The sequence below is a fragment of the Lampetra planeri genome, chromosome 10, assembly GCF_965212315.1.
Source record: "Lampetra planeri chromosome 10, kcLamPlan1.2.h2, whole genome shotgun sequence".
NCBI lineage: Eukaryota > Metazoa > Chordata > Hyperoartia > Petromyzontiformes > Petromyzontidae > Lampetra > Lampetra planeri.
In genome coordinates this window covers 4,391,607-4,632,992 of record NC_136116.1, presented here as the reverse complement: position 1 = coordinate 4,632,992, position 241,386 = coordinate 4,391,607, and the positions used below count along the sequence as shown (strand labels likewise).

Here is a 241,386-nt window from a genome sequence, read left to right as displayed (position 1 = left end):
GCAGTTCCCTGCGCTCTCCGAAATTACTGCCGTTTTAGGGCTCATGTAGCTTAAAAAAGAACCTCCGATGTTAAAATAAATCCAAGAGGGTTCTAATCGTCAATGCAGTGATACTTTACTTTTTTCTGTGACTTTTAAAGTGTTTTTTTAAGTTTTAAAACTTCCGTTGGGACAGCGAAGACACGGCATAGGAAGGTGTATAGTAACCGTTGATTGCTATTTGTAGGTCTTAAATGATAAGCTGTTTATAGATGTTAAACGGCGGGGACACGGTGAATGGTGTGAATAAATGTGGCCCATTGTTTTAATGCAATGTTACTGATGAGACTCGTTTTAAAACGCAGCCAGCGGTAAGACAACCCCTCTCAAATTATTGGAATAAAACCCAAAATAGATGTTAAAGATGTTTCACATATTGAGCAACACTTTAGGGGCCGTCCATAAATGACGTCACGCACCTAGGGGGGGGGTCAGACATTTGTGACGAAGGGGGGGTGTGACGTCACATAAAAATTCGCAACTTTAGACAACACGTTCTACTTGATGAAATCGACTTTTAATAAATGTTTTCTCCTACAACATCAGAGTGCAGCGCCACATTAAATACGCACTACAATGACAATAGTTTTAAGCGCTTTGAAGCATGTTTTATTTGGGGGGGAGGGCAAAGCTTTGTGACGTCATATTTGAGGGGGGGTCTGACTTTTTGTGACGCCGTGTGACTAGGAGGGGGGGGGGTCAAAAATCGTCCAAAATCGCGTGACGTCATTTATGGACAGCCCTTTACAGGAGTCCACCAGGTTGGACATCTTCAGAGACACGCCTCGCGCCACGTGCTGCAACTCACTGCCAAACGAAGACGCAATATTTCCCGTGTAGCCTTAAGAGACTTGGAGCAAAAGTGGTGTTAGCGAGCAGCACCGACATGAAGGCCGCCACAGCACACGGAGGGGGTGGGTGGCAGGCACCACGCCCTACCGCCTTTTCTCCCCACGTAGGGCAGATTACACACCGCACCAGGTATTCATTTGAGGCTGAGTCGACTTGGGGGAGGCCCAGGACCGGTTCAGCGAATCTTCACTGGTGTTTGCCGGGAGCGGGAATCGAACTGTGTCGGCCGGAGTTCGTTTCGCAGCGCGCTAACCGCTGTCCCACCGCTCCCTGACTGCTGCACCACCAATGCGGCAAAGCGCGAGCGAGCGGCCACGTGCAGAGGCGGCGACTCCTCTTCACCATGGCAACGCGGAGCCCCGCCCATCACGATTCGAGACCACGCCCCCTGACATTGTAGCCACGCCCTCCCCCTCTGGCCACGCCCTCTGGTTTGTCAACAGCCCCGATGCATCCCAGACAGCGCCACGAAGAAGGGCCGTGAACCAAAACGTCGATTGTTACATATTATCTCTGTTTTACTGGGGTTGTTGTTGTTGGTTGTTTGACTTGCATCCCACTGGGATTTTTGCACACAGCGTTGGTGTACGGTGATTTTTTTATGCAATGTTTTGCTGTCTATTCTTGGATTTCTGTTTGCACTTAGTCACATAGTCACTTGAAGATGTTTTCTTGTTCATGTTTTTTTTGTTGCGGTTGCACCCGATTCAAGAGCCGAATGGCTCACAAGGCTATACCTAATAAATGAACTTGAACTATATGGCTAGAGCGTGGCTATAGATAGCTAATGGCTATGAAGAAGGGCTATTGCTGAAAACGTTGCATTTTTTATATTAAGGCGACAGCGTTGACGAATGTGTTGAATTTGCTGACCATCTTGTAACAAATTGCTTGTGTGATAACTGCGTTGGCAGTGGTGCAAAAAGCACAAAGAATAAAACAAACCCTCACTCCCATTCGTCAATAACACAGGGTGGGGCAATAAATACCTGACACATTTTATGTATAAGTAGCAATTTCACAGAAAATTAAAATATTTTTGTACACTCATGCAAAATCACAGCTTCATGAGAATACCTTAGCTTATTATATAACCGAGGTCTTGAAAACATTGCCCTTCAAGTGACCACTATTTTCATGTATGCATTGACGCAAACATCCAAATAAATGTGTTACAAAATTGTATCCTTCGATTATCAACTTCGCTAAGTTTTTGTAGGGAAGCGTGCAAACTCATCCTTCAGCATGGTCCGAAGAGAGATTATCTTTAGGTTCACTGACTTTTATCGATCGGCTTGGACTACGCTGATGAACAACCTCGCCCAGATTTGCAATATCGACACTTCTGGGTCGTCCTGGAGGACGAGTGGCTTGTGTATTGGCGGTTTCACAACATTGTTTGGCATACGGCAGCCTTGTGTTCCTGGAAGGACATCTACCAAACATTGTAGATTCTCTTGAGGTCTCTCTGAGCTTGAATGATTGAACCTGACTTCATGTACAGCTCCAGGATCATTGCTCCCTCGATATTTGTCAAATCTTCCATCTTAGTGCCTCTTACAAGGGTCCTTTATCATCCGAAATAAAAAAAAAGAATGTGAACATTAACACCAGCCTTAAGGTGATTCAGTTGGGGGTGGGAAAGGTGGGGCTGGGTGGAGAGGGGAGGGTGGGGAGGGGAGGGTGGGGAGGGGGTGGGTGGGGAGGGAGGGAGGGACTGTGTGGGTGGGGAGGGAGGGGCTGGGTGAGGAGGGTGGGGCTGGGTGGGGTGGGGTTGGGTGGGGAGGGGCTGGTTACCCGTGGTGCCCTTATAAAACTCAACGTTTAACCTACTCACTACACTATACACGACACGATACACTACACTTATACAGGTAGGAACAAAAGCTTCCACACTGCCCACCAGGGATTATTTTTCTGTCTGTCGTGCACGAATGCGCTGTCCAACCAAGTTCCTACCTGCCCACTCCGAAGGAACGTCTTTATCATGTGCAAATTCATAGCAGCCAAATACTCTAAACGCGTCATGTTGATTGTAAATGTGGAGGGGAGGAAGCCCCGGAGGACCCGGAGAAAAATCGATGCGACCACGGGGAGAGAAAGAGACGTGCAAACTAAACATATACAGCAGCCATCGTCAGGGTCGCATACATGTACAACGATACAGTTTACTAGTATTCTTGTACAGGGAAATAGAGTTTTCAGGTCCATACGGCGTACAGCCGTTTCAATACGGGCAAAAAAATTAATATGGCCAAATAAAACAAGTGTATTGTTTAACCCTTCACAATTTTCCGTGTTTATTGTTGTACATTTACAACATGAGTGTGTGCATCCACATACAGTATCAAGCAAGCAGCATCAATCAGCATGCAAGATCACAGACAGTAGCATGATAAGTAGCATCATCGACACCAATTATCACAAATGTATACATAAAACAGTTTTTGTTTCTTAATATATTTTTTTGTCTATTTGTTTGTCTTTCTCCCTTGTGATGGAACTTTGTAGGATAAACGTTGAGATTTATAAGGGGCACGGGGTGACCAATACGGTCTGAATTGGTCTGTAATAAGAAATCATTGATAAGGGGTTGACAGGTGTGTAGTGGTGAGTGTACTAGTGGTGAGTGTACTAGTGGTGAGTGCACTAGTGGTGATTGTCTATATTTTTGTATTTCTCCCTAGTAATGGGACTTTGCAGGATGAACGTTGACATTTATAGTCATTTATAGTCTGTACTAAGGTCGGGCACTTAATAATAGTTTGACAGGCACGGGGTCGGGATCGAACCTCGTGCTCACCAGGCGAGGAGGGCGTTGCCATCTTGGCCTCGCCCGTACATCGCCGCACTGGCCTCGCCCATCACCGCACTGGCCCCGCCCATCGCTGCACTGGCCCCGCCCGTCATCGCACTGGCCCCGCCCATTGTCACACTGGCCCCGCCCATCGCTGCACTGGCCCCGCCCGTCGTCGCACTGGCCCCGCCCATTGTCACACTGGCCCCGCCCATCGCCGCACTGGCCCCGCCCATCGCCGCACTGGCCCCTCCCCCTTCACGTTGTTATTGATGCTGCTGCGGCTGCCATCGTCGTCGTGTTCGGCGGACGCTCCGGGCGACGCGGCGTTTCACTTCGTTCGCTTCCTCCACTATGGACGGCAAACACCACCAGCAGCACCAGCAGCAGCATGACCCACGCCTCGGCCACCCACCCCCGGGCGACGCGTCCACGCCGTCTCCGTCTCAGCAGCAGCCCCAGCGCCTGGACCGCGGCGTTCGCCAGGCGTTCCGCAACGCGGGCGCCTTCGTGTTCGTGGGGCTCGCGGGCGCCGCGGCCGCCTCGGTGTGCCTGGTGCTCGAGGCGTTCCTCCGCCCGCTGCTGTGGGCCGCGCTCTGCGGCGCCTTCCTGCACCCGTGCAAGCGCGCTCTGGCCGGCGGGGTGCGCTGCTGGCTGGCGGGACTCCGTGAAGCTCCGGCGGCGGCGGGGGTCGACGGCGGCTGCTGCGGGCCGCGTCGTCCCCTCGTCCTCGCAGCCCTCGCGCTGCCCCCGGCCCTGGTCGCTCGCGCCGCGGGTCACGTCGCCCAGCGCCTACGTCGAGTCGCGCTCACGCTGATGCCGGACCCGGCCTCGTCGTCGTCGTCGTCTTCTCGAGCAGGACGCGGCACGGCGGCGCTGCTCGTGGGGGTCCCCTTGGCGGTGCTCGTGGGGGTCGCCGCGGGCTGCGGGGCCGCCGGGCCGCGCGCCTGGCTGCTCGGGGCCGTCGAGGCGGCGTGTGGCCTCGGGGACGCGGCCGTGGCGAGATTCGCTTCGCCCTGGGTGCGTGACACGCCGAGATTACGCGGAGGTGTAGTGAGATTTACTGTGGTGTAGTGAGATTTACTGGGGTGCAGTGAGATGTAGTGAGATGTGGTGAGGTGTAGTGAGATTTACTGGGGTGTAGTGAGATATATTGAGATGTAGTGAGATATATTGAGATACACTGAGGTGTAGTGAGATTTACTGGGGTGTAGTGAGATTTACTGGGGTGTAGTGAGATGTGAGATATACTGGGTGTAGTGAGATTTACTGGGGTGTAGTGAGATGTGGTGAGATTTAGTGAGGGGTAGTGAGATGTACGTGAGATATACTGAGATTTAGTGAGAGGTAGTGAGATATACATGATATATACTGAGGTGTAGTGAGATATACATGAAATATACTGAGATTTAGTGAGATGTACTGAGGTGTAGTGAGATATACTGATAGGTAGTGAGATATACATGATATAAACTGAGACAATCGTGAGATGCACTGAGATACGCCGAGACATACTGATATACTCTTGAGATTTTGAGACGATCATACTGATTGCTGGAAGGCAGAACGGCACGGTGAGTGATAGAGGCACACGGTTATTTGGGGATGTCTGGGAGTGAGGCGGAATCAGATTCTTTATTTATCCTGGAATAAATCCGATGAGCTATGAAGCTCTTTTCCATAGATGTCCAGTAACCACATTTACCAATTACCTACACGGATTTTTGTTTACATCAAAATTGTTATCTTAACTTTCAACGTTACTCCCCATAATCATCTTCATAATTTCTCATGGAGACGTAGCTGAAACTGTAAATAATAGGTAGACATAACCATAGACGGGCATAGAAAGGAGCTGAGAGATATTGAGACCTAAACAGAGGCAGGTCAAGGACAGACACGGGAATTACTGGACAGACACATCGAAACAGACTTGGAGACAGATTCGAGACACAAAGATAAATAGAAACAGAGTAGCGTATAGGGGCAGACCTGGAGATATATAGAGACGGACAATATAGTGCGACAGGTAATTTTGGGTTACCTTGAAAAACTGAGAGCCTGTTACAAATGACCGTGCCGCACACGGTTAAAAACATGTGCATGAGGCCGCATATTCACCATTATTAATGTCTACACGACGTACTGCGAATAATAGCAACATTCAATAAATTATTGAGTAAGTTACAGTGTTTGTCACGAGAATTCATTTCCATGTGTTGTTATGCCAGTGCACTATTACAGTATTAGAGTATATTGGCTTGTTATTAATTGCTTATCATTACTGCATTAGGGTATAATTTTTACTTATTGAAATTAATGCAATGTCAGCAGCATAATGATGGCTTTTCAAAGATGATCAATCAATTAACTCCAAATTCCACAACATTTTTGTCATCACATTTACCAGTTACCTACACGGATTCCTTTACATCATTGTCATCTTACCTTTCAACTTCACCACTTTTCCCCAAAGTAATCTCCCTTAATATTTTTCCCAGCCATATCATAACTCCTGTTTCTGTCACCACGATCAACATTTCCCCAAGGATTAAATGGACGTAAGCTAAATCCATGAAGAAGTGAACTCACCATGCGGGTGTGGGCTGTGCAGGTGTGGACGGTGGTGTGCGGGTACCTGCTGGTGGTGCTGCTGTGGTGGAGTCCTCAGACGCAGCAGGCCCTGGGAACGCTATCTGGCCTGGTGTGGATTGTACTCCTGCTGCATCTTGGTACCGCAAGGAATCTGATTTTTCCTCTTGCTATTGTTTAACACGGAGCTTTTTCGCTTATTGTCCATGATGTTGTGGCCCAAAATTACACTACACAACACTTTTGTTGTGTAATAGATGAGTTTGAATAAACTGACGATCGTTGAAGGGAAGGTCATGTAAAATTAAGGGAATAGGCTATCATCATGGTGGATGCTCATTTATGCCGCTAGCACTACACACAACCATTCCACTCAGTCCAGGGGCACTCTTGCCCTTAAAACCTGCGTTTCACACATTTTATCCCAATTGTGCCATTGGAGTAAGGTCATGATACAATTCCTAACTTGCTAAGCAACGTATCGCCCCATTTTAGAGAATGGTCCATGGAAACGGATATCACAACTACTTCTGAAATCACTCGTGGCAGGGCTTAGATAATAAATTCACTGCACTTGAAAACTTGGTTTACTCACAGGCTTCCTAGATTCTTAATGAGTATGTATGTATGCTGAACTTATTTCGCACCATATGAAGCCAACCATGCTAATCGGAGGTGTGAAACCTCAGTGGTGCCAAGCTCAGTGCCGATGTTGATGACACAGCATGAGGATGTATTTATCCAGCAGTGTATTGACTGTAAATTACTATTTTCTCAAATATCCATCTAAAATAATTTCAAGCACAAATATGCTTACTACCAAAATATTTTTGATTCAGTGTAATAATTATCTGGACATGCCGTCTGTGTCTCTTTCTATGATACTATCGACATCCTCACCTGTCCCTTCTGTCAGTTGATTATTCCCGATGGGGCCAAACTAATTTCTGCAACGGTTTTTCACATTTCCCTCCTTTTCCTTCCACTTTTGTGTGCATTGCCGATCTTGTCGGGGCTCATTCCCGTGATGCTCATTTTAATCTGGGGTGTTTGCAGTGTCCCTGACTGGTTCTTGGCGCTCCCTGGTTCTGCTGCTGCTCATCGGCCTGGTGGTGGCCGGCTGGGTACAGGACGTGCAAAAGGGTCATCACGATGGCACAGGTGACGACCGATTTAACAGAAAGAAAATTGAGCCCGCCATTGTCAGGAGACATGAACCCCAAGCTTTTGCTAAAGGTCTATAGGCTGTAAAGTTGATCAGATAGGATTTATGGCTGTGGCTACCTCTTCCTGTTCTGCAAGACCCACACCTAGAGAGACTGTCAGCTGTCAAATTAATTATCTACAGCATCGGAGTAGGTATACACAAGATGCTGTGAAGGACAGCCAAATGCGTGCATACATACTTTTTAGTGAAGTGTTTCTTAGTTTAAATCTATTTGGGATATAGACTGTGGGGACACTTCTTGAGAATATTTAATCATCAAACTGACCACAGAGCCCTTGGTGTCCTAAAAAAGGAGCTTACTATTTCACCACGATTGCATAAGACAGTGCACAATATGTAGTGTATGTGGTATATAAGCTGCATGGGTTATACATGAGTACTCAAGTTGATAAAGGCTATGTTCTTTTAACATTGCCCAAAGCCTTAGGCAGGCTGTCATTGGGACCTGACGTTAATGATGAGACTTAAATTAGCACGAAATACCTTCTCAGCATAATTTAACCTCTCTTCCAGTAGAACTGCTGTATAATTCAGTACGTATGTGGCCGCAGACTCTTTTATGTTTTCTCCTCTGTATTGCAGCAATTTGGAATGTGTGGCATGTGATTTATCCGAGTACAAGTAATTTTGTCCTCGTAAACAATTAGTTTTTTTCATCTCTCAAAAATTTGATCCGGTCTTTTTCAATGTTACTGTGACTTGCCAAACAAGATTATTGTTCCCAAATGTGCAAGCGCTGCTCATTTTACGCATGCACGTTTGTTTTCTGGTTCAGTGTTGGGCATTGAATTGGCCAGTGCTGACAACTGGAATGTAGTTATCTCTATCAAGAGTCGGTGAGGGATTTGAAAGTAGTAAGGGATTTATACATGGATATTTTTGCAAGACCGCCTGATTATTTTTATTCTTGTGTGAGTCGTGATGACGTATGGTTAAACAATCCCAGTGACCGACATGGCCTGGGAAGGCGTTTATCCAATAGTGGGTTGACAAACATTTGCTAATTATTATCATGCGTGAGTCATATCACCAACAACCGTTGTTGGTCAGACTTTGACCTAACCCTTACGCCATGACATACGCCTTATTTAGGTACTGCAATGTTGTTAATGTCAACTCAAGGTAAAACATGGAGTCCTTCATTATTGTACGGTATATCATTTATTTTCTCCGGGAATAGCTGCAGTAGTTTTTTTGTTTGACCTCGCGATTTCATTAGGCCATTGGTTTTAGTACAATGCAGCAGTGTATTGATTGCAATGCGGCGAATGCTGGATCACCTGCGATGTCCAAAAAATTAACCCGTAAAACAAAGTTTTTCACTATAAATCCTTTATATGCGTGGCGGCTAGAGTCCTCTCGTCCTCTGGCTTGAGATGGCTGCCACCTATGGGTCAGATGATTGTCTGCCACCATTAAGCAATTGGTAATTAAATATTTAAAAAAAATTCCCTAAACAGTGTAAAATTTTGGAAAAAAATTTTCACGAAAGTTAATTGTCACGCACAACGAGTCTGTGTGCAAAATGTCAGCTCGATTGGATCACGGGAAGTGGGTTAAAAAACGACCGAAATATTTGCACGGTCGTAAGCAAGCAAGCAGGCAAGCAATTAAACTTAATATAAAGGATTTAAAAAAAGAAAGTAATCAAAGACCCAACACAGGAATTCCCTGTCTTTCGCCTGCACAGAAAACTATGGCCTGCGCTTCATTGTGTTCCAACGACGCGCGGCAGGTGCGGCTATTACCTTCACAAGTGGTTTAAAATGAGAGGGTAGCCCTATCGTGAAAGTGGTGAAGTGCAATCTGTTCATCACACAACCGAGCACTGCCCCACTGTGTGCTTACACAAGCGGTACGAACGCTTGGACGTCAAGCAACGCCTGTTGCCATCGAGTGGATTACAAAACTCGACATACAGTTGTAATGTTTTGGCAGTTGCTGTTAAAATGCCAAACGAGAGAAAGAGATGAAAAAGAATGCAGTGGCAAACACACAGCTCGATGAGGACTTAAGCTTCATCTAAGAACCCGTTGCATTTTGTGGTGAAATATTGCAGCAGGGTCTTGTGACCCTGATGCTGAAGCTTGCCAAAGATAATAGTACAGTCTAGGTATTGCATCACTTTCCTCTGGTTTTGTTTATATATATCCTTATTAATGAATGCAGGTTTTTGCCTGTAGATTTTGCAGTGCTTTCAATACATCTGGGCAAGGAGCCAAATAAAGCTAAACTATTCATGATTACGCATCACTCTTGCCACCACGACAATCTCCTTGGCATTGGCTTATATAAGGAATGATAATTAAAAAGTATCCATAATGATGCATTTTCAATTATACAAATGCAGCTAAAATGGACCAGAACCTCGAATAATGTTCAATAGCTTTAACCTCCATACGTTGATTAACATTGTGTTCACATCAGAACTCTCTGTATGATGAAATAGAGTAAACTGATTCATAACAACATCAATTGTTGTGTTTTCAGATTTTTTGGTTGACAGGAGTGTTTCATAAAATGAGTGCATAGAGTGCTTACGTTTGGTTTGATCTAGCTCATTATAATGAGCAAGTGGTTTCAATTCAAAGCACCTCATTTGTTTGTCTCAAGAGGTTGGTTTTCCTTCATCTCAAGTATTTTTTCAGTAAAATTAATTCACAACCGTTTCTAAAAAAGAAAATCTTCGGATAAAAAATATAGACTGAGTTGTAACCCCCAAAACTGTGACCGAATCATTATTACGTTTCACGGTGCTCCCCGAAAATAAACATTTAATGCTTGTGAAAACTCAAGGCTAATATATTTTTTTGGTTTCAAACTGTGCACAGGAGTATCACTGCTTGACCGAGTGAAGAGGATGGCCACCTCTGCCGTGGCGTTGGTTGGCTTGGGAGGCCACCATAAGGAACCTGCGGAAACAACAGAGCCCACTCCTCAGGGTAATGGTGTGTATATCCTGCCACTGTGCTCATATAGTGCCTACGATCTTCTAATGGTAATATTCATCATTGCCCAACATTTGTTTTTGTTGATGCCTGAATGATATTTAACTTAACATTTCACTTGAAAAAGATCATGATTCAAGCATGCCTCATTGAACCTAAATTTAATGGAAAGGGATTAATTTTCAGTATAATGTGTTATCAAGTTGTGATTTCGCATTTTAACTCTTGTTTTGCACAGTTTCTGGTACAACTGATTCTGTGGATGGAGTACACCAACCTGCACCCGCTGCAGACCAACCTCCTGCGTCTTTGAGTCAAACCCTGCCTTCCGCACCTCAAGACCCACCTCCATCAACTGAGACCTCATCTGTCGCTGACCAAGTCCCACCCATACCAACCAACGAGCAGCCTCAATCTTCCAACATCCCACAATCCTCTTCCCAGACTCCACCCACCACAAACCAAGCCTCTCCCCCACCTGACCAAGTTCCACTTGCATCGGGAAAGAAAAAGTACCCGATGAATTGGGCTACCAAGAAGAAGGGTGGCAAGAGCGATGTGTATTTTGTGGCCCTCTTGTGGGCCATAGTGGGTGTGCAGGCCTGGCTCAACCTCTGGTTGCTGCAACTTCTTCCCATCCCTGTCTTACGTGGGTACTCTTTTGTATTCTCAATCATAACCAGAAATCTGTAGATTTACTATATTGAATTTATTCACAGCCCTTTGTCAGTCCGCTGCTGGATGAATGCCTCCCCATGCTGTGTCGGTCATGGAGATTGACCGTACTTCGCCACACTGGTCAGTACAGGTTGGTGAAGTGGGTGCCTGGACCGATTTGAATATCACTCGCTACTAATGTCAGCCATGGTGAAAAAGCTAGACTGGATACCATAATAGTGTTAAAAAGTGTATGCATAGGATTTACTGCATATGCTATCGTACATTATGTCGTGGACAGCAGAGGGCAGTGCAGTTGTACTGTACATCTTGGGCTCACACATCTTACATCCCACCTTCAACCAGGCCTGACCAGCTTGGACAAGTATGGTCGAATAACAGCCATGACCCGCATAGCATGGGGAGGCCCTCATCCATCCGTCAACATAATTATAGTTCTAGAAGACTCAACACACGCATGATGCAGATTAACCTGGATATTCGTGAGCTCTTTGGGGTGCCCTTTGTGTTGTGTGTTTCACAGTGTGGGTGCTCAAGAAGGTGGTGGTGTCGTTTGGAGTTTGGGACTTCGTGGTGTCGCATGTGTCGCGGTGGTGGCAGTTCCTGTCGTGCCACCTGCGGGAGAGGCAGGACGCCCTGCTCCCCAGACCCGTGCGGGCCCTGTGTCGCGTAATACTTGACATCGACCGCAAGGTAACAACCTCCAGCGCTGCGCAAGCACAGCCCTTCCACACACGGTGCTCGAGAGAGATGCACGAGAGCGGTGTTTCACAACTTCACTGATCACCTATTTTTCCCTATTGGCTTTTTATTGTCGTTATGCTTGTTACTGAGTATTTACGATCTCAATGATGAAGCTACTCCACTGATTATTTTTGGCTTTGCTATAACATTGGTATACCGACCTCCTGGTGAAATTCAATATCCTGTGTCCATGTTAATCTTTGTTAACCTCGGTTCCTCTTTCCTTCCACTTTATTAAACATCAACAGTTTCTACAGGTTTTCCTGATCACAAAAAAGTTTAGTTCCTGTCCTTCTATGAAGGTGTACAGTCTAGTTTTTTCACCGGTCTCTTGTCAACTTTCCTTGGTTCTTCTTGCTGTTCAATAGTCTTCTCCATCAATATTTATTTTAAATTAAGCCACTGCACACGACATGCTCCCAATGATTCGGTAATGATGAAAAGCTGTCACATGGGAGATCGCGAAGGCTCAAGTTGAGAAGCACTGATCTCTAGGGTGCATGTTTAGAAGTGTACATTTTGTTTATGTTGAAATACAGTGGATATCCTTGAATGATGAACGATAGCAATTCCATAAGAAGTTACCTAGTGCATGCCTCTCGTAACTTTCCATGTGTTTTCCTCCCTCCTTCCTATCACTGACTGCGTTCGGGCATAGCTCTGGCACTACGGGAATGACAAGGTAATTTAATGTGTCTCGCCGCTTGACACCACAGCCATTTTTTCCCCTAATGACCTTCACCTTGTCTTTCTGTGGTCACCTTTCATGATCGCTTGCGCAGAGAGAGCTATTCCATCGTGTTTTTTTGAAAGTGGACTGGGTGACATTGGGCAGAATCGATTGCGGAGAACTTAATTTAGAAAATGTGCCCTCTAATTTTGCAAGGCGATATCAGCAGTTATGATAGCACTTGTTTTATTGTGGCAATCGGTTAAATTTTGGGCCAGCTTTTGTTTGTCCACAACTCATTTGTTAATTTTAGATCATAACTACAGAAGTTCTGGAGTTTACAAAATTGTATGAAAATATACATAGGTAGTTTTTGCTCGCACATGTACTTATTAATGATGGATTATAAAGCAGGTATAGGTATATAAACATATACTTAATCAGTAGAGTTTATTGAAAATCTGAGCAAGCAAAACTTGTGAAATTCTAATTTTAATTGCAGAAAATAATAAAATAAACAGTGGCAGAAGATAACCTCCTTAAGTTTTTTTTGTGCTGTGCTGTATGGGTCTCGGATGTGTTTTGGATCATACCATGTGTCGAGCATGATGTCTGACATTTCACTCCACGTCTTGGGAGCTTCTCCAGGAACTGAATTGAGCTGAAGAAGCTCCCATTATGTGGAGAGAAACATCAAACGTCATGCCGAACAACACCCGGTACGACCCGAACACACATCACATAGCTAAATAACCGGTTTATTGCATTTACAATGCACGTACCTCATGTCATTCCAAATTGGAATGCTGTGGATTATTCGTAAACTACATGAAATGAAGTTGCTCCGAAGGTGGAATTGTGGTCGTGAATGGGGTGCGTCTGTGTGTCTGGCTGGTGACGATCCACAGCTGCAAGAGTGGCTGGAAAGCTCAGTGGACACCCTGATCAGCGTGCTTATTGTGCTGGTGCTCGTGCTGGGCGCGCTGCTGCTGGGAGTCTTTCTCACGGTCAAGGTGCACCAGGAGAGTGTGCACGTCATCACCGTGACGCACAGCTTCGTCAACGAGACGCTCGTCAGCAACCCCGAGTGGGCCAAGTGAGCTTTCGCGACGGCAATCTCTCTTAGGCGCACGCGCGCCCACGCGCCCCGGATGCCCCGCACGCACCGAAAATTCAGAGCTCGCTTGAAATAGACGTGTGACGACAGGAATTTGACGCGTAAGCATGCCAGCTGCTAATACCATGCCTGCACGCCAGGCGGATGCTTTTGTCAGTTGTCATGCATATATGGGCTCACTTGTACTTGTTTTTTGTATGTGTCCTATAGTTGGCTCCCGGAGGCAGTAGGAATGCAGAAGGCTGTTGATTCAGCTGCCAATAATGTCTACCAGTATGGCCGGGAGTGGATTACCAGCAAGGTATTGGCCTTGATTGTGTCCGACGGTGGTAGGCACCTTTTACTTCAGCACTGTCTTTGGATGGGTTTTTTTATATATAAACGTTCCCATTAACCAGCACAAGATATGCTGCAATGGTTTACTGGTGGGCAAATTGGACTTGCAATCCAAAGGTCGTTAGTTCACCTATGCTAGTGCAGCAGTTGAAACAATGGGCAAGTTTCTTAAATCACCCCGGTTCTGTCCACCCACCGTTATAGATGGGTCCACCACAGTTATTCAATTGGCAGGCCGCGTGTAGTGGGGTAAAGTGTAAGTGTTGGAACTCCTACCTGTTCGAAGGCTACTGGCCACCAGGGAAGGTTAATACAAATACAACTCTAGAGCTCCCTCTAGTAGAGGCCTTTCTGCCAGAAGTGGTGTCCACAGCCTTACATCATAAGGTCGCACTCATTACACACAAAGTGCTTTCCAAAAATGAACCAATACCTTGCTGATCTCGTCAAGGAGCATAAACCATAACGCAACCTCCGGTAATCCTCGCAGCAACTTTTGGCGATCCATTGAACAAAGACGGTTACTGCATCGCGCACTTACAGATGCGCTTCCGTGGCCATCAGGAATGGTCTTCCTTCCGATATTAGGAAGCCACTGGAGCTATGCACTTTTAAATATAACTTGAAAACGAATTTCTTTAGAAATTATTTTTGTGTTCAGTTTGTTGTCCTTCCCCCACACCTCCGATTAGCACGGTTGGCTCTGTACGGTGCGAAAGAAGTCAAACACATACGTACAGTGACGCTATTGGCTGTGATTTCTCCTCCTGTCGTGGTGACGCGTATGCAGTTGCAAAAGATGCTGGGTGGTAAAGTGAGCAACACGACACATATTGAGAACCAGGTGCTCGAGCTCTGGGACCGCCTCTACCACTCCTGGTTTGTCAATGTGAGGGCCCTTTCCAGCCGCACCAACATTGATGCCACCTGAGTTCAGCTTGACCGACAATACCCGGCTTTAAGGACCGTGCGTTTTGTTTTCACCTGGCATATTGTTTCGTGTATGCTGGTAATAACGTGGGCAGATCCAGTGTCTCTTGCATGCAACGTGGTTGTTTTTGGAGGACTCATGAAATCTTTATAAAGTGAGAAGAAAATTGAATTGCACTCCCAATGCCTTAAAATGTGACAGTTTTTCTGCGTCTCCACGCTCCACAGTAGCGTCACGAGCCAGGCGCATCGGGTTAGTACTCTGACTCCTCAGCAGCAGCTACCGTCGCATTGGATGGTACATTTCAGAATTGGCTTGCACATTCCGGTGGTGTCAGTTGCGATTTTTTTTACATTCTGTACCTTGATTTTAATGGGTAGTTTTTTGTTACGAAGTCAAAAACAATATAAATAACGATTAAAGTTGTAATCGGCCTAAATTTAGCCCGGTATGTCAAGGACGCACTATTTAAGAATGCATGTGCTTATTAAGGTAAACGGCTATACAACAATCTAAATTGGACCTGGGTTTAATATTTTGTTATTTACAGATTGCAAAACATGGAGCACGAGTCATAAGTGTGTGCAGACATTGCTCCCTTTGAGGATTAATCACACGGGATCTTATGACGGGGTTCAAGGCGCAGCCAGACACTTTGCTCATGCTGCTCGTTCTGTAATGCATCTGTGCTGCAGAATGCAACATTGAACGCGATCCAGAGAGGGCGTGCCCCGAAGCAGGTCTCGGTGCGGTCAGGCTGGGTCATCGGCGACATGCAGGACTGGCAGGTGGCTGCCTCCTTTGTACACGAGAACATCGAGACCTTCCTGTCGGTAAGCTGGACGCTACTCGATGAGTCGACGCACATTGCCCACATCCATGCCCGTCCATCAGTCCCACCGGTGGTGTCTGGTGGCAATGTTTGTTATTCCCGTACCCGACACCGGTTCAGTAAAACTATAGGTTTTTCGATTTAAAGCTTTCTTGGTTCTTTCGGTAAAGTCACGTAGAAGGGAAATAATAAAATAATAAAAATCAAACAATAAAATACAATTCTGTGAGAATTGTATTTTATTATGTAAATAAAACATAATAAAATACAATTCTGTAAAAATTGTATTTTATTGTTTTATTTTTATTATTTTATTATTTCCCTTCTACGTGACTTTACCGAAAGAACCAAGAAGATATAGGTTTTTCTTACGTCAGAAATGGATTGTTACGGAAGAGACCAGTTAGGGTGCCATATAAGAGTTGTCTAATATCGTATTACTAAATAGCAAATGTTTGTTTTTGCATAAGGACTTTTTGATCATCATCATCATGGCTTTGTCAGTTGAAAACCAGTCTCTTTTTTTACTTTCACTGCATAAGATAAATATTGGGTGTGTTTTTATTCATTTTAATTTTACTATTTTCATGCAGCTGTGAATATATTCCTGTCATTGGCCTCGTGGCTAAGTGCATTTTGGCATTCTAATCACCCTCTGCTGACTACCTTCGTTGTGTTTTTTGTCAGATCCTGGAGTCCTTGTGGGTCGTTATGAGCCACAACGTGAACTTGCTGGTCAACTCTGCCTCCACACTACTCACGCTACTCTTTTACGGAGGCACCGCCATCCTCAACTTCGTGCTGTCTCTGGTAGCTTTGCCAATAAGCATTGAGCTCACTCACATGGTGTCATTGCAACAGTCGCACAAAGAAACATTTTAAGCAGGCCATGCCGTTGATCCTGAATTTGAATTAAATAAGATCAAGCTTCCCAGCACAATGAAATGTCAAATGTGGGTGTTGCGTCCTTTGTAAAGATGAACTTTGTGTTGATCGTCCTTGCGAACTGTTTGTGCTACCTATCCAAGGTCCTATACTTAAACCCGACTTGGTTAAGAGCAGGCCAGATTCATATTTAATTACCTGTGACGTCTATCAATCATTTGCAAAGGCAGGAAAGTACCGTGTTTGATCACAGCTCATCCTACGATGCTCAGTTGTTGCCCTGCAGGAGTGCGGCGATGTCAGGGTCGCGGACTGTGTTCGTGGAACGATATTTGAGTGTGTGCCACCGGTGGTTATGTGCGTACTGTGACCGTTACGCTCTGTGATCGTCCTTGCAAATTGTTTGTGCCACCTGGCAGGTGATATTCCTCACCACACTCTTCTACCTGCTGAGCTCCAGCGACCAGTACTACAAGCCTGTCAAGTGGATCCTCTCTCTCACCCCCCTCTCACAGAGTGGCTCCTCCAGCCAGTTCACGGGCCACATCGTGGAAGATGCCATCGGGTACTGCAAACATTAGGAGAGGATAGGGAAGTGCACTTTGTTTAGCTATGCTCGATCATCATACCAGCGTTCTCAATTGAACCCTCACTGCTGCCTGAACTGCTATTGAGTGAGATCAAACACTCCATCATATGGAACTTGCCTGCATCTTAGGCCTTGTTTTCATGACCACTGGAAACATGCTGGCTTCATTACAGCACGAAGCCAATCTGAAGAGTCCGTGTTTACGTATCAACCCACTCAGGCAAGACGGTTCCCATTTAATCTCAGAATTGGACAACAGAGCTCCCTTCCCACCACGAACTGCTCTCAAGAGCTGACCCAACCCCACAACAAACAAAACCCGTACGCTGCGACACCCAGAATTTATGCTGGTTATCTGTTCGTGTCGTTTAAAAAAAAACGCAAAACAATTCTAAATTTATTAAAAATCATCAGCTTAAATGAGACTATTCTCATGAGGGTGAGGGCAGGGGGGAAGAAATGGGGGTGGCGGAGTCTGCGGACCCTCTTTGGCCAGCAAGCATAGGGATAGATATGACCCTGGACTATTCCTGAGCTGGCCCAGCGCAGTACCCCAGTGGTCATCTAAAATGGGCCTTAAATATCACATCAGGAGAAATGTTCCAAATAGCTATCATTGTGGAATTAATTTATATATGAATAACTGCAGTGAAATGAACAATCGGTTATATGAATAATTGCATTTCTTGATCACTTATTCAAAACATACAAATATGTGGCTGTGCATGCAGAATGCTAATTTTTACGATGCTGTTGCTTTTTGCCAGCGGGGTGTTTGGAGCGTCTGTGAAGATGGCATCTTTTTACGGACTCTACACCTGGCTGACACACACCTTGTTTGGAATTAATGTTGTATACATCCCAGCAGGTAAGACATGGAAGAACTGGTATACTTGTACTAACAAATCACTTGATTAGAACTCCATCCCTTACCAGTCCAGTATCTCTGGCAAAATGGCAAGCACTACCCACTTGTAATCAGGTCTGATTTATTTTTTCGGTAAAGTCACGTAGGTAAAAAAGAAAACAAATACATTTTTACCTAAGTTAGTTTACCGAAAAAACCAAAGAGTATGATCCTTGCAGTCACGAAAACTTCAAATCTAGAATCTGATTTATTTTTCAACCGGATGAGAGCTTGAGCTTGGATGTCTCTTCTTTCAAGGGAGACTTGTATTACAAATACAAGAATAACAAGTAATTGCACAACAAGAAGACTACGTGTAAATGAACCCTTAAAATAACTAAAACGGGCAAATAAATATGATCAACAGACTAGATTGGGTGTATAGAGTGCTAAGTACGCCATGTTTGAATGATGCAACTTCCTGCAAATAAATTTTTTATAATTACACTACACTTAAATCCAAACTGCATTAGGAGCAAGCGAAATTCGTATTAAATTACCTGTGATGTCTGAATAATTTACAAAGACAAGAAACTGGCTGTGTTTTGATCAAAGATCCTATGATGCTCAGTTATTATCCTGCAGGAATGCGGCGATGTCAGGGTCGAGCACTGTGTCTGTGGAATTATACTTGAGTGTGTGCTGCCAGTGGTTGTGTGCGTGGTGGGGCGCAGTAGTGAAGCGTTTAGCGTGCTGCGCTACGATTCAGCCTCAAATGAGTACCTGGTGCGATGTGTAAACATCGCCACTGGGGAGACAAAGGCGGCTGGGCGTGATGCTGGCCATCCACCTCGTGTGCTGTGCCAGCCTTCAGAGGTGCTTTCTAACAGCAGTAGCTCCAACAGTCTGTTCAGGCTATATGGGGGATCATTGTCTTTGTTGTGTGCGTGCTGTGGCCGTGCACTCTGTAGCGCTGGCTGCTACCTTGGGTGCGGTGCCCTTCCTGGGCACATACTGGGCAGCGTTGCCCGCCGTGCTGGAGTTGTGGCTGGTGCAGGGTGACCGTGGCCTGGCCTTGCTGCTCTTCATTATCCACCTACTGCCCTCCTCTTGCGTGGACACCGCCATCTACTCCGAGATGTCGGGGTAAGGTGCCATTGGCATGGTTGGAACAGGGGCGTGGGCATGTGCCAGGTTGATTAAGGTGATTGTAGATGATACATTTTACAATTGGGTGAGAAGTGAACTTCTGCTTCCTTGTGGGTACAAATTGATGACATCACACCCCCTATTTAAGGTACAGGACTGAAGGACATTTTGACAGTTCTGGCAACTGCATGGTGATGCTGGTTGTAACCACCAACGAAATTTCGTACCGAATTATTAAATGTTGTCAGATTCTACTCCAAAACAGCGCTGTGCTGAAGCAATAATAAATTGGCATGTTTGTATGTATCTTGAACTTACTTCGCACCGTAAATAGCCAACTTTATGAATTAGTCATGTCGGTGAAGGAGGGTTTACCACACATTTTACTGATGCGATCCGACCCAAAAACTATTACGAATCATATTAGTCGTGAAATACTATGTGTTTTAATGTAGAATGTCGTCTTGTTTTCATTGTTTCAGAAAGTAATTGGTCTACGTTACAACGTGTTTGCAGTCACGTGGGTACTTAATCACTGACCGTCGACACGTAAGGAGCAGATCATTAAACCGGTACTTGTGTAAAAAGGCGTGAACGAACACGGTTAATCCACAACTTGGATGATCTGCCCATGGATAATCCAGAGTGTACCCGTCTGCTCCTAGTGGAGGCCACCCATACCTGACGGGGCTGGCGGTCGCTGGTGGCGTGTACTACGGTGGCCTTGAGGGCGCCATCATCGGGCCCATTCTGCTCTGCACACTACTTGTCGCCTTCAACATCTACAGCTCCATGCTCTCCAGCCCCAGCACTCCCACCACCCCGCTCGCCACTCCCTTCGAGCATGCAGCCGACTTCTTGCCCAAAGAGTAAGTACGAGCGAATAAGCTAATGCAGCCAAGAATGTCGCCATAGCCATCTGTGGTTGCACGTGCAACATCTATCAAAGAGAAAGTAGATTACAAGTGTCTGATCTGACGTGCAGAATGCAAAACGGAAACAACAAAGTTCCTTTGTTGATCATAGGGTGTTCAACTTATGAAGACTGCAATAAAGTTGAATGCAGTAAAGTTTTTCCAATAACATCATCCTCCTTTGCCAGTAGAAAAATATAATAATAGGATTTTTACACTTTTTTCTGTAAACAGAAAAAAAAGCGCCTTTTGGCGTCATCTGGTCGAACACCATATGAGACTCGGCTCTAAAGAAAGCTGTCTCTGGTGTGGATCAATACATTTCAAGGACAATGCATACATTATCAGAGTGTTTTTTGTTTGCATTCTGACTGCAGGTATTGTGGTTAATGTGAACATGATTCCTTGTAAAAAGGTTTCAGTTTTGTTGCCAGAAAAAGGGTCAAAAACATATTATTTTGCCAATAACTTCAGCTTTATAAACAGCACTGATATTTTACGTAGCATCATCAATTGGTAAAAAAACAGAATCGTATAAGTTTCGTTGATAATGTTTCCGTGCAAAGTGGTGCGTTGGGATGAGGGTTCAATCTAGGCCACTACGAATTTGGCAACAACAACCATCTGTGGCTTCTCAGCCTTTAATTGGTCACAGTCATATTTTTGGGTTTCACTCTTGATATCAATGTCAGCCAGTTGTTGCTGGCCGGTGTCTCTTAAATCATCGTCGTAACATGCCAAATATGAGGGGAGAATATTTGAAAGGCTTTTGTTTGCCGAAAACAACAACAGATATGAAAGTGGTTAACTTATATTGGGGTGGTAAGCACATTGCACGATGAACCCAGCAACCTGACTGATTCCCAGCCATTGCTTGTGAGGTGGTGAATGATATCTGAACTGGTCCTAGGCACCCCCATCACTAAATTCCACTGACCAGCATGGTGAAGTATGGTTAAACAACACCCATGACCAACTCTATGTGGGGAGGCCTTCATCCGGCAGTGTATTGGCAAACGTTTGTTTTCTTGTGTTACGTGACATATAATCTTGTGTGATCTTGTCGATGTGTTTCTGCCAGGGTACCCAATGAAGGCACCCAGCAGCAGTGAGAGCCTTATGGTGTCATCTTCAAATACTGTTCTGCAAGTCACAAAGAGACCAAAGCTGTCAAAACAATAACAGGTTGGCTTCCATGTTCACGGTTGTATGCAAATGGTTACCGTATATGCCTACATATATAAAAGGCTCTTTGCACTTTATGCATGTGTTTCAAGGTCACTAAATGAAAATGCTCTGGACACATCGGAGTATAAAAGTGGTTTGGTCATAGGACCCCTTGTACCCGAGCACCCCATATTCGCCCAAAAGTAGTTGCTTAGTTCTCTCGCTGGTGCTGCCATGATGTGATCTGTACATAAACATGCTTGAGGTATTATCTAGCTTCCATCTTCTTGCAGGGGTAGTTAGGAGTTGAAACCCTGAAATCCCCCTCGGGGTATATATTTGGAGAAAAATGTAAAATGGACTGGAGTGATTTGCATCTTAGAATCTATTGTTTGGCAAGTTCAAGACATGAATAGAATTTGCAGAACTAGGCCATGCATTATAAATTGTTTATATGGATTATTTTATTAAAAAATGTATACATATATTTAATTTACCTTTGGTGTTCAGTTATCTATATATTTACACTAATTTTATATATGTACGTGTTGTGTGCATTTGTCAAATACTGCTTTGTTCAAGGCATGAGTTATCGTGCACATTAATTTAATTATTTATTCACATACGGCTTTTATATTTTAATCTTAAGGTCAGGACACCAGTCCAGCAAGGCAATCTGTGTGTGCACTAATGGATGTACTCTTTAATGTGCATGGTGTGTGTGCAATTGAGTTAAGATTTGTTGTTTCTGGCCACTTTATGGCTGGCCTCCACTGTATTTCTACTGTTATAGCATATATCATATGCAATCATGTCTACAATGAATACAAATCGATTAATACGGCCATTGAAACAAGTCATTTGGCGCTCTAAAAGGATGGGGTAAATGCACATCGTTCGTGTGGGTTGCAATTCTAACTATCATGCAAAGAAGTGCAATAATTTACATAGTTCAGTCACTTTCCAATTAAACTTGTATCGAGGAAATTCCCTGGAAAATGTGTTCAAAGAAAATAAAATGAGGCATATTTTACTCCCGTGTTTGTACAATGGAAAATGCAAGAAATCCTTGGCATATCCGGGTTTGTACTGTGTATTAATATGCAAGCTGTTCAAAGCAATTAAGTATCACACACATGAACAAGTGTGTATTTTCTGCAAACACAATATCGCATCTTGTCAGTTGTAAGCCTGATAATGTTTTGTTCTGGAACCATGCTAGTCACACTGCCAAAGTTTGGTCAAATCGGCAGTGAATTATTCAATTAAGATACAATTGAGGCAGAAAAATAGTTTAACAGAACTAGCGGATCTGTTTATTAATGGTCTTTTATATATATACAATCATGAACGAATGTTGTCAGCAGGACTGTCAAGTAATTTCATGTCTGTCTCATGACAGAAACGTACCATGTGGTATGGTTTTTTTGCACTGAGCTGTTAGCTATGCTGTATAACAATTATTATTCCTTCAGTTGCCTTTGGAGGAGAAAATATTTTACTTCGGTTACATAGTTTCAGACTTTTTTATCTTTTAACAGTGTTCATGCAGATGCTTTTACAGAAATTGAAGCATGGAGTTGATCGCGTTAAAATATATAATTCAACAATGTTAGGCAATGTTTTAATGTTGACCTGGCGCATTATGATAAACATGATTAATATGAATGTTCTGAGTAAACGATGAGCTGGTGGTCGCCTTTGCTGTTTGCCTTTGTATAAAAATTTTTATATCCCGATACCTTTCACGGCAACAGGCTAGTTTGTGTGCCTGCATCGTGACTGGGATTGACACCTCTTGAGATGCAGAAAAAATGTGGGACGTGTGGGAAGAATATATTATGATTCTCCAAGGGAGGGAAAACATGCAAATGCATTGTCTTGAGCAGTGGTATTATTTCGCAACTTACAAAAACCGGGCCTTTCATTTTCACGGGAAGACTGCCGGATTTCCCAGGACAGATGCTTCAAACAGAGCAGGACATGTGGCAATCCTAATCATGGCAAAATTAAACATCTTCAAAGGAGTCCATTACATCTTCTGCAGTTTGGGAAAATATCAGACTTTATTTCGACTGGAGGAATCTGATTAGCTTTGTCACTCTTTTTCACGGATGTCCGGTTGAAAATGTCATTGGAGTTGCACTGTGAAAGCCATGTTATCAACTGCCTTCGATTTGGCCTCGCAGCCATGGAAGTAGTGGTAGTTTCGATGCAGCAAATACCCTTCCAAGGTGAATCTTTGGGCAGCACAATACTAATGAACCCATATACACTGTATAACATGGATTACTCCACAATATACTCCCCACATTCTAGATTTGAAGCTTTCGTGACTGCAAGGATTCATATTCTTAGGTTTTTTCGGTAAAGTCACGTAGGTAAAAAATTTAAATTTAAATTAATAAAAGTAAAATAAAATAAAAAATCACGTTTCGGAGGCAACACACAGCTGTATCAATCTCTAATTTACTTGATACAGCTGTCGTGGCTGTGACAGTTCCACCTGAAGACGGAAGCTTGTGTTGCCTCCGAAACGTGATTTTTTATTTTATTTTACTTTTATTAATTTAAATTTTCTACCTACGTGACTTTACCGAAAAAAAAACCTAAGAATATACTCCCCACACACGATAGTGTGAACCCTGTATTCTCAATATGCTGTGGGATAATCCATTTTTTTACAAGGTGGGACTTTAGTCACGAGTCTTAAACGTATTCTGCAAGTCTCTGCCTCTTGCCTTGCACTGTATTTTGCCATAAAATAAAGCTTTCGCGAGCACTCTAAATCAGGAATTCTCAACGCGTTTTTTTTTTAATTAAAGCCAGGTTTTCTTTACACTGAATATCAACACGTACAATAACTTCTGATCCCACTTTATAGTTTAATTGAATAGCATATAGGTATTGTGTTGCAAAACAATTCAAATGAACCAATTAGTGCAGCATGTTAAATTAATGTTTATTCTGCTATAAAATGAACCCATAATTATCCGTGTATTTCTGTTTGGATACACCAGACTGGTTGGCTCAAAGTATTATCGATTATATAAGATTCTTGCCTTACTACGAAGTGCATTCAGTACAATCATTATTGCCTGTCTAATTTTTACACTGCTAACGAGTGAAAAATTTACTCGTGCAGATTCAACAAGGAATCTCCCTGTAGCTATTGCAGACATTAAAGGCTGGCCATTTAAGATATAGGGCGTTTTCTTGTTTGCTTAGGTAAGAAAATTTATTTCTGGAACTACAAGGCCACGCTGATGTGAAAGGAATGACACTTTTTAGTGAAATCAAAATGTTAGCAGTGCTGTTAATTAATTGTACAAAGTGACCCCATTTCCTTATACAAAGCACGGGGAGACTCATTTGGCAACTGGTGGCTAAATCGTGCTACCACTGGCTCGGTAAGTGCCATCACACGTATTTGTTGAGCCAGGCGAGCAGATCGGCACGTGCTTCCTTAATGTGCTGCTCGTCGGCCGGGCTGATGTCCTCGTGCTTGCGGTGCACGAAGCCGTGCGTCTGTCCGGGAAACACCTTCACCTGCACGTCCACCTGGCACTCAGCCGCAAGGCGTTTCTCCAGCGAGTGCACCTAAGGGCCGCGTGGCACGACGGGAACACGCACACGCAGTTTCCGTTGTACGATGCCGAACGTTAAATCTCCAGAACATTCAGATATTGAAAAAACACAAAGCAGAGGGAATGTAATTGCACCACGTGTTATCGCACATTCTAAGCTGCAAGGTTGAACACTATAGATGTGTGCTTTACCATGTCCAGTGGAATGAACGTGTCATTTTCTCCAAAGATGTATAAGACGGGATTCTTGAGTGCATACCGGTGCTCCTCCTCTCGAATGATACCTGAAGCATGCAGGCGTAGCCAGAAAATAAATTGCACCTGCCATCAAGATGACATCCTCAAATCCATCCGCTGAAAATTAGTATTATGAATACAATCAACGTGAATTGTATTATTGGCTTATTCGGCTTCTGCATTTGGAGATTTTTACCGTAGCAAGCCACACCGGCTCGCAGCTCGGAGTTTGTGAGCAGCAGGTGGTGGACGGCCAGGCCTCCCCAGCAGAAACCCAAGACCCCAATCCGCTGCACCCCACACTCCATCTTCAGGTAATCCATCGTGGCATCGATCTCCCTAGTATAAGTACGTACAGTCCACACACACAACTTGTGTTTGGTACAGGGCAGCAGCTACAGACACTTATAGGTGTCATTGTTGTGTGGGTGTGAATACACAATATAAAGGAATTCACACTGGTGCATAATAAGACATTCCCACATGTATACGGTTAGACAAACGTTTGTCGCGCAAAGCCTTCAAAATACATAGGAAGGGTGTAACGATTCAACCACCCACCGATTTGATGAATGGTAATTATTAAATTAACATTAAGTAAATGTTTTTACATGTGTGAAGTTAGCACCCTCTGCTTTAGATATGAGTGTAAACAATCATTAAACCTTGCATTTAACGGGAGCTAAATAAATATATAAATCAGCCGGTGTTCAACGTAGGGACGTTTTATTACACAACTACTCAAAGTGTTCATCAAGTTTACCAAAGGGCAGACACTTTAAGCAACTGCAGAGTTCACATTTCAGATTTGCATAGTTCATATGAGGTATAATTTTGAAAGTAATACATCCTTTTATCTCAAATATATGGTTTATGGAAATAATGAATGGTTTGACACATTCTAAACTGAATGCACCATATTCTTGGTTCTTTCGGTAAAGTCACGTAGATAGAAAACAAAATTTTTAAGCAAAAAACCCACAACGTTTCGATCGCAACACAAGCGGTCTTCTTCAGGTGGAGAGAAAAGAGGGGGCAAGCCTCCAAATGTAGCTGCTTATAAGGGCTCCAGAGTGAGTGGGTGGGGGAAAGGGCTGCGCAATAGACAGGGGGAGACAGGGGGAGACAGGAGGTGGGGTGGTAGAGATCGGAGGAGGGAGGAATTGCAACCTCAGTACACCCATCAGACAATAGGGGGGGAAGGAATGGGGCTAAACAATGCACCATTCCCATCTCAGCAAGGATGAAAAAGTCAGTTCAACCAAGCCCATCTAACATGATGATATTGTGTGAACATTTCTCCCCCATAAAGAATGGAGGACAAATTATTAACTGCATATTTGAGGTACAGTCCTAGTTGGTTGACATACTATGCTCCGGTAAGAAAAGGTCACTTCATTTTTTACGCTATGATTACCCACACCTGTAAAGTGTCTGACACGTACCTCCGAAATTGTGGAACTGCGAATGACATTTGAAGCGGCGGCAATTTGAAACGCAACAAAGGCCCAAACACATGAGTAGAAACCCATTTAACAACAATAATAACGAAATGTCTTCTTACTTGGCGATGTTGGTGGGCTGCTTGTCCTTTCGCCACTCCTGAAAGGTGCTCCAGTCATGGCTGGGGCCCCAAGGCTCCTTCCCCAGGAAAAAGTCTGGGACGATGCACCTACCAGGTCACGTGCCACGCGCCAGACGGCAACGTTCGTACGACCCGCGGTTAATGGCCCATGCATTGACAGCTATCAATTAAAAAAATACCTGTTCCAGCTGCTGAGCCAACTTGTTCAGGGGTGGGGGAAATATCTGCTGCCAAGTAAACATGCCCTAACGAGAGTAATTCAACCACCCACCGATTTGATGAATGCTCACTGTTCAATTAACATTAAGTTAAAACATTTACATTGATGACGTTAGGGATAGGGGAAATATCTGCTGCCAAGTGAACATGCCATAACGAGAAAGCTGTATTTCTCCATATGAAGAGACAAACAGTTCCATCGTTTAGGACTAACTAAAGTAAACATAACTTAATCACGTCCAATTCTGTATGAACAACTGCATTGTATTTTAATTAAATTCCTGGTAAGGTTCTGCTGACAATGTCCAATAGCCATACAAAAAAACATCACTCAACATAAGTATTGAGATATTGCGTAATCAATGTACAACATGCATTACACACCGATTTAATCATGTGCGTATGAACCATGATCAATCCACGGCTGGGTGAAGGCCTCCTCAAGCCGGTAACGTCTCTGGCGATCCTGCGAAGTGGTAATCCACATAGCGCCTGACTGCACAAGAGCTGATTGCATAGCGAAATCTCCTCGGTGGACGTTCTCCGGAACGATTCTCATAACTTGGCTGACCACCCCGTAGTGCATGAATTACACTGGTCAACAAAAAAAACATTTTTTTTCTGCAGCTATTTTAAACTAATTTCAGGGTGCTGATTCAAAATCTGATCTCAGATTTGCTCTATCACATCTCATTTGTATGCTATCGGCATACCCCATTTTCATTGATTTTACCCGAAATTAACTCTGTCACTTATGATTGCAAGTTGTTGCGAGTCAGTGACTGCTTTAATGTTAAAATATGGTGCTGTATTTTTAGGATAGTGTGTTTATAATATAATTTTATGTAGATATCCACATTTATTTAATATTTTTCTTCTGCAGTTTTTATTGAAAATGCAATATTTGATATCTCAAAAACCTGATGTGATAGACACAAACTGATGCCAGATTTGGAATCAGCACCCCTAAATTACGTTAAAACCGTTGGAATACCTTATGCCAGAAAAAGTGTGTTGACCAGTGTTATTAACGGTGGTTTATTCTTTATTGTAAATGGCCATACATTTTAAGCTGGAATTTCCCTGAAATATAATTCAAGTACTGTCCAGTAGTTTCGTATTCTCATGCACGTAATTTTTTATTGTTAATCTAGAATATGTTTAATCTACGTGCAATGCTGAATGCTGTAACATTGTGCAATATTCACAAAGGAAATGCTGCCTCAAGTACTTGGGATGGCTTACTTTTCATCAGAAAACACATTCCTTCGGAGTGGGCAGGTAGGAACTTGGTTGGACAGCGCATTCGTGCACGACAGACAAATAATCCCTGGTGGGTAGTGGGGAAGCTGTTGTTCCTACCTGTATAAGTGTAGTGTATAGTGTAGTGTGTAGGTTAAACGTTGAGTTTTATAAGGGCACCACGGGGTGACCAACCCCTCCCCACCCAGCCCCACCCTCCCCACCCTCCCCACCCAGCCTCTCCCCACCCAGCCTCTCCCCACCCTCCCCTCCCCACTCAGCCCCTCCCCACCCAGCCCCTCCCCACCCTCCCCTCTCCACCCAGCCCCACCCCTCCCACCCCCAACTAAATCACCTTAAGGTTGGGAATGTTGAAAGAAACACGAGGCAAAAAGATCCGCTTTTTTCTTTTCAAGGCTTCCATCTTATGAATGAGCCACCCTCCCCCAGTTCCATTCTGTGAATGAAACATCGCCCGTCTCCTCATTGGCGGTGCCCCCCCCCCCCCACCACTAACCCCCCCCCCCACCACTAACCCCCCCCCCTCTACCAACCCCAACCCACCGCTCCCATTGGTCGGCGCCCCCGAGCCAATGGGAGGGCTCTGGTGGGGCGTGGCCATGCACGACAGACAGACAAGTAATCCCTGGTGGGCAGTGTGGAACTGTTGTTCCTACCTGGATTAACCTCGCCTCTGAACAAAGTAAGCAAGCAAACAACACACACCTCCATATACATCGCTGTCCCTCCACATAAAAATAAAAGTTTTTTTTTTCACACATCCCATCAGCTACACGGCCTTTTGGCCATACATATTTTAAGATGCACTTGTTCAACACAAGCAAACTCTGGATTGGTTCCGGCACATATGCAATCTCATCCACGCTCACCAGCAGTTGGACCAGGTGTCAATATAAAGGCCCCTTAACTATGAGTCGTAATACGACGGCCATCTGTTGTTCTGCATGTGTCTGGGCACCAAATATATATATATAAACTACTTTGTTCTGTACATTACACGACGATATTAGAACACCAACAGCAGTAACATGGGAATAAACCATTCTCGTCTTGCGAATGGCAGCAATATGTTCAGATACTAAATGCCAAAGCCGAGCTCTGCTAGCCACGACGAGAGAGAGAGAGGGCTTCATGACAGAGAGACTTGGTCCAGCTGTGCCACTTCTCCGTTAAATGAGCACAGACTTTAGGGGTAATTTTCCTCTCTGGTCCATGGGAATGTAATGACATACGTGAATCCTTCTCCGGCCAGCCAGTCCGCGATGAAGCGAGTGTTGGGCAGCCTCCACCCATAGATGTCCTGGATGATGATGAGACCCCGATCCGAGGGCTGATCCCCATGGGCACCGGGCTGAGCCGCACTCAGGTAAGAGTCCACGTGTCCCGCACGCACCTCCCTGCCATGCCCAATGTAGGGCATCACGTCTCCCAGCTCGCACGGACATGGATTGGCCTCGTTCGCCATCTCGATCGTCTTTCTCTTCTCGAGTCGAACTGGGGATTTCGCAGAACCTGGAGGGAGAGACATCACGTCGAGTACGTTCAAAAGTCAATGCCGGCATTCGTTGATGTTTGCCAAAGAACATCGAGTCACACGGCGTCACAAAAAGTCAGACCCCCCCCCCCCTCAAATATGACGTCACAAAGCTCTGCCCCACCCCCCAAAAAAATAAAACATGCTTCAAATCGCTTTAAACTATTGTCATTGTAGTGCGTATTTAATGTGGCGTTGCACTGTTGTAGGAGAAAACATTTATTAAAAAGTCGATTTAACTAAGTAGAACGTGTTGTCTATATTTATTTAAAGTTGCACATTTTTATGTGACGTCACATTTCTCAACCTCGTCAAACATCGTCACATATGTCTGACCCCCCCCCCCCCCCACCTAGGTGCGTGACGTCATTTATGGACGGCCCCTAACTCACCGATTGCTCCGGAATTATAAGAGGCTCCGCAAAGTAAGACTCACTCCAAATCTGTGTCCGGTGTCAATAAAGAAAAAAACCTCACCTTGCGAATTAACAGGTCCCTGCGGGGTGGGCTGATAGGAACGAATAACCAAAGAATATAAACATAATGTATTATTACACTTGTTTAGCCAGGAAAGCCTCACTGAGTGTAAAGGTTTTTTGTAGGGTCCTGCCAAGTGTTTGCAGTAGGGGGCGATGTTGCTACACCTAATCGGACGATACGAAGGGAGAGTTTGAGGCCTAGTTCTAGGCTTTAGGCCTAGCTGTAGGCTTTAGGCCGCTGTGAGTTAATTTTTTATTTAAATGTTTTAATTATTAATGTAAAAGCTTTAAATGTAAATGTTTCTATTTAAAAAAACATCAGGGAATGTAACATTGTTAAACATTAACTCCCTTTCACACACGCGGGGGTACGATACGAAGGGAGAGTTTGAGGCCTAGTTCTAGGCTTTAGGCCTAGCTGTAGGCTTTCGGCCGCTGTGAGTTAATTTTTAATTTAAATGTTTTAATTAAAAGCTATGTCAGGGAATTATAAGGGAATGTTACACTTGTTTAGCCAGGAAAGCGTCACTGAGTCTAAAGGTTTTTGTAGGGTCCTGCCAAGTGTTTGCAGTAGGGGGCGATGTTGCTACATGGACGGACGGACGATATAATCTATTGTAGGCTGGTTCACTTCGTTCCTACCAGTATAAGACGCACCTCCAGGGCTGAGTGGAGGGGTGGGGGTCACGTCTTATAATCCGGATATTACGGTGCTCGTATAATACATACTAGGTAAAGTAGGTAAAGGTGCAGCCGTGCAGCAGCTTGCCCAGACTACTGCTATGCTGGCAGAAGGGCCGACGAGAGTTCCTTTCTGGAATGCTAGAGGCTATTGTGGCTGACTCTTCCACGCTGGCCAGACATCTCGGCAGAGGTGGAATCATGCCCACACTTTACCCCACATTTATACCGCTGGGGTGGACAAGAGGTGGTGGAGTTGGGGGGGGGGGAGCAGGAAATTCGCCCCCATCGTTTCAACAGCCTCGCCCCGTGATGATGTAACACGGAATGTTTCAGCTCTCTCTCCATCCGTTCTTCCAAGGCCTCCTCCCTCCCAATGGGGCTTAGTTTGACCATACTTCACCATGATTACAGCTTACACACAACGTGCTTGCCACCAATGAACCACCACGAGACCTTGGCTGATCTGGTCAAGGAGCATAAACCATGAATCACGCAAATTTCGGTCGTCTTTGCAGCAGCGGCTTCTGGCCGGCCAACGAACACAAGACGAACACCGTGTTGCGCGCTTTCAGATGAACTTCTGCGGCCGTCTGGAACGTTCTTCATTCACTGGAGCTATGTACTTTTAGATCGTCCGGATTGAAAACTCGTTTATTTCGAATTGCTTTTTGTTTAGTTTGTTGTCCTTCCTCCCCCCCGCCCACCTCCGATTTGCATGGTTGGCTACGTACGGTGCGAAAGAAGTTCAACATTGTATGTGGGACAGCTATATTTCGACCAATATTTCGACCAATACAACGTTTGTGGGCCACACACCGTGATTGCAATGGGTGGAGCGCCATCTGCTGGTTAAACGCGCTACTGCACGTAGAGAACATGACACGTGCAGAGATGGTTCATCTGAAATCACATCCTTACAGAGTGATTCTCTTGTGTTCTGCATAGGAGGTACGGAATGTGGATTTTTTTTTCATGTTGCAATTTGTCCAGGAGCCCCCCCCCTTTTTTCCTGATGACGACCGCTTGTGTTGCGATCGACACGTCGTAGTTTTTTTGTTATTTTCTTTCAACCTAACTACGTGACTTTACCGAAAGACCCAAAGAATATGAATTCCTGCAGTCACGAAAGCTTTAAGTTAAGATTTACTAATTGGCTGTGTCGGGTGGTGGTGGGTTTAACGACACATTTATATTCACGCCAAAAATCACACATACATCACACGCACATACATCACATACATCACACACACACATAAATCATACATACATCACATACTTACATCACACACACACATACATCACACACACATACATCACATACATCACACATACATACATCACATACATCACACATACATCACATACATCAATCACACACACATCACATACATCAATCATACACATATATAACACACATACATACATCACACACATACATACAAAGATCCCCCGTGTAGCCTTAACAGACTGTAGGGGCAAGTGCACCAGGTGTTGGTGGTGCTGGTTGTGCTGGTTGGTGGTGTTCCGTGTGTTTGGGTTAACTATTAACACGGAACCTTTTTGCCAGTATGAAAGTATGAAAAAAAAGTTTAACCCTTTCTGGCAACAAAACAGGAGTTGTGTTCTGATGTTCAAACACCAAACCTCAACAATTTTTGCAAGGAATCGAGTCACTGCATTAAAGACGCACTGCACTTTGTGCATGTTCACCACAAAAGCACGTGTGGTTACCGCAACGACTTGATTCCTTGCTGGTTAACTATTGCTCTGAGCATGCGTAACAAAGTTGTATATCGAGAGAGGGCAGCCCGTTCCGAACGAACGGGGATGACAAGACACCCCGTTGTCTTCACCGGACACTGAACGGTGGATGTTGGCCCGACGTTTTAATGTTTCCTGGGCAGGCTTCTCACTCGACTCACCGGTCATAGCCGCTGAACATTCACCAGACATCATCACCCTACACTCACCCACCCAACCCTCATGGCTCATACAACTCGCCAAGGCCGTAATTGTAATATAGAGGGGGGACACATCCCCACCAATATATTCAAATATGGTCAAAATGTGTCCCCCCCCCCCCCCAATATATTGCTATAAAATCGATTTCTGTTCATATGATTGTGGTTATGGTTGTACTTTATTAATCCCTAATCTCTGCCATTACATACAATGAAATGTGATGCCGCCGCCACGAAGCCGTTCGGCAGGCGCCCAAACCCCCGACTTCGCCACCACCAAGCAACGGAGCCAACCCCGCGTCCCCCTCACCTCACCTCACACGAACACACCCGCACGCATTCCCCCCCCCCTATAGAGCTCCGAGGGGAGGTCACCTGGCCGACCGGTTTTTATCCGAGAAACCCTTATCGGGGTTAACTCTCACGGTTTCCGGCGATCAGGGAATTGGACGACCTCCCCCGTGCTACGTTGCGCCGCGGCGCTGCGACCAGCCGTAATATGGTGTGGTCGCGGCATGGGGCATTCGGCCACCGCGGTTGAGGTGCATTTTCCCCCCACACACACCCCCACGGGTCGACGGGGCAAGCAGGGGAGGGACGGGACAGCACGAATAGCGGGACCGCAGGAGCTGTTGCGCATAGTCATGGAGGGTTGGGATAATTACGCTTGAGCGCGCAGGCACCATTGTTAGGGGAGTTAAAGGATAAGGCTATTAGTATAAATAATTGGGAGAGGGGAGGCGCGCGAGGAGCCATGCACAGCTTCCCATGACGGGCCTTTGTGATGGACACCGCCGCATGAACCTCGATGATGGGGGCCTGCGTGAGAAAAGGATTGATTGGAATTTGCGCCGTGCAGGTCGCTCATTGATTAGCGGAACAAAGGCACCGCGGAGCTGCCTGGCCCGGGCGAGGGGGGTGCGAGCCATTGTTTGGGGTTCACGCCGCGCGGACAAAGGATTAATTAGCATAGCGAAGGCGCACGGTGCGTGGGAAGGGGGTAGGGGTCCGGGAATCAGGATAAATGGGAAGCGCAAAGGGGAAATCGGACGGTTCTCTCCAGGCCAGCGGACCCGCAGCCGCTCCAGCCAGCGACCCGGACGTCCGTGCGACGTGTCGAGGTGCGCTGTTAGCACCGGGAGCAGCGAACCACCGCGGGCACCAAACAGTGAGTGGGGAGGTGAAGTAGGGTAGCGTAAGCCGATAAATAGGGAATAGGTACAGGTTTGGGTGGAATAGGCCAGCCTCGTCGACTCACTGATTCAACATCAATTCGCAGGTAGCATATAATAAATCATTAATAGCGAAGCGTGGTCTCGCGTGATCTTGTTGAGCAGTGTGTCGCGTGGGGAGCTGCGTGTGTGTGCGTGCGACCACCCCGTGTGCGATACAGGTGCGCGATCATAACGCGAGTTGAGCTGGAGTGCGCGGAGCGGCGTGTGTGTGTGTGGGCGTGCGTACGTTCGCTCCGTGTGGGTTGCAGGCGCGCGATTAGGACAGGGAGGTATCGTAGTAGGGAGGGGCAGAATACTACTCGGTAATTAGCCATGCCGGCTACGCGGACCCGCGGGGGAGGGGAATCCTCGGGCGATGGTTCCCACGCCACGGGTGAGGAACCTAGCAGCGGGGGGGCGATTGATGATGCTAGCCCGGCCGTTAGCATTATCGAGGGAGGGATCTCGGGGGCTAGCGACCCCCACATATTGGTGTCAGAAGTGGGATGATCCCCCGCACCCCCAAGAGAAAGAGGCCCCCCAACCCAGATTAAAATCAAATGCACATTTACGGGCAAAGGAATTCCATCATGGAAATCGTTTGCCCGCAGCATCAGAGGGGTTAAAAAAGTTAATGGGTGGTCAGATGAGGAGGCGTTGCAGCAGTTAGAGTTACATTTAGATGGGCGGGCAGCTGACTTTGTGGAAGCTTTGCCCGCAAGCGCACAAAATCAGTGGGAAAAATTAATGTGCGAACTCGAACGGCGCTTCGGCGCCTATGACGAGGAGGATGCGCAGGCGGCCTTAGAGGCACGCCGTCGTCAACCCGGCGAGGATCTGCGAGATTACGCCGAGGATGTACGCATGTTGACCCAGCTCGCGTACCCAGAGTACGAGGCCAAAATAATTGAGGGCCTCGCCGCCGGTAAAATCCAACGATATTTGGCACGCACCCCGTGGTGGCAGCCAAATGTAGACGGTGCACGCCTCTCCTTTAACACCCTCGTCGAGCGCGCGCGAAAATGCGAGAAACTCTCAGGTGAGCGCGCGCAGCCGCGAGGGAGGGGACGAGAGTGCGCCGTGGCGAGCCTACTCTCCGACGAGGAGGAAGAGCTCGCCATCGCAGTAAGGGGAGGGGCAAGGGAGCCCCAGAGACCCAGCGAGAAAACCCCGGGGTGGGTGGCGGGGCTACAGACCGGCATGGGAGATATTGCTGGCCGGGTAGACCAAATGGATGGTAAGATAACCCATGTAGGTGAGAGGGTAACCCACGTAGGTGAGAATATGACCAAACTGCAATCCTCCGTTGAGACCATCCGATCCGAAATGGGGGACCTAGACTCCACGGTAGGAGGGCTAACTGGAAGGATAGCCCGACTAGAAGCAGAGTATGAGCAGCAGCGCACTGGGGGAGGAGGGAGTGGGCAGAGAGCCCACTACAGAGCCGCCACCCCTCCCCGGGCGTGTTATGTGTGCGATCGGCGAGGGCATCTCAGGAGGGACTGTCCGCAGGTCGCCCGAGCTAGACAAGAGCTAAGGTCAAACACTAAGGCCCCCCTAGAGAGGGGACCACCGGGGGGTCAAATCGACGTAGCCCCGACACAAACAAGCTGTGAGAATAATGGCGAGCGAGTGATCTCCACACAGGTTCCAGCAACAATGCCAACGGAAACGGTGACTCCTGACGACTGGCTGCGGGAGCTGGTGGCGGGGATCACGGGGGCCACGTCGCTGGTGGAAGGGGAGGTAAACGGAGTGCGTACCCGAATTCTGCTGGACACGGGGGCGGTGGCCTCGCTCGTGAGCGCAGCGCACTGCAGCGCGATCGGGGTCGACGTGCGTCACCTGCAGGCCCCGGACCGCGCGCTGCACACGGCGAGCGGAGCCGGAATGGGGTTGCTAGGGAGAGCCACCCTAGAGGTCCGCATAGGCAGCCAGGTGTGCACCCAGGAGTTCTACGTGTCGAGTGCGTTGTGTCACGAGTGTATCGCAGGTACCGACCTCCTAGAACGGTTGGGACTCAACGTGCAACCCCGCCAGCGATGCGCCACCATGGAGAGCAACGGCGAGCGGATACCGTTCCTGGGACGAGAACCGACGCGCCCCCGCTTCGCACCTGTGGCCGCTATCCTGGCGACGGCAGTCACCATCGGCCCGCTCACCGAGATGCTGGTGCCGGTGGCAACATCCCCCACCGACCCCGCGCTCCGACCATCAGGGGAGGTAATGCTAACTCCTCACCCGGAGTTGGCAAAACGGTATGGGGTTGTGGGATCCGCCACGTTGGTAAACGCAGATGGGGGCCGATTGTTTATGCGGATGTTTAACCCCCACAGTACCCCAGCGATACTGCGGCGGCGCACCCCGATAGCCACTGTACACCCCCTGCACGCACGCCACTCTAACGACTCGGTGTTCGCACTCTGGGCTGAAGACCCCGGTCGTCCTGAGGGTGACCAGGACCTGGCCTGGCGAGTCGGCCCGACTCCCCGAGCCGAGGTCATTCCCCTGCTCGACGCGTTACATGTACCATGGGCGGATTTACCTAAGGGAGAGGCCGATCGGCTGCGCGAGTTACTGCGGGAGTATGCCGACGTATTCAGTGAGCACGACTCGGACGTGGGTCGGACCGATCTTGTTAAGCACCAAATTGACACCGGTGCAGCCCGACCCATCAAACTCCCTGCGTACCGAGTGGGCGCACCCGAACGCGCCCAAATCAAAGAGGCAGTTGGGGACATGCTTCGTGATAACATAATTCAGCCCTCGGCGAGCCCCTGGTCAGCCCCAGTGGTACTAGTAACGAAAAAGGATGGGTCAACCCGGTTCTGCGTCGATTACCGTAAACTAAATGCAGTCACGCTCGGCGATGCCTTCCCCATACCCCGCATCGATGACACCTTCGACAGCCTCGCCGGAGCGCGATATTTTTCCACCCTCGATCTCGCGTCCGGTTACTGGCAGGTGGAGATGGCGGAGGAGGATCGGCCGAAAACCGCATTCACCACCCCGATGGGACTATTCGAGTTTCGAGTACTCCCGTTCGGACTCACCAATGCGCCTGCGACGTTCCAGCGGCTGATGGAGTTGGTGATGCGGGGCTTGCAATGGGAACAGTGCCTGATTTACTTGGACGATGTGATAGTGTTCAGTAGATCTTTGTCTGAGCATTGGTCCAGGCTACGAGAGGTGTTCCAGCGATTGCGAGCGGCTCATCTCAAGCTCAAGCCACGTAAGTGTTACATCGCACAACGCGAGGTGGGGTACCTCGGGCATCGCGTCAGCGAGGCAGGCGTGCACACTGATCCGGAGAAGGTACGCGCCGTAGTGGAGTGGCCACGGCCAAGGAATCTGACGGAGATCAGATCATTTTTGGGGCTCGCCACCTATTATCGTCGATTTGTAAAGGGATTCAGCGAGATTGCACGCCCCCTCACCCAACTCACCTCCCCTAAGCACCCCTACCAGTGGACGGGGGCCTGCCAGACGGCCTTCACCACTCTCAAAGACCACCTCACCCACGCCCCCACCCTCGCTTTCCCCGATTTTACCACCGATTTTATTTTGGACACCGACGCCTGCAGCAGCGGGCTGGGCGCGGTGTTGTCACAGGTACAGGATGGGACGGAACGAGTCATCGCGTACGCCAGCCGGACTTTGAGTGGGGCCGAGCTTAACTATTGCGTGACCCGCCAAGAGTTGTACGCCGTGATTTTCGCATGTAAGCAGTTCCGGCCGTATTTGTACGGCAGGAAATGTCGCGTACGCACTGACCATTATGCTCTGCAGTTCCTTCTTACATTCAAGGAGCCGCGGGGGCAGATGGCCCGGTGGTTGGCGCAGCTGCAGGAGTACAACCTGCAAATCGAGTATCGGGCTGGCCGGACGCATGCAAACGCGGACGCCTTGTCGAGGCGACCCACGGTGGACGCCGAGACAAGGGTGGAGGAGGCCTGCCCGTGCTTCACGGGGGGACGCTGCCGGCAGGCAACGGACCCCCGAGCGGCCGCGGCCACTGACCCCCCCCCAGCGAGAGAGAGTGCAGTGTGCGCCACAGAGACCCTCGCAGGTGGCACCAAGGATCCCGTCGACCGCACGGCAAGCGCGGGACCCGCGGCTCGGGACCCGATCGGACGGATCCAGGAGGACGTCGGCTGCGCCTTCCCGGGCCTGAACGACGAGCAGCTGAGACAGACCCAGCAGCGAGATCCCGATCTGGCGGCAGTGGAGGCGGCACTGCGGGAGGAAAAGAGCGCCCTACCAGGACCCTGGAGCGGTTTGTATGCCCGGTTGTGTGTGCAGAACGGAGTGGTACGGGAGTTAACCGAGGCCGGCCAGCCGGGGTGCATCTGTGTTCCTGCCCAGGTGCGACCCCAGCTGCTTCGGCTGGTGCATGACCACCCACTCGGGGGCCACGATGGGGAACGACGCACTCGAGAGACCCTGCGTCGCCAGTATCTCTGGCCCAAATTGGCACAAGACGTGGCGGCCTGGGTACAGGGCTGCCGCGCCTGTCAGCAGTGCGGGCCGAAACCGGCACGATACCAGGTACCCCTAAGGCCGTTCCGCGTCAGCCGCACGAATCAGCTGGTCGGGATTGACCTACAGGGGCCATTCCCGCGATCCCATCGAGGCAACCGATATATCCTTGTCGCAGTAGAGTATTTCACCCGCTACCCCGTGGCAGTGGCCATCCCTGATAAAACGGCCTTGGTGGTGGCCCGGGCATTCGTGGAACACTACGTACTTAAGCACGGGATCCCAGAACGAGTCCTCACCGACCAGGGTAGCGAGTTCGAGGCCGAGTTGTTCCAGGCACTGTGCCGAGAGTTCGGAATCCAGAAGGACCGAACCACAGCATACCACCCCCAAGCGAACGGTATGGTGGAGCGCATGAATCAGACCCTAGCGGGGAAACTCAAACGTATGGCGGCCGCAAATCAACGGGATTGGGACGAACACCTCCCCTACGCCCTTTTCGCCTACGCCACCACCGTACACACGTCGACGGGACAAACCCCGTTTTTAATGATGTTCGGCCGTGAGTCTCGTTTACCCGCAGATCTGCTATTCGGCGTCCCTTCCCCCCAGCCGGAGGAGGGAAGCCGCCCCGTGGAACACCTGTTGGAGACCCTGCGAGAAGCCCGAGGCCGAGCATACCCGCAAGGGGAAGCCGCGCATCGGCGGCAGGAACAGGGCACCCGACCCCGCATGGAACCCCCCTTATTCCTGACAGGTGCTAAGATGTGGCTACACACCCCTCGCGTCGGGGCCGGGCAGGTGGGGAAACTGACGACCTACTGGCGGGGACCCTGGACCGTGGTGCGGCAGATATCCCCCTGGACGGTACTAATCTATGGCGGGGAGAGGGATCGAGAGACGGTGGTCAACGTCCGCCGCTTAAAACCGTGGAAAGCGGCCCCGGCGAGAGAGGACCCCGTCACCCGAAGGCCCCGAAATCCCGGAGTACCCGCACCCCTCGTGTTGGGGGGCCTCGCACACTACATGGGCCCTGCCGGGCCCCCGAGACGCCCCGATCCAGTCCGGAGAAGACGCGGACGACGGCCACTAAACCCTTCCGCTGCTGAGTTTGTGCCCCAGCCCACAGGTGCCGGAGGACGAGGAGAGCCGCTGGAGTGGAGGAGGAGACCGCCGCAGGAGCTACAGAGGACGGAACCACCCGCCCCGAGGCCAGCCACCAGGTCCGGACGGATCCCCCGGACCCCGCAACGTTTCCTCGTGGGCGCGGCCCAAGCGAGGTGCTCCAGTCAACCCGGGACGGGGACTGGCACCTCGGGGGGCTATGTGATGCCGCCGCCACGAAGCCGTTCGGCAGGCGCCCAAACCCCCGACTTCGCCACCACCAAGCAACGGAGCCAACCCCGCGTCCCCCTCACCTCACCTCACACGAACACACCCGCACGCATTCCCCCCCCCCTATAGAGCTCCGAGGGGAGGTCACCTGGCCGACCGGTTTTTATCCGAGAAACCCTTATCGGGGTTAACTCTCACGGTTTCCGGCGATCAGGGAATTGGACGACCTCCCCCGTGCTACGTTGCGCCGCGGCGCTGCGACCAGCCGTAATATGGTGTGGTCGCGGCATGGGGCATTCGGCCACCGCGGTTGAGGTGCATTTTCCCCCCACACACACCCCCACGGGTCGACGGGGCAAGCAGGGGAGGGACGGGACAGCACGAATAGCGGGACCGCAGGACCTGTTGCGCATAGTCATGGAGGGTTGGGATAATTACGCTTGAGCGCGCAGGCACCATTGTTAGGGGAGTTAAAGGATAAGGCTATTAGTATAAATAATTGGGAGAGGGGAGGCGCGCGAGGAGCCATGCACAGCTTCCCATGACGGGCCTTTGTGATGGACACCGCCGCATGAACCTCGATGATGGGGGCCTGCGTGAGAAAAGGATTGATTGGAATTTGCGCCGTGCAGGTCGCTCATTGATTAGCGGAACAAAGGCACCGCGGAGCTGCCTGGCCCGGGCGAGGGGGGTGCGAGCCATTGTTTGGGGTTCACGCCGCGCGGACAAAGGATTAATTAGCATAGCGAAGGCGCACGGTGCGTGGGAAGGGGGTAGGGGTCCGGGAATCAGGATAAATGGGAAGCGCAAAGGGGAAATCGGACGGTTCTCTCCAGGCCAGCGGACCCGCAGCCGCTCCAGCCAGCGACCCGGACGTCCGTGCGACGTGTCGAGGTGCGCTGTTAGCACCGGGAGCAGCGAACCACCGCGGGCACCAAACAGTGAGTGGGGAGGTGAAGTAGGGTAGCGTAAGCCGATAAATAGGGAATAGGTACAGGTTTGGGTGGAATAGGCCAGCCTCGTCGACTCACTGATTCAACATCAATTCGCAGGTAGCATATAATAAATCATTAATAGCGAAGCGTGGTCTCGCGTGATCTTGTTGAGCAGTGTGTCGCGTGGGGAGCTGCGTGTGTGTGCGTGCGACCACCCCGTGTGCGATACAGGTGCGCGATCATAACGCGAGTTGAGCTGGAGTGCGCGGAGCGGCGTGTGTGTGTGTGGGCGTGCGTACGTTCGCTCCGTGTGGGTTGCAGGCGCGCGATTAGGACAGGGAGGTATCGTAGTAGGGAGGGGCAGAATACTACTCGGTAATTAGCCATGCCGGCTACGCGGACCCGCGGGGGAGGGGAATCCTCGGGCGATGGTTCCCACGCCACGGGTGAGGAACCTAGCAGCGGGGGGGCGATTGATGATGCTAGCCCGGCCGTTAGCATTATCGAGGGAGGGATCTCGGGGGCTAGCGACCCCCACAGAAACAAGAAAAGGTAAAAAAAACAGAGCAATGTAATACAATACACTATTAGACATTATTGTAAAAAATAAATAAAAAGTCCATCCCATGTGTTAGTATAATTTTTTTATATTTTAGGCAGGAAATGGCAGAACATTCGTTTTCAAATTAAGATATTTCTTTTCTGGGGGGGACCCCCTATAAGATTTGGTCCCCCCTAATGTTGACTCCATGGCTACGGCCTTGCAACTCGCCCAGGGCATCTTAAACACAATAAACACAACTCTCCACTCGGGGACTCACCAGACGCACTCACCGCTGGACTTTAACAAATGCCCGTCTCGTGATGTGCAGGGGGCGTGCGAGGCAGCGTGCAGGAGCGCCGTCAGACCACTCACAATCACTCTCACTAGACACTCAGTTATTCCCACGAAACACTGACCACTCACGTTCACTCCCACCAGACACCACTCACACTCACCACTCAACCACTCACGTTCACTCCCACCAGACACCACTACCACTCACCACACTCACCACTCACGTTCACTTGGACCAGACTCACCACTCACATTCACTCTCACTAGACACTCAGTTACTTCCCACTAGACACTGACCACTCACATTCACTCTCACTGGACATCACTCACATTCAGAAGACACCCACAACTCACTTCCACTCCCACCACTCACCATTCACTTCACCAATTCACAATGACAATCGTGATTAAGTGTGGCCAATTAACCCACACGATGTGCATGGAGTAGGGAGGCCCCGTCATCCAGCAGGGGCCTGACAAACGTGGGTTTCCTATTCCATGTTGGAAATCCAAGGTTTATGGCAAGGCAGTAGCCATGGAGTCAACATTGGGGGGGACCAAATCTTCCAGGGGGTGTGGGGGTCCCCTCCCAGCAAAACAAATCAACATTTGAAAACGAATTTCCTGCCTAAAATATTTTTAAAAATCACTAACCCATAGGATGGATTTTTTATATTTTTTTTACAATAATGTATAATAGTGTATTGTATTACATTGCTCTGTTTTATCTTTTTATCTTTTCTTGTTTCATTGTATGTAATGGCAGAGATTAGGGATTAATAAAGTACAACCATAACCACAATCATATAAACAGAAATTTATTTTATAGCAATATACTGTATGGGGGGGGGGGGGACATTTTGAGCATATTTGAATATTGGGGGGATGTGTCCCCCCCCCAATATATTATAATTACTGCCTTGGTTTATGGTGTTATTAATTATACGTATACAGTATGTGTATATAAAGCAGACGTTGATATTTGTCCAGTACGGGCATCTTTCGATATAAGGGGCACAGATACGTTCCTGGAAAGTTTTCCATAAAACAATATAATACAAATCAACGGGAAAATAAAGTTCAATATACAGAATTTCGCTGAACGGACCTTTCAGTGACTTATTTGTTCCGTATGTCAAGGGATTCCCGTACAGTAATTGTATTTTTAGCAGTTATTTCTTATGCCCACCAGGAGAGGGCAGTGCGACAAATGGTTCTGAACTTCCACCCCCATCACTAATCCGCAATGACAATCGTGATTAAGTGTCAACTCCGACCACGCGCGAGGAGTGTGGAGTCTCATACAGCAGGGGATTGCTCAACGTTTATTTTTTCCCCAATTTTATATTGGACATTAAATGTATATTTCATTATAAATAGAACGGTGTTTGTTAAAGAGAACGTGTTGCTGTTTGGCCAGTATAGTACTGGACAGACCTCCCTCAACACACTGAATTTGTTCTTGAAAAATTGTCCGTCAAGCGAAAATCCGTATATCGAACCATATTTTCGATGCCCTTACTTCCACCCATCCCATGCCTCCGATTCTTTCTAACATGCATCCTTCCCCCAGAATGCCCATGCCCCGCACTGTTCGGTACAGCATCTAGTGCGTTTCCTTTTAGATGCTACATTAATCCAAATTAAATAGCATTTACAGTACATGCTATTTAAATCCAACGGAAGGTCTTGAGCATGGGCTTGTATATATGGAGTGGGAATTCCAGATTGCAGCAGAGGGGTGAACTCCCAATGAAGAGGCCATGTAGAGGGGAGTACAGTGAGATGAGAGGTAGGCAGGGGAAAATCCATGGTGGCTTTTTGAAGACATCCGGTGCTGGATTGCGAGCCAGTTAAGCGACCAGATAACTGGGTTCATGTGGGCTTACTTGTAGGTGTGGATATGGAGTATCACTGCTGCACCCTGGATTCAATTGAAGTGTGGCGGCAAGGGATTTTGGGAGGCCTCAGACTAGCAGGGTTAGTGGAGAGCCACAGTAATCAACACAAGTGATTAAGCTATTAAGGTCTCAGTAAATGGGGCAACAGATTTTAGATGCCAACAGATGCAAGCAGTCTTGCACAGGTGGAGGTAGGAAATCCTCCATGTGGAGATGCGAGAGAAATTCTGAGTAGAAGATGGTGCCAAGGTTTCGGATGCTCTTCATCAGCTGGACGTGGTAACGTTCAATACATAGATGTGTTTTAAATATGGATTACAGTTATACATGAATGAGTGCTGCGCTTAAATAGCAGACATGCCAAATGAAATACAGTACTGAATAGCGTCTTTATTTACTTAATGACAATTTACAATATAAAACTGCAACCTTTAGTCTTCTGCATCACCTGCCTGAATGTTATGAGAATATTTACGGTAAGTGCAGATTTCGCAAAACATTTCCTTTGCCCAATTGTTACTGCAGCTCTTGTCCTCGACACTTTTGATACATCGGTATTTACATGGCACGACGAGGGTATACAACAAAGCAAGTCAGCTAGCAAACAAACAGAACACCAAGGCACGTAAAATAAATTTGCATGCATGTGTGCAGACAGACACCACAGAATACAAATAGAGCACATACAGTCACAGATATGACCTCACATACTGGACCGCGCGCAAATGTTCATGTGCGGGGTCCCATTTGTTCACGCGAACGCGCACACACACACACACACGCCACACACGCCACATACTCAGGTCCACTCGCACACTGGAGTTTATCAGGGAACCCTGCAGAGACGCGCAAGGGCAGTTTAGTTTCGTGAGCCAATGAGTTGCAGCAGGAATGTGAAGATGTAGACAATGTCCATGTAGAGGCGGAGGGCTCCGTTGATGTGCTCCTCGGGGCTGATGGAGTTACGCCGATTGCCAAGCAGCAGCTGTGTGTCCACCGCCAAAAACTGCAGCGAGAGTCATATTGGCCGCCAGCTTTTCACCATGGCCAAGGTGTACTATATGCGTATCCTATACATTAGCTCGGAGTTCTCGTTAGGTCTCTAAACGCACGTATATCAAATGTCAACAAAGATCATTGGATACAGAATAGTGGATTATTTAGAGACAAACCACTGGGTAAGCAGTGTTTTGTAAAGATTTTCTCTACCATAGACCACATTCATACTATCAATAAGATTCTAGAATAGATTAATGGATTTCAAATACCATTGTGCCTAGCCTTTATAGACTATACAAAGCATTTTGACTCATTGATAATTGCTCGTCATCCAAGCTCTCAAACGAATTCCAAAATTAAAAACATTTTTAGAAGTAATTAAAACGTTTCAAAAAACGGAATAGCCACACTGGGATTTCATGAAGAACGTACCAACATATATCACAAGGTAATAAATACGCTTTCACTAAAGTTATTCAACGCAGCATTCAAATATGTATTTGTTTTAATTGGAGAAACAAAGGCATAATAAGACTTCATTTTACCACGTGAGAACCCAATGATATAATGTCTCTTTTGCAAGGGTGAACTGGATCACCAAGTAATGACAGTACAATACATTTCAGAACTAAAAATATGGAGAATAATTTATGATATTAAAATGTTAGTATGACGGGAATCCCATTGCTGTACAGGCTTTTGTGAATTCTGTACAGCTATCAAACACTTACAGTGCGAGTACAACATTACTTACCACTGTGAAGATCACAGCTCCCAAACCCGCATAAACCGTCTGGATCCATGGGATCTGAAGCCAGACAGTGAAAGCACAAACATCATGAGCTACATTTCAGAGTAAAGCTGCATAGTGTTCGCACAACAGGGTATACTTATCATCTAAGTCTAATTTCTATTTATAGAACACCTTTACTCAAGGCCTGATATAGCTTACAAAGTGATGACAGAGTTGTATCAGTTTAAACCGTTTAAACAGGATGAGTAGTAATGGCTTCAATGGAAGCATTGTAAAGAACAATTTTAATTCCATTTATCAAGTTGTTGAGCCAGCTGGCCAGGGTTGGGCAAAACCTAGCCCACTTTTCACCCAGGCAACTGGAGAGCACAGACTAAGTGTTACTCACCTAGCATTAAAACTAACAATAACAGTTAAGAGACAAAAAAAACATACACCATTCAAATTAATCTAGGACGTCATCCACTGTGGAGATGGAGCAATACAATTAGCCCCTGAAGGTGCTGAATGGATGATTACATCACATGATTGCAGTGGCTTGGGGAAGTTTTGATTCAGCAGTGGGCTGACCATGACCGAGTGGTGTACTAAATGTGAAGTGTGTGTCGTGGTTTTTCTCTGTTTTGTGAAACTTGCGTATCCGAAGGGGACGGTGAATGCGGCTATGAGGCCGGTGAGCAGCAGCACCATGGAGAGGGCAAACATCACACCAGGACACGAGGTGAAGTCAACCTGGAACACACACACACAAATCTCACAATGTGTATATTGTATATACCCATTCAATATACACAAAGACAAACAAGTCAAAGATCCCCCATATAGCCTTAACATACTTTTTGGGACAAGTGCTGTTAGCGAGCATCTACAAAGACTGAGTCGACCTAGGGGAGGCCCAGGATCGGTGGTGTTGGCCGTCAGCCGGGTTCGTAGTGTAGCGTGCAAACCACTGCACACTACTGCTCCCTACGTATTCATGACTGCAAGTACATGTGCATATGCAAACACATCACAGCTGTCATTGTGCTGTACAAGTGAACCACAGTGGCAAAGTATATCTAAACCAGTCCTGGGTCCACCTCCCCACCAAGACAATGATCACTCGTATAGACTGTTGGGGCAAGTGATGCAAGTGAGCATCCATGAAGCCGAGCACGGCACACGAGGGAGTTGGTGGCCAGCACCACTCCCAAACACCTTTGTCTCCCGAATGGCGAATATTTACACACCACACCAGGTACTCATTTGAGGCTGAGTCGACCTAGGGGAGGCCCAGGACCGGTTCAGATAATTAATCGAACTTGGGTCGCCAGGTTCGCAGCACAGCGTGCTAGCCGCTACACTACCCCTCACTACCTCCCCACCACACCTTGAATTAACTGTATGGTCGAACAACCCACATAACTGACACAGTATGGGGAGGCCTTCTTTATCCAACAATAGATTGATAAAGGGTTGCACATGTACAAACACATATTAGTGGAGGATATATTGCGTTGTGACTGTTGTGGGGTTTTTTTCCCCGTTACCTTAGTCTGGAAGCAAAAGAGTGTGACAGCGCCACACACTGCCGCTGTGACGCCAATGCACATGAGCACTGAGTTGGTGTTGTAGAAGCTGTGAGCAAAGGGCAATGGACAAAGATACGTGGTTAACAATAGGGCTGGACTCTTAAAGCAGTGGTAAATGGTGAGACATTTGGTGAAATTAAGTTCTCATGAGACCTTCTCTGAGTGAATTTCAACACTGCTTATTGCACTGCTGTGTACATCAATATCATTGTCATTATCAGAAATCACCAACCTAAGCATGACTATAATTTATCAAACAATATTTTTTTCAAAATGCATGTAATTATAACAATTGTTTCATACTGTCGACACCACCATTGCTACCAACACCATTGTCAACATTTTTCAAAATGTGTCAGCTGACCCCACTTCATATTTATGCCTCATTGTTGGAGCGTACATTTTCATTATCGTGAGTGGTTCAAGAGCCCGAACTGTTAACTAGGTGCCGCGGTGGCTAGGAGATGTTAACTCCCTCGCCTGGAATGCAGGAGGTCGTGGGTTCGAGCCCAACCCCGATGCCCCATGGTCACGTGGATTTTTCTCCAGGCCCTCTAGTTTTTCCCATCCACATTTAGAAACATGAATTTAGAGTATTTGCCTGCGATAAATGTTTACGTGATAAGCCACTTCGTTGAGCTATCACTTGTGGCCAGGTTGCTTCTGAAAAATAGCTAATAGCTCAGTGGGCTTTACCTGGAAACAGAAAATTTAAATTTTTTTTTATATATATACCTTGCCAGCATTCCAGTGAGGTAGGACATTGCCAGCGTCTGTAGGAAAACAACGGTGACATATATATTCTCAAGTCATCCTTTGTCGACACGTTTATGTAAACATCCATGCAATGTGTCCATCCGTGTAAAAGTAAAAACAATAATCTACGTGCAAAATGCTTACGAGGACGGCCAGCAAGATGAAGTTGAGTGGGAAAAGCCTCCTAAACAACAAAGGAGTCATAGCAATGAGCACTGCAGACAAATCAGTGCAAGAAGATGCATTCTGAAATAAATATGCAAGTACATTAAATTATATTTATAGCGTTAGAATTAATATACTGGACCCGAATTGCACCCAAGCCTCTGGTTACTGTTTATCATGTAAACGTGAATGGAATAGAAACATGAGTTCTGGAAAGCGTTTTTGAGCAATAATGTATTATTTTATTAATTTTCTTAACTTAACCCAGTCATGCATAGCTGACTAAAAGCGAAACCAAATATTTTGCTGTTGGATTGATGTGATTTTAGTCAAAAATATCCCCCAAATATGATGAAAATGTTTCCAATAATTTATTTTAAAATTATAATTATGTCCATGACAGTGAACACTAAGCTTCCACCACGAAGTTACTATATGGTAACCAGTGATAGAAGAAATCTCTGGACCTGTTTGTAAAATGTCTTTGTTGCAATTGGCCTCGGTAGCGAGAAGTTACCTCCGTCACCTGGTACACAGGAGGGCATGGGTTCGATCCCGACCCAGATACCTGTATATTTTGATCTACATGTTCTCTCTGTGGTCACGTGGATTGTTCTCCAGGTCCTCTCTACATTTAGAAACATGCGTTTAAATTATTTGGCGACTATACATTCCCACATATGATACAAACCACTTCGATGAGCTATCATGTGTGGCCAGGGCACCTCTGAAAAGGCACTGATAGCGCAGTGGGCCTTACCTGGTAAATAAAAAACAAATTTTTTAAAAGAACAAGGCCCCATAATTTAGATGGCATGTCCTTGCCAGAATATCTTGAAACCCAAAAGCATTTTTTTCATAAGCCTGATTCTGCTGACGAGACCCAGAAGGTCGAAACCAGTCCAGAGTTGTCTTCTTCTTGGTTTTTTCGGTAAAGTCACGTAGAAGGGAAGTAATAAAATAATAAAAATAAAACATTGTAGCCGAAACGTCGTGAGAATTATTTTATTATGTTTTATTTTTATTATTTTATTACTTCCCTTCTACGTGACTTTACCGAAAAAACCAAGAAGATGAATCCCTGCAGTCACGAAAGCTTTAAATCGAAATTTCAGAGTTGTCTTGCTTAAACACATTCTGATGGATAATATCGGTTTGAAAAGCCAATAAGACTATGACAAAAATATATTTTGTTTGAGAATGGTCTGTGTTTATGTAATTTCTCTACACATGTGGAGTGCTAGTCAAGTACACGATATTTTCTTAACATTGGCCTGGGTCTTGGGTATGGGCACAACTCATACTACTGTTATAACAGATAAAGGTACAGGCCTGACCTGCCAGTGCTTGCTCACGCCACTGCTGGTGGAAGAGCCTCCACTAGAGTGAGCCTCTATAGAGACCTTCTAGAGGGTATTTTGACCAACTGCTGTTTTAGAAGATTCAAATATCTACTGTAACACGATGTCTCACCTTGCCTTGGTGCAGCAAACCAACCCGAGATATGTAGCGAAGAAGACGCCACTGCATTCCACAAAAGGAAGGGGCTCTGTCAGATGTATGTAAACAGTGGCACAATTTATGGCTTCATGTTTGGGTACATTGTTTAAACAATTATAAGCAGGAAATGATGAATCATACTCACTAAGAGGCCCAGTATATTGCTGGGTTATTCTGCACAAATTTCTTCACGGGGACACTGTTGAGAAGCACATGAACAATATTGAAATTCACTTCTAAAATCCTCCTAATTGCAAGGTTCATAATAATTTTCCTGGTGTTTGGGGCCCGGAGAATTAAAATAAAAGTAAGTGTAAAAAGACTGCTATATATTTTACTGTTTATAAAAGAACTCTTCATAACTGGAGTATAGTCGCAAAATAATATCATAAATAACAAAGGCTTGCCCCAAAGATACACATGTTTAAAGAACATTTCCTTCAGTGTTATCCTGATTGTGCTATTGGCGCCATGTCATGCGACAAAGTATTCAATCGGAACTCTCGCAGAGTGGTGCAACCCTTCGTGATTGAAGAATGACCCACGGATGCAGATATCAGAGCTTTCTCTAAGATCCCAAGTGGCTTATAATCTACACTTAAGGGGTAGCACTTTCCCACCTTCCCTGCCACCGAGAATAACGTTTGTCACATGACAGTCAAACTAATTTTTTTCATTCTTTAAGTGCATAACCAAATTTAATGTGTTTTCGTATGTGCAGTTATTCGTGACCAAGCTGGGGCCATACACCTACTACACTTGGGAGCCCAGTTTAATCACAGGTGATTGTGTGGAATTGGACCCAGGCTCTCAGCAGTGGCAGCTTAGTGCTCTGACCTCTTGAGCCACCCGGCCAACTTTGTATTGGCCCACTAGACCTTTCTCAATACGGTCCCCAAGACTTCTAATGCGCAGCGGCCAGCGACTCGAATGACAGTGTGGCAGATGGGACCAATAGATTTTTTAAATCCAGACAAGTTGTAGTTAGAGTAACTTGAAGAAGCACCTCCAATTATCACGGTTGCTACGTACAGTGAGAAAGAAGTTCAACATACATAGATTCTTTATGCCCCAAAATCACCCTCTCTCCTCTGGCAACGTCTCCCCGCCACCACCGACTTACACGAAAGTGCACACCGCCACGAAGCCGAAAGTGACGAGCAGCTGCACAAAAAGGATGATGTAGACCTGTGGGGCACAGACGTGTCTTGTATTCAGTCCAATATACAGCACTAAAACCACATATATATATACACTATAATGACTGATGTAAATGTTCATGTTTAGAAGGGCTAAGCATATCTAATACAGATGACAGTGACTGCCATTAAAAGGACTTTCTAGAAGCGCTAAGAATATCTCATGTATACAGACGGTCATGATTTTGTGACACAAAATACACCCTGGAGGTTGATCGGATTAACTCGTAGAGCAGTTCTACATTGCTTAAAGTCCCGTAGTGAACACTTAAAAATGTATGATCCCCCATCATCAGTGCACCAAACAACATCCCACGGAGTGTAACGCTGACAAATATAAAAGCCTGCTTCCGAGTACACATTTTACGACAATCCCCAAGGAGCCTACCTCACGCAACTATCAAAGTTATACTTTTATCATGAACATCTAATTGTGTTGTTGATCATTGCACGGTTGGAGCGTAAACTGAAAATAAAACTATAGCCTATGCCCTTTAAACGTTGTGGAGCTTATTAATTCACATTTGTTGTGTACTACATAGGCAACCAAACAACCTAGAAAACAATTATGTAAGCAGAGCTTGGCATTTTACTTTCCTGCAAGGCATTCCCATAGCTCTGGGTTAATGCCACACATTGGATCTATTGGGTTGGAGCATTGGGAGCAGTGGTTAGTGGGGAGACCCTTATACTGGTAGGAACCTCCTGGTTACACCAGCCCACAGGGGATTATTGTTCCGTCCGTCGTGCATCCAAAAATGGGAGGGGTGGGGCTGGGTAGAGAGGGTGGGGCTGGGTAGAGAGGGTGGGGCTGGGTGGGGGGGTGGGAGGGGTGGGGCTGGGTGGGGAGGGGCTGGTCACCCCGTGGTGCCCTTATAAAACTCAACGTTTAACCTACTCACGCCGGCTTGTGCCCGCCCTCACAGTCGGCCATATTTGCGGAATACACCACGCTGCCGTTGACCCTGACCATTGACCGAGCAACCCAACGTTCCTACCAGCTCCCTCCGCAGGAATGTGTTCCTCACACCATATGGGTCAAGGGGGGGTTATTTGATCATACCTCACCACACTTGTGTGGGTGGGGAACAGACATGCGAGCACAAGAGTTCAGTACAACAATTTACTTTGGTGCACTGCCCTCTGCTGCGGACCATGAAACTCAATAACCTGCCTGCCATGCATGCAGATTTCCCTTTAGCTTCCGAGATCTGACGAGATCGAATGCATTCCGGGTTGTTTGGTCATAGGCCTTGAAATCTAACTCCATTATTTTTATATATTAAAAAAATAAATCCTTTGAAGGTCACTGCTGTCAGACAACAGTCACACTGCAAGGGCATGTTTATCTTCGGTTGAGGGTCTAAGGAATTCCGGAATCTGGTTATGCTGCACACCTTTTGGATGAACATTCGTCGTACATTCTTGTCATCCCAGACTCCGATGGAATTTTCATTTGTACTTACGCCTCCATACTCTAGACACACACGCAAAGGCATTGTGGTTAGAAGTGGTGATGTGGCCAGCACTATGCCACACTTGCGTTTGTAATGCTGTCCTTTCCAACTAAGGATGAAAGCATTCATCCATTAGCTTTGTCCATCTGTCTGTGATGGGAGCGCATGATAACTCCCAGAAAGATTATCCAATGTTAACAAAGATTTGATATTATAGTGTGTTGCTGTTAGGAACTTATCCTAAATAAAACCGGCCAAATATATACACAGGGTTGCCCAAAACATGGAGACAATCCAAACCGTGAACCTCTCCAACAGGTTTATGCCATGTCGCCACCCACATATATAGGCCAGGAATGTAGTATGACAAGACCAGTCAGGCAAAGGTAGTTAGGCTATGCTCAGCCTACCACGCAGCTCTGTATAGACACTCTTAAGCAATCTAATACTATGTGGATGTTGTCAAGTTAAACAATTAAAACATATGCACATATTCTCATACTGAAGTCAATCACACAGACTGCGGAGCACACCATTCAATGTAGTTTCTTAAGATAATGCTGCCTCTAAAAATAATCCTCTCATGCACCGTCATCCCAAACACTTAGCTAATATACACAACATTAGCACCCAAGAGGCAAAACCAACTCTCGAAAACGGGCCATGAGCGACATTTAACAGTCCAGTTTTCAAAAACACGAAAAACTGCTTGCGTTTCATGTGCACTGACCTATCCCACGTCACTAGTTCTCACGTGAGCAGTGAGGAGGCCTCTGTGTGCACGACAGATGGGCCCACGGTTAAATGTCACGTCCGAGTGGCGACCGTGCATTTGTCCATTAGGTGCGGTCACCATAAACAGTTTTCCCTTTACTTAAAACAAAGAGTCACTGAGTCACCGTGATGTATGGCTTACACTGGACTCATACGGGCACCAAATTAAATGAGTGTGCCACTTCTAAGCTGGCTTGGATATGTCTGAAAAAACTGTTGTGGTGTTCAGTTTCAGTTCCACGTGACAGTATTTATGTACTATGATAAAAAAAATATAGAAACTTTCGGAGATTATCGTTTCATTTTGGCAAAGTCACAAATTCGCGGACTCGGGTAATGCTCTGAAAAGTATTTGGCAGTGTTCACATTAATTAGAGGGCTTTGGTGAAGGGTGTGGTGCAGAATCACAATTCCAAACCAGGGCAGGTTTGTTAGGCAGTTGTGTCAGGTGTGTCCCTCCACAGGTACGGCTCTGAATTATCTAAGCCTCGTCCTGCATTGTGATTCATGATCTGCACACACACACTGGATGGATTGTGGCTTGGCATGTGCACGGTGAGCAGACTGTGGCTTGGCACTCATCTCCCCAGCTCCGACTGCCACCTATTTCAGATTGCTTGCCAAAATACTGCCGTACAAACTAAAATGTAACTACACATTTACGTGTACATTTCTGTGTACATGTCATGGGCCACTCATCGTTGCAAGCGCTGCTGTAGAATGTGGCCCAGTCATGTTATTTAGTGAGCGCAGATGCCACCTCATGTTATATTGGGCTTGTTTTTAGTCCCGAACTGTTAAAAGTCAACAACAAAACCAACATAATATGATAGGTGTCTGCGTTTACTGAATTACGTGGCTGGACCATTTCCGAGAACACTATTGGCAGAATTCCAGGCGAGGCTCCCAAAACAAGTTCCAATAGTCCATGCACCACCAAATGTCCCTTTGGCCCCCCAAGTTCACTCTCTTTACTGCTGTATCATTGTTAAGGTGTCCCAGACAATAAATCTACTGCCCCCCCCCACCCCGCCTAAGCAAAGTGTATCGCTTGCCTGAAAATAAAAAGTGACACGACTTCATTGTCACCTCTTTTCCACTTTTCATCTGCAAAAAGCTCATTGCTGTTTTTAGTAGAGGCGGTTTCATTTCCGCCATCTAAGATTAAAAAAGAAAATCACTCACCGGGCCCTCCAGTACTAGGGCCAACGTTCCCGAAGGACGGGTGCAGGGGAATGGTCGGCATCATGAAGGGCGGTGGCGCGGTGCCCCCTCTCTGCGGCTGCGATGCATTAGGGGGTGGATTCTCTCCCGGGTATCCCCCGGGCTGCCCCCCAGGTGGTGGGTATCCCCCGGCAGGAGGGTACCCACCGGGCTGCCCCCCAGGTGGTGGGTATCCCCCGGCAGGAGGGTACCCACCGGGCTGCCCCCCAGGTGGTGGGTATCCCCCGGCAGGAGGGTACCCACCGGGCTGCCCCCCATATGATGGTGGGTAACCGCCGGGGGGATCTTGGCCCGGGTTTGGGTAGGGCTGGTAGGGGGGAGGGTAGCTAGGCTGGTTGGTGCCATAGTATCCGGACGGAGCGCTTGGTTCCGACATGGTCGTGTAGTACGAGGGGCGTCACACGCTGCTCCGCTTGTGGGTGTGTTTCCTGCGTCTGTCCGTGCGTCTGGACAGGAGCCTGGAAATGTAAAAGGAGCAAATTGATAAAAGACAGGAAACTGATCATCAGTGGATTGGATTATAGATCCAACGATATGAGTGACACATTGTTTTCATACATTAACACATACTTGTCAACCCATACAGTTTATCCGTATTCTTGTACAGGGAAATTGAGCAAAACAATGTTTTGTCTATTTGTTTGTGTTTCTCCCTTGTGATGATGGGGCTTTGTAGGATGAACGTTGAGATTTATAAGGGCGCGGGTGACCAATAAGGTCTGAATTGGACTGTAATAAGGTAGGCACTGATAGGGGGTTGACAGGTATGTTCACACCCGCACCCTCCCCCACCTCTCTCTGTGATGGGCAAGATAATCGAATGTATTTATGGTTTAGGTAAATGATATGTAAATGACATTCTAATATACAATTTTAGCCGATGGGAGCAGACAAAACTGTGAAAATTAGGCAATTGAGAATTAAAGCAAATGAGGCCTGACTGCATACCAGTTCATGAACTCACTGCCAGGGTGGCCTACTCCAGAAATAATATCCGCACTTGTACTTTGGTAAACACATGTACTATATACTAGCTTAAAGTATAGAAAATTCTGAAAGCATATCTTTACTGGAGCTTATTATTGGATCCATTGTATACAACGTGTACCATTCCCAAATGTCAGGCAGTTCTAGATTGATTTGATTCACAGGGATATTACACCACTTTAGGGAAAAACCTAATTACTGTACAGTATTAATTATAATTAAATAATAATTTAAAGCCCTTTGCCAATCCACTGCTGGATGATGGCGTCTCCATGCAGTGTTGCTTTGTCGGGGTTGTTTGCCCATACTTGGCCACACTGGGTCAGTTCGGGTTGATTTAGGGCAGAAGGTGGGGGGGGGGGCATGGCCCAGGGCCAGTTGCAGTTATCGAGATATCGCAAATCCACAGGCCACACGGATATTTGCCATGCCGGAAATTGACCTCAGGTGGCAGGGTTCACGGTGGGGCAGCACAAGAAAAAACAACTCTGCTTTTATCGTATTACAGTGCCACCGCTCCACACACATTTGCATTGGGTTCACTGTAATCTGTTAAACAGTTAAACATTTTCCATCGAGGCTAAGCAGATGTTCGCTTCTGCACATCAAATGGTGTATGCAAACACAGTCCAGAGGAAGCAGCTATATGCTCCTGGCACAGATAACAGTTACGCTTGGAATTCCACTTTTAAAAAATACATTATTTTTTTTGTATACCAAATAAAGGGTCTGCTTTGTCTTGAATTCAGACTGCCTCCAACTAATACAGTGCTCAACTCAAATACTCAGACCGTGGGATCGGAGATGTACGTTGAGTTGAGTGATTAAGTAAAGTGTATTGCCAAGTAAAGATGCAACGTTGGGCAACCCAACGTTGGTCTAACGGTGCCAACCACATGCCAACGTTGCATGTTTACTGGAAGTATATTAATGAAGGCTCATTGAATTGATCTAACCGACTGTCATGCTTAAAAGCTGCTATTTGGGAAATTATGACTGTCATCACAAACCATCCATGGCCTTTTGATAAAACTTTATTCATACTCGACCCTGCAACGCTGCCTTCATTCTTTACAAGACTGGCAAGGACATACCCCATGATGACCACTGTATCAATTATAAAGAATAATAAAGTAATGCAATTTACCAAGCAACAGATTCAACAGGAGTGAACAGTCCACCGGGGAAGATGTTGAACCATGCCAGGGGCACATGTCTGTGTGTGTAGCATATTGCACTATGGACACACCTAGTTACTGAACAATGCATGCTCTACACCTACGAGGGCTGCTCACATGCATGCTTTGCAGGAGAGCTATTATAATTCGAATTCCTGCATAGTCTGTATGTCAAATATGTTGGGTGTGCACCATATCAAGACGACCAAAGCCTAGGAGAAGTTACGTACTCAAATGAATGAAAGGGACCGTGGAATATACACATTTGCAAAGGAGCGCAGAAAACTGATATTTTTTTCATGAGATGATATATGATTTAACTGTCCAAATTTTTTACACGGCCCACTTACCATCCTTCATTATAGGATACAATGTGGGTAATCCCACATCTGGCCAGCAAGGAAGAGTAGGCCAAAATTCCCTCAAACGGTGTTCTCCAGAGGCCCTTCTTCTTTTAGCAGTGACGTGAGCAAGTAGTTGTTGGGCAGCACATGTTCTTTGACCTTATACACTATAGTTTACCTCCGGGAAAGCTCCCCCTTATGAGTAATAGGATCGGATATACAAAATCTGTGCTCACCATAGTATTTATGCAAATACTCTATAAAGGTGCTGTAAATATCATACATAACGTTGAGGTCGTTTGTTTTACATGCGATGACATCACCTTGGCCCAAGTGAACTGTGACGGTATGAGGTGGCTTAGTTTTACAATACTATGTCAAAGAATGTAGATGGCACTACTGATCCCGAGTTAACATCTTGGTGACCACCTGTGATTAATCTGGGTTCTCAAATATTCATGGTCTCATTCCATTCACCAAAGGCTGCATATGTAAGAAATAAAAGTCACATTCAATATTATTTTATCTTTCATTCAGCAAATTCCATCAAAAAGAAAGAAGCATTTATTTTAATTGAAATATGCCATACTCTCTGCAGGGCATATAAAAGGCGTGTCCCAACTATTCTTAGAGTCCAAGAGTATAACAGTTGAAATGCGACGTGACATCTTCTGTGGCTATTTTCAGACAAAGTCGTGCACCGTTTGCTGTAAAAGTAAAAAATCATCCGTAAAACAGCTCTCCATGCCCGACCTCGTTTCCACCAAAGCCGCAATTCACGCCCACGCAGTATTGGTAGCACGGGCCCTTTTACTGCCCTTTTACTGCCCTTTATTGCGTGTTCTGTGTAACTAGGACAGCTTGTCTCAGCCAGTAGCGACAGTGGCAAGGCTGGCTCTTTAGTTATTTTGTAAAGGAATTACTACACTAGAGACGGAAGAATATCGAGCAACAGTTTTATATAAAACTGACGTTTCAGTCGGAGCTGTCCGGTGCTGAGCTCCAGAAAATAGTCGAGTGGGATGGGGGTGCCCCAGAAACCTCGGTGGGAAATAAATTCCTGCTTTTTTTATACGCTGCAGTACCAAGAATACGTACAACACTCTATCATACTAAATCTTCCTTGTGTGAATCAACATGTGGCAACCACAGCAATTGTTACAGAACTAATGACTGAATGGAAAATTATGTTTTATTCGAGGAAACACAATCTCTGTACGTTCACTACGTGGGTGGAGTGGGGGTACAGTGGTTAGCTGATTACACTTTTAACCTGATGACCTAAGTTTGATACCCAGCCACAGCTCACATCTGTGGTGAGTGATAACTGAACAGGACCTGGGGGCCCCCCAAACCATCACCAATTGGACTGACCAGCGTGGTGAAGTATGGTCAAACAACACTCGTGACTGACACGGCGTGGGGACTTAAACCAGAAGTGGATTTTAAAAAGGGATGAAAATTAAATTGTTTAACAATATTAAAGTAGATTCCAAGTCGTCAAGTCTTTATGCCAATTAAGATAATCACGCCTGACAAAGTTAAACATCAAGGGAAATCCAACAGATTGTGTGAAGTGTTGATAATCACAGGTTTCATGGCAACGACACCTGGAGTAGGTACTTAACACATCCACCATTTCACCTGCAAAAAATATATCTAATCAACATTAACAACCCACATTCGTTGGTGGCATGAATAGTCATTGTACATATAATCCGAAACGCACATTATTAACAAAACAAACCAGATAAACAAATGTTTAAACCACCATAAACACCCCCCCCCCCATGTCTCTTAGTCAGAGCCACGTTTGGCAGGGGCAGAAGTCCTCATGAGTCATCACTGTTGGGCAGGGCGATGTCACCACTGGACATGTCGTCTTTCATTTCATTAAACCACGCAAAGCTCTGCTGGTGATGACTGTGTGAAACCTTTCAGATGATTTGGACACACAGACATGAACCGTGTACAAGTAATGTATAAACAAACATGTACAGCCGGTGTAAGAAAACATTCGCTTGTGTGCGTGGCACTACTAATCGACATCACACGCTGTGGAACCGGCAACCAATTCCTGTGTCCACGGAAAACATACGTGGTGGGGATTTACCCTGCCCTTAACCAACTAGCACTGACCAGGGTGGTGAAGTATGGTCAAACATTCCATGACTGACACGGTGTGTGTGTGTGGGGGGGGGAACCCCTTCATCCAGCAGTGGCTTGACTAAGGGCTGTAGATTAGCACGGTGTAATGCTGCGTTAACTTAACAGTGAAGGGAGGTCTTTGTAATGTACTGTACTTTAGACAGCAATTACATTTTATTATATTAAAGAATTTTACTCCGAGTTATCTAGGTCAGCCAAATTACCTTCACGTTGTACCGTACTCCGTACATGTTACATACAGTACTTCACTGTAGTGTCCTGCAAATTTAACTTTCTGCAAGACTACTGTCGTTTTAGAAACAGAAGTGTGTTTGTTTACGTCTGCGTGACAGAGTCAGCCTGGACAATGTCGATCTTCTATCTCGTAAAGCTAAGCAGGACACCCGCCTGCCTGCTGTGAGCCTTGGATGGATAGACAGGAGAGACGTCGGCCACGTGGTGGACACCACAGAGGCCACGTGGTGGACACCACAGAGACCACGTGGTGGACACCACAGAGGCCACGTGCACCCACCAAACACAACAACATCGTTGTACCATACTTCTTTGCTCCCGCCTCTATTCATTCTCACTGCCTTCAACAAGCCGAGAAGACAAGCGTGTCGGTGGTGAAGTATGGTCAAACAATCCCCACACAAAGGGAGGCTCTCATCCAGTAGTGGATAGGCAACAACAAAGATGGGTTGTTGTCAGTACATGCACACAAAGTAAACGTACAGAGAGTATAGCTGCTCGTATGATTTCCCACCACCAACCACCACGATGACGACCGATCAACCCTAACAAGTGTTGCTTTCATTCGATGAACAGACTGCGTGGCACTACTTAATCGACATCGCACTAAAACGTCTTCATCATCAGCAGCATCATCATCGCGTTTCTTCGTAATCAGATCAAGATGTAACATCGCCACGTGTGTGTGGCTACAGCGTCGTGTGTCAATCCACTGCTGGATGAGCGCCTCTGCAACGCCGTGCGCGGGTTGCGGTCTAAGTTACTGGAGCCATACTTCACCACGCCGGTCAGTGGTGCGGGATGGCGAAGGCCATAGTGATGTTGTAGTACATTGTACTAACACGCACGACAACGTATGCCTGTGGTTAACAGTGTGATTGGTGTTTGTTTGTTTGTTCAGCAACTTACCTTGGAAGCGCCAGGAAACTCTTCTCTTGAACGACAACAGCAACAAAAGCCGCACGTGGTGGTGATGATGATGATGGTGGTGGTGGTGATGTCTTCTGATCTGAAGCTCCTGGAGGAGGAGATGGAGAGGGGTTCCTTCTCGCCTGGCCTGGGCAGGGATGAACGAGAGAGGGAACTGACGTGAGTCAGGCAGGGAGTGGTGGTGGTGCTGATGTTGGTGGGGGTGGTGGGGGTGTTGGTGGGGGTGGTGGGGGTGTTGGTGGGGGTGGTGGGGGTGTTGGTGGGGGTGGTGCTGATGTTGGTGGGGGTGGTGGGGGTGTTGGTGGGGGTGGTGCTGATGTTGGAGTGAGTGGTATTGGTGGGGGTGATGTTGTTGGAGTTGGTGGTGCTGATGTTGGTGGTGATGTTGTTGGTGGTGCTGATGTTGGAGTGGCTGGTGGAGGTGGTGGTGGTGCTGATATTGTTTGAGTGGTGGGTGGTGCTGATGTTGTTGGAGTTGGTGGTGCTGATGTTGTTGGAGTGGTGGTGATGTAGTTGGAGTGGGTGGTGGTGCTGATGTTGTTGGAGTGGGTGGTGGTGCTGATGTTGTTGGAGTGGTGATGGTGCTGATGTTGTTGAAGTGGTGGTGGTGCTGATGTTGTTGGAGTGGGTGGTGGTGCTGATGTTGTTGGAGTGGTGATGGTGCTGATGTTGTTGGAGTGGTGGTGGTGATATTGTTGGAGGTGGTGGTGCTGATGTTGTTGTAGTGGTGGGTGGTGGTGGTGCTGATGTTGTTGTAGTGGTGGGTGGTGCTGATGTTGTTGGAGTTGGTGGTGGTGCTGATGTTGTTAGAGTGGTGGGGTGGTGCTGATGTTGTTGGTGGGGGTGATGTTGTTGGAGTGGTGGGTGGTGGTGATGTTGTTGGGAGTTGGTGGTGCTGATGTTGTTGGTGGTGGTGCTGCTGATGTTGTTGTAGTGGTGGTGCCGACTCTTGCGTTGTGCTGCGTGCGAGCTCGTGGTAGGAAGTGGAATGGAAGTCTCCGTGTCCGCCCCACCCCGACACCGTCGTCACTTGCCAATGACGAATTCCGCACAACCACCACCACCCCCACCCGCATCGCTCCCACGGCGAAGACTCCACGGGGTCGTCGTCTTCTTTACTAACGACTGACGGGGCAAAGTTGCTGTCTGCGTAATGTTTATAAGGATTATAAGCACGTAAGGTTTATAACCCCGTGTTCTTGTGCGGGGAAATTGAGTTTTCACGTCCAAACGGAGTACAGTCGTTTCAATATGGGCACAAACAATAATGTTTTTTCTCTTAGTTTTTTTCGGTAAATAATAAACAATAATAACAAATGAAAATAAATAAATAAAATTTGGTAAAGTTAATTAGGTAAAAATAAAATAATAACAAATGAAAATTAATAAATTAAATCACGACGTTTCGGAGGCAACACAAGCTTCCTTGTGATTTAATTGATTTATTTTCATTTATTTATTTTTACCTACGTGACTTTACCGAAACAAACCTAAGAGTATGAATCCTTGCAGTCACGAAAGCTTCAAATCTAGATTTTGTTTTTTCGGTAAAGTCACGTAGGTCAAAAATAAAATAAATGAAAACAACTAAATTAAAGCACGACGTTTCGGGCGCAACACAAGCGTCCTTCTTCAGGTGGGGACAACTTAGCGAAAGCACAACCGCTTAAGTGTGTGGCTTCAAATCTAGAATCATATTAGTTTGTTTCTCCCTTGTGATGATGGAACTTTCTAGGATGAACGTTGAGATTTATATGGGGCACGGGGTGACCAATGAGGTCTGAATTGGTCTTTAATAAGAGGCATTGATAAGGGGTTGACAGGTATGTAGCTATGGGGCCGGCCATAAATGACGTCACGCACCTAGGTGTGGGGGGGGGTCAGACATTTGTGACGATGGGGAGGGGGGGTTGAGAAATGTGACGTCACATCAAAAATTTAAATAAATATACACAAATATTCTACTTCATTAAATAGACTTTTTAATAAATGTTTTCTCCTACAACATCAGAGTGCAGCGCCACATTAAATACGCACTACAATGACAATAGTTGAAAGCGATTTGAAGCATGTTTAATTTTTTGGGGGGAGGTGGGGGGGGCAGAGCATTGTGACGTCATATTTGAGGGGGGGGGTCTGACTTTTTGTGACGCCGTGTGACGAGGGGGGGGGGTCAAAAATCCTCCAAAATCGCGTGACGTCATTTATGGACGGCCCCTATATGAAGGTCAACTCATGAAGATGTTGGTGTGGCCGGAACACCACGCCGGGACGCCTTTGGCACCCCACAAATGCTGCTGGGTTTGTTTTTCTTTCCTTCCACATCGCACCAAGTGCTCGTTTTTTAAGGCTGAGTCTACCTAGGGGAGAGACCCAAGATCAGAACTGGTTCAGTTGATCGTCAGTGGTGTTCGCGGATTGCCGGGTTTGTAGAAGGGTGCGCCCTAACCGCTGCGCCACCGCTCCCCACTCTCCCACAAAGACAAAGATCCCCTTTATAGCCTGAACAGACGTTTGGGGTACACATGCACACACATACAACAACAACCGCCATTCGCCACTAAGTTGCGGTGACGTCACCACGACGTTTGTGCCAGGCCATGTGCACCTTGAGGCCACGTGAAGTGTCGAACGCCCGCCGGCAGTAGGTCACGGGGCAGACCCAGGTGCCACGGGTCGACTGCATGAGATGAGATGACACACAGGCACAAATACTGGAGCTGCTTATCATCGTACACACATTAAGATAAACGCATCACGCACAGATAAACGCATACACACGAAAATAAAATAAAAACAAAGATCTCCCTCCCACCCCTACATAGTCTTAAACAGACGGTTGCAACAAGATCTGTTAGCAGGGACAGAATCACACAGAAATACACACAGACACACAACACACACACAACACACACACAGCCACACACAGAAATACACACAGACACACAACACACACACCACAAACAGACAACACACACGACACAAACATAAATACACACACACAGAAATACACACAGACACACAACTCACAGAAATACACACAGACACACAACTCACAGAAATACACACAGACACACACACACAGACACACAACACAGACACACACAGAAATACAGACACACAAATACGCACAGAAATATACACAGACACACACAACACACACACACAGACACTCAACACAGACACACACAGAAATACAGACACACAAATACGCACAGAAATACACACAGACACACGACACAGACACACACAACACACACAGAAATACACAGACACAGAAATACACACAGACACACATACAGAAATACACACAGACACACAACACACACACAGCCACACAGAAATACACACAGACACAGAAATACACACAGACACACACAGAAATACACAAAGACACACAGGCACGCAAAGAAATATACACAGACTCACAGAGACACACAGAAATACACACAGACACACATAATACACACAGACACAGAAATACACACAGACAACACACAGACACACAACACACAGACACACACAGCCACACACTGAGAAATACACACAGACACACAACACACACACAGACCCACAACACACAATACACACAGCACACAGACACACACAACACACACACAGACACGCACACACAGTGGAACTCGCACACGGGGTGCGGTTTTTGTTGTAAAATACGTTTTGCCCAGGGTAGCTTGGTCAATCGTGAGGTTTTGGCTGTTACTGCTCTTAAAGAGCCACAGTTCTTCCCCCCCTCACCTAAAAGAAGCCCAAATACTACGCGAGTTTTTCTTTCTTCAAAGGGGGACATATTTACGATATACTGTACAGTAGTTTGAAGACAGGGGTATACTGTTAATGGCTTTTGGCCCACCCTATACACAACACCACCACCACACGTTCCCAGTAAACATGAAAAGTTGGACCCAAAGGTTTCGACCACACGCCAAAGTTCACCCAACATTGACTACAGTGGTTTTGAGAGTGGGCTGCTGTTACATATTTGTACTATGCCGGATGCCTTCAATTAAGGTGCTCCTCTCACACCACTTTGCCCTATCAGTCCCGTGTCGTCTATCGATGGAGATGTGAGTCGCGGGTTATTTTTTTGTCCTGGCCACCAGTACCATTGTAGACTGATGGCCTTAATCTAAGTTGTCTTGTGGTTGTTGTTGTTTGACTTGCATCCCACTGGGATTTTTGCACACAGCGTTGGTGTACGGTGCTTTTTCTGCAATATTTTGCTGTCTTTTCTTGGATTTTCTGTTTGCACAAAGTCACATATTCACTTTAAGATGTTTTCTTGTTCATGTTTTTGCTTTTTGTTTGTTGCGGTTGCACCCGACTCAAGAGCCGAATGGCTCACAGGGCTATACCTAATACATAAACTTGAACCATTGAACTTCTTTCGCACCGTACGTAGCCAACCACGCGGAACGGATGTGCGGCGGAAGGAAAACAAACTAAACACAAAAGCGGTGCTAAACAAAATAGTTTTCAGTCTCGATGTGTTTACGAAAATAAAAAGCGCACAGCTCCAGTAGTTTCCTGAATATCGGAACGGAGAATGTTCCAGACGGCCCGCAGAAGCGCATCTGAACGCGCGCGATGAGACGTTGACCGTCTTTGTTCGATGGCCTATAGCCAAAATCCTCTGCTGCTGCTGTGATGATGATGATGATGTCGACGACGACCCGAGTTCACACGATCGATGGTAATCAATCAATCGTGGTTCATTTGCAGCGAACACTTTGTGTTGTAACGAGCGCGAACACTTCTTAAAGCATTCGCTCGGCAACCAAGAAGCCAATGCGGACGCGGTCGGATCTTGCAGCTCCACGTGGCACACGACGGTGTTTGTACACAAGCCGCATCTTGATAATGGGTTTGTTGTGTGTGGTTTGGGCTTTAGCAAGACCGTCCCGTTCAAAGCGGTGAATTTGCAATCATCTGAGTCGCCGTAGATGCCCCTTGGTGCACGCCCCACCGTCGCCATGGTAACAACAACAACACCGTCGCCTTGGTGACGGACGAGCCGCTGCTGCTAAACGCGCGAGGCCTGCTCCGCTGTGAGCAACCAACTCGTCAACAACCAACTCAACAACCAACTCAACAACAACAACCAACTCAACAACAACAACCAACTCAACAACCAACTCAACAACAACCAACTCAACAACAACCAACTCAACAACCAACTCAACAACAACAACCAACTCAACAACAACCAACTCAACAACAACCAACTCAACAACCAACTCAACAACAACCAACTCAGCAACAACCAACTCAACAACAACCAACTCAACAACAACCAACTCAACAACAACAACCAACTCAACAACCAACTCAACAACAACCAACTCAACCAACTCAGCAACAACCAACTCAACATCAACCAACTCAACAACAACCAACTCAACAACCAACTCAACAACCAACTCAACAACCAACTCAACAACCAACTCATCAACAACCAACCCAACAACAACAAACTCAACAACAACAACCAACTCAGCAACAACCAACTCAACAACAACAACCAACTCAACAACAACCAACTCAACAACAACTCGACAACAACCAACTGGGTAAGTTAATTATTATTATTTCCACCCCTCTACAAACCCGGCAACCCGGGTTCGATTCCCCGCTCACGGGCAACACCACTGACGATCAACTGAACCAGCACTGATCTTGGGTCTCTCCCCTAGGTCGACTCAGCCTTAAAAAACGAGTACCTGGTGCGATGTGGGGGGTGGGAGAGCAGCATTTGTGGGGAGTCAAAGGCGGCCTGGCGTGGTGTCTACCTTATTACAGAGAAATTCAGACCGTATTGGTGCCCCTTATAGATCTCAACGTTCATCCTACAAGCTTCCATCACAAGGGAGAAACACAAACAAATAGACAATTACCACTAGTACACTCACCACTACACTCACCACTAGTACAGTCACCACTACACTCACCACTGGTACACTCACCATTAGTACACTCACCACTAGTACACTCACCACTACACTCACCACTAGTACACTCATCACTACACTCACCACTGGTATACTCACCACCACTACACTCACCACCAGTACACTCACCACTAGTACACTCACCACTAGTACAGTCACCACTACACTCACCACTGGTACACTCACCATTAGTACACTCACCACTAGTACACTCACCACTACACTCACCACTACTACACTCACCACTACTACACTCACCACTACACTCACCACTAGTAAACTCACCACTACACTCACCACTACTACACTCACCACTAGTACACTCACCACTAGTACACTCACCACTAGTACACTCACCACTACACTCACCACTAGTACACTCACCACTAGTACACTCACCACTACTACACTCACCACTAGTACACTCACCACTACACTCACCACTACTACACTCACCACTAGTACACTCACCACTACACTCACCACTAGCACACTCACCACTACTACACTCACCACTAGTATACTCACCACTACACTCACCACTAGTACACTCACCACTACTACACTCACCACTAGTACACTCACCACTACACTCACCACTACACTCACCACTAGCACACTCACCACTAGTACACTCACCACTACTACACTCACCACTACACTCACCACTAGTACACTCACCACTACATACCTGTCAACCCCTTATCAGTGCCTAGCTTATTACAAATTCAGACCGTATTGGTCACCCCGTGCCCTCATACATCTCAACGTTCATCCTACAAGCTCCCATCACAAGAGAGAAACACAAATAGACGAAACTAAATGTGCCCGTATTGAAACGGCTGTAAGCCGTATAGACCTGAAAACTCAACTTCCCTGTACAAGAATACGGGTAAACCTTTATGGGTTGACAGGTGTAACAGTATACACACAACTATGCTACATGGTACTGCATTTGGGTGCAGTGTACCAGCTTATGCAACATGCTGGACTGCAGTATTATAGTGGCTGGGTTGTTCTATGGAATGACTTCCCCCGTCATTGTAATGTGGAATGTATAAAACTGCCTGTGATTTTTTTATTAAAACATGAGCGCCGTTCCCATGTTCTTTTGATAGGGAAACCACTTTGGATTTTTTTTTTATCACAGCACAAAGGATGCATGGTTTACGTGTACAGCACAGGATATTTGAATATATGTTAACAGATATCTGAAAATATTCAAAAGGTAAGCTAATCTAGATTAAAATATAACAGCTCTTTACCAACCTACTGCTGGATAAAGGCCCTAGCTAGGCCGTGTCGATCATGGGGGATGTTTGACCATACTTCACCACGGCTGGTCAGTGCGGATGGTAGAAGGAATGAGAGAGGTGTGGGTAGCACTGGCTCAGAAATCACTCACCACTGATGCTACCCGGTGCTGGGAATCGAATTCGGTCATCAGGATCATATTGCTAACCACTGTGCTATGTACAGCTCCACAAATGTTTTATGAAGATTCAGTGGTTTGATGACTTGCTTAATGTCGTCTTGTTGATGCAGTAAACACATGTTATGTTCAAAACCAATGGCCGGTTGGATAAAATAACTCTAAAGAAATATACCCTCAGTTTTACCATTTAAATCAGTGCAACTTCGGGTAAAATTCAACTTCAGGTGCTTTGTGCGACTGACCATTACACTAAATCCATTGAGACATCTGGAGAGCTGTAATTATTTACAGACTTTAGCTTACTATTTACAGCACTGTAATTTCAGATAACTTTCAAATTCTGTGTGGGACTATGACACCATCACATTTCCAATTCTCAACTTGTAATGTACAGAATACATATATATTTATGCATAAAAATGTTCAGATTACATGAAGACATTTTATTTTTTAAATGTCGTTCTTTGATGTGCAATTTTGACCTTTGATTATGTGAATGTTATGATTGCCCGATGCAGCTTAATGACATTGCTATCTGTGCAGGCTGCACAAGTTATAATGGATCAGGAAAGTGAAGGTGCCCTCTCCCATCTTCGTGCGAGTGAAGAGGCCATCAACTTCCTTGCCTCCATCGGTACGAACACTGGATATAAGCTCCTTATATAGTGAGCATGAACCTGTTTTAACCCTTTACGACTAAGTATGGCAAACGTTTATGCATTAGCTCTGCCCACCCATCTGTCCGTAATGGACTGGCACTATGACACTCATATAGATAATAAAATGTTAACTAAATTTGGGAATTACTTTTTGGAAAACTGGACAAGTTGATGAAAGAAGTTTGCTCAAAACTCGGAGACACAATTACATAAAAAATGCCTATTTGTAAATATACGAATGCATTTTTCCCTGACAGCTACAAGTTGGCTTCCATACTGCTGATGAAACACAAATAATTATCAATGCACGTTGAAACGCAATGCATAAAGCATGTGTATTTATTATTTTTCCTGACTTGTTCATCAAAAAATAACCTTATCAGAACCGTGTGGGCCACAACTTTAAATAGGATACACTATTTAAGTTATGGTAGTGAGTTGTGTTGTAAATTGGGAATAAATAGTTTTATTTAGATTTACATGAATTATTTCATGAAATCTATTGTATTTATTTCCATTAATGAAAAAAGTCCATGTATTGCCATGCAGATAACACTAACCCATAGTGGTCCACCCTTATGAATAGCATCACAGCCAAACAAACACAGCAGCAGTGCACTGTGATGAAGGTGAGCGAATGTTCTCCCTTGTGAGTGCAGACCCACAGGAACTGAGCCGCTGCCTGTTTGGGGATGAGCTGATGACCATGTCACGGGACGGCACGCACCTGGGCGAATTCAGGATGCGAGTTTACTCTGCGCCATACCGCGAACACCCCGACAGTGGTGGAGGCACGCGCTTCCTCGTGCACGCCACCAGCAAAGGAGCCATCAACGACATTCCATGCGGCACAACCGTGTGTGGTGGGTTTTGCACGTGGTGTGCCACTTTGCACCAGTTTTTTTGAATCACGCAAGAATACGCCAGAGCTCGTCAGATCTCTGAAGCTCAACAGGTATGAGCTTGATTAGTACTTGGATGGAAGATTTAATGGGTATACCAGGTGTTTGTAAGGTTAGGCTGAAAGGTAGCCAGCAGATAGTAGGACACCAACGGATTATTGAATCTGTGTGGAACTTTGAAAGTTACTCCCTAATATGTGAGGGTTTTCTCCGGGTACTCCACTTTCATCACACTTGCCAAATACTCATGAGCGAATTGGCCAAGCAACCCAGTGCAGAACCCACCTGAATATGAATTGTGATACTCTTTACCGATTAAATAAATAGATTACTTGGTGATACCGCATTGGCAGTGGTGCACAAGTTCCAAAAAACTAATGGATGACATTTCAGGCAATGCCCTTTCTACATAGCACGTGATGGAACACAATCGTTGATGTTCATAGCACATGTGCTATTAAGAAGGACCATTGTCCTTTTGTCACCAATTATATATTTTTATATTAGGGCAGTGTTATTGACAAAAATTTTTTGTGGATAAGTAGATTACCTTAGCATAAATTATACAGTAGTTGTGACAGCTCCGAAAGCAAAATGTAGGGGGTTTGCCTAAAATGGAAACAAGAACAAGAAGCCCATGTAATTTAACAACCTTCTTGAAACTTAATTCTAGATTTGAAGTTTTCGTGACTGCAAGGGTCCATACTGTTTGATTTTTTCGGTAAATTCACGTAGGTAAAAAATAAAATAAAAAATAAATTAATGATACAGTAATTTTCCTGTGACGGTGCCACCTGAAGACGGATGCTTGTATTGCCTCCGAAACGTCGTGATTTACGTTATTTTTATTTTATTTTTTACCTACGTGACTTTACCGAAAAAACCAAAGAGTATGGGTTCTTGAAACTTGTATAGCTAAACGGTATTCCTGCCAATGGATTTAACAAGCTGCTATAAATCTCTACATTAGAGGAAATATATTTACCTAATTATTATGGCAATATTGTTTTTCAGCATATGTCACCACCAATCTTGTGACACTGGAACAACACCATCATGAATATCTTGAGGTATGGAAAGTCATTTAAGAAAACTGAAGTATTCATTGTTAATTCACTTTTGATATCTGAAGCGCTGAAGAAAGTTGCAACATCGTCGCTCATAATGACGACTCATTGCCAATGGCAAAGGCATTAACATATAATCTTTGAATGTGAAAATACAATCGTTTTCTAGAGTGAGATTATTTTATGAAGACCAATCAAGTTTTACTTCTTTATATTGGGCAGGCCTATGACCAAATTACCCGCAATGCACCCGAGCTCCTCATATCTCAAAAAGTACATGGGGTTGAGCATGAATAGTGCTTGGATGAGCAACCACCATAATGCAGGCTCCTTTGAAACTATGTTGTGGACAGCGGAGGGCAATGCAAAAAAGTGCATTGCTGTACACTACTCTACTCCCATTCAATTGCTTAACCCAAACCCGCATATTGTCGAATAACCATCATGACCCACGTCCAGTGGGGAGACCTTCATCCAGCAGTGGATTGTAAATGTATAACATTGCGTAAAGGCCTTAAGAGTTTCAACATATATGCTTTTTTATTTATTACGTGCCTATTTTTAGTATGTGCCTCTGGTAGTTATTCAATGTGTGTTCCCCATACAGCTGAATGAGCAAGCCCTGGACAGGAAGGTGGAACTGGTGTGGCAAGAAGAGTCACTACTTGTGAACAAGGTCGTGACTGAGGGAGAGGTGAGAATGTATATTTTAATGAAATGCGTAATTGCTCTAAAAATGGAAGTTATCACAGTTTTCCATGATACATCATCCATTTCTGTCTCATTGACACTGCTTTTGACAATGGTGCATTATTTTTCCATGAGATTTGCTATTTTATCGATTCATTCAAATGATAAACAATACAGTTACACAACATTTAAGACAAATGGAAACATTTGAATGCTTTGACCTAACCAATTTGGCATGGATGATAACACACTGGCTTAATTTAGACTCCTCTTAGTCATATCTTGCCGAGCAGCTGGATCGCACAGGGTCATTACACCGTTGGAAAAGTGAGTATGAGTTTAAAGTTTTAACGTACTTTTATCAAACTTGTATTTTTTACCTAAATTTATTCCAATTGTGCTTTCAGCGGGAATCTATTCAGAACTCGCGCAGAACACTGCATTACCCCGTGGTAGACAATAGATTGCAGAAGGTAATAGCATAGAATATCTTCTGAGACAATAAGTTGGCAGCACTTTTCCGCCTACGCTAACGACAGATATATTTTTTGACATGACAGTCAGACCATATGTTAACTGTCAGAGCTGAAATTAGCCAGATAGACTGAAAAACAAAGTTATTTATTTATTTGAAGAGTTATTGGTGGTACTTGGTGATACTTGAAAACCCAGTTTCATCACAAGCACCTCGGCGGATTCGAACAAACTTGAATTATGACATTGGCGTCTTGTTAATATATGGTTTCTTGTATATGAACACTTGCATGCAGGAGGTACTACGGGAGTCTGTGCGCCTGGAGATGAACCATCTGGCCGGCTTTCTCTCGGAGGCATCGTGCCTTCTCCTAACCAGGCTGTTGACACGGCGCGCACACGTACCCCATGACCTCACCTTCCTGTGCCTCGACTCCGATTCCTGCCTTGCGACCTGCACTTTCGTACGTGCGTGCACACCACTCAAGTGGCTTTAATTGCATCATTAGATTGAAGTTTTCCACCAGCTTCTTGAGCCAATCGTCTAAGCCTGTGTTTATACTTCCTAATAGTGATAATAAGCAATATACACTTAAATCTAGAATGAAGCGGTAAGGAATCTCACTGGCGTTAACCACTGCTATTTTTGGCAAACAAAATTATTATACATTTTTGTCTGAAATGTGAATATTTAATTGCTAATAGCAAATAATTCCATTGATTTGGTGCCACTTTCCAGGTATTCTAATGCAACTGCATGAGCAAAATTTAAAGCTCAAAACAACACATTGACAAGCATCATGCTTGATAGTTCACAGGTAATGGTAGTAATATTTTGGAGGCACATTTGAATGACATAAATAATTAAACAAAACTGTCTTGCCTAGAGATCCTTGGGTACAGAAGAGCTGAGCGTTGGCGAGGAAAAGGTGGAAGTGTTTGGAATCGAAAGGACGCTCTACTCTCAGACAGCTCCACCAACCACGTGGCATAGCTATTATTTAAGAGATGGGTGAGTTAGTTTTTTTATTGTCACCAAAATCATTTGGACTAATATCACTTGTGTTAATTTGAAATAAAATACTTCTTAATGTGCCTGCATGTACCAAAATGAGAAATACTCTAACACTCCTCTCGGACAGAATGGTTTTGCCCATGGAGGTGCTGCTCAGAATTTGTGTGTGCGCTCACGTGTGAACTTATGACACCTCTGCTTTACAGGCACCTGGTGAGGCGTGAGCAAGTGGGCTCACCTACCACCATGATGATTGTACGCCTACCCGCACAAACACCTGCAGCAGGTACAGTCATGTTTTTTTTTAAAGATATTGATGATAATGATCAGAATCAGAATCTTTATTTATCCGGGAGAAATCCAATGAGCTATGAAGCTTTTTTTCAGAGATGTCCAGTAGGGGCTGGTCAGAAAATTACAAAAATAAAATGATGATGGCCATAATCACCCTCGTCGAGTCCAATATTTTACACATGAACAAATTGTAGTTATGCTATTTGAGTCTTGGTGTGTTGTTGTTCTGCACATGCTTATTATTGATTGTCTTAATTTCATAATACAGAGGAGGCTGATGAGAAGGAGGGTGGCACTGATTCTGGGGTGGAGCAGCAGACACTGAATTGGGAGGAAGACATGCAGATGTACTCCCGTTTCCTCGACAGAAAGGTTGTAACTCCAAACATGACACTGCTCCCATTACATTCTTGTCTGCTTCGATCATAGTGTAATTAGACACAATTAACTCATTATAGACTATAGCACATTTAATGGCCTCTCACCTGGACGTGAAGTGTCTGATATACAAATGTAAATTGTATGAGAATTATTTCCACAGTTGTGAAATGAACACCGTAAGAAGCATTATCGCAAATTAGCTTCTTGGACTACGGTGGAGATACCCTACGTAGGCACGTTGATGTCATTTTTTTATTGACTAAAAAGACCATGCACTGTTTTATCAAAATTAGTTAATGTGGATTAAAATACGGTATTGCACTTACAGTTCACGGAAAAACTAGATACTTTTAATTATTTTACAGATAGGAAAGTTGCAAACTGGAAACAATATTTCCATGACATTTGGAAAAAAACACCCATTTCCCTTGGATGCCTGTACAACGTATAACTAGTATTTGTATTAAGACTAGATGTTTCTTAGCGTATTCAGGGTTAGTTTGTATACTGTGTAGTTTTGTACGAACTGCATTGTCATTTTGTGATGATTTGTAAATACAATGTTGTATTTATTAACATAAACAACAGCCAATCATCTGTGTGATATTAGCTTTGCTTCCCATTTATCATACCAAAGGAATGACCTTGTGAACAAGGTACAGAATTGTATTCATTGATGCTATACCATTTAATAAACGTAAAAAATACACAGAATGTATGTAAATATCGTATTAGTCATGATATATTCACTGCTGGATGAAGGCCAACATGCTATCACTATTGCGAATGGCTTTGTGATACAACAATTCATCTACTGCACATGAGCTGCTTTCATCACTCTATCTCTGTGGTGGATGTTCCTTCTTTAAGCTGCTTGCGAAAAAACAATAATTATGTCTTTAACTTGGGTTTGCTCTCAAATCCATTTGATTCTCTTCACGTCTCACAATTTAATTCCAAGAATGCACCTCTTCATGCTACTTTGCTCACTTGTCAGCGTTCCGTTTTCTTAGTCGAGTCAATTTTGTATATGTATGACTATAATGCATATTTTACATCCATTGGAATTATCGTGGTGGGACAGATGTAGCAAAATATTTTCCTAATGCAATAACTGCTGTACCTATGACTCAGTCCATAATCTCTGCTTTGTCGATTAAATGATTACCACTTCATGGGGAAGTCAATAGTAGTTGTCCTATGGAGAGATTGCCCTCTGTCATATGAATGTAAAATTTTCACCGTTGACTCAGCGCTGTAAATAGAAGATGAAGACTGTCTCATTACTCATTTGAGCAGGAAATTACTTTGGCAACATGAGACGCTGTTGGTATCTTGCTGCAGACCGTAGTAATTCGGGAGGCTAGCGTGGCTGGCATGGGCCCTGGCGCAAGGAATGATTTGGGGCCCATGTCCAATTTCCCCCCTTCATAGCTGGGAGCCTGGGCCCTTCCTGTGCGTGGGCCCTGGTGTAGTTGGACTGAAACGCCACTGCTGTAATTTGTAAGCTGGTTGCTGATTAATTATGAACTTTAAATTGTAAGCAAGTATTGCCTTACTAAGTGATGCAACTTCCTCACGGATGTTTGGGAACCATTTTAAAGGGGTCAATTTTTCAGGGGTGGGGAGTGGAGAATGCCCTGGCTGGAAACTTTACAAGAGCATCTTCCTTTGTGGAATCCACAGCACTTACCTGTACATATATCTCCTTGCGTAATGCACATATCCAACTCCCTGGGGACTCAGATATTGAGGGATATGTGAAAAGGTCAGATATGCGAGCATTTATTTAAAATGACAGTGACATCATTCACAAATCCGTAAGTTTACCAGACAAAAACAAATGGCTTTTAACGTAAGGAAACACGACTCTACTTTAAAAGTAGGCGATGTACACAATAAACATTGCAGCGTATGAAAATGTCAGATTAAGTGAACAGTTATAGAAAATTACATTTGCACCATGGGCAACTACCACACTGGGTGGGGGCAGATAAAGGGTGCCACGGTGGTGAGATGTTAACTACCTCGCCTGGTATACATGAAGGCGTGGGTTCGATCCCAACCCTGACGCCTGCATATTTGGAGTTCTCGCAGTCGCGTGGATTTTTGTCTGGGTTCTCCGGTTTTTTCCTCCACATTTAGAAACATGCCTTTCGAGTATTTGGCTACTATACATTTCCACATGATAAACCACTTCGTTGAGCTATCATTTGTGGCCAAATCGCTTCTGAAAAGAGCTATATAGCTCAGTGGGCCTTACCTAGTAAAACATTTTTGTTTTAATTTGCTGGGACAGATTTGTGATGGTGGAATACACACTGTTGTACGCATCTGTGCCTCGTGGCAGGAGGAGCTGCTCTCAGAGCATGCGGAGTATGCAAGGGCCCACCCTGAGCTGCGGGCTTTGCTCGGCGACTTCCTGCAGTACCTGCTGCTCCGTAAGCCGGCTGACCCTGTGGCCTGCGCCGCGCCCTACTTCGCCTCCTTCTCGGCACTGGAACGCGACATTCCCAGCACTGGCAGCCCTCCCACCCCTCAGTTCACCACCGATGCCACTGCTGCCGCATCACCAGGGGATGGGGTTGCTTAGCATCCACGCATTAGCGCTGCCAAAGCAATTCTTACAAAATGACTGCGCCTGTTTACAATTGCAACACAATGCCCCATAACTCAACAATAGGCATGTTTACAATTTTTTTTTACAATTGAAACAATCCACATATTTCAGGCAATACGTAAACATTCTGTAGTTGACTCAGGCCAATTGCTGATGTAATTTTACATGTATGTTATATACTATACTGTACATTCAACCATTTGTTTAGTTGAAAATCTAATTCCACATCATCTTTTGCGAAATACAGTAAATGTAAGCTTACGGGAGTGAAATGTAATACGATGCAGTACTTATTTGTCTGATGTACAGGTGTATATTTCCAAAAGATATGAAGCCTTTGTTGTTATTTTGGTGAAACTCATTACTTGTTGGCCAAATGTTCACAATGCAAACTCCTGTATTCAGAAGATCCATTATTCAAGATTTTTATTGTAAACATTTCAGAAAGCACATGGAATGTGGGCTGTAACCCATCTGCAATGGATTGTTGCCTCTTTCCACCATCTGGCCAGTGTACAATTGATACCTTGGGTTACTGGACAAACATGGTAATATATATTTGATTTAATGCTTACAGTAAATGTGTAAATACAATATATTAACATCTACATTGGTTATTAAGCCGACAGATTTAGACGTTAAATATCTGCTGACATGTCTACACGCATAATAAAGTCTTGTTAAAACATTCTCTTTTCTGATTTTGTCGCATAGTTTGTCAAAATACAAAGCACATCAATGCTACTCAATGTACATTGCTACTCAATGTACATTGAGTAGCAGAGAACGGTGGTATTTTTGTAAGGATTGTATTCAGACATACATGTGTAATAAAGGACTCTGTCAGGCGATGTAAGTCTCCGTTCGTCCTTTATTGGGTTCTTCTCCTCCGCATTCCGCTGGCCTCCTCCTCGGACCAGCGTCGTCTCTCACGCGCCCCGCGCACTCGCTTCCTCAACTCCTCCACTCGTCCTTCACCCCGCTGGTCCTGACAAGGGACCAGCGTCTCCACTCGCGTGCCACGCACGCTCTGCTAGCCACTCCGCTAACCCCGTGTGCCACGCACACTCTGCTAGCCACCCCGCTAGCCCCGTGTGCCCCGCACACTCTTCTCTCACTCCGCACACCGCTGGCCGACGGTGTGCCAAGCCCCATCAGCCACGTGGCTGATGGCGTGGCGGCCACCTAACGTGGTCCCGCCTCTTCACTCCATCGACTGGCCCCGATCTCTTCCGGGCTCCCCTCTATAACCTCTCTCCCACGTGACCCTGATTCCTCCCTTCCGGATCGTCACATCCAGCCTTCCCATTTACGCTCGCATTACACATGTATGACATTTACTATGCAGTGCAAAGTCTTATGGGACTTATTTTTGACCAATATTCCCTTTGAAACACTGGGAATAGCATATTGAAATTAACTAGATATGGCCAGGTGCTAAAACTGAGCTGCCACTGCTGAGATTCTAGTTTCGAATTTGGGTGTCAGCCACCTGCCATTAATCCAGGTTCTTCATTTGAAGTGACTTGGTCTAAACCCAGTTACCAATTACTATTCGAAATAACATGACATTTAGTTTTTTTTGTATTTAAAGCTTTCGTGACTGCAGGGATTCATCTTCTTGGTTCTTTCGGTAAAGTCACGTAGAAGGGAAGTAATAAAATAATAAAAATTAAACATAATAAAATTATTCTCACGACGTTTCGGCCACAACGCAAGCAGCCGTCCTCAGGTGAAAACCAGGTCCGTCGAGGCGACAGAGTCTGAATGAAACAGCACACGAGCTTGGAGCATATATATAAGCTGGGCGCCTTGACAAATGAATTTGCATATCAAGAGGAATTTAGCATATTTATGGGAAATGCAGGAATGTGATTAGTACTACATATGCATGTGCATTATGCAGGATTAACAGCATCAAAGAAAGTTGCAGTTGCTGCTGCAGCAGCAGCAACAGCAGCAGCAACTGCAGCAGCAACTGCAACTTTCTTTGATGCTGTTAATCCTGCATAATGCACATGCATATGTAGTACTAATCACATTCCTGCATTTCCCATAAATATGCTAAATTCCTCTTGATATGCAAATTCCTTTGTCAAGGCGCCCAGCTTATATATATGCTCCAAGCTCGTGTGCTGTTTCATTCAGACTCTGTCGCCTCGACGGACCTGGTTTTCACCTGAGGACGGCTGCTTGCGTTGTGGCTGAAACGTCGTGAGAATAATTTTATTATGTTTTATTTTTATTATTTTATTACTTCCCTTCTACGTGACTTTACCGAAAGAACCAAGAAGATGACATTTAGTATTTCGTTTTACACCTAAGGGGCCGTCCATAAATGACGCCACGCGATTTTGGCCGATTTTTGACCCCCCCCTTCCCCCACGGCGTCACAAAGCTCTGCCCCCCCCAGAACCATATATCCATTTTTAAAATAAAAAATGCTTCAAATCACTTTAAACTATTCTCATACTCTTTGGTTCTTTCGGTAAAGTCACGTAGGTAGAAATTTAATTAAACAAATCACGACGTTTTGATCGCAACACAAGCAATCTTCATCAGGTGGAACAACCACAGCAAGAAAATGCTGAAGTAGGCGAGAGAGCTGCCGTGGCAAGAGTTTATATAGGTGTAATAAAAGACTCGGACGCTTCTCTCTGTCCTGTGTCCTTTATTTGGGTTCGATCTCTTTTCCCTCACGGTACTCCCCTATGTACTCTCCACTCTGCAGCCCCAGGCTGCTGTCGCTCACGTAGCCCAAACTCCCTCCTAGCAGCCCCGCCGCTGTCACGTCGTGCAGACCCCTGCTGCCGACTCCTCCCTTGCAGACCCGCTGCTCTCTGCAGCCTCCTCGCTGCTCCTCCTGCCCCGGGGTCGGTCACCGTTGGCCGACGGTGCCGATCCTCGTGGCTCGGGTGTGTGGCGACCTCGCCACTCTCTCTCTCACCCTTCGCCCTGTGTGGCCTCTCACTTTTCCCAGTCCCCGATCACTCCCGACTGCTTCCGGTTACCCCCCTTATAGACCCTTACCCTCTCCCCCACGTGACGTAACTCCTCCGCCCATGACGTCACTTCCGGGAGGTCGTTTACGCCCGCATTACACCACCCTCCCCCGTAGAGAAAATCCAGCCGACCTCGGCTGAACACAACTCCAATAAGCAATGCGAGCGAACACGACCGAATACGAAAAAGGACACAGAACACACGATAATATACGGAAAGAACAAGAACACAACACAATAATTAACGAAATGTGAGGGATTTCGAGCGGGTGCGGGTCGCCGGGCCGTCCCGGACGGTCGGTGGCCCTCCCGCCGAGCGGGAACGTGGCAGGGTTTTAAGAGCGACAGGCTGAAGTTCGTCTGTCGCTATTGGAGGCCTGGCAACGTCCCGGTCCCCTATTTTCGAAGGCGCAGCATCAGAGGCGTCCCGCGATCGTGCCCGCGGCGGGATAGGAAGGGCTGTGGGCCTCAAAGGTTCCGCAGCCGTGGTAGGCACACCCCGAGCTGGGTCTGCTTTCCCCTGCCGCGTCACGGCCGGTTCGTCTGTGAAAGGCACGACAGGCGCTCTAGCAAAGTCAGCAGGCACAGGCAAGGGCGAGTCGGCAGCAACAGACCCCGGCAAGGCAACCTCAGGAGATGACGCATCCGGTCGAGGGGCCACGTATGGTTTCAACCGAGATGTATGGACGAACCAACGCCGAGAACCAAACCGAACACGCGCCGACTGTGGGTTGGGAACCTCGATGAGGCGAACCGCCCTTGCCATGGCTTATGTAATTTAGGAGAGGTACCTGGCCGCACCTGTGGACAATGGAGCCAGGCCAGGTCCCCCGTTTTCCAAGGGCATTCCCCTTTTGAACGTCGTGTACACCGCTCGTTCCGAGCCTGGGCTTTGGCCGTAGCCATGCGAGCCTCCACCCGCGCCTCAGTGACTCGGCGAACGGTGTCCTGAATGTAATCAGGAAGAGGCTTGACAGGTCCCCTCGCCTCGGTTCCCAACTGTTCATTAATCGGCGGTACGTTTTCACGACCGTACATTAGAAAAAACGGCGAATATCCTGTAGCCGCATGCGGCGCTGAAAGCACCCCAGGGATATGCAAATCCCAATCCGATTGTTTTTCACTAACCGTATGGCACAACATGGCGGACAGGGTCCGATTAAGCCGTTCCACCATACCATCCGTTTGTGGGTGGTAGGGAGATGTCCGTATTTTTTTTGTACCCAGCGCCGCACACACCTCCCCCAACAATTTGGAGGAAAAATTCCGGCCTTGGTCTGTAAGGAGCCTCTCCGGCGCCCCTTTGTCCATAACATACCCAAAAAGAAAGGCGTCCGTGATAGACGCCGCTGACTGGTCAGGCAAAGGCCAGGCCACCGGCCAGCGGGAGAGGTACTCCACCCCTACCAGCAAATATTTATTTCCCCTAGCGGATGGCGGAAAGGCTCTCAAAATATCTAACGCCACCAACTCATTAACTCGAGACACCTGGATGGATTGTATCGGCGGTACATATGGATGTTTAGGCGGCTTACGGCGGGCACAATCTGGACACGCGCGAACGTGCCCGACGACATCCGTCGTCATGCCGTGCCAATAGTAGTCTCGCTGCAGCGTCAATAGCGTCTTCTGCACCCCCAGATGTAAAAGCGTGTCACAATGCAGAGTCCTAATCAATTTGTACCGCAATGATGCCGGTACAACCAGACGCCAGCGTTCCTGCATCCCTTCCCTCCACATCAGCAAGCCATCACGGAGAGCGGTTTCCGGCACGCCGCCCGCACAGAGTCGCCCACTCCCCTTGACAGGCCGCTTACGTAACGTTACCAAGGAATCATCCAACATCTGTTCCCGAATCCACACAGACCTCGGGAGATGTAGAATGCCATCAGCCAGTCCCCCATCAGCCGACCCCGCATCAGCCGGCCCCGGCTCAAGTGGAGCTTTCGGCACTTCGACTGCCAGCGCGACAGGCGGAGGGGGGTGCTGAATCAGGCCACACCTATGCGTCCCCGATGCACATGCGCAAGGGGATCGCTGCGGCAGCCTGGAAAGTGCGTCCGCATTAGCGTGACGCACTCCCTTCCGATGGTGAATTTGGAAGGAAAATTCTTGCAGCGTGTCCAACCATCGCGCCAGCTGGCCGGATGGTTGGTCCATTTTAAGAGCATACTGCAAGGCCGCATGATCCGTGCGAACTATAAACGATCGACCGTACAGATACGGTCGAAATTGGCGGAGAAAAAAAACAATAGCCAAAAGTTCCCTGCGAGTGACACAGTAGCGGGTTTCAGCGGGAGACAAAACCCGGCTACTATACGCGACCACACGTTCAACACCATCTTTGGACTGAGATAACACCGCCCCAATACCCGTGTCACTCGCGTCCGTATCCAGAATGAAGGGATGCGCAAAATCCGGATAATCCAACGTCGGTGCCGTAGCCAATAGATCGCGTAGGCCTCGAAACGCCGCCTCCTCTGGGGGTCCCCAAGCAAACTTGTGTCCTTTACCCGTCAGGAGATGCAAAGGCCTCGCGATCGTAGCAAAATTTGGAACAAACCTCCGATAATATGAGGCGAACCCCAAAAACCGACGCACATCCCCCACCGTGGCAGGGGTTGGCCAGTCACGGACGCACGCAGTTTTGTCCGGATCCGTGGCCACCCCGTCCGCACTGACGATGTGCCCCAAATAACGCACGGAGTGTTGCAGCAGGTGACATTTCTTGGGCTTAAATTTCAAATTAGCAGAACGCATCCTGGTGAACACGGCCTCCAACCGCGATAAATGCTCGTCAAATGTGCGGCTGAAAACGATAATATCGTCCAAATATATAAGACATGTCTCCCACTGCAACCCCGTTAATACCAACTCCATCAACCTCTGAAAAGTGGCAGGGGCCGCATTCAGCCCCATCGGAAGACAGTTAAATTGAAATAACCCCTGCGGCGTACGGAAAGCAGTCTTTTCTCGCGAGGACTCGTCGAGGGGAAGCTGCCAGAAGCCCGAAGAGAGATCTAGCATTGAAAAGAACTTCGCCCCCGACAAGGCATCGAGAGAGTCGTCCATACGCGGCAGGGGATACGCATCTGCCACCGACACCTTATTTAATTTACGAAAGTCTACACAAAATCGCAATTTGCCATCTTTTTTCTTGACCAAAACAACAGGTGCGCCCCATGGGCTGTTAGACGGAGATATTATGTCCGCAGCCAACATGTCATCCACTGCCCCTCGAACATGCTCTCGCTCAGCCGGACTCATCCGATGCGAGTTCAACCGAATAGGGGCAGCGTCCCCTGTGTCAATATGATGGTAAAGCAACGAGGTGCGTCCTAAGTCCAAATCATCGGAACTAAACACATCAGAATAGCTCGATAACAATTTACGAATCGCACAACGCTGTTCCCCAGAAAGAGCTGAATTCTCCCCACACAATTCAGCTATCCAGCGGTCATCCACAGCTCCGGGCCCCGAAACACCTCCAACAACCCCCCGGCCGGACAGATCATCATGAGCTGTAAACGCAGTAGTGGCATGTGCCACAACGGTACCCGCCGGCACACACACGCTTTCGGCACTCGCGTTAAGCACCTGCAAAAACGGCTGCTGGTCTGGCCTAACAATAGTTTGTGCCCCAACCAGCGCCGATCCACCCGTGATGGTGGCGGACGGTGACAACAAAACCCCAATCGCTCCTTGACGACCAGGTACAGGCTTCCGATAACGCAAAGGAATGAGAATCTGTGAGCCAGGTGGAATATCAATAGACACTTCGGACAACGCCTGCACCTGGGCGATAGGAGCAGGTCGCCCCCAGGGCGACGGCAAAAAGGCCATTTTACGGCCTTCCGGTAATTGAATGCAGTTCTCATTAATTCTAATTAAAATGGGCATTTTGGCCAGAAAATCGGTCCCTAATAAACAAGGAACCGCAAGAGACCTCGAAATTAACACAATTCCCGAGGCCGACACTCCCCCGATAGCAATTGTAGCGTACACCTGGCCCACAATGCCCATGCTACCCCCGTTCGCGGCGACGCAGGAAGCGTAAGCCGGACTCACGGCCTCTGGTGGGATGTTCAAGAGATGGAATATTACATCCGAAATAATGGTCGCGGACGCTCCGGAATCTACCAAAATCCGTACGTCCACCCCTTGTATCGACCCAGGTACGGTGGACGAACCGGTAGCAGCCGCGACGACCCGCCGAGCCAACTTACGCCACTGCGTTATCGAACGACAAGGCACAGTCATTGGTCTCCCGTTATTAAAAACACCCGGATCGCATGACAACGGTGATGAGTGAGGTGTCAAGCCTTGCCGGGTGTCTGGTGCGCACCGACTTGCCTGTGCTGGCGAATCCTTCCTTGGAGCGGCCGCTGTCGAGGCCTCCTGCTGGGGCGGACCCGGGACGCGGGCCCAGCAGTCCCTGGCATAATGGCCCTTACGCCCGCAGCGGAAGCAGTCGATGTTGTTGCGCCTTGCTGCGGGCGCCCCGTCCCGACGCGGCCGTGTCGGCGGCGCAGCCCGCGGCTCCGGCCACGGAGCAGCGGCAGCCGACAGCTCCTGCGGGCTCCTGTCGTCCGGCACATAAACAGCTTTCTTGGGGTCCCAACCCACGGCTCCCCCTTCGACGATGGGCCCACCCGTCCACGCCGTAACCTGCTTCCACCGGCGCAGGTTGAACTGGGCGTCCAGACACTTAGCCGCAGCCCGGGATGTGAGCTTCTCGTGACCGCACACCGGCATGGGAATGCCGAGATCCCGGGACAACTCCAACATCTTCCCCAGGATGAGAGGTTCCAACAGGTCAGGCTCCATCTCCGGGTATGCGGCCATTGCCAGCTCCAGTACCGCGCCCCTATACGCCACCGGAGACACCTCGGGTGCGCGTTGTCGTTGCACAAACCGGCGATGAGCGTCATCCGGCGGCTCGTAAGCGTCTGCCATTTCGTCGAACACACCACGCAATGTTTTCTTCTTTGCGGCTTTTATAGAGCGAAAGAATCTAACGGACTCATCATCAAGGAGAGTCGGAAGAACTTCTAATGCCTCGGCGTCAGTCCACCTCGCCGAGCGCACCGCTGCCAAAAATCTGCAGGCGAACGCACTCCAATCGCCCCCGATGGAGAATTCCTTGACAGTCGTTAGGTGATGACTGCGACGCCTTGGCGCGTTCCCTCCAGCCGCTGACTCTTCCGGTGGCATGTTCAACATGGCGTCGCAGCATGGTGTCGACAAGATGGCGGCCTTCCGTCGCGGAGGGCCCAAAATGGCGGCTTCCCGCCTTTCGTCGTGCGCCACGCCCAAGATGGCGTCTTCATGCCGCGTGGCTCATGGCGTCGACATTGAAGACAACCCGGGCCCCTGCGGACCACCAACATCGCCTTCCGATGCCGTCCTCGGCGTAACAAGCGCACACAACTGTGCAAGCACGTTCTTGAGAGTTTCAAGTTGCTCCGCCATCTGACTCCATCTCAAATCCGCGTCCTTTGGTGCAGACTGGTCTGCCGACGCGGCGACGTCTTGGACCCCTGGACCCGCACTCGTCCCAGCACGGATCTCCTCCTCTGCCAGAGTCGGATCCACCGCAGGAGGAAGGTCATCGTCATCGGAAGATGAAGCCGATGCCGGAGATGGAATATTCTTTTTTTCTCAGTTGTTTAGCCATACCGTTACACTTTGACACCAGTGTAATAAAAGACTCGGACGCTTCTCTCTGTCCTGTGTCCTTTATTTGGGTTCGATCTCTTTTCCCTCACGGTACTCCCCTATGTACTCTCCACTCTGCAGCCCCAGGCTGCTGTCGCTCACGTAGCCCAAACTCCCTCCTAGCAGCCCCGCCGCTGTCACGTCGTGCAGACCCCTGCTGCCGACTCCTCCCTTGCAGACCCGCTGCTCTCTGCAGCCTCCTCGCTGCTCCTCCTGCCCCGGGGTCGGTCACCGTTGGCCGACGGTGCCGATCCTCGTGGCTCGGGTGTGTGGCGACCTCGCCACTCTCTCTTTCACCCTTCGCCCTGTGTGGCCTCTCACTTTTCCCAGTCCCCGATCACTCCCGACTGCTTCCGGTTACCCCCCTTATAGACCCTTACCCTCTCCCCCACGTGACGTAACTCCTCCGCCCATGACGTCACTTCCGGGAGGTCGTTTACGCCCGCATTACACCACCCTCCCCCGTAGAGAAAATCCAGCCGACCTCGGCTGAACACAACTCCAATAAGCAATGCGAGCGAACACGACCGAATACGAAAAAGAACACAGAACACACGATAATATACGGAAAGAACAAGAACACAACACAATAATTAACGAAATGTGAGGGATTTCGAGCGGGTGCGGGTCGCCGGGCCGTCCCGGACGGTCGGTGGCCCTCCCGCCGAGCGGGAACGTGGCAGGGTTTTAAGAGCGACAGGCTGAAGTTCGTCTGTCGCTATTGGAGGCCTGGCAACGTCCCGGTCCCCTATTTTCGAAGGCGCAGCATCAGAGGAGTCCCGCGATCGTGCCCGCGGCGGGATAGGAAGGGCTGTGGGCCTCAAAGGTTCCGCAGCCGTGGTAGGCACACCCCGAGCTGGGTCTGCTTTCCCCTGCCGCGTCACGGCCGGTTCGTCTGTGAAAGGCACGACAGGCGCTCTAGCAAAGTCAGCAGGCACAGGCAAGGGCGAGTCGGCAGCAACAGACCCCGGCAAGGCAACCTCAGGAGATGACGCATCCGGTCGAGGGGCCACGTATGGTTTCAACCGAGATGTATGGACGAACCAACGCCGAGAACCAAACCGAACACGCGCCGACTGTGGGTTGGGAACCTCGATGAGGCGAACCGCCCTTGCCATGGCTTATGTAATTTAGGAGAGGTACCTGGCCGCACCTGTGGACAATGGAGCCAGGCCAGGTCCCCCGTTTTCCAAGGGCATTCCCCTTTTGAACGTCGTGTACACCGCTCGTTCCGAGCCTGGGCTTTGGCCGTAGCCATGCGAGCCTCCACCCGCGCCTCAGTGACTCGGCGAACGGTGTCCTGAATGTAATCAGGAAGAGGCTTGACAGGTCCCCTCGCCTCGGTTCCCAACTGTTCATTAATCGGCGGTACGTTTTCACGACCGTACATTAGAAAAAACGGCGAATATCCTGTAGCCGCATGCGGCGCTGAAAGCACCCCAGGGATATGCAAATCCCAATCCGATTGTTTTTCACTAACCGTATGGCACAACATGGCGGACAGGGTCCGATTAAGCCGTTCCACCATACCATCCGTTTGTGGGTGGTAGGGAGATGTCCGTATTTTTTTTGTACCCAGCGCCGCACACACCTCCCCCAACAATTTGGAGGAAAAATTCCGGCCTTGGTCTGTAAGGAGCCTCTCCGGCGCCCCTTTGTCCATAACATACCCAAAAAGAAAGGCGTCCGTGATAGACGCCGCTGACTGGTCAGGCAAAGGCCAGGCCACCGGCCAGCGGGAGAGGTACTCCACCCCTACCAGCAAATATTTATTTCCCCTAGCGGATGGCGGAAAGGCTCTCAAAATATCTAACGCCACCAACTCATTAACTCGAGACACCTGGATGGATTGTATCGGCGGTACATATGGATGTTTAGGCGGCTTACGGCGGGCACAATCTGGACACGCGCGAACGTGCCCGACGACATCCGTCGTCATGCCGTGCCAATAGTAGTCTCGCTGCAGCGTCAATAGCGTCTTCTGCACCCCCAGATGTAAAAGCGTGTCACAATGCAGAGTCCTAATCAATTTGTACCGCAATGATGCCGGTACAACCAGACGCCAGCGTTCCTGCATCCCTTCCCTCCACATCAGCAAGCCATCACGGAGAGCGGTTTCCGGCACGCCGCCCGCACAGAGTCGCCCACTCCCCTTGACAGGCCGCTTACGTAACGTTACCAAGGAATCATCCAACATCTGTTCCCGAATCCACACAGACCTCGGGAGATGTAGAATGCCATCAGCCAGTCCCCCATCAGCCGACCCCGCATCAGCCGGCCCCGGCTCAAGTGGAGCTTTCGGCACTTCGACTGCCAGCGCGACAGGCGGAGGGGGGTGCTGAATCAGGCCACACCTATGCGTCCCCGATGCACATGCGCAAGGGGATCGCTGCGGCAGCCTGGAAAGTGCGTCCGCATTAGCGTGACGCACTCCCTTCCGATGGTGAATTTGGAAGGAAAATTCTTGCAGCGTGTCCAACCATCGCGCCAGCTGGCTGGATGGTTGGTCCATTTTAAGAGCATACTGCAAGGCCGCATGATCCGTGCGAACTATAAACGATCGACCGTACAGATACGGTCGAAATTGGCGGAGAAAAAAAACAATAGCCAAAAGTTCCCTGCGAGTGACACAGTAGCGGGTTTCAGCGGGAGACAAAACCCGGCTACTATACGCGACCACACGTTCAACACCATCTTTGGACTGAGATAACACCGCCCCAATACCCGTGTCACTCGCGTCCGTATCCAGAATGAAGGGATGCGCAAAATCCGGATAATCCAACGTCAGTGCCGTAGCCAATAGATCGCGTAGGCCTCGAAACGCCGCCTCCTCTGGGGGTCCCCAAGCAAACTTGTGTCCTTTACCCGTCAGGAGATGCAAAGGCCTCGCGATCGTAGCAAAATTTGGAACAAACCTCCGATAATATGAGGCGAACCCCAAAAACCGACGCACATCCCCCACCGTGGCAGGGGTTGGCCAGTCACGGACGCACGCAGTTTTGTCCGGATCCGTGGCCACCCCGTCCGCACTGACGATGTGCCCCAAATAACGCACGGAGTGTTGCAGCAGGTGACATTTCTTGGGCTTAAATTTCAAATTAGCAGAACGCATCCTGGTGAACACGGCCTCCAACCGCGATAAATGCTCGTCAAATGTGCGGCTGAAAACGATAATATCGTCCAAATATATAATACATGTCTCCCACTGCAACCCCGTTAATACCAACTCCATCAACCTCTGAAAAGTGGCAGGGGCCGCATTCAGCCCCATCGGAAGACAGTTAAATTGAAATAACCCCTGCGGCGTACGGAAAGCAGTCTTTTCTCGCGAGGACTCGTCGAGGGGAAGCTGCCAGTAGCCCGAAGAGAGATCTAGCGTTGAAAAGAACTTCGCCCCCGACAAGGCATCGAGAGAGTCGTCCATACGCGGCAGGGGATACGCATCTGCCACCGACACCTTATTTAATTTACGAAAGTCTACACAAAATCGCAATTTGCCATCTTTTTTCTTGACCAAAACAACAGGTGCGCCCCATGGGCTGTTAGACGGAGATATTATGTCCGCAGCCAACATGTCATCCACTGCCCCTCGAACATGCTCTCGCTCAGCCGGACTCATCCGATGCGAGTTCAACCGAATAGGGGCAGCGTCCCCTGTGTCAATATGATGGTAAAGCAACGAGGTGCGTCCTAAGTCCAAATCATCGGAACTAAACACATCAGAATAGCTCGATAACAATTTACGAATCGCACAACGCTGTTCCCCAGAAAGAGCTGAATTCTCCCCACACAATTCAGCTATCCAGCGGTCATCCACAGCTCCGGGCCCCGAAACACCTCCAACAACCCCCCGGCCGGACAGATCATCATGAGCTGTAAACGCAGTAGTGGCATGTGCCACAATGGTACCCGCCGGCACACACACGCTTTCGGCACTCGCGTTAAGCACCTGCAAAAACGGCTGCTGGTCTGGCCTAACAATAGTTTGTGCCCCAACCAGCGCCGATCCACCCGTGATGGTGGCGGACGGTGACAACAAAACCCCAATCGCTCCTTGACGACCAGGTACAGGCTTCCGATAACGCAAAGGAATGAGAATCTGTGAGCCAGGTGGAATATCAATAGACACTTCGGACAACGCCTGCACCTGGGCGATAGGAGCAGGTCGCCCCCAGGGCGACGGCAAAAAGGCCATTTTACGGCCTTCCGGTAATTGAATGCAGTTCTCATTAATTCTAATTAAAATGGGCATTTTGGCCAGAAAATCGGTCCCTAATAAACAAGGAACCGCAAGAGACCTCGAAATTAACACAATTCCCGAGGCCGACACTCCCCCGATAGCAATTGTAGCGTACACCTGGCCCACAATGCCCATGCTACCCCCGTTCGCGGCGACGCAGGAAGCGTAAGCCGGACTCACGGCCTCTGGTGGGATGTTCAAGAGATGGAATATTACATCCGAAATAATGGTCGCGGACGCTCCGGAATCTACCAAAATCCGTACGTCCACCCCTTGTATCGACCCAGGTACGGTGGACGAACCGGTAGCAGCCGCGACGACCCGCCGAGCCAACTTACGCCACTGCGTTATCGAACGACAAGGCACAGTCAATGGTCTCCCGTTATTAAAAACACCCGGATCGCATGACAACGGTGATGAGTGAGGTGTCAAGCCTTGCCGGGTGTCTGGTGCGCACCGACTTGCCTGTGCTGGCGAATCCTTCCTTGGAGCGGCCGCTGTCGAGGCCTCCTGCTGGGGCGGACCCGGGACGCGGGCCCAGCAGTCCCTGGCATAATGGCCCTTACGCCCGCAGCGGAAGCAGTCGATGTTGTTGCGCCTTGCTGCGGGCGCCCCGTCCCGACGCGGCCGTGTCGGCGGCGCAGCCCGCGGCTCCGGCCACGGAGCAGCGGCAGCCGACAGCTCCTGCGGGCTCCTGTCGTCCGGCACATAAACAGCTTTCTTGGGGTCCCAACCCACGGCTCCCCCTTCGACGATGGGCCCACCCGTCCACGCCGTAACCTGCTTCCACCGGCGCAGGTTGAACTGGGCGTCCAGACACTTAGCCGCAGCCCGGGATGTGAGCTTCTCGTGACCGCACACCGGCATGGGAATGCCGAGATCCCGGGACAACTCCAACATCTTCCCCAGGATGAGAGGTTCCAACAGGTCAGGCTCCATCTCCGGGTATGCGGCCATTGCCAGCTCCAGTACCGCGCCCCTATACGCCACCGGAGACACCTCGGGTGCGCGTTGTCATTGCACAAACCGGCGATGAGCGTCATCCGGCGGCTCGTAAGCGTCTGCCATTTCGTCGAACACACCACGCAATGTTTTCTTCTTTGCGGCTTTTATAGAGCGAAAGAATCTAACGGACTCATCATCAAGGAGAGTCGGAAGAACTTCTAATGCCTCGGCGTCAGTCCACCTCGCCGAGCGCACCGCTGCCAAAAATCTGCAGGCGAACGCACTCCAATCGCCCCCGATGGAGAATTCCTTGACAGTCGTTAGGTGATGACTGCGACGCCTTGGCGCGTTCCCTCCAGCCGCTGACTCTTCCGGTGGCATGTTCAACATGGCGTCGCAGCATGGTGTCGACAAGATGGCGGCCTTCCGTCGCGGAGGGCCCAAAATGGCGGCTTCCCGCCTTTCGTCGTGCGCCACGCCCAAGATGGCGTCTTCATGCCGCGTGGCTCATGGCGTCGACATTGAAGACAACCCGGGCCCCTGCGGACCACCAACATCGCCTTCCGATGCCGTCCTCGGCGTAACAAGCGCACACAACTGTGCAAGCACGTTCTTGAGAGTTTCAAGTTGCTCCGCCATCTGACTCCATCTCAAATCCGCGTCCTTTGGTGCAGACTGGTCTGCCGACGCGGCGACGTCTTGGACCCCTGGACCCGCACTCGTCCCAGCACGGATCTCCTCCTCTGCCAGAGTCGGATCCACCGCAGGAGGAAGGTCATCGTCATCGGAAGATGAAGCCGATGCCGGAGATGGAATATTCTTTTTTTCTCAGTTGTTTAGCCATACCGTTACACTTTGACACCAGTGTAATAAAAGACTCGGACGCTTCTCTCTGTCCTGTGTCCTTTATTTGGGTTCGATCTCTTTTCCCTCACGGTACTCCCCTATGTACTCTCCACTCTGCAGCCCCAGGCTGCTGTCGCTCACGTAGCCCAAACTCCCTCCTAGCAGCCCCGCCGCTGTCACGTCGTGCAGACCCCTGCTGCCGACTCCTCCCTTGCAGACCCGCTGCTCTCTGCAGCCTCCTCGCTGCTCCTCCTGCCCCGGGGTCGGTCACCGTTGGCCGACGGTGCCGATCCTCGTGGCTCGGGTGTGTGGCGACCTCGCCACTCTCTCTCTCACCCTTCGCCCTGCGTGGCCTCTCACTTTTCCCAGTCCCCGATCACTCCCGACTGCTTCCGGTTACCCCCCTTATAGACCCTTACCCTCTCCCCCACGTGACGTAACTCCTCCCCCCATGACGTCACTTCCGGGAGGTCGTTTACGCCCGCATTACACCACCCTCCCCCGTAGAGAAAATCCAGCCGACCTCGGCTGAACACAACTCCAATAAGCAATGCGAGCGAACACGACCGAATACGAAAAAGGATACAGAACACACGATAATATACGGAAAGAACAAGAACACAACACAATAATTAACGAAATGTGAGGGATTTCGAGTGGGTGCGGGTCGCCGGGCCGTCCCGGACGGTCGGTGGCCCTCCCGCCGAGCGGGAACGTGGCAGGGTTTTAAGAGCGACAGGCTGAAGTTCGTCTGTCGCTATTGGAGGCCTGGCAACGTCCCGGTCCCCTATTTTCGAAGGCGCAGCATCAGAGGCGTCCCGCGATCGTGCCCGCGGCGGGGTAGGAAGGGCTGCGGGCCTCAAAGGTTCCGCAGCCGTGGTAGGCACACCCCGAGCTGGGTCTGCTTTCCCCTGCCGCGTCACGGCCGGTTCGTCTGTGAAAGGCACGACAGGCGCTCTAGCAAAGTCAGCAGGCACAGGCAAGGGCGAGTCGGCAGCAACAGACCCCGGCAAGGCAACCTCAGGAGATGACTCATCTGGTCGAGGGGCCACGTATGGTTTCAACCGAGATGTATGGACGAACCAACGCCGAGAACCAAACCGAACACGCGCCGACTGTGGGTTGGGAACCTCGATGAGGCGAACCGGCCCTTGCCATTGCTTATGTAATTTAGGAGAGGTACCTGGCTGCACCTGTGGACAATGGAGCCAGGCCAGGTCCCCCGTTTTCCAAGGGCATTCCCCTTTTGAACGTCGCGCACACCGCTCGTTCCGAGCCTGGGCTTTGGCCGTAGCCATGCGAGCCTCCACCCGCGCCTCAGTGACTCGGCGAACGATGTCCTGAATGTAATCAGGAAGAGGCTTGACTAGATATGGCCAGGTGCTAAAACTGAGCTGCCACTGCTGAGATTCTAGTTTCGAATTTGGGTGTCAGCCACCTGCCATTAATCCAGGTTCTTCATTTGAAGTGACTTGGTCTAAACCCAGTTACCAATTACTATTCGAAATAACATGACATTTAGTTTTTTTTTATTTAAAGCTTTCGTGACTGCAGGGATTCATCTTCTTGGTTCTTTCGGTAAAGTCACGTAGAAGGGAAGTAATAAAATAATAAAAAATAAAATATAATAAAATTATTCTCACGACGTTTCGGCCACAACGCAAGCAGCCGTCCTCAGGTGAAAACCAGGTCCGTCGAGGCGACAGAGTCTGAATGAAACAGCACACGAGCTTGGAGCATATATATAAGCTGGGCGCCTTGACAAAGGAATTTGCATATCAAGAGGAATTTAGCATATTTATGGGAAATGCAGGAATGTGATTAGTACTACATATGCATGTGCATTATGCAGGATTAACAGCATCAAAGAAAGTTGCAGTTGCTGCTGCAGCAGCAGCAACTGCAGCAGCAGCAGCAACTGCAGCAGCAACTGCAACTTTCTTTGATGCTGTTAATCCTGCATAAGGACGTGAGGCTGGGGGGGGGGGAGTGGGCGGGGCTACAAGTGGGAAGCTGAGTGTGGGAAACTATTGTCATTGTAGTGCGTATTTAATGTGGCGCTGCACTTTGATGTTGTAGGAGAAAACATTTATTAAAAAGGCGCTGGAAAGCTGAAATTTAGCATAAATTTAACTTGAAAATATTCAACGTCTAACTAAAACTGCAGATGTTCGGAGTATTATATTGAAATTATCTTATAATTATAAAATATTAAAAGTTATAACTATAAAACAATACTTATAAAACTTTGTAGTAGAACGAAGCAAAATGAAGAGTACAATTATAACAATCATATTCATTCCACAGAATGAAAAGCCCTGGTAGAATCATTATAACAAAAATGTTTAATAACAATCATTAAAAACGTTTACAAAATGTATGCTTCTCCATTCTCCCACGGAGAAGCAAAATGCTCTTTCATGGAATAAATAAAAGGTGACCTTAGTAAATTTAAATAATAAAATAGTTGATAATGAAAATTAATCAAAATTAGTGTTGTTATAACAATTCTATTGTTTATATTTATTTAAAGATGCACATTTTGATGTGACGTCACATTTCTCAACCCCCCCCTCCCCCCCCTCGTCACACATCGTCACAAATGTCTGACCCCCCTCCCCCCTAGGTGTGTGACGTCATTTATGGACGACCCCTGAATTAGTAAAAAATTATGTTTATAGATTAATTAAAAGTTCAGTTTAACGGCCATACAACGATCACTCCAACAGGACATGTGAGAAAGTGCAGTCGCCACCTAGTGTGCATAGAACGTTCTGTGGTGCTAACCAATAGTAATTTTTTTTATGATGAAATACAATTTATTTTCCGTGAGCATTTCAAATAGTCCATGAGCCCAGACCAGATAATGCACTTGCCAATACCACCTGATGTTATGTGCATAACTTCAGCGGTTCCAATTTGGAGTCGGTTATAAAGTTATTCACTCGTATTTCCCTAAATTATAAACTGGTATGGCAAAAAATTTACTCCCTTAAAGTGGTACCAATTTCTGATTTGACATCATGGACTAAAACGTTATAATTTTGAACTTGAGAGATAAAACATAACTTTGTCTCATATGAGATGTAAACAACAATCTGAACACTGCAGTGGGGGAAAAGTCAAAATATTGCTGAGCTATTGACCCCATGGACTAAAAAGTCTAAATTTGGAGTTTATAGACAAAGGGTAATTATGCCTCGTACGAGCTGCAAACAAGAATCTGAACATTGCGGTGTATGGAAAAGAAAAAGTCGAAATATTGCTGAGCTAAAAAGTATTTTAAGTGGAATTTTTCGATTTAAAGCTTTCATGACTGCAGGGATTAATCTTCTTGGTTCTTTCGGTAAGGTCACGTAGAAGGGAAATAATAAAAATAAAACATCATAAAATACATTTTCATGACATTTTTTTTCATAATAAAAAATAATAAAAATAATAATAATAAAAATAAAACATAATAAAACACAATTTAATGATAATTTTATTTTAATAATAAATAAAATAAACATAATAAAATACAATTTTATGTGAATTTTATTTTATTGTTTTATTTTTATTATTTTATTATTTCCCTTCTACGTGACCTTACCGAAAGAACCGAGAAGATATTTTAAGTGGCTTGAACTGCATAACGAGGGGAGGCGTGGCCAGAAGTGGCGTCTCGGCGGGAGGGGCGTGGACAAAAGTGACGTCATGAAGGGAGGCGTGGCCAGAAGTGACGTCACGGCGGGGTCAAAGGTAGCGGCGGCGCTCGCTGGCGGGGAGTTACGAATCCGCAGTGCGTGCAGCCGCGGCGACTTCACACTTCGCTATTGTCGAGCGAATTACAGTTGTTGTTGTTGTTTAACTGTCGTCGCAGGCCGTGCTAAGGGGGCGCTTTAACGCGCAGCGGCGGTGATGCATAGTTTGTATATAAATGTGATAAAGTAAGTAATGCAGCAGGCTTAAGAGTGTTGTACTGTACTTGGGTGTTATACTGTACTGCACAGTAAACATAGGCCTGGCGTTCGTGTGTTAAGTTCTTAAGCGAACGTATTGTGCGTTGTGTGCTTATTATTGTTGCCTTTGTTCATATTTGACTTGGGCCGCAGTTTGAACGCGTTTGCCCCATAAATAATTCTCAATTTAAGTGGATCATTGCACAGCGCTTTGATGAATGGCACCGTGCGTTGAACTTATTTCGCACCGCACGTAGCCGACCTTGCTCATCGGAGGTGCGGGAGAAGAGAATCGATTAATCTATTCACGAGTACGCGAATCTCCGCTTGAATAAATGAACAAATGCATACAATCGAATAGTTAGGTGAGTGGATACAGGATTGCATTATACTGTAGTTTGAATCGGTGAATCCATGATTAAGTGAATGAATGATATCCGGAGGAAGAAGAGTAGGAGGAGCAGAAGGAAACGGAGAGTCGAGGCTGCGTGCGATGGTGAGGTCCGACACCGTCACCACCACCCATTACAGTCCTTTGTCAATCCACAGCGAGATGAAGGCTACCCTATGCATTTCAATACGGCGATTGACCATTTACCACGCTGGTCCCTGCAAGTTGGTGAAGGTGATTAACGCCAGGAGCGATTAAGACATTACTCAGCCGAGCTTAGATTTCTGGGCTTGCAGGGCAATGTCCTAACCTCTAAGCCAGCCGTTTCATCTCCACGCTTCCGTCCAATTTCCATGTGTTCGTTGCTTGACCACTTCCCCTAAATGTGCTAATTTTAAGATGCACCGTACCCAATGTCAACCGAATAAACCTGACAGGAAAGCCTTCCCACATTGATTCTAAACATTACAGTCCAATAGATGAATAGCAAAAGCCGTTAGCTCACATTGGAGTAATTGAGGAAAGTTTTATAAACATACGTTCATATTATTTGGGTGCTATATTCACGTGATAAGGCAATTTGAGTTAGCATTTGTCGCTTATGAAAAATAGCTATATAACTCAGTGGACCTTACCTGGTGAAATAAAATAGAATTGTTTTGGACCATTGGCTTCTTTCCCTTCTAGTTAAATGTCGTACCAATGTTCACTTTTCTTTTAAGTTTAAATTAGGTATTTAACTTGTGTATATTCTCCAATTCATGTGTGAGTATTAATTTAAGTAAGAAAAGAGTGAATCTTAATTTTGATAATGCGCTGCCGTAATACAGTTTTATTTGGACATTTTGAGCATTGTATATTGTATTATTAACGATGTTTTATTTCGTAGACTCTGGACACAAAAAACATGTTCAGCACGGGGGTTGAGGACTTCGACCTTGAAGATGAGGTATTCATCTCCTCACATGTTCAGCAGACTGTTTGCAAAACTGCAAATCTTGAAAATATTATTTAAAAAATCAGCCAGCAGTATGTTTCTGATAGGGATAAAAAAGGGTTAAATGTTTTGCTGACGGGCCTAAAACAAAAATAGGCAATTTTATCTGACAACCAAAATAACTCCCTTCTTGCTTTGTCAAAACATTCATGTGACTTGGTGTCTGTTTTTCACAGTGTTCCAAGCCCACATGCATCAACAGTATAATTAATTTGCTTTAGGATGCTGAATGATGTGCTTTGATAAAATTACAGGAGTTCATGTCGATGCTGGTGGACGTGGAAGAGCGGATTGCTGGTGGAGGGCGGCCGATGTGCAACTCAACTGGTGGAGCCATGCATCCACCCATTGTGCAGACCGTGACACCATCCACGAGCAACCACCAAGGCCCCGCAGCTTCCGCAATCCATGCTGATGATGTGGGCCAGGGTGTGGCATCACTAGATCCTTTCGGCGATGTGGACTTTTCAGACCTGGATGATGAAGTTTGGTTGAACTTCACTCAGGAACTAGATGTTAACGGTAGAGAAAACTCAGCTGCGAAAGAAACGGCAGCAACAGGTGAAACCACGAAATGCCCAACTTTGGGTTCCCGTGAAGCTTCTGACTTTGGTCTGAGTGTCAGGACTATGACTGTCCCACCTGCAAAGAAGCTGCGGATGGCATCAAATTTGGAGAGTGTTCAGATGGGTTCTCGACAGAGCACGGTAAGCATTGGACATAATGGGTCAGGCAAGGTGTCGGTTCAGAGGTTAAGAGGACCTGCTAATGAGAGCAGTGAGAAATCGGTGATGTTTATGGCATCTGCACGGTTAAACCCTGTTCCAGTTGCTGATTCAGAAAAAAATTGCCACTCTGGCACGATGCAGGGTGCCGTTTGGACGAATTCCCCTCAACAGCCAAGGCCATCTTCAACGCAGATTGCACCATCTCACATTGGACTGCAGCAGCAGAACAGATCTTCCAGTCCGCATGTAGGAATCGCAAGTCACAGGCCGTCAACTCCCATGACAAACTCTCCACTTGTGCAATCATCTCGGGGCCTCGCCGTCTGCAGCTCCCCCATGCTCACCCGTGGTCAAATGAGAGGCCATCTCTTTCAGGGCCATGGAGCAAATCCGTGCTTGCCCACCACGCCCACGATAAGGCTCCACAACCCGAGTGCATCGGGACAGCGCTCGGCAGCCACTACTCCAACGTGGCTCATCACAAACCGACTCGTGCAACTCGTCTCGGCCTCCAACAATGTGACTCCCCGGCCCTCACCTGCTGCTTCCTCTGCAGTGCCGAAAGCACGCCGGTTCCCTGGCCCTGCTGGCCTCCTGCCTCAACAGGTATTTTCTTTGCCATTACGGAAGCAGAATGTGTTTTTGTGTATAATAATATTAGTGCTCTAGAGTTTTCAGAAAATATGTACTTTAACAAATCCTTTTGTTTCATCCAAACATTTCCAACAGCTGAGCAGAAAAATGGATGACATCATGATTTCTGCTCCACAAACCCCAGCTCATGGAGCCATCGCAAAGCTTAGCTCATTGGTAATGTCTCTTTGCAGAACCACTGCACATGCTGTTCCTTTTCTAATGTGCAGTTCATTGTTCCCAACATGATTTGCTGGAGCCATGTGTCTCTCAACTCTTCCATACATTTTCTGTAGCCCTCTTCACAGCAGTCATCATTTGAGGAAGACTTTGGCCGGGGGCCGTGGGTTGCCATGAAAGCAGCACTGGGTGTCGATGAGAGGAACCCTTCCTCTTTTTTGTGCACGCACAGCATCATCATGGTGCTCCGCAAGGTACTGCGGCTTCTGGAGAAAATACTTGTTGTGTGGCATGAGTTTTCTGTTATGTCCATAACCTGCAATGACCACGACTGAACAAAATATTCATCAGGGGATGAAATAGAAAGTGTCAGTGACTTTTCAATGTTTTTTTGATTTTATAGAAGCCGTTAAAATCTCACGGTGCTGATATTGGTTTCCTATGAAGTTCAGTGAAACCTTTGGGCACAGATTATTCAACTACCATTGTGTTTGTCCATCCAGCAGTAACCTAGGCACTGTATTAACTCAAGTGATCCGTCATTTTGTGGGACAAAATGTGGATTCTGGTAATCTGTTATCACCCATTTCACAACACGATATGACCTACATTTATCTTGAAGGTGGCCATCTGCCTGCACTTGTGTGAGCAATGTCAGGGCACACAATTATTTTCATTGGTTGTTGTTCAGGCCAGCCTCAAGCAGCTGCCAAAGGGAAAGGTGCCGACCATGTGCATCCTACTGAAATCTCTTGTCCAAACCGGCAGTGATGCAAAGGCCGTCTTCAAAGACCCCACTGGTAATCACATTGAAAACATGAAACGTGTCTTTATTGTGATGCCACTGTGCATATTGCAGAACATTATGTAGTTAACAAGTACTTATGGGCAACGTGCATATGAGGCATTGTACAAAGGAACGAGCAACATTTTCCATACACTAAAGCATTGCAAAATCAAGTCCACTGTCTGCTCCATTGAGCGAGTTGTGCGTTTTTGAGTTTAAGATGTATTTTGTGCCTGCAGGAGAGATGCATGGCACCATCCACAGGCAGCTCGTTGAGCAGCATCAGTCACAACTGAGGGCTGGTGTGGTGTTGCACTTGCAGCAGGTAATAATGCATTTGAACAAATAGGAATGCTACGTAGGATATGACATACGTGAATGTATTTGAGGAGTAGACCAAGCTGTGAACAGGTCATGGCAGTCATCACTTGTGACTCCAGCTTGAGGAGTTTGCAAATGCTAATGTGACTTTTCCAATTTCAAATATCACACACATGCACATGATTAAACTGACTAAATAGTAAGGAAAATAAATGTTTAACAAAGCACACTGCTAGACTGTTGTCACATTCAGACCTCAGGATATCTTAATGGCTCTGAATTTGCAAAGAATGGTGAAATATTTGTCCTTTGAAACTACTGCTGTCATATGAATACATCCCATAAGGGTTTCTTTCAATGACGTTGCTGTCAAGTGGACCTCCTGGCTTGCAGTACCAACTACTTGTGTGTGTATGTGTGAACGGACAGGTGGGAGTGCTGTCCCCAAGCTGCAGAAACCACTACCTGAACATCACTCCTCGGAATGTGGTGCGGATATTTATGTCAGAAGGCTGTACCGAGACCAATTCGAGCTGCAGACAAACAGCCGGTGAAGTAGCCCAGGTGAAGAGAATAACACAAAGTGCACTTGCACGACACAAATCAAGAGATGTGGAACATTGTGTATGCATCATGTGTAAACTGCTGTTCAAATTATTTTTTGACCTACATAATGTACATTGTCCATAGAAGGTGCTCTGGCAGTATATATATACTGGTAGTGTGTCTATGCTTGTTTACAAAGTAGCGTAATTTTTAGATTTTGTCTCCTGTCTCAAGTTTGCTCAAGAAAGCATCCACAAGGTGACAGCTGGGGTAGTGGAAACTCAGGCTGAGAGCTCAGCAGTCACGGAGCGAGGAGAAACAGAGATGAAAGGAGGCTCACGGCAAACGGATGACAATCTCTCGGGCTTGGGTAATGCATCGCAACAAATGCCACATTAGACCTCCCTTTGAGCTACAATGATTTTGTGGCCACAAAAAAAGTGTAACTCAAGTGTATGTGTGTGTATGTGCGTGTGAAAACAGATCATCTGGACAGCTTTCTGGAAGACCTTCCAGAGGATGCGTTTGCAGATTTCTGACAATGCAGTGTAAGAAGACCAAGTGCTTACAAAATCACGAAACTTGAAAAGTGCTGTCAATCAAGATTGAAAAGTGCTGTCTGTGGATATGCTTCTTATATATTTAGCTTTTTTTCAATTTGCATTACAAAAAATGCTGTGTTGGTTACACTTGCCAAGATCAATATCATTTGATTTACAGTCATGGCAGTAGACTGATTCTTTAACAAATGCTCAGACAGACACATACTGTGTACTTTCAATGCTGTTTATGTCACTTATTACATTATTTCCCTTCGTTTGAGCTTCTATTTGAAGATCATACACACTTGATGACCATGGTCATTTTTGTCATTTGTTACAGCAGCAATACCAGGAATATACATTTGTTGGCGTTATAGTCAATATTCTATAAAGCATGTCCACGTTTATTAATGTCTATGGTGTCGTCACCTGTCATGTTGAGGTGCTTCACAAGTTACAGCTGATGAATGAAAACAACTTTCTTCAGCGTGACTCGTATTGCATTTCACTCGAGCTAAGAAAGCTTCCCACAACAATTTACTACAGTACTGTACTTGGCAACGTCAGTACAACGTACTGGCAACAACGTGTTTTGCATAAATGTACTAATGGTATCTTCTTGGTTCTTTCGGTAAAGTCACGTAGAAGGGAAGTAATAAAATAATAAAAATAAAACAATAAAATAAAATAATTCTCACGACGTTTCGGCTACAACGCAAGCAGCCGTCAGGTGAAGAATGAGACACTGCCAAGCTAGGAGCTTATATATAAGCTGGGTTGGAGGTGGAAGAGCGCCTTAACAAAAAGCATGTGCATATCAAGAGGAATTTAGCATATTCATGGGAAATGCGTAGGAGGTGGGCGGGGGGGTTTCAAAGTAATATTATGCCCATGCATTATGCAGGATCAGCAGCACCAAGGGAGGGTGCAGGGAGTAGCATTAACAAAGGAAAGGAATGTTAATAGTATGTAGCTGCAGTTACTAAACAACCACGTAGAAAACTAAAGTATAAACTACATAAAAAAAACTAAAGTATAAACTGCATAGCACCATCAGTATACTTACTATACTCTACAATAAGCTGAGTTACTAACAGCAAGTAATCATTTTTACGACGTAGAATTGTAATGTATTACTTGCTGTTAGTAACTCAGCTTATTGTAGAGTATAGTAAGTATACTGATGGTGCTATGCAGTTTATACTTTAGTTTTTTTATGTAGTTTATACTTTAGTTTTCTACGTGGTTGTTTAGTAACTGCAGCTACATACTATTAACATTCCTTTCCTTTGTTAATGCTACTCCCTGCACCCTCCCTTGGTGCTGCTGATCCTGCATAATGCATGGGCATAATATGACTTTGAAACCCCCCCGCCCACCACCTACGCATTTTCCATGAATATGCTAAATTCATCTTGATATGCACATTCTTTTTGTTAAGGCGCTCTTCCACCTCCAACCCAGCTTATATATAAGCTCCTAGCTTAGCAGTGTCTCATTCTTCACCTGAAGACGGCTGCTTGCGTTGTAGCCGAAACGTCGTGAGAATTATTTTATTATGTTTTATTTTTTATTATTTTATTACTTCCCTTCTACGTGACTTTACCGAAAGAACCAAGAAGATGAATCCCTGCAGTCACGAAAGCTTTAAATCGAAATTTACTAATGGTATGTTATAAATTACATGCTGTTGATGAGATAAGCACATGTTCTTGAAAAGCAACATAAACATACTCTTACTGAAGTGATTAAAGTGACATCTTTTGTTGAAGCTAAAGCAATTTACAGCTCGTCATTTAAGGTTAGCTCTGGACATGCCTGCCGTATTTTTAATTGAGAGTGAGTAATTTTAGTTCCTGTGGTTCGTAATAATACTATACTCTGTCATTTATCAGGGAAATCCTCAGTACCTCAACATTATTTTCAGGAGAGGGGTTCCGCATGTTTATCAATTATGGAGCATTGCAGATGGAAACTGAGGAATAGCACAACAACATTGAATTTGTGAGCTATATTTTAGAAAGCAGTCTTACCTGTCAGCAATGCCTTCTAAAAGGCAATGGGAGTGCCAGATCTCAAGGAGTGTTTTATACAGGGCAAAGAAACGAGAGTTCCCAAAGAAACTCCACGCATACTTTGGGACAGCATTGAAAGGTCTGCGCAGACCGGTTCACCTCCCATTTTTTGTACTGTTATCTGGCCACTTCTAAGCCTGAGGGGATTTGGAGGTTTCAGAAATCTCGACATGCTCCACAAACTTCTAAATTCCAAAGAGGTGGGCCACAGGAATGTGCCATCACACCCGATAAGCGGTCGCACATGGTGTCAAGTTCGCAGCCAGGTGCTTTCTTGAAGCTCGTACAGACCACCCAGGCTTTACGCCCTATCAACTATTAATCATACACTAATCTGTGCATGTTCACTTGTGTAATAAATGCATGCAATGTGATTTACATATTTTGTTACATCTACATCGAGGGTGTGTGGGGGTTAGGAAGGGGGTCTGGTGGTGGGGAAGCGGCCACATATCAGTGGAGAGTGAATATCTTAACCGGCTTTTCCCCCACGACACCAACATAGATATCGTCAAACAACCCGCTTGATAAATCATGGCGTGTGGAGGCCTGAACATTATTTATTGCCAAAGGGTTGTGAATTATGATTACTAACTACTACATGATACAAGTACGTTACATAAAGTGGCGTGTGATTATAGTGCTGAACCATAACGCCCTCATGGAGGAATCCAATATCAATTGAAATTGCCACTGTTCTGATCTTTTCCGTGGTCGGAACAAGTAGAGGGCATATATGTTCACAACCAGCGGTGGTAATTCCACATTTCCATGACAAGGCAGAAGCAATCGATGGGATTATCGCTCTTAGTCTCGTGATAGCTTGCCGTACTGATTGACGTACGTCGTCATCATAACAAGTGATGCTCAACACAAGAATACGACATCTTTAGTTGACCTCTAGGGGGCACGTGAACACCGCACTTTGTCCGACCGCAACATTCGTGTGTGGGGTGTTAACTGTTAACGTCGTCTCTCAACCCCCTTTAAACGTGACATCGTTAAACGCGACAAAGCAGTCTCGGGAACGCATGCAACTTCAGTTACACAACCGTGCACTGCCATTAGCCACTCGCACAACAACCACAACAGCAGCGGGTTTACTTCACAAAGCCACGATTTGGTTTGTGTGAGTTTTGAGTGGCCCCAGCATGGGCCCTGCTGGCAGCGTTTTGCTGCGTTGCGCCGGGGTGGACCTTGGGGTCCAATGGGCCCTCGGTCTGGTGGCAATCGTCCTGCGCACAGAAGTCTTCTTTGATGCCGCAGGTGAGATGGTAATGCTTAAACTTTGCTTTGTTTTACAGCTAGAATGCTTGTCCGGTGAATTATATTTGTAGTCCATGCATCAGTCTGGTTTTTTTGTTGGTAAACCGCTTGAAGTTATTAGGTTACCATGCCTGTCAACCAGTTAGCAGTGCCTAGCTTATTACAGACCAATTCAGACCTTATTGGTCACCCCGTGTCAAAGTTTATCCTGCAAAGTCCCATCACAAGGGAGAAACACAAACAAATAGACAACATGTATTGTTTCCCCCCGTATTGAAACGGCTGTACGCTGTATGGACCTGAAAACTCAATTTCCCTCTACAATAATACAGTTAAACCGTATGGGTTGACAGGTGTAGGTTACTTTTATCATGCGTGACTTTTCTAGTCGTAGTGCCTTACGCCGGTAACCCCAAGCAAGCCTAGCTCGCAGAGTTTCGGAATATATCGAGTGAGATGTGAATCCCTTTGTTGGTAATGACTATGACATGGGGTGATGGACCTGGCACGGACAATGGAGGTGATTGTGTCTTTTCGTCTTGTCTTCTGCAGAGGTGTTCAAACTCGTGCGTTGTTGTGGAGCATTAATGGACACATTTTTCGCAGAATTAAGATATTTTAGTCCATCGCCCAATATCCAGCAAAATTCGTGGAAGCGCACCGCTACAGAGTTTATTTGCTGGTAGGTTAATGATCACTTCCAATTTGTTGAGAATATTATCATCAGCCATGATCTATCCAATGCTGATGATGGCCGAGAATAATACTTTATGAAGATACATTTCTTGTTTCTCCAGCGTGAATGTTGATCACCGAGTAGAGTTACTCTGCCGTGTTTATTAATGTAGATGAGAGTTTATTAAGATTGAGACATGAGAGGAGTAGGAGTGGAGGTAGTTTTGACCATACTTCACCATGATGGTCAATTCGGGTTGGTGAAGGTAAGAGGGCATAGACGTGGTAGTTTCTAAGTACGGAATAACAATGGATTTTTCTTCACTACTGTATACACAACGTGTAGTAGCCGTGTAGCTTATAACACATTCTGCATCCAAGAACACCTTATAAACAAATGGGTTGAGTTTTATACATCTATGTGTATAATGCGTATGGTCTCTAATCCGAACACTGCTTAGCTTCTGAGATTTGACGGTATAATTCCGGATGATTTGGTCGTAGCTGGCGCGTATTAAAGGACGCCCTGTGGTTAAATAAAGAGGCCCACGTGCTGATCTGTAGGAGCTGTAATGCAGGAACATCCCAATATTTACGCAAAATTACAAACACACATACACATGGACAGCTGCTATCACATTCTAAAGACTAATGCAAAGCCTAAGTATTTTCAGTATAAAAATTAGGTTTTAAAATGTTTCATCAATTGTTCCTAACGTGAAGAAACTAAGTTCAACCAAAATACATAATACATTTTAAGCTTCAATACATGAGAAATCCCACAGCACCTTGTGGGATGAGAACCTATGATCTGGGCCCATACAACCCATGACTTAATTTCATACGGCCCTTGGACACATAAAAGTGTCTCACTTCAAAACGACTCATCAACGATATTTATCCGCAAGCAACTTAGCTGCACAAATCGGGTATTAGAGGGGAATATGTTTGACCTGGCAACAATGTTTCTCATTTGAACACGCTCAGTCACTTACGTAAGTGCGAGGACTTCATGCAATGACAAAAAACAACTGAGGTACTGTATGTGTAAATGTGGCCCTTGGTAATGAATAGGTTTCCCACCCCTGCATTAGCATGTACGTATGTCACATTATATTAAATGTCATTTAATGCACTATAATCTCTATGAACTCATTCCCCATTGCTCCTCTTTAATCCTTTTGCACTTATGCCCTGACATTGTGGATGCTGCTTTATCTAGGTTCTGGTACATTTCTGCTGCTTACGTACTTAAGCCGGAAATGGAGCAGCACCAAATTCCTGCGCCAGCAAATCCAGAGTGGTCTCGTGTCCGTCTGGGGACTCCGGTGGGTGCATTTGTTCATATGTGATGTCGCTTTATACAGGGAAATAAGGAGAACTCTATTCTGCGTCTTCACATAAATAAAAGTCTATTTTAGTCCACCAGCCTCATTGAGAGGTGATTACACATTTACTAGTGAAGGTTGTACATGCTCAGTCATAAACTTAATGCCACTGATGTTTCTGTTTTAAGGCTGGGTATGTATCTGTTCCTGCGAATCCTTCGCGAGGGGAAGGACAGCCGTTTTGACAAGGTGCGAGACAAACCGTCCATCTTCTTCATGTTCTGGACATTGCAAGGTACCCAGCTGGGAATGTGTCCACCAGAACTCAATGCAACATGGCATCAGACGACAACACCATATTCAGCACAGAAACACAGTTTTTTTGCCGCGTTATCTTGGACTTTGAGCAAATGGGCAGTGTCATTTAAAGAGTGTTACAGTTGCCTCCAAAAGTAACTTGACAATTCAGACCCTTAATCGAGTGAAGCTTGATTAAGCATAAGAATAGCGTGCCTGCAGGTATGTAACCAAGCAGACCACAGTACGACACTGTGCTCATGTTCTTTGTTTCTGCAATCCCTGGTCAGAGTCTAGCAATGTGAGTGTGCCAACACTTTTTCTGATGCGATGAGATAAGGCTGTATCATAGTTTGCCTACAGACAAGTAACTAGACATACCAGAACAACACCAAAGTATATAATGTTCTTACCCTGTCCGTTCCATCCATGGTCGTGGTCTAGCTGTGTGGGTGTTCGTGACGCTGCTGCCCACGCTCATCGTTAACACGAAGAAGCAAGACTCGCCGCTGACACGACGCGACTATCTGGGTTGGGCCGTGTGGGTTCTCGGCTTCACCGTGGAGATGCTTGCCGATCACCAGAAGTCCTTCTTCCGCAGCGACCCCAATAACGTAGTGCGTTTCTTTTTCTCTCATGTCACCTAGGGTTGTTGTCAGTGTGTACATAGTACACAATCATTAGCATCCAATGTTGGACCTATAGTGCAGGTGTGAGGAATATTTTTCCTTGAGGGCTAAAGATGACTTTCAGATACCTATGTCAAGCCACAAATTGAAACACAGTATGTCCAAGTGTAAAATATCCCTTCTAGTACCCAATTAGTGCGGTTAAGATGCTTGCAATGATGGATGAATATTGTTGAGGTGATTTTTTAAAAATATTAAATGAAAAGAAAAATAAGTTGTGATGATGAGTACTCTTGTCATGTCATTGCAGGGGCATTGAAAATTATTGGCTTGATGGCACTACAGTGCGAGGCAAAGCCACATTAAATGTTTTGATTCCTTAATAACGCACAACGCTTTTTCAATCTACTACTGGGATGATGGCCTCCCCAAGCTGTGTTGGGCATGGCAGTTTTTTTTACCTTACTTCACATTGGCCAATGCAGGTTGATGTAGGAGACTTTTAGCTGTGGCCAGCAATTGAATTAAGATCACTGCCATCATAGCACAATGTGCTAACCACTGCACCACCACTCCACCCCATAATTATTAAATCTTGATGCTTCAAAAGTCACATAGCACCTTAACGCGTGCCGTTAACCTACAACTTTAATTTGTTCATTCCATACAGGGAAAGTTTATCCAAAGCGGACTGTGGGCATACAGCCGACACCCCAACTACGTGGGTGAGATCCTGCAGTGGCTGGGCCTCTTCGTGTCAGCCTCGTCGGTGCTGTCTGGCTGGGAGTGGTTGAGTGCCGCATCGCCGCTGCTCGTGTGGCTGCTGTTGTCGCACGTGAGCGGCGTGCCCATCCTGGAGCGGCAGGCGATGCGGCGTTGGGGTCTCGATCCCGCATACCGCGCCTATGTAAAGCGCACGCCCGTGCTCTTCCCATTCAGCCCCTGGTGATGACAAGTTTCCAGCGACATCCCCACGGTTGTGGTGCCGTGGGCCATTCCCATGGGGAGGCACCCGCAGTGCTAATTTTGTTTATGAATATAGTGATGGAAATACTCATCAATAAAGTGTGTTTTACGTTGCTCAAAGATGATTATAAGTGGGCACATATCATTCAGCATGACTGACTTGTGATCTAAAGACCAAAACATGACTGAACATGAAAAGATGAAATTAACTAGTCTGAAAATGAAGACTTAAGATAATTTAGTAACTTTAGTTGAGACTGCAGTGCATTAAGGATTGAGGAAAGCAGAACAATTGTAATTGGCTATTTATGGAACCATTTAGAGAGTTCACTGATTGACATAATATCGGGGAGGTATTTGCGCACCCCTCAAACCAATATTGAATAACTAAGACTGTTTTAAGTATGTTCTTACTGCGATAACTTGGTTGATGAAAATAAAAAATGTTGTCGCTATATCCACGACTACTGTGTATTTTATAATTTGCCTTGGAAATGTATTTTATTGAGGTGGCCAGGTGGCTCAGTGGGCGAATACCATTTCAGAGCACTCAGCCAGCACTGTTGAGCTCCTGGGTTTAAATAGGCGTCTGTGAAAAAGAGCTTTATACCTCATCGGATTCTTCCAGGATATATAAAGATTCGGAATTTTTTTTGGTGTGGGCTATTTAAACGGAATCTCGAGTGGAGTTGGTTGACGGTTTAAATCTGTTCCCCCAAAAGCTGCCCGAACTTTAGTTTTTTTTTACTCTGGCTTTTTCCTGCTCCCAGGACTAAATCTGTATTTATTTGCAGAAGACGAACACCTGCATAGCAGGGACATGTGAGGAGTTGTGTGGATAAGAGGTAATTGAAGAGACCTCCAGAAGTAGTTATGTGATGTCATCTTCAGAGGCCATTCTCGGACAGAGTAATGCACCGCTATGAAATATCTCCTTTACCAGTGGTTATTGCAAACATGATGCCTTGTATAAAGGTGTCCGTTTTTTGTACCAGTTGAAAGGGTAAAAACCTAATGCACCGCTGTCTGTAAGATTTCCTCGTATGCATTTATTTGTATCCTATCAAGATGCTGATAGTACATGTAGTGTATAGTCGTGAAAATACATTCTACAATGAGTCGGTAATGTAAACTTGTCAAAACATGTTGCTGACTTCACTCAATGCCCTCTACAATTGACAATTTGTCTTTATCCTCTTAAAATATAAACCACAGTTCATACGTAATAATTGCGCTCTTATGTCACACCATCTATTTTTAAAATAATTTATTTTATACCTACGTGACTTTACCGAAAGAACCAAAGAGTATCGATCCCTGCAGTCCCGAAAACTTCAATTCGAGATTTCACACCATCTCTCACCTCGTTTGTCAAGAGATACATTGAAGCTGCTCATGCGCTCTATCAAATACAATCTGGCCGTTAGCCCCGCCCCTCTGTGACAGCCAATCACATTCTCAAAATATCCGGAGCGTTACCTATACGCGCTACCAAATACAATATACATACTCGCTGGTTCTAACCTCCGATAACCTTACGAAATCGTCTCTACTGGATTTAATAGTGAAAATTTAACGTGTATGTCATTGACGCAATGTTCACGACGAGAGTTTTAGTAAGTCTGGCCTCCACCGCCAAGTGCGGGAGGCCGCGCTCACTTTTGGTTTTGGCCGGTCGAGTAGGCCTGAGCGGGAGCCTACGGACTTTCCTGAGCGCCCTGCCCGGCAGCTGCACTCGGTCAAGGCCGCCCCCGCGGGGAATTCGGACCCCGGGTCGCGTCGTCGTCTGCGCTGGGGAGTCGCAGGGAACGTTTGACTTGAAAGCTTCTTCCAGTGGTGGAGCCCAAGAGAATGTGAGGAACAATGGGTTATTGTTGAGTGGTCACACTAATAACAATAGGTGGCGATTTGACGGTGGTGGTGGTGATGATGGCAAGGTCTTTAATGCGCCGCTGCCCGTCGCTGCTGTGTTCGGTAAGAGGCAACTTTCGTGGGATACTTTTTGTAGAAAAGCTTTAAGTTGCACTATTATTTTTCGTTTACCAACCTGCACTGACTACAGCTCGATGAAGTATGGTCAAACAACCCCCCGGTGACCGGGTTGCCGGTCACGAATGTTTGCTTTGACCGCACTGCGACATCAACTTACAGTAACATCGATGCAAATTATAATGTAGACGTCGTGTTATGCAAACGTCCACGTTTAGAAGAAGAAAAAAGCAATGTTAAATATCGATTTAAAGCTTTCGTGGCTGCGGATGTTGTTGGTTCTTTCGGTAAAGTAACGTAGAAGGGAAAAGCTACAATAATAAAAATAAAACATAAAACATTCTCACCACGTTTCGATTGCAACACAAGCAATCGTCATCAGGTGTGAAAGCTACAGCAAGATAATGTTTGCTCAAGTGGGAGAGATGTTGTGGTAAGGGGTTATACAAGTTAGAAAGAACCAAGAATACAATGTTAAATACACAGGCGTCATTTGCACCGTGTGTCGGGGGTGTTAAGCTGCTGCTGGTGTTAATTCTTACACTTGGCGTAGGTCTGTCGTTCTTGTCAATGTTCTGGGGCAACGAAGACGACGAAGAGAAGACGCCCGAGGAGAAAATCATTCATTTGCTTAAACAAGCAAAGGTACAATAACCGCACCGGTTTGCGCAACTCAACCTTGATAAATTACACTTTGGTGTGCCGTTTCCATTCATGGTGGCAATGGATTAGTAATACGTGGCCACATTTTGGGTTTATGAAGGCATTTATGGACGTTTTTAAATGGAGAGATTCTATAAGTCGCGTTTTACTGTTTAATGGCTTGATTTGAAGCTTTCGTGACTGCAGGAATCCATACTCTTTGGTTCTTTCGGTAAAGTCACGTAGGTATAAAATAAAATAAATCACGACGTTTCGATCGTAACACAAGCAATCGTCATCATATTAAAATTATGTAAGACTGTCTTGCGCTTTCGATGTCAGATTTGTGAGCACGTCATTATCAGCGCTCACAAAGCAGTGAAAATTCAGTAATTTCTTTTTTACTCGGGGGACAGCAAAATGCTCGTGAAACTGTACTTTGAAGCTTTGCAAGTGTTCCCTAATGTCACATTTTTCTTCGTCTGGAAGCTGCATTGCCGGTGTGACCAAACAACATCTGAACATTTGGAAATGAACCGTAGTTTGATCAAGTCGACGGGACCACAGATTTTCCTGATTATAGCTTCTATTTTGTTCTATACTTGGAACAGTCAGGGCTTTTATCTGCAGTCATAGGTTGAGCCCATTTAGTTGGCTGAAAACATCTGCCAAGTAGGCCAACTTAGCTAACCAAGGAAAATCACTGAAGCAATGTGAAAACTCAAACTTAGTCAAGTAGAAACATCCTCATTTAACCAGGCAACTCAAACAGGTGTGCAAGTACCTTTTTTCTCGAGAAAGCCAGCGGACTTCAGGATGAAGAAATATGTAGTTGACAGTGATCACTACCCATCTCGTCACAGAGAGAAGTAAAATGTTCTTGAATTCAAAGGTCGAGCCTTGATGAAATTTACTGATTCCTCCAAAACCGTCTGCAGGTCAGCAGGTATTTTCTTTTTAACTAGAGCCACCCTGTGGATGCTGCAGTGGATGGATTTGCGAATGGTGCCACAGCTTTAACACGAGTAACAACCCCACTGCGTTGGCCTTTCAAAGCACAAGCCCCGTCAGTGCTTATTCCAATACATGTTGACAAATCAATATCCATTCTCTTTCATAACTTCAAAAATAGCCTCTGCAGTTGCACGCATAGGCAACAATTTGTAAAAGAGGTCCTCATTCACCTCTCCATTGAGGATGTTATTTTACAGGTAGGAACAACAGTTCCACACTGCCCACCAGGGATTATTTGTCTGTCCGTCTGTCGTGCACGAATGGGCTGTCCAACCAAGTTCCTACCTGCCCACTCCGAAGGAACGTGTTTTTAATTTTCCATGGGACCCCTGAAATAGCCTCTCGGACCACCAGGGGTCCACGGACCACAGGTTGGGAATGTTGCTTTAGGCTCTCTCGCGCTTCTTCACGTGGAGGCCCTTCTGCCAGCAGTGACGTGAGCAGTAGCATTTCAGGGCAGCATTTTTACCATTCTGTATATGTGTGTACTTGTGTTTGTGCTGCCTCAGCTTTGTGTGCTGAAAAAGGATTTAAAGGGTGCAGAGAAGAAGCTGCACGAGGCACTGTTTATGGCTGAGGAGGAGAAGCACACGAATGCAATAATCTACACCTATGACCTGGTAAGCTGACTTCAGCTTTAACCACAGCTGTATCATGGTTGTATTTGACCAGCTCCAGACTGTAAACCCACTTAAAGCACACAGACCTAGAGTCAAGTACATTAACACCGTTAGCTGACATAACAATTACATTATAAATCCAGTTCATTATGAATAACACAATTACAATTATAATTGACCCAAGGTGTGTAGCCCACACATGCCCCATGTGTATGCACCTTGGTTATTTTATCATGATCACAATTGACACTTCATGATTGCTATGCTGGGTATGGTAGCACATGCCTGTGATAAATTATTTTAAAGTTAGAGGTTGATAGATCACACAGAAACTCAAAAACCTGCGAGGTTGCCAAGAGATGATGGTGGAACAACAGGTGGGTCTGTGATCTTGTTTCTTGATTTTTGAGTGTTATTATTCCCTTATTTGTGTGGGTTTTCTCCAGAAAATCCAGTTTTCTTCCACAAACAACTCTTTAGAAGTCCAACATCTCAATGCAGGACTCATCTGAGAAAAAGTTCTTCTGACTCGGTGAACATTTTCTGGGTAAATAAATGATTTTTGTGTTTTGTGTGCAGATGGCCAATGTAGCTTTCCTCGCAGGAAAGCTGGACTCTGTGAGTACACGATTTTCCCATTGCAGTAGAGCATCGTGTCAATTCAGTTAATTAAGTACACATTCTTAAATATGTATAATGCTTCAATGCTTAATTTATGTGTAATAATATGCAAAATTCTGCTTTCACCCTACTGACCACATCACAACCTTGGTCCCTGCATACCTCACGAATAAAGGAAGCCCCATATCCCCTGTGGCATTTGAGATCCTCTGATTTTTATTTGGTTGTTCCTTTTATCCATAAAAAGATATACACGTGGGAACGGTATTTCAGCTGCAATGCACTCCTTTTCTGGAACTTGCTTCAAGCAACTCTTAGATCAGCCACTATCCTCTCCCGATTTTAGGTCTAAACTAAATATACAGCTGTTCTTTCTATCTTTTCTTTAATTTGTGGTCCACGACTGCCAATGTAATATTTTATTATATATCCATAATCTCAGTACCTCTTCATAATCAACTATTCCACACCTCCGATTAGCATGGCGGACTAATTACAGTCCGAAAGAAGTTCAAATGACATACGTAAGCAAATCTTTCATTTAAAAATAAACCTATAACATAAGTGCAGGTTGGAAAACCATGATTTTCAAGTACAAAAATGTAAAAGCATAGCCTTTGTGAAAATAAAAAAGCAGGAAATACTGAGGGTTTTGATTGTTGTTAATTAAGTGGAGTAGACTTTGTAAATTTATATCTGGCTCCCTAGGGTCAGTGTTTTACTTTAAATCGCTTCTAGTTTCTTTAGAAATCTGTTTTGCTTAGTTACTTATTTTTGTGTAAATTATGATAAATCTTCAGGTAGGTGTTCATATATTTTACTGTATTCTTACTAATTGTCCCTTACTCTTGGATATTTGCCACCCCTATATTAATGTATTATAAGGTGGTTTATAAAATAAAGTTGTATTGAATGACTGGAATGTTTAAATAATATAAAAATCTGAAATGCACGTTTTTGTTATTTTTAGGCTGAGACCTTGTATAAAGCCACATTGGGTTTGATGCTGAGCTCTGGTGTTGAGAAGGTATCAAATTGGATTATCTTAGACCACACACACACACCACAATGATGCCATTCATTTGCAGTGATATTGGGCGATGTATTTACTATTCTGATCACTACACACTGTAAGAAAGTGAATATTGTTATTCTGCACTTAGGACAATAATGCCGCCATTGAGATATCGCTGAAGCTTGCGGCCATCTACGCTATGCAGGGCAAGTGAGTACGATTTCTGAAAACACAGGCTTATGTGACATTTAAGTACCACCAGTGTCAATGGGTTTACATCTCTGATGTCTTTGTTACTGCAGGAATGAGCTTGCAGTACTTGGATATGAGTGGTGTGTGAAGTTGATGGAGGAAAAGCTTGTGCGACTGACAGAAGTGACTGATGGGAGTTTATCAGGCACGTTGTGAATCGCAGCATTTGGTGACTAAATATTAAGTGGATTTTGACCGCCCACACCCATCTTCCACGCTTGCCACTGATGTGCTCATACCTGTGCCTTGGTTTGTGTGTGCGTACAGAGGAGTACAAGGCCAACACACGGTTGCTGCTGGGGATGACGCTCGACTCATTTGGGCGTTACCTCCGGGCCAACGGTCACTGGGAGTTGGCGCGCCAGCAGTACGTCAAGGCCCTGGCCATTTCACATGAGGTGCAGGGGGATCAGCACCCACAGGTGACCAGGTTTGGTGTGGAGGATCTTTAAAAATTATTATTCCGTGTACAGTACAGCTTTTTTGTCAATCCACTGTTGGATGAGGGCCTCCCCATGCCGTGTGGGTCATGCAGGTGATTTGACCAGACTGAACAATACTGCTTAGTGCTGGTTAAGGAAGGGAGATAACATATATGCGAATGTACAGTACAATTGTTCACCAGAAGTAACATTTTCTAATTAGTTACGTAAATATGCTACGAATGTTCTTATTCTGTTCGAATATATTCACCACGTTGAGTTATCATGTATTACCCCTGATAATGCGCATTTGTTAAAATCTGTAAAGCAATGCTGTCCACAGCTAAGACACTTGGATGTTACTTGTGCTGCTGCTGCTCAGACAGTGGTGCTGATGAGTGACCTGGCCACCACCTTGGACGCACTGGGACGCTTCGCCGAGGCCGAGGAGTTGTCAGGGCGTGCATCCATCATCGCCGAGGAGACCGAGCATCCGGAGCAGCCCACTGTTTTCCTGAACCACGCCGGGGTCCTCCTTCACCAAGGCGCGGTAACAGGGCATGACGAGACGTGACGCAAAAGGGTGGCACAACAGGGTAGGAATGGGGGATGTTTCAAAGATAGCCAGATGATGATGGTTGACAGATTAATTTATTTTACAGCTGTTTGTCAATTCACTGTTGGATTAAGGCTTTCCCATGCCTTGTCAGCCAAAGGGGTTATTTAATCATACCTCACCATGCTGGTTGGTGTTAGTCAAGGCGGGGAGCATAGATGTTTGAATATAGTACAGTAAAATGGATTTTGGTAGCCTTTTCTCTACTGCCCACCATGTAGTCCTACAACTTTTTTTTTTGCATGATGGTCACCAATCAACTGAGACTTAGTTAAGGCTCCATTTTGGAAAAATTCCATTCCGATAGTTTACAAAAAAGAATTGCATCTCATTAATATTTAATGGCGATAAGCAATGTCAATATTGGTATGTTTTTGAAAGTTCTTTTCCTATTTTTCTGACTTCAGAAAACTACAGCCTGGCCGAGGCCATGTACATGAAGGCATTGAAGTTCGCGGAGAAGCAAAAGGATGCGATCACTGCTCAAGAGGTCAGAAAGGGCCTCGATGAACTGCAGAAAAGAAGAGCAAAAGCACAGATAGCAGCAGTGTGAGGACAGTGGCTGTGGAAGTGATTTATCAGCTGCATCTGAAGTCACGACAGTAAGTGGAGGAGACTGGGTGTGTTGTGTGTGCAACACGCTGGACATTTTGAAAAGTAAATAATTCGTTGCACATTCATATCCTTTGCATTGTACGAATAAGGGCATTCCAAGTGTAATATAAACACAAAACTTACTGTAAATGTTTAGTGTATTAAAATCTGAAAATATATTTCCTAATTGTTTCGTGTCATGTGCATTATGGCATTTGCAAGTGCTAAAATTCTGTAACATTCTGAGCTAATGATGTATATTAAAACATCCAGTGCATTCAAAGTGTTTTTACTTTTTTATATATATCTACTAGCTTTACTACCCGGCTTCGCCCGAAACTTGAATTCTTGTGTTGGATTGATGCACGGCTTACGTGGAAGGGGGGGGGGATGTGTGTGTGTGTGATGTCAGCAGGCACACTGCGTAACGCTGCCGCATGCGGGTGACATCACAGATCACAGATGTGATGTCACCGCTCACTTGCCATGCAAAATATATCCATGATTGCGCCCCCCCCCCCCCCCAAAATACAAAAGTCTATTTTTATACTTTTTGCATTGTGTACAGTCTGGAAGCTACCCACATGCCCAATTTCAAGTTTGTTGCATGTTGGCAAGTATGCTAAACATTTCGAACAGACACATTCACAAATTTCCATTTTATTTATAGATGATGTGAAGCATGGGGGTGATGATGTAAATTATTATGAAATGATGCGAGATGAAGATGTGATGTGTATGATGACATGTATCCCCATGCATCATTGAACTTATTATAACATTACAGGTGTTATGAGAATTAAATAATATGAGAATGACATGCATGAAGGTGAAGTCAATGCTGATAAGATCCGTGATCAGCGTTATGGTGATGTCATAGGGATGATGAGATGCACGATGGTAATGGTAATGTTGGGTCATCATGATGATGTTTAATGGGTCTCAACCCACCACTGTGGCAAGCATCCCTGAGTTCAGCTCACCTTAGGGCAGGCAGTAGTCATCCACTTGATGAATGACATATTCAAAGATGATAACCAGTACAATGGTTAATTATAATAAATACAATATAGTTCTATAAACACAAGCCTGGGAAGGGTCAAACTAATACGAAATAAGTAAGCACTGTGTAACCACAATAATAAAAAATGTTAAAAAATAAAACTTTGAATGTTAGGCAGTGTACTCTAGTGATATAATTAATAACTAATGCAGGGATGGGTACTGCTCTATACTGTATTTATATTTCGGAGGGCATAAACTAAAGGTGGCTGAGACTGCTGATATAAGGCAAAAACTACACAATAACTGTGTATATGACATTTAATTTGTAATGATGATTTGAACAGGTGATATCACGATTTGGAGAGATAATGATGCATGTAGATGATACAATTCAATGCGTTAAAATATCAGGATGTGATGCGTTTGGATGATGATTATGTGATGATGGGAATGTGATAGGAGGAAATGCATTTGAGGTTTAAAATGATACTATGATGCCCGGAGGGTTTAAGATTATATGGTTTAGGGGGATAATGATGTGATTTGTGGATGTGTGTCTTCTTCAAGACTTAAAATAAATTGTTAGAAAAAAATATATCCATCCAATGCATGACCTTGAGGTGACTTTAATGCCAGGGATGGAGGCTGGAAATATGGAGATCATTCATAAGAACAATATCAATATGATTTAATATTGATGAATCGATGCATTCTGACACCCAGTCTTAGCATGTTATTTATGGTGTATTGGCATAAAATGAACACTAATTAGCACAATCTCTGATTATACGTTGTCGGTGGCGACGGTGTCTGCATACAGCGAGGCTTGACCAACCCCGCCAAGGCCTCTGCAACCTCTGGCGGTCCACCCCTTCCCGCGGTCACATTCCGCGACCTCTGCTCACAGGGAAGCACCACCAACCCTTCTCGGGCCTCCGCCACTTCTGGCGGTCCGTGTCTACCCAGCTCACACTCCATGGCCTCCAACCATCTGTGCTACAGGCGGGCATCTCCTATTCCTGCCAGCATGCCACCAGTACCACCGGCCACCATTGCTCATTCATCTTGGGCCTCCATCCCTGCCTGCCGGCACCTATGCTCATTTGCGCTCTGCTGTCTCTGGCTGTTAGTGCCAGTTTCTGAGCTGTCCTTTCAGGGCTGTGCCTGGTGCTTGCTCTTGACTGCGGTTTACTTCCCTCTTTACATCTTGGACACGTCGTCTTCGGCGGCCTTGGCCTACATTGGGCTGCGCACTGCGGCCGTCTGGGCGCCATGCCTGCACATTGGGCTGTCTTTGGTGGTCGCTGGTCGACGCCTACGGCGACCACGAGCAGAGCACTGCCACCATCTCGCCGCTGTGTCCCACCATCGCCAGCAGTGTTTTTTTTTCCACCGCCAGCTACCAGCTCCGGCTTCTCCAAGCAATGCATCACCTGCTGCAGTGTCTTGCCACCTCCAGCTTCCTACTTGAAGACTACCTATCCTACTCATCCACTGCTCCTGATCGGCATACATCATCATGTCAGTTCTCCTACCTTTGGGTCATTCCTACTTGATTTACTTTTCTCTTCACCCTGATCTTTCTTCACTCGGCAATACTTACCAGCTTTGCCTCTTTCGCTGAAATCATAAACGTGGCTGCGGAGGTCGCAGGGCTACGGTCAGTAACTCCTCGCCTTCTCACTGCTTTCTCCGCCGCCTCTTCAAAACCCTTTCCTCACCACAAACAATCATGACAACTACTACTCTGTACGGCAGGCATCACATTCGGCCGATTAAACATCCCTTTGATCTTTTCCCTAATCACCGAACTATGGATCAGAGAGCGAACGCAACATAAAATGGGCTTGAGCAGCACACGTCACTAAAAAATAATGAACCAAGAGACATTGCATTGTACTGTACAAGGCTGGGAGCAAAAAAACTCCGATCGTAATAAGGGAAGTCAATAAAGTACTGGGCGTTTACAGTACATTTTATCACAAAGAAAACCACAAGTAAAATGTATGATGAAATTTTCTTAATTGTTTGTGTTTCACGGTGAAATAAATCCGAGACATTGAACAACATCATGGTTACAGTCAGTCTTTTATTGACATGGTTTGTATAGACCACGGGGCGGCACTGGTAGTGCAAGAAAAGCGAAGTAGCGCGTCCTATCCAGTAGTTTGTGACCCACAGTAATTGTATTGCTTGAACATGCTGCAGCTGCCCCTCCACATAAAAAAATAAAAGTTTTTTGGGGGGGGAGGAGGAGTGTTGGGGGGGGGGGGGCGCTGGGGGGTGTGGGAGGGGACTGGGCGTTTGGGGGTGTAGGGGACTGGGGGTGTGGGGGGGGCTGGCCGTTTTGGGGTTGTGGGTGGCTGTATTGGGGGTGCCTAGGCGTTTGCGGGGGGTGTAGGGGGACTGGGGGTGTGGGGGGCTGGGCGTTTGGGGGTTGTGTGGGGGGCTAGAGGTGTGGGGGGGTGTAGGGGGTTATGGTGGGGGAGGGCTGGGGGAGTGGGGGCCGAGGGGGTGTGGGGGGGGGGCTGGGGGAGTGGGGGGGCTGGGCGTTTGGGGGTTGTGTGGGGGGGCTAGAGGTGTGTAGGGGGGTGTGTGGGGGCCGTGTGTTGGGGGGTAGAGGTGTGGAGGGGGGTGTAGGGGGTTGTGGTGGGGCCGTGGGGGTGGGCTGGGGGTGTGTGTGGGGGGGGGTATCCTGAGCAGTCTGCGCCGGACGTTGCCCCTTTAAAGGCTCCGGGACGCTGTCGCCATCTTCCGCGGGCCTTGTGCGAGGTGCGGGGAGCAGTCGCCTCAGCCCCGCTGCCTTGCTCGCCTATCGCCCTCGTCAGCACGTCTCTCTCGTTGAAGCGAGCGCGAGTAGTCCGACAACCGTATCGTGTTTGTTTCGTATGATTTCGAGTGTGATTTAAAGAGAAATCCTCCTCCCCCCTCGGGACCACGGCCTGGCCGGCCAGCCCCAGCCCCGATCCCGCCGGCATAGGCGCATCGGTTCCGGCGGCGTGGCTAGGAAAGCCGTAGGCATCGGTGGGTTCTACACTTTACAGGCACAATTCTAGACACAGTTTGCGTTTAATTCGTCATTGGAATCATGAACCATGATCAGTCCACTCCTGGATGAAGCCCTCGCTCCCGACAGTCCATCGCCAACCCTCACGGTTCTACGATGTTAACAAGGAACCACTTTTGCAAATGATTTGGTGGTGTCGGTCCATCTTCGCTGTTGAATGTCCGCAACATATGAGCACCGTAACGCGCCTAATTGTGGAAGTCCTTTTTTAATTTATATTACAATTGTAATGGGGGTCCGATTCGCACACTTATGTTGTGTTTTGACTTCGGAAAGATTTGTGGACTTGGAACGTTTAATTGTAGGTGGCTTTGGTGAAGTATGTGAACAGGCGCTCTGATGCAAAGTTTTGCCGCTAATTTGTGAACCGGTCTGCAAATAAATATTGTTGTAGTGAGGACTTTTGAAGGCCCTTAATGAAATCCAACTACGTACATACAGTTGTGTTTTTTAACGTTAACACTGCCGTGAATTTATCCATAAAATCGTGAGTTTTGAGACTTGTTTGGAGTGCCCTGCCAGCTGGTGTCAATGTATCATGTTGTCTCTCAAATGTGTGGCCAATTCCATTGTTATGAGAGCGACTTTGTTGCCATGTCAATGTGTTAAAGCCACGCTATTAATAACCAGGGGGAACTTGTGGTGTGAGCGTGAACTTTCCAGGTATCTTGACTGGGGTTGCATTACTTTGTAGGACAGCCTAAACCTGAAGCGTATGCCATAAACCACGTATTAAACGACTTGCCAGTATTAAAGCGCAGCTGAAAACATTGAGATACAAAACCTATAAATATAAACCTCAGCTGTATACGAGTCCATTTGCTTTTGCATGTGTAACCAAGTTAACGGTTGAGCAGTGACAGATTGGTTTCCACACTGTACTCGGAACTCGGTCACCTGGATTTGATTTCCGGCCAGAGCTAATATCAGTGGCGAGTGATATCCGAACTGATTCTGCACCCCACCTTCGTGAACCTACACTGACTGACCATCGGGCTGAAGTATGGTCAAACAATCCCCCCACACTCAAACAGTGTGGGGATGCCTTCATGCAGTTGTGGGTTAGAAAAGGACTGTGCAAGAAGTCATTACGATTTAATCGTCTCTCTTTAAGGGGATACCTGAAATAGAAAAATGTATGAATGAAAACATGCCGACATTCCTTTGTATGCATGTATGTTGAACTTCTTTAGCACCGCACGTTGCCCACCGTGCTAATCGGAGGTTTAATCTGTGTTCCAGATGAAGGGGGTCAGCCTTAGGCAGGCCATCCTCCAGGCCTGGAGGGAACGCTGGCCTGACTATCAGTGGGCCATCAACCTCAAGAAGCTCTTTCCCAGGACCACTTCCTGGGATGTGCAGGGCTTGGCAGGTAAGATTTGCTTGAGAGGTCGTTAATAACTTTTAGGGTCATGTGCATACCATGCAGTGTTAAATGCATTTGACAATACCAGAGATGGTCATGAAAAATGTAATTCATGATGTTGGTGATTTAGTTGGATAATCTGTTACATTTTTTTCTTAGATCATCTTTTGGAGCAGGCTATGGTTGGCCCAGCTCCGAATGCGCTTATTTTCTCATATCTAAAGTATGCCATCAACTCACAGGTACCTGCCTTAACCTACAAATTGATGTACAGTAAAACCTTGGATTGAGAGCATAATTCGTTCCAGAAACGTGTTTGTAATCCAAAGCACTCGTATATCAAAGCACTCGTGTATCAGTTGTGATCACGTGACGCTCGGCAGACAAAGCGTATACACGTACTACTCGTATTGCAAGACCTCGCTCGTTTATCAAATTAATATTTATTTTAAAATGTTGCTCGTCTTGCAAAACACTCGCAGACCAAGTTACTCGCAATCCAAGGTTTTACTGTATTTACACTCATTGTGTATTTCTCGCACCATCTGCATAAATAATTGATATACAACAGTGAATGCAATTTTGCGTAATACATTTCCTGACATTGAAATAATTGTATTCCACATAGTAATTGTCAAATTTAAAATCTTTATTGCCTCTAGATGGTGTCATATTCAAGCATTCTTCTTGCCATCACAAAGGTAAAACTGATGTTTAATTTTGTATTCATAATTTGCTACTACGTATACTAGCATATTTTGGACCATGAATATACATTGGTTGTTCTTAATATCAAATGTTATGTCATTGTGACCTTTTAAAAACTTTATTTGGTGTCACCCATGTCACTTGCAAATGAGACTAATCCTTGTCTCTTTTGAGTTCATATCTGGTTAACAAAATTACCTGAAACTGTAGTCACTTTAAAAGAACATTATTTTATGATCTGAAATGTTATAAGAGTTATTTAAATATTATTGTTGCAGGAAATATGTTCGGTTTTAATTGATTTAGGGGCATATTTGGTAATAAAACAATGTTTGTTTTTATTTAAGTTTGAAGACACTTCAAAGGAGCTCTGCATGAAGACCCTGCTGGATCTCATTAACAACATTTGCCCAAAATTGAGGTGGGTAATCCATAATAATCGCCTACAATGTAAATTTTTTTTTTTTATAATTCCCTGTTTACTGACAGGTCTGTAGCTCACATTGATGTCTTCTCTTCATGCACAGCTGTCATGGAAAGGCAGAGGAGTGCATGGGTCTGTGCCGTGCCCTGCTCAGCTGCCTACTGTGGCTGCTGCAGTGTCTGTCGCACTGCTTGGAGAGGCTCAGAGCCAATGCCGCCAACTCCGCCAATCCCGGTGGGGCCGTCTCGAGCGCCGGCGTCGACAATATGCTGGGCCCCATCGCCGGGGCACTGGAGAAGCTGCTGGGCACCACAAAGAACCGTGCACTTCTGCACATCGCACGTCTCGAGGAGCAGAGTATGGGCACGCCACCTTATATTCAAATCAGTGGGCACGTTGATGCATGTTTAAGCCACAATGACAATTTGTTTAACGAAACTTGAGAATTTAAATGGCTGACAATTTCAATATATTACATCCCCAGCACCTTTTATGAATAGGTTTGCCAAGGTTTTTTACAAATGTATTTTTGTTTTCCAATTCTGTATTTTGAAGTGTGCTTGTTATTATCAGGTTGTCTGTGCAGTGTTGCCAATGCAAAGTGTTGTTGCACTATTATAGCCTGTGGATGTAGCGAATGTGGTTGTACAGGCCCTTGATTGTTGGTGTGATTGGCACGCAGGCATCTGGTCGGTGGTGGAGCAGACCGCGTGGAAGGTTCCCGAGTGCTTGATTGGCGTCAACATCCAGGATGAAGTCCGTACCCACCTGGAGGACAGCATCCTCATCATAAAAGGGTAAAACTAGGGTGTAGCAGACAATCCTGAATATTGGATTAAACTATTTAAGTCAACTGAAGATAGCTTGCCTCAGTTCCTGACTACCCAGATTTTTATTTTAGAATTATATCTTGCCAGTATTAGTTTCCGACATGACGTTGCTTACTTATGACCATATCACCTGGAATGGTCTGATCTCGTCAGATTTTTCGAAAGCCGGGATAGTGCTTGGATGGGTGACCACTATGCATGCTGGGTTGTCATGGATCTACAGGGCTATGATACATAGGTTTTTGAGGATAGTGCAGCAAAATCCACTGTCGCACTACATGCATGTTTTCCGCCTTCACCAAATCGCACTCAGCAGCGCGTTAGAGTATGGTCAAACAATCCCCATGGCTGACATGGCATGGAGAGGCCCTCGTACAGCAGTGGATTAACAACAAGTTGTGATTCTTAAAAAAAAACCACCATTACCTTTGCTGGTTGTTACATTCTCAGATACATTTTACCTGGGTGCATTCGTGACTGATTGTGTTTATTGCTTTTGCAGAATTCCTTCGCTGTTGACCATACACGAAGAGCACTCCTACAAAACAGAATACCCCACGGTCCACGCTCTGGTCACACTAGAGGGAACCATGAACCTCACTGCTGACGGCCAACCGCTCATGGAGCACTTACTGCTTGTCAAGAAGATGCAGGTATCAATTTACGCTGTATTATACATTCGAGTTGACTTCAATTGGACGTGTTTTGCACCGTACGTAGCTAACCGTGCTAATCGGTGTGAGATTCGTTGTGAATTTCTGATGTTTTACAACATGCTGCACCAGCTGCTTTCCACACCAAAGCATTGAAGCATTGCTTGTTGACTCATCAGTGCGTAGTTCTGCACGACTTGTCTGCTGTTATCCTTTGCTGACTGTTTACTCTTTGCTCTATGCCAGCGGATACCCATGCAGTACCTTTTGCTGGAGGTGTGGAAGGCCTGCATGGTGGGGCTCATAGAGGCTCAGGAGGGAATCGAGGAGCTAAAGTGGACGGCATTCACCTTCCTCAAGGTTTCATTGTTTACTAAACGTTTTCTGGATTTGGATTTGAATCTGGATCCAGACTGATGTGCAAGTTAACATAGGCCTCATTGGTTAACTCGCCATCAATTGAAACTTCCCTGTGTCTCTCCCTATCTTTTTTGTCTTGATCTCTCTTCGTTAAGTATCTCCTTGTCCCTCACACCCTTTCTCTACGTATGTCTCTTATCTCTCCCTCACTGTGATCGGAGTTGTTGCATAGTAGCTACTGTTCCTTTGCATGTTCCTGTCCTCCCTTCCCCTACCCCACCCACACTGCAGGCCTTGGTGGTCAAGTGACTGTAAAAATAATATTCGGCGTTTTTTCCGAATATACAAATAAAATTGTCGGTATTTGACCAAATTTTAAGGCAAAGCAGATATTAGGTGCATCCCTGCCTTTAGGAGTGTGCAAATTAGTTTTTGTCATGCACATTTAAAACTTACTTAATAATGATATCGGCCATGTTTTATCCACCGCTGGATGAAGTCCTCCCCATGTCATCACCATTCCTCATGGTCCAGTGATGCCGCAATCCATCTCACTCCTGTGCATGCGTTAATCCCATCACTCCATCTCTGATGATTTAATGTCAAATTATTATGTGTTATTTTTATTTCCAGATTCCACAAGTGCTGCTTAAATTAAAGAAATGCTATAATGGAGAAAAGGTAATCGTATGATTGTGAAACCCACATTCCTTACATTAATTTTTATCTTTATAAATTCCTCTGGTGTGTGAAAAGCTAGCAGTGACGGATATTAAAATGCTGACTTTTATCCACAGGACTTTTGCGAGGAACTCAACCTTGCCTTTGAGCATTTGGTGAAACTAACCCCACTGCTGGACAAAGCAGACCACAGATGCAAGTATGTACTTCACGGGATCCCTCATTGTAACAAAACCATGAAGAAATTATTCAATGACTTGCATCGTATTTTCTAATTGTCCCCATTGCTTGTGCCTTAATTATCCTTGTATGTACTTTAGCTGTGACTGCCTGCAGCTGATACTGCAAGAGTGCAACAAACTGGAACTCCTTTCTGACATTCACATGAAGAAATTGATTGGAGTCAGGTACATGAATATAAAACAATTTATAAATGAAGCAATATTTTTTTAATGTATTACATCGTAAAATATTTGTTTACAGAGGGAAAATACAAGGTAACGTGTGTGTAAGCATAGGTGGCATTTGTGTGTACAGAACTACAGATCGCGAACAAGTACCTCAGTCCAAATCTCCGGAGAACTCCAACGTGCAGCCAAACCCAGGACTCATCCTCCGAGCTGAGCCCACCGTCACCAACATCCTTAAAGTGAGAACGAGCAGCTTTCCAGGAGCCACAGACCATCACTATTCTACGCGTTGCTTAATTTCACCTTTTATATAAACCTTTGTCATGCTTTTAAATATTCCATCTAATGTAACACATTTTATCCCACCACATTTCTTCCGAATAAATTGTATCTTGGTTCAGCAACATGACAGCTTTGTCACAATTACACGTGTTTGTAAATAGGTGTCGCGTACCTTCTTTCACAGACCATGGACGCAGACCACTCCAAGTCTCCTGAAGGCTTGCTGGGAGTGCTGGGTCACATGCTGTCAGGCAAGAGCCTAGACCTGCTGCTGGCCGCAGCTGCTGCCACTGGCAAGCTCAAGTCATTTGCGCGCAAGTTTATCAAGTATGGCACTTATCTGCACAGAAACGGCTCACTCTAGTAAATAGTTTTTTCATTAGTGGCTTTTCACTGTCGTGCACCTAGTTTGGTGTGTTTTATGTTCATATGTTTGACTTTACACCCGGAATTTAAACGACGATCCCCAAAGGACTGGTTTGACATTTATACCATGGCTTATTTGTATTTTTGTTTTCTTCCGCACTTTTGGCTGCATAGGCTGAACGAGTTTGCCAAGCACATGAGTGGAGAAGGAAGTAAGTTGAGATGTCATCATATGCACCAACATACGTGTTGGAGTATGCACCTGAGAATATTCTGGAATAATGATGCGCTAAATAAACTCCCAAGTCAAGGATACTGAGGCTAACCTGCTAATGAAAATTTCCCGGTATATCTGACTTCCAGAAGATAATGTACGCTATACTCGTGCTTTAGTAAATGAAGCATATTATTTATGTGTTATAGATTAAGTTGCGTACGTGACTAATGTGCTAATTGTAAGCTGTTGTGTGCCTTTCAAAGCCAAGGCCTCTCAGGTCCGAGCGTTACTCTTCGACATCTCGTTCCTGATGCTGTGCCACGTTACTCAGATCTATGGCTCAGAGGTAAGCCAACATATACAGCCTGGAATACCACAACCTCGCACTGTGTATAGCAATGCAGCACAAGAAGTCTGGCACTGAATGTGCATGCTGAGTGCCGGATGTGGTCATTTTCCAGGTGATCACGTCAGACCCATCGGCGGGAGGTGAGCTAACTTTCTTCGAGTCGTGGATGCAGCTGTGCATGCCAGAAGAAGGCAAGAGCCTGAACCCAGAGCATGGGCTCCGCATTGATCCCAGCAAAGTGGAGGCACTCATCAATCACCTCAACTCTTCGGGCGAGATGAAGCTAGTGTGAGTAGTGCGCTTTATATCAGGACTGTATCGTGGACTGATTGACCTGTGTTCAGCCTGACTCCAGGTTAAGTCGGGTGATATCACTTGATTATTTATTCTGAGTCTGTGTCTTTCGGCAGGCAAGTGAAGTGGCACGAGGTGTGTGCCAGCCTGCCGGGGGTTGTGAATGAGGTCCTGAATGCCTGGGAGCATGGACTGCTCACCATGGAGAATGTCCAGGTATTGCCAATGTCCAGGTATTGCTTTGCTTTGTGTTAAAACGTTATTTGTCAAGTTCTGTTTACACATTGGCATAATTGTTTGCATGTTTGTAATTACAACATAATAACGTTTACCAAAAATGATTTTGCCATGAAGAAGGCCCATTAACTGAAACATCACCTGTTATATTTGTGTGTAGGTTATTTGAGCACCACAGCTAATTCTGTATCAAGATCGTTTTTTTTTACTAATGTACCAAATAAGAAATGTTCACATTGCTGTTTTGTTTAGCTTAAAGCTATACCTGTGGCTTTTTAAATCAGTTTCTGTGGTCGTATTCCTTTGGAAATGCTAATTATGGTTCTATATTCTAGATCTAGAAGAGTTGGGTTTTTTTTCTGCCTCCCCCACCCCCCAGAAAATCACTGACAACCTGAAGGGTAAAATGTGCAGCATGGCCGTGTGCTCGGTGGCGTGGCTCGTGACTCACATCCGACTCCTGGGGCTGGAGGAGCGGGAGAAGCCACTGCAGCTCATCCAGCTGCTGGTATCGCCCATCCAGGGAGAGAGCACCCTGCAATTCTATTCGGAGAGGTGAGACGCACACACCTACAACACATTAGACGCTGCTCGCCACTCAGTGGCATCACTATGACATCTTGTGCCAAACTCGGTGCACTCTGCGGCCACGTGAAGTGCCAAACGTTCGCTAGCAAGAGGTCACAGGACGGAACGAAGTCTGTTATGAGGTTAACTGCTTGAGATGGTGGCAGATGTACTATCTGCACTCCCCACTGACCTATCTTGTCGTGCTTCAACTGACTGGTGCTGTGCTCATTATCCAGAGTGTCATTCCTTCGTTTTTCCTCTGTTCGCTACCACTTAGTAGTTAACTATTTAACTATTGCACTAACATCAGCTGTTTAGGTCGTTTTAAGATTTGGAATTGTTCACGTGTCTGCCTAGCTTCATCTAAAGCTGCTCCCCCGCCCCACCTCCACCCTTCCTCGTGCCCGCAGGGTGATCATCATGAGCTCCATCCTGGAGAGGATGTGCGCCGACGTGCTGCAGCAAACCGGCATGACGGTGCGCTTCCCCGGCGGGGCCCCCAACGAAGGATCTCCGGCACCGGTGACGCGGGAGCTGCTGCCCGGGGCGCGGCCCGTTCGCGAGCTGCTCTCGTCCACGTTCTCGGCCTCCATGGCACGAGGGCTGCTGCACACGCGCGCCCTGCACGCGCTGGAGGCCAGCCTGCACATGGGCGGCCTGCACTGGTTCACCAACAACCTCGTCAAGGTGGGAGCCCAACGGGGCGCCGCTTTTGGGAATGTGTTTTTCTTTTGTCTTGTTTCAGTTGTGCTTTAAAGAATGTGAAACATTCTAAAGGTCAGGGGTTGTATTTACATTACATTGATGTTTTTGTCCATCACATTGTTGACAGTAATCACCGCACAATTTCAGATTCATATAATTAAAACTACAGTGCAAATAAAACTATGTTACTGAAGGCCTGCCAATGTAGATCCAAAGATGCCTGTGTTTTTTTAAAGGTATTAGAAATGGTATAATCTGCATGTATCGGCTCACAAAACGTTTCCCATACTTGTCAATGTTGTCTCTCCATCTCTATTTCTGGCACCCTGTTCCTTTTCCAATATTGTAGTGTCCAGTCTGTTGTGGATATGATCCAACAGTCATCAGTTACTCTTTCCACTTGGCTTTCCCATTTCCATTTGAGTATTTTCGCTGTAATAAATGCATCAGTTACATAATTCTTTTAAAATATTAAGGCTTGCTAATTGGGGTGCACACAGCTCACCGTGGCCTCTCACAATGCACAGGAGCTGCTGCAGGAGACTCGCAAGGAGAGTGCGGAGACAGCGGTTGAGCTCCTGTACAGCATCTTCTCACTGGACATGCACCAGCTAACGCTCTCGCTCCTTGGCCATGTCCTGCCACCCCTGCTCACCAGCCCCGCCAAGTGGCCATTACTCACCGACCCACCAGGCCGGGCTCTTGCCAGGTTTGCCTGCTTGCAGACGTCCACGACACTCATGCCATAACCACTCATTTGTCCACTTGTGTTGCCGCCTCTTAACAATTGTCATTCATTTTTCGATTTCAAGCTTTCGTGACTGCAGGGATTCATATTCTTGGTTCTTTCGGTAAAGTCACGTAGAAGGAAAATAATAAAAATAAAACATAATATAATAAAATTCTCATGACGTTTCGGCCACAACGCAAGCAGCCGTCCTCAGGTCTCATTAAGAGACGCTGTCTTTCCGACAGCTCTGTTTCTTCACCTGAGGACGGCTGCTTGCGTTGTGGCCGAAACGTCATGAGAATTTTATTATATTATGTTTTATTTTTATTATTTTATTTTTTCCCTTCTACATGACTTTACCGAAAGAACCAAGAATATAATTGTCATTCATGTTCGAAATGTAATTTTTTGCCATCAAATACTTCACTTCCTCAAGTGTATGAAGCTTGTTGATTTATTGCTCTTTCTGCATTTTTGGTAGTTACCTGTTGATTAACCAGTGGTCGTTGTTTTGGTGTTCGGTTTAATGGTTGGGAGTGCGGTGAGCATTCAGCTAACAGCCTACTGTGTGACTTGGCAGGCTGGCAGTCTGGTGTGCCATAACCTCATACTCCGTGTACAACCGCAGTCAGACGTCTGCTCGCTACAGAAAGAGACCCCGGGAGGACATCGAGGTAAAGTACTGCCCTATATGAGCAGTCTTATACGAACGTTTTTTTTCAATTATTCCACAGTATACTTAACGATTCTTAAAGAGTGGTATTTTAATCCACAAATGGCTGAGTTTTTCTTAATCTGTGTAATTGTACTTGTTAATTTGATACTGTTTGGCTGCGAGTCCTAGAGTTCAAAGCCACTGCCATAAGTATTTTTGGATTAAATAATTTATATGAAGTTGCATTTTGACATTTTCAACAGGATTATGTCAGCCTCTTCCCGTTGGATGACACGCAGCCGTCCAAACTCCTGAGGCTGCTGAGCTCGAATGAGGAAGACCCCAGCATTTTGTCCAGCCCAGGTGGCCTACGATGCACTGCCCTACTATGCACTGCCTTATTGAGATCAGCTGTATTATATATTTTATTGCAGTAGACTTGTGGTTATCCTCATAGTTGTGCTTGTCTGCATTCTATCCTAAAGGTGACCGATCCATGAGTAGTTCTCTCTCAGCTGCTCAGCTCCACAACATCAACATGAAGGAGCCTCTGAACCGTGTGCTGGGTGAGTGAGGCCAAAGTGATGCTTAGGGTAAAACAATAATGGGACAAATTAATCTTGCATCCTTTTGTAATGCTTCAAGTCCAAAAATATTTAAGATTTGCTACTCCGACAACCCTGTGGCCCACAAATGGTACCATTTTCAATTCCATAATGGCTTCCACACATATGATAAGCTGACATTCTTGAGAGAGCGGCCATTATTTATAACGCATGTTTTGTGGTGGTCAACATGTCATCGCAGCCAATGCCATCAGTTCCTTCTGTGAGATTTTATAGTTAAAAATTACCTCCAATGAGTCCTTACATCATCCAACCATCTGGATTTGAGTTTCAGTGTGTACAGTAAAAGTTCAAATGTTAAGCCTTTTTCTCAATCGATTGGTGGGTGAAGGCCTCCCCCCCCATGCTGTCTCAGTGATGGGAGTTTGTTGACCTTCACATTGGTTGAATTGGGGGAAACAAGACTGGTTCAGTTTAACACGTAGGCTTTCGCGACCAATGTTATTCATAATCAACGATTTTTGGCTTTAGATCGCGTTATTTATAAATGTGTCGTAACCCTCCACCACCCGACACGGCCAATCAGTAAAAAATGTGTCACGTTGACAAAAGACAAATAGTTCACTGCTTTAGCCCACCGGTGTGTTGAAGCCACAACATTTACAATTTGAGTACGACGTTTCGCTGGTAATTGCATCCAGCATCATCGGGCAATTCGCCAGAATGGTGAGGCTCTGCTGTCTCCCGTTCTTATATAGAGCAGCAGCAGGGTGACGTCATCATTAACTCATTAACTCATCAGGTGCAAAGATTCAAGGGGGGAGTGATTGTAATTATATACTAGATTAGTAATCAGGCTATTGTTACGATGCGAGTTGTAGATTAGTAATCATTTGGAATGTGTTTTATTGTGATTATGCTACATTAGTAATCAGTTAGTGGTTGTTTCCCTTATAAGGAATTGTAATGTATCTTATTTAATAATACGCTTCCAGGCCGCACTAAGCCTGTAGCTGTCTGAGCGATTAAAGTTATTTCTGTTTCTCTCAATTTCAATCGATTCTCTAATTAGTCTTTGCCAGTAGTAACTAGTTTTACACAACACTTCCACGTTGTCAAAATCAATTGAGTGTCCCTGTTGGCATGCATGTTCTGCTACTGCCGACAGTTGTGTTTGTGATAGTTTAATATTTCTCTGGTGTTCTTTTAGTCTTACACTAACGTTACGCCCTGTCTGTCCAATATAGCATCTGCCACATACACAATTAATCCGATATACACCTTCTGTTGATAATTTAGGTAATTTAGGTAATTCGTCTTTAGTGCACATTCCAAATGATTACTAATCTACAACTCGCATCGTAACAATAGCCTGATTACTAATCTAGTATATAATTACAATCACTCCCCCCTTGAATCTTTGCACCTGATGAGTTAATGATGACGTCACCCTGCTGCTGCTCTATATAAGAACGGGAGACAGCAGAGCCTCACCATTCTGGCGAATTGCCCGATGATGCTGGATGCAATTACCAGCGAAACGTCGTACTCAAATTGTAAATGTTGTGGCTTCAACACACCGGTGGGCTAAAGCAGTGAACTATTTGTCTTTTGTCAACGTGACACATTTTTTACTGATTGGCCGTGTCGGGTGGTGGAGGGTTACGACACATTTATAAATAACGCGATCTAAACCCAAAAATCGTTGATTATGAAGACTGGTTCAGATATCATATGCCACTGATATGAGTCGTGCCCAGGAACCGAACTTGGGTTGCCGAATCAATAGCGCAATGCACCAGCACATTGTGTAGGCTGCATCTGTTATCATTCATTATGTTGGACAACATTCAGCTTGTGCTTCATTCATTACCACTTAAACGAACAATAATTCTCACAGCAATCTTTTTTGTCTCGTTTTTACAGCGAACCTATTTCTGCTCTTTTCGTGGAGCCTCACATCCAAGGTGGCTGGACCTCAGACTCAGTTTGTGCAGTGGTTCGTGGAAGAATGTGTGCAGTGCGAGCAGGGCAGTTGTACCAGCATCCTCCACTTCATGCCTTTCACCATGGTTAGTTCCCCACACAGATTTAAGACAGTTGTTAGGTCATTCTGTAAGATGGTACGTACAATTATACAGTATGCGATCAAGGGCAGGAATGATTTTCGGACCGCGCTCTGTATATAGTAAATACGAGCCGAGGCTCATATTATCATACACCTTGGAATTATCCATGAATATGAAAAATATATTCAATTGATAGCGTTATTGAATATTCAATTGATAGAACGTTATTTTTTATATTGATATATATATAAAGCAGTTCCAGGACTGAATTGTGCAAAACATTGTACTATATTTCCAAGTTAAAAAAAATTCTGTTCAGGTACACGTTTAGTATGGCTAAGATACCTGCAGAGATGGATATCATTCGTGGGCATTTTAGAATCGGTAGGCCTCATGTAGCTGCAAGGCCCTAGGTTCCTCACCCCTGCATTAAAGTGATCGAGTTGAGCTTTTTTCAGTCCTTTAGAATGCTGGTCATCACGATTCAAGTACATCAGCTTTCATATTAAAGCAGTGACGAGCTCATTACCAGATGAGGTCCTTTTCGAGGACTTGGCTATGCAGACGGCATTGGGAGTTGTCTGGAAACATCGTTTAATGCGCATGCTACCACTGCTTTTGTCACAGGTCTCAGAGCTCATGAAGCTACCTGGCATGAACAATCCCAAGCTCATCTTGGCCATCACGGACCTCAGCTTGCCACTGGGCCGACGAGTTGCTGCCAAGGGGGTGGCAGCTGTGACGCTAGCCCTGTGACGGCAAGCGCAAGGATTGTCTTGCAGATCATGGTAGTGACAAGTGTGAAAATTGTTAATTCGTGATTGTCCATTGGAAGATTAAGTGCTTGCAAAAAAATATTTATGCCGGCCGGTTCATTTGGCTGTTCCTCACTTGTTGAGGGTCAGTGCCTCAGTATCCACATGTCCACAAACACATGGCAATTCACATGGTTTGCATTGCCTCTATTTTTACCAGACCACTTCTTCCTCCTCCACTTACCACGGATAAAAGCGAGTTTACGATAGTTTTTGTATACGACGAAAAACATGTGTAGCAATGTTTATTTTATTTACAATTGTATCAAAAGTACATTGAGCTCACTGGTAAAATGTTTTCAGGCATAGAAAAGGCGATTACATGTTACTCTTAATGGTCACCATGACACTTGTGTATCGAGTAATGTGCTGCGAAAAAAAATACTCCTTGGCAATAATGTAATAGATGCTGTGTCCACAGATGCCTATTTATTATTATTGTTGGTGACATTGCGTGTTACAAATGTAATGTATATATGTAAAGAACAAGTAACTTTTGTAAGGTTAGGTTTATTTGTATTCAGAATGTGCGCGTGTTTTCATTGCCATTATTTACAAATGATATAATTAAATAGTGAAAAGGGCCTGTAATTTCCAATGAATAAAACTATTAACATTCTACAGAATTGCTATGCATTGCAGAGGGTGACGAATACTAAGGTGTTTGTGTACAAGGTATCACTCGTATATCACTGGTATATATCCCAAGACTGGCATTGCATCTTTGCTGTGCGGCAATGTGCAGTCAGGTGTCTTAAAACAGTGGAATGTGTACTCAGTCCAGACACTCCCTCTCAGTGATGGTCATCTTCCTTTATCCAGGAACAACGTTTTCAGCTTATTTGGATAATTGCCCATATCTGTCACTCTGTTAGAGGACAAAACATGCTTTAAGAAGATGCACACCCAAATGCTACATATTGGTCAGAAACCTACTTGCTGTACAGCATTCTGTAGGCACATTGGTGCCCTGCAGGTGGGTTTCTCGCACGCAGTGCCTCCATGGCAGCACGATTCTCCAACTCACTGGATTCTCCTTGTCCATCACTGCACATCTGTGACAAAGAGCTTCATAGCTCATCTTATTTCTCCAGGATAAAGATTCTGATTGTGCTTCAAGACCTCTTAAAGCAAATCTGTAGAGGGGGTCCAGGCCCTCAATTAGTCAATGCCATTCAAAAGGTGTTTGAGGAGAACCTCTGTTGGTTCCACTTCTGCGCTTAACTGCCCAATGTCATGTTTCTTCAGAAGCCGAGGCAGATAGATGTCGTGCAGGACATCAATTATCTCTGCAGGACACGGACATTGAGAAATGCACACACTTTGCATGTCAATTATTGGTCTCTTGAAAATGTATACATTTGACAAGATTTTTTTTACGGATTGAATTTTTTTTGCATTAGCTTTATCAAATAGCACAATAGCACCTAAGCGTTACATACCTCCAAAGGTCTTATTTTTCCAGTTGGGAACGTGGGAAAGTTTCAGTTCGTACAACTTCCTTTGTAGCAACCATGGTGGTATCCTATGGACAAAGTTTAAAGCGACTTCATAAGATATTGATTGTCACGATTCTAGGCCAGCACCTGAGGATTTGGGTTCCAGCCCACATGTGGTTCAGCATGATGTTTGCCATTTCAGTTCCTGAACAATATCCCAGCCTATGGAGGGAAATGTGAGACATGCCGAATACGCGGTAAAACATGAAAACAGAACAATGCAGCACAACCATGAACACCTATGCAGTAGTATTTTAACGTGCGCTTGTGTAGCGAATGAGATTAAGTCTTGATAATTGCACAAGCTCGTCTTGATGTTTGTTTTGTGTGAATGTGTCCTCGCCAAACAAACGGAAAGCTTTACAAAGGTACATCACGAGTATATTTCAATCACATTTCAATCATTTCATTGCTTATTACAAGACGAATTATGCATTACTCACTTCATTTTTTGGCTGATTCCATCCCAGTCAATATCCGCACTGTCTTCAACTTCCAAGTTGTACAAACTGCTCGTGAACAAGGACAATTTCGTTAGTATTAACAAGGACAAACGTTAGTATTAACAAAAAAACCACATGCAATTCGTTTCTACAGTTCTCCAGTATCGACAAATACCTCTGAATGAGTTGTATTCTGGATGTATCGCCTTTCCATCCATACGTCAGTGGTGTGATCTTTGCCAACCGATTGCAAAGAACTGCCATCCTAAAAAAATATAGTTCAGCTTCATAGATGTTTGTTCAGTTTAAACAAATATATGTAATGTACAAAGACTACCGGTATATAGTTTATACACACACGGCTATATGGCAATAGATAAGAGTTATGCTCCACAAAGATATACTCTAAACTTGTGGCAATAAGGTTATACGAATCTTGCCGCACACTGGATTACAAGACTCATCCCTGACATTTGATTTAAAATACGGGTGAACTGTCAATCTGGAGAATAAGGAAATAGATTAGTTGAATTTCATATTAAGTACCATTTTGCCCTGCACTGGTGGGAATTTCTGTTGTCCACGCTGGCGGAAATGTGTTTCCAGGGAATTTCGGAGTAGAGAAATCTCTGCAGGATACGGATCGTATGTTCGGAATCTGTGTTGAGTTGGTCCACCCCATTGTGCTGCTGCTGAGCTTGCAGGTAGTCCTTCATTGCCTGCAGCAGACTCTCAACCTCCCCATCACTCCAAACGCCCTTGGTCAAACCTTAAACCACACAACCAAGACAATCGAAGTTTCAAGAACTAGTGACCAACAAACCACCATTGGAGACATTTCCCATATCTCTGAACATGTCAGTAGAAGGCAGTGTCGTGAAATCCACTGTACTATACTCCCAACGTCTATACTCCACCTGTACCCACCCACATTGAAAAGCGTGAATTATGGTCAAGTAACCCCCACAGCCCATACGGCGTGGTTGGGTGCCCTCATCCAGCAATGTATTGACAAAAGGGCGGTACATATTTATAATACAATGCAATTAGCAATTTGCTTCACCCAAATTGTGCATGAACTAGACAATGCAGGCAACAGAAGTCCTTACCATCGTTCATCAAACTGAATTTGACGGACAGGTTCTTCTGCCCGCGCTGCATGATTTGTGAAATGCGAGTCCAATGTGGACCCAACTCCCGGGTGAGCTGCGTCAGCTGCTTCAACTCTTCTTCCGAGTACCTTATTCCAAGACAAGTGTCGCACATTGCCATAGACTTAATCACAAGAAAAATAAACAACTATTTTGCAAACAAGTTCATGAGCAAGAAAATGTGGACACGCAGTCCTCAATTTACGAACACCAAATTTACATATACTCGCACTTAGGAACCAGCTTCCATGAAATATATAAATATATTATATTGACTTAAAAACACGAACTCGCAATCGCAAACTGAACTGCGGAAGTATTTTGTTCAGCGGAGCGATCCTCTGCAAGATGTAATGAGTCGGGCTCGCGCTGGGAGTGGGTTTGTGTGTGAAATTGAGTGTGGGCAACGGTTAGCACGCTGTGCTACGAAAGCGGCGACCCCAGTTCAATTCCCGCTCACTGCCAACGCCAGTGACGATTAACTGAACCGGTCATGGGCCTCCCCCTGGTCGACTCGGCCTCAAACGAGTATCTGGTGCGGTATGTAAACATCGCAACTGGAGAGCTAGGTTTAGTACTGACCACTCACCCCCTCGTGTGCCGTGTTGGCCTTCATAGGCATTGCTCGCTTAACATCATTTGCTGTTCAGGTCATACGGGGGATCGTCGTTGGTGTCTCCCCGTGATTGTATGCAATTGTGGTGACTCATTGTTCCCCCTTTAGAGAATAAGGCCAGCATCATGATTCAGGGCGAGTGAAAATTTAAAACGATTATATTCCTGTTACTTTGTTACTGTACAGTATGTTTTTGAAGTGTTGCATGCACATTTACAATATTTGAGTTTAACGATGCTTCCCTTTTTTGTTGAACCGTAACAAATGTCATAAGACCGTGCATTTAACTAATACAGTACATTGTGTTCCGACTTACAAACGGGGCCCAGGAACGGAGTGTGGTTTGTAAGAAGAGCACTTCTCGTACTTACCTTCCAGATTTCAAGTCTTGGCCTTCATATAAAGTCATCCCACGTTGGAATATCTGCTTCATTGGTCTTGAAATACCCTGAACTGCAAAATGAAGAGAGAACGATCTTACCTCGTATGTCACTTGAGCAAACACAAGCCAATGCTGTACTTGAAATATCTTAATTATAGTTGCACCTGCTGTAAAGTGGATATTTAAATAGCTGTAAAACTGAAGTAGGTGATGTGTTGTGCCAGTGTACACGTACAGCACCTTTTGTCAATTCAAGGATGAAGGCTGCCCCACACAATGTGGGTCATCGTCAAGATGACCGCACTTACCACACTGATCAGTACGGATTGGTAAAGGTGGGCGAGCATTGTACAAGAATAGATTTTTCTGCACTACCCTCTATTAACCATCATATATGACAAGAGTTTCCTTGAGCTTTTTCCCATATGCCAAACACTATTGGTTTTATCAAAATATCCCAACGTAGGACCTTCCTGAAATGGTTAGCACCCGCTTCTATGGTTTGCACGGTTGGCTACGTACAGTGCGAAAGAAGTTCAACATAAATTAAGAGTGGATACTGTCTTGGGTAGTGATTAGCTTTATAATGCATTGTAACGCACGCAGGTAATTGTAGAAGTTGTTCTGCAATCGGTATTTTGAGATTAATTTCTTCTCCGCGGGGAAGTTCGAGGGCAGGAATAGTTTCTGTGGATCCGTGAAGGCATCGTGGTCACGAATAAAGTCGCAAACATTCATGTGCAGCTGTTCCACCTCTGCCTTACTGAAACGCCCAAACCGGACCTTGATTCCTGCAAGCCAGCAAGAGCAACACACGCACACACACGGTTCCATTATTGCTGGTTATTTTCTATAGTTAAACAGCACAATAAAACACACTTTTTGTAAGACTTGTTTACGAGTTATCGGTTTGGGTGTCGTATGTTGACGATATCCTACGAGGATACAGTCATATTCCTAGGGGATGAAGGGGGTTGGGAATTTAAGGGTTAAAGTGCAGGACAGATGGGCAAGTTGTAGGGGTGGTGGTGAATTTGTAAGGAATGAACATAGCAAAATCGGTCTGCCTAGAAGTACATTTTCATACTGTATATTATAATTGTCTGAAATGTACATGCACCTTATTAAGTAGAAAAATACTAATATTTGTGTTTTGCACTACTGACCTTCCTTTTCAAACTCCTTAAAACGATGATAGTCATATTTGAGGGCATGAGCAATATACATTTGCGATCTACGTGCAAAGCCAGGAATGAATTTACTCATGAATTTGACCTGGTAATCATAATTCTCGAGATGCCTAACCTCCTCCTCTTCCTCCTCATCCTCCTCATCCCCCATTTCTTTATCTACTTCATCAACAACCTCTTCAGTGTGGGACGCATTTATCTGGCGATGTTCGTTGGTGACAGAGTTCTCGGTTCTCAATGTGGGAAGTGGCTCACTGGGTAAGCCCTCCTCAAGGTCACGCCGTTTTTTCTTCTTGCCATGCTTCTTACTCCTTGTGCCCGCAGTATTCTGCGCTATTACACCACCCTGGTTATTTCCAGATTGGTACGACTTTGCCTTCTTCTTATTCTTCTTCCTGTTGGAGCTTGAGGATGGCTCAGGATTCACGGGCGATTCCATCGGGCAACTTTCTGACACAACTGTCCCTTCAGAAGAAGCATGTCGGTCAGGCACCGCAATGCTCATTTCCCTGCGTTTTGTCTTTTTGCGAGGTCTTTCCTGCACAGGAGGAGGCTCAATGTCTTCTAAATTACTTCCTCCATCAGCTGCAGTTCGTTTCCTTTTCCTGCTCGATTTCTTCTCACTCTTCGCAGTTTCCTCTTCACGGTCCGACTGCAAAGCCCCTTCTTCTTGCTGCCAAGTTGGCGTCAAATTATCGTCAGCGTTTTCCATTTTCTTCTTCCTTTTCACTCCCTTGCACTCGGCGTCACCGCTTCTGGAACAGGCACGCACGTCTTCTCCCCGTTGAGGTGCAACTGCCGCCTCACTTCGTCGTCGAGATTCGCCTTCTCTCCGCTCACCGTGCTTGCAATGGTGCTCGCCGCCGTCTCCTGCAACCCGAGAAGAATCACACCGCGAATCACCATCAGACGTTTTCGTTTGGGCATCGTCACTCCTGGATTCCGCTCTGTGGTTTACGCATCTTTTCTTTTTACAAATCTTGACTTGGTCCAAATCCACGTCATTCGGAGCTTCTTCCAGGCATGACGATTCATTTCCACGCGCATCTCTTTTCCGTTGGCATTTCTTCTTGTGTTTCTTCATCTGCAAAACGTAAACGTCCAATGTTTTAAGAAATGCTTTTATCTAATTACATCGCCAAAAGGCTTTCCTGACAATTGAATGTCGTGTTTATTCACACAGACAATAATTACACAACTGCAAAGTACTCATACCTGTCAACCCCTGATCGATGCCTACCTTATTATAGACCAATTCAGATGTTATTGGTCACCCTGTGCGCTTACAAATCTAAAAGTTTATCCTAAAACACATACAAATAAGACAAAAAACATTTTGCCCGTATTGAAATGGCAGTACGCCGTATGGTCCCAAAAACTCTATTTCCCTGTACAAGAATACGGGTAAACCGTATGGGTTGACAGGTCTGTTGTGCTTCCCCTTTGACCATTCGCTGCTGGGTTATTTGACAAACATGTAGTGTAGTAGAACGACACTGCTGTATTGGCTCGGTATGGGGGCTGTAGGCAGGTGTCACGGGGGTCACGTCGGGCCGTGACACTGCGTGAATTCTAGATTTGAAGCTTTCGTGACTGCAAGGATTCATACTCTTTGGGTTTGTCGGTAAAATCACGTAGGTTAAAAGAAAACAAATTAAATCACGACGTTTCGGAGTCAACACAAGCTTCCGTCTTCAGGTGAAACCGTCACAGAAAAATTGCTATACTTGATACAGCAATTTTGCTGTACTTGATACTGCAATTTTCCTGTGACGGTTTCACCTGAAGACAGAAGCTTGTGTTGCCTCCGAAACGTCGTGATTTAATTTGTTTTCTTTTAACCGACGTGATTTTACCAAAAAAACCAAAGAGTACTCTGCGTGAACCCAACAGGACACGTGACCGGATAAAGGGGGGCCAGGGGCCCCAGGGGGGGTCACGTGGTTGGGGTTCGGGCCTTCCCGAAGGATCGGGAAGGGGGGGCGAGGCCTGGGGCGGAGCCGGCCACGCCGGAGTGGTTATGAGCGGGGTGTGTACGGAGAGCTGGGCTGGTCTGTGTTGTTCTGCTGCTGGGTCATCTCTGGGATGAAGCTCTCCGGTCTCCGCTAGTGGAACAAGCAGCGTGTTGGGCTGTCCTGGTCCAGTGATGTAGTTCCCCCGTGGGTTAGCTAAGTTATGAAAGGTGGCTACCACCTTAAGTCGTTATGTTAAGTGTTACCTGTTGTGTTAGCTAATAGTGTTGTCTCCAAAGTCCAGTGTGCGCCTGAATTTAACCCACTACAAATACATCACGTTGGACAGTGAGGGTTGGTGACAACGAGCAGACTTGGGTGCAAATGGCAGTTCTGGAAGTACAGAAAACTACTCTGGTTGTTCCTGCACTGCCCTCTGCTGACAGCATCTTCAAACGCGTGATTATCCGCTTTCATTGCAGTGTTTACCCCAATCCACGCGTGTTTACTCTCCTACACGTGTTTACTCCAAGTGTGGTTGCCCTCCTCTACACGTGGTTACCCCCCTCGACGCGTGGTTACCCCACGTGTGGTTACCCTCTACAGGTGTGGTTACCCCCTCTACACGTGTGGTTACCCCCTCTACACGTGTGGTTACCCCCTCTATACGTGGTTACCCCACGTGTGGTTACCCCCCTATACGTGTGTGGTTACCCCTCTACACGTGGTTATCCCCGAGTGGTTACCCCCTCTACGTGTGCGGTTACCCTCTACACGTGTGGTTTCCACACGTGTGGTTACCCCCTCTATACGTGTGGTTACCCCACGTGTGGTTACTCTCTCTACACGTGGTTACCCCACGTGTGTGGTTACCTCCATCCACGCGCCGTTACCCGGGCAGAGCGGACGACTTCCGGGTCCGATCCCAGTGCTGCCCGTCACCGATTATATTCCCTAGCGCGCATAGGCAGCTGCTCGCTCTAACGAGGATCACCATTGGCCCACGCGCCTAGCGGGCCCCGCCTCTCGCCGAGGCGCACGGACGAATCGGATCGCGGGATCCTCTCGGCGCTTGCCGGTGCAGTCTAGGAAATAAAAAGCGACGCCCGGATGACTTTTTCTCCCAGTAACACTCGTCGCTATTAGTGAAGCCCGCGGCCAATCATCGGAGAGCGTGAGATTGGCGGGAACCGGGTTGTCACGTGGCGCGCACGGCGAGCACGTGGGCAGTGAGGGGCACGGTTGGGGGGACGCATTGAGGAGCGGGGGTACCGGGCGGGCAATTGGGGGGGGGGACAGTGGGGGGGGGGGGGACAGTGGGGGGGGGACAGTGGGGGGGGGGACAGTGGGGGGGGGGGGACAGTGGGGGGGGGGGGGGGACAGTGGGGGGGGGGGGGACAGTGGGGGGGGGGGGGGGGGGGGACAGTGGGGGGGGGGGGGGACAGTGGGGGGGGGGGGGGACAGTGGGGGGGGGGGGGACAGTGGGGGGGGGGGGACAGTGGGGGGGGGGGACAGTGGGGGGGGGGGACAGTGGGGGGGGGGGGGACAGTGGGGGGGGGGGGGACAGTGAGGGGGGGGGACAGTTGGGGTGGGGGGAGGGCAGTTGGGGGGGGGGGGAGGGCAGTTGGGGGGGGGGGGAGGGCAGTTGGGGGGGGGGGGGGGAGGGCAGTTGGGGGGGGGGGGAGGGCAGTTGGGGGGGGGGGGGGAGGGCAGTTGGGGGGGGGGGGGAGGGCAGTTGGGGGGGGGGGGGAGGGCAGTTGGGGGGGGGGGGCAGTTGGGGGCCGTGGGTAATAGATGCTGCGTAATGTAATTAGATGCTGTGTCCACAGATGCCTATTTATTACGGAGTGAAGTGTAATACATTTTTGTTGGTGACATTGCGTGTTACAAATGTAATGTATATATACAGTCACGAAAGCACCAAGTAAAGTTTGAACTTTTGTAAGGTTAGGTTTATTTGTATTCAGAATGTGCGCGTGTTTTCATTGCCATTATTTACAAATGATATCATTAAATAGTGAAAGAGCTCCTGTAATTTCCAATGAATGAAACTATTAACATTCTACAGAATTGCTATGCATTGCAGAGGGTGACGAATACTAAGGTGTTTGTGTACAAGGTATCACTCGTATATTACTGGTATATATCCCAAGACTGGTATTGCATCTTTGCTGTGCGGCAATGTGCAGTCAGGTGTGTTAAAACAGTGGAACGTGTACTCTGTCCAGACACACTCCCTCTCAGTGATGGTCATCTTCCTTTATCCAGGAACAACGTTTTCAACTTCTTTGGATAATTGCCCATATCTGTCACTCTGTTAGAGGACAAAAAATGATTGAAGAAGACCCACACCCAAATGCTACATATTGGTCAGAAACCTACTTGCTGTACAGCATTCTGTAGGCACATTGGTGCCCTGCAGGTGGGTTTCTCGCACGCAAGTGCCTCCATGGCAGCACGATTCTCCAACTCACTGGATTCTCCTTGTCCATCATTGCACATCTGTGACAAAGAGCTTCATAGCTCATCGAATTTTTCCAGGATAAAGATTATGATTTGTCTTAAGAGGGCCTGAAGCACAATCTGTAGAGGGGGTCCAGGTCCTCAATTAGTCAATGCCATTCAAAAGGTGTTTGAGGAGAACCTCTGTTGGTTCCACTTCTGCGCTTAACTGCCCAATGTCATGTTTCTTCAGAAGCCGAGGCAGATAGATGTCGTGCAGAACATCAATTATCTCTGCAGGACACGGACATTGAGAAATGCACACACTTTGCATGTCAATTATTGGTCTTTTGAAAATGTATACATTTGACAAGATTTTTTTTACGGACTGAATTTTTTTTGCATTAGCTTTATCAAATAACAAAATAGCACCTAAGGGTTACATACCTCCAAAGGTCTTATTTTTCCAGTTGGGAACGTGAAAAAGTTTCAGTTGGTACAACTTCCTTTGTAGCAACCATGGTGGTATCCTATGGACAAAGTTTAAAGCGACTTCATACGATATTGATTGTCACGATTCTAGGCCAGCACCTGAGGATTTGGGTTCCAGCCCACATGTGGTTCAGCATAATGTTTGCCGTTTCAATTCCTGAACAATATCCCAGCATATGGAGGGAAATGCGAGACATGCCAAATACGCGGTAAAACATGAAAACAGAACAATGCAGGACAACCATGAATACCTATGCAGTAGTATTTTAACGTGCGCTTGTGTAGCGAATGAGATTAAGTCTTGATAATTGTTACTCTTAGGTTTTTTTCGGTAAAGTCCTGTAGGTAAAAAAATAAAATTAATAAAAGTAATAATAGAAATAAAATAATAAATCACGAAGTTTCGGAGGCAACACAAGTCTCCGTCATCAGGTGGGAACGTCACAGCTATATATACTGTATCAAGTACCATCTTGATAATTGCACAAGATCATCTTGATGTTTGTTTTGTGTGAATGTGCCCTCGCCAAACAAACGGAAAGCTTTACAAAGGTACATCACGAGTATATTTCAATCACATTTCATTGCTTATTACAAGACGAATTAGGCATTACTCACTTCATTTTTTGGACGATTCCATCCCAGTCAATATCCGCACTGTCTTCAACTTCCAAGTTGTACAAACTGCTCGTGAACAAGGACAATTTCCAATAAACGTTAGTACTAACAAAAAAACCACATGCAATTCGTTTACACAGTTCTCCAGTATCGACAAATACCTCTGAATGAGTTGTATTCTGGATGTATCGCCTTTCCATCCATACGTCAGTGGTGTGATCTTTGCCAACCGATTGCAAAGAACGGTCATCCTAAAAAAATATAGTTCAGCTTCATAGATGTTTGTTCAGTTTAAACAAATATATGTAATGTACAAAGACTACCGGTATATAGTTTACTAGCGGAAGTACCCGGCTTTGCCCGGGTGAAAAATACATTTATTAAAAACCTTACATATATATACACAGATACTAAGGTATTGTCAAAGCCCGGTGGGCTGTTTGTACATTTCTCCACCAACAAATATATAAGAGGCTTTCACAAGTCCAAAAAGTTGTAGAAAATGTGGGGTAAATCAGTCCCTCCAGAAAAACGCGATTATGCGATCGCAAGATTTCACGCAAAATCAGCCAAAGTCCGCATATTTATGCGGGGGGCGCGTTTTTTCAAATACGCCGCACTTTCGCCGCATAAATTGCAGATTTCCGCGCGCAAAATATGCGGGCTTGCATGATTTCATAATCCCCACATTTTCGTTGCAAAAAGTCACATATATCTTAGCAGAAAGTTGAAAAATGTTGCGTTTACTTCACACAAGCGCAGCCATTTCCCCTGTTGCCATGGAAACGTTATGAAGTGACGTCACTCATTACGCAACATCATTGAAAAGCTGCAAACCCCGCGATGCCAATGAAACCATGATGAAGCCTGCAAATCTTTCTAATTTGCCAACAAACATAAGCGCAAAAGACCGCGCAAAGCAGTTCCCCAGTGTGTTACATGACAGTGGGGGCAAATTATTTTGCATAGCTACCTCTGTAAAACAGGAAGCACACATTTTATTTTTTTATATTTTATTTATTCATTTTTACAGAAGTTGTAGCATATTCATTTTGTAAAGCTACAGAACTTGTTCGACTCAATGTTTTGTAAGTTTGAGCCATCTGTTTGTTAAGGTCTGAAATAAAACAAGATGAGAACTTAAATATTCCCAGCACTTTCTGTGATGTAGTATGCTTGCTTATCATAGGAAGTAATAAGAAATGACTATTTACATTAAAGTAGTAGCCTAGTGAATAGGGTGTTGGGGGAATCACTTTTTTTTCTCTTTTTCATCAAACCGCAGTTTTTGCAAGTTCCCGCAATTTTTGCAAGTTCCCGCAATTTTTGCAAGTTCCCGCAATTTAATCGCATAAAATTGCATAAATATCCCGCATATTCCATCGCATTTTTTAAGAAAACGTGCCGCATAATCAACGATTTTTGCCCGCAACAATCACCAAAAAACTCCGCGTTTTTCTGGAGGGACTGGTAAATAGTTGATGTCAAAAGGTTTCCGAAAATTGCGGTCTCCCCCCCCCCCCTCAAAAAATATCTTTACCCCTCGTAGGTATATATACTAACAACACCTTACATACAACAGAGGAAGTGGTATCTATTGACTCTGTAGTAGTATCTACTGACTGTACCGTAGTATCTACTGAGCCAGTAGTAGCTACTGACTGTGTAGTAGTATTTAGTGACTGTAATAACTACTGACCATAGTAGTATTTACTGGGCCTACAGTAGTATCTACCGACTATATACTCGTAACGACTAACTGTATAGTATCTGCTGACTCTATAGTTGTATCCACTGACTATAGTAGTAACTACAAAATCTATAGCAGTATCTACTCACTCTATAATAGTATCTACTGACTCTAGTAGCTACTCACCGTGGTAGTATGTACTGACTGTATAGTAGTATATACTGACTGTAGCAGTATTGACTGACTGTAGCGGTATATACTGACTGTTTTAGTATTTACTATAGCGGTATCTACCAACTCGATAGCAGTATCTACTATCGCTACAGCAGTGTATACCGACTGAGGTCGTACCTGCTATCACTACAGCAGTGCATACTGCTGTGTTGGTACCTGTTATGATGACAGCAGTGCATATTGTGGTGGAACCTGCTATGATTACAGCAGTGCATACTGCTGTGGTGGTATCTGCTATGATGAGAGGAGTACATATTGTGGTGGTGGTACCTGGTATGATAACAGCAGTGCATATTGACTGTACTCATCATTCACCCTCACCACTCACCCTCACCACTCACCCTCACCACTCACCCTCACCACTCACTCTCACCACTAACCCTCACCACTAACCCTCACCACTCTCACTCACCACTCTCCCTCACCACTCACTCTCACCATTCACCCTCACCATTCAGCCTCACCACTCACCCTCACCACTCACCGTCACAACCACCACTCACCCTCACCACTCAACTTCACCCTCACTACTCACCATTCATCCTCACCAATCACCACTGACCAATCACCACTCTCCACTAACCCTCACCACTCACCCTCAAAACTAACCACTCTCTCACCACTCACCCTCACCACTCAGCACTCACCCTCACCACTCACCCTCACCACTCACCCCTCACCGCTCACCACTCACCCATCACCACTCACAACCGCCACTCACCCTCACCACTCATCCTCACCACTCACCCTCACAACAACCACTCACCCTCACCACTCACCCTGACCACTCACCACTCATCCTCACCAATCACACCCTCACCAATCACCACTCACCCCTCACTAATCACCACTCATAACCGCCACTCACCCTCACCACTCACGCTCACCCTCACCACTCACCCCTCACTAATCACCACTCATAACCGCCACTCACCCTCACCACTCACCACTCACCCTCACCACTCACCCTCACCACTCACCGTCACCACTCACCCTCACTACTCACCACTCATCCTCACCAATCACACCCTCAACAATCACCACTCACCACTCTCCACTAACCCTCACCACTCAACCTCACCACTCACCCTCAAAACTAACCACTCTCTCACCACTCACCCTCACCACTCAGCACTCACCCTCACCACTCACCCTCACCACTCACCCTCACCACTCACCCCTCACCGCTCACCACTCACCCATCACCACTCACAACCGCCACTCACCCTCACCACTCATCCTCACCACTCACCCTCACAACAACCACTCACCCTCACCACTCACCCTGACCACTCACCACTCATCCTCACCAATCACACCCTCACCAATCACCACTCACCCCTCACTAATCACCACTCATAACTGCCACTCACCCTCACCACTCACGCTCACCCTCACCACTCACCCCTCACTAATCACCACTCATAACCGCCACTCACCCTCACCACTCACCACTCACCCTCAACACTCACCCTCACCACTCACCGTCACCACTCACCCTCACTACTCACCACTCATCCTCACCATTCACACCCTCAACAATCACCACTCACCCTCACCACTCACCCTCACCACTCACTCTCACCACTCACCACTCACCCTCACAACAACCACTCACCCTCACCGCTCAGCACTCACCCTCACTACTCACCCTCACCACTCACCACTAATCCTCACCAATCACACCCTCACCAATCACCACTCACCCTCACCACTTGCCACTCACCCTCACCACTCACCACTCACCCTCACTATTCACCCTCACCACTCTCCCTCACCACTCTCCCTCACCACTCACCAGTCACGCTCACCACTCACCCTCACTACTCACCACTCACCCTCAACACTCACCTCTCACCACTCACCCTCACCACTCACCCTCAGCACTCACCCTGACCACTCACCACTCATCCTCACCAATCACACCCTCAACAATCACCACTCACCCTCACCACTCACGCTCAACACTCACCCTCACCACTCATGCTCACCACTAACCCTCACCACTCACCCTCACCACTCACTAATCACCTCTCACAACCGTCACTCACCCTCACCACTCACTCTTACCACTCACCCTCATCACTCACCCTCACCACTCACCCTCACAACAACCACTCACCCTCACTACTCATCCTCACCAATCGCACCCTCACCAATCACCACTCACCCTCACTGCTCACCCTCACCGCTCACCACTAAACCTCACCCTCACCACTCACGCTCACCCTCACCACTCACCTCTCACTAATCACCACTCACAACTGCCACTCACCCTCCCCACTCACCCTCACCACTCACCCTCACCAATCACCACTCACCCTCACTACTCACCCTCACCATTCACCCTTACCACTCACCCTCACCATTCACCCTCACCACTTTCCCTCACCACTCTCCCTCACCACTCACCATCACCACTCACCAGTCACGCTCACCACTCACCCTCACTACTCACCACTCACCCTCAACACTCACCCTCACCGCTCACCACTCACCCTCAACACTCACCCTCACTGCTCACCACTCACCCTGACCACTCACCACTCATCCTCACCAATCACATCCTCACCAATCACCACTCACCATCACTGCTCACCCTCACCGCTCACCCTCACCACTCACCCTCACCACTCACGCTCACCCTCACCACTCACCCCTCACTAATCACCACTCACAACCGCCACTCACCCTCACCACTAACCCTCACCACTCACCCTCACCACTCACTAATCACCTCTCACAACCGTCACTCACCCTCACCACTCTTACCACTCACCCTCACCACGCACCCTCACAACAACCACTCACCCTCACAACAACCACTCACCCTCACTACTCACCCTCACCACTCATCCTCACCAATCACCACTCACCCTCACTGCTCACCACTCAACCTCACCACTCACGCTCACCCTCACCACTCACCCCTCACTAATCACCACTAACAACCGCCACTCACCCTCCCCACTCACCCTCACCACTCACCCTCACCAATCACCACTCACCCTCACCACTTACCACTCACCCTCACCACTCACCACTCTCCCTCACCACTCTCCCTCACCACTCTCCCTCACCACTCTCCCTCACCAATCACCACTCACTACTCACCACTCACTACTCTCCCTCACCACTCTCCCTCACCACTCTCCCTCACCACTCTCCCTCACCACTCTCCCTCACCACTCTCCCTCACCGATCACCACTCACCCTCACCGCTCACCACTCACCCTCACCACTCACCCTGACCACTCACCACTCATCCTCACCAATCACACCCTCACCAATCACCACTCACCCTCACTGCTCACCCTCACCGCTCACCCTCACCACTCACCCTAACCACTCACGCTCACCCTCACCACTCACCCCTCACTAATCACCACTCACAACCGCCACTCACCCTCACTACTCACCACTCATCCTCACCAATCACACCCTCAACAATCACCACTCACCCTCACCACTCACGCTCAACACTCACCCTCACCACTCATGCTCACCACTAACCCTCACCACTCACCCTCACCACTCACTCTTACCACTCACCCTCACCACTCACCCTCACAACAACCACTCACCCTCACAACAACCACTCACCCTCACTACTCACCCTCACCACTCATCCTCACCAATTACACCCTCACCAATCACCACTCACCCTCACTGCTCACCACTCAACCTCACCCTCACCACTCACGCTCACCCTCACCACTCACCCCTCACTAATCACCACTAACAACCGCCACTCACCCTCCCCACCCAACCTCACCCTCACCAATCACCACTCACCCTCACCACTCACCCTCACCACTCAACCTCACCCTCACCACTCACCCTCACCACTCACCCTCACCACTCACCACTCACCCTCACCACTCACTCTCACCACTCACTCTCTCCCCCCGGGCAACGCTGGGTATATCGAGTTTATACCACAAAGTCGACGCCTGACAGAGTTGCGTGTCGAGGCCTAGTACCGTGCAGAGCCTCCGGCCTCGCCTAGATTGCCCACCCGGCTGAGGCTGGGTACTGGGGCCGTTAACCCCCCCCCCCCCCGCGCTACAATAATACTGTCTAATCGCTATAATTTTATTATCTACCGACCCTATAATAGTAATTGCACACATTGGGGTGGGGGGGGAGTGAAGAGGACGTGAAACTTGGATTAATTTACCTCAGAATCGCGTGTTAATGCGTGCGCATATTTTTAACGGGAATTCAAAATGGCGTCCACCCCGCAGCGAACGCGTTGCTACCCGTTGCCAGGGGCAACCGCCGTGGTCCGCGCCGGCCGGCGATAGTAAATAAATAAATAAAGCGTTAAATAAATAAATAGAAATCGCACTGAATCGATAATCGGTCCGATTTAAAGTTTAGAGACGAAAAATCGGAAATGCCTAAGTTTACCGCGGGGCCGGGGGCGTGCCCACCTGCAAAATTTAATCTCGCCGAACCCCACGGTCCGAGAGTTACATCCCCCGCAAGGGAGCGTACGCAGACGGATGGACGGACGGATGGACGGACAGACAAAAAATGAATTATATAGGTTAGATACACACACGGCTCTATGGCAATAGATAAGAGTTATGCTCCACAAAGATGTACTCTAAACTTGTGGCAATAAGGTTATACAAATCTTCCCACACACTGGATTACAAGACTCATCCCTGACATTTGATTTAAAATACGGGTGAACTGTCAATCTGGAGAATAAGGAAATAGATTAGTTGAATTTCATATTAAGTACCATTTTTCCCTGCACTGGTGGGAATTTCTGTTGTCCACGCTGGCGGAAATGTGTTTCCAGGGAATTTCGGAGTAGAGAAATCTCTGCAGGATACGGATCGTATGTTCGGAATCTGTGTTGAGTTGGTTCACCCCATTGTGCTGCTGCTGAGCTTGCAGGTAGTCCTTCATTGCCTGCAGCAGACTCTCAACCTCCCCATCACTCCAAACGCCCTTGGTCAAACCTTAAACCACACAATCAAGACAATCGAAGTTTCAAGAACTAGTGACCAACAAACCACCATTAGAGACATTTCCCATATCTCTGAACATGTCAGTAGAAGGCAGTGTCGTGAAATCCACTGTACTATACTCCCAACGTCTATACTCCGCCTGTACCCACCCACATTGAAAAGTGTGAATTATGGTCAAGTAATCCCCACAGCCCATACGGCGTGGTTGGGTGCCCTCATCCAGCAATGTATTGACAAAAGGGCGGTACATATTTATAATACAATGCAATTAGCAATTTGCTTCACCCAAATTGTGCATGAACTAGACAATGCAGGCAACAGAAGTCCTTACCATCGTTCATCAAACTGAATTTGACGGACAGGTTCTTCTGCCCACGCCGCATGATTTGTGAAATGCGAGTCCAATGTGGACCCAACTCCCGGGTGAGTTGTGTCAGCTGCTTCAACTCTTCTTCCGAGTACCTTTTCCAAGAGAAGTGTTGCACATTGCCATAGACTTAATCATAAGAAAAATAAATAGAACTATTTTGCAAACTAGTTAATGAGCAAGAAAATGTGGACACGCAGTCCTCAATTTACGAACACTGAACTTACATATACTCACACTTAGGAACCAGCTTCCATGAAATATATAAATATATATTGACCTAAAAAGCACAAACTCGCAATCGCAAACTGAACTGCGGAAGTATTTTGTTCAGCGGAGCGATCCTCCGTAAGATGTAATAAGTCGGGCTCGCGCTGGGAGTGAGTTTGTGCGTGAAATTGAGTGTGGGCAACGGTTAGCACGCTGTGCTACGAAAGCGGCGACCCGAGTTTGATTTCCGCTCACTGCCAACGCCAGGCAGTTTGGGTTGGGTACTGACCACTCACCCCCTCGTGTGCCGTGCCGGCCTTCATAGGCATTGCTCGCTTAACAGCTTTTGCTGTTCAGGTCATACGGGGGATCGTCGTTGGTGTCTCCCCGTAATTGCATGCAATTGTGGTGACTCACTGTTCCCCCTTTCGACAATAAGGCCAGCATCAGGATTCAAGGCGAGTGAAAATTAAAAATATATTCCTGTTACTTTACAGTATGTTTTTGCAGTGTTGCATGCAAATTTACAATATTTCTGAGTTTAACGATGCTTCCCTTTTTGTTGAACCGTAACAAATTTCATAACACTGACCGTACGTGCATTTAACTAATACAGCACATTGTATTCCGACTTACAAACGGGGCGCAGGAACGAAGTGTGTTCTTAAGAAGAGCACTTCTCGTACTTACCTTCCAGATTTCAAGTCTTGGCCTTCATATAAACTAATCCCTCGTTCGTATATCTGCTTCAGTGGTCTTCGAATACCCTGAACTACAAAACGAAAAAAGAACGAACTTACCTCGTATGTCACTTGAAATGGTTAGCACCCGCATCTCTGGTTTGCACGGTTGGTAACGTACATTCAACATAAATTAAGAGTGTATACTGTCTTGGGTAGTGATTAGCGTTATAATGCATTGTAACGCACGCAGGTAATTGTAGAAGTTGTTCTGCAATCGGTATTTTGTGATTAATTTCTTCTCCGCGGGGAAGTACGAGGGCAGGAATAGTTTCTGTGGATCCGTGAAGGCATCGTGGTTATGAATAAAGTCGCGCACGTTCATGTGCAGCTGTTCCACCTCTGCCTTGCTGAATCGCCCAAACCGGACCTTGATTCCTGCAAGCCAGCAAGAGCCACACACGCACATGGTTCCATTATTGCTGGTTATTTTCTACTTCAATTAAAGAACAGCACAATAAAACACACTTTGTGTAAGACTTGTTTACGAGTTATCGGTTTGGGTGTCGTACGTTGACTGATATCCTACGAGGATACAGTCATATTCCTAGGGGATGAAGGGGGAAGGGGGGTTGGGAATTTAAGGGGTAAAGTGCAGGACAGATGGGCAAGTTGAAGGGGTGGTGGTGAATTTGTAAGGAATGAACATAGCAAAATCGGTCTGCGCAGAAGTTAATTTTCATACTGTATATTATTGTCTGAATTGTACATGCACCTTATAAAGTTCAGTAGCAAAAAATACTAATATTTGCGTTTTGCACTACTGACCTTCCTTTTCAAACTCCTTAAAACGATGATAGTCATATTTGAGGGCACGATCAATATCCATTTTCAATCTACGTGAAAAGCCAGGAATGAATTTACTCATGAATTTGACCTGGTAATCATAATTCTCGAGATGCCTAACCTCCTCTTCCTCCTCATCCCCCATTTCTTTATCTACTTCATCAACAACCTCTTCAGTGTGGGACGCATTTATCTGGCGATGTTCATTGGTGACAGAGTTCTCGGTTCTCAATGTGGGAAGTTGCTCACTGGGTAAGCCCTCCTGAAGGTCACGCCGTTTTTTCTTCTTGCCATGCTTCTTGCTCCTTGTGCCCGCAGTATTCTGTGCTATTACACCACCCTGGTTATTTCCAGATTGGCACGACTTTGCCTTCTTATTCTTCTTCCTGTTGGAGCTGGAGGATGGCTCAGGATTCACGGGCGATTCCATCGGGCAACTTTCTGACACAACTGTCCCTTCAGAAGAAGCATGTCGGTCAGGCACCGCAATGCTCATTTCCCTGCGTTTTCTCTTTTTGCGAGGTCTTTCCTGCACAGGAGGAGGTTCAATGTCTTCTAAATTACTTCCTCCATCAGCTGCAGTTCGTTTCCTTTTCCTGCCTGATTTCTTCTCACTCTTTGCAGTTTCCTCTTCACGGTCCGACTGCAAAGCCCCTTCTTCTTGCTGCCAAGTTGGCGTCAAATTATCGTCAGCGTTTTCCATTTTCTTCTTCCTTTTCACTCCCTTGCACTCAGCGTCACCGCTTCTGGAACAGGCACGCACGTCTTCTCCCCGTTGAGGGGCAACTGTCGCCTCCTCCTCACTTCGTCGTCGAGATTCGCCTTCTCTCCGCTCACCGTGCTTGCAATGGTGCTCGCCGCCATCTTTCGCAACCCGAGAAGAATCGCACCGCGAATCACCATCAGACGTTTTCGTTTGGGCATCGACACTCCTGGATGTCTCTCTGTGGTTTACGCATCTTTTCTTTTTACAAATCTTGACTTGGTCCAAATCCACGTCATTCAGAGCTTCTTCCAGGCATGATGATTCATTTCCACGCGCATCTCTTTTCCGTTGGCATTTCTCCTCGTGTTTCTTCATCTGCAAAACGTGAACGTCCAATGTTTTAAGAAATGCTTTTTTCTAATTACATCACTAAAAGGCTTTCCTGACGATTGAATGTCGCGTTTATTCACACTGACAATAGTTACACAACTGCAAAGTACTCATACCTGTCAACCCCTGATCGATGCCTACCTTATTATAGACCAATTCAGATGTTATTGGTCACCCTGTGCCCTTACAAATCTAAAAGTTTATCCTAAAACACAAACAAATAAGACAAAAAACATTTTTCACGTATTGAAATGGTTGTACGCCGTATGGTCCCAAAAACTCTATTTCCCTGTACAAGAATACGGGTAAACCGTATGGGTTGACAGGTCTGTTGTACTTCCCCTTTGACCATTCGCTGATGGGTTATTTGACAAACATGTAGTGTAGTAGAACGACACTGCTGTATTGGCTCGGTATGGGGGCTGTCGGCAGGTGTCATGGGGGTCGTGTCGGGCCGTGATACTCTGCGTGAATTCTAGATTTGAAGCATTCGTGACTGCAAGGATTCATGCTCTTTGGTTTTTTCGGTAAAGTCACGTAGAAGGGAAATAATAATAAAAAATACGGTGACTTTCAGACCGCAGTCCACTCACTGGCATTGACTATATATCTTTTGTATTCTCCGCAGGGAATGGAGTCTTTGCTCCGCTGCAAATCCCCTGTCACCACTCTTCCATTGACATATTCCGTTGCTTCCTCTTAGTACCTTTCACGCGACGGTCAAACGGTCAATGGTATAGTGTTTAGCAGATTGTATAATAATAAATTGTATAAAAGTGTAATGTTTAATATAATGTATAAGGTAATATATAGTATCGTAATTGTATAGTGAATATACAGCAGTGTGGTATACAGTAGGGTGGGTAGAATAATACATAGTGTAATATTACAATGTATAGTCTAAGGCAGGGGTGGGCAAACTTTTTGACTCGCAGGCCACAATGGGTTCTAAAATTTGACAGAGGGGCCGGGCCAGGAACAGATGGATGGAGTGTTTGTGTGAACTAATATAAATGACATGTAAAAATCATTACATGAAAGGATTTGGCCTTTAACAGGTAGCAAAGCATTTATTTGCAAGGCAATTTAACAAATTGCACGAACATGAACAATACAAAAACATGTCGTAACGTGACTGATCAATCATGAAAACATCTGAGGCCTGCGCCAAACCAATTACCTCACTTGAACTTCTTTATTATCTACATTAACAGGTTAGAGCAGCCACGCAGGCTGTGTGTCGGAGATTTGGCTCTAACCTCGCTGCAGCAACACATCATCACTTTCAGTTTCAGTGGGAACAGTGTTGTTGATCTCCCATTTTTGCCAGTGCATCCAAGTCTGGAGTTATTTTGGTTGTGGCAATTCTCAGGATAGATCTGAGGTGCTGATCCGTTAACTTTGATCTGTGAGGGGCTTTGTTGGTGTTCATGACGCTGAATGTCTGCTCACACACATGAGTCGAGCCAAACAAAGTCAGTATCTTCTGTGCAGTCCTCCGGAGGTTTGGAAACGTGGCTCTGTTAAGTGAAGCATAAAAGTCATTCAGTTTAACGTCTCCTTTAGGACGGAGTCAGACAAGATCTATCAGTTCCAACTGCAGCTCATGTGGTGCTGTTTCAGGGTTTTGTGACAGGGGACAGGACACCAGCTGAATTGACTGTTGAATGTTTTCGAAATCAGAGAACCTACGGCAGAATTCTCCGTGCAGGTCCTTTAAGTGATTTGCTGTATTTGTTTGCGTTTCGCGGTGCCTCTTCCTGCATGGCAAGTGTGGGGAAATGAGAAAAAGATTTGTTCGCAATTTGTCCGGAGAACAAAGTGAGCTTGGATTTGAAAGCTTTCACATGTTTGTACTTGTCGTGAACAAACTAATCTTTCCCCTGTAGTTTCACATTCAGCTCATTCATGTGTAAAAATATGTCCACAGCAAACGCAAAGTCACTAAGCCAGTTCTTGTCGCTTAGCTCAGGGAATTCGTCAGATTTCCCCATCAACTCCAAAAATGCAATGATGTCCTCTTTCAGCTCCCACACTCGTTGTAACTCTTTCCCCAAACTTAACCAGCGGACACGAGAGTGGTACAGCAAGTCCTGATGATCCGCATCAGGTTCCTCCAGGAACGTAATAAACTGACGGTGCTGAAGTCCCCTTGCTCATATAAAGTTCACAAGTTTTACGACTGGATTCACAAAATGATTAAGCTGCAATACAGACTTACACAGGGATTCCTGATGGATGATGCAGTGAAGGAAAATAAGATCCTGGACAGGGTTTTCCTCTTTCACTTTATCCTGGATTCTTTTCCGCAGCCCAACATTTTTTCCAGTTAAATTTGGCGATCCATCCGTTGTGACAATGACAAGTTTACTCCAAGGTAGCGTCATTCTTTCGATGACAGCAGATACCTGGTTATACAAGTCCTCTCCCCGTGTTCTTCCTTTCAGGGACTCAATGGTCAAAACCTCCTCTGTTATTGCAAAACTGTCGTCAATGCCTCGGATAAAAATGAGCTGAGCAGTGTATTTTACGTCTGTACTTTCATCCAGTGCTAGTGAATATAATTCAAAGGAATCAGACTTTTTGTTTAATTGACTGGCTATAATTTTATCAATCAGTTCCACATGGCGAGTCACAGTCCTGCGTGATAAACTGACTTTTTCAAATTAGCTTTTGATCTCCGGACACAAGATGTCTGCGGTCTGTACCATGTATTATTTTACAAACTTGCCTTCGGAGAAAGTGGTAATGAGTGGTAATGTTGGTGAGAAGAAGTTTTTAAAGAAAATTTAAATCGAAGTGAAGAAGGAAATTGTTGAAAAGTTTGTATAATTAATGATGTTTCTAATTTTAATTATGTTTTCTGTGCTTAAAACTCTTTAAAAAGCTGTGGGGTCTAGAACGGACTCGTGAAATTCGGAGAGAACTCGGAGTTAAGTTTTGTTGAATTACATTAAGTGCGCCATCTAATGGGGGAATGGGGGCATTACAGGAGGAAGGTAACATTTAATTTAATAATAATAATTGGACAAGTTCGGCGGGCCGGAATAAAAAGCCTAACGGGCCGTATACGGCCCGCGGGCCGTACTTTGCCCATGTCTGGTCTAAGGGTGGTGTATAGTAATACAATATATAATTTAATGTTGGGTTTGTCTATGGCAGTATATAGTACGGGGTAGATCCGTGTGATGTAAGGAAAAAGTTTAGCTGGAGGCATATTATATTTTTTGCGACATAGAATTGTAATGTATGACTTACTGTTAGTAGCTCAGCTTATTGGTGAGTATATTTAGTATATTGATGATATTGATGTAGTTTATATTTTAGCTTTTTACGTGGCGGTTTGGCTGCTGCAGCTCTTTACTATTAAAATTCCTTCCCTTTATTACTGATAACCCTACCTCCTCCCTTTGTTGCTGCTAATCCTACATAATGCACGGGCATAATATGACTTTGAGACCGCCCACCTCCTACGCATTCCACATGTAGTGACTAATCCCATATCTGCATTTTCTATAAATATGCTAAATTCCTCTTGATATGCTAATTCCTTTGTCAAGGCGCCCTTCCTCCCCTAACCCAGCTTAAATATACGCTGCCAAGCTTGGTGGTGTTCATTCAGACGCTGTCTTTCCGACAGACCTGTTCTTCACCTGAGGACAGCTGCTTGCGTTGTGGCCGAAACGTCGTGAAAATTGTATTTTATTATGTTTTATTTTTTATTATTTCCCTTCTACGTGACTTTACCGAAAGAACCAAGAACATGAATCCCTGCAGTCACAAAAGTTTTAAATCGAAATTTAAGTCGTTATGTTAAGTGTTACCTGTTGTGTTAGCTAATAGTGTTGCCTCCAAAGTCCAGTGTGCGCCTGAATTAAACCCACTACAAATACATCACGTTGGCCAGTGAGGGTTGGTGACAACGAGCAGACTTGGGTGCAAATGGCAGTTCTTTAAGTACAGAAAACTACTCTGGTTGTTCCTGCACTGCCCTCTGCTGACAACATCTTCAAACGCGCGATTATCCGCTTTCATTGCAGTTGCCCCGCTGCACGCGTGTTTACTCTCCGACACGTGTTTATTCCACGTGTGGTTACCCTCTACGCGTGTGGCTACCCCACTCTACACGTGTGGTTACCCCCTCTACATGTGGTTACCCTCCTCTCCACGTTTGGTTACCCCACGTGTGGTTACCCTCCTCTACACGTGGTTACCCCCCGTGTGGTTACCCTACGTGTGTGGTTACCCCTCTACACGTGGTTACCCCCCGTGTGGTTATCCCCCTCGACGTGTGTGGTTACCCCCTCTACACGTGGTTACCCCACGTGTGTGGTTACCCTCCTCTACACGTGTGGTTACCCCCTCTACACGTGTGGTTACCCCACGTGTGTGGTTACCCTCCTCTACACGTGTGGTTACCCCCATCCACGCGCCGTTACCCGGGCAGAGCGGACGACTTCCGGGTCCGATCCCAGTGCTGCCCGTCACCGATTATATTCCCTAGCGCGCATAGGCAGCTGCTCGCTCTAACGAGGATCACCATTGGCCCACGCGCCTAGCGGGCCCCGCCTCTCGCCGGGGCGCACGGACGAATCGGATCGCGGGATCCTCTCGGCGCTTGCCGGTGCAGTCTGGGAAATAAAAAGCGACGCCCGGATGACTTTTTTTCTCCCAATAACACTCTTCGCTGTTGGTGAAGCTCGCGGCCAATCATCGGAGAGCGTGAGATTGGCGGGAACTGGATTGTCACGTGGCGCGCACGGCGAGCACGTGGGCAGTGAGGGGCACGGTTGGGGGACGCATTGAGGAGCGGGGGTACCGGGCGGGCGGTTGGGAGGTGGGGGGGAGGGCGGTTGGGAGGTGGGGGGGAGGGCGGTTGGGAGGGGGGGGGAGGGCGGTTGGGAGGTGGGGGGGAGGGCGGTTGGGAGGGGGGGGGAGGGCGGTTGGGAGGGGGGGGGAGGGCGGTTGGGAGGTGGGGGGGAGGGCGGTTGGGAGGTGGGGGGGAGGGCGGTTGGGAGGTGGGGGGGAGGGCGGTTGGGAGGGGGGGGGAGGGCGGTTGGGAGGGGGGGGGAGGGCGGTTGGGAGGGGGGGGGAGGGCGGTTGGGAGGGGGGGGGGGAGGGCGGTTGGGAGGGGGGGGGGAGGGCGGTTGGGAGGGGGGGGGAGGGCGGTTGGGAGGGGGGGGGGAGGGCGGTTGGGAGGGGGGGGGAGGGCGGTTGGGAGGGGGGGGGGAGGGCGGTTGGGAGGGGGGGGGAGGGCGGTTGGGAGGGGGGGGGAGGGCGGTTGGGAGGGGGGGGGAGGGCGGTTGGGAGGGGGGGGGGAGGGCGGTTGGGAGGGGGGGGGGAGGGCGGTTGGGAGGGGGGGGGGGAGGGCGGTTGGGAGGGGGGGGGGAGGGCGGTTGGGAGGGGGGGGGGAGGGCGGTTGGGAGGGGGGGGGGCGGTTGGGAGGTGGGGGGGGAGGGCGGTTGGGAGGGGGGGGGGGAGGGCGGTTGGGAGGGGGGGGGGCGGTTGGGAGGGGGGGGGGAGGGCGGTTGGGAGGGGGGGGGGAGGGCGGTTGGGAGGGGGGGGGGGCGGTTGGGAGGTGGGGGGGAGGGCGGTTGGGAGGTGGGGGGGAGGGCGGTTGGGAGGTGGGGGGGGAGGGCGGTTGGGAGGGGGGGGGAGGGCGGTTGGGAGGGGGGGGGAGGGCGGTTGGGAGGGGGGGGGGAGGGCGGTTGGGAGGGGGGGGAGGGCGGTTGGGAGGGGGGGAGAGGGCGGTTGGGAGGGGGGGGGGAGGGCGGTTGGGAGGGGGGGGGGAGGGCGGTTGGGAGGGGGGGGGAGGGCGGTTGGGAGGGGGGGGAGGGCGGTTGGGAGGGGGGGGAGGGCGGTTGGGAGGGGGGGGAGGACGGTTGGGGGGGGGGGCGGTTGGGGGGGGAGGGGCGGTTGGGAGGGGGGGGGTAGGCGGTTGGGAGGGGGAGGGGGGTGGTTGGGAGGGGGATGGGGGGCAGTTGGGAGGGGCGGTTGGGAGGGGGGGGTTGGGAGGGGGGGTGCGGTTGGGAGGGGGGGGGGAGGCGGTTGGGAGGGGCGGTTGGGAGGGGGGGGGAGGGCGGTTGGGAGGGGGGGGGAGGGCGGTTGGGAGGGGGGGGGAGGCGGTTGGGAGGGGCGGTTGGGAGGGGGGGAGGGCGGTTGGGAGGGGGGGGGGCGGTTGGGAGGGGGGGGGAGGGCGGTTGGGAGGGGGGGGAGGGCGGTTGGGAGGGGGGGGAGGGCGGTTGGGAGGGGGGGGAGGGCGGTTGGGAGGGGGGGGGAGGGCGGTTGGGAGGGGGGGGAGGGGGGGGAGGGGGGGGGAGGGCGGTTGGGAGGGGGGGGGGCGGTTGGGGGGAGGTGAATGGGTATGGGGGCCGTGGTAGGCCTCGGTAAGGTAATTCACCCTTTTTATCGGGTTAAAGGGTAAAGGTGTCAACATGCCAAGGGGTAAGGTAATGGGTAGGGTAAATGTAGCTCGGAAGAATTACCACGTAGGGTGAAGGTAGCGCGACGTATTACCCGGTAAATATGGCGCAGTCCGTGGCCTCCATTTAATAAGTAATATTTATTTTAAACTTTTTTAAAACACGCTTTTATGAAATGTACTAGTAATGGCAGAACTCCACGACTCCAGGAAGTTGCCTCGAAGCTTGCCATAACGTAAGGGACCGTGGTCATTTACAGCCAACATTTGAGCATGGACAATTAGACCCAAGCCGAAACATAACATATAACAAATAATGTTTAAAAATATAGATTTTTTATGATAGAATATATTATTGTCATCAGTATGACATAAGTATACCAAGTTTGCAGTCGATGCCACATTGAGAAGTGGGTTAAAATTGAGTTACAAGATTTGAGGATACAACAACGACAACAATGACAAGCGTGTAAAATTGGAATCATCGAGAGTATTCTATATGAATAAAGCACTCTGCCTAGCATTTACCATTATAAACCTTTTTCATGTGTAGTAGTACCCCAGTAATTACCCTGTAATCAGATCATTTGTATGGGGTAAGGGTAAAAGGTAGGGTAAAGGTAGACTCGTTGCTTTTTACCTTACCTGTTAAAGGGTAAAAGGTAGGGTAGAGTGATTGTATTGTGGTAGGGTAAAGGAAGGCTCGTTTTTATCTTGCCTTGCCGAGGCCTAGGCCTAGGCCATGGGTATGGGGGCATTGAAAAGCACGGGGGCAGGGGAACGTTATTCAGAGACCGGTCGTAGAGGTTAAGATGCGGAGGGAGCGCGGTCGAGAAAGCACCTACCGAGGAGATGGAGCAATGAAACGTGTCGGTGAAAAAGCGAGATAGATGGTAGGTTCCATTAAGAACGAGTGAATTATTAATTAAATACGTGCCCCAGTATCTTTTTGTCATCAAATGCTCCCCATTCATCAACTCCCCGTGGTGAGTGATGGGGCAGTTGTGGAGAGAGTGGAGAAGTTTCCATACCTGGGCAGTGTTGCATTTGACCGGCTCTGATTTGGCAGCTGAGGTCTCGCTCCGAATCAGTCGTGCGGCATTTTCTTTTCATCAGCTGCGTAACGCTGTGTGGAAGCTACCTGGTCTGTCGCTCCACGCGAAGCTCCATGTTTTCTCGGCCAAAAGTCACGCCATCCCTTCTCTATTGCTTGCGAGACGTGGAGCCCTCTAATGGAACTTTTGCACCGGTTGGAAATAGTCTGGCTACATTGTGCGAGGAGTTCACAGATCCTTGAAAGATTTGGACACAGTTCCATCCGTGAGCTCCTCCCGGCAAGCGATACTGCGTTGGCTGGGTCACGTAGCCCCATGCCCAGCCACCGCACGCCGAAGAAGCTTCTGTTTGGCCGGATAGAAGGGGCCAAACGAGATGGAGTGATGTGGTACAGAAAGATGCGGAGCTGATCGGACTTTCCTATGACTGGTACCAGCAGTGTCAAGATCGGCCCCTGTGGAGTAGGTTCGTGAAGGACGTTGCTTGGGAGTTGAAGGCAAGTCAGTCACCCTCCAGCAACAGCGAGGCAGAGGAGCGACACAGTTGGTTCAATCTGCCAGCCATCTCAAGTCAATCCATGTGCCTGTTGTGTGAACTGCCAGCGGGACTCCGACATTTTACGTGGCCTCAAAATGCACCTAGCATGGCACAAGTGCCACAGTGACGTCACCGCCACTCAGTGGTGAACTGCGTTTGTATTAATGAATGAGAGAGTGACTTAACGTCATATTGATTGCGTGTACTCTTTCTGCTGATGACGATCATGGCCCTTCTGATGTTCCTTATATTGCTCTTGATACTTATTTTTCTGATGTTGCTGCTGTAGGCTCTACTGGGCCAGAGACGGCTGTGCTCGTGGCTGCTGACACTTGAGACGGCTGCTGCTGTTGGACAAAGCCCATTCACCTCGGTGTCCACCCGTGCCAGCGGTAAGCATCATCACCTTCCTCTCGGGCACCCAACGCTCGCAATCATCTGTCGGGCACTCTCACCCGATCGTGTGTGAGGGTATGCGAGACTGAAGGTGGAGCGGTGGTGGAGTGGTTAGCCTCTTGCGCTGCGAATCCAGTGATTTAATTTAGTTTCCCAGCCACGGTTGACATCCGTGGAGTATTATCTGAATCGGTTTCTAGGTGTCCCCTGGGTCGACCCAGCCTAAAAATTACCACCTGGTGTGGTGTGTTAACATCAACACTGGGGTGTAGTGGTGGGCACTGCCACTCCTTCGTGCCCCGTGTTGGCTACCATTCATGTGCACCAATAGGCTGTTGAAGGCAGGGGCGGTTTCTTCATTAGGGCGATTGGGCGACGCACCACCAATGTCATTCAACCACAGAGTCACGCTAGCCGTCACTGCCAGCCTCTGGATATAGTCCAATCAGCGTCATGTCACGTTCTGTGGAGTACCGCCTCTTTTTGGGCGATTTCACTACGGCTGAGAATCGCCCCGAGTGGCCCCATAGACTTACATTCAAAGATGTTTTTTTTCGAACGGGGGCGCTGCAATGCATTCTCTATGGCTTCCGGGAGGGCATGCACTAACGTGCTTACGTCATCATACGTCAGCACGTTTCATCCAACAATATAATTTATCGCTACCTAGTGGAATCTTTAATAAAATAAACTTGAGTGGTTTGTTTTAATAGTGAGTATATAAACAAACAAGATGTATTGTAAGAGTCACTTTATTTTTCATTAATATTAAAGAAGTGAAGTTGCCTTTACATGCTTAAGCTGTTAATTTATTCATTGCATGGGTGGACCTTATCCTTATCAATCATCCAGACATTTGCCCCCCCTGAGAGATTTTGCAGGAGCCGCCACTGGTTGAAGGCTACATTGGGGGAATTTTATTTGCGTCAGAGCTTCGTGTCACAGTCTGTGGTCACTGAAGTAGCCAGCTTTTCCCACCGCGTGCCAGTGATCCAGCGCTTTTGGAGACGAGGTTTGGTGGAACACAGATGGTTACTCTTTGGTTATTTCGGTAAAGTCACGTAGAAATTAAATAATAGAATACGATGTTTCGATTGCAACACAAGCAACCATCATCAGGTACAAATAAATGAGAATTAGAAGTTAAGTGTAAAACAAACAAGCACGGCACACCCTCCCAGTAGAGGTGGTTCAAACTAGATTCGAGGCTTAGCAATCTTTGGAAGAACGTAATCAACCAGGCTATGCGTTAACTGTGTGCTAACCGACGCTCTGTGTTTCATTCCATTACACTTCCTAATTTTACTAAATTTGCTTTCTACTGTGCTTGTTCCGTGCTTGTTTATAAGTCCATTCTCTCCTCCGGCCGCTATGGGCAGGAATTCCACACAACTCCCCCTCTGCCCCCTCTCTCTCTCTATTTAAGGCCTCGATATAGAGATGTTGTCTTTCTGTGTGCCTATGTGTGTGAGTCTCTCTCTGCTTGTGTGTCTGTCTGTGTGTCTCCATGTCTATGTTTTGTCTCTCTCAAATTTAGCAATCTTTGGAAGAATGTAATCAACCAGGTGGGGTGTTGACTGTTGTGTTGGCCGACTCTCTGTGTTGTATTGCATTATATTTCCAAGTTTACCATGTTTGTTTTCTCATTCATTTGTACCTTATGATGGTTGCTTGTGTTGCAATCGAAACGTCGTATTCGATTATCATTTAATTTAATTTCTATGTGACTTTACCGAAAGAACCAAAGAGTAATTCACGAAAGCGTCGAACATAGATAGATGGTTGTGAAACTAGCAAATTCTATGGGGTGGCCTATTGCACAGAGTAATTGAGTGGGTTCGTGAACCCATCTTTGCAAAGTAATCTTGTCCTGTCGTAAAATGGATTTTCTCCAGGTACTGAAGTTTGTGTTATTATCACACAAAAGAAATGTATTTTAATACTCGTCTTTTTTCCTCATTTTTTTCCTGATTGTGCTGTCTGTCATGTCATGAGATGAGGTTTCCATTCTAATCTCACAGTGCAACATTTCATATAAGCAAACACTAGTCAATGAATATCACAGAATTTCCTCTGAAATGCCTTCAAACAACTGGGAATAATATTGATCGCATAAGAGGCAAACTGATATTTGTAGTTCTCAGAGATTAAATGTAGCCAGATGAAGTACTGAACCAAATTGAATGTTTTTTTCTGGTATAGTCAGTGGTGACTAGGCTGAGATCATCACCTCGCTTCACTTGAGAACCCAGTATCTCGGTGGTGCCAGCTCAGCGTTTCGACTTCTGAGACACCTGACCAGCTAAAAAAAAGGTGACATTTCTAAAAGGGAATTAATAAAATATTAAAAAGCAAGGACCTTCAAAAAGAGTCTTGAGACTCGGTCTGATTTTTCATGAATAAAAAACATAATTTAATTGAAATTTATAACAGCAACATTATTGAATAACCTCAATTAAAATGTAATGACAAAAGTCAAAAGTAATTTCCTACTGAAATGAGCATTGGGGTGGTGTTGATCTGCGTATAGTTTTGAGTTGGTGGAAATTCCTCATTCCTACAGTGGGGGAAAGTCTATAGAGCAACGGCCATTGACTTGCCCACATTGACCCCAGAGAGATGACGACTCAAGTCAGCCTAAACCTGTATTTGAACTCGCGTGCCACCGCTCGTTGCAGAGCCATGCCGCCAGGCCAGATCGATGAATGCATTTGAGAATGATTAAAATAGCGTGTGGTTTAAATTATTAACATGAAAATTACTTTTCAAGCATTAAAGTGTAATTATAAAGATTTCGAATTAGAAAAATTGAAATTAGTTCAATATGACGTAACGTTAAACTTTACTGATTAACTTTGTATAAAAATAATTTTAAAAGGTTGCAAAGGTTAACCAATGAGATGTATAAAAGCAATTTAAAGAAAAAAAAATATCTGACAATTGCCTTTAAAAAATCCCAAATTAATATCTCAAATGCTTCATTCATATACATCTTCAGAACAATGCTTCTTACATCCCATGGATACAAATACAGTTTTGATCTCATGGGGTTTTACATGGCAGATTTAGATATAGGTGCTCATCGTATCGGTGCCTCCATTGGTGCACCTTGTTGATTATATCCTGGAATCGCCACCGTTCCTCATGGATACTTTAATTGTGCTGGGCTTAATATCTTACTGAAAAGTTTTGTGGCTCTCCGATGGATTGGAGTAAGCCTCGAGATTGGATGAGACTAGCAGCCATAGCAATATGTATACTGGATGTGGTGTGCCGAGTGGAGAAATGTTTTCAAATGGACTCGGCTGAAATTCAGTTCTGCATGTGTTCCATGTTCTTCTCTGATATGAGTTTTATGTATGCACGTTGAAACTTCTTTCAGACCATACGTAGTCAACCGTGCTAATCAGAAATGCGTGGGAAGGAACACAAATTTCGATTTAAAGCTTTCGTGACTGCAGGGATTCATCTTCTTGGTTCTTTCGGTAAAGTCACGTAGAAGGGAAGTAATAAAATAATAAAAATAAAACATAATAAAACAATTCTCACGACGTTTCGGCCACAACGCAAGCAGCCGTCCTCAGGCGAAGAATGAGAACATTATCAAGCTAGGAGCTTATATAGGTGTAGCGAGGAGGAGCGCCTTAACAAAAGAATGTGCATATGAAGAGGAATTTAGCATACCAATGGACAATGCGTAGGAGGTGGGCGGAGGGGTTTCAAAGTCCCATTATGCCCATGCAAAAAAAAGGAACACAAACTAAACACAAAAAGCAGTTGCAAAGAAATGCGTTTTCAATTTAGATTTAATAGTGCATAGCGCCAACGGCTTCCTAATATATAGAGGAAGAGCATTCCAGGCTGCAATAAAAGTACAAAGAGGATTTGTATATACGTCTGTGTAGTGGTGATACGCGCTGGGGGTATACGTCGTGTGCCAGCGCGTATGTACGTGTGTGTGTGTGGTGACGCGCGCTGACGGGGAGGAGCAGGCGTCAGCGCGCGGGTGGGGGTAGTGCTGCTGATTGGCTGTGTGCCGGTAACGCGCTGAGAGGGAGTGATCGGGTGGCAGCGCGGTGTGATTGGTCGATGAGTGGAAACACGCGCTGGGCGGAAACGGATCGTAGAGATAGCGCGTGGTGATTGGGTAACTGGGGAGCGGTGCCGACGTTGAGGTCCGCATCCGCTCCGTCTCCCGGGAGGAAGGAATATATAAGGTGATGCACAGAGGAGTAGAGGGCAGAAGTGGAACCATCTAGGAATGAAGACGAAGGTGCAGAGATAGAGCCCGGAGAGGAGAGTAATGGAGAGTAATGTATAAGGTGTAGCCAGAGAGAGAGAAAGGTCTACACGAGCTGAGTAATGTATAGTGTGTAGCCAGAGAGAGAGAAAGGTCTACACGAGCTGAGTAATGTATAGTGTGTAGCCAGAGAGAGAGAAAGGTCTACACGAGCTGAGTAATGTATGGTGTCTAGCCAGAGAGAGTGTAAGGTCTACACGAGCCGAGTAATGCATACGGTGTAGCCAGAGAGAGTGCAAGGTCTACACGAGCCGAGAAATGCATACGGTGTAGCCAGAGAGAGTGTAAGGTTTACACGAGATAGGTACTGAAGAGTGTGTAGCCGGAGATGTAAGGTCTACACGAGACGGGTACTGAAGAGTGTGTAGCCAGATGTGTAAAGTCTACACGAGACGAGTGAAGAGTGTAGCAGAGGCGTAAGGTCTACACGAGACGAGTGAAGAGTGTAGCAGAGGCGCAGAGTCTACACGAGACGAGAGGAGAGTGTAGCCGAGGCGCGGAGTCTACACGAGGCACAGAGAGCCAGCAGCACAGAATCTACGAGAGTCGAGAGAAGCGTAGGGCGGAGAGAAGAGGTCACGAGTTGTACCGTTGTATGGTGACCGCATTGTGAAGAAGAGAGGCCACGCGTTGTATCGTTACAAGTCAAGATTTAATAAAAGAAGTGTGTTCCCGTCAAAGGAGTTTCCTGCCGTCATTTCCAATACTTCATCTGTATTGTGGGTAATAGTGAAATTTGAGTTGTTGCTCTGCATCTACATCAGCCATACGAAATAAGCAATTTGTTGTTAACGTCACTGTTGGCGGAAGGTCATCCACTAAAGGGAACTCGAAAGAGCTTCTCTATTTGGTATTTGGCCTACTCTTCAATCCAGGCCAGACGCCTTGGAAGAGGTGGGTGTACCCACTCCTTTTCCCCCACCACATGCTATCTGTCGAACTTGTGGTGTACTCGTTCATACTGCTGGATGGGGGGGATATGGGAAACCCGATTAAAAAAAACACATTAAGATCCATCACCCTCACGGGCCAGACTGCCATTGGATAGGTGGCCTGCTTGTATAAATTCTGCTGAAAAACTTTGATCTGGAAGGCCAGCAGGCTGACATTCTGATGAAACCTAAACATTTGTGTTCTTTTTTGTTGTTTTGCCATGCCACTAGCTATAAATATGAGTGTGAGTCAGGCACTTGACCTATACTTGGACAGGTTTCTTGTCAAAATGTCACGGGGTGGGCCACGGTCATCAGCCCCCCCCTTGCACCTGGAGTGGTTTTCCTGTGCCTATCAATATTATTTATTGCCACATTTCACCAACGTTTAACGAGACCTTTAGAGACGGGCAGTCACGATACCTCCTGTGGAATTGATTTATTTCAACTTTTTCAAAGGTGAACCTTAGTCATCCTTTGAGTGGAATTGGTGCGAGTTATTGTAAGTGAGGAACTGACCTCTGATACACAGCCCAATAATATACACAGCGTACTTCGTATATATGTTTGCACGTTTTATTTAGCGTTTTGGTGGCACGCACTGCGTTTCAAAGAATGGTCACGGTAAAGCATATGGTTTCGCTGCCATTTATACATTTAGTACATTTCGTATTATGTGCTTTTTAAACAAACTAATCCGTGCATGCGCGTCACATGTTAATGAAACCACACATCATTGTTTACATATACAGTACATACAAAGACATTTCGCAATCCACTGCTGGATGAGAGCCCTCCTACTTTGTGTGTGTTTGTGGGGAAGGGGCAGGAGGTTATTTGCCCATAAGGCAGTGTGCGTAGCTGTGGGATCATAGAAGTGCAGTGCAACAAAGGATGTTGCTGCTCTGTCCTTTGTTGCCCACAATGCAGCTCCGTAGCCTATAACAACTGTTATGCACGTGATCATCCACCAAAGCGCTATTTAGGCTCTGTGCGACTTGGGTTTCTGAGGTCCCATGAAATTTTATTTCGGCAGATTTGATCGCAGTCTATGTAGTCGACGTGACAGAACGTTAAACCAATGAACATTATGAATATACTATTTAAAGCATGACCTATATTACAGTGCTAAATAAACATTCGAGGCGAAATAAATACACATCACGTCCTAATCTTGTGTTACGGGTGTAAAGAATGCATTAAAAATCGACCATAACAGACGGTATCAGTACCACATCAAGTTGTAGGTAATTATCAAGCGTCAGACTTGGGTCCTTTACAGATGTAGTGTTTTATTTTCAAGTGTTGTGGTTGTACGTATTGCAGGCGTAATATGTATGCGATATTTGTTCGTAGCTTCTTTGTACAATTCTGCAGTGTGTTGCGAGTCAATGTGTTTATTGTACAAGTTGTTATTACATTGCTACGTCTACCTATAATTACCTATAATTCTGTAATTGTAATCTCCCTATAATCATGCACTTCCATTCCATGAGAGTGTAACCAGCACTACTGTGTATTAATAAGTTATACAATGCAGGACATGTTCGTTCTTGTTGGCAAGATATTATACAGGGGTAGAGTGGTATCAAGACAGCAAAGTATGGTTTGTGATAGCAAACCAAATATATCATGAAAATACAATGCAACTCGCTTTTACGAACGTGTCAAGAAGGGTACAGCATGCGGAAGCCTCGAGACGGATGAATAGGAAGAGAAATTAACGAACGTGATTTTTAAGAACTGCGTTTTTTTGTTGTAACGGAAACAAACATGCAATTGTTTTTCCTTTCATTTGAATCTTACAGGTACAGGGTTCGTTTAGTGGAGGTCTTAACGCTTTCTTAAATATAAAACAACACTTGTCAAAAACGGGAGGATGATCTGCCTTCGCAGGAGCTTCAAACCGCTTCTCAATAAATTATCTCCGATGAGCGATGCTTCATGCGCGGCCTCTGCTGCAGCTGTAAAATAAATAAAAACACGTCTTTTAAAGCAACAACATTAGTCTAAATGGCACTATTATTTTCATCATCATCAAAATACAAATTGGCAAGTGTACTATTGCAACCGAGGGATGGAAGACATCCCAGAGGGCTGTCCACCGAGTAGATGGAGCAATGAAATCGATTTGTGTGCAGGTGTGCAACCAAAAATGAAACTTGAAACCATTGGTGGATGAGCTTTCTCATTTGCAGCCCCTGCAGTCTGGAATACCCTCCCACTCCACATCCGACAAATTAACGCCACCAGTATTATTCAAATCTGAACTAAAGGCCTTTTTGTTAATCCAGGCATACGCTGAAAAATAGGTAATCACTTTTTGGACATTGGATCGATTTTGGCACTCCACCGCCGCCCCACCAGCAAAGGCTTCTTGCCTTGGTTGGGAAGTTGGGATTGTGATCTGGGATGTGTCGACCTAATGATACACTCTTTTTTGATGTTTGTGCTTTTTGTTTTGGTTCAATTTCTCAATTTGTTTATTCATTTTTTATTTTGCTTGGTAGTAGGGGGTTTTCATTTGCTTTGTAGTGGATTTATATGGGATTTGGTCCTTATATAATTAATGTACAGCATTATGGGATGCTGTTAGCATGAATGGCGCTATATAAAATGAAAGTATTATTATTACATTGCAGGATCACGAGATGATGGTTTGGTGGGAGGCCTTCATCCAGCAGTTGATTAACCATGGCTGATGATGGCATTGCATAACATTTTGGAATATGCTACAAAACATATCGCATCACACATTAATCACCGGAGCATGTAAACAACAGCACGTAACATTCTACGTACAAATTACATGTTAACCATTGTGTATTTTTTAAATCCTTTATATTAAGTTCACTTGCTTGCTTGCGCGCTTACGACCGTGCAAATCTTTCGGTCGTTTTTTAACCCACTTCCCGTGATCCAATCGAGCTGACATTTTGCACACAGACTCGTTGTGCGTGACAATTTATTTTCGTGAAAATGTTTTCCAAAATTTTCAACATTTTAGGATTTTTTATTTTATTTAATTACCAATTGCTTAATGGTGGCAGGCAATCATCTGACCCATAGGTGGCAGCCATCTCAAGCCAGAGGACGAGAGGACTCTAGCTGCCACGCATATAAAGGATTTATAGTGAAAAACTTTGTTTTTACGGGTTAATTTTTTATACCTCAAAACTCAACACACTTTAAAAAAACGACTTGTCACAGACCCCAAAGCCATCGTTAATGAGTAGAGAGAAGTCCGTCACCCAGGTGATGGACTTTTAGATTATGAACCCCTTATTTTGTTTTATTTATTTCCTTATTTTGTTTTCATAATCGGCTAATGTAAGTTGCAAACCTACCATAATTGTAATAACAATGCAAATTCGGGATGTCTATGTTGTGTGTTAACTTTATTGCATGCCCTTTAACCAAGTGGGCACCTGTTGATATTCACGATCTCTTCCACGCTAGAGGGAAGTTGTCAGTACATTTTACTTCATATGCACACACACATAAACATGTATGCATATGCTATATGTAGCATGTAAATTTAAGGTTGTACAAAGCAGAAAATTATGCTCAGTCTAAGTGGGAATAATATTGCTTTTGTGAATTGAACGTGAATGCAATAACTGCAATTGCGTCACATGATTAATATCCTTCCTTTATCAGGGGTTTTCAGCGGCGTTTGTTTTAGCATGCAAACTCCCAATGAGACTCAAAGTCAAAACTGGTAACGAATTTTACTGCTTAAAAAATGCTGCTGGGTGAATATTGATCCAAAACAGATGGACATAATTGTTTTTGTTTTGGTGGTGCAACAGATCCATCCGTATCTGTTTCCGAATCTACTACCACCTAAAACCCATCAAGACAAAGCACAAATAATAATAATAACATACCGTGAGCTATGTATAAATGAATTGGACACTAAGTTTTTGTCCGTGTAAAAATGTCTTGATTTTTTGTTGTTATCCCTCTTTGACAGCCCTAGTCAATCCAGGGCTCCTGAATGGCTGTGTAACAAAACATTATTTTTTGTTCCTGGGTAGTAAGTGTTATTTCCTAATTGCTTATGCCTCAAACGTACAGAAACTGGCTATTATTCCCCACAAACTTTGCTTTTGTGACCAGGACAGTGATATTTTGAAATGTACCTATTTTCAATGAGAAAACGCGGTGTGCATTAGTGTCATTCCTTCACGTAAAGTCCTGGTCACAAAAGCAAAGTTTGTGGGGAATAATAGCCATTTTCTATACTTTTTAGGCATAAGCAATAAAAAAATAACACTTCGTACCCAGGGACAAAAATTGTGTTACATAGTGAATTATCATAATTAGTAAATTCGGTAATTTGCTCCACTCACTGTGGCACTATGTTTCCGAGACGGGTATCGTCTCCCAGTCGAAGGTGATGTTGCTATGTTGCTTTGACCCAATTGGGAAATTGGATAATGAAATCCTTCCCCACACCGTAGGGCCCGTGGTGGTTAAGCCTCTTCTTACATTTATAATTATTTAAATTACAAACTAGGGAAAATGCCACTCAAGCTGTAGTACATTTTAATGTGCTATTTTTATGGAGGGACTGTGTCGTTGTCTTTGTGTTCTCTGGGACTGATCTTACTATTATTTTGCTGCCTTGCCCAAGCTTGAAAATTGGTGTACTTATATATATTTTTTTACAAATATAGTTAGTCTATTTTACGCATTTACTTTTACGTGATTTGCTTTCCTATACTTTACACACTGGGCGTTTTTTTCTAACGTGTAAAAAAGAGCTTCATAGCACATCGGATTTCCCCTGGGATAAATAAAGATTCTGATTGTGGATGCATCTGACCGGCGGTGTTGGGTGGCGCAGGTGACACACTTACCCATGGCCTCTTCATGCGTAGGGCTCTCCAGGAGCCTCTCTCCGTCAGCAGCGATCCGTGGCACCCAGCACGGGTCGCCCACAGCGGGACAGTGGCATGCGCGAAAGTGCCACGTGAGGTAGTGGCATGGGAGGCATCGTATTGTCGGGTTTCCTCCGAGAGAAGTAGTCGTTTAGCAACTGCAAAAACTGTCGCGACACACGCGCGTGCGCATACACAGACACGGAACAGAGACAAAGATCGTTGTGTAGCCATACGGACGGGTTGGGACAAGTGCACTCGTCGTTTTGTTGGGAACTTCAAAATTAAGGTCGGCATGGCGCACGAAGGGGTGTTGCGGTCGTCATCACGTCCGGTAGACTTTGCCTTCCCAGTGCTGATGTTTCCACAGCGCATTAAGTACTCGTTTAATCCCGAGGCCAAGGGACGTGTTTAAATACCAGTGGCCAGTGATTCAATTTCTGATGTATTTAGGAATGAAGTGTTTTGGAAGGGGGATAAGACTGCACTCTTATAATGTTTTGTTTCTGAATGTCAACCAATGCATGTCACCATGACACTGTGCAATTGGTCAGTGCTAAGAGGGTAGTTATGGGAACCATCGCGCGGTGCGGGGCACCACGACATTGGGCAGCTGAGGATCACGCAAGGCGGCAGTGAGTAACCAGTGTGGTTTGTGTTCATTATGCCCACACTAAGGAAATGTTAAGTCCCATTAGTTCGGAAATTGGATCAGGATAACCGTGAGCACCATTCAAGTTGTTATACATAAAGATGCATAACTCCGTGCATCTGGGCTGCAAAGGAAACATTGCGTTTTTACAGAAATCGAGTGCAAAGTTAATGGCAACATTAAGAATGTGTGCAGTTCCTAATGCTGTATGTAGCGAACTCGCATAAACGTAATCAGAAAATATTCAAAACTATATTTTCTTGAAAGGAATGTAATAAAGTAAAAAATTATAAAACTAAAATGAGGACACATTTTACTACTGGTCTGTCTCGTGAGTATGCGTGAGCATTAAACGTGAACAACAACTCGTACAATCCACAATGGTGTGTGCCTTTATGAGCTTTATGTGGTCGTGGGAATGGAAATGCATCACAAATGTATCCAAGTATAACGGTAGAACTCATAATCAACCTTTCGTACAGTCACACGCTAAAACACGCCCGTATACGCACGTACTGAGGTGCACGCTGGATGGGAGATTGCATGTAAAATTGTTAACAAGCATGAATGTTAAATTGTTATCAAGTAACTAGGAAATATTGACGTAAATTAATTTCACATGTAACATTGCATAATAAAAACTTAATTTACGTTTAATCCAGTTTGTTTCTTGATATTATTTATGTATGTACGTTGAACTTCTTTCGCACTGCACGTAGCCAACCGTGCTAATCAGAGGTGCGGGGGAAGGACGACATCGCTGGGTGTTGCCGCTGTGCGTGTACGCCACAGAGCCAGTGCGCGCTACCCGCTCTGCGGTGACTCATCTGCGCTGGAGCTACACCGCAGTGCAGACAGGGTTGCCACGTCTTGAGGTACGAATAACTGGGACGTGCCACAGGATGAAGGATGTCTCACCATAACCGACGAGGGCGGAACTACACGTTCATGCATTGTCTTGAGTGGGGTATTATTTCACGACTGATAATAAAAACTGGGAATTTTGATTAACTATAAACTAAACTTTTATATTTACCAGGTAAGGCCTACTGAGCTGTATAGATCTTTTTCATAAGTGACCTGGCCACAAATGATAGCTCAACGAAGTGGCTTATCACGTGGAAATTTATCGCATCCAAACCCTCTATAAACTCGTGTTTCTAAATGTGGAGGGAAAAACCGGAGCACCCGGGGAAAAATCCATGCGGCCACGGGGAGAACATGCAAACTACAAATATACAGGTGTCAGGGTCCGGATCAAACCCATGACCTCCTGTATATAAGGCAAAGTAATTAATACCTCGCCACCGGAGCACCTCATGTGTCCTCGGAAGATTTAACAGATTTCCCAGGAACGCTACTGCAAAACGATGAAGATCCTGGGAAAACCAGGAAGGATATTCGGACTGTAGCTCTCATGCTGCCAAGACAAATCATCCGTAAGTAAAGTAGTTGGGTTTGAGTGTGGTTAACTCAAAAAAAGGACATTCCTGGCTAAAAAAAACCAGGACAGGTGGCCACCCTAGGTGGAGTATGTAGATTTCTCACCAGTTCCTGGTTGAACGGCTTGTCCAGGGACTTGAGCTCGTCCACCACGGCCGTCGAGCCGCGCTGCGGTGAGCCGCACGCCAACAGCGCCAGCATCGCCATCCATGCCGCCACGCAGGCAGCCCCCATCGTGGCCATGGGCGACGGGCTGCAGGAAGCTACAGGGGACTGCTCGGTGGGTAAACGTGGGGCGGCAGCGAGGGATGGCGGAAGGGAGGGGTACGGGCTGGCCACTGCTGCCTCTGCCGGTGCTGTGGGAAGAGGAGGAGGAGCAGGCGACGAGCGGTGCGAGCGGCGGGGAGCTTCGGGGTCCCCTGTGTGCTCCGCTTGGGTTTTTATCGCCCCGCTCGCCCCCCCGCCGTTGACATGGGCCGAGGTGCGTGGGCGAGGGACGGCCTCCGCGCGACGTGGAGTGGCACCCAACCGTCCCTCCCCGCTCCCTGCTCATCCCCAATCCCGACACCCACTCTGCAGTGACCGGAGCATCTCTCTTCATGCCGCGCACTTACTTAACCGCCTAAATTTAACGCAAACACATTAACGGCGGAAGCATAAATTCGCAGGGAGACCTCGAAATCAAAGCACATTAATGAAGTGTGATCTTTGTGTGAATTAGGGTTGTTAAAATTGGTATTGCGTGCTTTTCCTGTAATCGGATGAAAATAAAATGTTCATCACTTTGTCACACGTTAAAGAAATTCACATTTTTTACTGGAAACGAAGAGAACTGTTGTGGTGTCACGGTCAGAATATTGGACTTGCATTTTAGAAGTCGCCGGTTCGATTTGATCTCCTGACAAGGCAGTTGAAAATGTCTTAAACAATCTCTGCCTCTGTCCAGCCAGCAGTATAACTGTGCATATACACCACAGTTAGTCCTTGGGTAGGTCATGTGTGGTGGGAAAAAGTGTGGGTATGCCAATCTCTTCCAAGACGTCTGGTCAGTTTGGATGATTAGACCAATTTTTTACTTCTAGTGTTCCCTCTGTTGGAGGCACCTCCGCCAGCAGTGGCGTGAGCCATCAATTGGAGGGCTGCACCTTTACCGCTTAACTTTAACTGAGAAATAAAATAAATCACGACGTTTCGGACTGTTTGAAAACAGTCTGCCTCAGCAGCAGACCATGCTTTCCCACCTGATGACGGACGCTTGTGTTGCGCCCGAAACGTCGTGATTTATTTTATTTTATACCTACGTGACTTTACCGAAAGAACCAAAGAGTATGGATTCCTGCAATCACGAAAGCTTCAAATCAAGATTTAACCGAGAAACGAGGGCAAATTAACCACTCGGTGGCCTACGCCACCTTGTCGTTTGTACTCCCCCGCGGGTGCCAATGGGTGCGTCCATTCCTAAAATTCCACAGAAAACGATTACCTGTTCTCAACTTTGGAACCGCTAACCGATTGTGAAAAACGCTTCCTGGTTATTGTGTAATAGCCCTCATAACAAATGCGAAACAAAGAGAACTTACCTTAGCTAAAGTATGTTACTAAATCTGAGACTGTACATTTGCTTGGTGATGCAGAAAATGAACCCAGGTTTTGTGTATTGACGTGTTATTAATTATTATTTAAAAATAAACACCAGTCTTACTAGTAGAGCCATACTTTAAATTGTGAATTGCATAATGTTTGTATGCACACAATGGTTAAAAAGTAACCACACTTGACATTACAAAATGAGGTTGCCATCGTTTTGAACTATCAGATGGAATATGCTGAGCAAAAAATATGTACATGTAATGGGGATTGATTGAATATACTTTGGTCAGCGCGGTTTAGTGACAAGGGAGCCAGGACTTGTTGAGATTTCACCCTCTACTGATGTTGGCCTCAGCCAGGAATAAAACTCGGGTGGCTGGGTTCATAGTGCCGTGTGCGTGCCACTCCTATCATGGAAAATACATTTTAGCATTTGCATGTACGTACGTTGTGGAGTCATACACACTAATTTGGTGAACCGTGAACTTGTAATCAGTTTTGGGTTTAAAGGACAAATATACGTAATCTAGCCTACGTGGCCCCATACCAAATCTCCTGATCCATGAATTATTGAAAGCAAAACACTAAAAAAATACTTTAATGCTCTTTTAATATTTAAAAGACCTTCCAAAGGTGTTGAGAATGTTTCGTATAATTAAATAGCAGTCCGCTACCGTGGACATGATGGATGGGAGGGTTAAAGCCATTACACATTGTTATTTTTGTATTTGTTTAAATTTTAACCGAATGTTCCTTTACAGGAGCTGTCGGTGAGCTCAGTGTGCGAACCAAGAGAGGCTCACCTGGTCGCACAAGGGAGATGATGGCTTGCTGTGGATGAAATTAAAACGAACCACTGACGACCTGCGCATTCCGTATCACCAGCTACAGCACCGCACATTTTGAGGACCAATGAAAAAAATTGCAACTTTAGCAGCAGCAGAATAATTCTCTGCTGTCTCCGCAGTTGTGGCTATGAAAATGCAAAATACACCCTCTTCCCTACCCACAACTGCGTTTCACCTGAGAAAAGTGCATTGGTGACTCGCAGTGGAAGAAGGTCTGTGTAAGATGCGCCTGTAGATGGTGAGCTTTGATCACTTTACTGATAAACTCTACACAACAGGTGACGTTTTGTGCAGTGGCCCTTCTTCATAGCACACAATTGTATTTAAAAAAATATGCTATGAAGAAAGACCATTGGCCAAAAGAGTCGCCTGATATATTTTCCCTTTTAAAGCAGTGCTATCGACATTTGTGATTCGTTTTTTTGTTATTTTGTGTCGGTGCACCACTGCCAATGAATCTGCGACGAACAATGTTATCTTTTTACGGCATCTGTATTGTTACTGAAAGGGAAATTTCATTTTGTTTAGTGTATTTTATTGTCGTGGTTGTCGTTTATGAAGTAGGGTTTCCCCTTTTTTCTGGCAACAAACAGGTGTTAAGATGTTAAAACACCAAACTGAGACCTTTTACAAGAAATCATGTCTGCATTAACCACAATACTTGTGGTCAGAATGCAAACAAAAAACATATATACATTGTCTTTGAAACGGATTGGTCCACACCAGAGACAGCTTTTGAGCCTAGTCTCGAAACGGTGTTAGACCAGAGGACGTCAAAATACCAGAGGACTCCTTTTGGCGCCTTTTGGCGTCCTCTGATCTAAGTCTAAGTCTTGAAGCCTCATAAAATCACAGGTGAAGGTGGGCACGGAATATCAGCAAGGTATCTTCTAAATCACAGTTCCTACAAAATTTATGCTATCCCCACAAAAAATAACATTCTTGCCAACAGGTAACAAATACTGAGTCTTGATTTCTGTTCGCCTCCAATATTTAAAAATGAATGTTTGCGTTGCCTTTTTTTACTGTAATCTAGAATGACACAACTAATGCGATAAGTTTACTCCCAGTTTAATTCAAGTTTAAAAGTGACAGCGTACAACATTTAAACCAAATTCAAACAATACCGTGTCTTGAGTGTGGGGCTGAGAATTATTTAACCTTTAAGAAGAGGCTTAGGGGGTCTGAGTGTGGGGCTGGCTCCACTGAGATCATGGGTTTGAGTCCAGGCAGGTTGCCTGTGATTAATTCGGGTTCTCTGGTGGAGTGAGTTGATCGTCTAATGTGGTCACCAATGACCGCACATATAAGCCGTCACTTTAATTAAACATTTTGCAACTTAATGTGGATCAATTCCAGCTCTTGGAAATAAAAGTGTCGGTTTGATTGTCATGAAATGTATCTGTTACAGAGCGGGTGGGAGAGTGCTGTTAGTGTGGATACTATGACAATTATTTTGTATGAATTGAAGGGATCTCAGCTGTAGTGAAGTCTGATTTTGCAGACCCTTCTCTAACATGAGGAGGTTGCAATGCTTGATATGGCACCAATAGCAGAATCTGGATACAAAAAAAGAAAGGGCAATTTTTTTTTACAAGAGCTGTGTTATGCCTGTATCTGTAGGTGGGAGTGATCTGCTATGGAATTGTTTTATCAATCCCAGAGGCACACTTGGAGAGCTTACAATTAGCAAGCACCGGAACAAGAAGTAACATTTATTTGCAGGGGACGTTTGCTGCTATTGTTGCATATAAAGCAATTATAATTCATATTCCGCAAAGTGAGTTAACAGTTGGTTTCCATTACGTTAAGATGTTTAATGGACATCTGCACTGCTCGGGCACAAGGCAATTACATGAAACACAGCTGCAAGAAGTACATTTGGACTTTTTAATGCCCCTTGTATAACCGGAAAGCCGCATTGCCTGTAATTACATTGTTCAAGAGGCTTTTGCATTGAGACTTTGACGAAATCCATCGATGAGTAATTTGGCATGTGAGGGGAAACCAGAGTACCCAGAGAAACCCTACGCATACGAACGAGGGGATACTACTCAGAAGTTTCACACCGATGGATACAAGTCGTCATTCCTCTACTTCCATTTCCTGGCCACCTTGCAGCAGCCTGAGTGGGTGTTGGAGATTGACTTGTGCTTGTAATGCATTCGCCCTCACTCCCCACAAAGTGTTGGGTTCCAGATGTGCACCACTCATCTCTGAAATTTACATACGTAATGAGCATTGAAGTTAAGATGTAATGTGGCGTATGTATGTTATAATTATAATGCTATGGTTGTAAAACAAATTTACACCTTTGTGAAATTGGACATTGGGCTGTTATTTCAAAGTAATGTGAATTAACATTGATCCTTCATACAAAATTCGGTATTAAAACTGCCTAAATGAAATACACTAGTATATTATCTTTAAATCACACTTTATTTACATTGTATGCTTGACAAGCATAGATACGAAACCAGACGTATGTTTGCATTAAATCTCTTAAGCAAATACAGTATCTCTTGCACGTACGTATATGAAACATTAATGAGTAATAGATCGGTGAGCTTTAGCTCTAAGGTTGCATGGATTATGGAATGAAACGTGTCATTAAATATAATATTGGCTATTGGGCAGTGCCAACAGTGGTGTTCTTATTGATGGCTAGAGCTTTAGATTGTCACCCACTCCTTTCCTCTCACCTTAACCTTTATGGCCAAATCCCAGTTAAATAATGTTTTGTCGGGCAGAAATGCCGTCTAAGCCCTATTTGATCAAGTGGCTTTCTTGGCCACTGGATAATATTGTCCCAAAATAAATCACGATTATTTCAGTTTCATTCGAACTCAGTACCGCACGAGGGGTCATTATAAAGTTTTGACCAATCGGTTCGGAAAAAAACATCACAATAACTTAATGCTGGACTTAATTCTTTTTTACACACATTTTAGTCTGAGTGTTGGGATCATTTTTTTAAGCCTCGCCTTTTATAACTGATCATGAAGATGTAAAAAAATATCGTGCTGCTGTACTGCGTTGGCAGTGGTGCATAACCACAAACAAAATTCAACACAATCGTCAGTGACAATGCCGTTAAAGTAAATATATATGAGGTGAATTTCGGCAAATAGATGTAGGTGATATGAAGAGCCATTGAATTTTTGATGTTATTAGTTTATAATTTAGTAGCTTATTTGGTTTAACCAGAATAGTTAAAAAAAATAATTGTTTAACTTTGTCGATGAAATGAACTTGGTACTTATTGAGTCCATAATGCTCAATTGCACTGCATTATCTTTGTATGTGTGTACAATATACTCTATATACGTGTTTGCAATATACAATATATGGGTGTGCATTCCTTATGTGCGTATTTACACTCCTATATGCTATATACACACCAGAACTGACATTATTTTAAACACTCGCAATTATGCCGTCAATTACATTTAAACACAGGCCCTCGTAATTATGGAATGACACACCAACCTATGTACATGAACCACTGTTAACTATTATGAATTACGAGCCCTTAATTACGTGACTCAAATTACCCGCCACATGGCATCTGACGCACTTAGAATCATGAATATGGTCCAAACACAATTATTTGCAGCATATTCTCTTGAGTAAGAGCCCAAGTGGTTATTTGATTATGATGGTAAAAACCAGATGCTGCTAATCATGGCCAAAAAACCTTTGAAGGAAAAATGTTTTAGTGGCATGCTTAAAAAAAGGGGGGGAGACATTTGACGACATCTAAATATACTGTGTGCATAAAACATGGTCATAATTTCTCACTAAATATGTGACCATAGCAATAGGTGTACTGGACGTGGTGTTCCGGGTGCAGATATTGATTTTGAGTCAATTTGAGCCCATTAGCTCAAATGCACATAATCACATAATTTGTATGAAAATTTTCACGACCCGTACGTTACCAATTCTTACAAACATGATTCGGCACTTGTAAAAATGTTGTTTAATCTACAAATTGATTGAAATACATTTCTCACAGTTACAATATACGCATACCTACAAATTAATTTTGCGATAAAGCAGTGATTCGCAATTTGTGATCCGCAGGCCATATCTGTCCACAAGATCGTCATGGGAAGTCAATCAATATCGGTCCGTTTCGAGCCGCGGGGGGCTTCCATTCTGCCCTGTCCTACGCCAGCGGCATCAACTGTGGCTCCGGATTGCCAGTCTTTCCTCGGCCAGGCACACCACCCGATCTTTCCAGCGCGATTACGGGCGGCCTCTGGGTCTTTTGCCTGCATGCCGTAATTCGAACGTCTCCCGGGGGAGTCTTTCTGTCGGCATCCTTAGCAGATGACCCATCCACCGTAGCTGGTTTCGCTCAACACTCAATAGTGCCGACTGGACGTTGATTCTCTGGCGGATAACCAAGTGGTCTGCCGAAATGTCGCAGGTACGATTTTTTTCATAAAACCATATTTTTTTACTGCGTGGCGGTCCGCACACTTTGAGGATTGGCAGTGGCCCAGGGATCCAGAAAAAAAGATTGGGAACCACTGCTGTTCACGATGTTATTATATCGCAGGATTACAAGAGGTGGTGGTGGTGGTTTGGGGGAGGCCTTTTTGTGTGCCATCACGAAGGCTTTGGTCTTCGATGGGACAGTGTCCTCTGTGCATTCCTCGGATGTGGCTCCTCCTCAGTGGGTGACCGTGCCTCCTGATGCACTGCTACCCAGCGGTGGAACGAGCATCCTGCCCAACGTCGTTTGCGATTCGGAGACAATGGCGGAGTTTAAAACCCGCCTCGACACTCATTTATTTTCTTTTGGTTCTCCAAAATGATCTTTTATACTTCGTTTTTCATTTCCTTCGGAAGCAATGTATTTATTTTCGTGATATACAGCGATTTGAATACCTTGCAGAAGGGTGCTTTATGTAATTTATTATGAATCTAGCAGTGGAGTGACCATGACTGATATTGATATATAACGTGAAAGAATCTTCTAAATTGTTCCCTTGGATTTTCATGAATGTGCAATTCTACAAATGATAACATTTCCTCTCGGCCTGTACTGGAGGCTGTAGGGTGATGCTTTTACTCCTTTTCTTTTTCAAGTCGTCCCGTGTTTTCAGCTGTTGGCTCTTGCTCACCCTCTCTGCTGTCAACAACAATTACATTATTTTAATATCAAACAAACTATTTTTTTATCAGCCACACTGTAAAATAGAATCACAGCAGTCGCTCATGAATGTGTAAAGAAAGTCTAATAAAGCAAAAGTCTTCCTGCTCAATAATGCATTAAGGTGACCATCCCCCGTTTACCGCATGGAAGCTAGTTGTGAAAATCCCACTTTCCTGTGGCAGAACTGCGTACTATTGACCCCGGAGAAATAACGGGCTGAGTCAAACCCCAACCAGGATTTTAACTCGCAACTTTCCAGTGGCGAGCCACTTGTTCCGACTTCTGGAGCCACCAGACCAGAGAAAATAACACGCCATTACATTTATAAGTGGAGCAGGTTTATTTGTAAAATTGGGATTCTCTTTTTTGTTTGCCATGTATTTTCCTTTCTACACAAGAATGGTCCATCCCACGATGGAACATTATGCCTGGTCCTTTCATTTTAGCAAGTTCACCGAGGTGAGCACACATTATGCAGCACAAGCGCAATATGAATGAATAATGGCATTTTTCTTGACAGTCGCCGCTCACAGCCATTATGCAATTTAGAAAATTAGTAAATCTTTTTTTTTCAAAGTGACAAAAACATGAAAATTAGCGGGGTGTTTTGCAATTAGAAGAATTACACTATAAACACCCCTTTGTGATATAGTTTTTTTCATTTTGGGTGTTTTTCATGATCTCTGGAAAGCTCCTGGGTCCCTGCCCCCCCCCCCCCCCAGTCATAACCACATGTTCCGTCGAAACTCACCGATGGCGTGAAACAGCTCCGTGACATTCATGGCCGCTTGGGCCGACGTCTCCATGAAAATCATGCCATGCTCCCTGGCAAACCTCGCACCCTCCTGCAGCGAGCAAACGTAAGAATTGTTGCATGGACATTCAATGACAACAACGGCCACAACCACTCACAATGGACCCTTGCATTGTTGGAGTGATGATGATGCTCTTCCATATTTGTTTTTGGGTTAGGCCACGTGGTGGTTTTATGCAGAACAAAATTATTGTCATTTAGCCTCCACCACCTGACAAGGTTGTCACGATTGTCGAGACGTAGATTTTTGTAAATGCGACAATCGGTCAGGTGGTGAAAGGTTAATGGCAATTTTGGTATAAAACCACCACGTGGCTAAACCCGAAAACAAATATGAATCATCGTATTGGCTACGAAAACCTATGTTTTAGGATGACGCTGTTGATTCCTAGAATACAGAGCAGAGTGGTGAGATGATATTGCTACACTCACATGTGCCCAACTATTATAGCTGATGAGACTGGATGCTTTCAGGATAATGTTGTCATAGGCAATTAGCAAAATGTTCTTCATGACTATAGGTTCAATAATTACAGATATACGAAAGTCTACGTAGGTCGGCCGAGGCATTTGCCATGAAAATGTAATGTACTGATACTACAATTTAGTTGTAAACGACGAGAAATACCACGTGTTGTTCACATGTCTGACATTTCCCTCCACCTGCTGAGACCATCTGCAGGAAATGAATTCAGGTTCACAGTACAACCCAAAAAAATATTTCTCAGGGCAATAGAGCACAACCGCGGAAACATACACAGAGATAGCAAGAAGTGTCAGAGAGCATGGCAATGTTGGCGAGTGAGCAGACGTGGGGTGAACGCTGCAGTACCTCGTGCTGAACCTGTCTTGAGGCCTCCAGGTCACACTTGCTCCCAGCCAGAGCCATCACCACGTTCGGATGCGACTTCTCTTTCAGCTCGCTTATCCAGAACTGGAGCTTGTTAAAGGACTCCTGGAGAGACAATTTGACACGTTACATTTCTCAGTTGTATTTTTTACCAGATGTGGATTTCAGTTTTTTTGTTGTTGTTTTAAAAGCAAGTATGACGACTGTGTAGGGTTTTTGTGGCCGTGCTGTGTAGCTCCCCGCGTGTTTTTTCCGGTTGTACCGCGCGTTCTGCATGATGTCCGACGTTTTTGCTCCACGTGCTGGGAGCTTCTTCAGGATCATAACTCCATTCAAGACCACTCACGTTAAAAGTCCTGCTTTTTGTCAGTTGCTTGACAGTGCGGTACTCAACCAATTAATTTATCGTGAGATATTCTTCTCACGAATTGCCCTCATTTTTTTTGTTCTGCAGAGGTGACAAAACCGAGGCGAGGGCGAACGAACAGATATGTGCAGCGTCAGTGCCGGTGGTGCGTCTACGCGCCTGGCTGCTGATGTCGTATGTCAGCACGGCTGCCTCGGCGTTGCGGAAGAAGATGGGGGTGAGCATACGGTGACGCTCCTGCCCGGCCGTGTCCCAGATCTCAAGGCGCACCGGCGCCTCCTCCAGGTGCACCACGTAGCTCTGAAAGGCGACTGCCGAAAGGAAGCCAAGCGGAGAGGGGCGCAAGTACGTGGCGTTTTTTTTTTATTGTGCAATATATTCGTTATGTACACGTACGGCTCTATTGGCACTGCTGGATGATGGCAACATCACTCTGTTGGGGTTACTGGGTGCGTGCAGGTTGGTGCTGGGTGGACCAGTTGCCCAGGTTCAGCTCGTGTGTCAGTCACCACTGATGTTAGCCATGGCCTGAAATCGAACCCAGTTCGCTGGGCACAATGTACTTGTCACTGCTCCACGTATTTTTTTGTTTTCTGAATAATCCTATTTTTTTAAATCAAAATTTACAAATATAATATACAGGGTGGTCCAGATGTCTTGTGACCCCCAATTAATCGGAATGCAAATTTGGTATTCCCAAATATCACGTTTAATTAAATGGAGGTCACAAGACATCTGGACCACCCTGTACATTGATTGGGTGGAGTGGTGATGCACTGCATAGTGCACTGCATGACTTGATTTTGAATTCCTGGCCAATGCTAACATTAGTGTAGCGAGTGGTATCTGAAGCTACCCTGCGTATCCCATTCACCGTCTCTGACAGCCTCCCATGACTGACACGGTGTAGGAAGGCCGTCATCCATCAGTGGATTGGCAGAAGTCTGTGAATTATTCTAAACTGTTTTTGTTATTTTACCAGGTAAGATCCTCTGAGCAATATAGATATTTTTCAGCAGCGACCTGGCCACAAATGATGGCCCAATGAAGTGGGCTTATCATGTGGACATTCATAGCAGCAGCCAAATACTCTAAACGCACGTTTCTAAATGTGGAGGGGAAAAAAACGGGAGGACCCGGAGAAAAATCCACGCGACCACGGGGATAACATGAATAGTATCTTTTCGAAGTACATTGAGCCTGCTTACCTCCTACGGTCGCGACCTCATTGGGAATGAACTGGTTCCGCGTGAGACGTCTCAGCAGGCTGGTCTTGCCCACGTTCGACTCTCCGATCAGCACCAGCTTGACGCGCAGGCCATGGTCAATCGGAGACCTCGCAGACATGATGGCTTAGGAATCTGGCGACTCATTTAACTCCTCCTAGGGCAAGTGCTCGCACAACATCAAGTGTCGGTGCTGGCAACAAACAGGTGTGTGTCCCGTAAACTATTAGCTTCAGCCCAAACGACAATGTACGTGTATGTATGTTCAACTTCTTTCCGATCGGAGGTGCGGATTAGCACTTGAGAAACATTGCCAATCCATGCTTTGCGGAACAATACATATGCGAAGTCGTCTGCGTCATCGCCAGGTATTGCAGGAATGTAGTAATGTGCTACGGGCACATTACAAACATGTACTGTAGTGCAGTTACGCTGACTTAAAGGGAAATGTTGCGACCTTGCAAGCCCAACAGTGAGCTGTCACTTGGAAGGACTGCCTGGATGCAAGTTTATTATTTGTGGGCTACGTTTATTCCCATTAACTCGTAACGCGGGCTTTAACCGCGTTGCCTAACAAAGATGCAAGTCAGAATAATTTAGCCTGAGTGTTCTACTACGCATTGTCAACAGGCTCAAAAGTATGTGCTGGATTGTGATGACCCTTTCTGTCGATATTTACACGATCCCTTTTGTGTCATCGCATATTGGTGAACGCGTAGTGTAAATATGGTCACGCGAAAAACCTGGAAATGCAAATTACCCCCACTTCCCCGTGTTTGCAGGCCCATGAGAATGTAAGTAGAACTTAAAACAAACTTGAATCCAAAGTTTGTATAGTGTTGAAGAAACAATCCCATAAGGATTAGACAGATATAACAGTAACATTACAAAGTATGAGTTTCTAACTTCAATGCTATACAGTGCATTCTCAAGCCACAGCCGCAACAAAAAAGCATGTGATCTATTTTTTCAAAAATCCGGTCTCACAACATTCTTGACTCCCCTTGAAGTTTGGGCTGTGTACTTTGAAAAAAATATTTGCTTGCAACGATGCCGTGTTGAAATGTAAGTCATACTCTGAAAAATTATACCATTCTCTTAACTTTGAAAAAGCATTCTCTCTTAACAGTTGGGCTGGTGGCACAGACGTCAAGCGCACAGCCGACATCGCCAAGATCCTGGCTGTAAATCCAGGCAGCCGCTTGAGATTAATATGGGCTATCAAGTAGACCACGTCAACCTTAGAAGTACAACCAATAATTGAGAAAATACTATAATATACATTTGGTTCTGCCATTAATGTGACAAAATCCAAGCTATAATGAAATAATTAGTTTAATATCATGCAACGAACATTATTCCTCCCTACCGCGTAGACCGGATGTTACTGAAAGGGTTCAGATCTAGCTCAGTAATATCCACATCTGTAAGGGGCCGTTTTTCAACAAGGGCTGCACTGCTCTGAGCGTTCTGAATGGATGCTTCATCTCATTATTTGATTATAGGGATACAAATTTGGAAACATAAAAAAATCCGTTATCTTAAAGATGGCACTGCAGTTGTGCTTCTAGTTTGTGTTCATAGTATGATTGTGAATTAAACGTAGGAGATATTTTCATTACGGTAAAAACAAATTTCACAGCTTTCCACATGGCCAGCAGACAAGATTTACCCACCAGGTGAAATTTATTTTCATAAATGGACTTTATTTCAACATCATTAAAAATGTATTATTCTCAGCAACCGAAAACATGGAACCACTTTAACGCTAAATACTGTGCACGTTTGATGCTATGTGTTTAAGTTGTGTAACAGCCATAATACAGTACTTTATTTATATTAAAGAATATTTGTATATGTTCATTATTAATTTTAACATTTAAAAAGTTTTAACTGCTTATATTTGCATAATGCTGCACTTGCATCTGAAGAAATGCAAAACTGAAGTGGTACTTCCTATTTTAATTCAAAATGACATTAGCAAAGCAACACAGGACATTTTAACACATGATCAGTTTTACATAATGATATACTTAACATCTGAGAAGAGTTTCATGCTGCTGCTGTTTGCACACAAGATATTCAGTTTGCACCAAATAATGTTTAAATTGCTCTCTTATTACAGTACATCTTATTCCGTACTTTTAAGAGGATTTATTCAAATTGGTTAAGGTGACGATATTTTATTTACAATTATATATACTGTTTTATAGTTAAAGGTATCTTCGAACATAACCTAAAACATTAAAATGCACAAAAAACCACCATTTTATTGTTTCTGTCCCCACTAAAAGAAAAAAAACAAATCCCACTTCCCGAGGCAAATCATTCACAAAGGTTACACTAACAGATTAGCTGGGTATCAGTCAAGAGGAGCCTCACACAGCTGGTAGTAAGTCCGCATGAACACTACTTGGTGGGCATTATGCAGACAGGTGGGCAAACACCACTAGGAATTTGAAGCACCAAAGCTGTAGCATGCAGAAATTGCAGGCACCGCGATATGCTACCGTGACGGCAGATGTTCCAATATTTTGGTGGATTACTCAATCGTGTTGTGATTTTGCATGGCACTGAGGTTTAAAATGTATATTACTGTACACACAAGAGGGATCCCCTTTCTGGGAGTGGACAATCAGGGTCTCCACAAACCATAGTATGGGTCTGAACAGCCAAGGGATCATTAGGGCTTCCAGTTCGGTAGTGGCATCAGACCAAACCAATGCCTCCAACACACCTCCAAATCACTGCTCAAATAATGGGGTCTATATGGTGACTGCGGGACTATTGATAAAAAAAAGTAGAGAATCACTGCTGTCATCTATATTGTATGATATCCATGAGAGTTCAGGTATGTACAGTGGATGCTGTGTCTCGACAGATTCAAATAGATTGATGTTACAATGCAACATGTTTAATACAAAGGGACTACAGAATTGCCAACGTCCATATCTCAGATTTCAAAATAATTTAAAAGAAGTCTGGGATGCCAAGCGGTCTAGTGATGTAGCAGTGTTTCAAAAATGTATCATAGTACTTTCAAAAATATAAGCGATCAAGCTGTAATGCTATTTGGGGGGAAAAATGAGATCATATTCAGTTACAGTTTCATTCACCATTAAATGTTTATGCTCCCACGTGTGTGCACACCAGCAACAGAGACGTAATATATGGGGCCGGAAGTAATGAGACGCAGGAAGGATGCTCGATGGGGGCGACGGTACTGTGTAGCGTACACAGGTGGATTCAGCCATGGAGAAGTCATTATGCACAGCACTGGCTTCTGCTTGGAGGAGAAGGATCGACATTTACTTCGTTAGTTCGGCTTTGCATACTTTGGTCGTTTTTCGGTAGCTTCTTGGCTAAAATATACAAGGAAAAATACATTGTAAAAGGTCTGGCAATAAACGATGCACAAACTGCAACATATATCACATTTTATATACCGCATTAATATGATTCTAGTCCTAAAAGAAAGCATTTAAAATATGACTCACAGTAAGCTTTTAAGGAAAATTGCACATAACACAAATTGCCGCTATTATAATCTAAATAAAAGGCAGGAATTGTAGTATAACACTTAGGTAACCTTAAAGGAGAAGCCCTGGCAGCATTTCAGAACAAACGTGGGTGGAGGTTTTCATTTACCAAGAGGCATAGGAGACGAAACATTTTAACCCCAGGTACTCTTTACATTATTGCTCTGATACATTGTTGTCAACTACACTTATTGCAGTGAAATTACATGCAAGCTACAGAGCAGCAGCTTCAAAAAGCACGTGTACTTTTGGTTGTACTTCTCACCTATAGCCAAAAATACGTCGTTCACATTCATGGCTGTTTTTGCAGATGTTTCCATAAACAAAAGTCCATTATCTTCTGAATATCCCTGTGCCTCCTGCAAGGTAAAACATAAAAAACGATTCAATTTCAGAACTCATGACTGTTGTAACACCACACAAGCACTGTGATAAACCTGCAGAAATTATGACAGCCAACGTGTTTTAATATTCTGAATGGGCTCCCATTACTTGCCAACCTTTACCTCAAAATCAACTGTCCTCTGGTTGGCCAAGTCTGTCTTGTTTCCTGCAAGAGCAATCACAATGTTCGGGTTTGCCTGCCGCTGTAACTCTTTAACCCAATTCTTTGCTCTTGCAAACGAGTCCTGCAAAACAAGCACACACAGTGTTAATATTGGTGATGCAACAGACACTCTTCGTAAATTCCCCTGAAAATGTAAATACTGCATTATGTATATTACAAAAACCTAGTATGTAAGGTCTCCAGTTAACATTCTTGTTGGATCATCAACATCACCATCGACCATTATCAATCCACTGCTGGAAGACAGACTCTCAAATTTGTCATCACGTTATGGTTTTGCAGCTCAATCGATCTACCACCTGCACGTGCAGGAGCTAATTTTGGGTGAACACATCCCAAACAACTTCAAGGGTGTACAAAACCGAATATCAGCTCCTACAATGATTTGTGCCCTGCCACGGTACATGCACGGGCATCTGTTCAAAGCTGTTCTTGATACGTGAAGCCGTGGATTTAACAGCAGGGGTTGTTTGGTGACTTTAGTCCAGACCTGGTTAGTTATGTCGTACACAACGATGGCAGCCTGTGCCCCGCGGTAGTACATGGGCGCCAGGCTGTGGTAGCGCTCCTGCCCGGCCGTGTCCCAGATCTCAAACTTCACCGTCGTGTCCTCCAGGCAGACCGTCTGCGTCAGGAAGGCAGCTGCAACAAATGACATAAGCTGTTGCTGAATTTTAGAAGAAAATTTACGTCATGTTTACAGTTTGCCCCTTCCAAACACTTGGCCCGGGTGGGTATTGATTCATCACACTTACCACCGATAGTGCTCTCCTGGAATTCGTGGAACTGACCCTTCACAAACCGCAGCACCAGGCTTGATTTCCCCACAGCCGATTCGCCGAGCAGCACGAGCTTGAACTGGCACATCTTGTTTCCAGCAACCTGGCCGTTGGGCCTGCTGGCCATGCCACGGTTTGCCATGACAGCGATGACTTGAGCAGAGGCGAAGCAGTGGGCTGGGAGGAGGCCAAAGTGAAAGTAGAGTCCCAGGAGCAGGAGGATCAGGTGATTCTCACTTAATTGTGGAAAATTAAGATTTTGCAATCAGTAAACGTTGTAGCATCCTGAAAAACAAATAGAAAACACATGCTCCACGATGAATATGTATAGATGCTCAGTTGTATTTTAAGGTTCATCATGTCTCCCAGTAACATGGTCAAAATACCACCGATCAAGCAAATTCCACATGGCCATGGACGTGTGATGCACAGATGTCAGAAGTGAAACATGCTAAAAAAACAAGTTGCTTTGATCATTACCATTGTCCTACAACAAAATTAGACAGTATGTTAACGAGGAGTCCTGCTCTTATGGGCAATTGTCAAAAACGTTAACCTAGTATTTTGTTGTAAGTCAATGTTCATGAGCAAAGGTGTGTTTCTGTCTGTATTTGCACATCACTACCAAAGCACGTTCCTTAATTTTTAGTATTGATTAGACGCGACGACTCTTGGTTAGATAAATCAAATTCCCCGCCCGTCCATTCTAAATATACGTTCTCGCTGGGTTTCCAATGCGTTGTTTTTATTTTCCTCCCAAACACATGCTTATCATTCGAGCAATACATGTCACGAAAACATATTAAACGCACACAAACATTAGACCTTACAATGTATTCGACTCAAGTGTGGTAACACTATATCCCTTTCACAGCCCTTCGTCAGTGGTGGGAATTCACACATTCCTAAGACGGACAAAATTCACTTCACATGACCGTGGTACTGCCGCACAAGTCAAACAATTTTACCAACGTTCTATTATTGGAAGGACGAGGTTGTATAATAGCGTCAAAAATGCGATGGCTCGATATAGGCGATCCCAATTCTGCACTGGAAACTCAAACGTCTTCGATTCGCCGAAGATAACCTCGCCGCGTCTCTCAATCCGATTTCTTTTTCAGGATTCCGCTGCATTAAGGGGAGGGCCGTTCGGCCGATTTCCATGACGAGTTTGTCTGCTATGTAGGAGGAAACGGTAGCATCCGGAAGACAACAAAAAAACACTCCAACAATGACAGGGAAATCACCCAAACCTCCGCGCAAAATACCCCACGAACTCGATACTACTGTGGCCTAACTCGCAGCCACCTGTCCACGTTCCTATGCCGTGTACGTGTCACCAGCCACGCTCAATCCACTGCTGGATGAATGCCTCCCAAAGCCGTCACCATCTCTCACGATACTGCGATGTTTCTATACGCTACAACCTCGCAGCCACCTGTCCACGTTACTATGCCGTGTACGTGTCGCCAGCCACGCTCAATACACTGCTGGATGAATGCCTCCCAAAGCCGTCACCGCCACCTCGCACGATAACTGCGATGTATCAACACTCCAGCAACCTGCACACGAACGGATTATTTCACCGCTCCGTCTCCTCCGGCGGGGCGGACCGCCTCGGCCGCGGTTGATTCCCTAGGCCGATGACGTGTCCCGGTGCTTAAAACACGAATGCTGATCACGGTTAGACGACGAAGATACTGTCGACTCGAACACCGACCCCCGCGTCTCAAACGATCTAAACAACAAGGATAACTGCCCACCAAACAACAACAACAACGGGGAACGAGCGAGGCGGGTGGGGTCACCCCCGAAGCCGTTCCGCTTTCCCGCAGAGCCTCGGACTCGCCTGACTCATCAGCCCGAGAGGAGGCGCCTCGGCCGGCGGAGCCCAAAGGCCCCAAGGGGTCGGTCGTTGGGGAGAGGTGGCGAAATAAACGGCAAACGATTTACCTTTAACACAACGATGACAGCGATTGCGGCGGCGCGACGTGAAGGTTGATTGTCTCGGTGTGTGACTGTCAGTGTTGTTGTTTGTTTGTTTTCGGTTGTGCGCGAAGCTGCGACTCACCCTGGGCCCGGGCTCCGCGGCGAAGAGTGGGAGGGGCTAAGGGGGTATGGAGGGGGAGGGACGTGAGGGGGAGGGGCGCGAGGAGGAGGGGCTAGTGGGGTAGGGGGCGTGAGGAGGAGGGGCTAGTGGGGTATGGAGGGGTAGGGGGCGTGAGGAGGAGGGGCTAGTGGGGTATGGAGGGGGAGGGGCGTGAGGGGGTGGGGCTAGTGGGGTAGAGAGGGGTGAAACGATTAATCGACCACTGGCGCGTCTCGCTTAACCAGTCCCTCCAGAAAAACGCGGAGTTTTTTGGTGATTGTTGCGGGCAAAAATCGTTGATTATGCGGCACGTTTTCTTAAAAAATGCGATGGAATATGCGGGATATTTATGCAATTTTATGCGATTAAATTGCGGGAACTTGCAAAAATTGCGGGAACTTGCAAAAATTGCGGGAACTTGCAAAAACTGCGGTTTGATGAAAAAGAGAAAAAAAAGTGATTCCCCCAACACCCTATTCACTAGGCTACTACTTTAATGTAAAGAGTCATTTCTTATTACTTCCTATGATAAGCAAGCATACTACATCACAGAAAGTGCTGGGAATATTTAAGTTCTCATCTTGTTTTATTTCAGACCTTAACAAACAGATGGCTCAAACTTACAAAACATTGAGTCGAACAAGTTCTGTAGCTTTACAAAATGAATATGCTACAACTTCTGTAAAAATGAATAAATAAAACATTAAAAAATAAAATGTGTGCTTCCTGTTTTACAGAGGTAGCTATGCAAAATAATTTGCCCCCACTGTCATGTAACACACTGGGGAACTGCTTTGCGCGGTCTTTTGCGCTTACGTTTGTTGGCAAATGAGAAAGATTTGCGGGCTTCATCATGGTTTCATTGGCATCGCGGGGTTTGCAGCTTTTCAATGATGTCGCGTAATGAGTGACGTCACTTCATAACGTTCCCATGGCAACAGGGGAAATGGCTGCGCTTGTGTGAAGTAAACGCAACATTTTTCAACTTTCTGCTAAGATATATGTGACTTTTTGCAACGAAAATGCGGGGATTATGAAATCATGCAAGCCCGCATATTTTGCGCGCGGAAATCTGCAATTTATGCGGCGAAAGTGCGGCGTATTTGAAAAAACGCGCCCCCCGCATGAATATGCGGACTTTGGCTGATTTTGCGTGAAATCTTGCGATCGCATAATCGCGTTTTTCTGGAGGGACTGCTTAACGAGCGAGATACGTTCCGCTCACTAACAAATTCATATCTTTCAACCCATATCTGTTACCCGTATTCTTGTAGGGACATTGAGTATTCATGTCCTTACGGTATACAGCTATCTTGAAACATTTTTTTTACGTGAGAAATACAAATTATTATTTAAAAAATACAGTATAACCTTGGATTGCGAGCATAATTCGTTCCGGAAACGTGTTTGTAATCCAAAGCACTCGTATATCAAAGCACTCGTATATCAGTTGTGATCACGTGACGCTCGGCAGACAAAGCATATACGTACTACTCGTATTGCAAGACCTCGCTCGTTTATCAAATTAATATTTATTTTAAAAATTTGCTTCTCTTGCTAAACTCTCGCAGACCAAGTTACTCGCAATCCAAGGTTTTACTGTAAATGAATAAAATATCAATTGTAACACTTATCACACATGAAGAACCACAGTGCTTGCAGGTGCCTGGCATGTAGTTTGAAGGGTAGATGTTATTGGGTGGAGGGAGCAGCAATACAGGACCGCTGGTTCAAATATCACTCGCCACTGATGTTAGCCGTGGCTCGGAATTGAACTCGGGTTGCTTGGTTCATAGCCACGAGGCGAGATGCAGCGCGACGTCCTGTCCTCAGCCTCTGCAATTAGCGCCTCCACCCACCCATTACAGTGCCACAAGGCCTCCTCCACCACACAACAGCACAGCTGGCAAACAAACAGCTTTTGCGAACAAATGGGTCTAAATTCAAATTTGCTCGTTATCGCGAATTCTCCTAGACAGAACGCTCATTCAGCGAGACACGCCTATGCCAATAATTCCATTACCCTGGGAACAAAGCGTGTCAATGATTATTCGATTAATTCAAGTGTTCTTGAATGTAGGAGTATTAACATAGTTTTATGGGAAATAGTTACGAAGAATTAATCAAATACTTTATGGATACTGCGTGGAAGTGATAACTCACATGCATTGATTTATGATCGCAAGGGAAATTGTAATTGATGTGTCTACGACATGAACCCATACGCGCGCGGTTCATCGAATGAAACTTGTTAACAGGACCCTGCGGGGTGGGCTGGTAGGAACGAATAACCAAAGAATATAAACATAATGTATTATTACACTTGTATAGCCAGGAAAGCCCCACTGAGTCTAAAGGTTTTTGTAGGGTCCTGCCAAGTGTTTGCAGTAGGGGGCGATGTTGCTACACCTAATAGGACGATCCGAAGGGAGATTTTGAGGCCTAGTTCTAGGCTTTAGGCCTAGCTGTAGGCTTTAGGGCGATGTGACTTAATTTTTAATTTAAATGTTTTAATTATTAATGTATAATTTAATTTTTTAATTATTAATGTAAAAGCTTTAAATGTAAATGTTTCTATTTTAAAACATCAGGGAATGTAACATTGTTAAACATTAACTCCCTTTCACACACGCGGGGGTACGATACGAAGGGAGACTTTGAGGCCTAGTTCTAGGCTTTAGGCCTAGCTGTAGGCTTTAGGGCGCTGTGAGGTTTTTTTTATTTAATTTCAAAGTTTTAATTAAAAGCTATCTCAGGGAATTATAAGGGAATGTTACACGTGTTTAGCCAGGAAAGCCTCATTAATGTAAATGTTTTAATTAAAAGCTATCTGAGGGAATTATAAGGGAATGTTACACTTGTTTAGCCAGGAAAGCCTCACAGAGTCTAAAGGTTTTGTAGGGTCATGCCAAGGGTTTTCAGTAGGGGGCGATGTTGCTACACGTAATCGGACATCGGACGGACGGACGAAAAAATCTATTGTAGGCTGGTCCACTTCGTTCCTACCAGTATCATTTACAGATCACCAGTTTGTAACGATTGGCCGATGGCACTGTGTTTAAGTGTGAGACAAAAAACACACGGATAAGAGAACAAACGCAAGTTGGTGAGGCATCATATTTTTATTTTTGTATTTAATTTTATACCTACGTGACTTTACCGAAAGAACCATAGAGTATTTATCATTGCAGTCACGAAAACTTCAGATCTAGATCATATTGACTTTTTAAAAATCACGAATGGCGGATTGACAGCCAAGTGATGGAACGCATCCGAGAGGACACCCACCGTGGAGATGGAGCAATGGAAATCGTCGGTGTGCCGTGGGGAATATGACTGACCTGGGGCAACCAAAAAAAGATGACTACATTCCAACGCTTGTTTAAGCAATGGGGACAAAACCTACAAATACATATGTATGTATGAGTCTACACAATACGTATTTGAATTGTAAATGTAATCATGCAGCCCGATGCGGCCCAATAGCGCACACATCAACTGAGAGAGAGAGGTGACAGTGAGTGAGTGAGTGGAGCCCAGGGTTTGCTTCGTTGCTGGAGCAACAAAAAAAACTCTTTAAAGAGTCACACGCAACCAGTCCACAAGCTGCTTGCTACAAAGAAGCCTGCCAAACGTCCCACCACTCCCAGCAATACTGTAACCTAATTCAGTTCTCGTGATTGTAATTGTCCGGGTTTTTTTTGCTGTTGCTGAGTCCTCTTGGCCACAATGATTTATTGTACAGTAATGTTTTGCGTGGTCATGGTTGCATTTTAACATCAGCAGCTCACGGGGTATAGATTCCCAGATTGTCCTTGAATAACAAGAAACGTTTTGTCTGAATTGGCTCTTTACATGATGTTGGTTTCAAACGGCTCTTAACTGGTTATAAAGTACTTTTTTTACTACTGACCTCAACTACAGCATGTGCTGCGTGTGTGCATTTTTTTTATAGAATGATAGACTCAACAATGTTTGACCTTCGACCCATTTACCAAGGAGAGTTCATTGACCGGACGCCAGGCATCAGAAGCGTGAGTAAAACAAGTTTGACTTCACATTTATGTAGAGTTAAACAAACACCCGTAAACACACATACTGGACCTGTATAAACAGGAATACAGTTTCAGTTCTAGTCTACCATCTATTAACACTGATTTACTCCGGTAACTCAGGCGTCTTATAACTTTAATCGCTGCAATGGTGACTGCTCCCGTGAGCTTCACTCATTGATTCCTCCACACGTGTTGAGGACTCGGACACTTGACTGTTTCGTCTCGTCCACCACACTTCATCCAAACATCACACTGCAAGTCACCACACTTACCTTTCTCATTCGTCCCTCGCGCATTGCTCGGCCGAGGAATTCCCTCTTCTCATTTCCCCACGACTCTACTCATAAACTTGCTCAGTTCAAATAAATATGTTATCCACTTGCATAGTGATTTAAAAAAACAAAATCGTTCTGGCTCTAGTCCAAAGTCTGTCTACAGTCTATGTCTTGGATAAGCCGGGATTGTACGTACGGAGTTAAGGACTTGTCGAAAGAACTTGAAGGCACTTGCCTCCTGTGGGAATCGTTATCGAAAGGCTCATACCAAAGTAAAACTCATCCCAGTCACTGCCACGAGCAAGCTAAATGGAACACAGCATCAGTGGGAGCTAGGAGATTCTCAAGTAATTTCTTTATGACAGATAACATGTGGCAGATAGGCAGCAGAGGGAGATGAGTGTTTGATGCCCTATGTAATACCGTTAATTTAATGGCCCCTGTAATATCTACATTCGTGCGGAACATGTATTTCACGGTCTACAAGGATTTGAAGAGGAATATAAGGGCTTTACCACGGACCCAGATATATTTCTCAGACAATTCTAAGTCAGCCTAGGTCTATCTAAACTGCGCAGTGTACTGTAATACATGCCACCAAATCTCGGTACAAAATAAAATCCCGCCACCCAAACACAGATGCCAATTCCACGACTGTGACAAAATCCCAGAGGAATTTCTCGAGGATACTCCAGTGAATACATTAGCTCCCTGAGACGCTTTTTTATTTAGATAGATATGATTTCTCCCCACTCCACTTTAAATGCAACGCGGCGTGGTTTAGAAAATAGGCCCTTGTCTCACCTCTTCAGTGGTAACACAGCAATATTAACAGGGTTGGGGCAGTGGCTCTGTGGTTAACGCACTGCGATAAGAACCCTGCAACCTGGGATCTGTTCCCAATGATGGCAAACATCAGAAGCGAGAACCATATCTAAACCAGTCCTGCACACACTTTCAATCGTTCCCTTATCAATCCGCAATGACCAACGTGGTGAAGTATGGTCAAAGAGGCTGTATGTCGACCGCACCTCCGATTAGCACGGTTGGCTACGTACGCTGCGAAAGCAGTTCAGCATACATTATTAGGTTAATAGTAATAGGTTATTACCCTTTTAACTGGTACAAAATCTGACACCTTTATACAAGGCATCATGTTTTCAATAACCTCAACACAAGAAGTCAAAATGCAAACAAAAAAGAAACAACTCTGATGATGATAATGATATGCACTGTCCTTGAAGTTGATTGGTCCACACCCGAGACAGCTTTCTTTAGAGCCTAGTCTCCATTGGTGTTGGACCAGATGACGCCAATTATTAGGTTAATTTTAATTTGTAACTCATCAAAATTAATACAAGCTTAAGATGCTGTACATGAGTTGGCATGTAAAAGGAGGAATGAAACGACGACGATGATGATGAGGAGGTGGACAGGGAGGAGGATAGCACATCCAACAGTAAAAATAAAGTGGAAGAGGAGAAGGTTTTTTGAGCAAGAACTTCAACAGACAGTCAGCAGCGCAGGAGGAAAGTTCCAGACAGCAAGGGCAGCTGAGGACAAGGAGCAAATGCCCATTAATTTGTTGCAGCATTTACCCCCATGGAAGGATACGATGCGTATTTGGGTTTGCGTTACAGGCAGGGAAGTTTCGTCCTGCAGGAGACCGCGCCTCGCAGTGCCTAAACCACTCGGATGCACAAGTAGGTGTCTCAGTAAAATACGAGTGCATTAATGCATTTCCCTAAACGATTAATTGTGTGGATTGTAGCAGTAGTAGGTTTTTACCCTTTTAAACTGGTACAAAACTGACACCTTTATTCAAGGCATCATGTTTGCAATAACCACAACACAAGTAGTCAAAAAAGCTAACAAAAAGAAGCAACTCTGATAATGATAATGATATGCACTGTCCTTGAAGTTGATTAATCGTTTAGGGAAATGCATTAATGCACTCAAAAGAGATCTCATAGAGTGTGTGGATTGTGTTTGTTGACATTAAGTGATCGATGGTCTGTGGTCTACAAGATCTGGAGTTGCCCGATTTTGGAACTTCATAATTTCCTCCCACAAGTCGAACACTTATTAATGTAATTGGCCAAACATCCCAGTGCAGGACCCTTCCGAGAAATGATCTTGAGACTTAATGACTCTCTTCTGGATAACAAATGGCATTATTATTTGAAACAATTGCATTGCATTACCTTAATTAGTAAATTATTAAGCCAAACATAATTTCTAGCATTTTTTTTTAAAAAAATCTATACCACCACATGTGATCTTGTGAAGTGAAGAATGTACTCTACTGTACAGGTTTCCCTCGCTTTATGCGGTAGATGCGTTCCAAAGTAAGGGGGCGCACAAAACGAAACCGCACGAGACAGCTGCCCGCTGAGCAGCACGTACATATACACAATGTTGTTTCACGTTTGACCGCATAACCTCACACGAGTGAATTCAAATCGCATAGAGCGAATTTTGGGTCGAAATAGATTCGCCGCGTATACGCGAAATCGCACAAACCGAGCCCGCATAAAACGATTTAACCCTTCTAATGAATGCCTTCGGCTGTCATGGTTGCCCATTGAAAGCGCGTGTTTGCGTGGCTAAGGTAAACGCGCCACTCGGGGTTCGTGTAAATTCCAGCGTGGCATCTTCACTGGTGCACGGCGTCCGCTCAAGGCCATCGCTGAGCGTGAGTACTGTTTTTCTTATTGGCGTCAGGTTTTTGTTGGTGCGTGGTTTGTGACAAGTGTCTCTTTAGCTTCTTGGTGAGGGCAGTGCATTGAATTAAATAATCCCAATGTGGATTTTGAAATCGAATACACTTTTCCAGAATCTGAATAATAGTTTGTATGTGATCGACGGTTGAGAAATCTTTCTTAAACTCTGCTCGCTTCTGTTTGTTGGTTGGCCTCCCAATAAAAAAAAAATGATTCTGTCAATAATAAGAATAACAACAGATATCCAGAGAGAAGATGGAGCAATGAATTCAGCCCACTTGCAGGTTCAAGGTGGACTGTTACATCGCTGGATCTTGAAAGATGATGTCGGCTAGGGAAAACCATATTTCAGCTGTGTATTAATCATGGCTGGCTGATGATAATGATATTTGAAAAATAGCATCACCAGGGTTTAATTTATCACTGAATATGTCCTTGGTCATAGCACCTATGATTACCACCGTTGGCTACGTATGATGCGAAATAAGTTCAACATACCTACATACAAGAGGTACCCTCGGTGTGGTGTGCTGGGTGTATAGATTTTTTTCCAGATTACCAACCAATTCAAACCCATCTGAATGTAAGCCTTGAGCATCATCATTATTCTTTGCATGTTTCACAGTGTCAAAACTATGATATTTATAGCACACGTAATTGGGGAAAAAATGTTGAAACTTTTCTAAACTCGGACCTTTGTTCTCAAAATAGTATTAAAACTATTAGTGGTAAAATCTTTTCAGCAGTTTTTAATTGGCTCTGGAAAAGTTTCCATTATGCATTGCATCATTTTTTAAATCTTGAATTGAAAGTAAGATAAACTCTCTCCAGCAACTGACCAGGTGATGCCAAGTAACTATGTCATCCTGTACAGCTCTCAGTTAACCGGCACAAACTTAGTGATTGATTTGGTCATGGATAGCGCAGGGGAGAGGGTGTGTCTTGGCTGCAACGTCGGTATGAATCAGAGTCGCGAGTGAGTGAGGATGTGCGCTGGCACCTTGCCGTTCCACGCTGTGCCAGGTCGGCGAGCTACTGAGCCCGCGGCCGAGTAGCACCCTCCATCAGAGGTCACTGGAGCAGAGGGAAGGCTTCTGGTGGGGTGGTGCACGTGCCCCATTGGGTCGCTCGTCACAAAGAGGACCAGGGCTGCCCACCGGCTTGCACCCCTACACCACCACCTTCGGGCGGTCCACTGCCTCTGGTAATGCTAAAGCAGGCCTGGCCTTTAATGGAGTTCACTGCCGTCAGTCTTGAGCCTTCAAAGTTCTGTACGGTGAAGCAGTATCAGAAGGGGCTCACATTTTGAGGAATAGTTTCGGTGTCGCTGATAGATCGGAGGAGGCACTAATAGACACAGCCATACCGAGAGGTATACTGAACGTGGCGTGCGAGGCGCAGATATATTTTCCATGTCACCAACCCGGACAGACCTAGCTGAAATGAAGCCCTGAGTATTTAGGGCCACTTTGAGTAGAATAGTGAGAGCACTGCCACAGTACATGATACTGTTCGATATCCGGCCACGGCTAACACCAATATCGAAAAATATTTGATATCAGCTCTGGCCCCTCCAAATCGCACACCAACTCACACCGACCAGCTTGATGAAGTATGGTCAAATAACCCAATGACCGATACGGCATGGGGAGGCCATAATCCAACAGTGGATTGACAAACAGAAGTACAGTATTACAATTGATCACTATAATCTTGCTGCTACAGATTACGTTTGCCAAGATGTGTTAACACTTAAACATTTACTTTGGTTAAAACATTTTGCACTCAAAGCGGTAACTGAGGTGTATAATAGATCTTTGAAATTTGAACTGTATACTTTCACACCATTGTGCAGTGTCAGTCTTAACGATGTTTTGTCACACACACACAGCTGACCTGCATCTAACACTGTTGGAGTCACATGTGTAGCAATCTCCATTGAATTTGTCTTTAAAAAATATATACTTTTTCCTCAGAATTCTCAGCTGGCGAAGTCATAAACCCCCCAAAATCCTGGGACAAGGTGGACAGTGAATATCAGAAAGGTCATGACCTGTACGTTCGGACTCACAATTCCTACCACGTCGGTGAGCTCTCCACAAAACAATACGGAGCATTTTTGGTTAACCGGAAATACGTTTTGCGTCTGATTTTGCTTGGTTTAACACGTAGGCTTTCGCGACCAATAACACATAGGCTTTCGCGACCAATATCATCCATAATAGAGGTTTTTTGGATTAGATCGCGTAAATATATAAATGTGTCATTTAAACCCGCCACCACCCGACACAGCCAACTAGTAAGGGTTGTCACGTAAATTGGCATGTTCTGTTTACGTGACAACCCTTACTAGTTGGCTGTGTCGGGTGGTGGCGGGTTTAACTACACATTTATATATTTACGCTATCTAACACAAAAAACCTATATTATGGACTTTGCTTGCCTAGAATGTGTCAAAAAGAACCTTTGCTTTGGCTGTTATTTGCAAACGAGAATTGTATATTCCAGTTATAATTTCAATTAAAAAATTATAGCGATCTCCATTGAATTTGAGTACGTAATGAAATTGTTTATCAGGTTTAAACAACACCGAGCCTTGAATGTGAAGCAGCAACCTTAACGTTTTGAAGCCATTTACGGACAAGTTTGTTGGAGAATACTCGTGTGGACCCTGTGTGGGGTAGTCGTGACTAATTTTACGTGACCTCAGTATTAACCATTGTTTGCTCCTGAAGCTCTACATTTATCCATGTAAGATCGAAATGGGATCGCGAGGGTTATGCGTCTTTGTGCCCAGGCGAGGTTATCGATCGTGGCTATGACTGGAGCTGCTTTGGCCGAGACAGCAGATTCGGCAGAGCCACGCCTCATCATGCAGATGGAAGGAGTGTGGCCCAGGCACAGACGTGGATGTATGAACCCCAATCACCCACTCTGAAATTCATCACGACTGAACACAAGCTGTACACAATTTTAGCGTTTCAGAAAAAAATATGGGTGAATGGTTTTAATGCTGCTTCAGCTTATAATTATTAGGCAAGTAGTTAATTCATTAGATTTTCTTCCAAATTAATTTTGTCTTGGTAGCAAATGTCAAGGCGGACAAGCAGCACAGCGGTTAGTACACTGTGCTATGAATCCAGTGACATGAGTTTGATTCCTGGCCACATCTAACTCCAGTGGTGAGTGATATCTGACCCGCTTCTCTGTGCTGTCCCACCCTATTGTGCTGAAGTATGGTCAAATAAACCCCCATAACTGACATAGCGTGATGATGTCTTTATTCCATCGTGGATTGACAAACGGCTGTAAACAAAATATATCAATTTGTCAGACAAATACGTACACTTGTGAGCAGGTTTAGACTTTTACTGAGTCGTCCAATGATAAAAGATATAAGAAATTGAGATTGCGGTAAAATAGTATTCATTGCAATGAGTGGTGTTTTTCTGAAGCGCTTTGTTTTTACTTCTCAGACAAAATACATCGCAGCAGCTGAAGCGACTGGAGGACTTCAGGAGGAGAACTCGGCCAAAGTTGGGGAAAGTCCTCGATCCGTACGGAGGGGTTTGCTCCAGGGCTGTTGGTTGTTGATCGTATTTGTTGGAATTTGCATCATCACGGCAGGTGCTACATTCGTTGACAGTCCACCACTCACAATAGAATGTTATCTCTTATAGATGTACGTCTCTTCTTCACAGAATCGCAGACACCTTGGATGTGCTACCAGACCACACGTTTGGTCTGCCGGTTGAACCTGACAAATATGGTAAATTGAAAGTAGTGCCACCTTATCTTCAGATGTTAAATATAGCATTTTGATAAGTTATATAGTTAATACATATTAAAATGTATTTCCTAGTTGCCACAAATATATATTTCATTGAAATAACTTAGCTTGCTAGGCCATACGGTATATGGGAGAGTATTAAAAAAACATCAGTTTTTGTACTCGTGCTTGGGCTGTATGTGCACTAGGTGTACAGTAGGGGGCGTTTCAGATGCACAGATGCATTCATATAATTTTGTCACCAGCAGATCCTGAATTACATCCAACCGTAATGTTGGTTTAGTGTCATAGTTCATCATTGCATTTTAGTAAAACAATCCTGTGTTTGTCTTTTAATGGTCTGGACAGTTTGAAGTGATTTTATTCAATCACCAGTGCTGTAGAAGAACATCAAATGTCCCCGTGTAGCCAGGACAGTCCGAATTTTAGAAAAGCTGTCCAGGTGTCCTCTCTTCTGTGGACATTGGGGTCTTTGTCTCAGTTTCAAATGTTCTGGCTTCATGGTTAGTACGAGAAAATGGTGGGGCTACCCGAGTAAGTGGGTGAGGTCAACAAACAAGTTAGGTGGTGCCTATGAGCAGCACGGTGGGGCTGATGTCAGAGTGGGGATTCCACTCACTGGGTGGGGCTAGTGATTGAGTGGATGCAGCAATGAAAATTTGCCCAATTGAGCCTCCCAGAAACGAGGCAACCTTGTGTAGATCACATTGACCATGACGCATGGTTGTTTTGGTTCTCCAGGAGCCGGGGACCTCGTGCACGGGCGTCCCCGGCATGAGTGGCTGCGTGGCTCTGAGCGCCAGCGCGCCCTTTTAGCCGCCGTTCGGCACTGCCTCAAGGTGGCCAACTACAACAGCTTCCCAAGCTTACTGGATGCTTTCTGCCACTACGATAGGGTGTGCGCGCTTCCCCTCATCCCACGACGCACCGTGATGGGTTCCTTTTTAAATCCTTTATATTAAGTTCGTTTGCTTGCTTACGACCGTGCAAATCTTTCGGTCGTTTTTTAACCCACTTCCGGTGATCCAATCGAGCTGACATTTTCCACACAGACTCGTTGTGCGTGACAATTAATGTTCGTGAAATTTTTTTCCAAAATGTTACACTTTTTAGGACAAAAATATTATATTTAATTACCAATTGCTTAATGGTGCAATGCAATCATCTGACCCATAGGTGGCAGCCATCTCAAGCCAGAGGACGAGAGGACTCTAGCCGCCACGCATATAAAGGATTTATAGTGAAAAACTTTTTTTTACGGGTTATACTTGTTTAACGGTTTCCAACTAAGGTAGAATACGTCTGTCCATCCGTAATGGTGGGACGACACTGTAACTGTCATCGAGACAATCCAAAGCGAACCAAATTGTCATGTAAAGTTGTGTTGCTAAGCCTAGCTATCGAAAACTGACCACATTCATCAATGGGGTCCCCAAAAACTTAGAGACACGAGCTATTGAAAAATGTACTACAGTATTTGCAAATACTGTATTTGCAAATACTGTATCCATATTATTTTTCCCTGACAGCTAAGCGTTGGCTTGCAGCCTGTTAATATATACTTCTCAGGACTTCTGAGTATGTTGGAAAGTGTTAAGTAAACCATGCATGTGTCATTTTCATAACTTTTTTTATTTACCCAGAAAATCCCACCTAATTGTCCAAGAATCTTGTTTTAATTGGAGCCCTTTCTTGAAATGTCTATTTCATAATTACGATGTTTTTGTTTGATTGTTTGCATGTGCAATGAGTAAGAGAAAATGCATATATATATACGTAAAAATAATGCTCAAACTCCCAAATTTGTATCACAGCCATACTTATTATATGACCTCCTACAGGCCCCACTTTGGTACCCTGAAGATGAATATTTTATACCCATAATCACACTAGAACACAGGAAGAGGAACACATGAATTACAGGACATACTGAATTGCTTGGGAAGGTCTTCATCCACCATTGGATAGATCATGGCTAATGATGAAAACAAATATATTCATGTGTGTGTGATCCATCAACCGCACCCAATCTCTGAGTAGCCAGATTGCAGACATGCATCACCACCATATCCACAATATACTGTAACCAGTCGTACATGTGTCACTAGTTTGCCTGCCACTTGCTGACACAAAATTCCACAACTTCTTGGAGTAGAGCCAGGGCTTAATTTAAGCTATGTATGTCTGTGTCTTTGACCCAAGAAATATTTCCACACCTGGCACACCACATTCATTGTTATCTTTCGCTAAAGCTGTGACTACTTTTCACGCGCCTAATTCAGTCTACCAGCGATCTGGGAAATATTCAGTGAGAAATTAGTCTCACGCATAACCTTGCATGTGTTTTTTTCCTGTGCAGAACGGTGACGGAAAAATTGACGCAAAGGAGCTGCAGGTTGTGTGCTCGGAGCTTCACCTCCCCGTGGAGCCCGCGCTGCTCCAGGATCTTGTCAGATACTGTGATGTGGACCGGGATGGTTTCATCAACTACCTGGAATTTGCAAACTTCCTCAACTGGAAGCAAGCGCTGCCGCTTAGTCCACAGGGGAAAAGAGCGGTCAACGGTGGTGCATGTCCCCAACTTTACATTGCCACTGTTTATCATAATGAAACATGGTAGCATCACACACATGGTTTCATCCAGGGCTTGATTTCTCACTGAATATTTTCGAGATCACTGGTAGAATGGGATCGGCACGTGACTAGCAGTCACAGCCATATCGAGATATATACTAGATGTGGTGTGCCGAAATATTTTTTGAGTCAACGACCCAGACAGACGCAGCTAAAATTGAATCCACAGATTGATCTTCATGTGGAATTGCCGATGCAGCTTTGGCTGCACTAATTACAAGAACAAATTAAACAAGATGTAGCAGGATCTTTATTGAATTGCTTGAGTTGTACCAATATTTGTTCATTTTCGAATAAATTTGTTTAATAATACAAAATATAATTATTTTGTTTGGCTTGTGTCTGTAAAGAATTTACAAAGGTTGAAAATACTTTTCCATCATGATCAATAACAAAGTTGCCTTATAATGAAAAACATAATCTATGCTTTTGGCCAAACATCTTTTTTCTGCTGAAAAATGGCCTGCGTTTCTCACGCCATTGCCAACAAAGTTTGTGTTCATGACGAATATGCGTTTTGGCCTGTGTTTTGACACCACTGTGAGTGCAGTTCCCGAAATACGTCAACATTTTATATGAAATGTTTTTCGTTCATAAATTCATCCAATGATAAAAGGTAACAAAAAATATAAAGGTGCAAACGTGCAATGCTTATGTCACTACTGGCAGAAGGGCCTCCACTAGACGAAGCCCTAGGGAGGCCCTTGAGAGGGTTTTTGGTATACTCTTCCATGCTGACAAGATATGTTGGGCAGAGGTACGGTAATCTAATGATATGTCAGTTTGAATAATACTTATTTATTTATCTTCAGCAGACGAGCGGAACGTAGCTGCCTCGATGGAGTCTACTCATGGAAGAGACAACAGGGGCAAGAGCAGCATGGGACTGATTGAGCCACGGGGCCTTGCGCCCAGGGCCCCGAACGTCCCATCGTTCACTCCTCTCAATCTCACGAAGCAGGTGGACAGGATGCACGGGCGTTACTGCACCTCGTCCTCCCTCGTGAATTCCGCCATAGGCAGGGCATCATCTGCGGGTATGTGAAGACATCTGCCAATGCTACAGTATTCTGTGCCTGCCACGTAGATATACGCCTTCTCTGGCAGAACAGCAAGTAAAATAGGAATGCAATTTTTTTTATGATGAATAAATGTTTTACTTGAAAAGAAATGCAATTTTACTAGTCGAATGTTAATATTAATGTATTTTTGCACAAGCAAGCCTCGTTGAGTGTTAAGGTTGTACACTAACGAGCATATTGCTTTAGATGTTGGCCACCGACATTGATTGCGTGTGGAAAGAATTGGGTGTTCCCATTCAAAACCAATGCATGCAAGGGAGGAAAACTTACACTCCACATAGTTCACTGACCTACTTTTTGTGTACTGTATCTGAGTGTTTCACACGATCTAAACCAGTTGCACTTACAAGTTATCAGATCAGGGTATCATCACACCCAGCATGTGATGGAACACAGTATTGTACTGATGAATCTTGTTTGGGATGTTTCCTTCCCACCACAGGGAAGCTGTATGTAGAACTTCTCTCCCACCATATGTAGCCAACCGTATTAATCGGAGGTGCAAAGTTGTCATAGTGCAATGGTTATAACTATCCTGAGGTCACTGGTTTGTTCTCCCAAGAACGGCACAAGATTCTTAAATTCTCCCACCTCTGTCCACTCAGCAGTATAAATGTGTTCTAGATTTGAAGCTTTCGTGACTGCAAGGATTCATACTCTTAGGTTTTTTCGGTAAAGTCACGTAGGTAATGGGTCCACCGTAGTCGATCGGTAGGCCGTGAGTGGTAAAGTGTGTGTACTCCCACAACTTACAAGACATTTGGCCAGTGTGGAAGAGTAGGCCAAAATGCTCTCTAGAGTGGATGTTTAGAGCGCCCTCTAGTGGAGGCCATTTTCGCCAGCAAATGTGTGAGCAAATGCAGGGCTCCACCTTTACTTACCCACACACCCACCTGCCGTTCTTCTCTGCCCCATACCCCAGGTTGGCACACTTTTGGCGTTCCATCTGTCCGCACTGACTTGCCAGCACCACGGGTGCGCCACTTTGGAGACAGGACCAACTACGGTGAAGAGTCGGACGTGGCTGGGCTCCTTAACCCATCTGTGTATGCCCTTCACGGGGTCTACGAAGCTGACTTCCTCACCCCGCGCAACCCCAACCAGGTCAGCTGCCTGGCACCAATCCACAGCCACTCACGCTCCTTCACTATTGTGAATGATTTATAATATAACCACTCAGCTCTTAGAAGACTTTATATACATGTACAGTACACGAACAGCCCTTTTGTCAATACACTGCCAGATGAAGGCTTCCTTTGTGGGGGGTTATTTTACCACATTTCACCACTTTATGGTGAATTTGGTTGGAAGGTGGGGGGCATAGAAGTAGGAGCTTATAAGTACACTCGAGGTTGTTCGGGGGCGCCTATGGCGCCCCTCACAACCATTTACGGCCTTCGGCCAGGAAAGTCACGAAAACAATTCCACACGAACGACGAATTCACGCAAGCACCCGATGCTCCGTTCTGAAGTTTTAAAATGAAACATCTTTGAATTGTATGATGTTTTGAATTAGATAATTTTATTTCTTCATTAAAAGCTTTTATCATTTTACATCTGAAAGACTTCATTGAAAACGACATTTCGTGTGAATTTTCTCTCGTCGTTAAGTAGATGGCCTTGCTGGGCATTCGGTTAGATGCGGGCTTTCACCTGTTTGGGATTGCGGGATCGAGATAAGGCGACATAGAGCTGGCCATGCGAGAAGACCGCCGTCTGCAGATCGATTCCAATGTAATTGAACGTCTGTCCCTGCGCCTCCGTTTGTCATGCAGGGGGCGCGTATGTTTTCAGCGCCCCCTGCATGAAAACGACGGACAATGCTGCGTTAATCACAGATAGATAAAGGTGTGCGCTTATATAAGAGAATTGGGTTTTTCTGCATTGCCATCTACTATCCACCATATATACTCAAAGGTACTTTTGACAACCTGTGTGTGCGTGGTGATCACTCACCCAAACACTATCCAGACTCAACCCAAAATAGTTTCTGAAATTTGATGCATTCCGGGTGATTTGGTCACAGGCTAGCAAAGTGCATATCCACGTGATGTTAATTAAGGGTTCGCATGACAGCAAAAAAAATATTCTCCGAATTAGCGCAATTGCTGTCAAATCTATGATGCTGTCGTCTGGGCTCGGGATAGATACGGTAATTGGCCACAGAAGGATATGGTCTTGGTACAGCGACTGGCTTTAACCGTCTCCCCTCCTGGCAGATCCAGCAGATCCTGCGCAACGCTGGGGTGGAGCTTAGTGACGGCGCTTTTGAAGATGCGTGGACCACGGCCGCGGCGCAGGACCCACGGAGAGAAGTGTCTGTCGAGAGCTTCCGCAGGGCCCTGGGCACGGCCAGCTAGGCAGGGTTGTTGTGAGGATGTGCCAAAACCTACTCGCCGTCAAAGAGTGGCATTGTCACGAAATTGTGTAACGCCCTAGCACGATGACACTTTTGCAAACATGCACGAATAAAACAAGTTTTCCCCTTGTGCAAGGAATGTTTGAATAATAAAATGAAGCTAATTAAAGTAGCATTAGCTGCATACGTTATTTGTCATATGGCGTGGTATAATAATTGAAGACTGGAAATCAGTACACTTTTATCTAAAAAAAAAACCCCTAAAAAGTTGTCAAAGTGTTGTGTAGTGACGATGTATTTGATAGGATTTTTTTGTTGCAACAACATTAGTGCTAAAATGCAGCAATTATGGGTCATTATTTTTTTTTAATGCATTAGCTTTATAAATGTTGTGACCGTAGCCCTCGCTACTGTAAAAGTTTTAGAGTGCACAATGCACTCATCAACGCATTGTACTCATCATCTGTGCTTGCCTTTCATGCATAAGTCTTGGGGGCCACCATTAGTGGAAGCAATAAACAATATTGGCATATTCTACACATACACTGGCACTCACATGAACAATTTATTGTTACAACACAATTACTCAGATTTGTTTGTAGTTTGTGCGCATGAATCATTTACGGTTTGTTTTATTAAGTCTCCCTTTGTGTTTACTGTATCCAAATATACCCTTGTGATGTGAAATAGAAAAACACCATAAACTAGAGGACGGCTGCTTGCGTTGTGGCCGAAACGTCGTGATAATTGTATCTTATGATGTTTAATTTTTATTATTTTATTATTTCCCTTCTACGTGACTTTACCGAAAGAACCAAGAATATGAATCCATGCAGTCACGAAAGCTTTAAATCGAAATTTAGAAATTGTTTGGCAATTTTTGTGGCCTATGGTTTCAATGAAGTGAATACAGTGAGATGCATTGTGATGAAGTGAACAGTGCAATTAAACTCCTATAATTTTATTCTTATTCCACTTGTACTTCTTAATTCTTCTTGTTCTGGTGTAAATGGCGAGATTATTTGTTCAAAAACTAACTTGAATATCGAGGTTCGTGAGCTACATGACGGCTTGGGGTGTGGTTTCTTCAATACACTCAGAGGGTTCCTGTGAAGTGTCGCTTTGGGCAAGCGATGATGATGTGTTCCATTGCTTGGTTACTACTATCTCCACCGTCACATTGTGGACTAGCTGTGACCCTCCACCCGTGAAGTAAAGAGATCCAGCGTCCGGTTGCGGTGCGGAATCGGTTAGTTGCGAACCATAGTTTTCCGGGCGAAGCAGGTCAAATCCTTTCAGCTGTCATGTTGTGTCTGCAACACCAAGGTGTGAGTTGCAAAGCTCAGCACTCTTCCACACAGAAGGATCGATTTGTCGAGCGCCCTTGTGCGGTCTCAGAGTGGTTCTTCGGGACTTGAGATGGGGCCAAGGAGGGTTCTTGAGCTCCTCCTGAAAGAGCAAGGCTCGGGTTTAATTCGTTTTACGTGAGAGATTTCGGAGAAAGTTTTGGGGCATCTCTGCAGATAACCAGCAGCGTGATATGGGCGAGGACGGGAAGCCATGCAGTTGATGTTGCTTTACAATATAAAGGTGGTACAGTATATATATATTTCACATTCACATTACCCTTTCTCTTTTGGCGTGACAATTGTCCGCTCATAATTTAAAACCGATCTCACCTCCATCCACAATGTTACTTTTTTCATCGCTTCTCAGTGTGGTCAAAACCTCCATAATCAAAATGGCATGGGCATGCCTTCATACAGCAGTGGATTAACAAAGAGCTGTAACTTATAACTTTGTCAATTATTTAATTACAGTCATATATTCACAATATACTGTTAACACTTCCGACTGCTGTATATATATACTGAAATCCAATAGCTTACAAGGGATTTTAGGAGCTACTCTGGTTATCAGTGATCCCAAGCATAGCAATTTTTATTTTATTTAAGGCAATGGAAGCAAATTTGAAATTTAGTGCTGCATTTTAAAATACTTTATGACCCATTTAACAACAAATAATAATACCTGCTATCGTTATTTATTGTTTTAAATCGGCTGAGATGTGTAACGCCCAAAAATCTGGATTTAAATGGCTTTCATAAAACTGCACCATATCTGTTACTTGGCATTTCATTGAGTGTGTCGTGAGCATTACATACACACACGCCATGGTTGAGATAAAAGGCAATTAACAGTTATATCAGTTTATTGATACTTTCTGCGAGACGGTTAAATTTAAGTACGTGATTATGAATTGTCTAGAATGCTAATTGGTTGTCACAACTGCTGATAGACGCACCAATGGATTTTTTTTACTAACAAAAAAAGTATCTTACCATTAATCCGCAAGGCTTTGCTGACGATTCAATAGGGTTTAACTCGTGTAACGTCTAACGAATTGTTATTTATTTCACCTAAAATGATGTTGGTTATGCCAACTTTAACACCGCATATTTACACTGGAAATTCATAATTAGAAAAATACTATTTTTTTCCGGTACAGTACTTTCTTGTGAAGTAATGTATATCTATAGTCATATACTATTATTTTGTAGCATTGTCGTCTTACGAAATGCCACATTTAGGAGTGGCATGCGAGGGCTGGACACTGAAGTCTGCACAGATGGGTTCACGAACACACACTGGCCATCTCGCAGGCTTGGCTTGTAATTTTAATATCTTCGTGATCCACCAACCCTTGCCACAGGGAGGGATCACATTTACAGTGATTTATGCCACAACCATAATTGTCTTAAAAAGTATTGCCTGCCCCGTGGCTTTGTTTTTCCCAGACAGGTATATTGTAAGGAGGGACATCAGTCATGAGGGGATACGTCAACATGGTATATTACAGTATATATATGTGTGTGTGTTGTACGTGGAGCAATGTTGGGCGTTTCTCGTGACTTTTGCCTCAGGGCGCGCGCACGCCACGAGCGCTGCGCCGCCCGCCACTGCAGCGGCGATGACGGAAAACCCCAAAGGCGCGAGACCCCCCCCACCTATCCCCCCCCTCCCAGCCCACCTACCTCCCCCCCAAACCACCTACCAGCCCACCTATCCCCCTCCGCCCACCTACCGCCCCAGCCCACCTATCCCCCTCCCAGCCCACCTATCCCCCCACAGCCCACCCATCCCCCCCCAGCCCACCTCCCAGCCCACCTATCCCCCCCTCCAGCCCACCTACCCCCCCAGCCCACCTACCAGCCCACCTATCCCCCTCCAAGCCCACCCATCCCCCCCAGCCCACCTATCCCCCCCAGCCATTCCCCTCCCAACCCACCTATCCCCCCCTCCAGCCCACCTATCCCCCCCCCAGCCCACCTACCCCCCCCCAGCCCTCCAACCCCCCCCCCTCCAGCCCACCCATCCCCCCCCCCCCAGTCCACCCATCCCCCCCCCCCAGTCCATCCCCCCCCCCCCAGCCCACCCATTCCCCCCCAGCCCACCTATTCCCCCCCCCCTCCAGCCCACCTATCCCCACCCCCCTCCCGCGAGACGCGTCGCACGCGGCCCTCCCATTGGCTGCACGAACGGCGGGGAAGTCACATACGAGGCCTCCCACTATCCCCCACCCCACGTCCAACAAGCTGGGGGCGTGGCGATGGATACGCATCACGTGATCCGAGAGGTCGACCACGTGGCCTCAATATGCAATTTCAACGCCATCTTGCTCAGGGGCAATCTATAAATCTACATTATGGGAACCTCATTTGCCAGTAAAAATATGATAATTGGTTCTTTACCCTTCTATCTGGCAACAAAACTGACACCTTTTTTACAAGGAGTCATGTTTGCATAGACCGCAATACCTGCAGTCATAATACAAACAAAAGAACAGAACTCTGATAATGTGCACTGTCCTTAAAGTTGATTGATCCACACCAGAGACAGCTTTCCTTAGAGCCTAGTCTCATATGGGTTGGACCAGATGACGCCTTTTGGCGTCATCTGGTCTGTTCTTTTGTTTGTATTATGACTGCAGGTATTGCGGTCTATGCAAACATGACTCCTTGTAAAAAAGGTGTTAGTTTTGTTGCCAGATAGAAGGGTAAAGAACCAATTATCGCAATCTATAAAGTTGTAGATGCAATTTATAAAATTACTTATTCGATGCAATTAAATATCGAATCAATGTAGTAATACGATACAAATGTTGATATAGGTTTATGTACATAAAATGGAACACCATCTGGTACCGCTTTTAAGATTCTGCAAAAATGACATTTGTTACTCCTTCCTCTGAGATTGTGGCATTGCAGAGCCGTGATTGGTGGCTTCCAGCAGTGGGTCACGGCATAAAATACTTTCAAAGTTAATACCTGATCTCTTTCGAGCCCTATCTGTTGCCCTCACTATTTTCCAGAGGGAAAAAAGCATTGTCTAACACTGGCATTCTCCCCTCGCTTTGATGCGTTACATTTAATTAAGAAAATAGAGAGCGTTTCTAGAGTGAATAATAAGTTATAGATTGCATTTTATACCACGGAGTTAACCTTAAAAAAGAACGTCTGATGACCAATTTATAAACTGGCATATTATATTTCCTAAAACAGTCGTAGTCTTTGGGTGACAACCCTTTTTTATATCGCAACAAAAGAACGTACAGTATTGATAACTAAACCAAATAAATAAAAATCACCAATAAGTGCGCTCGACACGACTGCGACACAAAAGTCGCGTCCCACTAATTTTATACGGCCGCCCTTTGTCTCCCCCCCCCCCTTTATTTTCGCCATCCCATTGGCTGCTCGCTCTCCGTCACGTGCCTTTTCCGGCGCTGAGGTTTTCTTACGGGCCACGCGTTCGGGGAGGGGTCACGTGATCATATTTAACCTCCCCCCGCCCCCTTTCTCGCCCCGCCCGCCCGCCCGCCCACCCGCCCGGCCCCTGAAATTTCCACCTTCCTCATTGGTCAGTGGGTAGACACGTACGCATGGGGGGGGGGGTTACTTTCCTGGATCGGAAACACCCCCCCCAGCCCCGCGCTCGATTTCCAACGACCACGTTAGGGGATGTGAAGGGGGGGGGGATGTGAAGGGGGGGGATTTGAAGGGGGGGGGGGTGTGAAGGGGGGGGGATTTGAAGGGGGGGGATGTGAAGGGGGGAATGTGAAGGGGGGGGATATGAAGGGGGGGATATGAAGGGGGGGGGGGATGTGAAGAAGGGGGGGGGGTGCGCGCGCAGCCCGCGTCAGCCAATGGGAACGCGAGACGAGGCGCTTGCACGACCCGAAGGGCGCGCGCTCGGGAGGCTGAGCTCATTCGACTCGGCGCGCCGCTCCTGCAGTGCGTATCCCTCCTCCTCCTCATCCTCCTTATCCCCCATTCTTCCATTGTTATTGACAAGTCATCGCGATCATTGTTTACAATAAGTATCGCGCGATCACTGCTATTGCTCTGTTTAAACTCTTGCTTGCGACAGCGTGAACGTTACAGTTTAAAGGCGGGCGCGGTAGTTGTAATTATTTGCTGGGGAGAATTATTATTGTAACGTTGGGAGAGAAGGGGGGGGGGCAGCGGAGGGTTACGTACGACTGTCCTATCCCCTCCGGTAGGGGGGCCGCCGTGTGAGTGTGCCCAGGTACCCAGATGAGTGCGACAGAGGGGGCCCACCTCTTCATCTGGATGTGTGCATTGGCCTGGCTGCCTACTGCCGGATGCTGCATGCCGCTTCTAGTAGCTTCTCGATGTTTTTAGCACCGTGCCCGATCTCCATCCTCTGGTCACCTGGAACATTCGACTCATAGTTGCTGATTAACGTCCTCCGTATTGTATTGAATTCCGTCGTTTCGTTCATCATCTTTCGGTTTGGTGAAGCTGCGATGTGAATTCTGGTGCCAGTGCGAATTTATTGCTGTTCCTCGTGTGCATTTCTAGACCCATTTCTAGACCTCGGAACTGATTTTTTTTTTAAAAACTGAAACCCAGAGTTGCTGATCGCAGCCCCCCCCCCCCCCCCAGAAATGGCAAGCGACCAGCAACAAACAGCACCATCAGAGTTGTAATAGATGAGGTTAACACTTTAATCGAGCTTACAGGGGAACGGAGAGAGAGAGAAACGATGTTCAGTGAATTCCAATGTGGAGCAAGCGATGCCGAGGGAAGCTGGGAAGAGAATTGATGTGACCTGTAAACGTGGCGTTTTACTAAAACAATAGTGTGGGTGAGACGAAAGAGTCTACCAGACGGAGAGTCCTCATCTGCGTGGAGGAATCGATTAAGTTGGACGGGAACAGTAACCGCGGTAGTAGCGATAAAGGGATAATTCGGACTCCCGGTGAGAGATTTAAATGAATTAGTGCTGGATCGAAAGTCCACCTGATTGCTTTACGTTGCATCCTAATTCAGTAGATTAAGATAGGAACTGTGTGCTCCACCCCAGATAGTACAAGACTAATTCGAACGTCGGCCGAACGTACGTTTTGTCGAGTAGTAAAACTGATCGTCCAGGACTATAGTGCGATTCGAATGGCCTTCTGGAATGAGCATTATCTCCAGTGAGAATCTCTACGATTCCCATTGTGAACTACGAGGGGTACCATTGTGATCCTGCGTGGTTCCTTTTGTCAAATTTTTTCGTGCGGTGCTCCACAGTCAATGTGTGGGGTGCCGCGGTGGCGCGATGTTTACTCCTTCGCCTGGTATGCAGGAGGTCGGGGGTTCGATCCGGTCCCTTAATAGCTGCTGTATATTTGGAGTTTGCATGTTCTCCCCGTGGTTTTTCTCCGGGTCCACCGGTTTTTTTTCCCCCTCCACATTTGGAAACACTCGTTTATAGTATTGGCTGCAATAATTGTCCACGTGGTAAGCCACTTCGTTGAGCTATATAGAGGTATATAGCTCTGAACAATAGCTCAGTGGGGCCTTTCCTGGTAAAGTAAAAAGTTTAGAATGTTAATTTCATCGACGGTCCCTGAAGTGCATCTGCCCATTTGTCAAATCGTCTTGCTGCTCACGGCCTACTTACTGTGTTGTTGTGATGCACTGTTTGTCAGTATAATGATGTTCCAGCGTGCATGTATGGGTCAAGTTCACAGCTGTGAAGAGAGGGTGGGTAAATGACCAGCGAATCGGATGACCCATTGCTCTCGACCTTGCTGTAGTTACAGGATTTGTTTGGTGCTGGGAATCGCGGCGGTGTGTGGAGCTGCTTTGCTGTATCCGCGCTTGGAGTTTCTCACTCTGCCATGGACATTGGCAAGAGCCGGAAAGGTGCGTGAAGAAGTGGTAAGAAACGTGTGGCCCGGCTTTGACTGTGTGTTTTGTCCTCCGTGCTTGCTGACTTAGCTAAAGTGATGGTGGTGTCAAAGTCTAGTGCGATGTGCACTCACCCTTTTAAATTGCTATAAATTCAGTGCATGGCAACTATTGAGGTGTGTGTCGTTTGTATATTACTGTCAATGTGTGACGTATGTTGCTTAAGTGTATTCTGTATACTTTACATCCATTAAAAGCCAGCTGGGAGTCAAGCTATTGTAGGAGAGACCTAGAGTAAATACAGGGCGTGCTAAGGGTAAAGCTGAAATGTATGTGGGTGTGCACATTGCTATATTTGTATATTGTGTGCGTGCGGAATGTGTACGTAGTTTTGTGTTCGGATGACTGTTGAGAACCCTCATTAGAATTGTAGATGTGTGGCATATGCAAGTGTAAAAAACGTTGAATGGTGTGACGCGTTTTCAGGCGAAATGCCACAAGCGTGCACCGTTGGGCCCCAGCCATTCGCAATTAGCAATGCTGGCGTAACGTGGAGAGCCAGCGGCAGTCCTGTGGAGAGAAAAAAATTAAAAGGAGGGGCTAGCCCGAGTGGGCACAGCTCCGAACCAGATGTGGACTTGGCAGCACTTCCCCTGTGGCCACGTCGGCAGTGTCCGTCCTGCATGGGGGCGTTTAGACCCAAGCTCTTGTTGGGGTTGGGTTTTTGCATGAGATGCTTTTGGGGGGAGGGGGGGTTCTGTTACCCCACGTGTTGGTTAACTCAATGTGCAACCGAGATTGGCTCCTTATCCTTTGACATACCCCAATAATGTCCATGTTATTCCAATCATAGGCTAAACTGGGTTTGGGCTGCTGACAGTGCTCGACTTGGCCTTGACCTCAATCCTGAAAGCATTTCAGTTGGATAGATGAGTGAAGGCAGTTTGACCTCATGAGCGAATGGAAAGTTGCTACGAGCAGGAAGCCAACTTCCACGTCTGCCCTGCACTCCTGGGAGGTGAATTATGCCAACGGTGTGTTCCCTCTTAAGCCAAATGCACAAATGCAGGGGGGCATCTGGTTACCATTGGACCTTTGAGTGACGCACTGATCCAGGGTAACTAATAGGCATTGTTTTGTGTCATACTAAAGTATTATAAAGTTGCTGAGACTGTGGGTAGGTGACTGTTATAAGGATTGAGCAAATCCAAAATTGCAATTCCAATGAAAAATTATATCCAAGTGTCAAACAGTGTTGTGAAAGTGAGAGGAACATTTTTTGACATAAGATTCAAATTTTTGCAATTATAAAAGTTAATCTTTTATAACTTTTTATTCCTCCAAACCTTCTTACTCCTGAAAATTATGGTATTTTTCACGCATGCCTGAAGACTCTTGGCACTGAGCATGACATTGGCATTTAAATAAGTTCATGGACTTGGCACAAGACCAAAAATGGCTTCTTGAAAGTATGTTCCCCCCTATTCTCTCCTGCAAGATATCGAAAGCGTTTTATTTGAAGTTATAATGATGCAGCCAGTGTATAATTTGTGTGCAAATGTTATAATCGTAGTTTTTGCAGAAATTGCTTTCGCATTGCATAATTCCAAACTGATGAGAATAATAAGCGTGAACTTGTTTATTTTTTAAATAATAAGACTTTATTTTAAAAGTGTTTTTTTTGTCTTATACTCTTAAATTATATAATCTTGGAGCTAACATAGCTGATGCCAAGTTTGAACAGCTGACCAAATTTCATGAATAGCATTTAAACGGTGATATTTGAATGTTCGCATTGTAACTTCCAATTCAGCATTTGAACTGGATTGGGATGAATAGACATTCAGGTTGCTTTGTATTTTTGTTCACAGATTTATCAAGTGTTGAGTTTGACACCAGGACCAAGGCAGTGATGGCTCGGTCCGGCGGACATGAGAATATACGGGAGAAGGTGAGGTTTGGAGTTGGCCCATAAGAGGAGCGGATTGTAATATGTAGGCGCTTTCTTTGAAACCATAAACGTTTTTTTAAACTACTAAATTATTTTTTATTTTAGCAGATAAGGCTCCGGAGAAAACCGGAGGACCCGGATAAAAATCTTCACGACTATGGGGAGAACATTCGAACTCCAAATGTACAGGCGTCGGGGTTGGGCTCTAACCCACGACCTCCTGTATAACCAGGAGAGGCAATTAACATCTCGCCACCATGGCGCCCCTTGGCACCACGAAGACTGTGTCTGAGAGCCTTGATGGCTGCCACCCCTGTACTTTTAAGTTCAGCCTCAATTCTGACTGCTGGACTGTAAAATAATCCCAATGTACGCACTGCTGTTTCCCCGTAACAAAGGTTGAGTGCTTTTGTGCATGCGATGTGAAGATTGACCCATTCTTTTTTGCAGATAAATGCGGTGCGCTTGGTAGTTAATAACAAGAGCAACAACGAAATCGTTCTGGTTCTGCAACAATTTGACTTCAGTGTGGACAAAACTGTTCAAGCATTTGTTGACGGTAGGTTTTATATTACACTCATTAATGCAATGGTCTATATTTCAGATGAGATTACGATGAGTTACAATTTGTGAAATCTGATTTATTTATTTTACAGGGCGTGCAAATGAGGTGCTAAATGAATGGAACACCACTGGTAAAAAGAAGGTAAGCACTCTATAGACCACACTAGATGTGAAAGAAATTGATTCACACACGATACAGTATTAGGAAGTGATGAGTGTTGATTTGCATGCAGCAATTAAACAGCTAATAGAGGGTTTGCAATATGCAGCTGTGAAATGCTTGATTACTATTCATCATGTAAATGACAAGTGTTTAAATTAACAAAAAATATTTCAATAAACAGCTGTTAATATTATAATTCCATCATTGTGTCAGTATTTTAAGTTAAAAACACAAGTCCTGTCTTGCAATTTAAACATGTTAATCTATGTCCTGCTGCTGCCCAGTTGGCCTTACCACAAAACTGACAAATAGTCTGAGCGAGTCGGCCCTAATTGAGATGCCCACTCACGCTGCAGCCCAACGCTAAGAAGAAGAAGGGAAGAGGCAAGGGCGCGAGCGAGGCTGCACGGGAAGAAGTGGAACCAGAGCCCGTGCCGCAGGAAGAGCGCGACGGAGAAAACGGTGATGAAATGGTGGTGATGGCCGGCGAAGTGGCGGTGGTCGCTGATGAATTGGTGGCGGTTGCTGGCGAGGTGGCGGTAGTTGCTGGCAGTACTGCGGCGATTGCTGATGGTGCGGCAGTGATGGTGGTTGATGGTGGTGTTGGTGCTCATAACGGCGATGGCGCAGAGGGCCTTGCTGAAAAGATGGACGAAATTTTGATGCTCGACAAAGAGGGCTGTGCGGACTCATCAAGGCCAAGATCACTGGACATCACACATGCAGGTGTTCTTCGCAGCAGTGTACACTTTTATTTTGTTTAAACCGATAACATGTGTAGGCAGTCGGATGTATTGTTTATTGTTAATCAGTATACGTATATTTAGCAAAAAAACAACAGTATTTTAATGTTTACATGTGGAAACAAAAATATGTCAATCTATTAACAATTTGTTTCCACATATGGAAGTTACTGTTCTGTTTTATGCATGCATACACATTTGAGAGCCACTCAAAATTTAAGTTTATTTTATTTTCAACATCACGACTTCTGCTTTTATTTATTTTGCTTGTTAAATTGAAGCACTTGGTATTTACTGGTTGCTCAACAGTTGAAAAATTAATTTGGTCATAGTATAGGCAAACTGTAAATTTTAACTGATTAGAATGGCAATTTTAGTCCTTCACTAGACCAAAAGTAACGAATTGAGAGGGTGTGATCCTAGAAAACGAAAACTTCACTTGGCCATATGAAAATTGAATGGCACCCAAATATGCATTATAACAATGCATTATTTGATGATGATTTGCTTTTAAACTGTAATGAGCAACTGGAGTTCATAATCTAAGCTGTGATATCTTTTGACAGAACTTTAATATAAAGTTAAATATATTTAGAAAATTGTGCTTTTTTTACTAATGCTGCAAGGATTTTAGGAGCACTAACATTGCTTAAAATGCTATCATTTACAAGGATTTCTCCAATATTGGATCTTTTTTTAAAAATCACAATTTCTGAGCAAAGGCTCAAAATGCCAAGCGGTCGGCAACAAAGAGCATTTGCAGGTGTGTTATAAGATGAGTTAATGCCTTTCTTAAGAACTTGGGGAAATAAACGATGGGAGGGAATTAGAAAAGTTGAGCAACTGCCAGGAAAGAAGCAGAAGCACTGTTTTGACCTGCAGTGTCTGGTGTTTGCACACCATGGACGAGTCGCAACAATTAGTCTGGTAGACGGAGTCCTCGGCAGGAGTTCATGAGAAGAGTAACTGTGGTAGTAGGGATCGCGGAGCGATAAGGAGGCAACTGGACCGCTGGTGAGCCAGTGACTGGATTGAATCGGTGAGTGCGGGATCGACAATTAAACTGATTTTTTTTTTCTCTCTCGATAGTTGAGAGCGCACACGATGAGCCACACGAGACATCGGAAGATGTTTCTCAGCCTAAACCAAACACTGGACGGACCCCCCCGAAGCAGACAGGGCAGAGTACAGTACAACACGGAGGGCGGCACCGCGGCCCCCGCGCTGCGCAGCGAAATGCCAACACCGCACCCAATCCACAGCCTGCTATGTTTCCTGAAGAACCTTTCTCACATCCTACGTCCAACAGCAAGAAACCAGGTAGGGAACTTGTCAAGGGTGCCCAGTTGGGGGGGGTTGTTGGAATGGGAACTAGCTGTGTTGTATTTGATTTAAAGTGTTAAAAAGAATGTGCTGTTATCTTGTCAGACCCTGGAAGCTAAGCGGGCTGGAGCGTGGATAGTGCTTGAATGGCTGACCCCCGTGCATGACACAGGTGGTGTAGGCTGCTGCAGGGCTACATTGTCAGCAGAGGGCAGTGCAGCAAAACACAATGTTGCACTGTACTACACTACAATGTATATTTCATTTAATGATTGAGTTGACCAAACACTCCAATTTAGAGCTACAGAGCTTGGGCAATTTTGGCAGCATTTCTAGCTGTCTTCCCACTTGCCATGCGATTTTCCATGCCTCTGAATCCAAGAAACTTTTCTCTTTACAGAATTGTAAATTTTAATATTTGATCCCTGCTTTCACCTATGCAACTGACCAGCATGGTGATGTATTGGAGATTCTCAATGGGGGAGACTTTCATCCAGTGGTGACTGTACCTGTACACACGTGAATCAAAGTGTTGTGTTACTGCCATCTCTTTGGACTTGAACGTGAACATGTTGAGATGGTGGTGCTGTCGTGTTGCAAAGCTTTGCTGTTACTTTCCACGTAGGGCCCAACATTGAGAAGTCTGTGAAGGATCTTCAGAGGTGCACGGCATCCCTAACACGTTATCGTCTGCTGCTGAAGGAAGAGATGGATACATCTGTGAAGAAGATCAAATCGTCTTTTTACGAGCTTCAACAATGGTGTGTACACCTGCTGGTGGGGGGGTGGTGGTTGTTGCATATCTGCGTTGCGCTATGAACCCGGCGACTCGGGTTCAATACCCGCTCATGGTCAACACTAGTGACTATTATCTGAACCGATCCTGGGCCCTCCCCTAGGTCGACTCAACTTCAAATGAGTTCCTGGTACAATGTGTAAACATGACCACTAGGGAGACAAAGGCGGCCGAGTGTGGTGTTGGCCATTCACTCCCCTCGTGTGCCGTGTCGGCCTTTATAGGCGTTCGCTAACAGCATTTGCCTCAACAGTCTGTTAAAGAAGCTATATGTGGCATATCTGAATCCATTGTAAAGGTGAATAATGGAATTCTTTAAAATAAATAATAGCTTGTTATTATTTTAAAGAGATGAAAGCAGTTATTTATTCAAAGCTCTTATTTGCTGAAGATAGGAATTTTCAGAGGTTTACGCTTATTGATCCTGCACTGGGTTAATAGGATGTTTGTCATGCTTTTCTGCAGAGTGGAGGCCACCACTTTTTTAATGTTTGAAGAGTACAGTGAGAAACACTGGCGAGTTTGTGTTATGATGACAGCAAACAGTGTTTCCAGTATAACTAAATATCTGCTTTTGGCAGTGTAACTTTATAGCGTTCTCGCAAGTCATTCACTATTGGCTGCCTTTTATAACAGGCGTTTGTTGCTTTAGATTGATAATTTTCAGTTTATTTTCCCCCTTCAATTACCCATTTTCTCACTGTAATGCTTTTGGGTTTGGTTTTCACTGTTGTGAATTGATATTAAGAATATTTACAGCTGGAATTTGACAATTTTCCCCTCCATCACAGTCTACCATGAAGGCATTCAGACGTTTTGTTGTTAGAATAATGGTTATTGGAACTTTTTCACATCGGAAAATTATTCTTACGTTCTCTTTTTGGTTCTTTCGGTAAAGACCGAAAGAACCAAAGAGTATGAATTCCTGCAGTCACGAAAGCTTCAAATCAAGATATTCTTACGTAGTTTCCTTTTTCCAAATGTAAATGATTGAATCTATACCTTTTACCTGGCAATCACATAAAGCATTTGCAGCACTATGCATTGAAACCACGTCCACAGAGTGGGAGAAGTCTACAGAGTGGAAGGATGCATGAGACCCAACTCCATAATTTACCATTAATACATTTGCGTGGGGGGCAGCAGCAGTGACGCTGTAGTTTGCGCACTTGCAGTGGATCTGCCGACCTGAATTCGATTCTCAGCCATGGTTAACGTCAGTCGTCAGTGATATCTGAGCTGGGCATACCCCCACCCCTGCTTTAGTAACCCCCACAGGCCAGGGTGGTCAAGTATGGCCAAACAACCCCTGTGACTGAAATGGGGTGGCAAGGCTTTATACGGCAGTGGATTGAGAAAAGGGCTGTAATTTTTTTTTCATGGTTCATTCATCTGAATTGATCTTTTTCTTTCTATGCGATACATTTTGTAATCTCTACAAAAATATACATAAATGGTTGAAGATTAAAATTTCATTTTAAACGGTGCTTATTTTTCACCCATACAAATATATAATTTCATGGCTTTCAATTTGTTAAATGTCACTGTTTACTGAATGTTTCTTGTGCCGCGTTCTCAGCCTGATGGATCGGGAAGTCTCTCTCCTGTCAGACATTGACAAGGTGAAGGAAGAAGCAAGTGAGTTCACTCGGCCATTTTTGTTTTTTCGTAATCTGCTCTAGGGTTTGTGGAAACCCAATTCGCTGTGTCTGTGGTGCCGCCCCCCAAGAGATAACGGTTGCTTGAAACAGTGATTTATCGCGTCGCGTTTCAAAGTTCGTTTTCTGTGGCAAAATGAAAAAATAAAAGGCCAAAGAACATTACATGGCCTCCTTTTAAAACCAGTGCGATATATATAACCTGGCCTTAAAATTCTTACAAGGACCACCTCTCTTGTCATAGCACAGTACTTACAACCAGTTGTAAAGTGACTTCTGTGTTTGTCTTGCTGTTAGTAGTGCTTATTGCATATACTCACATTTAGACTGTCCAAATATTGTCCAGAAAACATCTCTGTGATTGGCAGCGGTTTGTTTCATTCGGTGTTCAGACCAGGCGAAAACCCACACATTCAGTACAGCAGAATATAACATTGATTTTAAAACAAAGTGAACGGTGATATGTTGACTCTGCCATTGTATTTACAATACCCACATGTGTCTCACCTGTAATAAGTATATCTGTAAACCATGATATAAATGTGTAAACGTTATGTGCATAGAGGTCAATAGGTGAAGACTTTTCAAATATGTTTATTCATAACTTGTCAGCATTATTCGAACACGAAACAAAAGAACAAAAAAACGGTTTCATTAATAGGTCGCAGATTATCCTTGCACACCATTGTCAAATCCTACACATAGTGGAAAACATTCTATTTTTTATCCTTGTAAAAATTAGGACATGTTTTTTATAACTCTCCTAAAGGTAGACATTGTACATTGTAAAGTTCTGCATTTAATTTAGTGAAAATAGCAGTGCCCCACGAATCATTATTTACAAGTGACTGGTGGCCCTACGAAGTACACTTCTCTGATGAAGTTGCTTTTCCGTGAGTGCACAGTAAGATTGTTGAAGGCCAGGCAGGAGAAGGCGGGAGACCTGAAGCGACGCACGGATAACTCTGTGCGCATGTCGGAGGCTCAGCTCGCAAGCCTCAGAGCCGACATAAAGGTATGATGACATTTCCCTTCGTCATTACTTGGACTGTGTGCTTAGAAAACTGTATATTGAGCAATTGGAGACTTTTCACAAGGGTATATTGCAGATTAGTTTTTACTGCTTGATTACTCGTGTCAATTGTGTTACAACCTCATAGTTTGTTTTATTTATTGGGATAAATAATATATTTCCTCTTGATTTTTACAAACTGCTGTTTTTTTACGATCGGTTCACGATCGTTTGGTGCTAAACTCCACGTATGTTTTTCCTTCACAGCAATTTGTCAGCGAGAGGAAGTACGATGAAGAGTTGAGCAAGACCCTTCGATTTGTATGCGACTGTGAAAGCATGAAGCTGGCTCTTCAAACCTTTGGCGAAGGTAGGTTACATTTTGTGGCGTCCTACAAACGGCAATTGCCATAACTCAACGTTACGCATTGGAATTGTTTCTTTCTCATTGCATTGGCATTAATGACCTTGTGTGCTCTTGTTCGCAGTGGGTCCGCCAAAGAACAGCGTCGCGTCTAAGCCCAGGAGTGACTCTGTGTCCTCGCAGTCCAGTGTAACTCCCGTGACCACCCCCAGTGATGTTTCTGCCCCAGTAATGCCGCTACTTAGTCTGCCCCTGGGTACTAGAACCCATGCCTCTCGGCCAGCGACCGGAAACGATGGCTCCGTCACGACACAAGGGGTAATGCTTAAGTTTCATTTTTACACCTAATTGTGAGATAATATCGTCGGCTTTATTAATTGTTGGACATAATGCAATGTTTTCCTCTGACTCCCTCCATATATTATTTATTTTTAAAATGTAAAACAAGCTTATAAGATGGTTTTCTTAATTAAATTTGTAATTGACTTTTTTTTTGTCTTTTCAAGGCTGCCCAGTCCACTGATAGGAAGCCTGGCTCTGCACCTCCCTTCCAGGAGCCCAATGGATCTCAATATGGTGGTCGGGGAGGGAGGACATCTCAATCCAGCAGAGGGTTTAGACGGAATGCAAGAAACGTTCCCCCACGGCAGGACGGCTTGCCTGGCTCCGGCTACCAAAGAAATCCGCCAAGAGACCGGCCCAGAAGCCAAGGTCAGATGAAGCCCGAGTCCCAAACGAGCACTGCCACTGAGGGCAAGCCACAGAATGGGCCTGGCGAGCCGCAGCGTGCCCTGGACGGCAACCAGCACACGAAACGAACTGAAGAAATTCGCCCTAAGGTGACCGAGGGTCACCGGGGAAAACACTCAGTAGAGAGACACAAGAGAGCAGATGGCTCGGCTGAAGAGCAGCTCCAAGTGAGGCCGTCTGAAGTGGCACTGCCGCCTCGCAAGCCAAGACACAGGCCCGAGGCGGGCAGCTCGACCAGAGCGCCGCTCCGTGATGGATGCGGAGGCGGCAGCCTGCAGCAGAATGGGGTGGCGGCTCCCGAGGTGCCAGACAGGCGTGCAGGTTATAGCGATGAATGGGGTTGCTAGGTCGCCTCGAGTGGCAAGTGTTATTGTTTTACACGTGTCGGTCGGATACTTTGATGTTCCTTACGGATTTTTGTGAAAAAACAAATGAAACATGAGAGAGTTCTCTGGGCTTTAATTTGCATTCCAAAAGTGGCTCACAGTCATTTACTTATTACAGTAGTATTAGTACCTTGAGTAAAAAGAGAACTATATATAAAAGGAAGCTTAAAACAATGGGAGGATAATAACGAATCCTATGCATAAACAATGTGCCTTGTAATGTTTGTTTATAATATGTAGCGATGTTGAAAATGGAACGTAAGAACCAAAGGTAGCAGTGTATAGTGCCATTGTTTAGTTATTACTGGTGATGCTGTTGGTGTTGGCTCCTGACGTTCCTTAAACAGAAGTAAGGTTTCGGCTGCAAGTGTGTGACGGGGGGCGCGATGACCACTGTGACGTGCTTCTGTCGAGCATCGTGGCGCTGGCTGCGGTTCCACGGAAACAGCAATTCTTGTAAAATTCGTTGCTTATAAAAACTGATGACGTTTTCTTTTTCTAAATGTGAAAACACGAGCACTAAATTAAGCATGACATCTTTTCAGTATTGACGCTAATCTTGTTGCAATAAAACTGTCGGTTTATAAGTGGTGCAACATCTGTGCGTGCTGTAAACCTCGCTACAGGTGATTTGATTTGGGCAATGAAATGCATGCGCAAGTGCGAACACGCGAAGTTGACAAGGGTATGCCTGGCGTGCTATTTGCATGACAAGGCCTTATCACAAACAGATGTGTGGGCTGCTCTGATGCGTCCAAAAAGGTGCCATCGGTTGGCAACCTTGTGCAGAATTGTCATCTCGTAGTAAAGATCACGTTCGGCACATCGTCCATTGGTTATATCTCTTTTCTACTTTGTGTTACGGTGTCATCTTTGTCAGTAGTTAGCAGACTAGTTTTATGAAGCCTTCGACATTGGAGAATTGTGGGTCCGCTCAAAATGAAAACAAGCACTTTCTAAAATGAACACGTGGTTTAAAATACAAAATCGTATCGTGTTGTGTGGGGTACCTTCTCATCTGTGATGTTAATCATTTTGAAACGGGGACCATTCAGGCTGGTGGTGTAAAACTGAGGGTGGGGGAGGGGTGTTGCATGTGCCACAAAAGGGCACAGGCGTTGACATTTAAGGACGTGCGCTGACAAATGCGTAGCTTGCACACTTTGTCGGGAGTTACGTAGCCGAGGAGAAATGACGGGTCTTTGGACCTGTTGTCGAAAAACCCTTGGCAATAAAAATAAAAATCTTGACACTATTTGTGTGCAATTACTTTAGTCCAGTTTAATGATTTGTTGAGGATGCAAAGTGAAATAAATTGCGTTCCAACTTTGTAGTTGACACCTTTACATGATTTTTATTTTGTGGTAGGGGACTTGTTTGGTGAGTAGCCCTGGTTTATAGTGTAACAGATTTCAAAGTTTAGTTTTTGCCTGGTGGTTTTCCAGGTCTTATCCTTTATTTTATTCCACTAAGATGTTAACATTTAAATTAGAATCGCATGTAACAACATAGGATCTGTTTACATTTTACTGTTTTTTTGATTGCGTACATGACGTAGCAGAATTTTCCAATTACATTACTGTTTTTTGTGCTGCTGTACGTCTTTACAGTATCTTCATTGCTTCGTTCTTTTATTCATTCATTCTCTTGATGATGGCCGATCGTTTACTTTAATCCTTAGCAAAAGGTGATGTAGTCCTTGTTTGGATCTGAAGCTAATCTTTGATGGTAGCAAAAAGAGGCAACGTTAAGGTACTGTTTATTACCTGGGAAAGTACTGTCTTGTACTTTTTATTGACCAGTGTTGGTGTTCTCGGCCTTGCATGGTTATGGTAGAATAAATGACTTAACGAATTATGACCAGTGGCTTGTGTTACTTACTTGCACGGGTTATCTCCGTATTGGTGTGAGTGAAACTACTGCACTGTAAATTTCGATTTAAAGCTTTCGTGACTGCAGGGATTCATCTTCTTGGTTCTTTTGGTAAAGTTCCCTTCTACGTGACTTTACCGAAAGAACCAAGAAGATACTCCACCGTACTGGAAGCCTACCTTTCCTTGCACCACAGTATGTAATGAAAAATATTGCAAACCTTTTGGCAGACTTTGCAGGCGAATAAGTTCATAAGCCGACATAATAAGCGTGTTATTGTGAGCACAATTGAAGTGGCGTTACCAAGTGAGACACTTGAGACTGTGAGCCACATTTCTCCACCGCGTCGAGCGCAAGAGAATCGTTTGGAAGGACGTCAACATTTCAGTAACGAAAACACGTGGATTTTCTTTTCAATAATACTGTAATATAATAAATCATCCAGCTTAGTGAATGGAAAAACACTGCGTCTGCCACAGTCAGCTGTGGAAAACCAAGCCCTGCGTGGGGATACGTGGCTCCGAGGAGATTCCAGCAGCTGGGAGATTTGGCCAGCGGCGGCTCATCGCTGTGATTGGTGCATCGAGCTTATCAAAGCCATCTGGTACATTGTCTTGCACTGTCTGTCCAGCCTCCATGCTATTTGTTTCGTGAAGACGGTTGCATTTTTGACCATGAGTTACGAAATAATTGGCGATAATGCGTTAGTCATTCTCGATCCACCATGAGATGAAGGCCCCTCCACACGTCGTGTTGGTCGTTGCGGATTGGCGAAGTATCAGGCGGGAGCAGTTCTGATATTGATTGCCAACGATATTGGCCACGGTCGAGAATCGAACTCGGGTCGCCAAGTTCGTAGCAGAACTCACGAAACACCCTTTCCATTGGTGAATAGCCGCAGAACAAATCTGACACGGATATTTCTAAATTTTGGATTGTGTCGGTGAGGCCACTGTCTAAATGTGTCAATCGTAGCATCAGTTGAGGTGTGTTAACATTAATAGTGGAGCGTCTAATTTTTTGTGCCTTTGAGTACCGTTTACTTTATGAGCCTATTCTTAAAATATGTTCACCAAACCCTGGTGTACATACGCGTTATTATCGCAGTATTGATAACACCAAAGGCAATCGCCTGGAATATGCCCCATCCCGTCAGCTCTTGTAAGCTAAGCAACGTTGAGCCTGGAAAGTTTTTGGGTGGCCGGCTGCCATTTATAGCTGGTGATGTAGACTATTTCTGGGGCTACATGATGGGTAGAAGAGGGAAGTACAGGATAGCCATTATTGTATGGCATGCATATGCTCACTGATTTCAACCCACAAAGCAGCATTCTGAAGTTTGGCCAAATATCCCAATTGGTGTGGGGGAGGCCCTCATCCAGCAGTGGATTGAAAACGCATCTGTCGGCGTACATTTATATAAACGCGTCTGTTGCATCGCAGAACCGTGATAAACGACTGCTTGTGTGGGAGGCCTTCATCCAGCAGTTGATAGGGAATGGCTAAATGGTGATGTTTATTGCCCTGCAGTTGGCTGGAGTCCGAATGAGGCCACCGTGTTTGCACACAACGTGGGCTGCCGAGGCCATGATGCTGCACGCGACTGACAGTGCAATCAAGCTTCGTAACGAGTTAGACGAGATCAGGGCGAGTCCAGTGTTGGATTATTAGAATGTGCTTTAAAAATTAACCCGTGTGCGTGTGTATGGCTCCAATCGAGCAAGTATTTACACAGTTTCCTATAGCCGTGGACAGTACAGTATACAATAGGGGGTGGATTTCACCGATTCTTAAACTCACAATGCATGAATCAAATCGTGTAAAGTAAAACAGACGTATTGGATTGATTGGTATATGTTATGTATCGAGTTAATGCCAATCGATTCCCGCTCACGGCCAACCACCGGTGACGATTATCTGAACCGGTCCTGGGCCTTGGTCCATCGTTGGATGTGATCACAGCCGATGATGATGATGATATTTCTTCAGGCCTGTACTCCGCATCTGTGATAATATATATAGAGAGAGAAACAAAAACAACCACCCCGTAAACGCTGTTATGTTGGCACCGCGATCGCGTAATGTGACGTTGCTGAGCAGTTGTTTTGTTCAACAGTGGGCTGGGAGGCGGCGTCCGTGCCCTGGCGCGTGGAATTGTTGACACAGATTGTGGGTGCGAGAGCAATCTGCAAAAAAGTCGCAGTGTCCTCCTCGCTCAACCCGGCTTCGGGCAGGATTCATCGGTGTTCGGAGATCCACGGTTAATAATGTCATTAATTTAACATCCACGTGCCAGGGACACACGTATCCAATGTTACAAGGGGCACTAGTTACATTCCAGCAAGTGGTTCTCTGTTGGTATGCAGTTTACACACATATATATATAAAGGGATGCAGCTGTAGGTGTAATGGTCAGCACACTGGACTTGTAACCCCAGAGGTCAACGGTTCGATCTCAATTTACCGGTGTGTCAATTGAAAGAATGCGGCGAAGTTTCTTGAATTCCACCTCGCCCCTTCTCACCCTTGGCCTCTGTCCAGATAATCAGTATTAATGGGTACACCACAGTCAATCGGCAGGTTGGGTAACTTCCACCTCTCCAAAGACGTCTGGACAGTGCGGAAGAGTAGGCGAACATACTTTCACTAGTCGAGGCCCGTTTTCCAGCAGGGGCATGAGCAGGCACATGCAGGGCTGCACCTTTACCTTTGAGCTCTCATTTCATTGACCGCGGAGGGATAATGGACCCAGTCGACGGAGGTCAGATTTCAAATCGTCACAGCTCCCACAGCACCAGAGCACACGTGTGACCAAATGACGCAGAATGCACCCGATCTCGCCAGATCTCAGAAGCTAAGCAGAGTTGAGCCGCCTAGATGACACTTGGATGAATGACCACCGTGCATGCCAGGTCGTAATTTCTGGCTGCGGGGCGACGTGGTGGGCAGTGAATGGCAGTGGAGTAAGATCCATAGTTGTACTGTGCCCCTACGTATTTGCTTCACACCTTCACCAGCCTGCACTGACCAGCATGCAAAGTATGGACGAATAACCCCCATGACCTGCATAGAATGGCGAGGCCCTCAGCCAGCTGTGTATTTACAAAATGGCAATTATACATGTACACGCCACGTGGTCATGCACGCCTATGATCCAGTGCTTTGAAAGAAAGGGGGTCGGTGGATCACCAATATATTTATGAAACTTTCAACCCTACTTGACTGGAAGATTAACAGCTGATGCTCCAGAAAGTGGATCCACATGATGTCCCCACATCCATCTATGTAGGAACACCATTTGAGTATCAGTCCCTTTCTTCTTGGTTCTTTCGGTAAAGTCACGTAGAAGGGAAGTAATAAAATAATAAAAATAATAAAGAACCAAGAAGACGAATCCCTGCAGTCACGAAAGCTTTCAATCGAAATTTATCAGTCCCTTTGTTTAAATTTTCACTATGTACTTGGGTTTCCTCCTACCTGCAAAAACCACTCGTGAAACGTAAACTTAGCCAAGCATCTTCTTTGCAGAACCTCGAATTATCTGGAGAAAACCCCATACGTGTAAAGGACTATAAGTCAAAGTTCCCACAGAGATATCAAAACTCAGGGGTAAAAGGGCTTGAGACTCAATTAGGCTCTCCTGGATAAAGTCACAGTCCTGCTGGATGAAGACTTCCAATGGCGGAGCCAGGATTTTCAGGTAGGAGGGGCAACCCCTCCAGCAATGAGAAATGATAGGAGTTGTTAGTAAGTAAGGACTTGTCCCTTGCTTTTTATTCGACGCGTGTGCGGCGATGGCCGAATTCGAACCGTGTTATGTGATCGGCATAGTGCTCGCTGAAGGTGAATGCCTTCAGGGAAGTCGTGTACTGTATACGCAACTGCGCACAATTTTGTGAGTCACTTATAACTGTTTTGCCGCTACTTATTGCCAATTATGGACTCAGACTATTGTCCTATCATCTCACAGAGTCACGTAATAATATGCTACACAGTGGCATTGGGGTGTCGCAAAATGACGATTTATTACTAATAAACCCCAATGATCCGATCGAAATTAGGGATTTCGATCGGATCATTGGGGGGGGCACGTGCCACCCCCACCCCCCACTGGCTCCGCCAGTGAAGACTTCCCCATGTTGTTCCAACCATGGGGATTATTTGACCGTATTGCCACCACGCTTGGTGAGCGCGTGTTGGTGACGGGGCGGTGGGCACGATCGGCCACCATATCGAACTCGGGTCATAGGGCAGTACAACTAGCCGCTGCACCACACAATTCTTCACGTGATCGTTGTTTTAATTGTCGGTCCGATTGTTGTTGTTGTTTTGCTTGTGCCATTTTGGTGACCCAGGTCACTCTCGTAGATGAGACTAAACTTGAATCTTTAAACTCCCCACCACCGGACAATAAATAAATGACATTATTGAAGTGGTGACATCCATTTAATCATTTTGCTCCTCTAGGAATTTGAATTTATTGCCGACATTTGGTTTAAAATCAGTTACCTGCTGAGCTCCATTTAAAAAAAAACACATTTTGGTCTTGTCTGCAATAAATTTTACCCTCTCCCTGGCTATATTGAAGAGCAACTCTTATCATAGCGCCAGTCTACGATCGATTCCTCCATTGAATCTGTTGAGGATGGTGACATCGCTGACATTATGGGTCAAGTTGCGTTTAAGATTGCAATGTGAACGAGGCGGACAAACTTAACTTGTCCGTTTGGAGGCTTGCGAGAGTTGCTTATGAACGCAGGTTTGCAGAGCAACACAATCCCAACATGAGTGCAAACACATGTTATTGAACCCGTATCGACCCTAACATATTGCAAGTTTGTATAAAGCCTTATAGTGTGTGTGGGGCCGCGCCGAGATTCATCGCGTTGTGTATGTACGCTCGTGTCTGGCCGTCTGGAATGCCAAATGACCCACAGAGCAGTCAGTACATTTGGCAATGGGCCATGCAGCTTGTACAGTCACTGGTCTGATTATCGCTTAAGTAATAATTATTATTACATTTGTTTACCCAGGCAAACATTGCGGAGTCCCAAGACTCGTTTCTTCTGGAGGGTTCTACATTGGTAAGCTCCTGCGTAGGATTTCGCAGTATGGCTGTGTCGCTCTCCGATGTATTTTCTCGATGTACTGTGCGTTGTTCGACACGATGTCCAACATTTCACTCCGCGTGTTGGGAGCTTACATTATTCAGGAACTGAAATGAGCTCCCAAAAATGTATTTCAGACTTACATCCAAATTGGGTTGTTTGGCCAATTTCATAAATTAATGTGTTGCACGTGGGATCCAACTGGAGTACGAACCCAGACAAAACCCGCGCACTCAAGGCAGTAGCACTCAAAGCTCTGCACAGACATATGAAATAGTTAATTGCCGTTCAGTACTGTCATCCCATGACCACCTCACAGAGACCTGGTCATGGTGGTAAAGCAGACGGTCTTTACATTTTATAAGTCCCATCTCGTGAACACGGAGGGCCACGAAATATAAGATTATTAACTCCATAGTTCCATCTCCAAAGTGTACCACTAATCCCGCATCCGAGCCACTGGATGACGGGCTTGCGTAACCACAACCAGCTCGATCTGGATTCACGGTTGAACCCTGATCCCCTTTCACTGAGGTGTGTTTGTGACATCGCAAACGCGCCCGATTGTATAACCACCCGCGGAGGACACTGACCGAGATTGTTGAACTAAGTATTTGCAGCTCCATATAAGGCCCAATATTGAGTGCAAGTGTATGTTTGGCATTAAAAGCTAACCAAACAGCAGATGTCCAGGATGTGCCCTAATCCTGCAGTGTGCGGACAGGGACAACCTTTTGTTGTACAAGAGACCCAAGTCACTGGACACACATTAAGGGCCAGCTTCTAGACTAAAAACTAAACTATTTAAAAAATATATATTACCAGGTAAGACCCACTGAGCTATATAGCTCTTTTTTCAGAAGCGACCTGGCCACAAATGATAGCCCAACGAAGTGGCTTATCGCGTGGGAATTTATAGCAGCCAAATACTCTAAACGCACGTTTCTAAATGTAGAGGGACAAACTGGACGACCCGGAGAAAATTCCACCCGACCATGGGGAGAACATGCAAGCTCCAAATATACAGGCATCGGTCAGGGTCGGGATCGAACCCACGAGCTCCTATATACCAAGCGCGGTAGTTAACGTATCGCCACCACATCTTGACGGAACAGTTGAAAAACATCCCGGCTGTGTAGGGGTTTGCGGCTGTGCTGTACAGGCTCTCTGATGTGTTTTCAGGCTGCTGCTCTTGACGTTGTTATTGTAGTTGGTGTTCAACACAATGTCTCACATTCGCTCTCGATGCTCGGAGCAATTTGGATCGAAATGGAAGAAGCTTCCAGCACGCGGGGCTCGTCTTGGAGAGGACTAAAACGGATGTGAATGTTGTCACAGGTGGGTTTTGATTGACTACATAAGCCACTTAAAACTTTAATATGATTTAGTGTTGAGAAATGGTTTTCAAACAACAGAGAATTGTGTAAGGGCAGACAGCCTTCGTGCGTTATGCAAATGCCATCAGCATTACCTAAAGAGGTGCATTGTGGTCCTTTGTCGTGTATCACCATTAAATTAAATGTGAGCAAGTGTGATCGACAGCCGCAGTGATGCAGTGATTGAAAACCGTGGACCGGACCAATGTAGTTAAGTTGTTCAGGGAATGCCGGTGGTTGTTCGCATGTGCACAACGCCTTCGTGATATTTACACGTCTCCCTGTGTTGTTTGAAACGCATGGCTTCTCGGTCTGCACTAGAGATTCGGATTTTATGGGGGATTTTCATCATTTACAGATATCTTGAGAAGATGGGCGTTTCGGGCAGAAAGTTGAACATTGACAAGAGGTATAGGTGGAGCCCTGCAATTGTTTTGCTCATGCCACTGCTGGCCGAAGGGCCTCCACTATGTGAATAGCAGCAGTACAAAGGTAGTCCTTAAAGAGCCGCATGCCACTTCGGAGCCGCAGGTTGCCGATCCCATGCACTGGAGGAAGCTCTGTAGAGCCCCTACAGATGGTATTTTGCCAAACTCTTCCACCTTGTTTGGGATGTCCTGGAAGATGCAACCTGCCATCGACTAACTGGGGTGTATCCATATACATCGCCAGGGGGGACAGAGGCGAGGGAGATTTCAGAAACTCGCCTCCTTGTTTCATATGCCGCACCGGGAGAACGAACCGGCCACGTTTGAACTGCGAATTCAGCGTGCCATCCATTACACCACGGAATAAAATTAATATTCTGCCCATCGAGTGGATGACAATAATGTGCTGACAGGATAGGATAAACTACTCGGAGATTCGTAATAGAACGCAGACGGCATATACGTGCGCTGGATGGACAAGGGCTTGTTGCCCAGGTATTGGGAGAGGCATGCAAAGGTCCGCCACCTAAGGGAGGGCCAAATGGTAGGATGTGAGCAAACATTGGGGCGAATTTAATATGTAGTGGCATCAATGACATTGGCTGTAGTGATCAATTTGACTTCGACTTTGAGCACAATAGGGAGTTTGTTTGGTCTCGTATTAGAATAAGATGTGCTCAGTAGATTAAAAATCTTCTCCAAACACAACGCGAGAGCCAGGTTAGTGATTGACTGCCATCTGCTGACTTAAGACAATAATTGCCCTTTATTTACCCTGGGAAGTCTCTGTGAAGCAAACACTGTAAGGGTCCTCCCAGCGGGATGTTTGGCCAATTATATAACAACAACAATACGTGTGTGGCTTTATGTGGAATAAACCCGGAGTAATGACAACACATTAATCACTAAAATTCAGCACGTTCGTCGTGAACACAAGGTGATGGTTCTGGCATTGGACCTTCAACAGATGCCAGAGAGATCGAGTGGATATGTACAGTATACACCATGGTGCACTGATAAAAACATACTTTTCTAGACGAACGGTCTTCAATTTGAATTTGAATAGTTTCCTCATCAATAAATATTTCGTCTAAAAGTCTATAAAATAATGTTTGTTTGACCATAAGTTGGCATGCGGGTTAATATGCACTGCATTGCAAGAGACTGGTGTCAGGGTCGAAAATGGAACTCAGATTAGTGCACAAACTGTCGCGTCACCAATCCATCCCAAGCTCACTTACTAATTTTCAGACATTTTTATCAATCCATTATTGCACGAAGGCCCCCTTTCTGTGTAGGTCTTGGAGATTGTTTGACCATACTTCACTCTGGTGGTCACTGCGGATTGGTGAAAGAGGAGGGGATGCCAACACCAGTTCAGATATCACTCGCTCGCAGGGTCCTACCCAGGAAATATGGCAACGTCGTGCCAACGTTGTGCCAACGTTGCCATGTGGATGGAACGCTTGGACCAACGTTCACTGTTGACTGGATGGGTGCATTAACGGCCCAAACAAAGGGCACCTGCTGAGTAAGATAAACATGCTAAACGGATCGTGTTACGGGAGAAAAAAAAGTACAATTCTGAGGTTCTTCAGATAAAGATATATAAATGTTATGACTGTTAGTCGCATTTAAAAGACACGGTGCATATCTGCAGTATCGTGCAAATGCATACGCCGCTGTGCTGCGCAGTTCTTCGCGTGCGCTGCCCTAATTGGGTTTCCTGCGCTCGAGGCCATGAGTGTGCAATGAGTTTCATTTCCTTGTGTAGGGCTGTTACAGAGAGCCCGTTATGCATGGCAGCCTATGGTAAACAAGCACAGTGGGCGGGGCTACGTCAGTGCACGGGCAGGTGCCCTCTACGACGTCCGCGCTTCGGACGTTACGATCCCCCGGGGCCCCACCCCTCAGGGAGGGGGGTGTATAAAAGGGGAATGTATCGGGGGGCTCGGGAGTGATGTTTAGCTAAAGAAGAGGAGGCGGAAGACGTCTGAGATAGAGCCCTGGACTCCCCCTGGTACGCCGTCCTTATCAGGACCGCGCAGGCTCGAGCCAGTGGCGTGGTACCAGAGCCAGAGCCAGTGCTGGTCTGGACTCTGGGTACCGGGCCCGACTGACCAGTGTCGGGCCAAGATAGCCTCCCCTAGCCCATTAGTGGAGGACTCAGAGGCAGGCTAAGGTTAGCCTAGAGGTGTGTCCTCAGATAGACGGGTGAGGGGGCCGATACCCCCTCAATTGTGTATGTCACAAAGTTGGTATTCAAATAAACAAGTGTGCCTCCAACTCCGGTGTCAACGAGTCATAAGCGTTACTACATCTGGCGTCAGAAGTGAAACAAAGTACGAACATGGATACACGCCGGACGACTCGAGTCGGAGTACCAGGAGCGGAGGACACCGCTGCAGTTGGAGAGCCCGAGACGGCTGAAGATGCCATCGAGCAGCCGGGGCTGGGTGCATCCACGCCACAGCAGCTGGAGGAAGGGGAGCCGTCGACGGAGGGGCTGAGGCAGGCGCACGCGAAGCTGGCCGAGCTGCTGTACGCCGCAGCCGCCATGCTCGATAACATCACACGGCTGGGGGCTGCGGGACCGCCACGAGGCGACAGCAGCCAACGACCACAGCGCCTTCCCGCCATTTCAACGGAGCAACATTTTGAAACTCCCGCCATCGCCGCAGCTGCTGTTGAGGGCGTGGCCGCTCTAAGCATCGCGTCCAACGGCGGGAGTACAGTACCTGCCGCGTCACCACGGGTGCGACCGGCGATGCCATCGCTGCTTCGGGCCGACGCTGAGTCGAGTGAGGGAGACGAGGGAGCGCGATCGTCCTCTGCAGCCGCTGCCTTACATCAGCGACTGCCGCCGCTCAAAGAATTTGTGGGCGAGGAGGGCGACTGGGGCGGCTTCCAGCGGCGCTTCCTCGCTCACCAGGAGATGGCACAGTGGACAGACGCCGAGGCTCTCCGAGCACTGCCAGCACTCCTCGACAGCGACGCCCTCGCCACACTAACATCGGCAACGAAGGAGAGGCGTTCCACGCTGCGGAAGGCGATGCAAGTGCTGTCCGCTGTGTATGGGCCACCATCGGACTGTCGTCAACTCTTTTACGATCGCCAGCGGGGGACGAAGGAGTCGCCCCTGGCGTACCGTACAAGCCTCCTGGCGCTGGCAAAGGAAGCCTTTCCACGAATGGACGACGAGGGGATCGACGCCATGGTGACAGAAAAGATACTTTTGCTGGCGGACGACTTAGACATCGTCATTGTCGCACAGGACGATGCAGAAATGTGCTCCCTCCAAGCGGCCCGTCTCCTCCACGCAAACCTGTCCTCTCAACGACGGAAGGCCAGCAAGGCGGCGAGCGGGCGCGCCGTCGCTGCGGCCACCCTCCCGGCGGAAGAGGTTTGCGCCATCAACCATCGACGGCAGCACGGAGCGGGAGCGCGGGGGGACCGGGCCGGTTCAAGCCATCTACAACGTCCATCGTCGCCACCAGCGCTTCCACGCTGCTACAACTGCGGCATCCGGGGCCACGTCGCCTCGGGGTGCCGCTCTCCTCGGCAGCGCGGGACGACACCTCAACGGGACGCCGGCCCTCGTCACAAGCTCCACCATCATAATCCGGCGAGTCGCGGCACCCCTCACGTTTGGCCCACGCACACGCCCGTCGCACACTTAAACACCGCAGCGAAGGGGGGGCCAATATCGCGTACCATGGCACCAACACGCACCGCTCTGGGTACTCACATTGAACCCAGCCAGTGGTCCGTGTTGGCCCATCGGGTTGTAGCCGCGTCGTCGGGGTCGTCGGCCGTTGTGGGTCACATCGATGGGGTGGAGGTTCGCATCTTGGTCGATACAGGAGCATCGGCGACCATTATTTCGGAGTTGATTTATAACATTCTCCCTGCCCAGAGCCGTCCTTTGATGCCTGTTAATGTGCCATTCTTTGCTGCTAACGGGGGTTCACTTGGCATCATCGGACAAATTCGAGCCCAAATTTGTGTCGGGGATATTAAATTATCTGGGCCGATTTTTGTTTCCTCCTCGCTGGCGGTTCCGTGCCTGCTGGGGACGGATTTCCTGGCCAAAATGCCGATTAGGATATTAATCGACCAGGGATGCATTGAGCTCCCATCGGGCCGACGCATGGCGTTTTTGCCATCCCCCGCTACGAGCCGGACGGCGTTCGCGACGGTGCCGGCGTTCGTAGATAGAACGGTGCGCGTTCCTCCGGGGGCGCAAATGTTAATTCCTTTGAGACTTCGGCGGCCCTTCGCTAAGGGCATTGGGGCTCAAGGGGTTTTGCTGGGACCGTCTAGGGCCGGGGTCAGTGGACCTAATTTACTCCCGGCCCAGACCATAGTGAGAGGGGATGGAGAACCCTTCATCGCGGTCCTCAATGTGGGCTCGCAGACGGTGGTGGTCCCACAGGGGACCGTGCTTGCTCACGCAACGCCGGTACCCTGTGAGGAACCCGTCGCGAGTCATGTCGGCGCTGCCCCTGCACCGCGACCACATTCAGACAGCGATGAAGGGTGGCTCGAGGCGCTTTGCGCGGGATCGACGGACCTGTCAAATTTAGAGCGCCAACGTCTTAAGACACTACTGAGGGAATTTTCCGACGTTTTCAGTCGGGATAAATACGATTTGGGCTGCACTCATCTGCTGCGTCACCATATTGATACGGGTGACAGCGCGCCAATACGCCAAAATCCTTTTCGGTTGAGTCCCGCCGAAAAGGACCATGTCAAATCGGCTGTTGATGACATGCTAGCCGCCGACATAATTTCTCCCTCCAACAGCCCTTGGGGAGCGCCGATCGTCCTGGTTAAGAAGCAGGACGGTTCGTTGCGGTTTTGCGTTGACTTTCGGCGCCTTAATAAAATTACGGTTGCCGACGCATACCCGCTCCCACGGATGGACGAATCGCTTGACGCCTTGGCGGGAGCGCGATTCTTCTCCACATTGGACTTACTTTCGGGATTCTGGCAGCTTCCTCTGGACGATGATTCAAAGCCTAAAACTGCTTTCCGTACTCCGCACGGCCTGTTTCAATTCAACCGGTTGCCGATGGGCTTACACTCAGCGCCGGCAACTTTCCAGCGGTTGATGGAATTGGTTTTGGCTGGATTGCAATGGGAGTCGTGCCTGATTTATTTGGATGACGTCATTGTCTTTGGCAAAACTTTTGAGGAACATCTCCAGAGGTTGCGGGCGGTTTTCCTAAAGATGCGGGCTGCTAATTTGAAATTTAAGCCCCAAAAATGCCATTTGTTACGCGAGTCGGTGCGTTATTTGGGGCACATCGTGGGGCGCTCAGGTATTTCTACCGATCCCGCCAAAACGCAGTGTGTAAGCTCCTGGCCGACTCCCACCTCAGTGGGAGAGGTTAGGAGTTTTATTGGGTTTGCGTCGTATTATAGACGCTTCGTCGCTAATTTTGCGACTATCGCCAAACCCCTACATGCTTTAACATCTAAAGGGGTTCGGTTTTGCTGGGGTCAGGAGGAGGAGGCTGCTTTTTGCTCCCTTCGGGATGCTTTGGTAAACGCTCCTCCCCTGATTTACCCTGATTTTTCAAAACCGTTCTTGCTCGACACCGATGCGAGCAACACGGGTATTGGGGGCGTGCTCTCCCAGGTGGTTGACGGCGTGGAACATGTGGTTGCGTACGGCAGTCGGGTGTTGTCTCCAGCGGAGCAACGGTATTGTGTCACCCGTAGGGAACTGTTGGCAATTGTCCATTTCGTCCAACAGTATCGCCCATATCTGTACGGTCGGCATTTCACCGTCCGCACAGATCATGCGGCACTGCAGTACGCCCTGAGGGTCCAACAGCCATCGGGACAATTGTCCCGATGGTTGGAGGTCCTCCAGGATTACGATTTCCAAACCACATACCGTAAGGGCGTTCGCCACACCAACGCGGACGCTCTGTCACGCTTGCCAACCACCTCCGAGTGTGCATGCCTCCTGGGGTCTGGACGTTGCAGGCCTCCAGGGGACACATCGGTACCTGTCTTGGCGGCCGCCAACGACGACGATGCAATGGTTCCTAATTCGATCGAACAACAGGGCAAAGATTCCCTGTTGGGGTTGCCCGTCATTGAATGGGGGCGCCTCCAGATGGAGGATGTCTCCCTCCTCGGGTGGCGACGTCGCGTTGGCGGTGCGGCGGGGGGAAAAAGAGGTGGTTCCGACGCATGGGAAATGTGCCAAGGTCTGCTAATGCATTGGGACGGGAAGTCACGTCGACATCGGCTGGTTGTCCCTACTGGGTTGCGGGGTAGGGTGGTATGGGCCGCTCATGAGCGCCTCCTACACCTGGGGACCCAAAAGACTCTCGCCTTGCTGCAACTTGATTTTTACTGGCCTGGCATGACGAGGGATGTGGGGGATTTGTTGGGATCGTGCCCTCAATGTGCACAACGCAAACCGCCGGCACGGGAGTCTAACCCGCCCTTGCAATCGATCAAAGTGTCCAGGATAAACGAGCTGGTCGCTCTGGACATTTTGGGACCATTCCCCGCCACCCCCAGAGGGAATAGATATTTGTTGACGGGTGTCGAGTATTTTACACGCTGGCCTATGGCCTGGCCTTTGGCCAACCAGTCGGCAGCAGCCATTGTGGAGGCCTTTGTTCAGGGTTATGTCCTGGACAAAGGTGCTCCGGAGAGGCTGCTGACCGACCAGGGCAGAAATTTTTCCGGTAAACTACTCAGACAAGTCTGCGATCTCCTGGGCACAAAGAAAATTCGGACCTCCCCATATCACCCACAAACTGACGGGATGGTCGAACGTTTGCATCGCACCATCTCGTCCATGTTATCACAACAAGTTTCGGACTCGCAAACGGATTGGGACCTACAAATTCAGGGGGTCTTGGCGGCGTACCGGATGGCACCCCATGCGGCTACGGGGTTTTCTCCCTTTTACCTCATGTACGGCCGAGAACCAGACCCGCCTGTTCGTGCCCAGTTGCGGATCCCCGTGCCGCAGGGAAAAACTAATCTGGCTGACCACGTTAAATTTAATCTGGACAAATTGACCGAGGCACGGGATGCTGCAATGCAAAACTCTGACCTCCGTCAGAAGGCAAATGAGCGCCTCAGATTGAGTCGAGCGCACATGCTGCAGTGGAAGCCGGGGGACAAGGCATGGTTGCACTGCCCCCAGGTGCCACTGGCAACCTCCTCTAAACTTGTGCGGCCGTGGCGGGGCCCTGTGGAAGTGGTGGAGGTGTTACGTCCGCAGTGCGTGCGCATCAAGTGGGGGAAGCGGCGATGGTTCGTGCACCCCTCCAGATTAAAACCCTTCGCTGCGGTACACGACCCCACTTCACACGCGCGTGGCCAAACATGTGGGGGGTCGGCCGACTTGCTGGGTCCGTCTCTGTCGCTCTCACCTGATGCCTTGCCGGCTGTGCCACCTTCAGGAGCATCAGGAGTGACGGGCTCACGCCCGATCACCCCTCCTGCGGATACCGAGGGTCACGCGGAGTCAGAGGAATGCTCACCTCAAGACGGACAGTCGCCACCTGATGGTCCGCCACGCGGGGTTACCCCGTGTGAGGGGCCCGCTGCAAGGACGCGCGCTAAAATGCGCAAACTGTTGTGAGGCCGGAAAATGTGTACATAGCTGTTGTGTTTATTGGCTGTTGTGTGGATGGTGTGTTTCCCGCTCCTCGGATGTACATATGTTGGGTTCACCGTTTGTTGTGTGTGCGGGGTGGGTTCCCTGCTGGTTGTATATAAGCTGTTTTTTTTACGGAATTCGTATTTATTCGGGGGGGTGCGACGGGTTGTTTCTCATCTTGTTGTTGTGTCTTGTTCTGGTTCCTGTTATGGTTCAAAAATAGTGAGGCACACGTCAGGGGGTGAAGGCACCTTTATTGTCAAATTTTGT

The 241,386-nt window shown here is 46.0% G+C and overlaps 14 protein-coding genes and 1 long non-coding RNA gene across 37 annotated transcripts; 8 read left to right on the top strand and 7 right to left on the bottom strand.

The window, feature by feature from the left end:
• The first annotated feature begins 3,957 nt into the window (after nucleotides 1–3,957).
• Nucleotides 3,958–24,107, top strand: LOC144720884 (transmembrane protein 245-like). 5 transcript variants are annotated; one of them, XM_078598000.1, is made up of 17 exons: nucleotides 3,960–4,708; nucleotides 6,303–6,420; nucleotides 7,337–7,441; nucleotides 10,340–10,450; nucleotides 10,695–11,105; nucleotides 11,658–11,827; nucleotides 12,537–12,560; nucleotides 13,457–13,644; nucleotides 13,876–13,966; nucleotides 14,792–14,890; nucleotides 15,628–15,765; nucleotides 16,452–16,574; nucleotides 17,069–17,214; nucleotides 18,006–18,106; nucleotides 19,057–19,231; nucleotides 19,900–20,103; nucleotides 21,230–24,107. In XM_078598000.1, the coding sequence occupies exons 1-17, from the start codon at nucleotides 4,043–4,045 to the stop codon at nucleotides 21,258–21,260; spliced, it is 2,901 nt and encodes a 966-aa protein (XP_078454126.1). In that variant the 5' UTR covers nucleotides 3,960–4,042; the 3' UTR covers nucleotides 21,261–24,107. The 5 variants fall into 5 exon arrangements, with proteins under 5 accessions (XP_078454128.1, XP_078454129.1, XP_078454126.1 ...); XM_078597999.1 differs by having other exon boundaries at nucleotides 10,340–10,456; XM_078598001.1 differs by lacking the exon at nucleotides 12,537–12,560 and having other exon boundaries at nucleotides 10,340–10,456.
• A 73-nt stretch (nucleotides 24,108–24,180) lies between these two features.
• On the bottom strand, nucleotides 24,181–41,981 carry LOC144720886 (carboxymethylenebutenolidase homolog). Of its 2 annotated transcripts, none has more exons than XM_078598006.1 (6): nucleotides 41,662–41,981; nucleotides 29,439–29,718; nucleotides 26,704–26,811; nucleotides 25,336–25,478; nucleotides 25,095–25,186; nucleotides 24,181–24,915 (listed from the first exon to the last, which is right to left on the bottom strand). In XM_078598006.1, the coding sequence occupies exons 2-6, from the start codon at nucleotides 29,669–29,671 to the stop codon at nucleotides 24,736–24,738; spliced, it is 756 nt and encodes a 251-aa protein (XP_078454132.1). In that variant the 5' UTR covers nucleotides 29,672–29,718; nucleotides 41,662–41,981; the 3' UTR covers nucleotides 24,181–24,735. The 2 variants fall into 2 exon arrangements, with proteins under 2 accessions (XP_078454132.1, XP_078454131.1); XM_078598005.1 differs by having other exon boundaries at nucleotides 41,649–41,980.
• Nucleotides 41,982–43,936: 1,955 nt separating this feature from the next.
• LOC144720885 (protein lifeguard 2-like) lies at nucleotides 43,937–59,924 on the bottom strand. Its single transcript, XM_078598004.1, has 12 exons — nucleotides 59,787–59,924; nucleotides 53,927–54,423; nucleotides 51,908–51,987; nucleotides 50,435–50,499; nucleotides 49,457–49,510; nucleotides 49,285–49,335; nucleotides 47,791–47,830; nucleotides 47,626–47,663; nucleotides 46,849–46,936; nucleotides 45,956–46,051; nucleotides 45,320–45,373; nucleotides 43,937–44,572 (listed from the first exon to the last, which is right to left on the bottom strand). Exons 2-12 carry the CDS (start codon nucleotides 54,339–54,341, stop codon nucleotides 44,426–44,428), a joined length of 1,128 nt encoding a protein of 375 aa, XP_078454130.1. The 5' UTR covers nucleotides 54,342–54,423; nucleotides 59,787–59,924; the 3' UTR covers nucleotides 43,937–44,425.
• Nucleotides 59,925–65,311: 5,387 nt separating this feature from the next.
• CATIP (ciliogenesis associated TTC17 interacting protein) lies at nucleotides 65,312–76,161 on the top strand. The gene is made up of 10 exons (XM_078597996.1): nucleotides 65,312–65,395; nucleotides 67,752–67,842; nucleotides 68,527–68,730; nucleotides 69,784–69,839; nucleotides 70,444–70,530; nucleotides 71,297–71,464; nucleotides 71,888–72,012; nucleotides 72,222–72,301; nucleotides 72,578–72,681; nucleotides 75,041–76,161. Exons 2-10 carry the CDS (start codon nucleotides 67,767–67,769, stop codon nucleotides 75,281–75,283), a joined length of 1,143 nt encoding a protein of 380 aa, XP_078454122.1. The 5' UTR covers nucleotides 65,312–65,395; nucleotides 67,752–67,766; the 3' UTR covers nucleotides 75,284–76,161.
• A 17,628-nt stretch (nucleotides 76,162–93,789) lies between these two features.
• HROB (homologous recombination factor with OB-fold) lies at nucleotides 93,790–99,402 on the top strand. The gene is made up of 10 exons (XM_078597994.1): nucleotides 93,790–94,498; nucleotides 95,283–95,342; nucleotides 95,645–96,724; nucleotides 96,848–96,928; nucleotides 97,048–97,185; nucleotides 97,623–97,731; nucleotides 97,958–98,043; nucleotides 98,469–98,603; nucleotides 98,820–98,955; nucleotides 99,069–99,402. Exons 1-10 carry the CDS (start codon nucleotides 94,433–94,435, stop codon nucleotides 99,122–99,124), a joined length of 1,947 nt encoding a protein of 648 aa, XP_078454120.1. The 5' UTR covers nucleotides 93,790–94,432; the 3' UTR covers nucleotides 99,125–99,402.
• Nucleotides 99,403–102,122: 2,720 nt separating this feature from the next.
• On the top strand, nucleotides 102,123–106,820 carry LOC144720881 (uncharacterized). The gene is made up of 5 exons (XM_078597995.1): nucleotides 102,123–102,468; nucleotides 104,366–104,471; nucleotides 104,660–104,766; nucleotides 105,213–105,385; nucleotides 106,068–106,820. The coding sequence occupies exons 1-5, from the start codon at nucleotides 102,354–102,356 to the stop codon at nucleotides 106,344–106,346; spliced, it is 780 nt and encodes a 259-aa protein (XP_078454121.1). The 5' UTR covers nucleotides 102,123–102,353; the 3' UTR covers nucleotides 106,347–106,820.
• A 1,006-nt stretch (nucleotides 106,821–107,826) lies between these two features.
• Nucleotides 107,827–117,222, top strand: TTC19 (tetratricopeptide repeat domain 19). Of its 6 annotated transcripts, XR_013585815.1 has the most exons (12): nucleotides 107,829–108,337; nucleotides 108,906–108,997; nucleotides 110,518–110,628; nucleotides 111,208–111,246; nucleotides 112,220–112,276; nucleotides 112,413–112,474; nucleotides 112,567–112,661; nucleotides 112,784–112,938; nucleotides 113,321–113,483; nucleotides 113,962–114,156; nucleotides 114,717–114,765; nucleotides 115,974–117,222. XR_013585815.1 is itself a non-coding variant. In XM_078597991.1 (11 exons), exons 1-10 carry the CDS (start codon nucleotides 107,959–107,961, stop codon nucleotides 114,105–114,107), a joined length of 1,299 nt encoding a protein of 432 aa, XP_078454117.1. In that variant the 5' UTR covers nucleotides 107,829–107,958; the 3' UTR covers nucleotides 114,108–114,156; nucleotides 115,974–117,222. The 6 variants fall into 6 exon arrangements, 5 of the variants coding, with proteins under 5 accessions (XP_078454118.1, XP_078454117.1, XP_078454115.1 ...); XM_078597991.1 differs by lacking the exon at nucleotides 114,717–114,765; XM_078597989.1 differs by having other exon boundaries at nucleotides 114,717–117,222.
• Nucleotides 117,223–117,896: 674 nt separating this feature from the next.
• Nucleotides 117,897–132,128, top strand: MED24 (mediator complex subunit 24). Of its 2 annotated transcripts, none has more exons than XM_078597985.1 (26): nucleotides 117,897–118,177; nucleotides 119,463–119,592; nucleotides 119,746–119,828; nucleotides 120,249–120,287; nucleotides 120,642–120,715; nucleotides 120,822–121,075; nucleotides 121,401–121,515; nucleotides 122,051–122,201; nucleotides 122,448–122,561; nucleotides 123,195–123,242; nucleotides 123,359–123,441; nucleotides 123,563–123,649; nucleotides 123,780–123,891; nucleotides 124,119–124,261; nucleotides 124,475–124,512; nucleotides 124,781–124,863; nucleotides 124,979–125,154; nucleotides 125,277–125,376; nucleotides 125,777–125,952; nucleotides 126,378–126,654; nucleotides 127,200–127,381; nucleotides 127,983–128,076; nucleotides 128,321–128,420; nucleotides 128,543–128,623; nucleotides 130,550–130,695; nucleotides 131,320–132,128. In XM_078597985.1, the coding sequence occupies exons 2-26, from the start codon at nucleotides 119,463–119,465 to the stop codon at nucleotides 131,446–131,448; spliced, it is 3,015 nt and encodes a 1,004-aa protein (XP_078454111.1). In that variant the 5' UTR covers nucleotides 117,897–118,177; the 3' UTR covers nucleotides 131,449–132,128. The 2 variants fall into 2 exon arrangements, with proteins under 2 accessions (XP_078454111.1, XP_078454110.1); XM_078597984.1 differs by having other exon boundaries at nucleotides 118,045–118,177; nucleotides 124,119–124,262; nucleotides 124,467–124,512.
• Nucleotides 131,742–139,695, bottom strand: LOC144720877 (transcription termination factor 1-like). 3 transcript variants are annotated; one of them, XM_078597986.1, is made up of 10 exons: nucleotides 139,614–139,695; nucleotides 136,765–137,872; nucleotides 136,201–136,389; nucleotides 135,588–135,669; nucleotides 134,559–134,689; nucleotides 133,996–134,218; nucleotides 133,625–133,714; nucleotides 133,450–133,515; nucleotides 132,950–133,032; nucleotides 131,742–132,796 (listed from the first exon to the last, which is right to left on the bottom strand). In XM_078597986.1, exons 1-10 carry the CDS (start codon nucleotides 139,617–139,619, stop codon nucleotides 132,669–132,671), a joined length of 2,106 nt encoding a protein of 701 aa, XP_078454112.1. In that variant the 5' UTR covers nucleotides 139,620–139,695; the 3' UTR covers nucleotides 131,742–132,668. The 3 variants fall into 3 exon arrangements, 2 of the variants coding, with proteins under 2 accessions (XP_078454112.1, XP_078454113.1); XR_013585814.1 differs by having other exon boundaries at nucleotides 132,756–132,796; nucleotides 132,950–133,168; XM_078597987.1 differs by lacking the exon at nucleotides 132,950–133,032 and having other exon boundaries at nucleotides 132,654–132,796.
• Nucleotides 139,696–140,665: 970 nt separating this feature from the next.
• Nucleotides 140,666–156,926, bottom strand: LOC144720872 (transcription termination factor 1-like). Of its 5 annotated transcripts, none has more exons than XM_078597975.1 (10): nucleotides 156,840–156,926; nucleotides 151,287–152,385; nucleotides 150,708–150,896; nucleotides 150,469–150,550; nucleotides 149,533–149,663; nucleotides 148,970–149,192; nucleotides 142,454–142,543; nucleotides 142,293–142,358; nucleotides 141,630–141,712; nucleotides 140,666–141,476 (listed from the first exon to the last, which is right to left on the bottom strand). In XM_078597975.1, the coding sequence occupies exons 2-10, from the start codon at nucleotides 152,383–152,385 to the stop codon at nucleotides 141,349–141,351; spliced, it is 2,091 nt and encodes a 696-aa protein (XP_078454101.1). In that variant the 5' UTR covers nucleotides 156,840–156,926; the 3' UTR covers nucleotides 140,666–141,348. The 5 variants fall into 5 exon arrangements, with proteins under 5 accessions (XP_078454101.1, XP_078454103.1, XP_078454102.1 ...); XM_078597977.1 differs by having other exon boundaries at nucleotides 156,225–156,863; XM_078597976.1 differs by lacking the exon at nucleotides 156,840–156,926 and adding an exon at nucleotides 154,622–154,724.
• A 9,678-nt stretch (nucleotides 156,927–166,604) lies between these two features.
• LOC144720875 (uncharacterized) lies at nucleotides 166,605–173,430 on the bottom strand. The gene is made up of 3 exons (XR_013585813.1): nucleotides 173,129–173,430; nucleotides 170,908–171,095; nucleotides 166,605–168,006 (listed from the first exon to the last, which is right to left on the bottom strand). It is a non-coding gene; the product is annotated as an uncharacterized LOC144720875 (long non-coding RNA).
• Nucleotides 173,431–179,420: 5,990 nt separating this feature from the next.
• LOC144720874 (uncharacterized) lies at nucleotides 179,421–184,253 on the bottom strand. 2 transcript variants are annotated; one of them, XM_078597982.1, is made up of 5 exons: nucleotides 183,868–184,253; nucleotides 182,819–182,970; nucleotides 182,275–182,397; nucleotides 181,380–181,473; nucleotides 179,421–180,604 (listed from the first exon to the last, which is right to left on the bottom strand). In XM_078597982.1, the coding sequence occupies exons 1-5, from the start codon at nucleotides 184,004–184,006 to the stop codon at nucleotides 180,486–180,488; spliced, it is 627 nt and encodes a 208-aa protein (XP_078454108.1). In that variant the 5' UTR covers nucleotides 184,007–184,253; the 3' UTR covers nucleotides 179,421–180,485. The 2 variants fall into 2 exon arrangements, with proteins under 2 accessions (XP_078454108.1, XP_078454109.1); XM_078597983.1 differs by having other exon boundaries at nucleotides 179,421–180,601.
• Nucleotides 184,254–185,552: 1,299 nt separating this feature from the next.
• On the bottom strand, nucleotides 185,553–190,927 carry LOC144720873 (ras-related protein Rab-5C-like). Of its 2 annotated transcripts, none has more exons than XM_078597981.1 (6): nucleotides 190,843–190,927; nucleotides 188,748–189,056; nucleotides 188,483–188,634; nucleotides 187,931–188,053; nucleotides 187,690–187,783; nucleotides 185,553–187,247 (listed from the first exon to the last, which is right to left on the bottom strand). In XM_078597981.1, exons 2-6 carry the CDS (start codon nucleotides 188,911–188,913, stop codon nucleotides 187,150–187,152), a joined length of 633 nt encoding a protein of 210 aa, XP_078454107.1. In that variant the 5' UTR covers nucleotides 188,914–189,056; nucleotides 190,843–190,927; the 3' UTR covers nucleotides 185,553–187,149. The 2 variants fall into 2 exon arrangements, with proteins under 2 accessions (XP_078454107.1, XP_078454106.1); XM_078597980.1 differs by having other exon boundaries at nucleotides 190,725–190,870.
• A 3,525-nt stretch (nucleotides 190,928–194,452) lies between these two features.
• EFHB (EF-hand domain family member B) lies at nucleotides 194,453–208,740 on the top strand. Of its 3 annotated transcripts, none has more exons than XM_078597973.1 (14): nucleotides 194,453–194,517; nucleotides 194,816–194,894; nucleotides 196,831–196,893; nucleotides 197,802–197,885; nucleotides 198,937–199,117; nucleotides 199,890–200,000; nucleotides 200,711–200,825; nucleotides 201,390–201,470; nucleotides 201,615–201,682; nucleotides 202,445–202,599; nucleotides 204,063–204,267; nucleotides 205,153–205,374; nucleotides 206,342–206,523; nucleotides 207,639–208,740. In XM_078597973.1, exons 2-14 carry the CDS (start codon nucleotides 194,817–194,819, stop codon nucleotides 207,777–207,779), a joined length of 1,686 nt encoding a protein of 561 aa, XP_078454099.1. In that variant the 5' UTR covers nucleotides 194,453–194,517; nucleotide 194,816; the 3' UTR covers nucleotides 207,780–208,740. The 3 variants fall into 3 exon arrangements, with proteins under 3 accessions (XP_078454099.1, XP_078454098.1, XP_078454097.1); XM_078597972.1 differs by having other exon boundaries at nucleotides 204,063–204,270; XM_078597971.1 differs by having other exon boundaries at nucleotides 204,063–204,270; nucleotides 205,150–205,374.
• A 4,253-nt stretch (nucleotides 208,741–212,993) lies between these two features.
• On the top strand, nucleotides 212,994–225,959 carry LOC144720870 (spermatogenesis-associated serine-rich protein 2-like). Of its 2 annotated transcripts, none has more exons than XM_078597968.1 (13): nucleotides 212,994–213,072; nucleotides 214,890–214,998; nucleotides 216,855–216,934; nucleotides 217,385–217,493; nucleotides 217,591–217,640; nucleotides 218,018–218,387; nucleotides 219,494–219,724; nucleotides 220,353–220,488; nucleotides 222,103–222,161; nucleotides 223,087–223,196; nucleotides 223,461–223,563; nucleotides 223,682–223,875; nucleotides 224,064–225,959. In XM_078597968.1, exons 2-13 carry the CDS (start codon nucleotides 214,974–214,976, stop codon nucleotides 224,652–224,654), a joined length of 2,058 nt encoding a protein of 685 aa, XP_078454094.1. In that variant the 5' UTR covers nucleotides 212,994–213,072; nucleotides 214,890–214,973; the 3' UTR covers nucleotides 224,655–225,959. The 2 variants fall into 2 exon arrangements, with proteins under 2 accessions (XP_078454094.1, XP_078454096.1); XM_078597970.1 differs by having other exon boundaries at nucleotides 212,995–213,072; nucleotides 214,890–215,013.
• Nucleotides 225,960–241,386: the final 15,427 nt, after the last annotated feature.

Bases quoted from the DNA above. Each gene is read 5' to 3' on its own strand.
- LOC144720877 (XM_078597986.1), bottom strand. The intron at 135,670-136,200 runs GTGCGTTACAAT...TTCATTTTGCAG, and splicing joins CAACTTCTACAATTACCTGC to TTCAGGGTATTTCAAGACCA. The intron at 133,033-133,449 runs GTGAGTAATGCA...CTTTGTCCATAG, and splicing joins GGAATCAGCCAAAAAATGAA to GATACCACCATGGTTGCTAC.
- HROB (XM_078597994.1), top strand. From the start codon at position 94,433: ATGATATCCGGAGGAAGAAGAGTAGGAGGAGCAGAAGGAAACGGAGAG. The intron at 96,929-97,047 runs GTAATGTCTCTT...CATTTTCTGTAG, and splicing joins TCGCAAAGCTTAGCTCATTG to CCCTCTTCACAGCAGTCATC. The intron at 97,186-97,622 runs GTACTGCGGCTT...GTTGTTGTTCAG, and splicing joins TCATCATGGTGCTCCGCAAG to GCCAGCCTCAAGCAGCTGCC.
- LOC144720870 (XM_078597968.1), top strand. From the start codon at position 214,974: ATGGACATTGGCAAGAGCCGGAAAG. The intron at 214,999-216,854 runs GTGCGTGAAGAA...TTTTGTTCACAG, and splicing joins CATTGGCAAGAGCCGGAAAG to ATTTATCAAGTGTTGAGTTT. The intron at 223,876-224,063 runs GTAATGCTTAAG...TGTCTTTTCAAG, and splicing joins GCTCCGTCACGACACAAGGG to GCTGCCCAGTCCACTGATAG.
- LOC144720881 (XM_078597995.1), top strand. From the start codon at position 102,354: ATGGGCCCTGCTGGCAGCGTTTTGCTGCGTTGCGCCGGGGTGGACCTT. The intron at 104,767-105,212 runs GTACCCAGCTGG...GTCGTGGTCTAG, and splicing joins CATGTTCTGGACATTGCAAG to CTGTGTGGGTGTTCGTGACG. The intron at 105,386-106,067 runs GTGCGTTTCTTT...CATTCCATACAG, and splicing joins GCAGCGACCCCAATAACGTA to GGAAAGTTTATCCAAAGCGG.
- MED24 (XM_078597984.1), top strand. From the start codon at position 119,463: ATGAAGGGGGTCAGCCTTAGGCAGGCCATCCTCCAGGCCTGGAGGGAA. The intron at 121,076-121,400 runs GTATGGGCACGC...ATTGGCACGCAG, and splicing joins CGCACGTCTCGAGGAGCAGA to GCATCTGGTCGGTGGTGGAG. The intron at 127,382-127,982 runs GTTTGCCTGCTT...GTGACTTGGCAG, and splicing joins CCAGGCCGGGCTCTTGCCAG to GCTGGCAGTCTGGTGTGCCA.
- LOC144720885 (XM_078598004.1), bottom strand. From the start codon at position 54,341: ATGTCGGAACCAAGCGCTCCGTCCGGATACTATGGCACCAACCAGCCT. The intron at 50,500-51,907 runs GTGTGCAGCATA...TGTGCCCCACAG, and splicing joins GACGAATGTTCATCCAAAAG to GTCTACATCATCCTTTTTGT. The intron at 46,052-46,848 runs GTAACGGGGAAA...TGTGTGTTCCAG, and splicing joins TCTTTTGCTTCCAGACTAAG to GTTGACTTCACCTCGTGTCC.
- LOC144720872 (XM_078597974.1), bottom strand. The intron at 149,193-149,532 runs GTAAGGACTTCT...GTGTGGTTTAAG, and splicing joins ATTCAGTTTGATGAACGATG to GTTTGACCAAGGGCGTTTGG. The intron at 141,713-142,292 runs GTGAGTAATGCC...CTTTGTCCATAG, and splicing joins GGAATCGTCCAAAAAATGAA to GATACCACCATGGTTGCTAC.
- LOC144720884 (XM_078597999.1), top strand. From the start codon at position 4,043: ATGGACGGCAAACACCACCAGCAGCACCAGCAGCAGCATGACCCACGC. The intron at 13,645-13,875 runs GTGAGCTTTCGC...TGTGTCCTATAG, and splicing joins AGCAACCCCGAGTGGGCCAA to TTGGCTCCCGGAGGCAGTAG. The intron at 14,891-15,627 runs GTGAGGGCCCTT...TCTGTGCTGCAG, and splicing joins ACCACTCCTGGTTTGTCAAT to AATGCAACATTGAACGCGAT.
- LOC144720873 (XM_078597981.1), bottom strand. From the start codon at position 188,913: ATGGCAAACCGTGGCATGGCCAGCAGGCCCAACGGCCAGGTTGCTGGA. The intron at 188,635-188,747 runs GTAAGTGTGATG...CATTTGTTGCAG, and splicing joins CCAGGAGAGCACTATCGGTG to CTGCCTTCCTGACGCAGACG. The intron at 187,248-187,689 runs GTGAGAAGTACA...TGTATATTTTAG, and splicing joins CGACGTATTTTTGGCTATAG to CCAAGAAGCTACCGAAAAAC.
- EFHB (XM_078597971.1), top strand. From the start codon at position 194,817: ATGATAGACTCAACAATGTTTGACCTTCGACCCATTTACCAAGGAGAG. The intron at 196,894-197,801 runs GTAGGTGTCTCA...TGCGTGGCTAAG, and splicing joins TAAACCACTCGGATGCACAA to GTAAACGCGCCACTCGGGGT. The intron at 202,600-204,062 runs GTGTGCGCGCTT...TTTCCTGTGCAG, and splicing joins CTTTCTGCCACTACGATAGG to AACGGTGACGGAAAAATTGA.
- LOC144720886 (XM_078598006.1), bottom strand. From the start codon at position 29,671: ATGGCGAACGAGGCCAATCCATGTCCGTGCGAGCTGGGAGACGTGATG. The intron at 25,479-26,703 runs GTAAGAAGACAT...TACTTATACTAG, and splicing joins CAGCCCACCAACATCGCCAA to GGAGATCGATGCCACGATGG. The intron at 24,916-25,094 runs GTAAAGCACACA...CGCGGCCCTTAG, and splicing joins CGTTCATTCCACTGGACATG to GTGCACTCGCTGGAGAAACG.
- LOC144720874 (XM_078597982.1), bottom strand. From the start codon at position 184,006: ATGTCTGCGAGGTCTCCGATTGACCATGGCCTGCGCGTCAAGCTGGTG. The intron at 181,474-182,274 runs GTACTGCAGCGT...TGCTCGCTGCAG, and splicing joins CAAGACAGGTTCAGCACGAG to GAGGGTGCGAGGTTTGCCAG. The intron at 180,605-181,379 runs GTGAGTTTCGAC...TGTTGTTGACAG, and splicing joins GGAGCTGTTTCACGCCATCG to CAGAGAGGGTGAGCAAGAGC.
- TTC19 (XM_078597991.1), top strand. From the start codon at position 107,959: ATGTTCACGACGAGAGTTTTAGTAAGTCTGGCCTCCACCGCCAAGTGC. The intron at 110,629-111,207 runs GTAAGCTGACTT...TTTTGTGTGCAG, and splicing joins TAATCTACACCTATGACCTG to ATGGCCAATGTAGCTTTCCT. The intron at 113,484-113,961 runs GCGCGGTAACAG...TTCTGACTTCAG, and splicing joins CGGGGTCCTCCTTCACCAAG to AAAACTACAGCCTGGCCGAG.
- CATIP (XM_078597996.1), top strand. From the start codon at position 67,767: ATGGATCAGGAAAGTGAAGGTGCCCTCTCCCATCTTCGTGCGAGTGAA. The intron at 69,840-70,443 runs GTATGGAAAGTC...TTCCCCATACAG, and splicing joins ACCATCATGAATATCTTGAG to CTGAATGAGCAAGCCCTGGA. The intron at 71,465-71,887 runs GTACGTGCGTGC...TGTCTTGCCTAG, and splicing joins GCCTTGCGACCTGCACTTTC to AGATCCTTGGGTACAGAAGA.